The 236157-nt window shown below is 52.1% G+C and overlaps 11 protein-coding genes, 1 long non-coding RNA gene and 2 other non-coding genes across 28 annotated transcripts; 3 read left to right on the forward strand and 11 right to left on the reverse strand.

Annotated features, from left to right (window-relative positions):
* Positions 1–5363: 5363 nt before the first annotated feature.
* POLR2E (RNA polymerase II, I and III subunit E) lies at positions 5364–11612 on the reverse strand. The gene is made up of 8 exons (XM_090289137.1): positions 11480–11612; positions 9742–9916; positions 7599–7714; positions 6893–6973; positions 6487–6545; positions 6302–6380; positions 5971–6055; positions 5364–5644 (listed from the first exon to the last, which is right to left on the reverse strand). The coding sequence occupies exons 1-7, from the start codon at positions 11534–11536 to the stop codon at positions 5990–5992; spliced, it is 633 nt and encodes a 210-aa protein (XP_090145263.1). The 5' UTR covers positions 11537–11612; the 3' UTR covers positions 5364–5644; positions 5971–5989.
* Positions 11613–16104: 4492 nt separating this feature from the next.
* GPX4 (glutathione peroxidase 4) lies at positions 16105–18522 on the forward strand. Of its 4 annotated transcripts, none has more exons than XM_090289143.1 (7): positions 16105–16244; positions 17209–17303; positions 17379–17523; positions 17639–17790; positions 17895–17919; positions 18068–18174; positions 18249–18522. In XM_090289143.1, the coding sequence occupies exons 1-6, from the start codon at positions 16161–16163 to the stop codon at positions 18143–18145; spliced, it is 579 nt and encodes a 192-aa protein (XP_090145269.1). In that variant the 5' UTR covers positions 16105–16160; the 3' UTR covers positions 18146–18174; positions 18249–18522. The 4 variants fall into 4 exon arrangements, with proteins under 4 accessions (XP_090145269.1, XP_090145268.1, XP_090145271.1 ...); XM_090289142.1 differs by having other exon boundaries at positions 16107–16244; positions 18115–18174; XM_090289145.1 differs by lacking the exon at positions 16105–16244 and adding an exon at positions 16254–16399 and having other exon boundaries at positions 18115–18174.
* A 1165-nt stretch (positions 18523–19687) lies between these two features.
* Positions 19688–73230, reverse strand: SBNO2 (strawberry notch homolog 2). Of its 4 annotated transcripts, none has more exons than XM_090289140.1 (32): positions 73148–73230; positions 56015–56206; positions 50031–50104; positions 49322–49430; positions 35434–35595; positions 33749–33832; positions 33361–33457; positions 32839–32993; positions 32401–32534; positions 32228–32318; positions 32000–32143; positions 29763–29880; positions 29296–29401; positions 28710–28863; positions 27638–27814; positions 27051–27148; positions 26282–26364; positions 25691–25882; positions 25243–25412; positions 24629–24760; positions 24005–24140; positions 23762–23874; positions 23556–23627; positions 23364–23472; positions 23109–23183; positions 22881–23024; positions 22304–22398; positions 22135–22227; positions 21830–21961; positions 21464–21540; positions 20991–21181; positions 19688–20848 (listed from the first exon to the last, which is right to left on the reverse strand). In XM_090289140.1, the coding sequence occupies exons 2-32, from the start codon at positions 56132–56134 to the stop codon at positions 20358–20360; spliced, it is 4128 nt and encodes a 1375-aa protein (XP_090145266.1). In that variant the 5' UTR covers positions 56135–56206; positions 73148–73230; the 3' UTR covers positions 19688–20357. The 4 variants fall into 4 exon arrangements, with proteins under 4 accessions (XP_090145266.1, XP_090145265.1, XP_090145264.1 ...); XM_090289139.1 differs by lacking the exon at positions 73148–73230 and adding an exon at positions 69455–69517; XM_090289138.1 differs by lacking the exons at positions 56015–56206; positions 73148–73230 and adding an exon at positions 69455–69664.
* Positions 73231–80265: 7035 nt separating this feature from the next.
* GAMT (guanidinoacetate N-methyltransferase) lies at positions 80266–83432 on the forward strand. Of its 2 annotated transcripts, XM_090289147.1 has the most exons (6): positions 80269–80529; positions 81461–81606; positions 81770–81833; positions 82182–82249; positions 82392–82502; positions 83068–83432. In XM_090289147.1, exons 1-6 carry the CDS (start codon positions 80349–80351, stop codon positions 83206–83208), a joined length of 711 nt encoding a protein of 236 aa, XP_090145273.1. In that variant the 5' UTR covers positions 80269–80348; the 3' UTR covers positions 83209–83432. The 2 variants fall into 2 exon arrangements, with proteins under 2 accessions (XP_090145274.1, XP_090145273.1); XM_090289148.1 differs by lacking the exon at positions 82392–82502 and having other exon boundaries at positions 80266–80529.
* A 743-nt stretch (positions 83433–84175) lies between these two features.
* On the reverse strand, positions 84176–91642 carry NDUFS7 (NADH:ubiquinone oxidoreductase core subunit S7). 3 transcript variants are annotated; one of them, XM_090289149.1, is made up of 8 exons: positions 91556–91640; positions 90162–90195; positions 89190–89258; positions 88565–88682; positions 86837–87016; positions 86716–86762; positions 86217–86305; positions 84176–84352 (listed from the first exon to the last, which is right to left on the reverse strand). In XM_090289149.1, the coding sequence occupies exons 1-8, from the start codon at positions 91569–91571 to the stop codon at positions 84255–84257; spliced, it is 651 nt and encodes a 216-aa protein (XP_090145275.1). In that variant the 5' UTR covers positions 91572–91640; the 3' UTR covers positions 84176–84254. The 3 variants fall into 3 exon arrangements, with proteins under 3 accessions (XP_090145275.1, XP_090145277.1, XP_090145276.1); XM_090289151.1 differs by lacking the exon at positions 86837–87016 and having other exon boundaries at positions 91556–91642; XM_090289150.1 differs by lacking the exon at positions 89190–89258 and having other exon boundaries at positions 91556–91641.
* A 182-nt stretch (positions 91643–91824) lies between these two features.
* TRNAN-GUU (transfer RNA asparagine (anticodon GUU)) lies at positions 91825–91898 on the reverse strand. Its single transcript has one exon. It is a non-coding gene; the product is annotated as a tRNA-Asn (tRNA).
* Positions 91899–96273: 4375 nt separating this feature from the next.
* PWWP3A (PWWP domain containing 3A, DNA repair factor) lies at positions 96274–115195 on the reverse strand. The gene is made up of 14 exons (XM_090289152.1): positions 115039–115195; positions 113887–114011; positions 113124–113209; positions 111934–112004; positions 109349–110128; positions 107792–107893; positions 105792–105862; positions 104108–104184; positions 103367–103427; positions 101319–101394; positions 100841–100891; positions 99888–100324; positions 98622–98710; positions 96274–96625 (listed from the first exon to the last, which is right to left on the reverse strand). The coding sequence occupies exons 2-14, from the start codon at positions 113941–113943 to the stop codon at positions 96571–96573; spliced, it is 2013 nt and encodes a 670-aa protein (XP_090145278.1). The 5' UTR covers positions 113944–114011; positions 115039–115195; the 3' UTR covers positions 96274–96570.
* On the reverse strand, positions 113299–113403 carry LOC149999567 (U6 spliceosomal RNA). Its single transcript, XR_016513769.1, has one exon. It is a non-coding gene; the product is annotated as a U6 spliceosomal RNA (small nuclear RNA).
* A 79-nt stretch (positions 115196–115274) lies between the features above and the next one.
* LOC149999568 (uncharacterized) lies at positions 115275–119127 on the forward strand. The gene is made up of 3 exons (XR_016513474.1): positions 115275–115367; positions 117603–117686; positions 119035–119127. It is a non-coding gene; the product is annotated as an uncharacterized LOC149999568 (long non-coding RNA).
* A 64165-nt stretch (positions 119128–183292) lies between these two features.
* On the reverse strand, positions 183293–196812 carry EFNA2 (ephrin A2). Of its 2 annotated transcripts, XR_016513475.1 has the most exons (5): positions 196371–196812; positions 186924–187237; positions 185273–185338; positions 184434–184687; positions 183293–184022 (listed from the first exon to the last, which is right to left on the reverse strand). XR_016513475.1 is itself a non-coding variant. In XM_090289154.1 (4 exons), the coding sequence occupies exons 1-4, from the start codon at positions 196760–196762 to the stop codon at positions 184566–184568; spliced, it is 894 nt and encodes a 297-aa protein (XP_090145280.1). In that variant the 5' UTR covers positions 196763–196812; the 3' UTR covers positions 183293–184565. The 2 variants fall into 2 exon arrangements, 1 of the variants encoding a protein (XP_090145280.1); XM_090289154.1 differs by having other exon boundaries at positions 183293–184687.
* A 5941-nt stretch (positions 196813–202753) lies between these two features.
* On the reverse strand, positions 202754–205564 carry FAM174C (family with sequence similarity 174 member C). Of its 2 annotated transcripts, XM_090289158.1 has the most exons (3): positions 205084–205433; positions 203901–204017; positions 202754–203124 (listed from the first exon to the last, which is right to left on the reverse strand). In XM_090289158.1, coding segments are annotated over exons 1-3 (399 nt in total). In that variant the 5' UTR covers positions 205365–205433; the 3' UTR covers positions 202754–203123. The 2 variants fall into 2 exon arrangements, with proteins under 2 accessions (XP_090145284.1, XP_090145285.1); XM_090289159.1 differs by lacking the exon at positions 202754–203124 and having other exon boundaries at positions 203897–204017; positions 205084–205564.
* A 766-nt stretch (positions 205565–206330) lies between these two features.
* CIRBP (cold inducible RNA binding protein) lies at positions 206331–211115 on the reverse strand. 3 transcript variants are annotated; one of them, XR_016513477.1, is made up of 8 exons: positions 211022–211115; positions 209916–210024; positions 209723–209829; positions 209487–209628; positions 209314–209392; positions 209130–209200; positions 206667–206796; positions 206331–206491 (listed from the first exon to the last, which is right to left on the reverse strand). XR_016513477.1 is itself a non-coding variant. In XM_090289157.1 (7 exons), the coding sequence occupies exons 2-7, from the start codon at positions 210016–210018 to the stop codon at positions 208737–208739; spliced, it is 519 nt and encodes a 172-aa protein (XP_090145283.1). In that variant the 5' UTR covers positions 210019–210024; positions 211022–211114; the 3' UTR covers positions 207982–208736. The 3 variants fall into 3 exon arrangements, 2 of the variants coding, with proteins under 2 accessions (XP_090145283.1, XP_090145282.1); XM_090289157.1 differs by lacking the exons at positions 206331–206491; positions 206667–206796 and adding an exon at positions 207982–208753 and having other exon boundaries at positions 211022–211114; XM_090289156.1 differs by lacking the exons at positions 206331–206491; positions 206667–206796 and having other exon boundaries at positions 208760–209200.
* Positions 211116–219479: 8364 nt separating this feature from the next.
* On the reverse strand, positions 219480–228515 carry MIDN (midnolin). 2 transcript variants are annotated; one of them, XM_090289160.1, is made up of 9 exons: positions 228412–228515; positions 226582–227234; positions 225426–225513; positions 225168–225230; positions 223081–223209; positions 222682–222996; positions 222324–222471; positions 221840–222100; positions 219480–220725 (listed from the first exon to the last, which is right to left on the reverse strand). In XM_090289160.1, exons 2-9 carry the CDS (start codon positions 226812–226814, stop codon positions 220448–220450), a joined length of 1515 nt encoding a protein of 504 aa, XP_090145286.1. In that variant the 5' UTR covers positions 226815–227234; positions 228412–228515; the 3' UTR covers positions 219480–220447. The 2 variants fall into 2 exon arrangements, with proteins under 2 accessions (XP_090145286.1, XP_090145287.1); XM_090289161.1 differs by lacking the exon at positions 223081–223209 and having other exon boundaries at positions 228412–228512.
* A 2707-nt stretch (positions 228516–231222) lies between these two features.
* On the reverse strand, positions 231223–233409 carry ATP5F1D (ATP synthase F1 subunit delta). The gene is made up of 4 exons (XM_090289167.1): positions 233179–233409; positions 232507–232660; positions 231871–231959; positions 231223–231738 (listed from the first exon to the last, which is right to left on the reverse strand). The coding sequence occupies exons 1-4, from the start codon at positions 233317–233319 to the stop codon at positions 231616–231618; spliced, it is 507 nt and encodes a 168-aa protein (XP_090145293.1). The 5' UTR covers positions 233320–233409; the 3' UTR covers positions 231223–231615.
* Between the last annotated feature and the right edge of the window lie 2748 nt (positions 233410–236157).

Here is a 236157-nt window from a genome sequence, read left to right on the forward strand (position 1 = left end):
GGTCAGATTAAAAGTTTATTGGGCTACCCTACAAATTAAGAGTTGACAAATCCAGGATATAACAATGAAGTAGAAGGCCACCACAAACCAACTGATTTTAGACATAAAGATTTAAAAGTTTAAGGACAGAGCTTTTCGGGCTCCTGAGCTGGCTCTCTCTCAGGCTATGGCTCTGTTTGGGTTCTCATGCTCTCTTGGGCTCTCAGGCTCTTCTTCCCTGAGGATGCCTGGATGATTGTGCTACAGGCATTTTACAATGGATGGTATTTTGTATGGGAAGGAACTCCAGGCATAGTCTAGGATGGAGCTGGCCTAGCAGAGGATGGGAGGTTTGTTCTTTGGGTGTTCTAGAGGGAACAGGTTCTGAGGTAGAAGCATGCCCTTCTTCCAGAACTGTGTAGCTTTTCTGTACGTATTCCCTCACTTATTGCGGGTATTACATTCTAGACACCGCCTCCCCCGCGATAGGCGAAAATCCGCGAAGTAGGAACCTTACATTTATTTTAGTATTTATATATATTTCATTTTATAAACCCTTCCCACACACTTATTAACCGTTCCCAATTTCTTATTAACCTTTCCAATTCCCTTATTAACATTTTCCCACACTTTTATATACACTACTTATGTTCTTAAACATATTTTACACTCTTAAACCTATGTAACGTATACAGTACCGCAAAATCCCATGATATAGCGAAAAATTCGTGATAAATCTATTTTTAAAAATCACGCGATAGCGAGGCCACAATAAGTGAACCACGATATACAGAGGGACTACTGTATTTTGTTTTAGATGTAAATTAACCCTATAGAAACTAACAGGGGAAAAGATAGAACCCAGGTATTTAGCCTTAATTGATAGCTTAAGTAATTAAAGCTGTGACTTGATAGGCATAAGTGACTGCTTTTGAATAGACTCCTTTCCTTTATCACCATACCTTTACTTCTGGAATTTTGCCTAGAGGGTGGCAGCAGGAATGGGGACCCCAATTTGCTCTTCAGTAGCAGGTTTACAAATGCAATCTTATCTCAAATCCATTTTTCAGATGAGTTGGAATTTTCAACAATTCTAGAGGTGCAACTATGTTATTGCTTTGTCATCTTCATGTGCAACCATCACAACTAAATGAGGTGATGTGGGTCTACATGGAGTGAGGTGGTGATAAGATCCACCTCCTGAGTCAGACTGGCCAGGCTTAGGGTATTTCCCTTTCTATTTGTTCTCTATGTGACATTGTACAAGTCACTGAAATTCTGAGCTTCAGCTTCCTCCTGTTAAATGAAGAAAAGTATCTATTCTGTATCTATTAAAGGGCATTTACAGGAACCTCCATCTCCACATGGACAACACATCTTATGTAAAAAGAGAAAAGCATATTTTGGGTAATGTTTGATTAAACCCAACTTAAAGTTGAGCAGATCTCTTTACTGCAGACATTCAATACATAATTTGAATCTCTAGTAGAGGTATGAATTACACACCCTTTCCAGACTTTTTTGGAGACCCACAGAACACATATTAAGAAGAGTTTACCCACCTCCCAATGTTGCTGTGATCATTTGGCATAATAATGTAAATTAAATTTTTAGCTCAGTATCTCCTGCATTATAAGGGCTAACAATTACCACTTCCATGCAAAAAATAAATAAAATAAATTTTTTAAAAATGTAAGAACAAAATAAATGAATAGTGTTGAGGAAAATAATTATTAATCAAAAAACTCCCCTTGAAAAATAAAAAGCAAAGAAACATGACAATGAAATCAAGAAAACAAAACAAACACAGAAAACACAATGGTGTTGGGGAAATTGGACAGATATGTGCAGAAAAATGAAACTACACACAGAAGTTCAAATGGCTCAAAGACTTAAATGTTAGACCCGAAACCATAAAAATCGTAGAAGAAAACACAGGCGGCATTTTATTGAATATATCTCCCCAGGCAAGGGAAACAAAAGAAAAAATAAACATATGGGACATCAAAGTAAAAAGTCTTTGCACAGCAAAGGAAATCATCAACAAAATAAAAAGACAATGCACAGCATGGGAGAACATATTCGCTGATACATCTGATAAGAGGTTAATATCCAAGATTTATAAAGAGGTTAAAAACTCAACACCAAAAAACAAAAAACAAACAAAAAAACCCCCACCTAATTAAAAAAACAGGCAAAGGACTTGAATAGACACTTCTCCAAAGAGGACAAAATGGCCAATACACGTATGAAAAGTGGGAAATGAAAATTAAAACCACAATGAAATATCATCTCACACCTGCCAGAATGGCTATCATCAATAAATCATCTAACAAGTGCTGGAGAGGATGTGCAGAAAGGGGAATCTTTTGCACTGTTGGTGGGAATGCACACTGGTGCAGCCATTGTGGAAAGCAGTATGGAGATACCTCAAAAAAATTAAATAGATCTGCCTTTTGACCCAGCAATCCCACTTCTGGGAATACACCTGAAGGAACCCAAAACACTAATTCAAGGCACATGCCTGGTTTCAGGCCGAGTCCCCATTTTGGGGTGAGTGAAACACAATGATGTTTCTGTCCCTTTCTCCCTCCCTTCCCCGCTCACTATAAATAAATAAAGGAATAAATAAATAAATCCAAACATGAAATGACTTGTAACATCATAGCCCAAGGCTTATCAGTTTCTGGTTTAATGTTCTATTTTACTTTAAAAAATAAAATAATATTCTTAGGAGAGAGGGAGAAAGAGGGAGAGAAACACCTGACCAGCAACCCAGGCATGTGCCCTGACTGGGAATCAAATCAGCAACCTTTCAGTTTGATGGCCAATGCTCAATCCATTGAGCCACACCAGCCAGGGTATGTTACATTTATTTTAAAGTCCTAGTTTTCCATCCACCAGGAAATAAAAATTCTCAATTTGCTTCCTAGTTTTCAAACATCAATTATTGGTGTACTTAGTGCTGCCATAAAGTGTAAGTGAACAGATAACTAGGTGAATTAAAGTGTGCATATTAAGCCTGACCTCAGCTTCAATGAGCCTTTTCTTCAGAGGACACTGCACAAATGAATCTGAGCATTTGCTTTGCTTGAAGCATGAGTGGTCACTAAAGGAGCCACACACGGTCCTTACATAAAGCATCAGGAACACCCATGTCAGAGTGAACAATGCAACTGACTCATGAAAAACAGAGCTAAATGGTCCAGTATCATTATAACCATGGGACCTACTAAGCAACCGCTTCTGGAAGCCCATTTACAGAAACCCCCAAATAACCATCCTTAGTGTGAGGGCTTTCGGTGTGTGTAGGGCTCTACAATGACTATAGATAGTGTTTTTTTAGAAATGTCATAAACTTGTCTTTTTTCCCCCCTTTTTCTTCCCATTTTTTATCTTTCATAGTCTCTGTAGCATATAAGTATTAAGGGATAGAATTCAGAAATCGGCATGTGGGAGTCATAGCCCTTAAGCATCTACCATATGTCAGGCATTATTTCTACACAAAACACTGGTGGAGAAAAACAGATCTCCTGCCTTCCAGAAGCTTATGTTCTGCTGGGGAAGACAGGATAAAAATAAGCATGTCAGATATGTAGAATGCCTGGAGGATAAACTGAGAAAGGGGAACAGGGAAATTGCAGATCAGTGGCCATGGAAGCCCCAGGTGACATCTGAGCAGTTCTGAGGGTGAGGGAGCTGGCCATGTGGACACCTGGAGACTGACAGAGGAACAGCAGGGACAGAAGTCCTGCCTGCAAGGGTGCTGGGCAGTACCCCAACCCACTGCATGCAGCCTTAACATTCAGTGTTACACTTACCTGCACACCTTCTACCTGAAGACAAGCTCTCTTTTTATTTGCACAAGTAAACATAACAGAGAACTATGGAAGGAGTCATTTCCCATGTCATGAGAACAGTGCTCTGCCCATTATCACATCTGTACTCCAGCTGGGCCACAGAACCTCACTGTTCCAAATGTGAGGGAAATGCTGCTTGAATTCAGCTGGCCCAGGCCACCATCACCCAGGCCTTTATACCCACAGTCAGGGAAGAACCTACACCAGTGCCAAAAGCAAGATCAGAAAGGATCACACACTGTATTTCCAGAAATAAATGCAGCAGACTGCTACAATTCAGTGCAGCTAGGAGTCTTCTCCACCTCCAAGGGACACATTTGTGATTAATACAGAGCAGAGTACAAAGTCTGGTCTCTCCAAAAGGTAGACACATCCACCCACCAGGAAAATATAGCTGGGAGTGGCCTGCTTGTGCTACAGGATAGACAATAGAAGGCAACCTGCATGATGGAAGGGCTAGTAAACACACAACACATGGAGGATGTATTATAGATTTGTACACCTGACACCTGTATTAACCAATGTCACCTCAATAAATTCAATTAAAAAAGAAAATAAAGGCAACCTGCATAGCTGTCCAAAGTGGCAGCAGAGGTGAAGTGGGGAAGATGGGGTGGTTGAGAGTTGGGGTTGCTTTTGATGATAAAATGTTCCAGAAGTGAAGGTGATGGGTGCACAGCTGTGAATATACTAAAAACCACTAAACAGTGAACTGTAAATGGGTGAATTGTATGGTATGTGATTATGTCTCAATAAAGATATATATATATATATAATTGTTTTTAATCCAGGGAGAGAAGGCCTTCAGGAACCAGACACTAAAGTGGAGAAGGGACTTGTTGGACCACAAACTTTTTTTTTTTTTAAAGATTTTATTTATTTTTAGAGAGGGGAAGAGAGGGAGAGAGAATCAGTGTATGAGAGATACATTGATTGGTTGCCTCTCGCACGCCCCCAAAAGGGGACCTAGCCCACAACCCAGGCATGTGCCCTGACTGGGAATTGAACCAGTGACACTTTCAGTTCACAGGCCAGTGCTCCATCCACTGAGCCACACCAGCCAGGGCAAGGACCCCAAACTCCTATACAAGAAAAGCACAGGGGAGCACTGCTGGGAGCACCGGACATTAATCCTACCCCTTGGGTGAGGGGCGGGGACAGGTGTACAGCCAGCCAGCCAGGTCTAGCTATGGCAGTTTGAAGGTGGGGAGCAGAGAGGGGCCATGGAGACCCTACTTTGAAGCCATGGCAAACCTGTTCTCCCACCTTGGATTTTCAGACAAGTGAAACTGGTTACTCAAAATTATCTTTAATTTTATAACACCCAGCATTCAATACCAGCTCAAAATCCAGATGTTTTAATCTCCCTGCCTGCTGCCCTCAGTTGGTCGAAGACAAGGCCACTGTGAGGGCTGTGGCAGAACCTGGGAGAGGGTTTGGGGCGGCAAAGAGATGGGAAGCCAGGAAGAAGTGGGAGCTGACCAGTGACTCAGACTCAGGTCCTATTTATGGAGAGGCAGCTCAGGGTGCCCAGGGGGCAGGTGAGAATCTAGAACTGTCTTGGTAGGTCCACTGGCCTCCCCTCAGGATCCTTTCTCCTCCTGATGCATCATTACCGAACACCAGGTGGGGTTCAGTGTCCAGGGGAGGCCCCAAGGGCCCTCAGCAAACAGGCAGCCTGCCTTGGGGTCCAGAGGAGCAGTGGGGAGGTTTCCATGGTTGAGCAGAATCCCGCAGGGCAAGCCACCAGCACACCAACTGCCCAGAGCAGGGTGGTCACAGTCCACTTGTCCATCGCCCCGGGGCTGGGGGAGAGAGGATGGGGCCATCACATGATATGCCTGTCTCAGGACCTGGGCACACCCAGGCTGCAGGTCCCATGGCCTCTGGGCCCCACAGGTGGACAGTGACAGGCTGTGGCAGAACCAGGGAGAGGGTCTGGGACAGCACAGAGGAAAGCAGGTCCAGGAAGGAGAAGCTGAGCTCTATGCTCCAAATCAGACCATCAGCAGGGCAGGTGACAAGTGGGGCTCACTTAGGGAAAGAGTTGTGTTTCCTACACCCCCATACTGTATGCAGACACACTCCCACCCCTGCCCAGGCCCCCTAGTTGGGGTGGCATCCGTCTCACCTGTTGGGCAGTAGGGTGGCTACTGTACCAGCCGGTAGGTGATGTATCTGCCTGCGGTTTCACTGGGCCGGATGATCTTCACCACCTGTGTCAGGGTGATAGCAGGGCTGGGAGGGGCCTCCCCAGGGACCCAGGTATGTGGTGTGGTGTGGTATGGTATGGTGGGGTGGGGGTGTGGCAGGGCGGGTAGCCCCAGGACCCTGACCAAGAGGAGACCTGGGGCAGCCTTGACTCTAAAAGGGGCTGGAGTCCGGGAGGGGTGGGTCCTGAGGGTCCTCCCAGGAGGAAAGGGGCTGGGGGCAGGGCTCTCCGGCCAGGAGGGGCCTCTCACCTGCCCTCGCTTTATCCCAAAATAGCGAGCCACAGGGTCTCCAGCCTGGATCCTGGGCAGCTGGTTCTCTCGGAGTTTACTAAGAAGCCCAGTCAGGAAAAAAGCCATGCAGGGCTGACTGGGAGGGATGGAAAATCCTGAAGAGGACTGGGAAAAGGAGAGGACATGGGGACCAGAAAGGATACTATCGAGCCAGCAGCTCTGTCACCTCCTCCTTGGTCATGACGACGTGCTCTGGGACCAGCTGCCAAGAGAGCCTGTGTCTTCAGAGGGCCGTGACAGACCCCACTGTGTCCCACACCCCTACATGGGAGAGGGGTACAGTGTGCCCCTCAGGGAGTCTGCACCTCACCCTGTGACTGTTACGCAGAGGCCTTGGGAGACAACCTGAGATCCCCTGCAGCTCCCTGGAGAACAGATCTCCCCCCTGAGTTCAGTGGGGTGGTCCTGGGAACCTGCATTCCTAGCAAGGCCCCAGGTGATGCTGCTCTGGGCCCCGGGAGGCCACACACTTTGAGAGCTTGGCTCTACTTCCTTTACTGTCTCACCCCTCCCCACCACCCAACTCCCCCCACCTTCCCCAGGCTGCACCTCATGCTCTGTGATGTTGATGAGCAGCTCCTGTTGCAGAAACTGTTCCAGTATGTACTTGGGGGCCATGTCGACCAGGGACTAAAAGAAACAGACCCTCAGGCTCAGCCACGACTCCTACCCAGGGCTTTACCTCCCAACCCTTATGTGACTGGAGATAAGTGGACCTGGTCTGTTTCTTCCCCAGAGGCCAGGGCAGGCAGGAGGATGAATGGGTTTGATCTTGTGCTCAACAAAAAGCCAGGCATCATAGTGAAAACTCCCATCCCATGTGTGGGTTTTTCCCTGCTGCCCCAGCCCTCAGCACAACTCTCTAAGCCTTGGCCTGGTATCAGGGAATGAGTTTCTGTCAGTTAAATAAGCTCACGGGTTGTCCCTAAGCTGGCATGGCGGTCCCTCTCCAGGAGAGGATCAAGACGGCTAGGACTCCCAAAGGCACAGAGAAGAGGGTTTGTTGCTCCTCCAGCCTCCACATAGGGGGGATGCTGGGTCTGCCCCACACAGCCCACACAGGACAGTAGCTCCCACATCAGGATGTGGGGCCCATGCACCAAGGGGCCAGAGGCAAGTGTTGCCCAGGGTACAGCAGATGCCCTGGGTGAAAATAGGGGTGGGGCCTCACAGGAGGTGCTACAGGAAGGGGAAGTGAACCTCAGGGTAGAACAGGAAGAGGAGCAATCAGGCTCATTGCTGTAGGGGCACCTACCTGCTTGGCGGAGGGCGTCATGCCCTGCTGCACCACTATGAGGGCTCGGGTGATATTCTCCTCCTGCATGCGCTGACAGTACACCTTGATGGTCTTGATTCCCACCTTGGGCTCCTCTGCAGGCAGAGTCCATGCTGGTCCACAATGCCAGGTCCCTCACCCACCCCTTCCCAGGCATGTGTGGTACCACTTTCTGGGGCCTGAGTTTCCCAGGTTGCAGAACAGGGGACTGGCTGCCTCCAGATCACTTAGCTTCTGAAAGGCGTCTGTGCCCCTGCACCTTGGGGTGTCCCTGTCTAGAAGTGGGGTCTGGGAGTCTGGGTTTGGTTGGGTGCCTCACTTGTTCCGAGGTTTAGAAACCCCCGGGTTAAGTGTCTTGTTTAGTGTGGGACCCCGTAAGGTGCGTGGCTGCGGTGAGATGAAATCAGCTGATCTGCTATGGAGACAGGCCACACACCCCAGAGTCCTTACCTTCTCAACAACATTCAGGGTGCAGGCTTTGTCACCGGAGAAGTACTGGACCTTAAAAGCCTAGTAGGTCAGTGTCTAGGCTCCAGCCACTAGGATTCACGGAGACTCCCAACTGGCCCTCTATCTCCGTGCAGAGCATATAACTACACTGACAGGCAGGGTCTGAGGCTGAGCTGTGTTCCCCCCAAAATCCCTATGTTGGAATCCTAACCACCAGGATCTCAGAAGTTGACTGTGCTTGGAAATGGGGCCTTTAAAGAGATGAGCAGGGTAACATGAGCTCATCTGTTGGAGCCTTGATCCAATCTGACTGGTGTCCTTCTAAGAAATTAAGACAAGACATTAGAGAGCCTGTGAAGATGCAGGAAAGAGATGGCCACCATCTACACATTAAGGACAAAGGCCTGAGGGGGAACCAACACAGAGAACACCCTGATATTGGACTTCAAGCCTCCAGCGCTGGGGAAAATAAATGTCTGTTGTTCAGGCCCCATGTGTAGTTTTATTATGGCAGCCCCAGCAAACCAATATAGGCAGAAAGTTCAGTTCTGACCTGAAGCACGGCCCAGAGGAGCAGTGATGCCCCCAGTGTTACCAAAGACCAGGACGTGCAGTGAGACCTCCTACTCTAGGGAGGGGTTGGTCCCTGGCATATCTGGAGATGGCCCCAGGGGAGACCTGTGATATGCATCAAGGTCTCAAACAATCACATCTCAAACACAGGGACACTTTTCTTAGAAAGTGCCACCAGCACCCTGGCTGGTGTGGAGCAGTGGATTAAGCGCCAGCCTGCGAATAGAAAGGTTACCAGTTTGATTCCTGGTCAGGGCACATGTCTGGGTTGTGGGCCAGTTTCCTAGTTGGGGGCGCGAGAGGCAACTGATCGATTGTTTCTCACATTGATGTTTCTCTCCCTCTCTTTCTCCCTCTCTTCCTGTCTCTAAAAATAAATAAATAAATAAATTTTATAAAAAAAAGTGCCACCAGGCTCTGCTCTGCAATTGCTTCTACCTACCCCCTTCATTCTAGGCACAGAGTTGACCCCAAGGTGCTGGACACAACCTAGCCCAACTTCTGTAGGCCTGAGAGCCAGGCTGCATCAGTGGAGTAGGTGCTAAGACAGAGGAACACAGGAGTCTCAGGACACCTCTAAGTGGCTCTTTGCTCAACCTGGGGCTCAGTGGGGGTCCTAGTAGAGGAGGCACCTGAGCTAGGTCTCCAGGGATGATGAGTGGACACTGAGCAGGCAGAGGGAGGAGAAAATGGTGTGGTGACGCGGGATGATTGGCAGGGAAGAGGCAAGAACCCTGCAACAGTACAGGAAAGAGCTGTAGGAAATGCAGGTGCTGAGAGTGGAAGCTGGGCTGGTGTAGGGAAGACACAGTGGGTCTGAGGTCAGGAGGGGCTGGGGGATTGGCTGGAAGGCCTATGATAATCCTGGTCGAAGAAAACAGCCTAGGAATTAGAGAATGGGAAACAAGGCCAAGAAGGAAACTGGAAAAGGCACTTAAGAGGGGTCAGCTATCAATGGTATCACCCACAGTACACAGGGCAAGAGGGAGCTCTCTCTCCTGGGTCATATAGAAGGGGGCTATTACAAGCTGGATCCTGAGCAGGCCCTCAGGTGGCTCCATCAGAACCGTGACCCCTTGGACAGTAGAAAGGCACTCACCGGGGAAAAAGACAAACATCTGGTCGGTGGGGTCATCATTGTGGGCCACCAACACTGTGAGGTCTGTGCGCCGTGGCCGCCCTTCACTTGGCTTGTCCCCAAACTGGGCCTTGAACTCCTCCAGTGTCTGGTCCAGCTCATCCTGAGTCACCAAGTAGCCTCGGTCATGGCACAGCTGTGGACAGAAAGAGCCAGGTAACCCCAGGGTGGAGGAAGGATTGCAGCAAGAGCTTGGGCCAAATGAAGCCACTATGAGGACAATATAGGGAGTTTGGGGCTCAATGTGGCAGGTGTGTGAAGAGGCCAGAAAAGAGGGATGGGGAAGGTGGGGACAAAGATGGAGTACACCCCAAAACAGCCTTTGGACTGCTCCAGTTAACCAGCTGCCATGGGTGTTGTCATTTTATCCTGAACCCTGAGGGAGAGCCTGTGATCGGGAAGCAGCTGCAGAGCTGGGACTTGGGGTGGGGCTCTGGGGTCTGGGGCAGATGAAGAGAGTTGGGTAGGAGGGATGTTGCTACACTGGCTGGGAAAACTCTGGTTGGGAAACCAGGCAACAGCCTGAGGGTCAGCAGTTCTAGGCCTCATCTTGGACATCAGTAGGCTGAGTAGAAGACCCAAATGGAGAAAGAGGAGGTCAGAGCTGCTACGCAGCCTGGCCCCTCACCCCCTTTCCTCTGTGACATCCCCACAGCCTGATTCTCTCTCAGGATCCCAACACTGTCAGCCTGTAGCACAATGGTTTCAGTCCCTGGGTTTGGGGTAGGTTTGCAAAGCAGTAGAGAGGCTGGGTTTGGCTGCACAAGCTTAGTCTCAGCAGGAATCCTGTGAGGTGAGTGCAAAGGCTGAGGTCTTGGTCCAGACCCCACACCTCTGTGGTCTCTGGGGATTACAATGGTTCCCTCCCATGGGATGGCTTAAAGCATCTGGCATGTAGTGATTGATCAGTCAGCTTGCTGCTATCACTCTGTCCCGAGTAACTCAAAAGTTGGTGGCTGAAGCACTGAAGTAGCCACCAAAAAGAGAAGTCAGAGAGAGATATCCGCACTGAAAGATGGCAGGTCAGACCAACTAAGCTAGATTCCTTCCAGCCTCACAATCCTGGAATTGTCTTACACACTTGGGGTAGTGCTGGAGCCTTCCAAGAAGTAAACAAGAGATTTGCGGACGGAAAGGGGGTTCTACGGAAAGTAACCTCACAGGGTGATCTATCATAAATCCCTAACTGGGCAGGTCATAGTGGACAGTGACGCCCTAGACCTAGAACTTTTTTAGCAATAGGTTTATCTTTGCCTAAGTTAAGTCCTGTCCACTGTTCTTGTGCATCCAGGTCATCTTTGAAACACACGTGACCAGTCTCAGGAGAGCAAATAATTTTGTTAACTATCCTGTAATCCAATCCCTGTACTGTTTTCTACCACCTTCATGTAAACTTTCTTACATTCCCTCCTCAATTCCAAATGCATAACAGGAACTGCAACATTGTCATTCTCCTAAAGGGTACTGGACATCTTGCTTCCTGGAATGTCGTCAGTTTTGCTTCAAATAGACTCTTATAAAAGTTCTTTACAGGTCTGGACGTTCTTCACGTGGACCAAATCCTGACACGAAGAGACAGCGAACATCCCAGAAAGACAGACCCCAGACTCCCGGACTCCCTCGGAATCACGTCTGGGCCACTGAGAGTGACGCCCGCCCTCACCACGCTCGCCAAGCAAGGGGCCCCACACGGACTCACCTGCATAATGGTCTTGCGTATCTTCCACAGCCGGTACGTCTCCTCCTCGTCGTCCATACCTGCCGCTGTTCGCAATCACTGTGCCTGTGGTCGGCCGGACATGCGCCGAGTGCGCCTGCGCCGAGCCCCGGTCAGGCCCCCTCAGCCTCCTTATTTTGGGCTGTCTTCAGCGGACGCCTGAATGCAACAACCTTCGGGAGAGTCAATACCAAGGGCAGCCCAAGCCTTTGGAGAGCAGGGGGTGGCTGCCGTAGTAGCTCTCAAACGGCACCGCCCATTCTCATCTTGGAAGCTCTCGCGTGGCTTTGACTGTACGGCTTCTCCGGAGTTATGGTTTCCCCTCAACACCAGCCTCAGGGTAGCAGTTTCCAATCTCAGCAGGCAGAGGCGAGAAAAGGGAGGACAGAGAAAATGAGGCCAGGGGGTTTGCTCTCCTAGGAAAAGTCGGGCTGCCTAGTAGTCGCTTCATAAATATTTGTGCATCCAGCTGCAGTGGGGGCGGTCCTCTCAGTTGGCTTTGGGCCATGTGCAACCTAATAGCCGCAGCCTCAGTTTTCCACCTATACGATGAAAGTAATAAAGTGCCTCCATTTAAGAGGGTTAGCTGAAAATCTAAAGGGATAACCATGCTTGGGAGGAGGTTGGCATAGCTCCTGGTGCTTATGACATGCTCCCACTTCTGTCCTCCCTGCTTCCTGTACTCTGAACCCCAGCCCTGTCTGCCTGGGTATCTCCATGAGTTCATACAGGAGGCTCACCCAGCCCAATCCAGTCAAACCCAGCTCCTCCCAACTTGAGACCATCGGTAATTTCTCATTCAGCAATACACTTAATCAGATATTTACTGAACAACCACAGGACAAGCGCACCTTCTATTCCAGGAAGAGACAGGATAGACACGGTGAACATAATAGACAATAATGTGAGAAGGGGACAATAACTTTGTAAGAAGAGCTAGGACAGCTATGGGAAATGGGAGGTGTGTAGTGTTAGATGGGAGGTCAGGAAAGGTGAGGAGAAGTTTCAGCAAAGTCCCAAAGGATGAGAGGGAGGGAGGTGGGGCTGTCTGGAGGAAGGGGTACCAGGCAGAGAGTACAGTCTGTGCCAAGGCTCGAAGGCTGCACCTTGCCTGGTTGGCAGCAGGAGGAGGGTAGGAGAGGAGGTCAGAGGGTGGGGTGGGGCAGATGTGGGAGGCATTATTGATGGGATTGAAAAGTTTGGGTTTACTGTTCAGCCATTTTCAGAGAGATGAGAGAGGGGCTGTGGAGGCTGTCCTGCCCCATGACTAGGGAGCAGTGGTCCGGGTCTAGGTGTCCTGAAAGAAGCACCCACAGGATTTGCAGGACAGGATGTGGAGATGAGGGAGAACAGAGCTGCCCCGACAGGGAGGGGAAGACCCGGGGGTGGGGGGAGACCTCAAGGGGAGACATGAATGAAGCAGGCAGGATAAGAGTCTGAAATTCAGGGTGAGTTACAAGTGGAGATAGACGTGTCAGAGCCCGCCAGTAGAAATTGGAGCTGGGAGCCTGGATGAGGTAAGTAGCAGATCCAGATCAGAGGCCAGGAGGAGGGAAGAGAGCAAGCAGTAGAAGAAACAGGTATTCACTGGTCCTAGACCAATCTTGGCTATGTGAACTGAGGCACGTTATTTAACCTCTCTGTGCCTCAGGACCTCCCTCCCCTGTCAAGAACAGTATCCACTTCCTTTGGTGACCTGGCTAATGACTGAGCGCCTGACACTGGTGTTATACAAATGCTCTTACATAGAATAAAAGTGGGAGGTTTCTAGGTGACCTGGAACCAGGTGAAGGTGTTTGGAGGAGGAGGGAGCAGCCATCAAAACCACCAAGCTGTGAGTCTGAGAAAACCTGAGGATTGGGCAGAGGTTTAGCCAAGTTGACATTGTTCGTGACTATGAGGACAGATCCAAGGAAGGGTTGAACACCTGGATGGGGCACGTTTACAGGAAGAAAGGAAAATTGGAGATGTGACTAGATGTAACTAGATGCAAAGAGGAACAGGGGGAACAAGAGTGAGAGCACTGGTTGACAGGAGAAAGGGCTCACAAGAGAAACTGGGCCTCAGGACCCCAGAGAGGCTGGCAGGGCCTTACCACAATGCTGATGAATCAGAGTCCTACCAGTGACCATGTGGTCTCAGCACCAGGACACAGAAACCTGCTTCTTCACCCCCACCCCCACCATGCTGTGCCACCTGGCAGAGCCTGAGGCCCAGAGATAAGGCCTCCACCCACACACTTGTGTGTGGGCATGTAAATGGGGCAGCCACTGTGGAAAAGTCTGGCAGCTCCTCAAACAGTTAAACTGAGTTACTATATGATCTAGCAATTTCACTCCTAGGTGCATAAGGAGAAATGAAAATATATGACCACACAAAAACTTGTACAGCCTTACGAGACCAAAAGGTGGAAACAACCTAAACATACATAAGAAGGTGAATGGATACAGAAAGTGGTCTGTCCACACACTGGAGTATTACTCAGCCAGGAAAAAGAGTGAAGCACTGACACTCATTACAACATGGATGAAGCTTGAAAACATGACAGAGAGAAGCCAGACACAAAAGGCCACAGGGTGTGTGATTCCATTTTCATAGAATGTCTAGGATAGGAAAATCCACAGAGCTAGGAAATGAGTTTGTTTGTCAGGGGCTATCGGGGATGGGGAGTGCCTGCTAACCAGGACTGGGTTTCTTTTGAGGTGATGAATGTCTTGAAATAGAGGTGATGGTCAATGTTGTAAATATACTTTAAAGTGGTTAAAATGGTGAATTTTGTTATGTAAATTTTATCTCCATTTTTTAAAAAGAAGAAATCAGACCACAGGAAAGGTCCTGTCCAGTCCTTCCTGGTGTTGTGTGGCTGCCATTCTGGAAAGGCCTCTGCTCAATGGGCAACTCACCTTCCTCATTGAGGGAATTCAGCCACCATAGGGGAGTCTCTCTGGAGCACTGAGACTTCCCCAGGACCCCATTACCCCATCTGTAAAATGGGGTCCCTCTGGCAATAGCTGTGAAACCCCGTAGGCAAACAGCTCCCAGAACCTTGGGTGCACTTCCCCACTGGGCAGCTGCCCATCCCCCACGCTTGTCTCCTCTCCTGCTCTTATCCCCATAACTGGCAGGAAGTTAGGAATGGGGTGAAGACCTCATGCTCCATCTCTCATCCTTGGCGCACTCCACAGGGGCCTCGACCTGTGCTGTTTTTTTGACAATTCTGAAATGAATTACAGCAAATAAGAGATCGCAACTTAAAACTGGAAATAGCTAAATCTTCTTAATGGGCAGGGACACCAGTACTGCTAAGGGGAGGAAATGCGGGGGTGGGGGTAGGGGAGGTAGTTTCTGAGAAGTGAGAAGACCCAGCTGAAACAATGCCCCCTCTCCCCAGGGGAGAGCGCCTATGGTGGCCAGCCTGGAGGGAAGAAGCCACAGTGAAGAACATTGCGCAAGGAGAATGTAGCAACCCGGCCTGGGGGAATTTCTGCCCCGCTACTTTTAACGCCCAACTTAGCTATTTAAGCCCCTGCTCTGCCCTCTAACAGGCCTGGGTCTGGGGCAGAGGGAGGGGGCTTAATGGCTCCCCCCAAAAAACCCAGCCCCAAGAATTTCTGCCCCCTGGCCTCTGCAGAAATGTTCATGGAGGGTCCGAGAAAAGGATAAGATGTTTACAGAGAACAAAAGGCTGAAACCAAGCCGCTGTCTAAACAAAGGTCAAGGTCCAGTAATGGCTGGGAGATGGGGGTGGGGCAGCCAGGCCTGCTGTGGAATTCTGTGACTCAGGTCCCAAGAATGGTGTGGGTCATTTTTCTGACTCTGTGGCCAAGTGTCTGAGGCTTGAGTGGGGCCCTTCTAGTGCTGTGTGCGTACCTGCCTGCAATGTTAGAAGAGGAGACATCGCTCTGGGGTTGTTTTCCTTTGTAAGCACACACCTGAATGTATCCCCGCGTGTTCACCCCGGGGGGAGGGATATCAGGGAGGGTGTTTTAACAAACCCCTCCCCCCTTCAGGGCTCAGATGTGACTTATATAAGCGGCTAAAGCGACGGTTCCCCTAGGACGGTGATGCCTCGTTCACTGTGCATTATGGAGGACACTGCGGCAGCGGACGACTCCAGCAGGGACACCCGCCGCTAGGTGACCCCCCCACGCCGTCACTGTGCGCCCACATATGGAACCGAAGCGCCCCCGCAGCCCCGAGAGAGCGGAAGACCGGCCCCCACTTTGATTTTATTGACATTAAAAACAAAACCAGGTTTTCAATTAGCTGGGGCGATTTTTCTGCGTGTTCGAGCCATCTCCCATCGAGTTTCCAGTAGTTTCTCAAGTTGTTGGGTAACCCGCGTCGCTGTGCTCCACCAACCAGATAACTGTTTCTCCACCACCACCGAGCGGTGGGCGTACACGCGGCCGCCCACCCGCCAAAGAGCATGCGCAGTCACAGACAACAGCAAAACTGCAGCCCATGGCCCGCCCCCGCACGCCCCTCACCCCGGTCTCCCACTGGCTATTTCTTCCACGTGTCACAGCACCCGAGCAGGCGGCCAATGAGGGCACTGGTGGGCGTGGCCGAGGGCGGGGAGGCAAGGAGCGCGGGCGCGCGTCCATTGGTCGGCTCGGCGAAGGGAGGAGCCGCTACTTCCCAGGCGCCCTCCTCCGCTGCGATGAATTTAAGCCGCTTGTGCCGCCTGCTGAAGCCGGCTCTTCTGTGCGGGGCTCTGGGAGCGCCAGGCCTGGTCAACACCATGGTGAGCGCAGCGCTGGCGGCCTGGACGGCGGGCCGTTGGGGCAGACGCGAGGCCTTCACCGTGATGCCCGGGGCCACGGTGACCTTGGGTGGGAGGGCACTGTCCGGCCCGCACGCGGAGAGGCTGTCGGGACCATGGCTAATGCAAGGGCCAGGGTACGGGCGGGGTCATGGCTAGGGGCGGTGTCTGGGGCTCAGCTAGCAGGGCTAAGCGGTGGGGCCCTCGGGGCGTGCAGGGGCTGCTGCGTCAGGTCCGCTGTGGGGGGCTCTTGGCTACTGGCACCAAGGCTGGGGCCCGCTGATCGGGGGCGCCCCTCGGGCTGATTAATCCACTGCCCCTCCCCCGCTTTTACGCCCCTGGACACTAAGCGGTGGCGTCACAGATGGGTGGCTGGGAACCCTGGTTACTGGCCCTTTGTTCCCCGGGCGCGGCACTCGGTGGGCACAGGCGCGTTTCGAGAAGAGTTGGCATGGGCCGCGCAGCCGCCTGCTCCCCGGGTCGCTGCAGGCAGCGGTGCCGGTTGTCAGGCAGGCGGCGGCGACGGCGCCGTCGCCGAGCGCGCCGTCGCCGAGCTCCCGGACGGCAGAAGGCGCGCCCCCAGCGGAAGAAACGTTCTCAGAGCCTGGGACAGCCACAGCCCACGGCCAGGAAGAGTGGCTCTTGTGTCGACTATCAGGATCCGGTGCGCGCGAGACCCCCACACCTGCCAGTGGTGCCCTTTGTCCGCTGGGGCATCTGGCGGGATCCCCTACCCTCCCCGGGCCTTGGTGTCTTCGGTTAAATGCGCCCGGCTGCGCAGGGTGCGTGCACCTTTGAGGAGGAGGAGCCCTCATTTTTTACTTGCCTCAGGGCCCTTGCTTTTCCGCCTGAGATCTCCTTTCGTGGGGACTGAGGGCTGGACGAGTGGGCTGGGGTCTCTGCACCCCGAGGTCCGCCAGCTGCTCAGCATGCCCTTGCCTTGTAGTGTGCGTCCCGTGACGACTGGCGCTGTGCTCAGTCCATGCACGAGTTCTCAGCCAAGGACATCGATGGGCACATGGTTAACCTGGACAAGTACCGGTGAGTACCTGCCAACCTGGTTAGGGGGAGGCAGAGGGAAGGTCAGGGACTTTGACTACCCTATTCCATCTGCAGGGGCTTTGTGTGCATCGTCACCAACGTAGCCTCGCAATGAGGCAAAACAGACGTAAACTACACTCAGCTCGTCGACCTGCACGCCCGATATGCTGAGTCTGGTTTACGGATCCTGGCTTTCCCTTGCAACCAGTTCGGGAGGCAGGTGCGTGTCCTGTGTCCCTGGGTATCCTGTTTTGTGGACACGGGGGAGGGTCTGGGTCGGTGGAAATGGGGACCAAAATGGAGTGCACATTTCTTCCCACTCACCCATGCCACAGGAGCCAGGGACTAATGCAGAGATCAAAGCGTTTGCTGCTGGCTATAATGTCAAATTTGATATGTATAGCAAGATCTGTGTGAATGGGGATGACGCCCACCCGCTGTGGAAGTGGATGAAAGTCCAGCCCAAGGGAAGGGGCATCCTGGGAAAGTGAGTGAGGGGAGGGGAGGGCAGGGCAGGATGACTCCCTAGGGCTTGTTTGAGGGTGCTGCAGTTGCCATGGGATTCCTCATGACTTGTCACTTCTTTTGTAGTGCCATCAAATGGAACTTCACCAAGGTAAGGAAGGGCTTTGAGGGGCAGAACAGGCCAGGACTGTGTCTAAGGCCAGTGCAGTGCCCCCCCACCCCCACCCCAAGAGGCCATAGGCCTGGCCCTAATGGGGCAGCAGGTGGAGGCTGCTTGCTTGCCTCCTGCGCCCTTGTAGGGGCCCCATAGTGGCTTCCTCATGCTAACAACTGCCTATCCTGGTAGTTCCTCATTGACAAGAACGGTTGCGTGGTGAAGCGGTATGGTCCCATGGAAGAGCCTCTGGTAGGTGCCTTTCCAGGAGCCTGTTGGGGGTGGGGCCATGGGAAGAGGTGTTCCTGACCCTGCTTCCCCTACAGGTCATAGAGAAGGACCTGCCCTGCTACCTGTAGCTCCATAAGTGTATACCTCCCATCCGAGCCCACCACCCATGCCCCTCGGAGCCTTCCACCCGGCACCCATGACAGTCTGTCTAAAAACCAGCCAGCTGGTGGGGCAGACCTGAGAACCTGGCGTGCACCCCTGCCGGAGGAAGGCCCTCGGCCTGGCTCGGAGCTCAGCATCCCCACCCCCTGGCTGTCTTGTGGGAATAAAACATACAACTTGGCCTGCTGGGTGCTTCTGCCTCCCTGAGAGGTTACAGGCGTGGAGTTCCCTTAGGATTTAGAGGGCTGCACTCACTCTGCATACCTGCTTCTAATCTTGGCAGCCCCACCCCTTGTGCACTGGCAGAGCTGATCCTGGAGGTGCTAATTCCTCCTAATCAGTGTTATTCCTGGCCTAGGGCCTTAACCTGATCAGAGGCAGCTGTTTGGAGTATGCGCAGGGTGGTGGTCTTCTCTAGTGGGAAGAGGTGGGAGGGTCAAGGGTAGCCCAGCATCTGCCAAGCTGCTCCTGTCAGAGCCATGCTGGTTAGGGCCTGCTCAATAGACTGGCTTCATTGTGTGGATGCTGAGCCAGGGCACCCAAGCCTCTTCATGGTCCTCACCTGTAAGCAGTAGTTGTCCACACTCCTCCCTAGGAGAGTGGGGGAATAGCTTGAGGCCGGTGGGTGGGGAGTGGCTGGGTCCCCTCCACATACACACACTATTTAGTACCCCAAGGGAAAGCCAGCAGCAGTGGGTGGGGACCTGCAGAGGGAGGTGGCTCCTACCTATTTCTCAGTTTTCTGACTGGAGACAGCCCCCTGCCTCTGGGCCAAAGGTCTGGTGCACTCCCCACAGCTCCCAAGAGAAACCTGGCATCCACTTCTGCCTTCTATTACCAGACCCAGCTCTTGGGCCTTCCTGTCCCTGAGCTGCCCTGCCTGCTGGACCCAGTACCCCAGTACCCCCTGAGGAAGCCTTGGGAGGAAAATGAGACAGGCCAGAGCCCTACTACACATGGGGGTTGGGGGGAAGGTCTGAAGAACTGGTCTTACCACAAGGGTCCCAGCTGGGCTTTGTGTCTCTAGCGGTCAGAAGGCAGGCAGTGCAGGCAGTGTCCAGTTCAAGATACCACGAGTCTGGCTTAGCCAGTTAAAAGGCAGCTGACCTATGCTGGTACCAGGACCACACAGTGGATCTATCTTTCTCATCATGGCTTGTCACCAACAGGACCAGTGAGTGGGTTGAGCCCTTGCCACGGAAAGCAATGGCCTAAGAGGGGTATCTGGGCAAAGAGTGGGCTGATTTCACACTCCCACACCCTCAATAGCCCAGGCATCCCCTAAATGCCCCTTGCAGAGGGGACATGTAGTGGCATCCCACCTCCTCCCCTCACTGCCCCTGTAGTCCAGAGGATCAGACACCCTGGGAAGTAGTGAAAAGACACATATATTTAAAAAAGATCTTTTTACATATATACACGAGTTATAAATACATGTAGAAACCAGGAACTGCCTACCCCTCAAGCTCCACAGGTAGGTTCTGGGGCCTGGAAGAGGCAACTGGGCAATAATTTAGGGAGCAGAGAGCAGGTAAGGGGGATTGCATATATTAATGGGGGGTCTGCCCCACACAGCCTCCCAGAGACAAAAGGCCCTGAGAACCGAACCGGGTGTTTCCTGAGTTTCCAGCTCTTGGGGCCACCCAGTTTTGTGTATTTTTAAGGGTTCTGGTCTTTCCAGGCCTGATGGGGTGGGCCTGTGAGGGGAGCCCCACCCAGGCCTGGAGGGCAGGAGAGAAGAGGCAAGGGGTAACCTCCACTCCCAGGCCCTGCCTGAGCCCAAGTGGGACACACACTTGCTGCTCCACTGGGCAGGGCAGCAGCATCTTGAGGGGTCTGCCTAGGCACCGGCCGGGGAAGGCACTGCAGTGGAGGCCTTGGATGGTTGGATGAGGGGCATGCCAACCCCCCTTCCTCTCAGTAGTTGGCAGGGGGACCTGCCCTGCTCACCACCCACTTTGGTACAAGACCATGTCTGTGGCATATTACAGATAAATAAGTTTTGTCCAGGAAGAACACCTGGCTGTGGGCGGAGACCAGGCCTAGGAGTTGGGGAAAGGAGGGCTGAACTGGATGACACTCTGCCGCTCAGGGCCCCCCCCACCCCCTGGCACACCCATCATCCCTGCAGCACCGCCCAGCGCCCTGGGGGGCTCTGGAGGCTGTACAGCATTGAGGGAGCGCAGCATGTCCTCTAGCACCTCCTTGAAGTTGATGTCGCAGCCCTGATGCATGAGAGCTGCAGGGTCAGCTGGGGCATTGAGGGTGCCCAGCAGCAGGCCACTGGGGGTGGGCACAGGGTCCGGGGGAAGCGGGAAGGTGAAGGGTGAGGGTGGTGGGTAGACCTGGGCTGGTGGGCTGTACGTGAGGTCCAGGACTTCACCAGGGCCACAGGACAGCGAGAGTGGACGCAGGGCTGGCGATGGTGGCACTGGGAAGCCTTGGCCTTGCACATTCTTGCGCTTCACATCTGCATCCATGAGTTGCAGCTCCTGTAGCAAGCGGGGCACACAGCTTTCGGGAATCTTGATGCCTGCAGCGCATGCAGAGGATGGTATGTCAAGGCCTCCAGTGCAACACCCACCAACACCCACACCTTCCCACTGGCATACCCACCCAGTGCAGCACCCACCAACACCCACACCCCCTTCCTGCTGGCATACCCACCCACTCACCAACTTGCTTCTTCTTGTCCTTGGTCTTAAGGCGAACGATTTGCAAATAGCTGCTGCTGGTAACATCAGCCATGACAGCGGCAATGCGGCCCCACACACGCAACAGAGCCCCGCACAGCATGTAGTGGTGCCGCAGCCTCAGGCCCTGCACGCAGTCCTTGCCCTCCTGCACCAGCCGGCATTGCCGGTTCCTGTGTGGCAGGCAGGGAGGCTCAGGCACACAGTGCCCCATGCACCTACCCCAACGACCCCTAAGGCTCCTCCCCAAGCCCCACAGATACTTCCTCCATTCTAGCATGGCTCCTCTCTTGAAGTGACACCTCCTGGGGGTCCTGGGATGCCCCAGATGCCAAAAGTGACCCTTGCCCTGTGTACTATGTGCGGACTATCCCTAGTAGAGCTGCCCAGAGAAAACAGCACAGGACTATCCAATGCAGTGTGCCCCCCCAACCCAGTCCAACCCCAATCCTCACCATGAGGTGTGGCTGCAGTGCTTCAGCGACAAGGTGTAGTTACTCTCCCAGGGCTCCCTGGCCTCCTCTGCCGTCACCTAAGGATACATAGTCATGTGAGACCCTGAATGAGAGGCCCATTCACACTTCTAGTGCACAGTTGTGGAAACTGGGGCTCAGAGTGCCCCAGGCAAGCTCATCTCACACCTGGCAGCCCCCTCCTGATGGCCAGCTGAGCTGCACACAGAGGGCAGGCCTGGAAGCTGCAGAAGCCAAATTAGGAAGGGGACACAGCGGGGGCAACCAGAGTAATAGGGATACATAAACCTGGGGACACGGGCATCCTGGGGCCTCCCTGCCTATCTCCTCCCCTGCCCCAGCCCCTACCTGGTGGAACTTCCGGCACAGGCTGTCAAAGGTCTCCAGCTGGCTCTGCCGGCCAATGTTGGGCTTGTACACGGTGAAGAGCTTACTGTGGTTCTGCTCAGCCAAGAGGCAGCTTGGCTTGTTGCCACGAGCCTAGGCAGGGGGTCTTGTGAGGCTGGGGTAGGCAGCCGTATGTCCCAAGGTGGGGGTCCCCAATGAAGTCGTGCTGGGGAGGGCGTGAGGCTGAAAGCTGGACCTCTACCCTCTGCTGTCCCTCCCTCCCAGCACTGTCCCCCCTTCCCCAAGCCTGCCCCAGGACTGCCCACCTTGTAGGAGAGGTAGAAGCCATCATGGGGGCCAGTTAGCTCCAGTGACCTGGTGTATGCCTCCTCCCACTTCAGGCCACGGTCCACGGTGATCTGCCATAGCATTCAAGCATTAGGGGCAGGGGCGGGTGCTTGGGGTGGGGGTCAGGGCAGGCCATTGCTCACTCACCTTGTATAAGACCACCTGCCCATCCTGCGGGTGTCCAGGGGCCAGGAACACCTGCTGGCTCTCTTCATAGATCTCCTCGATGCCCGGAGCCAGGTCTGGAGAGGACACCAGGGTTAGCAGGGTTCCACCTGGGGGCCATATGGCTCCTCACTCAAGCAAGGCCTGGTATTATTCAGCTCGCTCCAGTTTCTGGGCTTAGGGGAGGGTGTCAATCCCAAGTTCTGAGGTGTGCCATAGAGGGGGAGGTTCCCCCAGCAGAATCAGCCTGGTCCTGATCTTGCCCGCAGCCTGGATTGCGAGTAGCCCCTCCAGTCTAGTAGTCTGGGGCCCCAACCACAATGTGCAGGCCACTCACACCAGGTGTGACCACAGACAACATGTCTCTCGGGCTCCCTCTCTGCACAGCTGTCCTGGGGACAGTTAGGTAGGTAGGGGTCTACGCCCTCTGCAGATTTTATGATAAAAGCTTTATTGGAAAGAGGCCCCTCGGCCCTTGATGTTCTTGGTGAGGGCCTGGTGTTTGAGGTGCTGGATGTTGTTTCCTTTAGGCCCCTCCTTCTCCTTTGGCAGCACTCACCCAGGATGCCCATGTCGTATTTTCCCTCCTTCTTGTCCACCTCAATGAGGTGGTCAAAAGTGTCAGAGAAGTACTGGAACAGCGCATTCTGCTTGTGTACCTCCAGCCCCAGGATGCGGTTGAGGAACTTGGTGATGGAGCAGTCTGTGGGGAGAGGATGGTGTCAGGCTGTCAGCCCTGCTCACCCACTCCTTACCCAGCCCACTTAGAAGGTAAAGGGGGACTCACCCTTCTCCACATCCAGGCAGCCGGACCTGGACTCCCGCCCACCGATACCAACTGATAGCAGGCCCTGCTTCATGTCTGCAGGAAGAGAGGGCTTTTGTACATGCCCCTTGCACCAGCCCACCCCTGGTCCCTCTGCCACCAGTGTCCCTTTGGTGTGTGTCCAAGGAATCTTTAGAAAACAAATCCAGCCTACTAATCCCAGTGCCCAAAACTGGTCTCCCAGGGCAACCCCCATGTGCCAAACCCCCAGCTCACCCCGGAAGAAAGCAGCGTCCCCTCCTGGGTAGCCCTGGGGCAGGGGCACCTTGTTCTCTGTCTGGCTCAGGATGGTAGTGAGGACGCAACTGAGGGCCCGGGCGCCATACTAAGCAGAAAGGCCAGGTAAGAGGCTGGGCTTGGTTTGGCATCTGAGACCCCTCCTCTCCAGGCCCCCAACCTCCCTGGTACCTTGTTTTCAAAGTTGTACTTGCTCAGGTCTCGGGACTCAGTGGCTCTGCGGTCCCCATGTGTCAGAGCCCCCTGCCAGGGATGAGGGAGCCATCACACACTGCCCACACTCTTTCCTACTCCCCTCCTCAGGGAGCCCCCCAACATCTCCCCCGCCCAGCCCCCACCCCCCACCCATCTCACCCTGTCCCAGCCTGACCACTCACCAGGCTCTCCAGTCGCTTGGCGACAATGGAGGCAAACCTGCGCTCCCCAGCCAGTTCTGAGATGAGGAAGATGTATTCCGGCGCAGACACCTGATTGGACCGATGGGTTCGGCCTAGAGACAGAAGGAGCTCTCAGGGGCTGCCCCAATGGGGCTGGGCCAAGGCAAGGGCAGGCCTGGGGCAGGACAGGGGCAGGGCCTGGGTATCCTGGGGTAGGGTGTTCTGGGGAGGGGCAGGGCTCACCAAACTGCTGGATGGCGCGGTCGGCACTCCAGGGCAGCTCAAGTGTCATGTGGACCCGGCGCCGCTGGTTCTGGACACGACGATCAGCTTGGAGAGAGACTCCAGAACTGGAAGCCTCTGAGATGATGGCCACAAGCTAGGGGGGTGTGGACAAGTCAGGCTGGCGGGGTGAGTGGCAGCCTGCTCTTCCTTGCCCACATACCTCATATGCCCTGGGTCACCCTGATGTGTTTAAGGTAACCCACACAACAAGTTGAGGCACACTGGGGTGGGGGATGGGGCATGTGGGCTTAGAATAAAGTGTGGACCAACCCCAGGTCACCCCTGGAGAGTGGCTGCCCCACTGTTGCCTGCTTTCCTGCTGTTTCCTCAAGCGGCTTCTACCGGTAATAAAGGTAGGGCAGTCAGGGAGGCCTGTTTCCCCCAACTTGGGCATATGTGCCAAAGCAAAGCACACTCACACTCACACGCATACACTCACAATGGGGCTGCAGTGATCAGTGGTCCAGAGCCAGCCCCTTAAGACTCAGGACTCCTGTACCTCCCTTGTCCAAGAGGCCCTCACAAACTCTTCCTCCCGCCCATGTGCACTGGCACACAGGGGTGCCCCGCCATGTCCCCCACCTTTTCTCCTCTCATGAAGCGCTCCTTCTCCCTGAGGTTCACGTGGTCGATGGAGAGGCCTTGCTCTGCCCGAGACTCAAAGGCCACAGTCCCGTCAGACCTGGACACCACACGGCCCTTCCTACCAGTCATCTGTGGCAGAGCAGGGGCAAGGGACAGGCTGTGAGGCTGTGTGGCTGCGCAGGGGCTGGTCCCGTGTGCCTCAGTTTCAATGTTTCCCCCGCTGTCCCCCCACTCCCAGACTCTGCCTTGGGTGGGAAGAAGGGCTGTGGGCCCTAGGCCAGAACATGACTTCTGCCTTGGGACCAGCCACAGAGGATCTGAGGTGGCACCAAAGGGACATTCCAAGAAAAAGTATAGATAGTATGGGTAGGGAGACAGAACAGGCAGAAAACAATCTAGGGGACGGGGGTCCAGCCTGGGGCCTGACTTCACCCAGAATGTACAGGCCCAAGGGCACATGGGGGTGCCATGGGAGGTGGGCATATCCACCATGTCTACTGGATGCTGGGCCCTGCAGTTGGTCCCCCACCTCACAGTGCCGGCAGGGACTTGAATTGTCCACCAGGGGGCACCAGAGACTGAGTCCTGGTGGGTGCCCTTCTGGAGCTCACCTCAGCCACATGTACAGGGCCCCCAAGCTGGTCAATGAGCTCGTCCAGGGTGTTGACTGGCAGCTCCCGGCCCAGCACCTGCACCTTGGCCAGCAGGTCCTGCTTCAGCCGATCCACCCGTTCCAGGATGCCAGGGCCGTGGGGGTCCCGCTGTGGGGGGCACAGGGGGCCTGTGGGGCCTCAGGGTCAGGGGGGACGAGCCAGGTGACCTGACCAAAACCCCACACACAACAGGACTCAGCCTTGGGTACTTGAGGATGAGGGGGTCCCTGCTAGCCTCAGGGACAGCCAGGTGCAGGGGAGGTATAGGGGCCTGGACCTTCTCCCTAACCCCAGACTGCTTGTGTGAACCCAGCTCTGCTGCTGACCGGCCATGGAACGCTGACCTCCCCTCTCTGAGCCTGTTCCCCATCTGTAAAGAGGTGAAAGGCTGGGTCACAGGCCTCACCGCGGTCGTCAGCAGGGAGCCCCACAGCATCCACAATAACCACATCATCGTCCACCAGGGACTCGGGGGAGGAGTGGAAGTCGCTGTCCAGGCCGGCATCCGACTCTGTGCTGCTGTCATCACTGATTCGGATCACGCCTGCCATGTCGTACGCTGGTCTGGATGCCTTGGCCCCTCGGCCCCTAGGCCGCCCTGAAGGGGAAGAGCCAGGGGTCACCTCAGCCCAGCCTTGCTCCTTGGTCCTGTGTGGGTCTGACTTGGGGCCCTGCTCATGGCAACACACAAGTGGGCACTGTGGCTGGAGGGTGCCCCCACCAGTTCTCTCGGGAAACTGTAGTCAGGGCACTATGTGTCTGTTGCCCCCTGGATGCCCTCCCTGCTGGCAGTATGTGCTTTCAGTCTTCCCTAGCCCTCCTTTGCAGGTGTACGGTGGAAAAGGGGCACCCCTTGCAGCAGAGGGAGCAGCGGGAGTGACTGGTTAACCTGGGATGATGCTCAGAAAGGATGGGCTAAGACAGGCAGCAGGTGCGAGGACAGAGGGGAGCCCCAGGAGGGCTGCAAGCCAAAGCTGGGGACAGGATGGGCTCTTACGTTTTCTCTTACTGCCTGTTCCTCTGTCTCGCTTTCTTTTGGTTGAAGGAAAGTGCTTCTGAATTAGTGACAGAAAGACGCCCCTAAAAGTGAGAAGCAAAGTTTATTCTTACTATGAGGACGAGCATGCTGCCTGCCTGGAGACCTGGAGTGGGCATCAACCCATGTGCAATAAGGTCTGAAGGACAGTGGGGTGGAGTCTCAAGGGGGCGGTTTTGCTGTGATGGATTGGCTGTGGGCCTGGGGTTCTGGGTGGAGCTGACCAACTTGGAGAGACAAAGGGGTGGACACATTCAGTAACTCCCAAGATCAGGGTAGGCAGGGTGGTTGCATGGGTCTGGGGACTTCCTAGAGAAGGAATGCAATGATGGGCCATGGGGGATGAGCCAGAAGGAGGGGTCGGCATGCTGGAACCCTTGCTCACTATGGGCTGGGAAGAGAGGCTTGTGGCTTTGGGGACCCTGAAGGCCAGTCCCTAAATTTTGAGGAGTCTTCCTTTAAACAGCATCATCCCCATGAGGGACGGGGCTCCTAGAAGCCTCATTCTGAAATCTTGGGATACTCCACTGACCCTATGATCCCCGAGCTACCTTAACCTTCGCGGCTTTAAAACTAAGCTAGGCCTGAGGTCTCTGAGGACAAGGCTCAGCAAATGTGCCCCAGCCTCCCATGGGTGAAGTCATGGGGCAAGGCCAGGCCACAGATTACTGCTGGGGAGGGGGAGTTCCCTGGAGTGGCCACCCTGCTCGCCCCCACGTGCATCACTCACTCAGCAGCTGAGACGAAGCAGTCAAGCTGCCCGTCCTTCTCATCCAGCACCTCCCGGGTCCGTGCCTCCCCTGTGGACTGCAGCCCAATGACCACGCACTGTGGGGGGTGAAGTAGGGGTGAGCTTGCTTGGAACACCCCCAACAGCTCTGGAGCATGGCCCCAGAGGGACCCACAGTGAAGCCCTGAAGCCAGAAACCCAGTTTGCCTCAGTTCCTCCCTCCTTCCTCCACTTGGGTCCCGGCTGGTTGCCAGGCCCCCACACAACCAGACCCAGCTGCCATCCAGCCTCAGTTCTGCAGACCTCCTCACTACTCTGTCTGTTCTTTCTGGGGATCCACCAGCCCTAGACATGGAGAGCCCAGGGCAAGGCCAAACCTGCTGCCTGCTGCAGGGAGCTGGGGTCAGGAGACACCAGACCATTCTGGACCCCAGTTCATTGATCCCACCCCTGTCCTCCTGAACTTAGCCCAGATACACTTGGGCTTGCTTGCGATTGTGAGAAGGACATTGGTGCTGGGTCCACCCACTCGCCCCCTCATACACAAATGCAGGAGAGAGGCCCAGCCACCATTGTCTCTAGCTCACCTTGTCCTTGGCCAACTCCTCCCGGGCCAGCTCCACAAGTCGGCGCACCTTGGCAGCAACGCACAGGTACTTGAAAAAGCGTTGGTGGGCTGACCAGAACTGACCCCACAGGGACTTGCGGGACTCCAGGCCAATCCAGTCAGCTGCCTGCTGGAACACGCCCAGGGCCTCGGCCCACTGCAACGACATGCCACACGTGGCCAGAGTTGCTACTGCCCAGCTGTCTCCCAGCCCCAACCCTGCTGGAATGTGGAGTTGGGGGTGGGGTGGGGGTCATACATAGAGCAACATGGAGGCTCTGTCACTACCTGAACAGTTAGAAACATTAAAAAAACAAAGAATATGCTGCCACATGTGGGTAATGATTTCAGAAAGGGGAAGAGGCATCTGCAGTGACTCCTACGAGCAATAACTTGACTCTTAACGCTTTAGTCCAGGGACTCTTGCCCAGGATGATCCTGCTCCCAGGGGACACTGGGCCATGTCTGGGACATGACTAGGGGCTGGGGATGCTCCTGGCATTGAGTGGTTAGGAGCCAGTGATGATGCTCAGCACCCAGCAGTACCCAGGACGGACCCCTACATAGGATGACCTGGTGCTAATGTCAGCAGTGCTGAGGGGGAGACCTGTCTTGGTTTGAGGTAAGCATATAGCACACACAGAGCCAATGCTCAGGGTTTGTCTCACGTGGTTGTGATCTAACAGTGAGGACACAGGAACCCACCACGCATGAAGGAGATGGTGAAGATTAGGGTCAGGCCACAGTGTACAGAGACGTGGACACTGAAAACAGCTGAGGGGCAAAGTGCTCATGACATCATGGGAAGGGTAGTGGGGTCCATCCATATGCCCACATCACTACAGTCACATAAGAAACCCCTCCTTGAACAGAATCAAGTCGCTGGGCTCCAGCCAAAGACCTCGGCAGGTGGGCTGGCTGCTTCCTCCTTTCTGTAATGTGACAAATCCACATACGTCTTTAAAGACAGATGCTGAAGGTGATGGGCATAATTTCAAGAGGAAATATATAGTGTGCCCATGCAGTCAGAGAGCCCTGGCCACCCTGCTCACCAGCAGGGCTGCGCGGTTGTAGACACACTCGAAGGTTGGGTCCAGCGGTATTTCCTCAATTCGGAAGGTGACACCACTGAAGCTGAGCTGGCGTGCAATGTACATGCCACTGACCTTCATGTCCATGGCCACGATCTCCATGGCACCCACACCCCTGTGGATGGAGACAGGGATGCCTGAGCACTGGCGGGGTCCTGCCTGACCACATGCTGGGTCCCAATGAGTGATGGAGCCACTCCATGGAGAGGCTGATACCCAGAGCTGGGCCCTGAAGGGCAAGGAAGGGCCAAATGCACAGAGGAAATGCAGACAGTGGGTGCAAAGGCCTTTTGCTCCCATCTGCCTGATCCTGGGCTGAGGAGCTGGGGGAATGCAGGAAAAGCAAGAAAGGGCTCCTTTCCCTAGAACAATGGAAAGTGCTGGACAGAGAAAGGGCAGAATTTATGTTCTAAGATCCATCTGGTTGCTAGAGAAGTGTGGGCCAGGGTGTGGGCTGGGCACACTGACACCAAGCCTCTGCATTTGACGAGCAGGGCCCTCATGGGCCCCCCAGCCAACCCTGTCATGGGCGGGGAGCAACACTCGCCTCTTCTCAATGGCATGTAGAAACTCCTCGAAGGTCCGGAAGGGCGTACCCTCACCCCAGATGCCCAGGCGGCTCATGTAGATCATGTTTCGGGGCTCAGAGGCACCTGGAGAGAAAGGGGTGGGAGTCACCATCAGAAACTCCAACCCAGCAAGGTTAGGGGAAGATCATGGACATGGCACAGAAATGACCTAAGGACCAGGGGTTTGAAGGTCCTAGGAAAGTGCCCACAGCCAGGCAGCTGGAGCTAGTTGGCAGAGGGAAGCCCCTGATAGGGGCTGGCATCCACAAAGCTGTGGAAGTTATTACTGGCCTGGGGAGAGCGAGCTCCACTTTTAGGCCAGGCTGAGATGTCATAGAATGAATGGTACTTGTGATACTCCTCCATGGTTGCAATCAGTGATTGCTAATCAATGACTGTGCATGTGATCAGGCTTCTTCCCTGCCCCTAGCAGCTGACTCCTCACCTGTGGCACTGGCATACACCACCCTGGCCAGGGGCAGCTTGTTCTGCAGGTCCAGCACGGCCTTGCCCATCTTGGTGGAGCTGGCATTCTTAGCTTTGTGGCACTCATCAAACACAATCGTTGGCAGGCATGGGTTAAGGACTGTTCTGGAAGGTGATCATCCCAACCCATCCCTTCCTGGTTGGGGGAGCTCAGCAAGGTGCTGGGGGGCAGGGAGGTATCTGAGCATAGGTGGGGGCCATGGGGTGTGCGAGGTCACAAGGGCAAGTGGGAAACAGTCTCTAGACCCCTACATGACTACTGATGGAAACATGGTGTGTGATGGCCTGTGAAGACCTTACAGATAACACTGATACAGACATGCAACAATGAACATGAAGAGAAAGGAGCCTCTGAATAAGAGAGGTGGGATGACTTCCCATGGGGAGCTGGGGTCTCTCTCTATGACTTCTCACAAATCTACGCTGATCCCATTAAGAAATATATACTGAAGAAAAAAATTTGTAAGACGTAGAAAGTTCTTAATATTTTAAGGGGAAAAAAAGTTAACAGGCACGCACTCTCCCTCTCAGGAGCACACCTGTGCCTTTCCTGTCCCTTTCTTCTTCCCCCAGGTGCATTTCCTTTGCCTGTCTCTCTCCTAAGTTCCAAGCGCCCTTGTTTTGCTCCTGTAACTTGTTTCCTGAGCCTACACAGCTCACTTCTACTGTCTTTGTGACTTTCTAAATAAACTTTCTCTTTTAATTTGAAAATAAAAGTTACAGGCAAGTATGCTTATCATAAGCCTATTTTAAAAACAAGGCATGTGTCTACACAGATGTGCACATGTATATGTGATATGCATTTAAAGGGTCGACAGAAGATTTACAAAATCCAAATGAAAAGGTGAGTCTGGAGCTGAGCATTCAGTCCTTGGGGTCAAACATTAATGTATTTTTTTACACTATCCTTTCCCCTAGACTGTGAGGTGTCATGTGCATGTCCAGGACACACCAATAACCTTGTTTCTTCTTTGGGCACACAGGGCCCATGTCCCTTTTCTTATCTCTGACTGGGACCAGGAAGACCAGAGCTGGTCACCCCACTTCTGAAATGGCCCCGAGAACACAGTAAGAAGGGGTGATGGGCTCACACAGGGTTATGTATAACACAGAGACAGAAACCCCCAGATAGTCCCCATGATGGGGAAATGGCTGAAGAAGTACAGAATAGAGCAGCATGATGCACAGTGACAAGCAAACCTACCCTGGCTCAGGTGGGGAGAACAGTGACATGAGACGGCACACAGGGCATAAGCCAGGGAGGTGGCACACAGGAGGATGAGCACCCACAGGATGTCCACAACACTAAGCAATCCAGGACTGCACAGTGGGGATGTGGGAAGAGACGTCCATGCCAGGGGCAGATCCTGTGACTCTGTGTGTATATGGGGAGGGGGGCGGGGTCCCTGCACAAATCCCTAGGAGCTGAGGGCCTTCCATCTAGTGTCTCACTTAGGGGGTGCATCTGGGGGGCTGGGATTTGCAAAAGTTAACGAAGACATTTTAAACCATCTGTGCTCTTGCTGCCACTTTCCTATTCTTTGCTTTTCCAGTCTAGTAGTTACAGAAAACAAAGTTAATCAAGTATCCCAGTTTTGAGAAAAAAGGAAGAAAAGGTAGAACCCCCCCAAATCTTGGGTGGGGACAGGAGGAGGAAGGACTCTGCATCCCATCCCTCTGCCCAGCGGGTACCTTCCCATCACCAAACACCACCCAGTGTCTGTGGTCACAGTCCCGCCAGCTGGAGCCAGGAGGCCAAGCCCGACTGCGAGGGGTGGACAGCGGCAGTCACCGAAAGGGAGTTTCCCGAGGGCGAGCCTCCCAAGTACACGGTCCACTAATGGGAAGTCCGGAAGTCCTCCCACACTAGGGTCACGGCCCTGGCCTCCTAGGCTCCAGGAGCCCCTCCAGCCCCTCTTTTGACCCCGCCCCCCCATTCACAGCCCCCCCCCCCTCCGAACCCTGCCCAGGGAGCCACTGCTCCCTTGTCTCCGTCCGACCCTGCCTCCTTCCCCTCTTCCAGGCCAGATCTAGCCCAGATCCTCCCCCTCTGACTGCTCCAGTTCCCTCCTCCTCCCACCCTGGGTGCCCACCTTGTCCCCTCTTGTGAGGTGCCTGTCCCCTCCAACTCCCTCCCACCCTTTGTGCCTATTCTGCCCCCTCCTCCCTGCCCACCCCTCAAATGGGCCAGGATACCACTCCATCAAAGGCCTCCCCACACCATTCAAGGATCTGCCGGATGCGTGTGCGATGCTGCCCACCAGCCTGGCTCTCCCCGATCAGGGCGGAGTAGGTGGCGAACAGGACGCCCTCTGAGGTAGTGTTGTCACCGTACTTGATCTGGGGAGAGGGGGTGGGTGTGGGCACACTTGCGGGGTCACCAGGACCCTTCACCGGGCAACAGGGAGGGGGCCATCCACCCACCTTGTTCAGTGCGTGCACTGCGATGTCAGGGGCATCGATGTCACGCAGGTCGCGCTCTGCATCATACTTGAGATCGTTGGAGACACTGAACCTAAAGGGTGAGGGCTGATGGGTATCAGCTACTCTCCAGCCCCACTGGCCCTACTCAACCCACATGCAGGGGGGACACTCACCATAGGGACTTCTTGCGGCCCCGCAGGTAGTTCTCAAGGATGATGCCAGCCACCGTGCGCCCTTTGCCCACACCCGCGCCATCGCCAATGAGGAAGCCTGCACGCTGCCCACTGGGGAGCAGGATCTCGTGTTGCTGTGGGTGTGTGGCAGTGATCAGGACTCCCATGCAGACCAGGGTCAGGTGGGCATCGAAACTCCCCCCATATGGGATGGGTCGGGTGGGCACTAAAAACCTTTCATGGGGTACAGAGTCGGGTGGCGCACTGAGACCGCCCCCACACAGTACGTGGTTGGGTGGGCACCAAGACACCTCCATGTGGGACATGTAGGGTAGGCACTAAACACTGAACACTCCCCATGAGGTACAGAGTCAACTGGGTATTGAGAACCAACCCCCCCAACAGAGGACAGGGTCAGGTGGGAGACTCCTGGGTTACCTGGCAGGCATAGGTGATGGCCTCCAGTTGCAAGGCAGATAGAACGCCGCTGTCCGAGGCAGGCAGGGTAAGGGTATAGGTGATATCTGGTGGCGGGACACTGGACAGCGTGCTTGTCTCCACAACGCGGTCTGGATGCTGCTTCCCAACCTTGGCTAGAGGGGTGTGGTCAGGGTCTCAGCTGGGCTGGACCAGGATGGGGGCAGACCCATAAAACCCTCTGTTCCCTGGGCAGCGGGGGAGGCTGGGCCTGGAGGAGGTGGGCTGACTTTCCATCACACCCTCTGAGCCACCCCCACTTTGGTTTTGGGCAAGAGTTGGATGACCACCACCATTACAGAACTGCACCTCCCTCCACTCCTACCAGGCCCACCTTTGCTGCTTCAGGGACCGCAGAACTGGGCACCCTCTGTAGGAGCCCTGAGGCCCGGTGGGGATGTATAGACCTGCAGTCATCTGCTGGGGGTGCCCTCCAGGGGTCTCCTCCCACATGCCAGTGGCCAGGGGAGGCCATGCACTCACACTTGGATGGCACGTAGTCCGCGTAGATCTCTGTGTGGCCCAGCTCCTCTGCCTCATCCTCCTCCACCTCCTCCTCCTCCTCTGGCTGACTCTGAGGCTGAAGGCCAGTGTTGTCACAGCAGGGACAGTCCTGTTGCCCAGTAAGGCCAGCCTCCCCAAAAGGGCAGGGACCTGGTCCACCAGCCAGCCCAGTGATTGGGGTGGTGGGGAGAGAGCCTGCCTGTCACCCTCAACATGATGCCTCCCAGGACCTCAGTTTCTCCACCTGTAAAATGGGCAGACCCTTCTAAGCCAGCCCAGGGTCTAACACACAGTAGGTGACTGAGTATGAATGGTCCTCCTTAGTCCCAGGAGGGGCAGGCAGAGCTAGGAAAGGGGCCCAGCTTACCTGGTAGCTGACGAGAAGTGGGGTGCTGGGAAGGGAGGACACAGAGTCCTCGAGGCCAGTAAATGGCCCACTGGGCAGGAACAACTGGAGGAGAGATGAAGGGGACAGTAGACATAAACCTGCAGGCTGGACCTAATAGGGAAGCAACTTGATAGGACCCCCGGTCTGGAGTCAGGCTTTCCATGCCATCCTCATGCCCCTCTGCCTCCTTCTTGTTGCCTGCCAGATGGTTCTGGTGAAGGACTCCATCCCTTGAGGAATAAGCTGAGGACAGGCCTTCTTCCAGGGGCCTGGTGGCTAAGACCTACTGTGTGATTCCAAAACATGCTTCATGAAAGTAACTTGTGGCCATTCTCATCCTCTTCGGCCCTACGCAGACCCCACTGTCCCAGACCAATGACTGTGAGTGCTGCGTGCCCCAGACTACAAGTGTCATTTATGGTCTCAAGGGACAGGGTCACCAGGGGATTTAGTAACATGATAACCAACTTGACTTTATGACTCCAGCTGTTTCCAAAGGCTAAGAACATGTCCAAAGTTTTTTTAAAAAAGAAAATAAAAGGGAAATAAGGCACAGAGAAGTCAGAAACCTAGGCTCAAGTCTCTCTCCATTTTTTTTTTTTTAAATTAACAAAAACAAATAGCCTCAGCAAGGTTCCCAGAAGGCTGAGTCAGGGTTCCTGGCGGGTGGGCTGGCTCAAGTGTTTCAGCTGCCCTTATGCCCTCCTCCCAAGAGCTGGGAGCTTCTTGAGGGCCCTGGGAAGTGTGGGTGATGCCAATGTCCCTTTGGGCTCCTTCACCCAGATGCTGGGATGGGCCTGGACTATCTACCAAGACTGCCAAAGGCAGGGACATCTCTGGGCTGTCCTGGGCATTCCCTGTCCCCCTGCCAGCCCCATGCTGGGTGCCCCCACTGCCTGGTCCTGGGCACGTGCTAGAGTCTGGGCCTGGAATACCTAGGGACCTTGCTCACCTGTGACCCCTCTGGGCTGGCCTGACTTCCCAGCTCCCACCTGGCCAGGCACAGCACCCACCACAGACCTTGGGGCACATCAGGCGACAGGGTCCTTGCACAAGCTGTTCTTGCCACCTGACCTGGCCAGTGACTCCTCCTCTAGCCCTCAGCCCCAAAGTGGCCTCTACAGAAGGATTCCCACCACTTTCTTATCCCATCATGTGACTTCATGTTTAATTAGCCTAGGATCTTTCCCCCTCAGCACAGTTGAAATTGGGACTGGGTCATTCTGTGAGGGGCTGTCCTGAACACTGTGGAGGGTTGAGCAGCATCCCTGGCCCCCATGCACCCAATGTCAAGAGCACCCCCAGTTGTGACAACCACAGATATCTCTAGAAATGGCCACGTGTCCCCTGGGGGCAGGACCACCTTGGGTGAAAACCAAATTACATTTTGCTCATATCCTGGGGACTCCCTTTCTCCCCAGCAGGTCCAGCACAGAGCAGGGTGTGAAGACCCAGCCACCAAAGGCACTAGACAGGGGGTGCCTAGCTGTGACACCACTTACACAGAAGGAGGGGCAAGGTGCCTAACACAGGCACTTCCCACACAAACCCTTGCATTTTGGGGGGCTAGGGAGGAAATGTGAGGACCCTGGATCAACAGTCTCATGGGTGTCTGAACAGCCCTGACTCACCTATTGGCCTAGAGTTCTCAGGGTAAAACTGACCTTGTCATGGGTGGAGGGGCCAGTGCTCACGTCCCAAATGGTGGGCACCTGGCTGAGGCTGTCAGCGGGCAGGAAGTCAGGGGTATCTGCAATGTCCGAGAGGGAGTCCACAGACGAGGAGAAGATGGAAGCATTGGAGAGGTCATCGAGGTACGAGGATTCCTGGAAGACAGGCCGGGTGAGGGCGTGGCTGGGGCAGCCCCATGATAGGCACACGAGGGCCAGTGATGGGACGGGTGCTGCCCAGCCATGAGTGGAACAAAGCTCTGACACTGGCCATGACATGGCTGAACCCTGAAAACACAACACTCATGAGAGAAGCCAGACCCCACAAGCCGTGCACTGACTCCACTGAGGTGACACCAGAAGAAGGCATCTGCTCCATGCCTTTCCTGGCTCATTCCTATGGAGGAGGTGATACCAGTGCAAGGATATGCCAGGACTCAGGGGCCTCACACCTTTGGGAGAAGCCTACTTTGCAGAGGTTACACACAGTTTATAAATCTAAATTTAAAGAAAACCAGGTCCAACACCAGGGGTATTGGTGCTGCCCCCACACCCTTATCCCTCAGTCAGAGGCACTGAATGCCTGCACTGGACATAGGGACCCGTGGGGACCAGCCCCTCAGGTGTCCTGGACTGGGGGAAGAGAGCCACCGACCAGACTCCCCTGCAGCGCCTGCCACCTAGAGAGAACAGTGAATGTCTGTTTTACAGAGAGATGCCCTAAATGCCCAGGAGCTGGGGAGGGCGCATGGGAGTTGCCTTCAGCCAATGCTACTGGGAGAAAGCCCCACAAGCCCTCCCAGATGAGCACCTCCCCTCCAGCCTGCCCAGCTGAGGTCATAGAGTCCCAGACACGCTGACATCAGGTCTCAAGCATTTCAGTCAGTCTGTAGGGGCATTTCCCAAGCAGGTGGGGCCAGTGGCCTTGATAGAGGCCACACCAAGGGTCCAGGAAGGGCTGCCCTTCTAGAGCGCCAGACCCTGTGCCCACTTACACATCAGAGGCATTGGAAAGGCATGGCCAGGTGTGTTGGGACATGGCATACACATGTCCCACCACTCAGTGAGGGAAGAGGAGAATGGGCTGACGGGTGGGGGTGTTGGGGCCTTGTGGGCTCAGTTCAGTGGACTCCAGGAAGGAAAGGTACCCTGGAGCCTACTCTGATGTGCCTGTGATGCCATAGCTAACAGGCCCAGGTCTCAGTCAGCACCCAGGCCTACCCCATGCCCCTGTGAAGTCCTTGTTTCTGGAGTTCCGCTCTCAGCAATCCGAGTGGGAATCAGATCCCTATTCCTGGGGATGGGGGGATCTGCAGGCGACCCCATCAGTTTCCCCAAAGCTCTGATTCTGACACCAGTGTACATACAGCCAGAGAGAAGCAGGCTCCAAGGGAATGGGAGAGGAGAAGATAGGACTGGGGTCCATCCAGTGGTCTCTCCAGGGACAGTAGATGCAGGAGCCTCAGTCTTACCCATCTGCTGAACAAGGGCTGTCCTCGTGCCAGCCAGGGGTGAGGAGACATGCAGGAAAGACCATCCTTTGCCAGGCCAAGTCAGCTAGCTGGTGTGAGACTGAGGGCCTTGGTTGAGCCACCTGCCACCCCCCAGAGCCCTGGTTATCTGGGTGCATGGAGAGCCATAGGGGCCAGCCGCACGCTCCTATGGCATGCAAGAAGAGAGCTCAGACCACCAGGCCTGTCCTTCCCCCTGCCCCCGGCTGTGAGCAGCCTGGACCCATGAGGGTCCAGTCTCCCCGGCTGCTTCCAGCAGGCAGGACTCCGTGACCTGGACAGGTCCAGGGGAGGAGGTGGGGCCTTCAGCTACCTGATGGAAGGTAGGACCAGCTCAGGCACCAGGCACAGATGGTGGCCTGGGTAGGTTTATAAAAGCCCCGAGTTCCAGGACAGAGGCAGGAGCTGGAGGGAGTGCACCTTGACACTCCTGGGGTGCTCAGCCCACTCATTCAAGAACCCGGTGATTCAAAAGGCCAATGCAGCTATCAGGAGAAACTGAGGCAATCATGGGCAAGTCTGGCCCTGCAAACCCCGAGGCCACACCTCCCCTGGGCTCCACCCCTCCCACAGCAGCAGGGCTCAGAGACGGCCCAGCCTAAGTGTGGTGGATGATGCCAAGGAAGGCCAGGTTATAAGTCTTGCTACCTGGTTCCTGTGAAGTGACAGGGGCAGAAACCCTAGAAATGCCAGCAGGCTGGGCAAGGGGGTTCGGGTGGGGTCTAGGTGCAGATGGAGGTAGCCATATGTCTTTGGTGAAATCCCTCTGGGGCTACATCTGAGCCTAGTCAGACTGACACTAGCTCCTGGGGCCCTGAGAGGTGGCCCTGCTTTCTGGAGGCCAAATGGGCCCAGGGATCAGAGGAGGAAGAATGGCCAGGAAAAAGGGGACGTGCAGAGGTACCCCTACCCAAGAGCACAGTGGAAGGGAAGGGGACTTCCCAGTGGAGAAGCCTGACTAGCACCGTAGCCAGGAGAAGAGGATCAACATCAGCCACGAGGAGCCATGGGGACAGCAGGGACCCTGATGTGACAAATGAGCAGGGCATATCCCTCAGTGCAATCACGAGAAAGACACGAGAAAACCCTGACTCAGGACATCCTGTAGGACACAACAAGCTCAGGGTATCCACATAAGAAAGAAGGAAAACCGACTCCGTCAGAGGGGCCTAGGAGGATGTGATGATTGAGGGTAACGTGGGATCCTGATGGGGTCCTGGGGCAGAGAGAGGCCATCAGGGGAAACTGAGGAAATCGAGTAAATATGGACTTCCGTTATTAACGACATCTCAGGCCTGGCTCATCAGCTGTGACAAAGGTACTACAGTGATATCAGGTGTGAACAGGAGGACATGAGAATATACACCATCCACAATAATTCTGTGAAATCTAAATCTGTTCTAAAATATACCATCTGTTAAGAAAGTAGGTGCTCTTTCCCCACCCACTCTGTGGACACTGCCTCCAGACACCCAGACCAGCAGCCAGCAAAGTGGGGGCCCTTCGATTCTTGGGTAAAGGAAGGAGGGGCCTCACATGGGTCACCTGGGTTTAGGGAGAGATGAGGCTCCCAGGGGTCCCTCTAGCTACACTCCCTGTGCAGGGTGGGTAGCTGGATGGAGATGAGAAGGGAACCCTCCCTGGTGGGGACCTGATGCCCAGAAGCCACCAGCAGACCTCAAGACCACTCAAACCCAGAACTGCCCTCCCCGGGTTCCTACCTAAAGCACTTCTCCCCAAACCCCAGGCCCCCACATTGCTCTTCCTGCTGTAGCCCCTGGTTACTCCAACAGTTCTGAGGGACCAGGAAAACTTGGGGTCACCTGCTGCAGTTACCATATCTGGGGCATTTCAAGGATCCCTGGACCAGGTGAGGAGCTGTCAGGACATGTTGGAGATGCCCACACAGTGCCCCTCCCCCACACCACAGCCCACCTAGATGGGGCAGGATGGCCCCCACCCCTGACCTAGCTCTGGGCCTCCCCCAGGAGGGCTGCAGCAGCTCAGCAGCCCTCCTATCCAAAGCAGACCCCAGAAATGACATTCAAACAGGTTCTCTTGCTGCTCTGGGCAGGGGCTGAACACTTGCCTAGGTCCATGAGGAGAGGAGGAGTTACAGGGACGGTTCCTACCTGTCTGTGAGAGCCAATCCGAAACCAAGTCTGCCACTTCTGGCAAAGTGACTCTGATGGTTGCCCCGGGACACCCCAGAGTCCGTGAGACTCTCAAGGCTAGGGCCACCCAGACCAGAGCAGCGGCTGCAGGCACACAGGCACAGCCCCTCCCACCTCCCCACTGGCTACAAGCACTTTCATTTTGTGGCGCCTCCCTGGTCCCTCCCCATGTCCCCACCAGTTCTCAGAAAACTCCTGCAGATTCCCTGTCGCTGCCAAAAAAGCCGACGGGAGCCAAGAGAAGGGGAGGGGCCTGGGGTCTGGTGGGTCCAGGCAGTCCTCAGAATCGGAAGGTAGTCCAAAGGTCCCTGCCAGGTGGGAGGGGGCCCAATTAGCCTGAGGTCCAGCAGGAGTGTTACCTTGTTGAGTTCCGCAAACTGCAACCAGAACTGTAGCTGGGACATGGCGTGGCCCCCGGTGGGTCCCCTCGAAGGAGCGCTCCCTCATGACCTTGGGCGCTGGGCTGGCAGACAGCAGCCAGCTCCCAGCTCCCAGCTCAGCTCTCAGACCCAGCCCGGCTGCATTTGCATGTTGGTTTAGTCACCACCAGCGCCTACTTCCCCTAAGGCCGCTGACTTTCAGGAAATGATGCCTGCTTGGTAAGTCAGGGCGATTACTGGCAGTGCAGGGACAATTACTGTACAGGGCGGACTCTAGCCACAGACGCTGTCAACAACGAGCCAGCCCGCCAGGTCGTACCCTGCCATCCTGGGTGCTCTGTCGACAGTGGCCAGGCCCCTCTGCAGGCGCTCAGGTTTCAGATGAGACGCTGGGGAACAAACTATGATGCCAGGCAGCTCCTTCCAGTCCTGCCTCAATTTCCCCAGACAGCTAGGTTCTGTTCTACCTGGTCCTCACCTCTCACAGGCTGGACCTGGTAGGGATCCTCTCCTGCTCCTGGGATGCCCACAGCAGTGATTCTAAGAGGCATAGGCCCCAGGACAGAGGGAGGAATCTAAGGTCCATCCCACTCCTCCATATCCCCCTACACTCTCCTGGGCCCAGTCCCCAGCTCCTCAGTCTGAACCCAGGTCCAAGGCCTTCACCTACCACCCTAGAGCTGTCTCCAGTGCTCCTGGGCACCCGAGGGCCTTTGCCCAAGCTGGGACTCCACCTGGAGGACCTCTTCTTGGGCATCCAGACCCACCCTGATCCTTATCCTCCAGACTTGCCAAGGACTCTGCCTACCCTGAAGCCCCATTCCTCCCCACCCGACCTGCCCCTGCCTACCTCAGTCCAGTACAGAGTTAGGGCCAGGAAGGGCTGGTAGGCAGGGTACGCAAAACCATCATGCCCTGTGGACTCAGAGCTCTAGGCATAGGTACCCACCCCGTGGGAATGATTAAGAGGTCACGGGTCCAACCCTGCAGAAAAATGAGGCCACCAAGGCAGTCCCTGTCCTGTCTCCCCACACAGCCAGAGGGCAACACAAACCCCCAAAACAAAGAGAGTTGCTGTGGGGTGGGTGGGAGGAAAAGTGTACACATGGCAGTAAGCTCATGAAAAGACACTTGACACCACAAGGCAACAGGAAAAGGTAGGTCACAAGTAAGACACACTGCACTCCCAAGGGACTGCTATACTCAGACAACAGTAACAAGTGCTGACTAGGACGGAGGAGTCGGAACCTCCAACACACTGCTGAGAATGTACAATAGGCACGTGTCTCTGTAAACCAGTGAGTGGTTCCTCCAAAGATCGATCACACAGTCACCATATGACCCCGCAATGCCATTGCTAGGTGTCCACCCAAGAGAAATGCAAGCACGCCCACACAGAAACCTGTATACGAACGTCCACTGAGGCTGGATTCACAGTAGCCACAAGGTGGAAACAACCCAAATGTCTATCAATGGATGAATGTGATCCAAACACACTAGAATATGACTCAGCCATGAAAACAAGTGAAGCTCTGACACTCACTGTGACATGGATGGACCTTGAACACATGGTGCTCAGCGAGAGAAGCCAGACACAGAGGGCCACACAGTGTGTGATTCCATTCATGTGAAATGTCCAGGACAGGTAAGTCCACAGGGACAGGAAGTGGGTTAGTGGTTGTCAGGGGCTGGGGGAGGGGATGGGGGGGGGATTGCTAAGGGGAATGAGGCTTCTTTTGGGGTAAAGGAACATTCTAGAACAAGATAGAAGTGATAGTTACACAACATTGTGAATATACTTTAAAAGAGTGAATTTTGCCCTGGCTGGTGTGGCTCAGTGGATTGAGCACCAGCCTGTGAACCAAAGCGTCACTGGTTTGATTCCCAGTCAGGGCACATGCCTGGTTGCGGGCCAGGTCCCCAGTTGGGGGCCTGTGAGAGGCAGTCGATGGATGTTTCTCTCTTACATTGATATTTCTCTCCCTCTCTTTCTCCCTCCCTTCCCCTCTCTCTAGAAATAGATAAATAAAATCTTTAAAAAAATTTTTTTTTAAAGAGTGAATTTTAAGGTATGCAAACTTTGTCTCGATTTTAAAAAGAATTTCTTAGAGTCTTTAATGAAAGGAAAACATAATAATAAAATAATTTTAAAAACAAACTTTTCATTATTAGATTTAATGGACATAAAATTTGTCAAGTTGCCAGCCAAGTATGTAAACTGATTCTCTGTCCCTTGTATATTGTTACTAGATGGTTGGCCAACTGGCAAAGATGACCCTGAGGAGACAGGGAAGCCCAGGGTGTGGCTGGGGGTCTGAGGACAAGGAAGGGACCCTGCTGGGGAAGTCAGCACCCATTGGGCACTGGCCATCTCATCCACCCCGAGCCTGGCCTGCCAATGGCCCTGCCACCATGGCAACCATGGGATGTGGGTCTGCGATGAGACTGGATGGAAGAGTGGAGGTGCACTGAGTCAGGTCTGGGCAGAGGCCCTGGTTGAGGTCAAACAGGTGACCCTGGGTTCCAGTGTGTGTAGGAGCCACACCTGAGGTCATGGATGGCTGTGGACCCAGCCCCATAAGTGTAGCTGGTCCCTGTCTAGCTGTCTGAGCTGTGGGGCTGCCCAGCTGCCCCAGGTTTCCTGAGAACCTCCCCATCTCTTCATGGGTCTCACCCCTTACCTTTTCCACTTGCCCCGTCAGTTTCTTTACACATGCTCGAGGTCTCAGGCAATCACTGACCTAGGCCACAGGTAGCCTGTCTGTCTCCAAGTTATAGTGAGTTAAGCTAAGGCTGGGGAGTGAGCAGCACTCACTGGGCAGAGGGGTAGGGAGGGCACTGCAGGTACCCCTTACACACACACCTCACTGCTAGAACGTTCCTGTTGAGGGCACAATCATGTCTCCCAAAATGACAGGTTCAAGTTCTAACCTGTGAACCAGTCTTATTTGGAAACAGGGTCTTTGCAGGTATAATTAGCTAAGATGGGGTCACATTGGCGTATGGTGGCCCTAGTGCATTGACTGCTGTCCTTTTAAGAAGATAGAAACTTGGACACAGACACACAGGGAGAGACAACATGAAGACAGAAGCAGACACTACAGTGATGTGGCCCCAAGTCCAGGATGTCTGGAGCCCCTAGAAGCTGGGAGAAACAGGAAGGACCCTCCCTGAAGCTTCTGGACGGGAGGGAGGGCAGCCCTGTGACACCTTGATCTCAGACATCTGGCCTCAGAAGTGGGAGGGCGTAAATCTCTATGGTTTCAAGCTGCCCAGTTTGTGATACTTTGATGGGGTCGCCCAGGACACTCCTACAACACCCCCCAGAAAGCTCTGCTGTTAGCCCATCACAGGGCCAGCTGCCTGGTGTGGGCCAAGTGGCCTCAGCAGCATGCCACCCCTGAACGCTTTCTAGCACTGCAACCAGAAGGGGCTGGACCCTGAACCAAGGCTTCTGCAGGGTCCCCTCTAAGGATCTGTGGGACAGCTCCTAGCATCCAAAACCTCCCTCACCTCCTTCTTCCCTGGTGCCTGGGTGGCCCAACTTCTACACAGAGACCCTCTGGAGATACTCACGCTCCTGATCCCCCAGGGTCCTGGCCATGGGCACAGACCACAGAGGGGGTGTTCCTGGTTGTGGCCGGGTGTGAACCAACAGGCTACTGTGAGAAGAAATCTCACACTCTCCTTTTCCCAATGTTGGTAACTGCTAAGAACCCACTGGCGAGCCAAGACCTGTGACCCCATGAAATCCATTTGTCAAGCAGTTGATGCCACCCAGCCCTCGCCAAGCAGCGAGCTGCTGAGTTTGCGACAAATTTTCTGAGCCATGACCTCATCTTGGCTTCCCAGAAGCCCTGAGACGCCATGCTGCCTGTGTGAGGGGTGCTCAACACATGGGAAAGAGTCATCCCCAGAGCCTGGCCAAGATGTTAGCGAGGCCCAGATGGCCTTGGGAGGTGTCAGGGCAGCACCTGCCCCAAGAAATGAGTGTGTGTGGCAGCAGCGGGGATGGAATGCTGAGTCCCTTACCCACAACCCTGACCTGACATGTCCCCAAATATCCCCCCAATCAGATTCAGCCACATTTGGAACACATGTCCACACAAAAGCCTGACATGATATTCACAGCAGCAGGATTCACAACAACCAACAGGTAGACACAGTCCAAATGTCCACTGATGGATGAATGGACAAACACAATGTGGTCCATCCACACAGTGGAATATTACTCAGCCATGAAAAGGAGTGAAACACTGACACTTGTTACAGCATGAATGAACCCCAAAAACATGACTGTCGGTGAGAGAAGCCAGACACAAAAGGCCATAGTGTGTGATTCCATTTATGTGAAATGGTCAAAACAGGCAAATCCAGAGATAAGAAGTAGATTTGTGGTTGTTGGGGCTGGGGGAGGGAAACGGTGGAGGGGGCAACTGCTGATGGGGATAAGGTTTCTTTTGGAGGCAATTAAATGTTCTAATAGAAGACAGAGGTAAAGGATGCACAACATAGTGAGTGTACTAACAGCCACTGAATCTTTTGATGTGAAAATTGTATCTCAATTTAAAAATAAGTGACAAAAGAAAAGCTGCATACTCACACACACCAGTACTCAGCACACCCCAGTGTGAGACCCTTGAGCTGTTCAGATCACCAACCAGGGACTTCAGGTATGAGTGGCTCCATGCCAACCAGTATTGGAAGAGGAAGCCCTTCCTTGGGAAGGTAGGTGATACAAGGGCCAAGGCAGGGAGGATACAGCATGAGTCTGGGCCTGCCTGAGTGGCTACAAAGGAGGAAGTGCTCCAATGGGGACACAGAAGGACACAGGAAATCCCGAGGAGATACTTCTGATGGCACCTGATTGTAGCCCACATTTGTATAAATGAATGACTGAATAGCTAAAGGGAGAGGGCAGCTATCCCTGCAGAATACCAGCTGGTCAGTAGAGCAGTGAGAAAAACAATCTCTGCTAGGTGGAGCCTCAGTCACAAGTACCGTAGCTGACACCCACTCACAAATGATAAGGTTACCCCTGCTTCCCACCACAATGGGCTGGGACACCTTGTTCCCAAGAACAAGTAGCAGCCTGAGAGTAGGCAGTGGGGAGACCCAGAGGAGGCTGCCCCAACAAGAGTCAAGGTCACTCCTGTTGGCAATGAGGCACATCAATACCAAGGCCTCAGAGACAATGCACTGAGGCAGACACAGGGTCTGGTCTGTGGGACTCTTGCCATAAGCACAGAGCCCCAGCCTCAGCAAGAGGCTCCCAGGCAAACCCAGGACCAACTGATGCTCTTCAGAGACCTCAGTGTTCACCTGGCACTCATGTCTATCACATCACCGGATCAGGCTCATTTCTGCCCTGTGAGACATGGGTGATGGTTATGCAGGATGATGACGTGCATGGAATCTGGGTGAATGAGGGCAGCTGGGAATTCTCCATGTTTTTTCCACTTTTCTGAAAATCTAAAATATTTTATTTTATTTTTATATTTATTTATTAGAGAGGGTAAGGGAGAGAGAAAGAGAGAGAAAGAAACTTCCATGAGAGAAAAAAACATCAATCGGTTGTCTCTCATATGTCTCCCTGACCACACGGATCCCCGACTGGGAACCAAACCTGCAACCTAGGCATGTGCCCTGACTAGGAATCGATCCGGCAACCTTTCACTTTGCAGACGATGCCCAACCAACTGAGCCACGCCAGACAAGGCTCTAAAATATTTTAAAATTTGTTTGTCATGAAAACATTCAAACATACAGAAAAAGGCAGCAGAGCTTGACTTTCCAGAGAGCCCTGGTTGTGTGAGCCCTCAACACATTGGAACTTGGGTCTCAGGCTCTGGGCAGGGCAGGGTGATGGGGGGCCACACACAGCACAGTTGCCTTGAGAGACATCCAGACTGTAGAATCCCCCAGGCTTGGGATCTGTGAAAAGTGGGGGCCCACAAAGTCGTGGCCAACCTGTCCCCAATGTTCCTGGGCCTGGATGTCTCATGTGTGGAGTCAAGGGAGAAACCTAATACACCTGGGGTTCCATGATTCACCCCAGGAGACAAGAGAAGAGCAAAGACCTCATCCACAGCAAAGCCAGGGCTAAGGCCAACCACAGGCTGGGGAACCACAGGTCTGGATGCATTCCCTGTGGTGGTGGGGGCAGAATGCTGACCCTGGGGGAATCACTCTGTGCCCCAAAGGGAAATTGGGAGAAGCTTTCTCTTTGTAGGTTACAGGAGTCACACAGCTCATCTCCTTGTTCTTTATGTTTTGGCTGCCAGAAAACTTGAAAATCGAGTTTAGTTACCAGGAGGTATATTAAGGCCTACAGGTTTATATTCACTCCTCGCCCCCCAGCCCAGCTCTAGATTTTTCATTCCAATTCCTCCTGATTTACACAACAGTGGGAAACATTTCTAGTGTACCATGGGCCACACAAGAGAGTTGCACGGTGTGTCAGTTTCCTTTTTCTGCTGTAATAAATTACTGCCAACTTTCTAGCTTAAACAACACATTTATTACCTTATGGTTCTGGAGGTGAAGAGTTCAACATGGGTCTCACGGGGCTAAACCCAGGTTGGACAGGGCTGGTCCTTCTGGAGGCTCCAGAGAGAATCATTTCCTGCCTTTTCCAGCTTCTAGAGGCACTGCATCCCTGGCTTGGGGCCCCTTCCTCCATTGTCACAGCCAGTGGCACAGCCTCTCCCGTCTCTGACTCTGACTCTCCTGCCTCCCTCTTATGAGGACCTTGTGATGACACTGGCCCCTGTCCCCCCCACCGCACCCCCCACCCGGCCAAGGAAACCAGGGTTGTCTCAATCTGAGGGTCCTCGACTTGATCCCTAACCTGCAAAGTCTCTTTACCATGTGAAGTGACATCCACAGATCCTAGGACCAGGATGGGGATGTCTCTGGGGCTGTGTTCTAACACATCCACTCAGTAAAATGCATTCTTTCTTTCTTTTGGGCTCCTGCAGCTCCCATGTCTGGGGCTCTAAAGCAAATTATATAAACAAGTTTTTTAGAGCCAGGTGTCAGAAGGGTCTGGGGAGCACTTGACTTGGCCAGAAGGCAGAAAGAGAGACATTTCTAGCCCTAAATTTCCTCCACAGGCCCAGACAGAGGCTCAGGTGCCTCAGAGGGGAGAGTCCTGCGCCCCCTGAGTAATCCAGGCTCAATCCCATCTCAGGATCCTTGATTAATCTCATCTGCAAAGTCCTTCTGCCATATGAGGTGACATGTCCACAGGTCCCAGGATCAGGATGAGGACATCTTGGGAACTGTCCCTGAGCCCGCCACCATAGTGTTGTCACTCAGTCTGAATCAGGAGCAGATGGTGCCTGGGGTGGGTCTGGTGGGCTAAGCTTGACTATGAAGGGCCTTGGATACTAGGCTTGGTCTGGACCCCTTCTTAGCTTGGCCCACAGGTCCAGGGGTCATGGAGGAAGTGCAAGAAACTGACCGACAGGGCCTCGGGACCCCTGACTGAACTTTTGACCTTATGTCTGTTTGATCCCATGCTCAGAACTGGGGTGAGATTGCATTGGAAGAAGGTTCTGCTGCTTTAAAAGGGAGATCTGGGTCCAAGGTGCCCTAGCAAGGCAGCTGGAGGGGAGGGCGGGCCATTATGCGTTTAGCAGGCACTCAATAAACATCTGTGGGATGGATACATGAACTCCGAGTGCTAGGAAAGGCAGTGTGGTGCCCCAAGGGGTTCTCGGCTGAGAAACTGCGTCGATTCTTGGCAGAGCAAGGGAGGTGGTGGGAGCCAAATGCATTAGAGAAAGAGATGGGGGAGTAAGGCCGGAGGAGGGGGGTGGCTGCAGGGGTCGGGAGGCTTCTAAGAGCCCTGGACTCTGCACGCCCCATGCCTTAGTTTCCTCACTTGCAAGTCAGGTGACGCCCCGGCTGGGCAAAGTGTTAAGAGGTAACAAGTTTGGATATGGAGTCAGTCCGGGACAGGTGAACAGGAACTTAATCAAGAGCTCTGAGGAGGCCACCGGCACTGCAGGATAAGCCAGCATCCAGAGATGCAGCAGATGGGGAAGGGTCTCGAGCCAACAGGCAGAGCGCCCTGAGAAGCTGACCCCCACTGGACCTTCCTTTCCGGACACTGGCACCTCCCAAGGCTGGGCAATGGCACCTGCCAAGCCACAAAGGCCAGCGTTTCCTCGTGTGCTGTAGCTGAAGAAAGAAACTCTGAACATGTCTGGAAAGGCTGGAGGGATGTGTCCACAGGGCCTTTCATCTCTGTAACATCACTGCCCTTACCCTGGCAGACTTAGGGGCCTGACTTTCTCCTGCATGGCCCCTGAGGGGCAGGTGAGCCCTTTGTTCCCATCTCCATGAGGCCCAGCCTACTCTTTTCTGGAGTGGCCACAAGGATCACCAAGGAGCAGCTTAAACAACAGACATGTGATCCCACGTCCCTAGAAGGCGAATGTCCCAGGAGGGTCCCTCCCGCCTCTCAGCTCCCAGTGTCCTTGGCTGTGGCCACATGGCCTGGTCTCTCCCTCCATGGTCATGTGCTTTGTCCTCTGTGTCTGTGTCTCCTCTTCTACCTCTCTAAGGACTCGCTGGGTGTAGGGCTGGCTGAGATAACCAGCATCCTCTCATCTCCATGTTTAACTGATCACTCTTGCAAAGACCCTAATTCCAAAGAAGGATCCATTCAAAGGATACAGATGAATGTGGATTTGGGGCGGACACTGGTCAGCACAGTACACACCCCTCAGTCCAGCTCTCTACTTGGTCCTGCTGATGCCCCAAGAGTGGAGAACAATGGACTCTAGTGGGTGCGAGCCAGCTGAACAGCCTGTCTGGTTCCCAGTGAGTCTAGTGGGTTTCAATTGGCTGGTTTGTGCTGCGTCCCTCCACAGCCTGTCCCCTCGTGGGCCTCATGTGCCCCCACTTCACACGGGAGAGACTGAGGCTGGGAGCTGAGTGCCTACTGCCTCCTCTCTCCCTGATTGGCCTTGGCACTGTCACACCTGGGTGGTTCCCAAACTGTATGCCAAGCCCTCCCACCACACCCTCTCAGTCCCAGAGAATAGCTTTGGGCCAAGTATTTGAAGTTTCTGAGAGAAATGCAGTGCCAAGACTCCGGAGGCCCTGGGTGATCACATTAGAACAAAGGTGCCAGCATTAGACCATGCGTGGGCTTCTTTTCAAAAATCATCTCCACAGAGCTCAGTTTTCCAGAGCTGCTATGAGGAGGCAGGGGCACCACATAAGAACCCTGAGGGTGAGGCTACGAGGGCAGGGTCCACCTGATTCCTGCAGGGCTGAGCTGTCCCATGTCCCCCAAGAGAATAAATCAGATATTATCTTCTTTTGACTGCTGAGGATCATGTTTTCAAATGGCCACAGGGTTTGGGGACACAGACACTCACTGTGGTGTTTACACCTGACAGGCATTGCTCTGGCTGGGGCACAGGGACCACAGACCCTCCCCTAGACACTAAGGTGAGCACAGGGCCTCTGCTGAGAGAGGGAGGAAGGCACCGAGGTTTTAGGAAAGGGAATCACAGGACATGAGCAAAGGGGTGATGGGGACAGCCCCCATCCTTCTTTACATGACCTCTGACCCAGATCTCCGCTGTGGTGAAATAGCCTCTAACAGATCAGAACACTGGGGCCACACAGTTCAGGCTGGCAGGGCTGAGAGGCACTGCTATTCCCCAGAATAAGGCACATTTCCACATGGCACCTGACTCAACAGAGGTTGTTGTCGCCAACCTGAGATGCAGAGGGATCCTGTGGGCAGGCGCTGGGCCACAGGTGGCTTGAGGCGCTGCTCAGACTTGTCTCCTACCTGAGGAAAGTCGTTCTTTGGCAGGAAGCTGGGGGTGGTGGCCGAGGGGCCGTAGCTGGTGTCCGCACAGGATTGGCCCACAAGGAAGGAGGCAGAATTCACAAACTGGCTGGAGAAGAGACAGGAGAAAAAATGAGCTGTCAAGTATGATGGAGGCACTGTCTTCCCCACCTTGATGGGAGATGGGAGTGGGGCCACCTGCCAAAAAGAAAAACTCTAGCCTCTTGGAAACTCAGGGGAGGGGCCCATGCACCCACATCCCAGGACATGCAGCCCCAGAAAAAGAGTTAAGATACACGTACTTTCAGGCCCTGTGCACAGGCCATTCCTTGGCCTGGTTCCAGGCCTGATCTCCTGCAAACTCCTATTTACTCTACAAGACCCAGCTCCTGTTGTTCTCTGTAGGAGATGCCCTCCTGGTCTCTTTCGCCCCCAAAGTTTCTCACCCCTCCACACCTGTTGTCACCCGCCACAGTGGAGCTCTCCCTGGTTCCTGTTCCCACTACCTTTTCCCTGGTGGGTTCTAAGATCATAGCTGGATGATCTCAACTGCCTCTGAGGAGCCAAGGCCAGGCCCATGGTCCACCTGGCAGGAGGTTGAAACCCTCTGGCTAGGAGTTCTAATTGTATTTAATTTGTGGCTGCAGAACGGAAAGGCAGAGTAAAGCCCCCGACGGTGGTGGGGCTGAACCCTGGCTGTGGCACTTACTGGCTTTCATTGGAGAAGGCTGGATATGGCGCAGGTGGGAAGGTGTTCCACCACGGGTAGTGCAGCATGGCGCTCTGCAACAGAGTGAGCATGTCAGAAGGAAACCACCAGAGGGGACAGGAGAAGAGGGACCCTCCCCCACTCACTGGGTAGGGTTCCAGCGGTCCAGAGCCAGGAGCTCTGAGTTTAGCATATGAGCCCCTTCCTGGGTCCCAGCTGGGTCATCTGGGAATCACTTAACCACTGTAAGCCTCAGTTTCCCTACATGCATGGGAGAAGCTGCTGAGAGAGTTGCAGTGAAAACTAAGGTACTGATCATTACATGTGCAGGACCAGGTGGGGACGGGTGGGTGTGAATCCCGAAGGCCTAGGGAGCCAAGACTGCCAGTCACCTGAGGTTCTGACACCTAGGCTTGGGGCCCAGGAAACTGCATTTCACAAGGACCCATGTGCTAGTGGCCCAGGACTCTGCTTGGCATCCACCCACCCGGTGGCCCAGGACCCTGCTTGGCGTCCACCCACCCCCATTCTACAAAGTGAAGGATAAGATAAGATACAAAGCAAGATAGTGCAAGTCCCTGAAGAGCCAGGTCCCAGGGGGGAGATGTGTAGACTGCCCAGGGAGAGGGTATTTGTTAGAGGGGCAGGGGCCAAGGTCAGGGCAAGGGGCTCTTACCAACACCGTGAACTGGCCCCTGTGCTAGCAAGGCCCTCATGGCCCAATCCTTTCTAGGCAGGTTGGGAGGTCACCCCTCCCAGAGCTCCCATGGACCATGGGGGCTACCAGCATCAGTCAACTCTGTCTGGCCCAAGAGCACAGCATGGGCAGGGATTCCAAGGAACCTGCTTTGAGAAACACCGATGGCTGGCTGGAAGAGAACCTGAGGTCAGTGGGGGCATAAGGGGCCTTGCCCTGGGATTTGACAGGACCAGCTTGGAGGTATGGGACTGTGAACACTCCAGCCCCTCTGTACAATTGGAGTGGCATGTCCTACCTTGACACACAGGTCAATTCAGCAGGGGGTCCCCTCCCCTAAAACAAGCCACGGCCCCACCAGCAATGAAGACTGCGTAGGACCCCATCACGGAGGCTACTCCCTCAGGAGAGGCCTATTGGCTGCCATCATGATCCTTTGCTTCTCCTAGCTGGCCCAGGTGGTGAGTTTGAGGCAGGAGCCCAGCAGCCAGCAGCCTCCCACCCCTGGCCCAGGAAGGTCTTCGTCCTCGGTTTAATGCAGTTGGATGCAACTCCCCAGGCTGCTGCATACTCCCTCTCTGAGATCCTAACTTATAACTGGCCCAGAAGCAGCCCAGATGGCTGAAACCACCATGGCGCCATTCTCCTGTGCCCCCTCCATGCCAAGGGGAGGAGCCAGTCATGAATTCCCATCACTGCACCCCATCCCTGACCCCTGAAGGGGCCTGCCAGTGTCCAGATGCCCAGTCCCATAGAATCAGCACAAGGAAGAGAAAGAAGACATGTCAAGACATTATTGATTGGCAAAAGCTCCAGGGGAGCCTGCCTGTTCTTAAGTTTTTTGCATAGGCTGAAATTTTTTTTTAATGAAAATAAAGAATGAGAGCAGCCCTGGCTGATGTGGCTTAGTGGACTGAGCACCAGCCCAAGAACTGAAAGGTCTCAGGTTCCGTTTCCAGTCAGGGCACATGCCTGGGTTGCGGGCCAGGTCCCCAGATGGGGGCGTGTGAGAGGCCACCTATTGATGTATCGCTCACACATTTATGTTTCTCTCCCCCCTTCTCCTCTAATATAAAATCATAAAAAATAAAATAAAATAATATCATGAAAAAGAAAAAGAAAAAAAGTGAGAGGGAAAAAGAAGCACAGGGCCTCTTCCCAGCACAAAGACCAGCAGCGCCAACACTCTTATAAGAAATATGCTGTGGAAGCCTCCAGAAGGAAGCTGTGCCATGGCCCAGGGAGCAGCGTGGGATCCCCCAGGAATCCCACTTCTCCCCATGGCCCTGGTCCAAGGTCACTTCCCGCTGTGGCCCCATTTGAGAAGAGAAATCCAGCTCCAGAAGGACGTGAACTTCCCAAGGTCCCAGGCACTTCTGGAACATTCTACTCCAGACTGTGCTCAGCTTCCTTAAATTAACTAGCATAACTGGTCTTGGGGCGTGTAGATAGCACCTGGACCAGGCCAATCCAGGGAGTGGGTGTCTACACTGTGGGCCCACAAGGGGCAAAATTGCTGGCCTGAACACTGAGGATATCTGGGGTGGGGAGGGTTGAGGGGGTTGTCCACTCATTTAACCTTCTCCGCCTACACCTAGATCAGGCCTGGGGAGCCCTTGTGGAGCTCTTGTGCCAGGGGAGCCCTACGTCCTTAAGGATCTCAAGGCCTCGGCTGGGAAGGCAGGATTGTGGGGGTCACTTTTGGCTCTGTCTATCTAGTAACCCCAAACTCCTCCCCTAGTACTCTGCTCTAGTAAGGCTGCCTATTAAGAATACCCCAGTCCTGCCCCACAGAGGTGGCACCATAAAGTCAGTTAGTCAGAGCCCTCCTTGGGATTTTCCAGTGCAGCCAGAAGTGGTGGCCCCACCTTCAGAGGGCAGGCCTCTAGGATATGATTGGTCCAGAGACAGGAACCTGACTCCAGCCAGCCATTCAGAGCCTGCCTGGGGATTCTCCACCTGGAGACAGAGGCTAGCCTCTCCTGGAGAGGGGCAGACCCTGAGTTATTATAAGCCCTAGCTGCCTAGGCCACCTGTAAGCTGACTAGGAAGATGACACTCCTGCTAGGGAAGCAGATAAAATATAGGACATTTAGTGAAACTGGAATTTCTGATAGGAAACATGTAATTTTTAGTGTAAGTATTGCATGGGACAAACACAGTAAAAAATTGTGTGTTTATGTGAAACTTAAAATTCACTGGATGGCTGTGTTTTTATTTGCTAAATCTGGCCACTTTAGTGACACTGAGAATCCTGTGGTCAGCTCCACCTCCCTCCTAGTCCACTCTGGTTCCCCCTCCTGAGCTTGGTTATGCCCAGCAAGAAGCCAAAAGGAGCATGTCGCCCACATCAATCCATGCAAACTCCCAGCATGCATGGACTGCAGGGGCTGCCCATAGTTTGCTGGCCACATAGCTTGTGTGGCCTGAGGGTCGACCCCCACAATTTGTGGCCCAAGAGGAATAGGCTGAGTGCACAGCCCAGGGAGGGGCAGCCCAGGATTGGTCAGCTGGGCTCTGACTGCCCAGAGGGAAGCCCAAATCCAAAGCCAGGGCTTACCTTCTGTGCACCAGGGTCCCTATCGCTGCCCAATGTCCTAGTTTCTGAGCCCCTCAGGTCCTCATGAACTATTCGGGTAGAGCTCACATCCTGGCCATCCACTGGCTTCCTGGGTCGCCATAAAAGGGACGTGGCAAGAACACACATTTTTGTCCTCGGCTACCCATTCAGAGTGTGTTCTGACCTAAGAATTTTATTTCAGAAACAGCCAGGGGACAAATTCACGAGAGGGAGAAAAACACAGAGCCCTATTTATAGCAGCAGAAAATTGGAACCACCCCAAAGGCCCAACACTATGGAAATAATTAAGCAAACTATGGGATGCTGAGAAGGAAGAATCCTGTGTATTATAAGAACAGCAAGTTCACGCTCTGAGCCTGCAAAACGGGCGCACTGGAACCATAGGAACAAACATGCTGCCACTTGTGGGACAGCACACAGGGACGTGAAGGGAACCAGATGGGGATTGGGAAGGTATCAGCTGTGACAACATAACAGAGGCTTGGGAGGGTCAGGGGATGTGTGGACACAGCTTCAGCAGGAAGGAGAGAGGAAGCTGGACCAGTTCATGGCAGTGCCTGGACCCTGCTGGAGGACCTGCTGGATCTCAGTCAGACCCTAGCCAGGCTTTGAGCTGCAGGTGGTTATCTCAACATAGTGCTGACTCGTTGCCTACCCAACATTAGAAGCCGACTCTGAGTAAGTTCAGATACTGTGCCCTGTCGTGTTAGGACACCATGTAGGCACAGCTGGACATGGAGGGAATTCAGGGTCTGAGTCCTCTTAGTCCTTTTGGTTAGGGGCCTGGTGCCTCTCAGTGGTTCCTAGCACTGGAACCTGAGCTCTACCTGACCTGGGGCCCATTTCCTGGCTCCTCTTAACCCTGATCTTGATTCTCCCTCCCCCTGCCCACCTGGCCTTCCATCCACCCCTGCTGCTTCCCAGGCTGTCCACCGGCACCCAGCACCCCATCTGCTCTCCAGTCTGCCCACTGAAAAACATAGTTTTTCTTTCTACAGTGGAAGAGGAGCCCTGCTTCCACCCAGGACAGGAGGTGCCAGGCCTGACTCACTGGAGAATTCTGGAACCTCCTCTTGGGGCTGCTTGGGCCTCTGTGACATGAGGGCCTGGCCAGCACCTGTGGTGTTTTAGTTACTTATGATTACAGTCGTCAAAACCTGGGAACAACCAAGACACACCCTTCAGGAGGTGATGGATGAACTGTGGTCCATCCAGACTATGGGATGTTACTCGGCACTAAAAAGGATGAGCTATCCATCCCTGGGCTAGTGTGGCTCAGTGGATTGAGTGCTGGCCTGAGAACTGAAAGGCTGCCAGTTTGATTCCCCCTCTGGGTACATGCCTAGATTGAGGGCCAGCTCCCCAGCTAGGGGCGTGTGAGAGGCAACCAATCAATATATGTCTTACACATTGTTGTTTCTCTCCTCTTTTTCCCTCCCTCCCCCTCTAAAAGTAAATTTAAAAATCTTAAAAAAAAAAAAAAGAATGAGCTATTCAGCCACAAAAAGTCATGGAGGAACCTTAAATGCATATTCCTGATTGAAGGAAGCCAATCTGAAAAGCTGCATACTGTATGATCCCAATCCTAGGATATTCTGGAAAGGCAAAACTGTGGAGATAGGAAAAGGATCTGTGGGTCCCAGGATGGGGGAGGGATACACAGGTAGAGAGCATAGAGGGTTTTAGGACAGTGACACTACTCTGTATGATGCTGTTCGTAATGGTGTATACGTGTCATTGTGCATTTGTACAAACCCATGGTGTCCAACACCAAGAGAGAAGAGAGAACCATAATGTCCACTGTGAACCTCAGTGAATAACAACATATCATTATTGGCTCCCCTGCTGTACAATGTAGCTCACTCATTAACCAAGACATCGACAACAGGAGAATGTGGTAGAGGGGTATGTGGGAACTTTCTATACAATTTTCCTATAAATCTTTAAGATAAGTCTAGCCCTGGCTGGTGTGGCTCAGTGAACCAAGCGTCAGCCTGCAAACTAAAGGGTTGATGGTTCAATTCCCAGTCATGGCACATGCCTGGGTTGTGGGCCAGGCCCCCAGTTGGGGGCGTGAGAGACGCAACTGATTGATGTATTTCTCGCACATTGATGTTTCTCTCTCTCTTTCTCCCTCCCTTCCCCTCTCTCTAAAAATAAATAAATAAAATCTTAAAGAAAAAAAGAAAGAAAGAAGTCTATCAGCCCTGGCCAGGTAGCTCAGTTTGTTAGAACATTGTCCGGATACACCAAGGATGCAGGTTCAATCCTCGGTCAGGTCACATACAAGAAGCAACCAATAATGCATAAACAAACAGAACAACAAATAGATGTTTCCCTTTCTCTTTTTCTCTCTTTTTCTTTCTCTCTCTCTCCCCATTCCCCTCTCTCTCTCTCTAAGTCAATAAATTTTAAAAATGTGTATTTTAATTTCAAAAAAGAGAGAGAAATAAAGTCTATTAAATGACAAAGGAAATATTATTGAAGAAAAATAAACAACCATGACCCATTGCAGGGGTCTCAGTCCCACAGGTAAGGGCAGCAACCAGGCCTAGGTGGCTCTCTGAGGGCCAGTCATGGCCTTCGCAAAACAAAACAAAACAAAAAAAACCTAGTGGCTTACAACTGAGGAACTTGGTGGCAGACAGGATTCCTCTATGAGGGCAGCATCCCACCCCAAGGCCGACTCTGAGGGGCTGGGCTCACCTGGACACTGGACCCGCACAGCGGGCTCTGCAGGGGTGGGGCACTGTACAGGATGCTGCCAGCTGGTGGGGCCTCATGTTGTGGGAACTCCCCGTCCATGGCGGGCCCCAATGCCAGCATCAGGCAGCTCCTCGACCCGGACCACGGGGGTATCTATCTAGGCTTCTTGCTACGAGGTGGAGGCATCATGACCTGGAGAGACACAAGACATGTCCTGAGATCACCCTCTGATCCCAATAGGCAAAGACCCCCTCCCTGGGGGCAAGGGACAGTGGGCGAAGGACAGCTAGGCTGGGTTTCCACAGAAAGAGTGGGGTCAGGGCATACTCCACAGACTCTGCCCCAACCACAGGACCCCATGGGCCACGCACCACACACACCCCTACCTGCCCTGATTGCCCCATCTCAATGTGGGGAATGTGAACTAAGCTCTCCAAATACCACAGTGCTGCCATGGGCCCTTCTCAGTTCCCAGCCTCTCCCCAACAGGTATTCTGGAGAGGGGACCCCTCAGACACCAGGAAAGAACCCCTTCTTGACCTCCATGCCCCAAGTCCACAGGAGGCCCCACCCATTGCCCTGGGCCCACTCCTGGAGACAATAGGTCTGTACCTCCAGGATGAGAGTAGCCTCTTCAGCATGGCCGGCTGACCCCACCTCCCTGCAGGTCACGGCAGCACCTCAGGCCTTCTGGCCCAGCGAATAGCAAATATGTGGGTCTCAAATGGCGCTCTTGACATGGACAGAGAGAGTCATGAGCTCTGGGACCCTTAGTGTGAGAGGTGACCCTTGGGCACCTGGCTCTGTGATCAGTGCATCTGGCTGGGAGGCAGAGTCCAATCAGCTGGCCCCTCTGTGTTAGAGGCGCCCACCTGGGGCCATGGGCCAGCCCTGCTCCTCTGTAGCCATGAGAGACTTGCCAGAGGGTCTCTGGGAGTCAGAAAAAGTTCCCAGACCTGGTTTGGGATAGGACACACAACATTCTCACTGAGAATGCCCTTGTTCTCCAGGGCAGGAACACCCGGCCAAGAAAAGCCACCAGGGTGACTCCAGCCCCCCACAACTTCCATTTGCCCTGTGGTCTGTGACTGAGCAGCCCCACTCTGGGCCCACCCCCCACTATAAGCAGGGACCCCAGGCAGACTGGCATGCTCCTCAGGAAGGGGACCACCCAAGGACGTTAATCACCCAGGGAGGCAGGAAGGGAAGGCAGCCGCCACTCCCGGCCAAGCCCTGAGTGAAGAAATCCTCAGGACTTCCAGTAATCACAGTTGCAAGAGCCGCTTGTGCAATCCTGTGGGGGAAGGGGGGGGGCTTCTTTTTGCGCCCTGTTGGCCATGCATCCCTCATCCTACAGCCTGCTCCAGCCTCCACCCGTCTGCTTGTGCCTGCTGGTAGGTCAACCCTTCCCATGCCCCCCAGAGGCCTGGACCCTGCAGGCTCACACAGGCCAGACCTAATGGAATACAGGCTTAGAAGCTGCAAGTGGGAGGTCCTGGGGTCACCTGCGATGAACACATAGCTACTATGTGAATGTAGTCTTGGTCAGTCCTTATAAAAATTTTGGTGTCAGGCAGACAGGTGAAAGGTTTGAACGGTTAGATAATTAGGCAACTCAGGGCACCTTAGCCCCTGGAACCTCTGCTTGCTTATCTGGAGAATGAATTAGTCAGGGCTTTGTCGACTAGGCTCATCAGGCCCTTAGCAAAGCCAGGGGCCTCTGCAACCCAGTGGCCACTTAAGTGACTGCTGTCTTCACCGAGGCCCCAGGAAGCACCTCGAATTGGAGGATACCCCTCGAAGAAGGTCTGCTCCCAGCACCTGGGACAGCAAGCAGGTGGAAACTATCTCTACTCAACAGAGAAGGCTCACAGAGCTGACTGCAAGCACTGGTCAGCTTGCTCTAGTCCCTTCTCTGCAGCAAACACTCAGAACAGGACATGTTCCCTGCCCAAGCCCCTCCCCGCCATGGCTCCACTTCACGGCAGTCACATCCCGGAACAGGCAGTCACATCCCAGAACAAAGCAGACTCCATCCCACGTGGGGTGCTTTCGAGGCTCTGCAGTTACAGGGCCTGGCTGCTCCCTTGGAAAGCACCATCCAGAACTTGTGGGCAACCCCCAAAGGCCCCTGGAGGCCCCTGCTGCAGGAACCAAGGGTGACTGTGTTCATAAACACCCCATGGAACCTGTTCTGAATGGCAGGCCCAGAAGGCTCAAACACTGTGTCCTCACCTGAGGTCCAACCATCACATTCCTTCAGAGAAAGACATTTGTTACCTATGGGGAGGGTTCCAGACTCTGCTGGGAACCAAGACCCAGAGGGCTGAGATCCTGGGGATCATGTGCATCCTCTCCTTTCATAGACATGTAAGGGAGGCTGTGCTTTGGAAGCCAAGATTAGGGCCCATAGAACACAAAGCAGGTGGGAGTGTAAAGTGGTATGGCCACAGATCCAGCAATTCTGCTCCTAGGTGTCCACCCAAAAGAAAGGAAAACACATGTCCCCACAAAACCTGTATGCAGGTGTCTACAGCAGCACATCACACAATAACCAAAAAGTGGAAACAAATGAAATGTCTATCAGCTAATGACTGAGCAAACACAAGATGACCGATCCACACACTAGAACAGTGATTTTCAATTGGTGTGCCATAGGAACTTCTTTTCTAATCCTCACCCAAGGATATGCTTATTGAGTTTTAGAGAAAGAGGGAGAGAGAGAAACATAGATATGAGAAAGAAACGTCAATCAGTTACCTCCCGTACATACCCCGACTGGGGACTGAACTCGTAACCTATATATGGACCGACTGATCAAACCCACAACGTTTTGGTGTACGGGACAACACTCCAACCGAGTCACCCAACCAGGGAGCCATAACAATTTTTAAAACATACAATTCCTGACTATTTAGTCAGGGGCACCAAACTCTTTTCCCTTAGATTGTCAAATAAAAAATGACAACAGCCAACACAATACCTGTACAGTGTGAATGAATCAAAATTACACCTTTTTGTCTGATTGGCAAAAAATGTATTTTGGTGTGCTATAGAATTTTAATAACTAGTTTATGTATGCCATGAGAAGGAAAAGGTTGAAAATCGCTAACTAGAATATTATTCAGCCAAAAAAAAAAAAAAAGGAGTGAAGCACTAACACCCGCTACAACGTGGGTGAACCTTGAAACCATGATGCTCAGTGAAAGAAGCCAGACACAAAAGGCCATGCAGTGTGTGAGTCCATTTATGTGAAATGTCCAGAACAGGAACTGGGTTAGTGGGTGCCAGGGTGTGGAGAGGAAGCTAGGAAAAAGGGAGGGACAATGTGCCCACTGCCATCCTTACGCCCCCAGAGGCCACCCCTATGGTGCCTCCTTCCTCCAACACCCAGGTCTGACATCATCTCTCACTGCCCCAGTGCCTCCACAGGTTTAGGCTTCCTGCTGCCCCGTCCCCCTAACCACAGCCTGTACCATCATCTCCTCATATTCTGGCCTTTGCTGACCACTCCTCGGTCCTGAGCTCTAGACCCTGCTCCCAGCCCCCGAGCTCCAGAGTGTGAACGTGTCATGTCCCAGACGGGATCCACCCCAGGGACGCACAGTGCAGAGTCTCAGGGTGTGGAGGTCAGAGGTGGGTGTGCAGTGGGCCTGCTGAGTATTTTTAGTTGTGAGTCCCATGATAGGAGAAGCGTGGGTGTTCTCGGCAGGTATGGGCCTGCAGTCACCATCATGTTTTATTTTCACATGATTTCCTTTTGAGATCAGGTTTTAAAATGAGTCATCACAGAAGACAAAGATCAAGGAATCAGAGGCTCAGACAGGACTATTGGGAACAGAAGGTTTGGCAGAGCCTGACCCCCAGGACAGGCCACAGGTATCACCCCACACTGAGCTCTGTCGGCTCAACCCCCAAACACACTTTAAGCCAGTTGCCTGGACCCTCCATCTGGTGATACCTAAGTCCTGCTGGCCCCTCATTACCTCCTCCATGTCCCACCAGGGCAGGACAAGGCTGTCCCCCTGGAAGTGACATCTGTAGGTGGCAGCCATTCCAGCCATCCCTCCCTCAGCCTCCAAGTGAGGGCCCTGGGATCCAGACGGGGGAGGAACAGGATTCCATGAGGCTCAACTATTAGGACAGAGGTCCTGGGTGGTTCCTGAGGCATGGCTGGGCCCGACTTGGTTGACCAGGACTGTCTGAGGGAAGGGCCATCCATGAAGTCCAGAGAGCCACGTGTAGGGAGGGAGTCCCCTCCTCAACTTACAGGTCAGGGCCAATCTGGGATCAGTCCTCAGTGAGGGACCCAGGAAGGGAAAAGAGTGGGGGCATCCTGGAGAGGATGCTCTACTCCTAGATGAAGGTGCTGGGGTCAAGGGCAGAGATGGGCAGCTACAGGCGGAGGGGCCAAGCCAACAGAGCTCAGTGTGAGGTGAGACCCAGCAGCTTGTCTTGGGGGCACCAGCTCTGTTTTAAGGTCCTGCCTGGGCTTATGGGCACAGCTCAACCCTTCCAGGACCCCTAAAGGGGTACTTGGCCCTGGACAGCCATCTCCATGAGTGGGCTACAACCAAGGGCAAAAGGAAATTGTGGGGGGTCCTGAAAGACATGGCAGCTCTGGGTCTTTCCTTCCCAAAAGTCTCAGGAGTCCATTCCTCATCTACTGACCACTGAGGCCAGGGGGTACTTGGATGGGATGCAGGGGGACAGGCAGCAAATGGGGGAGAAACAGAGCACCAGGGTGAGACCCCAAGGCCCAAGGGCCAACAGGACGATGGACACCAGCTGGGGGAACTGGGGGTTTGGAAGAAGAAGGCCACATGGTTCAGAGGGAAGTGGGGGGACAGAGGAGGTATACTGGGGCAACAGGTGTTCCTCAAACTCACATCCACTGGAAACCTGTTAATGGGTCCTCATTTGGAAATTGGGTCTTTGTAGATGAAATTAGTTAAGTTGGGGTCATGCTGGATCAGAGTGGGCCTAATGCAAACTTGTATCTTGCCCCCTCCCCAGATTTGGGCAGCCAGATGGAAGAAAAGCCATGTGAAGACAGAGGCAGAGATTGGGGTGATATGGCCATAAGCAAGGGACCCTGGAGCACCCAGAAGCTGGAAGAGGCAGGAAAGACCCTCTCTTGTGGCCTTCAGCATGAGCATGGCCCTGAAACACTTCAATCTTGGATTTATGGTCTCCTGAACTGGGAGGGCACAAATCTCTGTGCTTTCAGCTGCCCAATGCGTAGTCAGTACAGTCATCCTAGGACACTTGGACAGGAGCAGGAGGCAAACCCCAGCTGGAGCTACCTGACCCTTGGCCTGAATCCCTGTGATGCCTGGGGACCAGGAGCTCCACTGACTGGGGTCAGGCTGGCACCAAGCCTGTGACCTCAAATTTCTACAAAGCCCCCCAAGAGGATTCTGGAACTTGGCAGCTCTGGGATGCCAAAGATGGCAGAGGCCCCAGATCATGCATACACTGGGTAGGGCGGGAGTGGGGACAAGGAGGATGAGATGGGTCATTTGGAAGCCCCATCTGAGAATGTAGGCAGCCATCATTGAACTTCCAGTTCTGTACCCAATGTGGTAAAAGGTGGGCTACAGGACCCCAGGGCCCTCCAGGGGCCCCCGCCTAGACCAAACTCATACTTTTCACCCACAGAAGGAATATAAACTCATGCCGTCATCTTTTGCAAAACCTCCCAACATGCTGAATTCAAAGCCCCTGACCCCACACTCCAGGCCAAGGTACCAGGTGGCCACACTGCGGGACAGGGACCCCACAGCTCCTCTGCAGGGCCAAGCAGGTGGGTTGCTCAACTGACACCGTGGCCCTGGTACCATCAACACCTGGCTGAACAGAGGATCAGTCAGCAGACAGTGAATGGAAGAGGCCCTGGTTGGAGAGTGACTGCACAGCTTATCACCCTAGCCTCACCCCCTAGAATGAAAGCAGTAGAGCTGGACCACCTGGGCCCAGCAAGGGGGTGCACACACGGTGACCCCACACGCTACCCCAGGGACAATGCTATTGGCCTATGAGCCTGGCATGAGAAGCAGGTACATGCCTGAGGACAGACCCAGCAAAGTGTGCAGTGAGTGTTGGTGCTCCCCCTGCACACACACACCTCCAACAGCAAGGAGGGAAAGGAGGCCCATTAGGAGAAACTGCACCTGGGAAAGCAGAACTGAGCCTATATTCAGGGAGTGATATTCAGTGAAACCAACATTTATGCAGAAAAGGAGGCCCTCAGGATAGGTTCCAGGTGCATGGATTAGTGAGCACCTTGGCTGGCTGTCTCCAGCCAATGCATCTGCTGACTGCAAGACCACAGACCAGTCCACTTGTCCAGAACAGACCAGGGGACCACTGTGATAGCTCCAAGCAGGGCACAGCAGGATGATGATACTCTGACAGCTGTTTGATGAGGTGGGTGTTTTATAAAACAACTTAGACCCCAGGGCAGCCTCTGAGTTTATAAGGACTCAGCAGAGTTGTGCAGACTTCAGGAGGCCGCGCATCTTCTGTGCAGGCATTCTTTTCTGGGAAGTGCCTGCTTAGTTCTTGTGCTTACTTGTGGTCTTTAAAAAGCTTTAGACACATTGAGCTTGTGGTCTCCTCTGACCCTCAGGTCTTCTTCCCCTCAGCGAATGACTTCCTGGTCCTTTGACACCAACTTCTGCCGTCTGTCTGGGGTTCATGTGGAGGGTGGACTGTCCCTCCTGGCACAGCATGCCATGTCTCTCTACCCAACCCCTCGGAGACCCCCAAGCAGGAGAGAAGCTGGTGCTGCTCACAGCCAGGTCACACTAGTCCTAGATGAGTGGTGTGTGTAGTCAACACCCTCCTTGGGCTCCTTCTGTCCAGCCTAGTGCCAAGAACATCATAAGGGGTTTTTGCCCTAGCCGGAAGTGCAAAGGAGGAGGAGGCCCATCCTGGCTTCAGACTGGGCTACACCCTGTGCCCTCTCTGGGGAAAAAGGCAAAGGCCTCCAAATCGCAGTGGCAGGAACCCCAAGACCTGCCAACAGAACCTGGACCCATTTTTCCTTCTGTGACAAGTGACCACAAACTTGGCAGCTTGAAATGGCACAGCGGGCCCTCCCACAGATCTGTGGGCTACAAGTCCGGGCCAGCCTGCCACCTCGGCCCTGGGACTCCCAGGCCAGGCTCTGTGCTGCATCCTCTGGGGAGAAGCTGTTTCTGAGCTCACAAAGTTGCCAGCAGGGCTGGGCCTTGGCTTCTGGGGGCTGCCTGACCGTGTCTCCATCATGCTCTGCTCCTCCTCATCTTCACAGACATCAGCAGCACATGTGCCTCCTTAAACTTCAAGTCTCTTACTTCCCTTCAGCCTCCAGTGGAGAAAGTTCTCTGTTTATGAGGACTCTGTGATGACACTGGGCCTCCTGGGAATCCACGATCACCATGTCAGAATCCTCAACTTAATCTCATCTGCCAAGCCCCTCTCCATCTACAAAACCCGTCTGCCATGTGAGGCAATATGTCCACAGGTCCCAGGACTAGGGCAGGGATGGCTCTGGGCTGTTACTGAGATAGGACACAGCTCGCAAGTGGACCATCAGGCAGCAAGGCCTCCTGTTCCCGCTCAGTGACAGGCTCTGGGGATGCAGGCCCTGCTCCCCATAGTTACCTTGAGCAGCAAAGCCCACACGGCCCCCTCTTCCGGAAGCCTCCCCAGGGCCCTTGGAAGGGCCGGGCAGTGGGGCCTGGCTGTGAGGCCTGGCTGGCGCAGGAATGTGGTCCAGGCTTCCAGAAAGGCTGGTTTTTCAAGAGAAGCGGCAGGTCTGGATTTGGAGGTGGCAGCCCCTTATTTCTCAAAGCTGGCAGTTCAGCCGTCATGCTCAACCCTCCCTGTGGGGCGTCTTCCTCCAAGTTCCCACAGTGCTGGAAATGGAGCTGCCTAGTCCCTCTGTTCCCACCCAGCACCCCCCAGGGCTGTCCCTGACAGCCCCCAACATCCACCTGGGATCTCATTCACCCTGAGTCCACCCAAAACAGTGGGCCAAATGCCACTGGCCAGGCCAGCTTGCATATTCATTGGTGACATGAGGGGAGGCTCCCATACTCTGTCACCAGCACCAAGCTCAGACTGACCATGGGCTTGGTGGTCGTGAGAAGACGTCCTACACCCCCACTTCACAGCCTTCAGGGCAGAATTATACCCCTAAACCGCCAAAACCATCTTGGACCCTGGAGCAACCCTGCTGAGCTCTGGCCATACAGACCCAGCCACAGGAAGAGTCAAGGGCATGAGGGGGCATGAGTGTGTTTTCCCCACCCAACACCTGTGCTGTCCCAGTTCCTGGGGGTGAGCCTTTCCTCAGTTTACCTGTGTGGAAGATGCCTTCTCACTATGGCCAGACTCAAGAGGGCTACAGGTTGGGGAGGGACAGCAGGCACTCCTGGCACCTATGGGGCCATCTCTGCAGGTGAGTCAGGGCCATAAAAGTTTATTGCCCAGCTCTGACCAGTGTGGCTCAGTTGGTTGGGCGTCATTCCACAAAGTGAAAGGGCACCAGTTCAATTCCCTGTCTGGGCACATGACTTCTAGTCAGGGTTCCTGTGAGAGGCAACTGATTGATGTTTCTCCTGCACATCCATGTTTTATCTCCCTTACTTTCTCCCTCTTTTACCCGCTCTTTAAAAATAAATAAGTCAATATTTAAAAAATAAGTTTCCTGCCTGCTGGGACCCCAACTGGACCCCTCTTCCTTCCTGCCATCTCAGTTTCCTGTGTCAGTGGCCCTTTAACCTCAGGGCGGACTCCCAGGAAATGGGTGACAGCCTTCCAGGCGTGGAGGCATTGCTTATGAGACCTTGGAGCAAAAGGATCAAGGCCTCTTTCAGTTTCACTTGGGATTTATCCTAAGGGGACGGAGGCCAATCTGATGGGGAGCTGGGGGCCTGTTCTACATGCTGACTGGGAAGAGTGCATCATGGCTGGAGGTTAGTGCCCAAACATGTTCTGGAAGTAGAGGGCACCGTGTGCCTAGCTAGAGCACAGATTGGCAGGGTTCCACACTCCAGGTGACAGGCTCAGAGGAGGTATCAGAAACATCAGAGACAGTGAGCAGGCCTTTCCTTAACAGCCTCATTGGCTTCCCTGGGCTGTGCCCCTGACATCCACACTGTGGACACTTTTACTGCCCTGTGGACAGCACAGGGGGAGGGAAACCCCCACAGCTGACCCAGGAAGTTACATGTAAATAGTGAATTGGGGGGAGGGGGGCTTCGCATCAACTCTAGGGTCACTCTCCTCCTTGCTGTTACCTGGCTTCATTGCAGAGGTGTCCCAGCCAATCAGGGGAACCTACAGGAGGCCCAGGGAAGTGCCATCCCCCAGCCCACTGCCTCCCTCTGAGTTGACTTTAGGCAGGAGCTGCTTTCTAGGCCTCCCATTCCCAGATCCCTACCCACTCACATCCCACCCAAGGCGTCCCTGCATTAGGAGTCCAGATTCCCCAGGATCACCTCTTGCAGGATGTACTGGTTCAGGGCAGAGCAGGGTCTTAGTGAGGAGTGCCCAGGAAGCCTCATTCATCTTCCATAACATGGAATATGGCATCTCCTCTGCCCTCCCCATGGGGCCAGGGAAAGAACTTGACAAACCACCCAGTGCCCGCATATAAGCTGGCAGTAGGGAGCCACACTCAAGCCACTCCCATAGGCCACCCACCCCCAGGCCACAGCATGTGGGCATTGGAGGAACGAAGATAGGCCCTGTTTTCTTTCTTTTCCTTTTTTAACACTTTGTTTTATGAAGACACAATTCACATACCACACCCTTCACCCATTACAATGTACACCTCAGGGGTTTCTAGTGCATTCATTCACAGGGTTGTGCAACCAGCATCATTATCTATTTCCAGAATATTCCATCACCCCCAAAAGAAGCCTGTCCCCATCTGCAATCACCCTCATCCTCTTCTCAGTCCCTGACAACTATGAACCCACTTCTTGTCTCTGTGGATTTGCTTGTTCTGGACATTTCACATAAATGAGATCACATACTATGTGGCCTTTTGTGTCAGGCTTCTCTCACTGAGCACATTTTTGAAGGTTCATCCATGTTTTAGAACATAAACAACAGGTCTTGTCTCTGCCACCTCAGGGGCCCTGGCAAGCCCAGGGCAACCAGTGATGAAGCCCCAGCATCAGAAACCACAGTTCAGGCCCTCACCTGAGTCACCTGCCTGCTGTCAGGGTGGCCAAGGCTCCCAGTGAGAGAAATAGAAGATCTAAGGGCAGTTGTCACAATCAGCGGGACGATAAAGAAAGTCTGCTTTCCGTCTCAGCCCCTCAGTCCACTCACGTGGGATGGAACTGCCAATGGCAGGAGGAGAGAGAGGGTAATTCCAAAGGACAGGGACTAGGGATTCCACTCAGGAGAGAGGGGACCTACACTTGCCAGGTGCTTCAGAGACACCAAGACCCAAGGCCATGCATGGGCATGGGCAAAAAGATGGGGTCGAGCAGTATCCAGGCCAGGCCTGGACCAGGTCTGTGTGACCACACTCTGGTTACACCCAGCAGCCTACCATGCCCAGCCTCCCTGCAATCTGACCACAATGTTCTGTGCCGGGAAAAAAGTGGCTGGAGACACCCAAAGCCTGCCCACAATGAACCGAACACACACACACACATGTATGGCACACTCATGTGTGGCACATAGTAACATGACTTTTGAGTGTGAACATGCAACACACGCACATACACATGCATGCTCGTGTATGAGCCCGCTTACATGTACATGCAGAGAACAGACATGGACACAAACACACATGTACTCAGCACAAAACACTCGTATACATGCTCATGCAAAACATGCACCACATTCACATGCATACACATGTACATGCACGTGCTGCACACATATACACACAAAACCTGTGCCCCCACACTCATGCACACATAGACACACATGAAGACCCCGGACTGTGTTGGTGCCACAGGAAGCTGCCTCTCCACTCAGCCGTGTCAGCCTCGGGCTGTGCTTACACTCTGATATTACATTACCCCCCAGGCTGGCAGTAAAGGCTTCATCAGGGAGAGGCCATCCTGGGGGGAGGTGGCCTCTGGGGACTGAACACAGTTGCCTCTTTATTTCGACTAAGCTTGCTCACGTGGCCAGAGCCCTGTGCTGGGTCAGCGTTTCCGGCCGGTCCAGCTGGAGGGGCATCTGAGACTTTGCTACAACCAAGCTGGGCCTGCCTGGGTTGGTCATATCCTGGTGGAGAACAGGGGTGTGGGCTGTGAGGATCTGGCTGTGGTTTCCCCCCAGGTGAAGGCAGTGACTGGTCCAAGGTCACAAAGCTTACCCCGGGCTTCCCACCTGCCCACCTGCAGCTGGTCTAGCCAGCCCCAATTTCAAAACCAATTGCCTCCCCTGGAAATCCAGATCCTCTTCTGGTCCCAGGGCTCCCCCACCCCTCTGCCAGAGCACAGATATCTCCCCCCAACACACACACACACGCACACACACACACACACACCAGGCAAGTCCTGACTCCAGCCAGGTATGAGCAGACATCTGCTCAGACACTCAAGAGTTAAAAGTGCCCTCATGTCTTCCAAAACCCCAGAGAGCCTTCCCCTGGGTCCTAGCACTGGCTTTTCTCTGGGGACAGTGTCTAGCACTTATGGGGCTCCTCAGGGTTTGCCAGAAACCTCCATGTGTTTCCCTCACCATGGGGGGCCCTGCCCCTGCCCATTCCCACAGCCTGTCCTGTCCTTCCCTGGCCCACGCACCCAGTGGCCCAGCTTACAGGTTCAGTGTTCACCACAAGGACTCAAGGCAGGTGGCACTATGAGACAGTGGCCCCCAAGAAGACATCCCTGAGCAGCCATCACCCACCTCTGGGGCCTCTCCTGGGAAAATCCAGGGTACGTGGAAGAAACGATGCAGATGGGCTAGCCCATGGGGCCCCAGGTCTCAACCTCAAAGAAAGGGTCATTCCTTTGCTCACAGGGTCCACAAGAGCAAGGTGCCACCCAGCAAACAGCCAGGCACCCAGAGCCCAAGGCAGGCAAAAGCCAATGCCAGGTCAGGTTCAGCCCTGAACTGCCTAACTTAGAGGAGGGGCACGCCTCACATCACTGAGGCCAGCCTCTATCTCTGGGGTTTCAATGCATGTAACAGGTAGCCTTTCTTCCCTCCAGGGTCTGCAGCCTCTGAGACCCCAACCCCATTTTCCTTGAACCTTTCTACTCCTACAGGGAGACTCAACCATGCCCAGCAGCAGGTAGGCATGTTCCCAGCTAAACTCAATCCAACACCAGCTCCCTTGTCACACCCTGAAACACTCACCACCTGCCCCAAACTGCCAGCAAGCTTCATCACAGCCAGCTTCCAACCAGGCACTCTCCTCTACTCAGTGCAAACAGATGGCACGAAACCCAGCCTAGGGGGGCAGTGGACAGGCAGGAAGGATATCAGGGCAGGTGGGTCCAAGGCACATTCGGGGAAGCAGAAGCCTCAGTTCTTTTTCCCTTTCTAGAACCTTAATAATGTTATGCAGGGAGACACTCCACCAACTCCCTAATTCCCATCTGGCTGTCCATACCCAGTCCCTCCAGAGCCCACCTGCTCTGGGGATCTTCGGAGCTAGAAATCTCTGGTGGGCAGGACCCACCTGGCAGCCTTGCCTTCCCCATCCACCCACACAGGCTGCTTCTCCTCCCACTTCTGGGGTGGGGGCCATCTCTGCACCCTCCCACCCCGTGCCTGAATTGGCTGCCGGGTTTCACTGCCAACTCTGGGTGACATTCCTACCCCAATACGCTTTGCCAGGTCAGCTGACATCAGCAAGGCCCCATCCCAAAGCCAAGGGTGTGTGCCCTTCTTGGAGCTCTGGGGACAGAAGCCAGGAAAGGAGGGGACCTGGAGGGGGGACACTGAGGAGAAAAGTGAAGGAAACCCCAAGAAGCCTGGAGCCAAGAGTCACCAAGATGGGAGAGATCAGGGGCCCCCTAAAAAGGGAGGGTCTGGAGTCAGAGAGACTGAGGATCACAAGAAGGGAGGGATCAAGAAATCGCGGGGGAGCGGTTAGGAGATGTCGGGGTCACAAGATTCTGGGGTGTCACCGAGAAGAGCGGAGTCAAGGGTCACCAAAGAATTAAAGTTCTCTGGGTCAATAAAAAGCGCGGGATACGGGATCACCAAGAAGGGAGGGATCAGGGAATCACCGAAGACCTGGGTGAGGGCTCGCCCTGAGGCGTGTCAGACAGGGGTCATAGAGCAGCCCAGGGTCGGGGGTCGCCGGGAAGGGCGGGGACAAGCCGCCGCGCTCCCCCCGCCCGCGACCCTAGAATCCCGGAAACCCCGGCCCGGGGTGACGGGGCCCAGACAGGCCGGAGAGCGAGGCTCTTGCCAAGCAGGGTCAGCGAAGACGGGGCTGGGGTCGGGCCGGACGCGCCTCACCTCATACCCGGTCCGGCCGCCTCCGTTTCTCTGGGCTTCGCCGCAGCCGCACTCACTTCCGGGTTTCGGGCGACATCTTGGGAACCTCGCGCACTTCCGGTCATGCCGCGGGGCGGAGTCCCAGGTGGGCGGGCCGTGGGCGTGGTGCCGACTTTGCCTCTTGAGCCGGGTGAGGGGCTGGGGCTCCGTGGGCATTAGATTTGAATTCCGACCCCGCCAGCTACTGTGGAGACCCTGGCACGTGGTTTACCCTTGCTTGCCTCTATTTCCTCCTCTGCAACATGAGTATAGACCCAACCTCTTCGACCTCCAGGCCTTTGCACGGGCTCTGGCCTCCCCTAGTGCACTCTCACTCTTGACCATAAACCCCTGGGGTTCTTGCGCAACCCAGATCTTACCACTAAAGCCCCCTTCTCAGAGACTTTCTTGAAATCTCCTGAAATGGTTTCTGTCCACCCACCGAGTCATGCTCACTCCCTTGATCGCCTCTCCACCAATAGTAGTTTGGCTCATTAATATGTCTCCCCAGCCGAATAGGAATTCTACGACCTTGGGGCCCCCAACATGGAGCCTGGCACTTGGGGTGGGGGTTCTGGTAAGTCCCAGGGGCCTCTGGGAGAGAGAGCAGTATCCTCTCCTGCAGGGTGCAGGGCCACAGGGATCTGAGTGGATCCCTGCTGGCTTCATCCCTGCTGGCTTCCTCCCCATTAGGGCTTCCAGGAGCCTGATGCAGACTGGATTTGCCACACTTGAGAGGGAGAGGACTGGGCCAGGCCCTGGCACAGAAAGCAGTTTTCATGTGACTTGAGCCCACTGGACCCACCATGGGGTGGGTTGGCCAGTTCAGGCAGATCCAGTGTGGGAGGCACAATTTCCTCCCCAGCCTAGTTATGGGCAATGAAGGCGCTGCCACCACCCATTCCAACCCCCGAAATAACAGGTCACCTCTCTAGTGCTTATCTATTAATTCAGTGAACTTTTATGGATGCTACTCTGTTCCTGGTCTTGAACTAAGCAAAGCTGGGGCCCTAAAAAGAACTCAGTTCTCAGCCCTGCCCCCAGGAAGCCTCCAGTCTAGGGGAGACAAAACAAGACCAGACACTCTCATCTGCAAGATCTGGCCTGAGGCCCAGGGAGGGGTGATGTCTCTGCCTAAGGCATCACAGAGGGCTGCAGGGAGGAGGGGATATTAACACTGGGCCTTTAAAGTTTAAGTAGGAGTTTGCCAGACAGACAAGAGTAGGAAGGGTAGTCCAGGCAAAGTATAAAAGCTGCTCAAAGGACTGGTTTGGTAAGGGGAAGAGTATGTTTAAAACCTTTTTGTCCTACAAAATCCAGTCCAAAGACCTTTGTACCCAAACCCACAAGCACAGGATAGCAGAAGGGGAAACTGAGACCCACAGAGAAGCGATTTATCCAGAATAACTATTGCTTTGGCAATCTGGGTTGTAACTTTGACATTGAAACTATTTTTTGGAACTAAAGAAAAGAAAGCAAGTTGAACAACAGACACTGAAGATTCAGAAGGGTGAATAAGCAGACTTGGTGTCTGGTTATGGTTGCATTTTCCCAGTTCTTTGCACCCACCAACAACCACACAATTTACAGGGAACAATGAGGAATGACAACGTAGGGCCTCTTGTTTAAAAAGGGTTCAGAATTTCAAGGTGGTGCCAGCAGAAATTAAACCAAGCAGGGGCAGCCCTGAGCTACAAGGGTTGTCCCAATAAGCCAACGTTGCAGACTCGATCACAAGAATCAACCAATGAATGCATAAATAAGTGGAACAACAAGCCAATGTTTCTCTCCCTCTTTCCCTCTCTCTCTCTCCCCCTTCCTCTCACTCAAATCAATAAAAAAAATTTTTTTTTAAAGACAAGCAGAGGTTCCCGACCTGAATGAGGGGCCTCGGTGTAGTCCAAGTCACAACACACAAGGCCACCCCTGCTCCCAATGGCCCTCGGAGGCAAGGGCTGGTGTTACCTGCATTTTGCTGGTGAGGAAACCAAGGCGCAGGACTGGTCAGTAGCTGGCCTGAGGTCACAAGTGGTGGGGAGGCGTGGACTTAACCTCTGCCACGTCCACCTTGGGGAACCACAAGGTCTTTATGGGTAATTTCACTTGAAGTTGGGGCAGTTTGCCCAGGCCAGGGTGGGTCCAGCCATCTCAGCATAGAGGAATCTGCCAAGTCTGGGGATGTCTAGGGAATTAGTCAGATTTGGGGATTTCCAGGGAATCGAAAGAAGCAGCCTGGGAGAGCAGAAGGGACATTGTTCTGGAGCTCTAAATCCAGCCCCTGTCCAGTTGTGTTTATGTGCTGTGTGACCCTAGAAAATTACTTAACCTCTCTGTGCCTCTCTTTTCCCCACCTGTGAGATGGGGATGGTGAAGAATAGCAGCTGTCTTTTAAGTTGTTCAAATAGCTAGTATTTACCCATGAGCATGTCTGTGGGTGACGCTTCTGGACCACAGGGTCACCTAAGTTAACGTTCAACAGTCACATGTTCCCAAGGCACCATCTGCAGTGGGGACAGTGCTCACACAAGACCAGAGTTCCCCCCGCACACCATGCCCAGGCTCGTGGAAGTAGGGTTACCATAGAAAACACAAGATGTCCAGTTACATTTGAATTGCAGGTACACGAAGAGTAATTTTTTAGTGAAAGTACAACCCAGTCAATATTTGGGACATGTTTACATTGAAGTAGCCTCCATGTATCTGAAATTCACATATACCCAGGAGTGCTATATTTTATTGGTGAAATTGGGAGATCCAACGTGCAGAGATCAGACAGAAATAGGGTCCCAGAGCCAGACAGGGGAGGCCTGAGAAGGCAGCTGCCTCTTTCTGAGCCTCTGTGTCTCCTCTGCTAAAGGGGCATGGTCAGAAGACCCAACACACAGACAAGAGAGAGTGTGCAGTGAGTTCAAAGTGAGGGTCAGCTATTTTAATTACTACAAAGAGTAGAAAACTTCAGACAGACTAGCAGGTCAGATCCCCTGGGATCTTCCTTGTGAACCCATGAGAGACTTGGGCTACCCTCAGTTTCCCCATTTGGGAGGTGCCACTGGTTAGATCCCCAGTCTCAGTTTTCCTCCTGGGAGGGACTCCAGAGCTATGCCCACCTTGCAGTCAAGGAGACAGAGGCAAGCAGAGGGCACGCCCAGGGAGGCAGGTTTCTCAGACCTGGGCAGGTGAGGCTGGGCAGGTGGGCCTGGCCCTAGCAATTGGGGGCGGGGACAAAGCCACTTCCTGTTTCTCCACATTCTGGAAAGCCCCTGGCGTTCCTGATCAACAGGAGCACCTCCCTCCCGGCCACTCCTGGGCCTGGGTCCCTCACCACTTCTCCTTTCCACACCCACTTCCCCTCGCTGCCACCCCTACCCAGGCCAGTGGCTCCATTCCTGCCCCCCTCTTCTCGCTCCTACTCCTTCCTTCTTTCCCCGCCCTTCTTTCATGCCCCTCTTTCCCTCTCTAACCTCAGTCAAGCCCTTCCCATGGTGCAGAAGAGGGGACTGAGGCAAGAGCTACAGGGTCCTCCCAGGTCATACAAACCATTCTGTTACCCTAGGCCTTACTCTCCCAGTCACTCTCCTTCTTTCCCTCCCTCTCTATGTCTCTCTCTCCATCTCTGTCAGTTTGTCCAAACCTCTGTCTGGTTAGCCATCCTCCCCTTCCTTTATCTTGGCCCACCTGCCACTTGTCCCAAGGTGTCCTCAGGTGGTTCTGGCTGGTAGGTTGCAGCTCCCTTGGTGCCGTCCTGGCCTGGCCTGAGGCCCAAGCAGGATCCTGCCAGGCTTGGCCAAAGCTGCCTCGAAGCCAGGACAACTTCAGGGAACAGCAAACTTGTCCAACAGGTTTGAGATCCGCCCCAGACAGGCCTCCCTGCCTCTGTCTGAGGCTGAGGCACTCAAGCTGTAGGAGGTTAAATGTGACACCTAACAGAGTACCCCCCAGCTTGAGTCAGGGCTGGGCCCTGAGGGTGGGGTGCTGGTAAGAATGAGAAGGAAAATCAGCTGTTCACCAGTCAAGCCCAGAGGGGAAGGATTGTTAGGAACTGGGAGTTATGGGGGGAGGCATCAAGGAGCAGGTCAGTGAGACTGGGGAGGAGGTGGGAGGAATCCTGGGCCCCCCAGAGAATTAGGGCAAGGCCTTTATCCTGGAGGCAGTAGTGAGCTATGGAAGGTTATGGAGCAATGGAATGGTATGGTCAATTGGAGCTGGAGGTCACTGGATCTGCCCACATAAGCTGGGCAGGGTTGCACTGAGGAGCCACACCTCTGAAGCTCATCTAGTGGGAAGATGGAGGCCATGGAGGTTGATCTGTTGCCAGAAGCCAAGAAGAGGAGTCAGACTTTGGATTTCTTTTTTTTTTTTTTTTTAATAATTTATTTGTTTTTATTTATTTATTTATTTATTTATTTATTTATTTAGAGAGAGGGGAAAGGAGAGAGGGAGAGAAACATCACTGTGTGGTTGCCTCTCACTTGTGCTCCCAACTGGGGACCTGACGTGCAACCTAGTCATGTGCCCTGACTGGGAATCAAACACTTGGCTCGCAGACCGACGCTCAATCCACTGAGCCACAGCAGCCAGGGGTAGACTTTGGATTTCTTTATATCATGGGCCCATTGTGAGCCAGGATGGAGCTGGAGAACCGTTGAGGTGAGGGAGGGGGGAGGACCTTCAGGATGCCCCCTCAACCCCAACCTTATGCCAGAGAGGGACTTGGCTTGGCTTTGTCCCTTAGTGATGGGGAGTTAATTGGGGATTTAGAGTACCAGGGGAGATGCAGCAAGGGTGTGTGTGTGTAGAGGTAGGGGATACAGGTGATCACAGGAGGAGGTGGGCCAAAAGATGGAGGAGGCCACACATCCATCTGAGAAGTATTTACTGGGCACCTTGTGGGGCCAGGCCCCAGGGACACAATAGAGAACAGAGCCTACCCCATGATGCTCCCAGGCTACAAGGGAGTGGGGAATGCAGGACAGGTTATTGATGTGTTTGTCCTTTCTGGACCTTCCATTGATGTGTTGACAAGTCTATGTAAATAAATACCCCGTGGAGGTCCAAGAAGGTGAATGGAGCCTCCACCCTCCCTGAGGCTGTATCTCCCTGCCCCCTGAACACTGATGTCACCTGCGCTGGGACTTCCTGAACCTTCACCTTGGATCTGCCCTGTCCCACAGGGAAATTCCAGGGCAGCCAGCTGGGTGACTCACGTCAGGTCCCAGTGGCTGTGGAGGAAGCCAGACTCCACAGCCCCAGTTAGGGCATCCCCATCACAATCTGCAGGCAAAGGCCAGAATCGGGTTCCAACAGGTGAAAAATTGGGGGTGAGTATTAGAGCTGGTCTAGAATATTTTTCCTTTCCTATTGGTCATCTCTGTGTCCCCAAGGCTGCAAGTATGACTGGCAGAGTGGAGCTTCAGCAGCAGAGCACAGGCATTCAAACCCTGGCTCTGCCATCCAGCAGCTGTGTGACCAGTATGTATTAAGTGTTTGGAGTGGGACTTGGGATGTGGTGAGGACTTTATGGTAAAATGTTTGAAAAGACAAATTAAGAGCAGCAGGATTCATAACAGCTAGGAAGTGCAAACAAATCAAATATACCTCAGCAGATGAACAGAAAAACATGATGTGTCCATTCATACAGTGAAATATTACTCAACATGAGAAGGAGCAAAGCACTGACACTTGCTACAACGATGATGAACCTTAAAAACATGATGCTCAGTGAGAGAAGCCAGACACAAAAGGCCACACAGTGTGTGATTCCATTTATGTGAAATGCCCTGGACAGGCATATCCACAGTGACAGAAAGTGGGCTAGTGGTTGTCAGGGGCTGGGGAAGGTTCGGAGTGGGGATGACTGCTGATAGGGATGGGGTTTCCTTTTTTTAAATTTTTTTTTTAAAGGTTTTATTTACTTCCAGAGAGAGGGGAATGGTAGGAGAGAAACATCTATGTGTGGTTGCTCCTCACATGCCACCAACTGGGGGACTAGCTTGCAACCCAGGCATGTGCCCTGACTGGGAATCAAACCAGCGACCCTTTGGTTTGCAGGCTGGCACTCAGTCCACTGAGCCACACCAGCCAGAGCTTAAGATGATGGAATGTTCTGGAAGTACAGGGAGGTGGTGGCTGCACAACATATACTAAATGGCACTGAACTGTACACTTTAAAATGATTAATTGTATGTAAATTTCATCAAAAAAGAAAAAAACGATAATTACCCCTGGCGATTAACGGAGTGACATGTCACAGCTGGGTCCTCCTCACATCTAATACCAATGTTGCAGACCTGCTAATGTTCAAGGTCGGGGTTCTGGCTCTGATCAGCAGGCCCCATACTCGAGAAGTTCTGTGGCCATTGACTATGATCACCTGTGTGGACAGCAGGAACCCTTGTTCTGATGAAATGAGAAAGGCACCCAGCCTCTGGGGTCTTGCCCTCAAAACCCATCACCTCGTCTAACTAACCCTAAGACAAATAACAGACAAACCTCAACTGAGAGACAGTCTATAAATAATCCAACCAGTCCTCAAGACTGTCCAGCTAATCGAAAATAAGGAAAGTCTGAGAAACCATCATAGTCCAGAGGGGCCTAAGGTGACATGACAATTAAATATCAGGTAGGGTCCTGAGGCAGAAATGAGACATTAAAGGAAGAATAAAGAAATATTAAGGAACTGAGGACTCTAGGTAATAATTATAATGTATTGATGACAGATGTCTCTGCTACCATGAGAAGTTAACAGGGCAAAGTGTGTGCCAGGTATTTCTCTCTATTTTTTTTACAACTTTTCTGTAAATCTAAAACTAGGTCTATTTCATTTTTTTATCCTCACCCGAGGACAGTTTTTTTCTTTTTTTTTTTTTTTTTTAGAGAAAGAGGAAGGGAGAGAGAGGGACACAGACGTGAGAGAAAAACACCGATTGGCTGCCTCCCATATGCACCCAGACTGGGTATGGGACCCGCAACCTAGGTATGTACCCTGACTGGGAATCGAACCCTCAACCTCTTGGTCACAGGATGACGCCCCAACCAACCAAGCCACACCAGCCAGGGCAAAACTTAGCCTATTTTTAAAAATAATCAAAGTATAGGGCCTGACCCATGTCCTCCCACCTGATTATTGATCCCATCCAGGGTGCTGTGCTTCATGGAGGTGAAGTCCCCCCAGGCCAGACACCTGCAGCTCCCATTTCCCAAACTCCCTCACTGCATGTGTCTTACCCCCATATCGGTTAGAATCTTTTGGTTGCAACTCACAGAAACTGAAATGGGCTTTTTGTTTTGTTTTGTTTTTAATGGGAATTTTTTTACTTATGGAACTGAAAGGTCCAGGGATAAATGTAACTTGGTTTCTTTCCCCCTCCCTCAGCATGGCTGACATTTGGGATCAGATGTTTCTTTGTACTGAGCAGCATCCCTGGCCTCTACCCACTCAATGCCAAGAGAACCTTCAGTCATGACAATCACAAATGTCCCCAGACATCAGCCAGAGTTCTCTGGTGGGTAGAATTGCCCGTGGTTGAGATACAGTGGCCCAGGTGGTTTCAGGCTCGACTAGACCCAAGACCTTCAAACAGTGCCTCAAAGATTCATCCATCTCTCCATTTCTTGACTCTGTCATCCTCTATCTTGGCTTTTACCTTAACAGTCTCACTTTTTGTGGGGACAAAGATGGTGCCAACACCTCCAGACCAAATACCCTCATCAGCTTCACAGCCTCAGCAAGTCAGCACTTCTTCCCCAACAGAGGCAGTAAAAGTTCAAGGCAAGATTCTGATTGGCCCAATCCCAGTCACATGTCCTTGTTCAATCAATTATTGTGACAAGGCAATGGCTAAGGTGGGGGTCACATGGTTATATGGAATTAACCAATGGAGTGAGGACCCTATGATGTCAGCCGGTGGGTGTATGCAGTCAGCCAATGGGATGAGAACCCTTTGGACTGGATTGGAAGCATGGAGAGTAGGTCTGGGAAGAAAGTCTGGCAGTTGCTCAAAACATTAAAAACATAGAATCACCATGTGATCCAGCAGCTCCACTTATTTCAAATTCACAGACTTGAAAGCAGGGACTCAAACAGATACTTACCTCTACATGACTGTTCACAGCAGCCTGATTTACAACAGCTAAAGGTGGAAACAACCACTGTGCCCATGCACAGATGAACAAATAAATGAAACGTGGGATATCCACACTCTGGAATATTATTTAGCCTTTAAAAAGAAGGACATTCTGACACCTGCTAAAATGTGGATGAACATGCTGCTCAGTCATATAAACCAGACACAAAAGGACAAATACTGTGTGGTTCCACTCATATGTGGTCCCTAGAGGAGTCAAGTTCATAGAAGCAAAAAGTAGATAGTGGGAGTCAGAGGCCAGGTGGGATGGGGAGTTAGTGTTTAATGGATAGTCAGATGATTGCACAACAATAAATGTGTTTAATGCCACTGAGCTGCACACTTAACAATGGTTAAGATGGTAAATTTTATGTTTTGTGCATTTTACCACAATAAAAAGTGTACCCATATTAACAGCCACCCCACCCCCCTCAAGTGCCCTGGCCATGATGACTAGCTCCTTGTGTCCTTCCAGGTCAATCTCAGTGAGACAATGCCCCAGCCTGTCCACACACACACTGTCCTCACACAGTCTGGTACATTCTGCCTCCACTCTACCTTTTCACCTAATGTCTGTTGGAGTTTGTTGCATAAAAATTCATAAAGGGTGCCAGTTCTTGTTGCTAGCAGGCTCTCTCTTGCTGGCTCCAATGAAGCACATTGTCATGTTGAGGAGGCCCAGGCCAGGAACTGAGGGCCACGGGCCCACAGCCCAAAAGGAATTGAATTCTGCCAACCAGTGAGTGAGTTTGGAAAGAACCCTTCCCTGGCTGAGCTTTTAGATGAGGCATCAGCACCAGAGGCACCTTGACTACAGCTAGTAAGACGTTGTGAAGCAGAGGACTCAACTGGGCGGTGCCTGGATTCCTGACCCATAGAAACTGAGATCATAAATGTGATTTGTTTTAGTGGCTACATTTGGGATGATTTATTACATATCAAGTGAATGTATATAGCCTCATTCTTCTGTCTCAGGCAGACATTCCAGGGCATCCCTTGAGTGGGGTGACATTTAGCGAGTGCCAGCTGGTTACACAGGATGTACAAGGGAGCATCCTGGGCCATGGCCCTTGGGCATCCCAAGGATACTGGGAGACAGGCCAGCAAAGTGTCCATCACAGTGCCCGTGATGGTGGCTGGTGATGGGGAAACTAGACAGAATGAAATTACATGATGTGAAAAGCAGCATAAGACCAATCCAGGTGTCTGATGACATCTACTTAATTTGCCCCTTCCTGAGATTCTCCTGATATTAGTGACGTCACATCCAAACTGCATTAGATCCCAATGTGCACTCAGGACTTATCAAGCAGGCACTTTCTATGCACCAAGACCATCAGACAAACAACAGAACCATGAAGAAATAAATACCTTCAGTTAGTGAAATGCCAAGGAGAAGTGCTGTGAGATAAAACAGACTGGGGATACCTGGGGGTGCCTCCCAGAGGAGGTATATGCTCAAGCATGAGGCCCACACCAGGTCAGGGAGAAAGCAGAAGCTGTCCAGGCCAAGGGAATGGCATGTACAAAGGCCTGGGGGCAGAAGGGACACAAGAGCTCTTCAGGTGGTGGACAGGGGTTGTGGGAAGGAGTCTGGAGCTTGCTCAGTCAGGGCTATGAGAGATGGACACAGAGATGCAGAGAAGTGATGGAACCCAAGAGCTGTTTAAGAGGCTGGCTAGGTTTAGACCTTGTGACCTCAGTGTCTCTGAGCCTGTTTCCCCACATGTTCAATGGTAAGACAGGAATGGAGTGTTTAGGGCTCATGGCCAGTGACCCAAAGTGCAGAGAGCTGGAAAAGGGAAATCACATTACAGAGCCTGGAAGCCAATGCTTGTGGGTATGTCCCAGGCAGGCAGGCAGAAGGTGCAGCTGACTCCAAGGGGCTACCCTGGCTGGGACAAGGCCTCAACCGCTTGTTGCTGTAGGGCTGCCCTACCTGACTTCCTGGGCGTGAGGGACAGCAGACTGCTGGGATAACATTTTCGGTCCCCAGAACTGCAGGCCTCTGCACGATGAGCCCCCCTCTCAGAATCCTGGGTTCTCAGGTGATCCTCAGCTTACAGGGATATGAAGTGAGTTCCTGAAAGAGGAGAGGCAGCTGGGCATGTGGTCGAAGTGGGGGCTATCGGGGTTCTAATCCTGAGTCCTCACCCTCCCACCTCCAAGGCCATGAGACTGCTGGCTGTGCCTATTGGAGCCCCAGTTTCCCCATCTGTGAAATGAAGACAATAAAGAACCCACTGCAGCATCTCTGAAGAGTGAATGATTTTTTTTTTTCCTTTGGTTATTGTTGTGGTTTTATTTTTTATTTTTTTATTTCTTTTATTGTTTAAATGATTTTTAAAAAATATCTAAGGCACTTCCAACAACGCCAGGAAAATCATTGGATCCTCTCACCCCATCAACGAAGAGGGGCCTTCGGAGGCGCTGACATATGAGGAAACTGAGGCAGGAGAGTGAAAGGAGAAGCTCTGGACCCTGAGGACTCCCTGCTGCTCTGCTCCTTTCCCAAATGCTGCGGGCTCAGCGAAGGGTAGGGCCGAGGTCCTGACCCACGTGGGGCCGTATTCTCCTCGGCAGCCGCTAGGGAGCGCTAGGGGCCACTCGAAGCACTGAGCAGTCCGCTCCAGGTCCCGGCCCGTCCTCCTCACGTCACGCCCTCGGCAACGCCCCCCGCCCCGTCCCCAGGGCCCTGTCAGAACCAACCCTTCTTGTCTGGGCCAAGTCTGTGTTGCCTGTCCGCCTGCAGCATGAGCGCCCCTGCCGCGACCCCCATCTTCATGCCTGGCGAGAATTGCAGGCCTGCGTGGCTGGCTGCGCCCGCGTCCTACGACACATCGGACACGCAACTGCAAATCCTGGGCAAGCCCGTGATGGAGCGCTGGGAGACCCCCTACATGTACGCGCTGGCCGTCGCCGCCGCCTCCAGAGGTAACCCGCGCCGGGTTCGAGTGTAGGCACTGGGGCAGATCAGACCTGGTGCCAGTCTGCTCTCCGGCTGATGCTCTCCGTGCCTCTTTCCTATCCTGGAGAATGGGGCTGCTAGCGGGGGTGGGGGGTCGGGGCAGGGCGACAACGGGGGTGGGGGTGCTGCGGGCATGGGGTATACACCTAGTAGGGGCCCCATAAGTACTGGGAACTTCCTCTCCAGGGGAGATGAGGCTGGGACCCCCGGGATTGGTTCTCAGCTACAGGACCTTGGGTGGAACTCAGCCGCCTGAGGTTAGGGACAGAGGGTGGTGGTGGGCCAAGGGCGCTACCCAGGCACACGTCAGGAGCTCCTGCGAAGGACATCCCACCCGCCCCAGCTAAGAATAGCTCTGGGAAAGCTGACGCTTGGAGACAGCTGTGGTGGGGTGACTCTGCTCTGGTGTCAGAGCCTGAGAGGTGCTCAGGTCCCCAGGGGCCACACGTGTGGCCCCTAGGCCTCCATCTGTGGTCTGTGATGCAATGAGTACTCCCCAAGATTGTTCCAGGTCCCAGCCTGGAATCCTGGCCCTCCCTTTCCCTTCTCTTGTGAACTTCATCGTGGAGAGGGTGGGAGGGGGAGGGAAATGTAACCAACAGATAAGCTGCACCGGTGGCATGCCACCAGTGCCATGGGTGTACACAGCCAGAACCAGGTTCAAAGTCCAGGGTCTGACCACCCCCCACCCCCACCCCCAAGCCCAAAAGCTGCTCTGTGGCCTTGCTGCAGGCCATCCCTTTTTGGCCGCTGCCCAGAGCCCACGCTGTTCCCTCCCAGGGCCACTATGTCCCTATGCCTGCTGTGCCCCCCTATCCTAGTTCCTCTATGTCAAGGCGCTACCCCTGCGCCTCCTCCTCCAGGTAGCCTCCCAGCCCCGGCCTTTTGTGTGTCCAGGGGGCCGAGTCCTGGAGGTGGGCTTCGGCATGGCCATTGCAGCCTCCAAGGTGCAAGAAGCTGCCATCGATGAGCACTGGATCATTGAGTGCAATGACGGTGTCTTCCAGCGGCTCCAGGATTGGGCTCAGCAGCAGCCACACAAGGTGCCACTTCTGCCTGCAGGCACCCCAACCCATTCCTGGGGTGGTCTCAAGTACAGGGGTGGGAGGGTCATCCTCCCTTGGAAGTTCCTCTGCCCACTCCTTACAGTGAAGTCCTAGGGGCCCCTCTGACCCTCAGCCGTCTCTTTTTCTCCCCTGCCCCAAGGTGGTTCCTTTGAAAGGCCTGTGGGAAGATGTGGCGCCTACTCTGCCAGATGGTCACTTTGATGGTGAGGGGGCTCTGGGCACTGGATGAGGGGGAACCTCTGCCTGAATCTCCTCCTCACTTGTGGAGGAGGGACCTTCTAAAGAACACATGTGCTGACATGTTACTGGGGCAACAGAGCCTGGGTAGGGGGCACAGACACACAAGGTCTGGCACTCAGCAGGGGTGTGGTGATACCTAAAAGGAATGACTGAATTGCACATGATACCTAGAAGAGGTGGCAGCATAGTGAACTTGGGGTACAGATGTTGGGGTTCCTAGGCCGTATTTGAGTTCCACCTCTGTGTGTAGCCACTGTCCTGGTATGGCTGCTGCTGGCCCTGATGATGTGGCTTCCATTCTCCCATTGCAGGAATCCTGTATGACACTTACCCGCTGTCCGAGGAAACTTGGCACACACACCAGTTCAACTTTATCAGGGTACGACCCCACAGAGGGATGGGGGTCTGCAGCCCCCAGCAATGGGGATTAGCTGGGTGGAGGCATCTGTCATCCACACACAGGGTACCCCTCCTTCCACTTGGTTCTCTGATCTTCCTCCTGACCTCTGTCCCCCTTCTAGGCCCACGCTTTTCGCCTGCTAAAGCCAGGGGGCGTCCTCACCTACTGCAACCTTACCTCCTGGGGGGAGCTGATGAAGTCCAAGTACTCCAACATCACTACCATGTTTGAGGTGCAGCAGCTAAAGCTCCCTGGGCCCACCCCTCTCCCCCTTACCCCAGGCAGGTTGGGGAAGTAGCTGCAGTCACCTGTGACCTGGGAGGGTCCCTTGCCTCTGAGCTGCTGTCTTGGTTAGATTGTGCCCTCTGTGTGAAAATTGGGTAAGATCCCTCCCCAGTGCCCTTGGGACATAGGGACTCAGCCTATGCTCCCCACCTGGCTAACAGGCCTCATACCCCTCACTGGGCCCTCCTCCAGCCAGGGTGCACCTACTGGTTCAGCCACACTTGTCTCAGGGCCTTTGACCAAGCTCTTCCCTTTGCCTGCGAGGACAAGCTGTTAGCCTGTGACAGCTAGGAAGCTGCCTCCCCAGTTTAGACACCTGGAGATCACCACTCAGACCCAGGCTTCCATGTTGTCTCAGCAGTTCGACCTGGGGTGGGGGCTGCTGCAGCCCCTGGGGGCCTTGGCACTAAGCAATGCTCTACGAGGAAGGGTAGGCACCGGGTGTGTGTGTGCTTGTATATGTATCATGAGGCCCCAGAGCCTGAACATGACCTGGCACTTCCCTGTTACAGGAGACACAGGTGCCAGCGCTGCTGGAGGCAGGCTTCCGGAGGGAGAATATCCACACGCAGGTGATGGAACTGGTCCCGCCTGCTGACTGCCGCTACTATGCCTTCCCACAGATGATCACACCCCTGGTTACCAAGCACTAAGTCTGGTGGCCACGGGCTCAACCACGCATGCCACACTCCCCACCCCACCCCCCAATACCTTTGTGGACAGAAGCTCAGGCTCTGGCCTCACAGCCCGGGTTCTAGTTGTGGCAGCATCAGCTGTGTGACCCTGGCCACCTTCCCTAACCTCTGCAAGGGGACCAGTACCATACTACTTCCAGGGTCAGGGGGATAAAAATAAATGCTAACACTGGGCCGGCCAATCAGCAGCACAACACAGAAGTGCATTCTCACTTACTCCTCCTGTCCCTCCAGAAAGAAAAAGAAATCTGTTAAATGAACCTACAGGCAGCCAGTGGGCAAGCTATCTGTTTCATTGTTAAGCCTATGAGCCCCATGCTGCCCCTGGGAGACATCATCAATCAATCACCTGTGCCTCCTTCCCCCAGCCAGCCAGGGAAGCTGCCCCTCCTTCCCTGAGGTTGGCAGCTGGGATCCAAGGGGGTACAGAACTAGGTCAGGACTGCAAGGAAGGTAGCAGCCCCAGGCCCAGGTCCTTGGGCTACTGAGACGGGTCTCTGGTCCCACTAAGTCAGGCTGAACCTCAAAACAAAGCAAGACAAAGCACTGGACTCTCATAGGACCCTCAGCCACCGGAGAAGTACAGTGTCATTTGCTGAGGTCTAATACTCTTCCATTGTCCTGTTTCCTCTGACTCAACACCTCCTTCAGTTACAGTGCAGAAGCAGCCCAGCCCTCACCTGGCTCCAGGGATGATCTGGCTCACCTTCTTCACAAGGTGGGACCTGGAGGAGACCAAGTGCAGGGCCCCTAAGAGGGGCTGGTGTGGACTGAGCCATCTGCCTCCAGGGCCTCAGCATCTCTGAGGACTGACCCTGCCCAAGGCAGCACTCACCCATCCACGCCAGGCACAGGGGGTGCTCTCTGCCTTGTAGGCATCTCCCTACCTCCCAGGGCCCTCTGCCAGTACAACACAAGGACAGGCTTTGGTTCAGGTGGGTTTCTTGGGTTTATTGACCGTCTTTTGGGATGACGAAGAGGACCAGGGCGGTAGTCGAGTGGCACTACCTGCGGTACCAGATCCTGAGTCTCTTCTCCCGCTTGATCTTCTTCTGAAGCTGCAGGATGCCATAGAGTAGGGCCTCGGCTGTGGGCGGGCAGCCTGGGGGTGGGATCTTGCTTCAGTGTCCCTGCCCATGGGGCGGGGGCCCACAGCCCTGGCTCAGCCAGGAGCCCTTGATCACTGACTGGATTCTGGGCCCTGCTGGGGCACTACCCCTCCCCATGCTGCCTGGCAAAGGGCAAGTGAACCATAAGGAAGGTCAAATGGTCTAGCTGGGAGCAGCAACTACAGGTAGAGTGGGAGCTGCAAGTGGGTTGCAGGTGTCTGAGGGCTGGTTGGCCACATCCAGGGTACTTCCCAAGGTGGGGAGGACTGAGATGGGCCCCCACCCCAGCATCCCATGAATGCACCAAAGGGGCTGGGCAATTTGGCCCATCATGGGAAGTAGCCAGCAAGGTGGGCAGGGCAGGAAGGCCCATAGACTGAGAAGGGAAACCCCAGAGGAATCTTCCTCACAGTCCCTGTCCCTGATATCTCAGGTGAAAGTAGCAGAGGGACACAGTGCCACCTGGAGGACTTGCCAGGACCTGACAAGCCTGCCACCTCAGGTAGCCAGATAAGGAACTGTCATGGTCATTTACTTCCAGCTGACTCTGGAGTGCTGAGTAGCTACAGTATGATCACAACTGCCCATTTGATGGATGGGGAAATCAAGTCTTAGAGAGGAGACTTGCCTGAGGTCATGCATTAAACAAGCAGTAACTGAACAAGAGTCTGGCTCCTAGTCAAGGTTAATAAGCCTGCAGGGTGGACCTCTATGCATCTTTTAAAGCCCCACCCACTGTGCCCTCTGCCACCCAACAGGAGGGGCTAGGCATGTCTGTGTCAGTCTTCATCCTGCCCCCACAGGGCCTGGCCCAGGTGCTGAGGCTTCTCTAGGGCCCAGAGTTGCCCAAGCCAGGCCCAGAACTAGAAAAAGCACTCAATAAATATTTGCAGAATGCTAAACAAATCAACTCCATTTTCCAATGAGCTCTAATCCAACATGAAAACCCGTTTCTCTGCCTTTGGGAGCTGCCAACACATGCCCATGAAGCCACCCCCCACTGATCGTCCAGATGAGGAGACATGTGAGTCCCTCAGGGCAGCCAGGGAAAGATCGCCCAGTTACATGGAAACTTTAGACAAACTACTGATACTTTTTTTAGAATAAGTATATCCTGAATATCACGGGGCATGCTTATAATGAAAAAGATATTATTCATTGTTTTTCTGACATTCAAATTTAACTGGGTGCCCTGCATTTGCTGAATCTGGCCACCCTGGTGATCATGAGTCCAGGGTGAGGGGGTTATCTCACAACCCATTGTGAGGACAAGCTTATGGACACCATTCATGTCCTCCAGGAACTTTTTTGTTTTTAATTGCATTTCTCTGATTTTGTTTCTATTAGGTGGAATCATATAAAACTGTAGCTTAAAAATGGCCAAGTATCAGCAATTCTGTACAGCTCAACCTAACACTTTGGTGTTGACCTGGTCCAACATTTGGATGAAATTAGGGAGCTCATGAAGGGACAAAAAAAGGCCAGGGTGTCACCCTTTTTAGACCCAAATCTGTTCATTCATTTTTTAAAAAATCCTTATTTGAGAACATGCTCACTGATTTTAGAGCGAGGGGAAGAGAGGGAGAGAAATATTGATGTGAGAGAGAAACATCAATCGGTTATCTCTTACATGTACTCCAATTGGGGGCTGAACCCACAACCTAGGCCATGTGCCCGACCGGGAATCAAACCCACAACCTTTTGGTTTACAGGAGAATGCGCCACCCATTGTGCTACACCGGCCAGGGCCTGCTCATTCTTAAAACAGAGAGAGCCCACTGTGTTTGTGGGAGCATGGGGACTTCTTTGTGGGAAACTGAAGGCCTGGTTGCCCAAAGACGTAGGCAGTGGACCTACCTGGAACGTAGATGTCCACAGGCACGATGCGGTCACAGCCCCTCACGACAGAGTATGAGTAGTGGTAGTAACCTCCTCCATTGGCACAGCTGGAGGGGGAGGAGTGCTGTGAGGGCCTCTTTGGCCACCCTGGCCTTGTTCCCTCCCCTGGGCCCTGCCCCTAACCCACACCCTCCCTCAACTGCAAGCAGGTACCCAGGCTGCCAAAAAAGGGCAAGAATGGGATATGAAGTCACAGAGAATGCAACAGTCACCTGAGACCAGGTAGAGCAAGGCTAAATTGATGGACCCTGAAAACATGATGCTCAGAGAGAAGCCAGATACTAGAATATCACTGTCTTGCTCTCTGCAGCTGTGGGATTTTACTGTAAATTATACCTCCATGACTTTGATCACACAGAAACCCAGATAAAAGACTAGGGAGAAACATGCCAGTGAGTCACAAGTAGGTCTTGTCACTGAAGCCAGCTTGTGGCCCCCAGCCCCACCTGATACTCACCTTCCCATGGACACAACATAGCGAGGCTCTGGCATCTGGTCATAGACCTGGAAGAGATGACAGGGTCTACATGAGGCTCAAGCCTGGGCAGTGTGTGGGTAGGGGACAGGGCCAGGCCTACCTTGCGGAGTGCAGGGGCCATCTTGTTGGTGAGTGTCCCAGCCACAATCATGACATCTGACTGGCGCGGGCTGGCTCGGAAGACCACGCCAAAACGGTCCATGTCATAGCGGGGCGCTGCCATATGCATCATCTCCACGGCACAACAGGCCAGACCGAAGGTCATGGGCCATAGGGAGCTCTGAGGGGGCCAGGGTGGTCAACCCATGAGTGGACAGTTGTCCCATCATGTTTCAAAACACTGGGCGACTTCACATAGAAAAACCTACATTTCTCACCCTTCTCGAAAAATGATACATCCACCATTCCCTGCCCCAACCCCACACAAAAATCACATGACCAGGGATGCCCAATGGGAAGGTAAAGTGAGCTAGGCCTGTGGGTCAACACTTGCCAGTAGCCACATTATCAAAAAGAAAAACAAAAAAACAAACCACATAACATTAGTTTCAATACCACTGATGTAACCTAGTACATCCTAAACTCCATCCTTTCAACATGGGCACTTGCTGTTCTGAGTGCCTGGCAGCCACATGTAGTACCGGCCTAACCCTGAGGATCTTGTTCTGAACACCTCTTGGTGCCCAAGAACTCTGAATACCAATTCCTTCAGGAAGCCCTACTGGATGGCTTCAGATGTCCTCTGCCACCTTTGCCTGTTTGGTGACTGATTATCCCACAGCTGTGGTCCTCAGCCAGACCTCTCTGCTCCTCTGCATCTAATCTGGGACAAGGAAGTATGCCCCACTGCCCCACTGATATGCTAGTACAGTGACAGCGTAAGGGTTGTCCAACATGGCAAGGCCACCTGACTGGCGCCTGAGCTGGCTGACCCTGACCTCGTCTCTGGGTGTTCACAGTCATAAACAAGGCTGCAGAGGACATCTCTGTCCTGGAGCTAGAGGCCCTGATAGGGTGTTCACTTGATGCTGTGACACAAAGACACACAAAAGACTGAGCCAGCTTACGACCATCAATGGGGGATTGTTAACGCGGCCTGTCCCAACCCAGCACCCCTCGGGCACTGAAAGGAGCCCCTGTCTTGGGAGACAAGACATGTGTCCAATGGGAGACATGCCATGCACATGACTTAAGGGAGTGAATACACTGTTTCATGGCTGATGCTGGGGGTAGGGCAGGCTTTTAAAATTTTGGCCAGGAAGAAGTTACTGCTTTAAGCAGACAATACTTTTTTAGTTAATAAGGTTACTTTTAGCCCTGACTGGTTTGGTCCAGTGAGCTGGGGGGTGTCCTGTAAACCAAAGGGTTGCTGGTTCAATTCCAGTCAGGGCAGATGCCTGGGTTTCAGACCAAGTACCTGGTTGGGGGCATGCAAGAGGCAACTAACTGATCAATGTTTCTCTCCCTCTTTTTCTCCTTCCCTTTCCCTCTCTCTAAAAATAAATAAATAAATTCTTTAAATGAAAATGTTAATTTTTGTTAAGGAAAAAAAGTATGAACAGAAGATAGAACTACAGAAGGGAGATGGGCTATCTTCACTAAGGGCTGAGGGAGAGACAAGGAGGTGAGACAGGGACACCGAGGGGATGTCAGGACTAGGAGTTGGCAGTGTGGGGGTGCGGAGGATGAATCTTGATATAATAACGAGCCTCTGGGGCAGTCCAGCTGGCTCCTTGAACGACAGGGGCAGGTGAGCATGTGTGCTGCTCACGTGCGTGTGTGCAAGTATGCAGCAGAAGCTGGTGATGGAGGAGGGTTGGGGGCTCACCCGGCGGGCCCAGTTGACGAGGTCGTCCAGCTTGGCCACCACATACTCGCCCCGGCTGCTGGGAAATGAGCTGGGTTTGGGGGCCACGGCTCCGGCCTTGGACACGGCAGGCTGCGTGCTGGGCATGGGACATGGCACAGGGAGGTGTTAGCCAAGCAGGAATCCCAGATGAGTGCTTGCCACTCCCACAGCCTATACCCGGGGGCCTAGCATGGAGTAGCTAGTCAGAGCACAGGACAGTGCTGGGCAGTGCTGGGAGGAGCCTTAGGGACAGGGATTGCCCTGGGGCTGCAGAGTCCCAGCACCTGAACCTGGGTCTGCTGAACAAGCAAATGAAAGACTGCATGGACACACCTCAACCTGCCTTGCTGTGGCCCCAGGAGGCCAATCTTCTTGGGAACTCAGTTTCTCCATCTGGAAAACAGGGGCCAGCTGACACTCTTTAGCGAAGGCCCTTTGGTTTAGGGATGTGTAGACACTGGCCTAGATGCACAGGAGGAGGCTGGGCAGGGACCACATAGTCCTGCTAGGTGTAGGAGGCCCCTGGAATCACCATGGGTGCTGCTGTGCTAGGGGAGGGGGAGCTGCTTCAGGGTGTGTGGGCTACCGGGAGGGCTGGCCTCACCTGCTTGGACTGTCAGCAGCCAAACTCACATGGACACATCGTGTCTGAATAGCCGTACCCATACTGGAGCTGTGAAGACAGAGCACCTATGAAAGAGAGCCTGGGATGCCTGGAGGTGCTGTTACAGGGACTACCCTGGAGTACAGATGGGGAAACTGTGGCCAGGGAGCAAACCCAGTCCTCCGTCTATTTTTGTAAACAAAGTTTTATTGACACTCAGCCATACTAATCTGTTTCTGTGCTGCCTGCAACTATTTTCATAAAAGCATAGCTGAGTAGTCTCAACAGAGACCATCTGGCCTGCACAGCTAAAAACATTCACCACGGGGTCTTCAGGGAAAAAGTCTGCTCACCCCTGGGCCATAAGGTGCCTGGTTTTCATTTTACACTTCTCTCATTTTCCCTTTGTTTTATAGTGAATATGTATTTTATTTCTAGAAAAAAAAGACTTCCAATTCCATGCTCACCTTGAAGCCCCCTGACTTCTCTCCATTAGGAAGACCCTCTCCTTAGATCTGCCATATTCCTGGTCCCATGGTGCTAAGGGTTTGATTTCCAGGCTCTGTCTTTAAGAGGCCCCAGGGCCACCTGCCTTCCTGTCCTGAGGAGGCTGGCATGGGGCTGCCATCTGAGCAAATGCACTGATTGCTTTCCTGCAACAGGTAATGAGTGAGTCCTGAGGGCACTAGAGCAGGTGGACAAGGGTCTGCAATCAGGCTCTGCCACAACACTGACTGTTGCCACCGAAGATTCCACACACCACCTGCTGGAGAGTAGACTGCCAGCCCCGGTGTGCCCCTGATTTGTTGTGTGCCTTTCAGCAGGCAGGACTTGTTTGTAGTTGCTCAAGCCCTTCCCAGCTCCGAGGTACTCTGATCCCATCCCCTCTCCACCCGCCACCAGGTCTGATCCCTTCCTGAAAAGGCCTCTGGATGGGTGGCCATGGCCAGGGCCAAAGAAACAGGCACTCACCATAGAGCGAGGATTGGGCGAAGCAGGCCAGGAGCTGCAGAGAGAACCACAGGGTGCAGGCAGTAAGTTTCAGAAAGAACCAGAGGCCATGAACTCTGGCACCTAGGTCAGCCAGGTCTTTGCCCATAAGTCCCCTGCCTGGTGCATCCTCCCTCTACCCTTGGTCTATCTAAATTCTACTTTAACAAATGTTTGGTAAACAGGGGTCTTTCAGAATATAAACCAAATAGTACGACTCCCCTGCTTAATGTCCCACAGCCCCTGGAAGAAAAGCCAGGCTCCACACAAGGGCCACCTTCCTTTCCTCACAGGTGTCAGTGTTGCTGCTGCTGCTTCAGCACCTCCCCATGTGCTGTTCCGTTGGCCTGGAGCACCCTGCCCCACATGTGCACATGGCCAGCCCTTCTCATGGAACAAATTTCAGCTCTAACTGGGTCTATAGCAGCCCTCCAAGCTCTCTCAATCTTGTCACCCTGTTCTATCATCACCTACACATATTTGTGTGGTGCTTGCCTCCCCAGAAATAATGCTAGGGCCTCATGGGATAATCCCAGTGTCCCCCCAGGCCTTGACTGTAGGTGACAAGTGTGGGTTAAGTAAACAAACCCACAGAAACAAGCATGGAAGACAGGCTAACTGCCCAACCCTAGACTCATGTTTGAGTTGCTCCTCTCTGAGCTTCAGTTTCCCCACATAAAAAGTTAGGGCTTTGCACAAGCTCACAGCCCAGTAAATGCCCTTCAACATCATTAGATCCATGAACTTGCATGGGAAATAAAAATAACCTCTTTGTTGTCACCATCTTACTTAAAACTGGCCTTTCTTTCGATTCTCAAGTGTCACCAACACAACACAGGGCCCGTGGTTTTCACCAAAAGAAATTACAGACATTTCCCAACGACATCATTAAGGGTTGCAGACATCTCCACCCATCCTTTAGAACCAAAGTAATCAGATTTGTTGCTGGATTTCAGGCGTTAATAACCAAGCACCTGAACGAGGAACTCGCCAACATGGTTTCGAGATAAAATCCTAACAACTGTCTCGGGGTAATTGCTTTCCTTTGCAATCCTGTGGATTTCATCCTATGCGTTTAATCACTATTTTCAGGACGAAGGTCCCGGGAGCAGGCCAAGTTGGGACACCTGCTCTGCAGGTGATGTCACCTTCCCGTGGAGTTCCGACCCCTTTCCGGGCCTGAGTTTCCCCGCCAGTCAGGGCGACAATCCACAAAACGCTTCTCTCCCGGGAACTTCCAGGGTAGCACTCTGGGCAGAGCCTTGGCCCCCTCCGGGCCCCGCCCCCAGGCCTTCTCGGGGCTGGGGGATCTGAGTCACTACCCCGGCCTCAGTTTCCCCGAGGGAATCCTGACCCCAGAGCCCCAACCCGCTCACCCGCCAGCGCCGCCATCTTGGCCTCGGCCTTCAGATAACCTCCGCGGTCCGTCAGCTTTAGCACTCCGAGTACTCGGGATCTTCACCCAAAGTGGTTCGGCTGGTGAGCGGAAACCGGAAACTAGGCTCGGAACGTTCCGCCTCCGTGGATGTCCCCTACGCCCTGCGCCCCTGACGCCCCAAGAGAGGTAAAAGAGTATGGTAGCCCGTCTTCAAAATTACAGAGAGCTGCCCACTTTTTCGTTAAGTGAGAAACAAAAGCATAATTACGTCCCTGGGTGGGCTCGAACCACCAACCTTTCGGTTAACAGCCGAACGCGCTAACCGATTGCGCCACAGAGACGAGGCTGTACTTAACTTTCAAATGAGACCTTATGAGGTGTATGTAATCATTAAGTGCAGGGTAAGGTACGCCTGCGCGTAGCTGCCTGCGCGCGGGCGCCTGCGCAGAACTAGGTAGAATGAGGACGAGAGCGACACCTGCCACCCACCCAAAGAGGCTCAGTTGGAAAAGTGCTAGACTGAAGGTTTAAAGATCCCTGGTTCGATCCCGGGCTTCTCCAAAGGTTTCAGCGCCCCCGGCGAGCATCCTTATCCTTTCCTCGCGGCTGGTGCAGTTTCTCCTCTCACCAGAATGTGTCCTCATTCTGCAGAAAAAGAGCAGGGCTGTCACTCATGCCTAGGTGGGACGGACAGAGCAAGGTTCTCAAACCCCTGTCCCCACCTCCCAGACTATGATTTCAGCCTAAACGTCCCATTCTCCCAAGCCGATTTTGTTTTTAAGTGGTAGCATTACCAGTGGTAATTGTAAAAACAAAACAGTAGTGAACACCAAAAGTGACAAAATAGTTTGCAAGACCATTTTTCGCTTGTATATTGTTTCACTTTTTCTCCCAATCCTCGTCCAAGGGTTTTAGAGAGAGAGAGAGAGAGAGAGAATGAGAGAGAAAGAGAGAGATCCAATCCACTGGTTAACCGTCTCACTTATGGCCCCAACCAGACTGGGATTGAATCCCTAACCTAGGTATGTGCCATGAGCTTTCGTTGTCAGGGGACAACACTCCAACCAACCGAATCATGAGCTACACTGGCTAAGGCCTGTCGTTTCATTTTGATAATCCTACTGGGTAGCCGTTTTGCCCACTTTCATATGGGGAAACTGAGGCCCAAACACGCAAAGGCAGGTGAGAGAGCTGGCCTCCTGGCGAGGACCACTCCTTATTCTGTGCTGGTGCTTGGCAAAGCCAGGCCTAGTTCCTGTTCTAAGGAAGCCCATGGAAATGAGAGATGTGGGGTGGGCACCAGGCCAAGACCCACTGCTAAAGGGACAACATACAGGAAAGAGCAGATGAAAAGGGCAGCCAGTCTAACAGGACTCTGAAATTCTGGAAGATGCACAAATTCCTTTTCTTACAATTGGCCATACTGGGCAGTTGGATATTTATATTTAAATTAACTTTGTAGTTTAGAGTGGTTTGATTTACAGAAAAGGTACAGAGATATATAATAGTTCTAGTGCACCCCACACCTGTGGTTAACATGTTACACTGATATGGTACATTGTCACAACTCCTGAACCAATGTGGATACATTGTTAAGGATCCCTTTTCCTGTTTCCCCCAAAGTTCCTGCATTGGGAAGAATGTCAGGAGCTGAGCCCCTAGCCCAGGCCAACATATGACTGAGAGAGACCTCAATGGATGTCAGAGCTGCTCCACCTAGCTGCTCCTGAATTTCTGACCCACAGAGATCAAAACGTTGTTTCCAACTACTGGATATCTGGTGTAATTTGTTACATAGCAGTAAATAGGGGAAGAAAGAGCCTACCTCAGAAATCCTAGCCTTCTGGGGTGGGGTTGGGAGAGAAGTGGGAGGGGGGAAGAGGAGGGAGCACAGAGAAGCAGCCTCAGCACAGTGGAAGCTGTGGATCTGGTGGGAGGAGGACCCACGTTCATTGTGCAGAAAAGCTTCTCTGTGACTTGAGATTCTTACCCAGTGAATACGCTACTATTTTAAAATAATTTTTGAAAGATTTTATTTCTTTTTAGAGAATAGGGAAGGCAGGCAGAAAGAGGGAAACATTGGTGTGTGAAAGAAACATCAATTGATCAGCTTGTCTCTCACAGGCCCCCAACAGGGCATCTGGCCCACAACCCAGTCAGGACTGGGAACTGGACCATCAACCTTCTGGTTTGCAGGATGACGCCAAAGCCACCGAGCCACACCAATCAGGGCAAAATCATTAAAAATAAATAAATAAATAACAGACTTGCAGAGGTGCCAGCCCTATGCAATGAGAATCCCTGCTCCAGAAAGTGGTTCTGTAGAAACGCTACTTCCCTGAGGTTTGACTGCTCTGCTATGGAGGCTGGTGCTGGGAGTCAACTGACCATAGGCGGAAGGTGGGGTGTGGTCATAGGGTCACAGGGTTGCACAATCTGGATGAGGTTCAGTGGAGGGCTGGGCTGGGGAAGGCGAGGGTGGAGGAAAGTGCCCCAGAACGTCCTGGGTGGAGGACAAGGGAACAGCAGAGAGAACCCAGCAGAGGTGCTAGCAGCTTTGAACAACTAGCTAGACAAAGTCCCCAGGAAGTGGCAGAGAAGGCAAACAAGAGTCACTGCCTCCATAGTGAAGGTGATGGAAAAACAGCAAGATCCTCATCAGTTTATGGGGGTGTGCTCCTGGCAAGTGTCTGGGGTCAGGGATGCTGCTCAACCCCACCCCCTCCAAATCCAGGTCAGCAGTACAGAGTAGACACAGGCTCAGCTGCCAGAATACCTGAGGGAAGCCAGCACCATTGAGAACGGGAAGTGTCGGAGGGTGTGGATAGGTGTGCCCTACCTTTTGTTGGGTGAAGTCCATCTTCTCCATGCTTCAGAAGCGGATGAGCGGCACTGGCTTCTCCAAGGGCAGTGGCCAACTCTCAGGCCCTCTGGGATATTCCTCACTTGGCAGGTAAGCTGACTATGAATTTCTGAACTACCACCACCACCCATTTAGAGGGAGAAGAGACCCACACCCACCCCACTAGCCACCACTACCAAATACAAACGCCCTTAGAATCCACAAAAATATAGCAAGCACTGAAAACTCCTGTTGGGACATGAAACCAGGTTATGGATTAGAAGTCTCTCCAGATGGAGCTGGGGTTGGATCCCACAAGTTCAGAGCCTGCCTGAGGGGGACTGCATGTTTGTATGCAGGGCCTAGGAAAGCAATCAGATCTCCAAAATGGCATTTACTTCCCATCTGAATGGTTCAGGTCTACAAGCACAGCCTTAAAACAGTGAAGGTTAGAAAGACAAAAACCAGGAACTTAAAAATACTTCACAGTAACAGAATAGCCCCACGTGCCACGGGGTTTCCACTGGGCCTCAAGTACGTTAGTGAACAAAGAGTAGCCAGTGTATTCAGATGTAGGAAACTGGTCTCAGCTGACTGGTCTCCGGTCTCGGGGAGGATCACTGTCAGTAGATGGCACTGTTGGACTTCTCTGGAAGGGAGCCAGGCCCATTTGGGGGATGAAGGACTCTGTCTAGGAAGACTGACCCATGCAGTCAGGTTACTAGGAATCAGGAAACTTCCCCATCAGATGCAGACCCCCACCCACCATGGTCTGTTTTGGGCCCAGTTCCTTCCTCCCAAGCCACCCCACTGGCCAACCTGGGAGGGACAGTAGGGCTGCCAGAGCTGTATATAAGGATTTCTTACCCTAGATTTGAGCAAAATCAACTCAAAGATCACCAGCAGGGATCTGGGGCCCCAAGGTTGCATGCCATTTCCCCAGCACATCCTGCTAACCAACCAGAAGTTTCTACAACTCCTTCTTGCTCAACTTCTTGGGGTACCAAGGCACCCACCCTTGCACATCCCATGAGAATCTCCTAACTGCCCTCTGTGGTAATTCCTGTCAGATGAGGGGACCCTCAGGAGAGAAGACACTGCCATCATGGTGGGGGGCACTGATCTCAGCCAGAGGTGACAACAAAGCCAGGGCAGCGACAATGGGACAGGGCATTAAAGTTAACATCACTGTTTACTGCCACATACAGTGCCGCATCAGCTTAGAATAACTCATTGGTGTGTGGTTCTGACTGGTAACTGTGTTCGAGGACTGGCCAAGTGTAAATGAAGAATGAGTCTGCACACAGCTATGATCCCATGCCAGGGACCCTTGGGGCCCTGGAACCTGTCTCATGCTTCAGGCAGGAAGAGAGCCCAATTCCATGGATTCCAGACCAAGAGCCAGGCCCAAGACCTATCTATACACGATGACCTTAGTTAGCTGTCTGTGTAGGAGCAGCAAACACACAGGATCATCACAGCTACCCACGTAGATTACCGAGACCACAGGGTTGGCTGGGTGGTGACAATGCCCAGTGCTTGGACAGATGCTGTCATGTATGGAAACCCACAGCAGACTGGTGGCCTCAGCATCCATCTGGAACGGAAACTCACCACCCCTCACATAGACAGCGGGGAAAGAGGCCATGGAGATTTATATCCATCTCTTGTCCTACACAAGCAACAGAGCAAGCACTAAAGCATGAGAAGGTAGCTGGTCTTTGGTTTCTTCTTTTACAAACACTAGTTTTCCTCAGAAATGTACCAGGAAGCACACCAAACTCAGGAATCATCTTAAGAGGAACCACACAAAGGAGGAGGGGGAAATGGAAAAATACACAATGTCTCTGGAGCTATACATTCATATCAAACTCTTAAAAAAAAACAGAACTTGTTTAATATCGGATACAATGCTTTTTAACATAAAAAGACAAATGTGTACCTTATATTAAACTATTCCATACAGTCACAAGTAATGGTATAAAGCAAAATAAGTCATTTTTGTCCTTCTAAAAACCTTTCAGGAACTGTACCTTCCCCCAAAAGCCAGGAAAATAGAACCCAGATATATCTGATGTACACATCTCCCCAGTCCCATCTTCCAAAAGCATGTTTGACAGAACAGCGACCTCCGGTGACTCTTCACTACCACACAATGGTGCTTTCCCATGTCAGCATCGCTGGTTCCTTTCTTCTAGGAGCTGGTTGTCAAATATTTCTTTTTCCCTTCAGAAGACAAAAAGTGACATCTTCATTTTAGTTATTAATTATGTTTTAAAAAGCACGAAACAGAGGAGCTGGTATATGATAGGGGCATAGTTTCAGTTTGAGAAGATGAAAAGTTCTGGAGATGATGGTAGTGATGGTTGCACAACAATGTGAATGTGTTTAATGCTGCTGAACTGTGCACTTAAAAATGGTTAAGATGGTGAAGTTGTGTTATATATATTTTACCACAACTAAGTAAAAATAGTTGTTAGAAGTCTGAAATAGCAAATTATCCTTATTAAATGACTCCCTGTTAAGAAACATTGTGTTAACAATCACTTGGCTGAACACTGCATTTAGGATAGATTAACAAGGAACATCGATTCTGAGGTGGCCTAGCGAAACATGGGAACATTGGCGAGGTAAATATGCGAGCGTCAGATCAAAACAAGAACATAGGCAGCCTGAAAAAGAGCATAATGGAAACAGCACACACCTTTGCAATGCAGAGTGTAATAAAGTCAGATGTGTGCACAACCTCTTAACTTACAAGACAAGAAGAATAAAGGGTAGACGGAGCCCATGACAGACGGAACATGTGACTGAAAATGGGCCGAAGGATAGAAAGAGTCCGATCACTAATCGTGTTCCTTAGACCATGTGCCTGAGGGAATAAAATGGGGCCAGTGTTTTAACCCTAATTCAGTCATGTCAGCCAGTGAACCTCATTTCCAAGGGCATTTCACAAGTTCATGGTAGGCAGAGGTAGTTAAGAACTCCTAATACTCTTAATGCTGGCAAGCCAGCAGAAGGAAGAGCATGGAGATGGAGATGCAGTTATAGGAACAAAAGACTGAGCTCTGAGGCGCTGCTGCTCTGTCCTCCACCTCCCAAGACCGCTATCTTTTTTTTTCTTTTTTAATCCTCACCCGAGGACATTTTTTATTATTGATTTTAGAGAGAGAGGAAGAGAGAGAAACGTTGATGTGAGAAACGTCAATTGGCTGCCTTCTATATATGCTCAACTGGGGATCAAACTCACTACCTAGATATGTGCCCTAACCAGGAATTGAAACTGCAACCTTCTGGCATACTGAACCCTTCAAACCTTGGGCACTTGACCAAGGCCAAAGACAGCTGCACAACAGACCCTTGTGGGCAGCTGTGTAGAAGGCCTGTCATCCACTACAGCTGGCAGGTGGCCCTCCTACCCCCTTGCATATGCTGGGGCCCTTCCTGGGAAAGATGCTGAGTGTCTTCAGCCCTGAATGTTCCATGACAATGCCCAGTTGACCCTGGATGGAGCCCCTGGCCTGTGACTCTAGTTGAGTCTTCAGCCTTTCACTGGCACATGGTCACGCCTGTACCCAGCAAGGCCTGGCAGCACGCCCAGACAGGATTAGGGGCTCCAGGGCCAGAACTCCAAGGGCAGCTAAACACACCAATATGAGAGAAACATATTTCATTTATTTATTTGTCTGTTTGTTATTTATTGTTTTTCTATTACAGTTGTCCCACTTTTTCCCCCCATTGCTCCCCGCCTAGAAACATCTTGATCAGAGCCTTCTCTGACCAGCAAGGACCCACCAGGCCAAGTGCTGCCTGTTCTCAAACAGCCATGGCAATGCAACAACAGGGGAGAGAGCTGGAAATACAGACATCAGCCCCCAGCAACAGGAGCTTAGGAAGAGAGGCCTGAGCATATGTCCAGCAGTTACCCTGGCTGCCCCTGTAGGCCTCTATGTGGGCCCAGGGCTTTTGTCTATTTCAGGGGCCAGGGCCCATGGCCAAAACTGGCCAGAGGACAGGAATGTTCACTGCTGGTTTTACCAGGTTTGTCTGGCAGTTCATCAGCCAAGTGTCAATGTGTATTTTCAAGTTATGTTGACTCATTTACTAAGTGTGTATCTGGTCCAACGTATCAAGATCTGGTCCCAGATACTAGCATGAGTGCATGTACAAGCCTTGGAAAATAAGCTGCAATTTGGTTGGGGCAGGGCTCTGAGCAGCCTACCGGTAGCTCAGCAAAGGTCCTTTGATGTACTTCTCCTCAGCTGTCTTGTAATCTACCGCGTCCACAGCAGAAATTGCACAGATGATCGCCTGTAAGAGGAGGACAGGTTAACACTGGGCCAGACAATTTGTGGTGCTAAACTCTGAGAAATCCAACTGCTGGCCTCCAGACACATCCCTGTTTATGGCTCAAAAGATATGTATGGAACCCACAACAGCTCTGCTTGTAACAAAGTTTATGAATTAAATCAGTAACATTACCTCTGAACTAGAGATGAGTTTTCACCATTAAAAACATACAATGAAAGGCAGCACCAAAACAAGTGCATTTTTGAAAACTTTTGACTTTACTGTTTAAAAAAAAAAAAAAGGTACAATAGTGGTGATTTGAATAAATAATAGGTGCCTGATATCTGTCAATTTTTTAGGTGCAATAATAGCATTGTGCTTAGATCAAAAAACATCAAAATCTCTCTTTCTCTGTGGGGCCACCCTGGGCACTGTGGGATATAGAGCAGCATCGCTAGCCCCATCTCCTCGATGCCAGCAGTACCCCTAGTGTGACAACCCCAGATGTCCCAGGAGACAGGATCACCCATTTTAGAGATAGACAAGGAAGTATTTATAAATTAAGAAATGTTTGAGATTTCCCTCCCTAAAAGAACTAATCTGGGGGGAGGACTGGAGGTACATATGGACTGAGGTCATTAATCCAGCCAGGATATAAACACATAAGGGCTCACAATGTTCTTTTGTTTTTGTATGCATTTGAGACTTTCTTTCCACAATTATAAAGTCCAACATATTTGCACTTGACAATGTCCTGTCCACACTGTGCATACATGTGCCCAGCAGTGCCCTCTCTGAACTTAATGGTAACTGAGGACCCATGTCTGCCCCTTGCCCAGACTAGCCCCAACACTGAGGAAAATTAAAAATCCCTTTTCCTGAGTAAATTCTGGAACAGTCACTACCTGTGCATGAAGATGAAGCCCGAATCACATTCCCCCAGGGCTGGCAATGAAATCAGAACATCCTGGCTCTGTGCTATCACCCATGGAGTGGCTAGGTAAGTGCCGTGCCGGGCTCCATAATGCAAGGGCTTCTGGGCAGATTCTGGGAGGAGAATATCCCAGCACCAAACCGACCCATGCCCCATGCCCAGTACAGCCCATGACTGGGCAAAGCTGAACTGGGGTTTTGGTTGGGCCCACACCGCAGACCCCACCACCACCCTCACACACAGGATGCCCTTCTGGCCACTCACTTCAGGCAGAAGAACGTCCAGGATAAAGCGGATTCTGTCACCATTGATCTGAGTCAGCATCCTGCTGCCTGTCTCCTGATAGACCCCCTGCAAGTACTTCACCACTAGGTCCAGCTGTTCCTCGTCCTCCAGGTATGTCTCCACACACGTCATGTACTGCCCTGAGTTCAGAAATGTGTTCAGCCACCTGGATGGCTTCCTGTTCTTTAAGATGGCCTGCAGATGGCTCTCAGCACCCCTCGCCTTCACGATGTACTCCACCAGCTTCCGGTTGGCCCGGTCCCGGGCAGCCCGAGACCGGTCGGGCAAGACTTTTCTGTAGGGCTGCCTCCTGCCCCAGGGGCTTCCAGCTGTAGGCATCTCAGGGTCCTCCTGGCAGAGCTGAGGGAATCGGGTCCCTAAAACATCCTGCTGGATGGACTTGCGGACAGGATAGCCTGCAGAGGAGGCGCATGTCTATGGGACTGCCACCCAGACAGGTAGGGTCCCCTTCACTGCATCCTGTGGGGGTGGGGGAGACCCCAGGCCCTGGGGACACTGGGGCAGCCACATTCCTAAAGGGCTCTTACGTTGTCAGGAACCCTCATCTCTCTCCCAACTCTGCCCTTCAGCCAAGTTTAACCTGAAAGAGCAGAGCCCCTCTAGCCCTCCAAAAGCAGCATTAATTCATCTACCTCCCTCTTAAAGGACAGAAGGAATGGGACAGTGCGTGGTTGTCACTAACCAAAAACACAGAGACAAGGAAGGCAGATGGAAGGTACTGCTCATGTATTTTAACATTTGGGTGTTATCACTGACAGGGTAGTTTTGGATGTGGACCTGTCGTTCAGGCCCCTATGGCAGGGAGAGAAGATCTGGGGAAGCTCCGTGGATACTGGGTTAGGCTGCATGGTACCTGTTGATTTTAGACTAAAAAGTCGGTCATGTTTTTCAAGAGGAGCCGGTCGACTTACTTATATCAGCTGCATAATATTCCAGGAAAGAGCCGGAGAAGGAACCACAGCCTGAAGAGGAGAAAGGATGGGAGAAGGCATGTCACAAATGAGGTATACTCTGGAAACTCCTAGGTTGTAAGGTCATGTTTCAGGCCCTTCTAGCAAGAGGGCTGGTGCAGCATGGAGGCTGGGGCTCCCAAAAAGGCCAGGCATTTCTGCTAACAAGCCTGATTCAGATTCCCAACAGCCTAACCTGGGGTGGACAGAAACCAGCTCTGGTTCAAAGAAGGCCCTGTCTTTTGTTCATGCCCAATATCCCCACCTCCGCCCGGATGCCTGCTCACCCACCTGTGCTGGGGACACGATTGTCAGGGGCTAGGCCAGACTACCATGGGGAATGGGCTGCGCTCAACCCTCACCAGAGGGTCTGCAAAGGACGCCCACACTGCTGTTCCTGCCCACTCCCTCTGTCTGATGCTGTGGAGGTCCCACATACCGAGCCGGACCCTGTAGTCAGTGATAAGGGAGACACACCAGCCAATGGCCTGGTCGAAGTCCTCCTTGGCTTTATTCTGCAATGAGAGAGAAAGCAAGTGTCAACGGGAGTCTGCTGGGGCTCCTCACCACTGCCCGCTGTCTCAGTGCCCTTGTCCAGGAAGGGTACCCAGCAGGTGCCCTTCAGGGAAAGCCTATCAAGGCCCAGATCTGCTGCTGTGCTGCTCACAACATGGGCCCTCGTGAGCCTGGCTCTGGGCTAGAAACCTCAAGACTCTTAAGAGCAAGGTGGATAAATACCCAAAAGTGCAGGTGCCATGACCACCATAGGAAGAAGACGTTAAAGTTGTGTGAAGTAAATCCTTCTAAGACATGTCTTTGTGCCCACATTTGGAGCAGGGCAGCATAACGCCGGAGGGAGGGACACTTGGCTCCTACCAAACCAAGGACAATATAACCAGCGAGGTTTCCTAAGCTGGGATGAACTTCCAGAAAATGTCCACAGGCTCGAGATGAACCTGAGACCCACATCCTGAGTTACCACTGCCTTGGCCCAGCCTCTCTCCTGTGGTCGCTGCATGAGGCAGACAAGGGATACAAGCATAGCAAACAGCTCTGGGGCTCAGGGAAGAAGGCCTTGCTGACTGGCACCTGGGATGGTAGGCACTGAGGCTCCTCAGACAAGGAGACAAACAGAGCCCTACAGATGCCACAAAGCAGTGACAGTCACACAAGGGTCAGTGGAGGCCATGAGAGGCAATCAAGGCATCAACAACCCAGAATAGGGAACACATCCATCCCTTGGAGGTGCTGCTCACCATTGCTCAGAGGAACCAGCCCCTTGTGCTCCCCTACACATCCATCTTACAGGTAGATTTGGGAAACAGGAAGCCAGCCATGAATGCCCTCCAGGCATCTAGACCACACAAGACCCATGTGCTACATTCTCATAAACATCTCGGAGCAAGATACCTATTCTCCTTTCTGCACCCTCCATGGGAAAGCTACCAGGACCCTAAGAATGCACACCACTTAGAAGAGACAGGCAGGTGGCTTCTGGCTTGGAAGGCTGGGTGAGCAGCTCCCCATACTTGCAGACTGGCATTCAGGGGAATATGGAACCCTGTAAGACTAGAACCAGGTCCCTGGCGCTGGTTGTGGGTTAGATGTTGCAGTGAACAAACTCCGACAAGGCAGATGGGTGAGGCTTGTGTTGTGGAGATGGGAAAATCAGCGAAATAAAAAAAAAGGGTTGGGGTCTGGTGTGGGTGCCAATCTTCTAAACATCCACCTGCCCCTGTAACCCAAGGCCTGCCGTCCTCAGGGAAACAACACAGGCATAGGCAGTGAGCTTCCCAGGCCCCAGCACTGAGGATATGGCTCAGACACAGACTGCTTCCCAACCTGGAAAGCCAGGAAACCCTGGCAATTCCTGTGGGAATTCCTACAGTGGGATGCAGGCACGAGGCTCCCTAACCCAGCCCAGTTTTGGTTTGGTTTTTTTGAAAGCTGGAACAATAAAAAGCAATGTTTCAAGGCTGAGCAGTCAGCATTTTGAATGGAGCAGTCCCTCATGGCTCATGGACTCATGTATAACAAAGCCGACCATAGAATTATGGGGATGCAACCACTGGAAGCACAGCAGGTACTCTAGGGAATTTCCTGGCCCCAATCTATGCTGTGCTCAAGCACCAGGTGGGGTGGGGGTCCCAACTCTAAAGGGCCCTGGTGCCTCATCCCAAGGGTTAGCCTCAGAAGGAGCCAGAAGGAGCGGGCCTTGCACCCAGGATCTCTGCCACCTAACCCCCCAGCCCAGGACAAATAGTTCATTGCACCAAGCCTCAGTTTCTACCACTGAACAATAGGGCAGACAGGTGGTAAGCTCCTGGGTGGCTGAGAGTCCCATGCAGAGACCCACAATGGTAGTGGCCAGAGCAGACATGGCAGGCACTTAATACACTGCAATAGTGGTTTCAAAGACTCCACAAAGGACACAGTCACCAGTCATAAGGGAACTATCTAGCAAAGCACAGATAACAAGCCACCTACCAGAAGTGTCTGTTTCTCTTTACAGTCGAAGTGTTTCAGCCTCTTAAAAGGCACTGTGATGCTGCCAGAAACAGAGAAAAAGTTACACAAATGAAAAGCACTGCATGACCTAAAAGACATTCGCTTCCTCTGACAAAGTTAGTAGGAGCTGTGCTGCGGCCTCTGCCAGACCAGTTCACCCAAGGTGACTGCTGTCCCCAGCTACCTAAGGAAGACCCTTGAAGCCAGGCCCTGGAGTGATAGGTACCCTTTAGTGGGTCCTCAAAGGGACATGACAGGGGCTGCTGTACAGGACAGGCAGGAAGCCAGGGCCCAACCTCCACATTGCTGGTGACCAAGGGATGGGTGGCAGCACTCATGTGCCAGAGGATCAGAGAGGACCAGCTCCACAGTCACCTCAGTGACAAGGGGTACGGTGCCTTCAGAGCCCACTGGAAGCAGAGTGACACATTGTGTGCATTCTCACCCCATGACAAAGGATGAGTGGAGAAACATGGACAACGACCCACATGGCCAAAACTCAGGCTGCATCAGGTTTGCAACTTATGACCTGCATGAAGGGAGCCACCTTTACGAATTTGTGGAAAACTGAAATCTAACACACGTCTGGGTAGGTGGCCTTTCAAAGCTGACAAATAAAGGTGGGAAAACTGAGCTGTGGAACCTGGCACCCCCAAGATGCCTATTCCCTGGACCCTGCCCCAGGAAGCATCTGTGAATAGCCAGGGATGGTGGGCTCACCCTCGCCCTTTCGGGTCCATGTGTCCTTCGATGAAAAGCACACTTGCTTTCTTGTCTCTCCGCCTGATGCTCTTGACCTATGGGTAAAGCCAAGAAAGCAAAGCATCAAGAGCCCAGGAGAAGCAGTGGGTTTTAAATACTTTTCTGACACCATCTCGCTGAGCGGTGTCAGAGGTGACAGGAAATGCCACTGGCTAGGGGACAGAGGTGAAGTCCACATGGCAACATTCTCAGAACGGCCCACATTTTGCTACATGCATGGTTCTGAGGGGTTACAGAACTGAGCAGAATCAGACAGGGTTTTCTTAAACTTAAATAAAAGCGACTACACCTGCTGTTGCCAGCCATCTCTACGTAATCATCATGGCTGAGTAGGGCTGGTTCAGGATCAGCCCAAGGCACATGAGATGGAAGCAGAGTCTGACCCAAACCCGTGCTCTCAGACTGTGAAAGCCAAGGAGCCCCCTTCTGTAGTGCTTCACAGGCTGCACACAGGGTTCACTGGCAAGGATGTCTGTGGACACTCATGCCCCAGAAATGTTACCCCAAGAATCTATCGTGTTGGTGACCTGTTTAATAGCAGGGTCCCTAGGAAACTGGTGAAAACAAGGAAAGGGCAGAAAGGGCCAGAAAAAGGGTGCCTACTGCATGTAGGATGTGGCACCTGCTGGAAAGTAGGTGCTGGAGGGAGAAGGGTCCAATAATCAGCCACCACAACTGTGCCAGGGGCTGTATTGAGATGCCTGGCTCATCCGACGTGTGTTCAAGCTACAAATTCTACCCACAAATACCTCAGGTCCAGTTCTGCCCTTCCCATGGCCATGCTGCTCTATACAAGGAGGCCCTGCTGACTGCATGTCAGACTCATCCAGACAACACAGCTGCTCCTGACTACAGCTAATGCCTTTCCAACTTAAATGTCATAGTTTCTCACTAAAAATTTTAAGACTCCAGCTAGAATCATGCAGATCCTGTCTCAGTTGAAGGAGCATAGAAGGGGAAATGAAGGGGTGCGAGTAGCCAAGACAGTGCCTTTGCCTAAACAATAAACTGACCGGTTTGCAATGTCTGGCATAGAGAAAAAGTAAGGCCACAAATGTAGCTACATTTAAGCTCATTCACCACACTGGGGCACTGGGCAGGATCTCAAAAGCCTGTTTTTATATGTAGAATGCGCCCTACCCCAAAATCTAAAAGATTATATAGCTCCCACAAGGGGACCTGGATGGTGTGGCTCAGTTGTTGGAGAGTCGTCTCATAACCAAAAGGTTGTGGGTTCAATCCCTGGTCCAGGTGCATACGGGAGACAACCAACTGATGCTTCTCTCTTGCATCAATGTTTCTCTCTCCCCTCCTCTCTCTCAAAAAATGTCCTCAGATGAGGATTAAAAACAAAAAACTCCCATGGGGAAAAACTCTAAAATGCACATTTAAAATAAGCAACTGTGGATATTTTTTTCAGGCAGGTTTTTCTAAGCCTGGTTGGTAAAAATTTGACTGTAAACCTTACCCTCAATGGTGCCACAATGACTAAACTCCCTTTATTTAAGTACATATGTCTCCAGAAATCCTGCTGATAGGCCCAATGCTTTTCCTAGTAATGATGAAATGGTGAAAACATTTGCCCAGATCCAGCTGTTGAGGGAACTGAGTAACTGCACTTAGGAGATAGAGTTGTTCTTACCACTGCGGGCCAGAAGGGGTATTTTTGGTATTTAAGCCAGACCAGCATTCCTACTTCAAACGAACGTGGTTCTAGAATTAAAAAGAAAGGAAAACAAAAAGAACAGACAAGTCATATCCATGTTAGGCAGCAAATGCATCAGCTTGAGAAAACAGTTGCTGTGATAATGTTTAAATGTGATGCTAACACAGTTCACTTAAAGGACTGAAAAGGTATTTAACTCCCATCCTGGAATCTCAGGGCTGATTATGAGCACGCTGAACAGTTAAGAGTGAGGCACCACATTGGTTTACTACTGGTGACAACATGCCATGGTCACATAGGTGGCAAAACAGGGGAAGCTGGTAGCAGGGGCTCTGTACCATGTTAGCAATGTCTCTAAATCTCAAATTACTCCAAAATAAACATTAAAAAAAAGTCTTGGTAGAAAGCCAAAATGGAGCCAATGGTACACAATGAAAACTCAACATGAAAATTCAGTTTCTGAGAAGCTCATCTGCGAGGAACTGGGGACTTTTGAAGAGAAAGAAATTTATTTAATTATTAGAGAACTACATAGTTATTTCTGAACAAAATTAAACTACATTCCACCAAAACCTCCCAAATGAGTAAATAATTTAAATATTTAAAAAATCGGGTAACAAAACCTTGGAGAAGCGAGGCTGGTATTTGACACAGAGCCAGGATCCTCTGTCTGACACTGCTGCGAGACGAGGGAAGCCATGCTGTCTGACTGCCTAATGTTAAAACTGGACATAGTGAGAAGCAAGACTGAGGACAGAGGCAAATTGGGAAACCACCTTCCACAGGTCTGTGAGGAGCTGTTACCCCCATGAGTAGCCTCCCTTTCTCAGAGGACAATGGGTCAGGGTACAGATGGCCAATTCAGAGACAAAGAGTAAACACCCAGATAGACAATCAGGATGACGGGAAAAACCCAAAATGGAAGCAGAAACCAGGAGAAAAAACAAACACCCAGGTTTTGGGGGCCAAGGCAATCTGATCTGCACTTGGTGGCAGTGGGGAAGGAAATGCTTCCTTGCAAAAAGGCAGTGATCCTTCTCTGTGGCCTACGAAGCCCTGCTTTAGGAGCTTATGCTACAGAATTATTTCCCAGAAGCATGTGACGCAGGCACTGTGGCCCCAGTCATGGGACAATCTAGACACCCAGTAGTGGAAGAGGCTCAGTACACAGGACTGCCCGTCACTCCTAGTAAAGTAACTAGTTTTTCTGGAAATAATCAGAATACCATGTGGAAATGTAAAAAAAAAAAAAAAAAGAAAAGTCTAAATTATCATTAAGTTAAAAAAAAAAAAAAAAAGGAAAATGCAAACCTGTAAATACAGTGACAGTGAGAGAAAAGCACTCAGTGGTTTGGGAGGAAGACTGTGTAACAAGGATACTTAGGCAGCATGGGAGACGTGGAGATGCCCGGGGGTTGTACCCACATCATGGCTTCCTGGTCTTGTATGCTGTTGCCATTGGGAGGCTGGGGGACAGGTCCCCAGCCCTCCCTGTGCTATTTCTGCAACATCCTATGAATCTATAATTCTTTCAAAATTGAAAGGTTTAAAAAAAGATTAAAAAAACAAAGCAAAACAGACTAGACTCTAGTAACACGAGAGGTTAATGAACGAGTATAACAAAGGAACCAGTTCTCAATCATTTATTTCATGAAGCAAACTGGCTTTGTGTTGTCAGTTTACAATGTGGGTCCCTAGCTCTGATCTGTTCAAGGAAGTCTGCTCAGAGCAGGTAGCATGTGCGGGAGGGTGCCAACTCCTGCCTCTGAAAGACACACAGGTGCTGTCTTCAAAGGCCAGTGAGGGGTGCCTGGTCATACCCCAAAGGTGGCCGGGGAAGCCACTTGATCACTTGGTTGTCTTATGCCCATAGGGGACAGCAGGAAAAGAGAAGAAAGCCATGTGATGACTTAGACTCCATCCTTCCTTTGTGTGGCATGCTCCCCCGACCCCCTGGGGTCATTCCCATGCCTTACCATGATACAAAAGGATTCTTGGGAGCTCCTCATCCTCTTCTTCCTCCTCCAGGATGGAATTAATGGGATCAAACTCCATTGACTCTTCAGAAGACTGACGGTCTGCCAATAATGTCAGATTAGACTTTCAGGGTCAGTGGCTCATCCCAAGAAAAACACTTTGTGATCCATGATCATCACTGAGAACAGATCCCATGTTACACAGACTTCCACACTGCCCGATTCAAGTGGGGTGCGCTTCCATTAGAAGGCATTTAAAAGACAAATAAACGAGACAGGGTGAGATAGAGAGGGGTATGCTTTCACACTGAAGCTGGAAGGCACAAGTAGCAATGGAAGTCACAGGAGGGTGACTGGATTGTGGACAGGATCCCTTTTGGGGGCTTATTTCTTTCCAGTGTGAAGCTCTCAGTGGATGTCAGAGATGGGGGTACAACTAGGGGACAAGGCAGGGCTGTATTCAGAACACAGGGAGGTGAGAACCATTGTTCTGTGAATATGTGAGGGTACAGGCCTCATGAAGGAAGTGTGGATTCAGGGCAGACCCCTGGGCAGGAGGTGGGCAGCAAGTAAACCCGAGACACCCCCGCAAGCAGAAATGAAGATATCCTAATTAGCATTTCAAAAGTAAGTGGGATGCTATGATGTGAAAATGGAAAAAAAATCACAGCACCTAACTGCAGTGGCATACAAATGTGTCTACACAGGACTTTGTGAGAAGTCAGGAGCCTCTAGAGTGAGTTCGTTACTTTGAGGCTCCTGTGTTCTCACTTCTGCAATGGTTTAAGAAGAAAGGAGTTAGCCCTGGCTGGCAAACTCAGTTGGTTAGGTCGTTGTCCTGATACATCAAGGTCTGTGGGCTGGATCCCCAGTTAGGACACACACAAGAACCAATAAACAAGTGCAACAACAAAGCGATGTTTCTCTCTCTTATCAATTTTTAAACACTTAAAAATTAAGAAATAAAAATTAGTCCCAGTTGGTGTGGCTCAGTGGATTGAGAGCCAGCCTGCTAAATAAAAGGTCACTGGTTTGATTCCCAATGAGGGCCTGGGCTGTGGGTCAGGTTCCCAGTTGGGGGTGTGTGAGAGGCAACAGATGGATGTATCTCAAGCCCACTGATGTTTCTCTCCCTCTCTTTCTCCATCCCTTTCCCTCTCTCTAAAAGTAAATAAATAAAATCTTAAAGAAAAAAAAGAAGAAAAAAAACAGAGAGAAACACCAGTTAATCCTGGGGACAGAGGGAGCGTTTTCACAGCCACAATGCCTCCCACAACAGGGCTGGGCCACACAGGACTGTGGGCAAGCTGCCATAGGCCCCACTCTGTCTCCTTTCTCCCCTTCAAAACAAAAATAATGACATAAATATGGTGAGAAGTAGGAGTCGTTATAGCCCAGTGGGAGAGAGAGACAAAAAGGAATTGAGAAATCTCTGCTCTGGATCTATTCTGGTACCGATCTCATTAGGATCTGGTTAAAAAAACATGGGGCCTGGCTCCAAATCTGGCCGAGGGAGTACCAGAACCCCACCATGTCCCAACGGTGGGACAGACCTACCTTCATCCAGGACATGAAGACTTGTGTCTTCTGAGGTAGCGAGGGGGCTGGGCCTACTGGCACTGCGCAGAATCATGTATCCCCTTGGTCCAGACCTTTGGCTGCCACCAGAGCACAGCTGCTTCACAGGTAGGTCTCCAGAATCTGGGCAGGCTGGATGCATAGTTGGGCTGCCTGATGGCAAATTCTGATGGTGCCCTTTGGCACACAGACCCTGCTCCCTACCTGTAGAAGGTAAGCTCTTGGCTGCTGGGCTGCCCACCTCTTTCTTACTCTCTCTTTTCCCCTCTCCCACTGGAGGGGAAAGGCCATTCTGACACCCACTGGGTTCCTGTGCCAAATTTCTTCCCTTTTTACTCAAGGTCATCCCATTTTCGAGGTGTATTCTTGATCTACTCTGGTACTGAGAACCACCTCCAGATGAGACCACCAGGGCAAGTGGGCTTTCACTTTCTCTAATCCCCTTCTTGTGGTCCACTTGGCACTTGAGGTCACTTTCACTAGTGAATGAGTCTGACAGTCTCTGGTATACTCGTTCCCTTCTCTCAGGTCCAGAACTGTTCAACACCCCCTCATGGAAAAGAAATGAAGGGTTCGGATCACGGAGTGAGGATGCCAGTTCCATGTGCTTCTCTCCTGCAGACACAGCAGTTCCTTCTTTCTTTGAAGAGCTTTCTTGATGGGAACTGGTTCTCTCATTCAAAACATCCAGAGCCACACGAAGTGACCGTCTGTAGGTCAACTCCTCCACAGGTTTCGCTGAAGTCTTGTTCTGTGAGGCTGAGGGATGATAAATAAACAAAGCCTAGTGGCATCCAGACACCCGGGCACTGCCATCAGAGCATCGCTTTACAGGATCAGTCTCATTCTGTAGCTAGTTTTCCACCTAATGGGAGGACTGACACTTTTCCCGTCTTCCCCAAAGGAGTAGACAGCTACAAAACCATAGGTGGCTATGGGATCTGTGTTAAGGACTGCAGGGCTCCATTTTTTTAAAAAACATATTGAGTGACTCTAAACTGATTGGGTTACAAAAACAAATTCCTCCAGATTACAAACAATCCTGCCGTCAAAACATATTCAGATGTTTCACAAATCCTATTGCAGCCTGACAACTCCCAATTCAATCAGTGTCAATGGGAGTCTATGCCAAGGAAATAAAGAACTGGAAGGCACTGTATGTATTCTGGGGTGGAGAATAGGGTGGGAAAGAACATATTGAAAGGACTCCTTGTGGGCCGGTCAATTTTCCATGCTTTTTTGCAATAGCATCTGAAAGGCAGGAAAGAGCACCCTGGGCGTGGAGTGCAGACTGGCCTCTCTGCTGCAACAGCATCATGTATTCATTCTGACACAGACAGACCTGGCGCAATTCATGGGAACCAGGTGACAGATGCAATCTTGTTGTTCAGTGGCTATTACCTCCATCAACACAGGACTTCCTGTGTTTCATATAAGTGTTTCATATAAGGGCACCCACAAATAACTGGCCCCCAACACAACCTGAGCAAGCAGATAGCGGCGATCGAGAAGTGATAGCTGACACACCAAGGGAGTGCAGGGGTGGAACCACTTTGAACAATAAAATCTGCTTTCCTAACGATGTAGAAATATAGACCCTATTTTATAAACACCACGGGAAGGAATTCTGAATGATCTTTTCACAAGACAAATAGTCCCTTGCACATGAGACAAGCACTCCCACACTCTGAGAAGAAAGAAAACTCAGGGCTGCCTACAGTCAGGGTTTCCTGGGGAATGAAGGTGCTTTGGCAGTCCTCAGTGGTGCTAAGCCCAGGCATAGTCTCCCACCTATGCAATGTGCAAAGAAGGTGCAGGGGGATATAGGAGGCAATTCCCACGGGCCCTTCTGGGTGACTGGGAGTCTCCACTCCCCCTTCCTTTCCCCTTCTCCTCTCCCCCTCCCTTCCCCTTTCTCCTTTCCCCTTGCTCAATGGGGACTGGGAGTTTCCCTCTTACCTCTAATCCCTTTCCCTCCCTTCCCTCAATAAACCTGGTATAAAATCCTAGACTGCTCTCTGGGTGATTTCTCAAGAGAAAAGGCAACAACAACAACAACAACAACAACAAAAAAAAAAAAGAAGGCAAGGTGGTCACTGAGTTCCAGCAATGCTAGAGCCAGGCCAGACCAGCCAAACAGTGCCTTCTCCACTGGGCTCAGCTTCAGAATTTAAACATACAGACTCTGAAACCTTGGGCACAAACCAGACCAGCAATGGCATCATTTTATGGGATGAGGGGAAAAAGAAAAAGAAAATTGTTTCCACCTCTGCTCAAGGAAGCAAATCCATTCTGTGTTCTGTGTATCCTGGAGACCAGGAATGTGACCAACAGATCCTGACACCCAGCAGTTCTGGGAGTCAAGCAGAGATAGGCCCTAGGGGCAAATTCTAGAAAGGTTTAAGAAAGTACACCTATTTTCTTCCTTTCCTTAAGCCCAGGGAATTCATGTTCCCTTGTGTGACAGGACTAACTGGTGAGTCAGGTTATTTTGACCTGGAGAGTTATGTCCCTACCACTCCCCAAACTCTCCCTTCCTTTGTGAAGGTGTCGAGGATCCTTACCTAATAAGGCAGCGATGTCCTCGATGTGGGACTTTCTCAGGATCTTGGTTTCCGTGCTTTTCACTCTCACTCTGCAAGGACAGAAACCACAGTTATACGCTACCATAACTGGTTACCTGCCAGCTCACGGAGACATTTTTCAAACACATTTTTCTTCAAATGACAAAAGAATTAGACTCATTATCTTCCTTCTCAACTTTCCACTTAAACCAAGTTACAGCCAACTAGGAATCATGTGCCTGAGGTTAGAGGCAACAAGGACCCTGGTGAATATGGTTTGTTTTTTTTCCCCCTCCCTTTTAAGAAAGGTTGGAGGGATTTAAGAGTAAAAATGAATTCAAATTGTGACTTTTATAAGGCAAATCCTACTTTCAACTGCACATATAACTCTTTTGTTATATTTTCACAGTAGAGATAATGTCACTAAAAGCTGTTTACAGCCCAGCAGGTATGTTTTAGTTTAAAAGGATGTGCTTTCTTTTCAAATTCAAGTATTCAATTACTTCCCTAGCCACAGGGAAAGTGTGAGGTGGGTGAGGGGGGACTGAGCAAGCTTAGCGGCTCTGAAGAAAGAGGAGTGGGGACCTACCAACAGGAGGAGCCTACTGGGTTGTTTTAATTCTGTTTGTAATAGGGAACTCTTCCATCAGACTCGATACAGTCTTACATGAACTAAGCATTTTAATCTTCATTCAAGATTATTTTTCGCCCTTCCATCCCAGATAATCAAGAAACAGTAATGTACTGCCAGAGTCATGAGTTTGTCTTCTGAATGCTAAATATTTTATTAGAGGGACAGGCTCAAACATCAAGTATTTTGAAACTGATGGGCTTATCACACAAGTTCCTGGCGGGGGTGGGGGGTGCACAAATAAATCCATGGGAAGGAAATATCCTACTTGAACGCCAATGATGAGAGTTCACCCTGTTGTAATTTATAAATAAACTGGTCTCTCTGGAGATCACACATAAATGCCTTGTGTAGATCTTCAATTTCCAAACTGGTATAAAATAAAATCAGCTGTTTTCCTCCTAAGGTCATTATGAGCGCTAATCAGTTACAAGAACTAAAGAGTTACCTTAATAAGCCCATAGGCATAGACTTCACTTTTGGGGATGGGGGGGTGGAGGGTGATATCAAAAATCTCATAAGGAAAAATATAGCATTTAAAAAAAAAATAACACTTAACTTTTTGTCTACGGAAAGTATTTGAACATTCAGAAAAAATTCCTTTTTTCCCTTAGTTGTGGTTAACATCTGATTTCTGGCCAAAACCTGTTAAAAAAAAAAATTCCTGTTACTATGACAGAACACAGAGTAGGAAGCACTGACAACAGATACAAATGCAGCAAGATAATTTTTTTTTAAATATGAAATGCTTCACAAATTTGTGTGTCATCCTTGAGCGAAGGTCATACTAATCTTCTCTATTGTTCCAATTTTAGGATATGTGCTGCCGAAGGGAGCAGATAATTCTTTAAGTATACAAGCACAGAACTTCAGAGATCTTCTGTCTAATCTTCCTTATTTTACAGGTGAGGAAACTGAGGCACAAGAAGTCAATGGCAAATCCTGACAAGGATGGGTTTCTGCCTTGCAGTTTTTTTTCCTACCGCTTGGCTGGAAAGTCTCCCCAGATCCTCTCATTATTTACTAGCAGAGGGCTCTCCGCCAGAAATTTCCTTGAATTACAGCTGGACATGCCTTTTAGAGCCGACTCTTAATTTTTTTATTTTTTTAGCGTGGAAAAAAAAGACACTTCCAGCAGTTTAACCTTGTAGGCACTCCACCAAAACCCCATTAAGTGGGGAATGAGATTTGGTGCCAACAGAAACTGCAGCCAACTGTTCAGGCTCAATTATGCCACTGAAGCAACTCCTATGTCTCTCAAAGATTTTACTTGTCACCTAAAAGTCATGTCTATTCCTGAAATTACACAATAATGCTGTCACCTTTGCAGGCCATAATCGCTCTTTCCATCTGCAGAGGACATACTTGGCGTCCATCATGATTTGGACTCATGTGGCAAGTGGGAAGGATTTGGCACACAGTGCTTGAAGGTCTGGTGCGATGAACCCTGCAACAAAATTTGCAGGGCTGTTTCTAACGTGGTTCACTGGCAATTTTAAGGCAGATGCAACCCTTAACGTCAAAAGTTATAGGAGTTTATCCCCAAGTTGTAACCCTGCATGGAGATGCTTGAAATAAAAAAGAGATGACAGGCCCTGGTACCCAGGGGGCACCTGTTGTTTTTTTTTTTTTTTCCCCACAAATAAAACACAGCCAAACTCCCTTCCAAAAGGCTGTAACTACATTACTTTTTAAAAGGTTCCTGAGTAAATCATCTCTATGGTGAAGGCTCCCACGAACCTCAGGACAGGAAGCATTTTAAACAAAATCCACAACCCTCCCTCATTTGGGGAGCTAACAGTTGACCACAGAGCCAAAAAATAAAATCGGAGGGAAAGGCCTGTTCTTTTGGCCGCCATATCCCTGAAGGACGGGACAGCTGCAAAGGCTCCTTACATCAGTGGGAAAACTGGTTGGGCTGTCAGCATAAACGCAAAGAAGGTGGGGGGTGAGAGTCGCTTGTGCAAAGGGGGAATTCACCACAGCAGCGATGGTAGGTCAATCAGCAGAGGTGGGGGTTCAGGCGGCAGAGAAGGGGTTCAATCAGCAAAAGAAGGGACTCAGGCAGGAAAGGCAGGGATTCGAGCAGCAGAGGAAGGGTTCACACAGAGAGGAGAGGGTACAGGCGACAGAGGAAAGGGTTGCGAGCAGCACAGGGGAGCCCACGTAGCAGACCTCACGCAGGGGAGGTTCAGTCAGTGGAGGAGGGTGTTCGGGCAGCAGAGGGGCTCACGCACCAGAGTGAAGGGTTCAAGCAGCAGGGGGGTTTAGGACGAAGAAGGGGGCGTCAGGCAATAAAGGACGTTAGTCAGGGAACAGAGGTGGGGCTCACGCAGCACGGGTGGGGGTTCCCGCAGCAGCGCAGGTCAGTGCCCCGTGGAGCTTCTATGGGGATTCGCCACTCCCCACCCCTAGGCCCAGCTGCCTTAGGCTCCGGCCCTGGCCGATCCGAGAGGTACAGCCCGCAGGCTCACCGGGCGCTCGGCCTCCCCAGCGCGGCGTCTCCGTGGCCGGCGTGCAGAGCGAGCAGGCCGCGGTGGCTCAACGGCGTTGGCACCCGCGCCGCCCCAGCCGCTGCTGCCACCGCCCACGCCCGCGCTCACCACCTCCGCCGCCTCTGTGGTTCCCTGCGGGCTGGAGGCGGAGCCAGCCTTCCAGCTCAGCTGAGTTTTCCTCCCAGCCGACCAATAGAGCTTAGTGCGACCGCGCCGTTGCCCCACCCCTTCCGCTGGGTCGCAAGCAAGGCGGGTTGATGGACAGGTGGGCGCGGGGCGGCAGGCAGAGACTGATTGACTAGCATGAGGTAGGCAAGCGCGGAGGTGATTGACGGGCGCGGGGCAGGCACAGACTGACTGATGGGCTCGAGGTGGGCGGGCGCAAACTGAGTGGAGGGCGCGGGTGGGCGGGAACAAACCGACTGTCTTGATGCCAGGCTGAGAGACAAGGTGGGGGGGGGGAGGTGCGCAGACTGAGTGATGGGTGCTGGGAGCGCGCGAGAGGCTGCCTGGAGGATGGGCAACCTCCCTCTTCCTGGCTGCTTCCCCGCGCAAGTATGTGAAGGGCTTTAGCCCAAACCTTTTTATAAAACAGCCTCAGGGTGCCCGCTGCCTCCAGTAAGACCCTCGTGGCTTGGCGCGGAAGGAGCCTTCCAGAACCTTCCAGAGCTTTCTTGTTACTGAGGAGCCTCTGTTAGAAACAAGGACATAGTGACTCCCAAACCAGTAAAAAGTCATTAGTAACAAAGGGCAAATTAATTTAAGGGTCTTAAGGGCAAATGTAATTAGAGGGTCTCTGAGAAGGGAGCTGACAGCACTGGCATATCTACAAACCACAGAAGGGGCATTTAGATAACTGTGTTAGATTGTAACTCCGGAGTAACCAGTAATGGAGAAACGGGGAAGAAGGGGAGGGGAGGGGGAGCGCTCTCACTTTAGGGCGAGGAGGCTGGTCAATTTCGCTTTGCGTGGCAATTTCAGGGTGGGGAAGCCAAGACTATAAAGCCAGCCATCTTTGTCTACTTGGTGCGCACATTCTCCTGGCTGTGAGGGTGCACCCGGCTCTGCAGACTCGTGAATAAAGGCCTCGTTTTACTGCTCAAGTCCTGTGTCCCAGTTTTTATTGTGAGCGTTTCTCACACCTCTGCTGAAGCGGTTTAAGTTCAGGGCGGCGGCGCACACCCACAAAAGGGGGTCGTGGTGTTGCAGGTAATCTTACTTTGACTAGTGCCTGGGGAAAAAGGGCACCTGCGTGGTGCCTAGAAGCCCTGTGCGCTGCCTCTCCCTCTCTGTTTTTAATATAATTCACTATGATGTTGTGAGAAACGCTCACAATAAAAACTGGGACACAGGACTTGAGCAGTAAAACGAGGCCTTCATTCACAAGTCTGCAGAGCCGGGCGCACCCCCACAGCCAGGAGAATGTGCACGCCAAATAGACAAAGGAACCTGGTTTTATAGTCTTGGCTTCCCCACCCTGAAATTGCCATGGCAAAACGAAATTGACCAGCCTCCTCGCCCTACAGTGAGAGCGCTCCCCCTCCCTAATGCAACTGGCTCCCCCTCCCCTCTCCTTCTTCCCCGTTTCTCCGTGACTGGTTACTCCGGAGTTACAATCTAACACGGTTATCTAAATGCCCCTTCTGTGGTTTGTAGATATGCCAGTGCTGTCAGCTCCCTTCTCAGAGACCCTTTAATTACATTTGTCCTTCATTACCAATGACTTTTTTTACTGGTTTGGGAGTCACTATGTCCTTGTTTCCAACAATTCCCCCCTGTCTCTTTTGGAAAATTGACTACTCAAACCATCCTATTTATCCCTTCAAATCTAAGGAGGATTTCTCGACTTTCTTCCTCATAGTTAGGATTCCCTTTGGTTTCTCGGAGGAGGAGATTATGAAAAGTTGCCAGCATCTGTTTAGTCAGTGCAGTCTCAATTAGCCTCTGAACTAAACCTCTGACGCATGGAATAATACAACATCCTAAAGCTGTGAGGGCGCCTGCTACCACTATGAGGGATACCAGAGCTGATGAGATCATTCCTTTCCAGTTGCCAAACCAGTTTTCTAACCATCCTGTTATGGGATTGTCAATGCCTGAGTTTTCCGCCAGCTCATTTGCTAAGGTAGTTAGTCCCTGCAGAGCCTTAGTGATAGATCCATCAGGGGCTGTATTATTAGGGATAAAGGTGCAACACTGTCCCCCAAGCATTACACATACACCTCCCTTTTCTGCCAGCATCATATCCAGTGCCATCCTGTTCTTCCAAGCCACTCGACTGGTGGCATCTAATTGTTGAGCGATTCCTTCTATGGCATTCCTACTATAATTGATAAACCTCTGTTGGTTATAATAAATATAGTTTATCCAACCAACATTTTTATTAATGGTTGACCACCAGAAAAGCACTGACTCAAACCCTGCTGCTATCTGATTTCTAGCTTTAAACTCATCTGGAACTCCTCTGGGGACCCCAGTGGTGTCAATATAGATATGAGGATCAAAGGATCCACCAAGCGCCATTGACCTCTTTTTCCTAACAGGGGCAGTCTGGATCGGTTTTGGAAATGCAAGGGTAAATGGGATAGCCAATTGAACCAGGGCACAGGTTCCACTCCACCTGTCAGGTAGGATTTTCCAGAGGCTCCTCTGCCCACAATACCACCAGACATCTGCTCTGGGGATTCGAAGGGGAATATAGTTGCCAGCCCCACTGTGAAGGTGGCTCGCATTTCTGGTATGAGTGCATGTTAGGAGTTCTTCCACAGGGGTACCCGAATTCGCGTCCCACCTAGAGAGGCAAGAAGAGTAATTCATGGGTCCTACTGAGTATAGAGGAAGGGATTGAGTCCCATTACTCCCTATAGAGGGAAAGAGGAGAGACAAGCTTCTGCAAGTCTCATTTCCCCATGCATTCTCATCCTGGTAGAGAGCGAGCATACAGGCCATTCCTGAGGGGTCAGAGTCCCAACCTAGTGGAAATGGTACGACCTGTGCCTGGGGCCTCCCTGTGGTACAAGCATAACAGTTGCTTTTATTCAAGGATCTAACAGTAAATTTGACCCATTCTACCCAAGCATTTGCGTCCCCGTATCCAGTCTCTATCTCTAAGGTCTGTCTGAGATCTAATACCTCAAAAACTTTTACCTTGGTTGGATCATTCTGGGACCTTTTCTGAGGTGTTTCTGAGGTCCGGCTGGGGGAAGTTAGATTTTCTAGGGAAGGAGTAGTTGTCACTAAGTGAAGACCTAGCCACCCTACTGGATCTATGCCAGATACATCAGCTCCTAGGCCATAAACTCTGGTAGCTACATGGGGTTCCTGACTTAAGGACTGTGGCTGGTTCAGTGTCAGAAAAAGAGGGTTGCCCTGGAGAGGCTGGCAGTTTGGGGGAGGAGCTCCTTTGCTGAAAGTTATTTTAGGCAGGAGCAGTTTTACTGGCTCAGGGGGAGCGGCCGTTTGCCCACTAGGGTTAGTTGTCCACCAAATATCCTCCCATGTAGGACAAGGGACGTTTCCTAAATATGTAAGAATCCCATTGTTTTCTAGATAGGGACAGATATACTTCTCCTGAGATGACAGCCAGCATTGATAAGTAAGGTCCCCACAAGACAAAACTTGGCATGCATCAAACTTCAGGGTTTGGGTATTTGTACTTTCAGTTACATTAATAATTAGGGTTATCGGCCTGACCCAGCCCAGAGTGCCCTGGAAGGAGACGGTTATCCAACAGAGCATTATAAAGGGCCCACACCCCCACCTGGGGAACATGACTTTTTCCTGAGAGTTAACTTCAGAGGGTCCCTTCCCTGCTCTGAGGTTACTTCCCACTCAGCCTCTGCCTTTTCTTCTAGGGGTCCCTTCACCCTAGTATAATGAGTCCACCCCTTTTCAGCAGTTCTCACGGCAGTCTCAGTGGTCAGGAGCACTTGGAAAGGTCCTTCCCACTTGGGCTGAAGTTTCTCTTCTCTCCAGGACTTGATCAGGACCTTGTCGCCAGGCTGGAAGCGGTGAAACGGGAACTCGAGCGGTGGGGTCTGGGCAAGGAGGCCTTTCACCTTGAGAGAAGCAAGGGTAGATGTAATAGCCAATATATATTTCTTTAAGAACTGATCCTTGGTCTCCAGGGTGGGTATCTCAGTCCTCCCCCCCAGGTAAGGGAGTCCATATAGGAACTCATAGGGTGATATCCCAGTATCCTTCCTAGGAGCTGTCCTGATCCTGAGGAGAGCCAATGGCAGACACTTGGTCCATGGTAACTTGGTCTCCAAGATCAGTTTAGCTAATTGTTTCTTTAGGGTTTGATTCATGCGTTCTACTCTGCCCGAGGAAGGAGGGTGCCAGGGGGTATGATATTCCCATTTGATGTCCAGACACCTCATAACACCCTTTAGCACTTGGGAGGAAAAATGACTCCCATTGTCTGAGTCAATATTTTCGACTAAGCCGAATCTGGGGATAATTTGTTCAAGGATTATTTTAACCACCTTGCTTGCTGTGGCTGATGGAAGTGGTAAGGCTTCCACCCACCCAGAGAAATGATCTACTATAACTAAGAGAAATTTTTGATGACCCACCTTTGGCATTTCAGTAAAATCAACCTGAATGCTCTGGAAGGGCCTGAGTCCCGGCGGCCTTCCCCCAGCTGGCATCTTTCGTACTGCCTGTTTGTTTACCTTCTGGCATATGAGGCATCCATGGCAGATCTGCTTAGCTATAGTGTAAATTCCAAATCCCCCATATTGTCTGAGGACTGTGTCACAGAGAGCCTGAGGTCCCCAATGACTGCCTTGATGCAGTGTTATCATAATCTCCCTGAGGACCTGCTTATTCAGCATCTCTCTCCCATCTGGGAGTTTCCACTTACCAGTTGCATCCTTCGAGGCTCCTATCTGATTTAATCTCCTTATTTCCTCCAAGGAAAAGGTAGGAGCTATTGACACAGAGGGGAGGCACGGAACCAGGTAGAGGACTTTACTTTCTCCCTCCAACACAGCCTGCTTTGCTGCATTATCAGCCAGCCTATTTCCTCTAGCTTCATATGATCCCCCGGTCTGATGCCCATTGGTGTGGACTATAGTGACTTCTGCAGGGAGTAGGAGGCCATCCAGGACTGACTTGACTAGTTTTTCATGTACTAGTTCTTTCCCCCAGCTATTTATTAGTCCTCGTTCTAGCCAAATTTTTCCAAAGGTATGGGCTACCCCATAGGCATACTTAAGAGTCCGTATAGATGGTTCCTTCCTTGTCCTTTAGTAGTTTTAATACCTGCCCTAAAGCATAGAGTTCACAAGTCTGTGCAGACCAATTATTAGGCAGCCTCCCTCCCTCAGAAAGTGCTTGAGAGTCCCCATCAATAATGGCATATCCATTATGCCTTTTCCCATTGATTACTCGGGAAGAGCCATCGATGAAGAGGGACTGTCCATCCTGTAAGGGCTTTTCTCTCAAATCCGGCCTGACCTTAGTCTGGTATTCTATGACATCAAGGCAGTTATGCTCTAAAACCTCTTGAGTCCCCTCTCCTCCTGCCCTAAGGAAGCTAGCAGGGTTCAAATTTGGGCTTTGAGAGAGAGAAAAATCATCCTTTTCTAGGAGGATAGCCTCATACTTAAGAATCCTGGAGTCGGTTAACCACTGTCCTGCCCTCTGGTTTAGAATTGTTCTGACTTGATGAGGGGAGGTTACAGTGAGAGGCCCCCCGAAGGTCAATTTCCTGCTTTCTTCTACTAACAAAGCTGTAGCAGCCACCGTCTGGATACATTCTGGCCACCCTCGAGAAACTGGATCAAGGAGTTTGGAGAGCTAGGCAACAGGTTGTTTCTTTCCAGCCCACTCCTGAGCCAGAACACCTAGTGCCGTGCCCTGATGCACCGTGACAAAGAGGTGGAAAGGTTTCTCTAAGGAAGGAAGGGCTAAAACTGGGGCAGTTACTAGAGCTTGTTTTAGCTCATTGACAGTATTTATCTCCTCTGTCATCCACTGAAGAGGATCTGGTTCTTGTTCTAACAGTTTTGAATACAATAGTCTGGTTTTCTGAGCATATGACTCTATCCAGAGCCTGCAATACCCTGTTAGCCCTAAACATTTTCTCAATTCTCGCTTAGTCCGAGGTAAGGGAAGGGTAGTAATAGCGGCTATCCTCTCAGGGCTGATTTTTCTCTTCCCTGCACTTATTAGATGGCCTAAGTATTTTACCTCCTGTTCTACAAACTGCAGTTTTTCCTTAGACACACACAATCCCTTCTGACCCAAGAAGTTTAGGAGAGAAATAGTAGAGAGTCTCACTTCCTCTTGATCAGGACCAGAGAGGAGTAAGTCATCCACATATTGCAGTAATTGAGTGTGTCCCACAGGAAGGAATTCTGTAAGGATTTGTTCAAGAGCTTGGCCAAACAGATTTGGAGCTTCTGTAAAGCCCTGGGGCAGGACTGTCCAGCGATATTGCTGTTTCCTTCCCGTAGTTAAGTCCTCCCATTCAAAGGCAAACAAGTCTCTGCTTTTTAGAGCAAGGGGGCAAGCCCAAAATGCGTCTTTGAGATCTATTACACTAAACCACTTATGTTCAAAGGGGATTTTGCTAAGGAGAGTATAGGGGTTAGGGACGACAGGATGGCGGGTCTGGACAAGTTGGTTTATGGCTCTTAGGTCCTGGACCAGCTGGTAGTTGCCATCAGATTTCTTGATGGGGAGGATGGGGGTATTATAGGGGGACATACATGGCTCCAGAAGCCCATCCTGCAGGAGTTTATGAATAACAGGCTGTAAGCCCTTTTTTCCCTCATTGGAAATGGGGGTACTGGCGTCTGCAGACAGTTTCCCCTGGTTTTTGTAGTTCAATTTCAAAAGGAGCAATCTTCAGCGCCCCCCCCCCCCCCGATTTCCTTCATTAGCCCACACTATAGAATCAATTTGCTGTTCTTCTGCTTCAGTTAGGAGATTCAGCTTGACCTTAATTTGTCCCTCTTCTACCCCGAGGTCTAAGCCTAGCCTGACAATTAAGTCTCGACCTAATAAATTTACTCCAGCCTCAGGGACGAATAGAAGAGACTCCTCAATCAGTTCTTCTCCTAATTGTAGTTGCATTTGCTGGAAAACTGGCACTTGAAATCCCTCCCCTTTTACCCCTGACACTAATATCTTTTCCTTAGAGAAGTCTGTCCCTTGGGGTTGAAAAGTTAAAGATGATCTGGCTGCCCCTGTATCTATTAAAAGTGTAGTTTCTTCTTTATGGGGTCCCACCTTTAAATTTATCAAGGGCTCTTGGTGGGATCTACTTAAAAGGAGCCCCTGACACCCCTACTCCTCATCGAAGGTCATGAGGTTTATAAGATCTCTCTCTTTCTGGAGGTCAGGACACTCCCACCTAATATGGCCGGGTTTCCCGCACTTGTAACATACCCCAGGCCTTAAAGACTTTCTTTCCCCGTTGCCCTCTCGTCTGGGCCCCTGGCGACCCCTTCTGTTTAGTGTTTCTAGTCCTTGCTTCCCCTGGATGACTTTCTCAACAGTTGAGACCATGATCCGGGCCTTCTGCTTTTGCTTCTCCTCCTCCCTCCTAACGTACACTTTCTGAGCTTCCCTGAGGAGTTCCTCAACCGTTCTTTCATTCCACCCATCTACCTTCTGTAATTTCTTACTAATATCTGGCCAACTTTTTGTTACAAAGGTGACCTTTAGGAGTCCCTGCCCCACAGCGTCCTCTGGATCTAGACCAGAATACTTTCTCATCTGGTCCCTGAGCCTCTCTCTGTAGGAACACAGATGGAGCCTCATTTCTTTCTTGCTGTATCTCAAGTGCCTTTGAGACGTTCTGTGTTCTAGGGACAGACTCTTTAATTCCCCTGATGATGAGACTCCTAAGGTCCCTCATCTGAGTCCTATCTTCTGGCCTGTTATGATTCCACTCAGGATCTACGTTGGAGAATTTCTGTTCAGCCGGGATAACTCCCGGACCAGGAGGGTGTTCTCTTTCCCATTTCCTCATAGCAGCTCGTCTGATCATTCCCCTCTCTTCTCCACTAAAAAGGATGTCTAGCATAGACATTAATTCTGTCCACGTGTATGTGCATGGTCGAAGGAACTGGTCTAGCTGTTTCTCCAGTCCAAGGGGGTCCTCTATCAAGCACTTCATCTCACTCTTGAAATTTCTGACTTCAGTGCTTGTTAGAGGAGCATTAACATATCCAATTTGCCCTGGACCTATAGGGACCTCTCTGAGAGGAAACATCGGCTGCTCTGAGGGAATGGGGAAGTTCTTTAGGTCTTTCTTACATTGTTCTAATTCCTTTCTTAATCTAGCATAGATTCCCACCGGCGCTGTAGGTGTCGTGGGGGCGCATACTGGTGGGGTATCTGCTAGGCGTTCCTGGCCTCTTGCGTCTGTACTGTCTGTCCACGCTGCCTCCGCCCAGTTGACCGCCGGCTGGCCAGGGCCGTAAGGTGGCGGAAGACATGACAGAGGGTCCCAGGCTTTATCCTCTTTTTTCTCCTTTTCGTTTACAGGGAAGAGGCCCGTAGACCAGCTGGTAGGTTGCAACCAGCAGAGAGCATATTCTTTCTCTTCCCTAGAAGCTGATGCCCGATCATTCACATAAAAAACCAGGGCTTGACAAACCCAACATTCATCAGACCCAAACTGGGGCCAGAAGACAGATCTCCCCTTAATGGGTTCCTTTGGCCAAAGGATACAACAGTATTTTACCATTGTCTGTTTTTCCTTACTTTTGGTCCGGGGATCCTCTCCCCAATGCTCTAACATTCTCCCTATTTGATGGGATGTTTGTGGGGCCTTCCTTGGCCCCACCCCTAGGCCTAGAATTTCTATTTCCCATCCTCAGCTGATTCCCGTGGCTGAATCCGGTTGTGTTCTCAACCTAAGGGACCCAGCGGAGGGGCACTCCACACTCGCTTACTTGCACACAGACCGAGATGCTTCGTTCGTCTCTGGCCGCTTCCCTCACGGGACAACGGACCCAGCGGAGAGGCACTCCACACTCGTACCAGCCACACACACAACTCGTACCAGCCACACACACAATCAGCTTCCCGAGGATGCCCAACCACCAAGGCGGTACTTAAGTCCAATTTTCCTACCTTGGCCCGTGCACGAGGTTGCCTGGTTGCCGCGGTGTTTGCTTTTGTTTCCCCCTGCGTCGATCCACTGCTGTCCCAACAAGAAGTCTCGGGTCGTTCCCGGACACTGAGGCGGGTGGGCCCTGGATCAAGCGGGCCACCCAAAAGCGGGTAGGACACGTCTCCCCGCCTTGGCTCAGAGCCCTTCCCGCACACAGGCGGAGGATCCTGGACGAGCCCCCAAATTGTGAGAAACGCTCACAATAAAAACTGGGACACAGGACTTGAGCAGTAAAACGAGGCCTTTATTCACAAGTCTGCAGAGCCGGGTGCACCCCCACAGCCAGGAGAACGTGCGCGCCAAATAGACAAAGGAACCTGGTTTTATAGTCTTGGCTTCCCCACCCTGAAATTGCCATGGCAAAACGAAATTGACCAGCCTCCTCGCCCTACAGTGAGAGCGCTCCCCCTCCCTAACGCAACTGGCTCCCCCTCCCCTCTCCTTCTTCCCCGTTTCTCCATTACTGGTTACTCCGGAGTTGTAATCTAACACGGTTATCTAAATGCCCCTTCTGTGGTTTGTAGATATGCCAGTGCTGTCAGCTCCCTTCTCAGAGACCCTCTAATTACATTTGCCCTTAAGACCCTTTAATTACATTTGCCCTTTGTTACTAATGACTTTTTACTGGTTTGGGAGTCACTATGTCCTTGTTTCCAACAATGTTAGTTAAAATTGAGATAAAATCAACATAGAACATGATAGTCATCCCTTGTATCCGTGGAGAATGGTTCCAAGACCTTCACTGAGTCCTGAAACCGTGGAAGGGGCCCAGCCCTGTACACAGGCACTTTTTTCCCCCATATGGTTGACCCTTGACCCAAGCGGGGGTAAGGTGTGCACTGCTTGCCACCAAAAATCATCCTATACCTTTTGACTCTACCTTCTGCCCTTTGCATCTGTGAAGTCGACCAACTACAATTTGGACTGAAGGGGACCAAAACTTTGCCACCCTGAAGCTGCCTTTTGGGATATTGATTTAAACCTGATTATTAAGAAACAAGACTCAGAAAAAACTTTGACTCTACTCCTTCCTGCCCCAGAGATTCAGAAACACCTACTCCAGGAGGGGAGATCTTAGGATGTGGCCTTAGCAGCCTAATTTGCATTGAGCATCAAACCGGGACCAGTTTGCTAGGTACCCCATGTCCTATTGTTTCTGGCTTGTTAAGTAAGTATTTACCTGCCATGTGTGTTCTGCTCTTCCTCAATTACCTATAAATCCGTCTCACTTCTGAAATCTATGACCCTGTCCCCTCCTTTTCTCCTTTGCCTAAAATGTCATATACCCAATGTTGTTTCAGTGTCTTTGGAATTTTCATGCTATGTGAATTCCCCAAATATTTGTATTGAAATTTGGTTTTCTCCTGTTAATCTGTCCATGTTCATTTTATTATTAGCCCAGCTAGGAGAATTGACATGGCGAAAGAAATATATATATATATTAGCTCCCATGGTTTTGATGAGCCAGCCAGAAGAAAATAGAAGAATATACTGTTGGGACTGTGGAAACACTGTTTTCAATCAGCAGTTGGTTGGACTTGCTGACATGAACCCCGCCGCTGTGAAACCCATGAAAGGCCAAGAGTATTTATTGAAAAAAATATGTGGATACATGGACCTGTGCAATTCAAATCGATGTTGTTCAAGGTTCAATGGTACATGAAGGTTAAATTAAAATTAGGTACAGTAGGAGACTAATAACAACAATAATAAAATGGAACAATTATAACAATATGCTGCAATAAAAGTTATGTGAGAGGCTTTGGGGCTGTTATTAAGTAAAATAAGAGTGACTTGAACTCAAGCACTGCCACCAAGTCCTTCTGACAACCATGTATACAGAACAAAGGGATGATTCACATGGAGGGGGTGGTGGAGATGGAGCAGGCCATGAGAAAATTCACCCCACTACTCAGAATGGCACACAATTTAAAACTTATGAATTGTTTATTTCTGGAATTTTCCATTTAATATTTTCAGACCACATCTGGCCTTAACAGAAACCATTCATAAGGGGGGACTTAACTATATATTAGTGTCAGGTGTACAACACAATGATTTGATATATGTATATATTTTCTGTCATTTCTTCGCATATTTTAATCCTGCTCAAATAAGGGCCCAGTGTGGAAGTGTCATATCAGGTAGAAAATAAAAATTGGGGAGTGGGGGTTCAGTTTACATCTTTTCAGGGTTTAGGGCCTTTCAGGTCCTAATGTGGCCCCAGGGCTGCATGGGGTGGGGGAGGGAAGGAGTGGTATCCCAGGGCCTGTGAGGCCTTTGCCTGCCTGCCTGACTCCTGGAGTGTCACACCTGCCTCTTGTTTTCTGAATTTCCTGTGTTAAACTTGGCTGGATTAAGGGGGACTGTCATTGACACCTGTAAAGCTCCTGTATGGCTGTGGCTGGCAGTTTGTTCATGTTAGCAATTGGATTGTAGTCACTGTTAACAAGGCCAAGACATGGTCAAGGTTTTCACTGTGGCCCCCTTATGACCTAATTAGGGACCTGAATGGGCTGAATAGTCTCTGAGACTCAGCTCAGAGAGACTATTTTGATGTTACACTTCAATCATTTTAGAAAATATAGATTCAGTTCTGGTTCAGGCTGGCTCACTAGGTGTGCATGGATGAATAGGTTTTAATCTTTGATTCAGTTCATGGTTCACTAACAAATTTATACATTTTTCACCCGTCATCAAATTAACAAAGAGGAAAAGCATAATCACTTCTGGCCCTTGTGAAGGGTTAGGTGGGTTTTTGTAATACAGGGCACCTGGGAAATGTGAACTGGAACTTATTTGTCAAATGTTTTGAAAATGTTTCAGACCCTAAAGCCCTGCCATTTCCACTTCCAGTGATTTATCATAAGGACACAGACAGACGTGCCCAAAAATGTATGTGGCAGGTTTTCTGCACCATGATTTATATCATGGAAAAATCAGGAGTCACCTGAACATCCAGCAATAGAGGAGTGGTTAAGGATCCAATGGCTCACTCCTCTCCCCTTGGGTGTGCGTAGATCCTGTGATGTGATGGGGGTTATACCCCTGATTATATGATATTATATGGCAAAGACAAAGGGATTTTCTGAATGGAATTAAAGTCCCTAATGAGTTGACCTTTAGTTAATAAAAAATGGCCCTGGCCTAATCAGGGAAGCCCTTTAGAAGAGGGACTGAGGTCACAGAGTATCTTCTTGTGGGCCAAGGAGAAGCAGCATGCCACAAGTCATACAGCTGCCACGAAGGGAATTCCACCAACAATCTGTGATCTTGGGAGAGACCCTAGCCTAGCTTCAGAGGAGAGACACAGCCCCATCGACACATGGATCGCTATCTTAGAAACCCTGAACAGAGGCCCCAGCTCCACAGTAGGAAACAAATACACAGGGAGCTCATTCATCCACCATGGTGGGATTACCAATTCCCTCCTCTGCCTTAGTCAGTTTCCACTTTGTGCTTTGCCTGCCCCCTGGCATTCCATGGCCCAGCTCAAGTTTTAGCTATTTCAGGAAACTCTTCACTGAGCCCACAGCCAGTCTGCACCTAAATCATGGTGGCGGCTTGTGCTGTTCCAGCTTGGTTCTCTCTCCTCTGGGCTGGGGGGTGGGGAGAAGGTGAAACACATAGTGATTTTATTTCCACTTGCTGTGGTCAGCATGCATTTCCTTTTATCATAATGCTGACCTGCTGGGTGTTTGTCACTGCAGCTTTGCCTCAGAAAGTCGGGCTAATTTCACTGTAATGTAATTATTATTGTCTACATACTTGTCTTCCCCCAGATGCTGACCTCCCACTGACGAAAGATGGTATGTCATTCATTATTGTATCATAGAAGATAGGAAAAATTAATTTGACCAGCTGACATCAAAACCATTTTAGAGATATGTTTTAGGGCTCGTTTAGGAAAATACCTTAATTAGTTCGAGGGAATGGTAAGGGAGGCCCTGGTGACGCAAGATGAAAGGGCCCACAATCAACATAGCTGCTGTTTGGGAGGAAAGGGAGAGATGCTATGAGAGGTGGGAGCCATGGAGATCAAAACAGAGAGAGACAACCTGGTGGGGGTGGGGGGTAAAGGCAAACAGGTGGGAGTCAGGGACCGTTGATGTCCTATTCATCAATCAGGTTTGGCCAGACCCTCCCTGAGCTAGACGACGCTCAGCCAAAGCAGAGAACAAGCCTGCACAGCCCTGAGCCTGCCAGCTAGGAGGAGCCAGGCACCCAGGTGCCCAGGCAGCATCCAGTGGATGGCCAGTTTGGCCAAAGGGATGAAATTAACATGATTATTGGAAAACACCTACAATACATTAGAAGGTCAAGGAGAACAAGCTGCTAATTAAAACAAAACCCCAACGTGCTCAAATCACTAAAGGACCAAAGCTGTAGACCCTGGCCCAGTCACAACTTTGTGCTGACATTGGCTGGATGGTAGGTGTGGGGCTGTGTGGGGCTGTCCTGGAGGAGGGGTTAGTCAGGATTCTGTCACATTTCTTAGCTGCCTTGGGTGACCCATATTACTGGGTTGACCAAAAAGTTCGTTACATTTTTTCTGTAAAATAAAAAACACATTTTTCATTTTCACCAGTAACTTTATTGATTTGGATATTTTGGAGACATGAGCTATCTCCCTCTATTGGCTTCTAGTAGGTAGAGGCCAGGGGTACTGCTAAACATCTTCCAAAGCATAAGACAGCACCACAGCAAAGAATTATTTGGCCAAAATGTCTATAGTACCAAGAAACTTCGCAAACCACTTTCAACACATTTGAGTAGTCACAGCACCTTTTCCATACACTGCACAAATCTTCTTTTGCATTTCAGTTGCATTTTTACCATTCTTGAAAGAATAAAGCATAATACACTAAAATGTTGCCTATCTTCAATATTAAAATGGCTGCACAAAAATTCCCCAATTCTGATAAGTTGTTTTTAATGCATGCTGATATGACAGCTGTCACAACACAATCTAACAGAATTGTTTTGAATGAAGTTAAAGACAACTAAGCACGTCTAGAGCTATTGTACGTAAAAAACATAACTGACTTTTTGGCCAACCCAATACTTTGTTGTTGTTTTTTTAAGGCCAAAAAATTTAAATTTAAAACCATCTAGACACAAGGGGACTTCTGGCCAAGATGGAGGCCTAGACAAACACGCTGTGTCTCCCTCCATAAGAAGGAAAACAACTACCTCAAAACTAGAGACAACCAGAAGTTCCAGAAAATCGAGCTGCATGTAAGTCCAACAAACAAAGTTATAAAGAAGAAATACTCATCCAGACAGGTAGGAGGGGCAGAGCCGGGGTGGAGAGGACGTGGTGTGGTGGCAGCAGCAGTGGCCAGCCGCAGGGGCAAGCCGGAGGAAAGTGCAGTCACTCACACATTTTAATAAGTGGGGAGGGACACCTGGGGAGCACTCCCAGCACCAGACCAGACCCTGCAGCTCAGGGCTCCCGTGCCCGGGTAAATAAAGCCTCATTGCTTCTGACTGTGCAACCAGTAGGGGTTGGGGCAGAGGAAGAAACTGCCGGTCTCTCAGCAGAGTCTGCTTGTTTAAAGGGCACCCACGGTCCTAGAACATCCGAAGACTCACCCACTCTGGGAATGATGGCCAGGGCATCAGCTAGAGAGGCTCCAGTCCCACACGGAAGTGGGAGAAGTGCCTGGAAAAGAGGAGAGTGCTGGGCAAGCGCCATTGTTTCCTCTCAGACCCCTCCCCCACATACAGCTGCAAGGTGGTGGTGAAACGGTCCCATACTGACGAATACCTAAGGCTCTGCCCCTTACAACATAACAGGAGCGACAGCTCTAACTAAGACACAGAATATCCTTATAAGAGGGAGGTAGAATATGATACACACACAGAAGAGAATAAAACCACATGAATATGCAGGCAGAGACTGGGGTGATGTGGCCACAAGCCCAGGGACACCTGGAGCCACCTGGGGAGTCAGGAAAGATCTTCCCCCAGAGCCTCCAGATGAAGCAGGGCCCTTCAACACATTGATATCTGACTTCTGGCCCCACAACTGAGAGAGAATAAATTAGGTTGTTTTAACTATCCAATTGGTGGTAATTTGTTCCAGTAGCTACTACAGGCTGACTTGTGTCTCCTTACAAATCAATATATTGGAGTCCAAATCCCCAAGTCCTAGAAATGTGACTGTATTTGAACATAATGTCTTTAAAAAGGTGATTAAGTCAAAATGAGGTCACTAGGTTGGGAACTAGTACAATGAGTCTGGTGTCCTTACAAAAGAGACAATCAGGACACAGAAACGCACAGAGAGATAATCATGTGAGGATATAGAGGGAAGACAGCTGTTTACATGCTCAAGAGAGAGGCCTCAGAAGGAGCCAGCCCCACAGACACCTTGATCTTGTACTTCTAACTTCTGGAGACCATAAATTGTTGTGTAAATTGTCCTGTCAGTGATGTTTCATTATGGCAGCCAGAGCTGACCAATACAGCAACCTTAGGTAAATAATAGCAGATTTTTCTTTTGCCTCTGCCGCCGCCAGGCCTCTCTGTACACAGAGTCCTCATTCCCAGGCCATTCCCAGTCAGCTCTCAAGACAACATGCCCCTGGTCTCTAGGGAAGATGTGTACATGTGCCAGTGCTGGAGTCTACCCTCTGCTGTACTCAGCTGAGAGCTAAGCTGCAGGAGCAGAGGTAAAATGGGACAACTGCTGTGAAAAACAGTGCAGTGGTTCCTCAGAAAAGGTAAACACAGAATTACCAGATGACCCAGCAATTCTACTGCTGGGTCCATACCCAAAGGTCTTGAAAGCAGGGACTCTAGCATACACCCAAGCTCACAATAGCACTATTTACAACAGCCAAAAGGTGGAAACAGTCCAAGTGTCCATCAACAAATGAATGGGCAAATGAAACACAGTCCCATCCACATTCTGGAATATTATTCAGCCACAAAAAGGAAGGCCATTCACCTGCTACAATGTGAATGAACCTTGAGGACGTTATGCTCAGTGAAATAAGCCAGACACAGAAGGGCAAATACTGTGTGATTCCACTCATAGGAGGTCCCTAGAGGAGTCAGATGTATAGACAGAAAGTAGATGGTGGGAGCTAGGGAGCTGGAGAAGGGAAAGGGGAATTAGTGTTTAATGGGGAAGAAGTTTCAGTTTTGAAAGATGAGAAAGTTCTAGCCCTGGCTGGTTGGTTCATTTGGTTGGAGTGTCGTTCCATACACCAAAGCGCTGTAGGTTTGAATCCTGGTCAGGGCTCATACCTAGGCTGGTCAGAATGCATATAGGAGGTAATCAATCGATGTTTCTTTCTCTCTCTCTCTCTCCCCCTCCCTCTCCCCCTCTCTCAGATCAATAGTCATATCCTCGGATGAGGACTTAAAAAAGAAAGAAAGAAAAAGGAAAGATGAGAAAGTTCTGAAGATGGATGGTGGTGAATGTGCTTAAAGCCACTGAACTGTACACTTAAAAAATGGTTAAACTGGTTAAAAATGGTTAAAATTTTATGTTGTACATATTTTGCCTCATTAAAAAAATTTTTTAAACTCCATTCATACAAGCAAACATTTCCCATACCATGTGGAATGTTTCCTGATATGCTCACTGCTCAGATCAGAGAGAGACAGACACCCTACCAGGAACGTGACCCCAGCAGGAACACGACCCCCCCACCATTGTCCTCCTATCCCTGTGTCCTCCTGACCAGGAAAAGGGCAGATGCTGCAGTGTCTCTTCAACAAAGAGTCAAGGATTAGGCTGGTTGAGTTTCCATCTTGTTTGCCTTTGATTTTTTGAAAGCAAGCCTTTCATTTTAACTATTAGGCATTTCAGGGCAAGCTGCACAGTGTCATCTGCATTTCAAAAAAGCGCCTCACAAGGATTTATTTTCTTCCTTCTTTCCTTTCCTTTCTTCTCCCAGACTGTGGGTAATCTACAACCATCTTTTATTTGTTTTCTTCAAGGTCCTCTATCATAATACCTCACATTGTCCCCATGAATAATTTTCCTCTTTGTCTGAAACTCTCACACAAGGACACAGCTGCCAGCCCCCACACAGCTACCCCTCCCATTCTGCTCAGCATACAAACCAGTGTCCTACCTGGGACCGAGAACTCAAATTTCTCAGGGTCACTCAAATCCTGTTTCGGTTGCACCCGAAACACTCTGAGTGGAAGTAAGGATTCTGCCTTGTTAAGTCCCCAAGAACCTGGGCACTCAAGCAAGAGCACTGAAGGTGTATGCACATAGTCCAGCTTTTCCTTGCAGGCTGCACCCTGGCTAGGGCTCAAATCATCTAGATCTCAATCATATTGACTGTCACCTTCATCCCACCCAAGGAAGACTTGCAATTTGTATTTGAAGTGGATTCCAAGGAATCTTGTTTATTTATATGACTCATTTATATGACACGGTATCTGTCTCCTCCCGTGTTGAATCGACATCTTGCGATGATGCTGGAGTGTCCTCTCCAGTGAAGCTGAAGCTACAGAGCCTGGGCAGGGTGATATGGAGGGTCTGCTGTTGCCCATGCAGCAGACCCCCCCTCTCTTCGCAGCTGAAGGGTCCAAGGGAAAGACGGAGTCAATACAGCTTGGCTTCAGGTGCGCCGCAGGAGTTGCCGGTGTTGACTACAACGTCAAACCGCCTTAGGGACTCCGGCTCCGGATTTTCTGTCGGGGTTTACTCCCTTAGCCTTTCCCCTGAAGAGGTATGCCGCAAGGCAGCGGAGGTTTTTTGGAGTCAGAGTTTTCCTTCTCTGATGTGCCCTGACTGGAAGATCGAACCAGCGACACTTAGCTCGCAGGCCGACGCTCAATCCACTGAGCCAAACCAGCCAGGGTTAAACGATATGACTCATTCTCACAGAGGGGCAGGTTTTTGTTTTTTTTTAAAATCCTTACCTGAGAGTATGTTTATTGGTTTTAGAGAGAGAGGAAGGGAGAGAGAGAAAGAAAGAAACATTGATGTGAAAGAGAAACATGAATCAATTGCCTTCCATACCAGGGATCGAACTGGCAACCTAGGTATGTGCCCTTACCGGAGATTGAACCGCCCAACTGAACCACCTGGTCAGGGCAGAGGGGCAGTTTTAAAAAAATGTGGTAAAATACATAGATTATAAAATTGATTATCTTAACCATTTTTAAGTGCACAGTTCAGTGGCATTAAGTACATTCACATTGTTGTTCAGCCATTCCCACCATTATCTCTACAACTTTCTCTTTGTCCTAAACTGAAACTCTGATGCCATTAAACACAAACTCCCCAGCCGCTCCCCCAGACACAAGACAGTTTTTTTTTTAAGATTTTATTTTTAGAGAGAGGGGAAGGGAGGGAGAAAGGGAGTGAGAGAAACATCGATATGTTAGAGAAACATCAATCTGTTGCCCCTTGCACACCCCCAACTGCAGACCTGGCCCCCAACCCAGGCATGTGCCCTGGGGAATTGAACTGTCAAACTTTCAGTTCGCAGGGCAGCACTCAATCCACTGAGCCGCACCAGCCAGGGCCAGTTTTGAAAGTTGGGTTATATTTTCCGTGTTTCCTCACATCTGTCATCTGGACAGAACAGTCCCATCACAAATCTGGTTAAGAAATTAAAACCACAGGCATTTTTTTTAGTTGACTCGAATTTTATATTTGCTGTGGTTCCAGATCAGCTCATGATATGAACCATAGTGTGTTGGGCTTTAAAATTCTTTTCATGAAGACCAGATGAATTCACTTTACCATCTCACTAAAACAAAGTGCAACATGACATCAGGAAGTGTCCATGTCCCTACCATTCACAACTCCTTTCTATGAATGTGAAGCTGGTAGATAAAAAATTGTCTAAAACTGACACAAGTCTATGTCAGTGTAATAAAAGCTGAAGGCACAGTAAGGTTTCCAAGATGACAGTGAGAATGTCAGGAAGAGAAACCTGCTGTTTCCTGGTGTTTGTGTACCCCCATGTGCAATGGGGATTCCTCAGTGGTGACATGAGTTAGTTTGTGGAACATCCCTCCCATCATTAGGTTCCCTCCTCCTCGTTAGGGTACATCACACACCCTATGCACTCTGCCTGGCTGTTGGAGCTACCTCATGTCACTGCTTACCAGTGTGCATCATTTTTCTTGGGTAAAATACAGCTGTAAATGTACCTGTAAAGACTCCCTTTTTCTTCTTGGTTGTATGAGAACCCCATTACACCTGCTATCAATAGCATCATACATCAGAATATAAGGGAGTAAGGGAAATAGAAGAAAAATATAATAAAAATAAACATTTTTGTGACACAACATACATTTTCTATATCCTAAAGTCACAGATGTGCTGATGCTGTCCGCTCAGTGATTCATTTTGTTCCCAGAGCATTCATGGCAGAATGGCTCCAGAGTCTCTTGAGGGGCAGGGAGGCCAAATGAAGGATGGCTTCTTGGTGGTGGACAGCACCCTTCTGTAACTTGACTGCAGGAGCAGTGACACATCTGCACATGTAATCAAATAGTGTGCATGTAAGACTGGTATGATCTCAGACTTCCAGCCAAGATGGAGGCACAGACAGACACGCTGTGTATCCCTCCACAACTAAGGAGTACAACTACCTCAAAACTAGAAACAACCAGAAGTTCCAGAAAAATCAAACTGCATGGAAGTCCAACAGGCAAAGATGTAAAGAAGAAATACTCACCCGAACAGGTAGGAGGGGCAGAACCGCGGTGGAGAGGACCTGATGTGGTGGTAGCAGCAGTGGTGGCAGCAGCAGACCAGTGGAAAGCACAGTTACACATTTTAAAAAGTCAGGAAGGATGCCTGGGGAGCGTTCCCAGCTCCTCACCAGACTTCAAAGATCACAATCCCCAGATTGGGGAAAATCAAACCTCATTGCTTCTGACTGTGCAAACCAGTGGAGGTTGGGGTGGAGGCAGAAACTGCTGGTCGCTCAGCAGATTCCGTTTGTTTAAAGGGCCTCCGTGGTTCTAGAATGTCTACAGACCCACCCACTGTGGGAACAATGGCCAGGGCAACAGCTAGAGAGGCACGGGTACCATACAGAAATGGGAGAAGTGCCTGGAAAAGGGGCGAGTACTGAGCAAGCGGCATTGTTCCCTCTCACACCCCTCCCCACACACAGCGCCACAACGTGGTGAAACAGGCCACACTGTACTGATGAATCCCTAAGGCTCCTCACCTTACAACGTAACAGGAGCAACAGCTCTACCTAAGACACAGAGGCAAACAAACACAGGAGCCTGTCAAGATGAGGATATAGAAAAGTATGGTGCAAAAGGGAAATGGATCAAGGTTCCAGTGGGAGAACTAAGTGACTAGGAGATAGCCAACCTAACAGATGAGGAGATAGCTAACCTAACAGATGCAGAATTCCAAACACTGGCAATAATGATGCTCACAGGCTTGACAGATATGCTTGAGTATGGCAAACGCATAAGAGAAGTGAAGGCTATACCAAGTGAAATGAAGGAAAATCCACACAAAACCAATGGTGAAGGGAAGGAAACCGGGGTTCAAATCAATGATTTGGAACATAAGGAAGAAAAAAACAGTCAATCAGTACAGAATGAGGAACCAAGAATTGAAAAAAATGAGGAGAGGCTTAGGAACCTCTGGGACAACTTTAAACGTGCCAACAGCGGAATCATAAGGGTACCAGAAGGAGAAGAGGAAGAGGAAGAAATTGAAAGCTTATGTGAAAAAATAATGGAGGAAAACCATCAGCTGATTTCTCAAAAGACACTTTGCAGGCAAGAAGGGACCGGCAAGCAACATTCAATGTGATGAAAAGCAAGGACCTACAACCAAGATTACTCTGCCCAGCAAAGCTATCATTTAGAATGGAAGGGCAGATGAAGTGCTTCCCAGACAAGATAAAGTTGAAAGAGTTCATCATCACCAAGCTATTATTATATGAAATGTCAAAGGGACTTACTTAAGAAAAAGAAGATCAAAACTATGAAGACTAAAATGACAACAAGCTCACAACTATCAACAACTGAATCTAAAAAATAAAAACAAAACCCAACTAAGCAAACCAGAATAGGAACAGAATCATAGGTATGGGGATCATTTGGAGGGTTATCAGCTGGGAGGGGAAAGGGGGAGAAATGCGGAAATGGTGCAGGGATTAAGAAGCATAATTCGTTGGTACAAAATAGACAGGGGAAAGTTAATAATAATATAGGAAAGGGTGCAGCCAAAGAACTTATATACACAACCGATGGACATGAACTAAGGGGCATGGGATTGCTGGAGGGAAGGCAGGTACTGGACAGAGGGGAGCATAGGGGAAAACAATTGGAACAACTGTAACAACATAATCAAAAAATGTACTTAAAAATAAAAAATAAAAAACAAGCAAACAAAAAGAATAATATAGGAAAGGGTGAAGCGAAAGAACTTATACACACTACCCATGGACATGAACTAAGAGGGGTGGGATTGCTGGTGGAATGGGGGTACAGGAAAATAAAAATAAAAGATTAATTCCCATCTGTTCAGGGGACTTGGACAGCCTTAGAGCAGCCCCAGTACCCCAGCCCATGTCCCTCCTGACCTCACCATTCCAAAGCACATGAGTGATGAGTTCAGGGGGATGAGGACTATGTGTGTTCACTGACAGGGTCCCAGCTCAGCACGGACAGAAGCCTTGCAATATGTTGAAAAACCCCACCATAGCCCTGACTGGTGTGGCTCAACTGGTTGGCGCGTGATCCTGTAACCAAAAGGTTACAGATTCCATTCTTGCTCAGGGCACTTATCTAGGTTTTGTTCGATCCCTGGTCCAGGCGCATACAGGAGGCAACCAATTGATGTTTCGCTCTCACAACAATGTTTCTCTCTCCTTTCCTCTCTCTCTGAAAGCAATGAAGAAATTAAAAAATAATGTTCTTGGGTGAGGATAAAAAAACCCCCACAGTACACTGTGTTTCTGCAAACTCATCATCATCACCTACACAAGAGGCAGACGTCCTGTGTCTTTGTTAGAATGAAGGAGGATGTTAATATTCCACTGTATAAGCAAAGTTTCCGGAAAGATGGGGAAAACACAGACACGATGGAACCCACAGGACTCCAGGCTGGAGGGGAGTGCAGTGGCTTAAAATAAAGTCCCCAGCAAGTTGCAGCAAACCAGCCGTTGGGCCTCAGGGCTGCCATAACACCCTGCTTATTTTGGGGCCTGGGAATTGCAAAGCAGTGGGGACTGCTGTGGCTCCCTGAAAGAGCCTGTCCCATTAGGTGACACTGTCTCCCTAGAACCAGGGGAGAGGCAGCTGCTCCAGGCTACTTCCCCACAGATGAAAGGCCCAATGATCCAGAGGCCAGGACAGGATGCTACCCTCAAAACTCAAAGTCCTTCCCAGCTTGCAAAACAGTGCCAGTCCCCAGGATGGAGGGGGCGAGTTGAAAGGAAGCTTTTAAGCAGTAGGTCTGCCTCCTGAAGCAAATGGTCCTGACATAAAGACACACGGGAGGACAGGACTAGAATTCAAAAAGGACCTTGACAAGCTATCAACATGCTATGTTGGCGGTGGGGACTCCAGTGTACAAAGAGAAGGCGGGTTCGGGGCTTGAATTATGACCCCCAATTCTCATGTTAGAATCCTAGCCCCTGGGACTTCAGAACGTGACCTGATTTTGAAATAGTGTCATTTGTTCAGATACGGTCACACTGGCACAGGGTGGCCCCTAATCCAATGTGATAGTGTCTTTATAAAAAATAAATAAGGAAATTCAGACACAGACATACACACAAGGGGAATGCTCAGTGTAGGGCAGGGCCCCCCTTTGGACACCGGGGTCATTGGGCAAAGTCATTTCAGCAGACGGCCATTCTGGGAACAGTGGGGTGTTAAGCAGCATTTCTGGCTCCCACCCACTTGATGCCAGAAGCCCTCCCAGTCCTGACAACCACAAGTAACAACTAAAGAAGTCCCCAGACATGGCCCAGATTCTGGGGACAGAATCATTCCAGTATAGAGTCACTGCTGTGTGTAAATCTCTGATCAAGTTGCCTCAACTGATGTGTTGTCTCACGTAAAAGAACATATAATTTTAAAGATGGTCCTAGAGAGAAGCCACCAGCTAGTAAAAGAATTATTTCCTTCTGAAATTCAGAAAAGGGCATACATTTTTTATATATATAATCAAAACAGTTAAAAAAAAAAACCCACAAAACTGTTACTTTTTGTTTTTAGATTCTGGGAGCTGAATTTTTTATTTAATTTTTTCCCCAGAGTATGAGTCTCTTTATTTCAAGTTTAGAAGCAAGACAAAGTAGGTATTTCATATAGGATTACAAAGCACATGGTATCCTTTAATATTTAAAGCTCATAAAATGAGTAAAACACACAAAAACTCCAAAACTGACTTTGGGCCAAGATGGAGGCATAGACAGATGCGCTGCATCTTCTTCCACAACTAGGAAGGAATGCAACTGCCTCAAGACTGGAGACAACCAGAAGTTCCAGAGAGTTGAACTGTATGGAAGTCCAATAGGCGAAGATGTAAAGAAGAAATGCTCATCCAGGTGGGTAGGAGGGGCGGAGCCGGGGCAGACAGGATGCAGTGTGGTGGTGGCAGCAGAGATGGAAAGCACAGTTACACGTTTTAGGGGGTCGGGAGGGACACCTGGGGAGTGTTCCCAGCTCCTCACCATACTGCACAGCTCCCTGTTCCAGCACCGGGGGAAATCAAGCCTCATTGCTTCTGACTGTGCAGGCAAGTGGCGGTTGGGGTGGAGCAGAAACTGCTGGTCTCTCAGCAGAGTCTGCTTGTTTAAAGGGCCCCCCACAGTCCTGGAACGTCCACAGAGACCATCTACTCTGGGAACGACGGCCAAGGCAACAGCTGTAGAGGCACCAGTCCCATACGGAAGAGGGAGAAGTGCCTGGAAAAGGGGCGAGTGCTGGGCAAGCGGCAGTGTTCCCTCTCAGACTCCACCCTCACATACAGCGCCACAACGTGGTGAAACAGGTCACCCTGTACTGACGAATACCTAAGACTCTGCCCCTTACAACGTAACAGGAGTGACAACTCTACCTAAGACACAGAGGCAAATGTGAGAAACACTCACAATAAAAACTGGGACACAGGACTTGAGCAGTAAAGCGTGGCGTTTATTAATGAGTCTGCAGAGCCGGGCGCACCCTCAGCCAGGAGAATGTGCGCACCAAGTAGACAAAGATGGCTGGTTTTATAGTCTTAGCTCCCCCACCCTAAAGCTTCCCCGCCCTGAAATTGCCCTGAAAGTGATTAGCTTCCTGCCCTATCTCGATTAGCTTCCCCACCCCTTTCCTTCTTCCCCGTTTCTCCAATACTGGTTACTCCAGAGTTACAATCTAACGAGATTATCTAAACGCCCCTTTTGTGATTTGCAAATATGCTAATGTTGTCAACTTCCTTCTTAGAGATCCTCTAATTACATTTGCCCCTGAGACCCTTTAATTATATTTGCCCTTTGTTACTAATGACTTTCTACTGCTTTGGGAGTCACTATTTCCTTGTTTCCTACAATTCCCCCCTGTCTCTTTTGGAAAATTGACTACTCAAACCATTCTATTTATCCCTTCAAATCTAAGGAGGATTTCTCGACTTTCTTCCTCATAGTTAGGATTCCCTTTGGCATCTAGGAGGAGGAGATTATGAAAAGTTGCTGGCATTTGTTTAGTTAGTGCAGTCTCAATTAGTCTCTGAACCAGACCTCTGACGCATGGAATACAGCAACCTAAAGCTGTGAGGACACCTGCTACCACCACAAGAGATATGAGAGCTGATGAGGTCATTCCTTTCCAGTTGCCAAACCAATTTTCTAACCATCCTGTTACGGGATTGTCAATACCTGAGTTTTCCGCCAGCTCATTTGCTAAGGTAGTTAGTCCCTGCAGAGCCTTAGTGATAGATCCATCAGGGGCTGTATTATTAGGGATAAAGGTGCAACACTGTCCCCTGAGCATTACACATACACCTCTCTTTTCTGCCAACATCATATCCAGTGCTATCCTGTTCTCCCAAGCCACTCGACTGGTGGCATCTAATTGTTGAGCGATTCCTTCTATGGCATTCCTACTATAATTGATAAACCTCTGTTGGTTATAATAAATATAGTTTATCCAATCAACATTTTTATTAATGGTTGACCACCAGAAGAGCACTGACTCAAACCCTGCTGCTATCTGATTTCTAGCTTTAAACTCATCTGGAACTCCTCTGGGGACCGCAATGGCGTCAATATAGATATGAGGATCAAAGGATCCACCAGGCGCCATTGACCTCTTTTTCCTAACAGGGGCAGTCTGGATCGGTTTTGGAAATGCAAGGGTAAATGGGATAGCCAATTGAACCAGGGCACAGGTTCCACTCCACCCGTCAGGTAGGATTTTCCAGAGACTCCTCTGCCCACAATACCACCAGACATCTGCTCTGGGGATTCTAAGGGGAATATAGTTGCCGGCCCCACTGTGAAGGTGGCTCGCATTTCTGGTATGAGTGTATGTTAGTTCTCCCACAGGAGTACCCGAATTCGCTTCCCATCTAGAGAGGCAAGAAGAGTGATTCATGGTCCCCACTGAGTATGGAGGAAGGGATTGAGTCCCATTACTCCTTATAGAGGAAAAGAGGAGAGACAAGCTTCTGCAAGTCTCGTTTCCCCATGCATTCTCATCCTGGTAGAGAGCGAGCATACAGGCCATTCCTGAGGGGTCAGTCACAACCTAGTGGAAATGGTACAACTTGTGCCTGGGGCCTCCCTGTGGTGCAAGCATAACAGTTGCTTTTATTCAGGGATTTAACGGCAAATTTGACCCATTCTACCCAAGCATTTGCGTCCCCGTATCCAGTCTCTATCTGTAAGGTTTGTCTGAGATCTAACACTTCAAAAACTTTTACCTTGGCTGGATCATTCTGGGGCCTTTTCTGAAGTGTTTCTGAGGTCCGGGTGGGGGAAGTTAGATTTTCTAGGGAAGGAGTAGTTGTCACTAAGTAAAGACCTAGCCACCCTACTGGATCTATGCCAGATACATCAGCTCCTAGGCCATAAACTCTGGTAGCCACATTGGGTTCCTGACTTAAGGCCTGTGGCTGGTTTGGTGTCAGAAGAAGAGGGTTGCACTGGAGAGGCTGGCAGTTTGGGGGAGGAGCTCCTTTGCTGAAAGTTATTTTAGGCAAAAGAGAGACCAGTTTTAAAGTGAAGCCCACTGACCACCCCATACTTCACCAACCCAACTACTTAGTTCAGCCAAACTGTTGAGTCTCGGGAGGTGGCAATGAAGGTGGGCTTCTTAAATGAGGCTTGTATGTACAGACAATCACTCAGGTAATGAGATCATAGGCTTATGCCTTATGAATACAGAAAGAACACACACGTTAATTCACACAACACAATTCAAAAACCAGTCTCTAAATTTGCAAGACTGTCTAATTGGGAAGACATCCAGTTGCAAGGCATTTGACATTCTTCTTGCCTGTAAATTAAGTATCTTTGATAATGTCACAGACCTGGTTTAACTTTTGAATGAAAACAAACTTTTAATTAAAATAAACTTTATAGACACAGTTAGCTGCACTAGTTTATAGTCTACCACTGAGCATTGTGATTTTCCTCAAATCACGATTTTTCTCCCTAAGATTACCCTCCTTGTTATTAAAGGTACTGCATTAAGTCCAGTTTTAATTTAGCCTATTCATTTGCATAAACACAACAAGAGCAGCAATTGATCGCATAAATCCTTTAAGTCTGCTTTGCTGGAACTCACACAAAGAACCTTCAGGTTGACCTTCAGTCTGCCCTCTGGGCACAGAAGCTGAGCCACACACCTGCCATCTGGCCTTGCCTATAAAACCCATGCTTTTTATAAGTCCTTCAAGTTTTCCATTGTGCCTTAAGTTTCCTCCTAGCCATTTATCAGGGAAGCAACCTTCGTTCCTTCCGTAGAAAGACTGCCATGAACCGCACAACTAACCAAGGTGCTAGGTTTTTCCCTCATGGGCTTTCATTAGCCTAGCCATGCCTCCTTCAGGCATGACATTCCAGTCAAAGCCTCGGCTGACAAAACCACCATTAGCAACTGGTTTTATTAGTTTTATGCAAAGGAACTTTATGTCGCTTCTTACTTCTTTAGAATGCCAAATGCTGGAGGGTTCCGGTAGGGAGAAAAATATAAAGGCATGAAGGAAAATCCTTGTCCTTCAAAACTGCATTTCCATACATTATACCTTCCATTACTAAAACCATATAATTTATTCTCAAAACCTTTATAAACTTCTAACAAACCTTTTCATTTACATGCCTTACACTTTCCCTGGTTCCCTTTCTTTCATGTGAAGTTTTAAATTTCCCTGGGAAACCTCAGTTTTTCCTTTCAGAGCATAAACAGAGCAATAATTCAAAACACAGATAGCTAGGCCCTCTCTCTTCAGTATGTCCACTGGCCTCCTAGAGAGACGTGCCCTTGGCAGAGACATGCTCATTTGCCCAGGCTGAAGCACTTGGCAGCCCTGAATGACCCTTCCTGGATCCTGGGTGGCAAAAGGAATTTTTGCCAACTGGTTTACAGACAACCTTTCCTAGGTCTCATTGGTCAAAAACAGATACAGAGAATTCTATAGCAGAACAGACGAAGGTAAACTTTTATAAAATCATAACACAAGCAGCTGAGGTTTCCTTTTCCCAGGTTTAAAACTTCCATAACTTCCCTTTTTGTTATTACAACTTTTCTACAGACCTTCTGCAACATTCACAAACTTTCTAAATACCCTTTACTTCTTTAGATTTAACCATAACATGCTTCCAATTCTTGTTCTTTTCCACACGGTGAAGGACTGTATGCAAACTCAGTATCTGGCAGCTAGAAGTTCCTAGATTTGCAGAGATATCCTGCAGCTTTTTGAAGTTCCTGCTTCTCCTCCTCTCTTCTAACATACACTTTCTGAGCTTTCCTGAGGAGTTTTTCAGTTTTTCTATTTGGCCCATTCACCTACCTTCTGCAATTTCTTACAAATATTTGACCAGTTTCTGTTACAACGGTGACTTTTAAGAGTCCCTGTCCTGCAGCATTCTCTGAATTTAGACCAGAATACTTCCTCAGCTGGTCCCTGAGCTTCTGTAGGAATGCTGATAGAGCTGTATCTCAAATGCCTTGGAGACATTCTGTGCTTGGGGAACGGACTCCTTGATTCCCCTGATGACAAGGCTCCTAAGGTCTCTCATCTGAGCCCTATCCTCCAGCCTATTATCCCATTCAGGGTCTATACTGGGAAACTTTTGTTAGGCTGAGACAATTCCCTGGCCGGAAGGATATTCTCTTTCCCATATCCTCATAGCAGCCCGTCTGATCACTCCCTTCTCTTCCCCACTGAAGATGTCTAGTATAGATATTAATTCTGTCCACATGTATATGCTGGGTCCAGGGAACTGATCTAATTGTTCTGCCAATCCAAAGTGGTCCTCTACCAAGCGCTTCATATTGCTCTTGAAGTTTCTAACTTCAGTGCTTGTTGAAGGAGCATTTGACTTATCCAATATGTCCCGGACCCATGGAGACCTCCCTAAGGGGAAACATCGGCTGCTCTGAGGGAATGGGGAAGTTCTTTAGGTCTTGTTTACATTGTTCTAATTCCTTTCTTAATCTAGAATAAGTTCCCACCAGTGCCGTAGGTGTCATGGGAGCAGATTCTGGTGGGGTATCTGCTAGGTGTTCCTGGCCTCTTCCGTCTGTACTGTCCGTCCGCGGTGCCTCTGCCCAGTTGGCCACCGGCTGGCCAGGAATATAAGGCAGTGGGAGACAGGACAGAGGGTCCCAGACTTTATCTTCTTTCTCTTTTACAGGGAAGAGACCTGCGAATCTGCTGGTAGATGGTGATCAGCAGAGAGCATATTCCCTATCTTCTTTAAAAACCGATGCCTGGTCCTGACTGCTGTGGCCCAGTGGACCAAGCGCCAGCCCGCAAACCAAGTGTCGCTGGTTCAACTCCCAGTCAGGGCCGACCAGGCCGCATACCAGGTCCCCAACTGGGGGCATGAGTGAGAGGCAACCACACAACGATGCCTCTCTCCCTCTCTTCCTCCCTTCCCCTCTCTCCAAAAACAAAAAAACAAACAAACAATCCAAAAAAAAAAAAAAAAAGCTGATGCCTGATCTCTCACATATAAGACCAGGGCTTGACAAACCCAACATTCATCAGACCCAAATTGGGGCCAGAAGATAGATCTCCCCTTAATAGTTTCCTTTGGCCAATGGAGACAACAATATTTTACCATTGTCTGTTTTTCCTTACTTTTGATCTGGGGATCCTTTCCCCAGTGCTCTAACATTCTCCCTAATGGACTGTTGGGTGGAATGTCTGTGGGGCCTTCCTTGGCCTCACCCTTAGGCCTAGAATTTCTATTTCCCATCCTTACCTGATTTCCGTGGCTGAGTCCGGTTGTGTTCTCAACCTCCTTCACCAGAGATTTATTGAACACAGACCCCGTGAGCTCAATCCCCCTATACCAGAGAATTTCTACCCCCGCCCTGTATACTCAACCTCCCTTGCTGGAAGTTTCTTGTATACAGTCCTGTGTGCTCAAACCCGACATGCTTCATCTGTCTCCGGCCATTTTCCTTGCAGGAGAATGGACCCAGCGGAGGGGCACTCCACACTTGTACTAGCCACACACACAATCGGCTTTCGAGGATGCCCAACCACCAAGGCAGTACTTAAGTCTAATTTTCTTACCTCGTGCACAAGGTTGCCTGGTTGCCACGGTGTTTGCTTTTACTTCCCCTCTGCGCCGATCCACTGCTGTCCCAACAAGAAGTCTCGGATTGTTTCCAGATGCTGAGACGGGTGGACCCTGGGTCAATAAGGCCACCCAAAAGCAGGTAGGATGTGTCTCCCCGCCTTGGCTCAGAGCCCCTTCCCACACACAGGCGGAGGATCCCAGACAAGCCCTCAAATTGTGAGAGATGCTTACAATAAAAACTGGGACACAGGACTTGAGCAGTAAAGCGTGGCGTTTATTCACGAGTCTGCAGACCCAGGCACACCCTCAGCCAGGAGAATGTGCGCACCAAGTAGACAAAGATGGCTGGTTTTATAGTCTTAGCTTCCCTACCCTAAAGCTTCCCCACCCTGAAATTTTCCTGAAAGTGATTAGCTTCCTGCCCTATCACGATTAGCTTCCCCACCCTTTGCCTTCTTCCCCGTTTCTCCATTACTGTTTACTCCAGAATTACAATCTAACGCGATTATCTAAACGCCCTTTTTATGATTTGCAAATATGCTAATGTTGTCAACTCCCTTCTTAGAGATCCTCTAATTACATTTGCCCCTGAGACCCTTTAATTATACTTGCCCTTTGTTACTAATGACTTTCTACTGTTTTGGAAGTCATTATTTCCTCGTTTCCTACACAAACAAACACAGGAGCCTGTCAAGATGAGGAGATAGAGAAGTATGGCCCAAAAGAGGGAGTGGATCAAGGTTCCAGTGGGAGAACTAAATGACAAGGAGATAGCCAACCTAACAGATGAGGAGATAGCTAACCTAACAGATGCAGAATTCAAAACATTGGTCATAAAGATGCTCACAGGCTTGACAGATATGCTTGCGTATGGCAAACGCATAAGAGAAGTGAAGGCTATACTAAGTGAAGTGAAGGAAAATCCACACAAAACCAATGGGAAGGAAGCCAGGGTTCAAATCAATGATTTGGAACATAAGGAAGAAAAAAACAGTCAATCAGTACAGAATGAGGAAACAAGAATCGAAAAAAACGAGGAGCGGCTTGAGAACTTCTGGGACAACATTAAACGTGCCAACAACAGGATCATAGGGGTACCAGAAGGAGAAGAGGAGGAGCAAGAAATTGAAAGCTTATGTGAAAAAATAATGGAGAAAAACTTCCCAAATTTTGCAAAGGAAATAGACATACAAGTCCAGGAAGCACAGAGTCTGGGCGAGCTGGACCCAGAGGGACCACACCAAGACACATCATAATTAAAATGCCAAAGGTGAAAAATAAAGAGAGAATCTTAAAAGCAGCAAGAGAGAAGCGGAGAGTTACCTACAAAGAGGTACCTGTAAAACCATCAGCTGATTTCTCAAAAGACACTTCGCAGGCAAGAAGGGACCGGCAAACAGCAAGGATGAGAAGCAAGGACCTACAACCAAGATTACTCTATCCAGCAAAGCTATCATTTAGAATGGAAGAGCAGATGAAGTGCTTCCCAGACAAGGTAAAGCTAAAAGAGTTCATCATCACCAAGCCATTATTATATGAAATGTCAAAGGGACTTACTTAAGAAAAAGATCAAAACTATGAACACTAAAAAGACAACAAACTCACAACTATAAACGACTGAATCTAAAAAATACAAACAATGCTCTGGCTGGTGTGGCTCAGTGGATTGAGTGCTAGCCTTCGTACCAAAAGACTGCCGGTTCGATTCTCGGTCAGGGCACAGGCCAGGGTTGCGGGTCAGGTCCCCAGGTGGGGGCATGTGAAAGGCAACTGATTAATGTATCTCTTGCACATCAATGTTTCTCTCCCTCTGTTTCTCCCTCCCTTCCCCTCTCTCTAAAAATAAATAAAATATTAAAAAAAAATAAAAATAAAAAAATAAAAACAAAAACAAAATCCAGCTAAGCAGAATAGGAACAGAATCATAGGTATGGGGACCATTTGGAGGGTTATCAGCTGGGAGGGGGAAGGGAGAGAAATGGGGAAATGGTGCAGGGATTAAGAAGCATAATTGGTTGGTACAAAATAGACAGGGGGAAATTAAGGATAATATAGGAAAGGGTGAAGCCAAAGAACTTATATTCATGACACACAGATATGGGGGTGGGATTGCTGGTGGGAAGGGAGGTACTGGGCAGAGGGGAGCAAAGGTTAAAATAATTGGAACTACTGTAACATCGTCGTCGGCGGCGGCGGCGGCGGCGGCGGCAGCCGTCCGTCTCGAGAGACGATGGTGTAGCTTCTTAAGAGTCTATCTGCACCGCCGAGAATGGCTGTGCAGTCCGACTCGGGAGTGACACGGTATCTGTCTCCTCCCGTGTTGAATCGACATCTTGCGATGACGCTGGAGTGTCCTCTCCAGTGAAGCTGAAGCTACAGAGCCTGGGCAGGGTGATATGGAGGGTCTGCTGTTGCCCATGCAGCAGACCCCCCCTCTCTTCGCAGCTGAAGGGTCCAAGGGAAAGACGGAGTCAATACAGCTTGGCTTCAGGTGCGCCGCAGGAGTTGCCGGTGTTAACTACAACGTCAAACCGCCTTAGGGACTCCGGCTCCGGATTTTCTGTCGGGGTTTACTCCCCCCTGAAGAGGTATGCTGCAAGGCAGCGGAGGTTTTTTGGAGTCAGAGTTTTCCTTCTCTGATGTGCCCTGACTGGAAGATTGAACCAGCGACACTTAGCTCGCAGGCCGACGCTCAATCCACTGAGCCAAACCAGCCAAGGGCCACAACAACTAGTACTCACCAGAATATTAGACCGTTATCTAGAAGTCACTGCCCAGAAGTCAGATCCTCACTTATTTTACTGTACAAAGGTACAAAACTTCAAAAATCATCTGATATGTTTAAGAGTTATTATTGAGCATTAACAATGTTTTTGGAGTCAAAATCCTTATGTAACCCCTACTTCAGATTAGCGCAGATATTGAATGATGGGATGAGAGAAACCTTTTCCATTTGGAAGAACACAGCTACGAGAAGAGTCTGCATGTGTTAGCATGGGTGTTCATAAGCATTACAAATATCAAGGAACAAAGTGGGCTTGTAGGAATTTTTACATGTATGTCCTCATGTCTATGCTTCCAGTCAACATGCAAACAGAAAACTTAGTGCTGCTTCTGGTGAGAAAGGAGAACCTGATTTAACTTCCAGCTCAGAGCAAATGAAAGTACAAAATCATCATAAATGGTCATTGAGGAAGCAATGAAGGATTAAACAACAAAACAGAACTCTGATGTTGCCACAACAGAAGCCAACTGGTTTCCTCTAGAGCTGTTTCTCATTTTAATTCGGAGCTGCTTAGCTGTTTAGCTCTGAATTAAATGAGACAGTTTGTAAGAAAACTGCTATAAACAACCTTTGCAGAAAAGAAAGCCTTCAGAAACTGACATTCCATTAGAAAACTGTCTCTATATGTCCAGTCAGGGCACATGACTAGGTTGCATGTTGGGTCCCCAGTTGGGCACTCAAGTGAGAGGCAAACACATAGTGATGTTTCTCTCCCTCTCTTTCTCCTTTCCCCCTCTCTAAAAATAAACAAACAGACAAATAAATAAATTATAAAATATACATATATACTTAAAAAAAACTCTAAAACTAAATAGTGTAGAAAATGGAAGAGCCCAGTTATCAGTGATGGGAAATTTGCAAGAGGTGCTGGTGGGTCCTGAGATCTCCCTCTAGGCCTAAGTCCACAAGTTCACAGAAAAACCCTCAGAAACCATGTGGACTGGGGACTCCTCCCCAAGCCCCTGTCTCGTTCTGACAATGACAAACACACCAGACAAACCCGGACTGAGGGGCATCCTCCTGACCCTGACTTGCTTTCTGCATGACTGCCCAGGACATACAAAAAAGGCACTTTAGACAAACTGTCACAGCTCACGGGGCCCAAGGAGAAGTGACAGCTGACTGTAACGTAGGATTTTGAGGCCGAGAAGGACATAGTGGAAATTGAACATGAATGTTAGTTAATAATAATGTATCAACATTGATTTATTAATTGTGACAATGTACTAACATCAGACATCAGTAATAGGGGACGCTGAATGGGGGGTGCAAGGGAACTGTCGATACTATCTTCATAATTTTACTATAAATCTAAATCCATTCTGAAACGAGACACTTGTTAAAAAACAACAGGAAAAGTGCATTTGGCTTTGAGAAATGGTCTTAGAGATGTGAGGGCAGGGGACCAAATGGGAGACTCATGGAGATGAACATGAAGGCTAGGGGCTATGCAGGCTGCTGAATGTCTTACTGCCTCAGCGACCCTGACGGCAGTGGAGTGCTTGACTTCAGAGTAGCACCAGGATAGGCTAGAGTCCCAGAGCAGTTCTCTGTTGGGGAGCCTGTCAAAGTAACATGTAGCACTACAAGTGGTGGCAGCCTTTTCGATGGCACATGATGTGCATTTGTGTCTAACAAGCATGTCTTCTACAATAATAATAAAATAAATAACCTATGTTCATTTACTAGAGAGGCTTCTGGTGGTTACCAGGAGTCATTGGCTTATAGAGGCATCACCCTATCTCTGCCTCCATTGTCATATGGACTCTACCTGTATGTCTTCATCCAAATGTCCTTTATTTATGAGAACACCAGTCATAGTGGATTAGTGCTACCCTAATGACCTCATTTTAACTTGATCTGCAATGACCCTATTTCCAAATAAAGTCCAATTATGTGGTCTAGGGGTCAGGATGTCAACATGTGAATTTTGGAGGACACAATTCAACCCACAACAAACCCAACTGTAGGGATGCAAATCCATATGCAGTTGGTGCCAACACAGGCTGCCAGTGCCTGAGAGCATTCTTTCTCCTTGTTATTGGGCATGTGACTCAAGACCCCATTTTCCTTTCAGCTCCATGTGACCATGTGACTTCTCACCCATGGGATGTGGGCACCCTGCCTGGGATCTCCCAAATGCTTGCTGGGTACCCTGCACATTACACCAAGTGTCCAGGCTTGCCTCTTGGGTCCAGGTGAATGGTCCAGGTCTTTCTCCACCCAGAATTGTTGTGTGAGACCCAAATTTCCCTGTGGGATTTAGGAGTGCCAACAGAAATTCTGGCCTTCCCTCTGGGTGCCCCCGCCCCCAGCTTTGTGTATGACAATGATCACAGAGATCCTGGGTCCACCTTGACATCTCACACCCTGACTGAGGTCCTGCCCCTCAGTAGCCGTGATCCTGTGTCCAGCTGGCTGTAAGGCTGGGGCAGCCCAGAGATCCACCAGCCCAAAAAGATACCTAAAACCACACACAGGATCAGAAGAGAGGATAATGCGGAGCCTGATACACTCAGTCACCATCCCAGGCCCCAGGACATGTGCCTTCCTCCTTAAATATCACTCAGCACTTCTGCAGCATCTCCCTAGTCCTCTCACTCATGCACAGATGTCACCTTTCTTTAAGCAGGATTTTTGGAGCCCCTGGTCTGTATGGACCCTTCTGGGATGGTTCTGCTGCCCCATCTCATCTCCTCATGGCCCCATCCTATGGCTCCTGGCATAGAGCAGGAACCCTCTCCACTGAGGCACCCAGGTCCCTGAGGAGGCTTGTTGCTGAGGGCTTCACTGTGTCACCCCCTGGCCAAGCCAAGTGCTCCCAGACCCTTTTGGCACTAGGCTCATAAAACCCTCTTCACAGAGTTTGTTTTGAGGCCCCTGACATGGGAGCTGGGAGCCCCAAAATAAAGAAATAATCTTTGAATTTCCCTGAGTGGCTGTGGTAGGATGCAGCTCCAAAGATGTCCCTGCTCTGGTCCCTGGACCTGTGGCATGTCACCTCATGAGATGGAGGTACTTTGCAGGTGGGATTAACTCAAGGCCCCTGAGATGGGGATGATCCTGGGTTCCCCATGGTGCTGAGTGTCCTCAGAGGGTCCCCATAAGAGGGAAGCAGGAAAGTCAGAATCAGAAATGGAAGAGGCTGTGCTGCTGGCTGTGAGGATGGAGGAAGGGGCCACAAGCCAGGGATGTGACACCTCTAGAAGCTGGAAAAGCCTGGAAATGATTCTCCCTGGAGCCTCCAGAAGAACCACCCTGCCCACACCTGGGTTTAGCCCCATGAGAGCCATGTGAGACTCCTGACCCCAGAACTGTCAGAAAATAAATCTGCATTGTTTTCAGCCACCAAGTTTTGGTGATTTGTTCCAGCAGCTGCATATTGGTCTAAGAGACCAATATGGCAGCTGTGCTAGAAAGGAGTCCAGAGAAAACTGGCCTTAGGAATCATAACAACCTCCCTCTTGGCCATAGGAGCAAATACTTCAATGACAGCCTAATCTAAACAATAAACACCAAAACCTGCTCTTAAAAAGACTTCATGTGTTTGTGCCTGAGTTGGGGAGACCAGGGAGATCCACAGAGGTGCCAGGAGGCTGTCTAAGGAGGAACTGTACAGGGGCCTGGGGTGGGTGACAGAACCTCGGCCGGTAGTTCTGCCACCCTGCTGCCCGCATGCAGAGGCTGGGGAAGGTGGTATCCTTTTGTCCCCCTGATTTAACTCTTCACCTGATAGGAAACTAATGCCTGTTTGTTTGTTTCCAAGTCATTTTTAATCATCCACTCATAGACCCTGACCCACCTCCCAGGCCCCATGAGCCAGACTGCTGTTGCTTGGAGGGACAATGACAGGGGCATCGATGGTGTAGTCCAGCTGGAAAGCATATTTACAGTTGTTTTTTTGTTTTTGTTTTTTGCTGGAAAAAACTTAATAACCTTATTTTGGAGAATTCCACCAGATCACCAAGAAAAACAGAACATTGTGTAGAGATTAATAGGAGGCCAATAAGGAAAGAGTTACAACTGGCTGACAAATGCATGGCAAATTTTAAAAAGGAACTGAACCCAAATTGTTAATTTTGTTCATACAAGAATGGGTGTCAGTGTTTCACTGGCCAGTGCTTGTGATCTGTGTAAGACAGAAACGGGCCATGAGACAATGTTCTGTGGTTGTGTGACACTGGGACAGTGATCAGAATCCACAGAATTGTACACTTGAAAGTGGTTAAAATGGCACATTTTATGTTATATGGATTTTACTGCAGTTTTTAAAAAACTAATCATGAAATATTCCAAAAACCATTGAATTGTGCACTCCAAATAAATGAATTGTATGGTATGTGAATTATATCTCAAGAAAGCTTTTGTTGTTTAAACAGTTTTATAATATGGCCTAAATTTTTTTCTTTTAACTTTTAAAACTTGATTTGAGAGAGAAAGAAAGAGAGACATTGATTTGTTGTTCCACTTATTTATGTATTCATTTGTTGATTCTTATATGTGCCCTAACTGGAGATCAAACCCACAGACTTGGTGTATCCAGATGATGTGCTAACCAACAGAGATACCAGACCAAGGCATGAATTTTTTTAAGTATATTTTTTATTTAAAAAATAAGTCCTGACCTGGTAGCTCAGTTGGTTAGAGCATCATGCTGATATGCCAAGGTTGTGGGTCTGAGCCGAGGTCAGTTCACATACAAGAATCAACCGTCGTCGTCGGCAGCCGTCCGTCTCGAGAGACGATGGTGTAGCTTCTTAAGTGTCTATCTGCACCGCCGAGAATGGCTGTGCAGTCCGACACGGGAGTGACACGGCATCTGTCTCCTCCCGTGTTGAATTGACATCTTGCGATGACGCTGGAGTGTCCTCTCCAGTGGAGCTGAAGCTACAGAGCCTGGGCAGGGTGATATGGAGGGTCTGCTGTTGCCCATGCAGCAGACCCCCCCTCTCTTCGCAGCTGAAGGATCCAAGGGAAAGACGGAGTCGATACAGCTTGGCTTCAGGTGCGCCGCAGGAGTTGCCGGTGTTGACTACAACGTCAAACCGCCTTAGGGACTCCGGCTCCGGATTTTCTGTCGGGGTTTACTCCCTTAGCCTTTCCCCAGAAGAGGTATGCCGCAAGGCAGCGGAGGTTTTTTGGAGTCAGAGTTTTCCTTCTCTGATGTACCCTGACTGGAAGATCGAACCAGCGACACTTAGCTCGCAGGCCGACGCTCAATCCACTGAGCTAAACCAGCCAGGGCCAAGAATCAACCAATGATTGCATAAATAAGTGAAACAACAAATTGGTGTTTTGCTCTCTCTCTCCCTCTCTGCCTCTCTCTCTGTCTCTCTTTCTCAAATCAATTTAAAAAATAATGATGGCTGAAGTAAGTGGCTGGGTTGGTGAAGAATGGGGTGGTCTGTGGGCTTCACTTTAAAACTGGTTTCTCTTTTCTATCCTAATGGCTTGGACAGAAAGGGCCCAGAGGTCTGAGAGGGGGGACAAAACCTAAAATATTCCCCTCAGCCCAAACTAAATATAGCAGGCGAAAGGGTCATGGACAGGTGTGAGGTGCCTGGCACACCTTCCTCCAAAGAAGCCCCTTTTTTCCCTAATTTGGGACATTGAAAAATTAATACTTGCCTTTTGTCATCTAGTGGTTATGTATTGAATGATGCCTTTTAACCCTGTTGCCAAATCTTTTGTCCCCAGATTACAACAAGGATGCCAGCCTGCAAGAGAGAAAGAAGAAAAGAATTATGTACAAAGGGGTCCCAATTAGACTATCAGCTGGTTTCTCAAAGGAGATCCTGCAAGCAAGAAGGGACTGGCAAGAAATATTCAAAGTAATGAAAATCAAAAACCTACAGCCACGAGTACTCTATCCAGCGAAACTGTCATTCAGAATAGAAGGGCAGAGAAAGTGCTTCCAGGACAAAGTAAAACTGAAGGAGTTCATTAGATCCAAACCACTATTATATGAGATGTTAAAGGGACTGGTTTAGAAGAAGGAGGATCAAAACTATGAACATTAAAATGAAAACTGCATGACAACAACCAACAACAGAAGCTAGGGAATTGAAACAAAGACAAACTAAGTAGGCAACGAGAGTGGAAAAAGAACTATAGGTATGGGGAACATTATAGGGGAAGGTCAGCAGGGAGGGGGAAGGGGGAAAGGGAGGGAGATGGTACAGGAATTAAGAAGCATAGTAGGAGGGAATGGAGTAGACAGGAAGATGTTGAGAAGAACTATATGCACAACCAATGGCATGGACTAAAAGGGGGGGACAACTGGAGGGAGGGGGGCCACTGGGTGGAGGGGAGCAGAGGGAAAAGAAATTGGGACAACTGTAATAGCATAATCAATAAAATATATTTTAAAAAATAAATAAATAAAATAAAATGATGTTAAACATAAAAAAAAAAAAAAAAAGGATACCAGCCTATTAAATCAAGCACGCCATTGTCTGCGGAGAGCCAACTGACCTGGAGTCTGCAAGATCCTTCCCCTCCACACCCCGACTCTTACTAGGGATTTCTGGACCCAAGGGTAGGTAGAACGACCACCATGCCCAGCTTGAAGCAGCTAGAGGAGCAAAAGACCTTCATCTATTTTTCTTTAAGATTATAAAGGGTCTTAAGTCTGAGAGGGGGATTGTTATTTTTTATTGTTATAAAAAAATAATTAATTAATTAATCATTTTTAAAAAAAGAATAATATAGGAAAGGGTGAAGCCAGAGAACTTGTATACACGACCCATGGACATGAACAAAGGTGGGTAGGATTGTTAGGGGAAGGGGGGTACTGGGCAGAGGGGAGAAAAAGGGAAAAAATTGGAACTACTGTAACAATATAATCAATAAAATATACTTAAATAAATAAATAAATAAAATGAAATCATGACCCTAAAAAATAATAATGAGTTCTTCAAAAACTAAATAAACACAAATTAAAAAAATAGCCCTGGCCTGTGTGGCTCAGTTCGTTGGAGCATCGTCCTGTAACCAAGGGGTTGCAGGTTTGATTTCCAGTCAGGACACATACCTGGGTTATGGGTTTGATCCCTGGTCTGGGCACAGGAGGCAGCCGATTGGTGCTTCTCTCCAGCATTGATGTTTCTCTCTCTCCTTTCTTCTCTCTCTAAAAGCAATGGAAAAAAAAAAGAGAGAGACTTCAGAGAGGATAAAAAAGTAAAAGCACATATGTATATGTATCAAGTATGTATATGTATCATTATTTTAGTGGATACATATTTCCTGCTCTCTTTTCTGAGTTTTGTTCTTTCCAATATTTTTACCAGTTAAACATTTTGTAACTTAAAAAATGCTTTATACTACTCCTGAAGCTAATATAATATTGTAACTCAACTGTAATTGAAAAATTATAAAAAATAAATGAAAACTGCTCTATGGGCCCTCAATATGTCCAGTGTGTTTATCATCTTCCCCAAACCCATTGCCCCAAAATAATCATGAGAAAAACACCAGACGAACCCAAGTAGAAGAACTTTCTACAAAATTCCTGACCCATCCTCTCAAAATTGTCCAGATCATGAAAAACAAGGTAAGTCTGAGAAACTGTCACAGCCCCAGGGGCTTAAGAAGATAAGACACCTGAATATCACGTGAAACCCAGTGACAGAGAAGCACATCAGGGAAACTGAGGAAAGTTGAATAAAGTGTAGGCTTCAGTTAACAACACATATCAATACTGGTTTATCAGTTGTGACATTCACTTATGCAAGGCTTTAACAGGGGAAATGGGAGTGGGATACACGGAGACTCTGCATCACCTTTACAACTTTTCTGTGAATCTATTAATAATAGTAATAGCAATATAAAAGGTCCAAAAAATGCTTTAAAGCACTACTTTTCTTGCCTGGCGAAGCAGCCAGCCCATTGTCTCAAGGGAAACCAAGGGACCTCTTTCTAATGGGACATGGGCCAAGCCTGGGAATCCAGATTTTTCTGTAACCACAGGCAGGCATCATACCCTGGACCCTGATAACGGGTCTTACTCAGCACTGGTAAGCAAGCAGTTTCTCTGATGCCATGTGTGCACATGGGGTTTCCTGGGGGTGGGCATCTGGTTCTTCCTCTCCCAGCTGGGGCAAAACTTTGTCATCAGGGTACAGATATGCACCTGAGATTTACACTCCTGACTTGAGGATCTCGGCCCTGGGGAGTCAGCATCCCACAGGTTCCAGTCCCCAGGTGCAGTGGGCCCTCCCAGCACAGCACACAGAGGACAGTTCCAGTGGCCCTTGACCTATGCTAAAGATGGGACAGACCTGGCTGCAGCCTCACACCTGTGCCTGCCTGGTGGACTGTACAGGAGAACAAAAGTGACCCATGCCTACAGGAACAGCCTCCCACAGTCCAGACAGCCCCTGGGTGTAGGTGCACCTCCCAGTCACTTGAGGCACAGACACTTCCTGAGAGGGGCCCAAAGGTGAGCACAGACCTGACCCTACGAGTGTGCAGGCTGCCAACCCTGTCCAGCACCATCAGTGGGACCTGAGGTTCAGATAAACAACCAATAAGTTATAGTGTAAGTATGTTCTATGAAGCATGTAGGTCCTACTTATGCTGAGAAGCCATTTGTAACCCCATGATCTGTGACTCCATTTATGTGAAATGTCCAGACTAAGCAAATCCACAGGGAAAGGAAATGGGTTAGTGGTTGTCAGGGGCTGGGGAGGAGGATGGGGATGACTACTGGTGGGGATGGTGTTGCTTTGTGGGGCAACGGAATGTTCTAGAGTTAGATAGAGGTGGCAGTTGCACAACCTTGCAAATGTACTAAATGCCACTGAATTGCTCACTTTTAAATTGTTATATTAATGTTTTGGACATTTCACCGCAATTAAAAGCAAACTTCAAGGGGGAATTTTACACTTTACACTTTACAGGAGGAATTTGTACCAGAAGCTGGGGTATCCAACAGGATCGGGGGTGCCAGCTGACCTCCTAAAACCCTACTTTGCTAGTTGGAGGATGCCCACCAAAGGTGGGAAAATCCAAGGTCCAGGTGGAGGCCCACGACCCCCCCGTCCAGGGATTTGCATGGGTATAAACAAGCCCATGGTGGGTTCAAACGCTGCTACTGCTTCTCAGCACAGAGATCCATTCTGTTTGCAAACCAGGCGCATACAGCATCTCTCCTTCCCGGGACCTCATCCTGAGTTGAATGGAGTACAGACCACATGTGAGGAAGGAGACCAGCCTGGGCCTGGGGATGGAAACACAGAGCGACTGGGTGCCTAATGCACATCTTGGCCCCTCGTCAGGTGAGATGCATGAGAATCAGGACCGACTAGAGAGGTAATGAGCAAGCCAGTGGCGCAGGAATCTCTGATTGTTGGGGTGTTGGGGAGGCACAGACCTTGGTGCATGGCCCTCAGCTGTGCAACACTTGTGTGTATATCCCCTCGCCATTCCAGCACGGCAGGGTGGCACTAATCATGCATTCACTGTGGGAGAGGAAATGCTAGCACAGCCTTGTGTTTTATTCATGGACCTAGGATCTGCGTGACTGTTACGGGTCTTGACAGAAAAGCTGAGGCCAGTGCAAGAAGCTGAAATGCCAGTTACCTGTGGTCACCTTGCTCTAGGCCTCCCAAGAGGTCAGGAGAGGGAGAGGAAACTGCACTCAACATGTGCACCTTCCAAGGGCTGACGCCCTCTGTCAGCTCTGCCCTCCAGAATCACAAGCTCTGGCTGAAAAATGAGAAAACCCCGAAATTTCTGGAACTGGCTGACAATCACAGCAGGCTTCTTATCTTTTAAAAAAAATAGACTCGCTACCTCATCACTGTCTGTGAGCCTTTCTCTGCAGCAGTCACAAAAGTTGTGTCTGCCCTCATTTCTTTTCAACACCATCTTTAGGTTGGCTGAATTCTGTGTCTTCCATAATTTTGTACCACACAGCTCTGAGGGGGTGGCCCTGAGCTGGGCTGTGGGTACAGAGCTCCTCTCCCACCTGGACACCCAGCAGGCTAGCTGGCCGTTCATCTCCCACTCCTCAGCTACTAGAGAGTAGTCGGTTCATGCCTGCACTGTTCTCAGTCACCTGGCATTGAGGGGGACATCATGTCCCCACAGGAAAATAGACACCAGTCACAGTGCAAAATGCCCCTGGGCAGGAGAATGCTGGTCCCCACAGAGCCTGCAATGGGATGAGAGCATGAGAGGAGGAAAAGTAACCCCCGTTCTCCAAGTGCCCAGATGGATAAGGGCTTGACTGTTATGCCATCAGCTGAGAGCCATCACTCACCTTGTCCACAGGGTGGAAAGGGATGTGTCTTCTATTGGGTCCCAAAAGAGATGCGCAAAATAAAGACAAAGACAGCCTTCCTGGAAGGGCTCTCAGCTCCAGATTTCCACAGTGAACTCCGGAACAGCAGACAACCCATGCAGGCAGCAGAAAACTCAGGGATGACAGGAGCATTGTGTGCTTGATGACTTGCTGTAAGTGTTCAGCCAGCCCCGTGGGAGGGTTTAGATGACCCACTGAGCCCCCACATGCCCTCCCTTGGCCCACCCCAGTCCCCACCAGGACTTGTGGGCCTAGTCTCCATGTGGCTCTTTGCGCAGCTTTTTTAAAATAGTTTTTCTATTACAGTTGTCCTATTTTCCCCCCTTTTCACTCCCCTGCTTTACCCACCTGCCTGTTTTTTAATAAGGTTTTATTTATTTATTTTTTAGAGAGGGGAAGGCAGGGAGAAAGAGAGAGAGAGAGTAACATTCATATGTAGTTATCTTTCATGCGCCCCCAACTGGGGACCTGGCCAGAAACCCAGGCATGTGTCCTGATTGGGTATTGAACCGGCAACCCTTTGGTTCGCAGATCAGCATTCAACCCACTGAGCCACACCAGCCAGGGCCGGCACAACTTTTTGGAAAACGTCTTGCTGAGTGACATTCCCACAGCTGGGACAGGGTCAGAGATGGGAAGGCATGTTGGGGTGCTGAGAGGGAGCACACAGTGAGTGCCCTAGGATCGAAGTGAAGGCCTTGGCCTTCCCCGCCCTTATCACATCACCAGCCTCAATGGGTCCCCTTAGTAGGTTATTCCATACCACCCTCCAGACCTCAGCCCCTCTCTGCCCACCAGGGCCTCCCTCCCAGCAGCACACGGCTGGGAGAGGCTTTGTTTTCTATGGGTTACTGTGTGAACACCAGCGGGCATTCAGCTCTGTGCAGCCCTCCTGGAGGTGCGATTAGGCAACATTTGTCCAGGGCCTGCCCCAGGGGTCTGCTCCATGGGAGAAGTCACAGTGAATGCCAACCAGGTCCCTGCCTAGGACAGTGTAAGCGTCACAAACTCTGTCGCAGAAGAATCTACACAGGAAGAAGACTGCGTAATGATACCCTGTTAAGTGATAACAAGTCACAAATCAACAAGCAAAGCAACAATGGGTGAATGCACACACGTGCCAGAACACACACAGATGCGATGGAATCTTGCGCGGTGCCAGAATGGATTCGGGGTTTGTTTTGGGTGCTTTTCTGTATTTTTCACATTTTCTTTCTTTCTTTTTTAAGTATACTTTATTGATTATATTGTTACAGTTATCCCAATTTCTTTTCTCTGCTCCCTTCTGCCCAGTACCTCCTTCCTCTCTAGCAATCCTATCCCCCTTAGTTCATGTCCATGGGTTGTGTATATAAGTTCTTTGGCTTCACCCTTTCCTATATTATTCTTAACTTCCCCCTGTCTATTTTGTACCAACTAATTATACTTCTTAATCCCTGCACCATTTCCCCATTTCTCCCCCTTCCCCCTCCCAACTGATAACCCTCCAGATGATCCCCATACTTATGATTCTGTTCCTATTCTGGTTTGCTTAGCTGGATTTTGTTTTTATTTTTTAGATTCAGTTGTTGATAGTTGTGAGTTTGTTGTCATTTTAGTGTTCATAGTTTTGATATTCTTTTTCTTAAATAAGTCCCTTTAACATTTCATATAATAATGGCTTGGTGATGATGAACTTCTTTAGCTTTACCTTGTCTGGGAAGCATTGCATTTGCCCTTCTATTCTAAATGATAGCTTTGCTGGAAAGAGTAATCTTGGTTGTAGGTTCTTGCTTTCCATCACTTTGAATACTTCTTGCCAGTTCCTTCTTGCCTGCAAAGTTTCTTTTGAGAAATCAGCTGATAGTCTTATAGGCACCCCTTTGTAGGTAACTCTGCTTTTCTCTTGCTGGTTTTAAGATTCTCTCTTTATCTTTAACCTTTGGCATTTTAATTATGATGTGTCTTGGTGTGGTCCTCTTTGTGTCTAGCTTGCTTGGGATTCTCTGTGCTTCCTGAACTTGTATATCTATTTCCTTTGCCAAATTTGGGACGTATTCCTTCATTATATTTTCACATAAGCTTTCAATTTCTTGCTCTTCCTCTTCTCCTTCTGGCACCCGTATGGTACGGATGTTGGCACATTTAAAGTTGTCCCGGAAGTTTCTAAGCCTCTCCTCATTTTTTTCAATTCTTATTTCCTCATTCTGCACTGGTTGACTGTTTTTTTCCTCCTTATGTTCCAAATCATTGATTTGAACCCCGGTATCCTTCTCTTCACCATTAATTTTGTGTGGATTTTCCTTTGTTTCATTTAGCATAGCCTTCACTTCTTTCCTTATGTGTTTGCTGGACTTAAGCATATCTGTGAAGCCCATGAGCATCTTTATCACCAGTGTTTTGAACTCTATGTTTGTTAGGTTGGCTATCTCCTCGTTTGTTAGGTTGGTAATCTTCTTATCGCTTAGTTCGCCCTCTGGAACCTTGATCTCTTCCATCTTTGGGCTATACTTCTCTGGCTCCTCAACTTGAGAGGCTCCTGTGTTTATTTGCCTCTGTGTCTTAGGTAGAGCCGTTGCACCTGATGTTGTAAGGAGACAGAGCCTTAGGTATTCGTCAGTACAGGCGACCCATTTCACCACATTGTGGCGCTCTATGTGGGGGAGGGGTCTGAGAGGAAACAATGCCGCTTGCTCAGCACTGTCCGTTTTTCCAGGCACTTTCCCACTTCCGTATGGGACTTGAGCCTCTCTAGCTGTTCCCCTGGCCGTCGTTCCCAGAGTGAGTGGGCCTGCAGACGTTCTAGGACCATGGAGGCCCTTTAAACAAGCGGACTCTGCTGAGAGATCAACAGTTTCTTCCTCCACCCCAACTCCCACTGGTCTGCAGTCAGAAGCAATGAGGCTTTATTTACTCCAGCACTAGAACCATGAGCTGTGCTGTCTGGTCTGGGGCTGGGAGCGCTCCCCAGGTGTCCCTCCCCACTTTTTAAAATGTGTGACTGCACTTCCTGCTGGCCTACTGCTGCTGCCACCACTGCTGCCACCACCACACCATGTCCTCTCTGCCCCGCTCTGCCCCTCCTACCTGCCAGGATGAGTATTTCTTCTTTATATCTTTGTTTGTTGGACTTCCATGCAGCTCGATTTTCTGGAACTTCTGGTTGTCTCTAGTTTTGAGATAGTTGTATTCCTTCTTAGTTGTGAAGAGAGATGCAGTGTGTCTATCTAGGCCTCCATCTTGGCCGGAAGTCCTGTTTTTCACATTTCCTGTGCTGCCATGTCCTGTTCTCAGAACCAGCAAGAAGGTAGGCTTGATCTGTCATGGTCAGCGAGGCATGGAGGTCCAGTGGTGGTGGCACAGGGCAGCAAAAAGGCAGGTATCCAGTGGTGGCCTCACATCCTGGACCAGCTCTAACACTAATTCCCTATTGCAGCAGGAGTTAGTGCTGTCCTTGGTGACATTCCTCTGGGAAATGGTGACAACTGTAATGTACTGACTGTTGGGCCAGGGTGGGGGGACCACAAATAGCAATGGCAACCATTTATTCCTTTAGGGTGCTAAAAAAAATCAAAACACACACAGGCTCCCAAAATATAGGCATGTATTTTCCAAATATTAAAAAATGCTTTTCTTGTATTGTAAAAATACATCCTTGTAGAAAAAAAAATAATTCAGAAAATGGACAATAGGAAAGGAAAATACACTGGGAGCTGCTCCCCTGGCGTTACCCAGTGTCAACACCCAATGAACACCCCACAGGGAGTCTGTGATTTTACACAAATGGGATCATATTTTATATGCTGCTTTAATTTTTCTGACTTTTTATTTGGAAATAATGAGAGATTCACAGGAACCAGCAGAAACGTACAGGGAGGCCCTCCATGGTTATAAGTCACGTAACTAAAAGGCAAGAGCAAAACCAGAAACCCAACATTGACATATGTGTGCAGACTTCTGAGCCACTGTTTCTCAGGTGTAGATTCATGTACCCACCACCCCAATCTAGATACAGGACATTTCTAGCCCCACAAAGACCTTCATTCAGCGACCCTCACCCACCCTCCCTGCCATCCTCAACTCTGCTCACCAGAACCTGGTCTCCATCTCTACAGTTTTGTTGCTGTGACAGTGTTTTATAGATGCCATCATTCCGCACATAGCCTCTGGAGACCAGCTTCTTCCACTCAGCACAATGCCCTGGGGCGGGGGAGGAGCCATCAAACTTGTCATTCGCCCAAATAGATTGTTCCTCCATCGTGCTGAGCAGTATTTGTGGTACAGTGTTGCACTGGGTTGGCCAGTCACCTATTGGAGAGAATCCAGGTTGTTTCCCATTTGGGGCTCTCGCAAAGAAAACTGACATGTACGTTTGTGCACAGAGTTTGGGCAGACAATAATTGTCATTTCTCTGGGATGAGTGCCAGGGATAAATATAGCAATTGTTGCCTCATATCCTGAATGCTTTATATGCTGCTCAGTGAACTGTCTCCGCCTCCCCCACCCTGAACTCCATGTATCAAGGGCAGTGTCCCTCATTGACGGACATGAATGTGTCCTCTTATTTATAGTGGCCATTTGGGTTCCTTCACATGGAAGTGTTTCCCCAAACTCCTTGAGATGAGTGTACAGGTTGTTCTGACCCCTGAAGGGACAACGCAGTGCCAGACGCAGAGAGTGCGTCCTTGGATGCTTTAAATTCTGGGTGAGCTGGTTCTACAAGTGATGGGCCCCAGGATGCTCACCAACAGACACACATATGTTGATATATATGAGATATGTGACCACATGCCCTGCACTGCATTGAAACCTTTATTTTTTGGGGGGGGGGGTGTCTTTCTTTTTTGTAAATTGAGATAATTACATACAAGATTGTATAAGTTTCAGGTGTACAACATAATGGTTAGATATTCGTATGTATTGTGAAATGATCAGAACAGTAACTAGATAACATGCATATATAGTTACAATTATTTTCTTGTAATGAGAACTTTTAAGATCTACTCAAATACACAGTACACAACTATTAACTATAGTTGCCATGTTGTAGATTATGTCCCCATGTCTTATTTATTTTATACTGAAAATTTGTAATTTTGACCCCCTTCAGCCGTTTCACCCCCACCCCCACCTGCCAGCTCTGGCAACCACCAATCTGCTCTCTGTCTCTACAAGGCTTTTTTTTTCTATTGGGCTCTTGGTCTTTGTTGATTAGTGGCAGATATTGTTATATTAAGGATAGTAATTGTCCCAACTTTTAGACCATGTAAATTTTTAAAAACTTCTCTGAGGCCCAATCTGAGCAGCATGATTTGTGGGTCAGTTTGTGTACGAGAGACAACCGATTACATCAATGTTTCTCTCTTCTCTTTCTTCCTTCCTCTCTCTCTAAAAATAAATAAATAATTAAAAAAAAAAATAAGACCCCAGAACATGTTTTCTTAAGTGAACTTTTCGCTTTGAAGTAACGTGAGACCTACAGAAAAGTTGCAAAGCTGGCACATTGGGTCCCAAACACCAAGCCCATATCAAGATCTGAGATTCCCACCAAGAAGCTGACATAGATGCATTACTGTTAAGAAAACCAGCCTATCCTTGATCTTGCCGGTTTTTCCACTGATGTCTTTCTGTTTCTAGATCCTGTCCAGGATCTCACATTGCATTTAGCTGTGTCATCGCCCCAGGATCCTTTGGCCAGAACTCTCCATCATATAAGGATCTGCTTAATTTCCACCCCCTCTCCAGTGACATTTACAAAAATTATTTATAATCTTTAGAAAATGAGTTTTCTCATCCCCCAGTGTTATGGGTTCAATTGTGTCCCCACCCCAAAATATGTCTACCTCTCAACCCCTGGAACCTATGAATGTAAACTTATTTGAAAATAGGGTCTTCGTGAATGTGATCAAAGTAAGATGAGGTCGCACTGGCACTAATTCAGTATGATGGCGTCATTACAAGAAGAGGGGAATTTGGACACAGGAAGCGGCCATGTGATAGGCAGGGTAATGAGGCCACAACCCAAGGGACATTAAGGATTGCCAGTCAAACACCAGAAGCTGGGAGAGGCAGGAAGTACCCTCCCCTGTAGCCTCCAGAGGGAATATAATCCTATGACACCTTGGTTTCAGACCTCTGGCTTCCAGAATTGGAAGACAATAAATTTCTGTTGTTTGAAGTCCCTCAGCTTGTGATCACTTACTATGGCTGCCCCAGTCACTCAGAACAGATCTGGGTGTACAGTACTAGGAGGGACCAGTGACAGGGGACACCAATGGCTGCATCATATGGGAGACATCCCCCAACAGGGAGTGCCCTTGCAGGATATGACCCTCGCAGGTCAGTGCCCACTGTCTTCGTTCATTATAAAAATATCAGATAAAGGCTCAGAGACCAAATGGAGGATGTCTTCAAGAATGCATGGCAACAAGGCTGGCTCAGCACTGGTGCTCAGGTAAGAAACCGGAACACCTCATGCACAGCTGGTGGGAAAAGGAAATGGGGCAGCCACTGTGCAAAACAGGATAGTGGGTCCTTAAAAATTTAGCACAGAATTACCATGGGATCTAGCAATCCCACTTCTGGATTCATACCCAATAAAATTCAAAGCAGGGAAATGAAAGGATATTCGCACACCATGTTCACAGCAGCTCTATTCATAACAGCCAAATGGTGGAAACAACCCAAGTGTCCATCAGCTAATGAACACAACGTGGGCCATCAACACAGAGTGATATACTATGCAGTCATGAAAAGGAATGAAGCACTGACATTTGCCACGACATGGATGGACCTTGAACACATGCTGAGTGAGAGAAGCCAGACACAAAATGCCATACATTGTGTGATTCCATTTATGTGACATGTCCAGAACAGGCAAATGCAGACACAGAAAGTGGGTTCATGGTTTCCAGGGGCTAAGGAGGGGTGTGGAGGTGACTGCTAATGCGGAACAGGCTTTCTTTTGGAGGTGATGAGAATATTCTGGAATTGGATAGAGGTAATGATCGCATGCATTGCAAATGTACAAAATGCCACTGACTCATTCACTTTAAACGACTAATTTTATGCCATGTAAATTTCATCTCAATGACAAAGTTATCTTCCTAATTTCCTTCTTTATATTTCAAAAGTCAGGCCTGGTCACTGTTAACTAAAACAGTAATAAAAGACTATAGCCTGCAATGAAGAACACACTCGTGTTCAAAGTCTCCTTCAGGGAGTGAGATCTGTGGGGACAATGCTGTTTTTATGTAACTACTGAGAAGCAATGACAGCTAAAGCCGATGGTCCCGAAAGCTGAGGCCAGCCCACGTCCAACCCCTGGCTGACTGTGAACGACCTCAGATGCCACAGAATAGGAAGTGGTCACCCATCCCTCCAGGGCCTTCTCCCTCAGGGTCAAGGATCTCTGATTTGCAAATCTGAGCCTCAGGTCTGATTCAGACCCAGAGGGGCTGCGGGGTCCCTGCCTGGCGACTGGGGAAGCCTCAGGGAACCCTAGCCTTCCCCAGGCCTCAGCTCTTCCTCCTGGGCTCTGCCCAAAGATGCTGTGGTTAGCAGGATGCTGAGACACTGGCCAAGCCCCCAATCCATTCCTGCTGAGTCTGAGTCCCAGGAGAACCCAGGCTTCTGCAGGTGATTCCAACACCAGACAGGCCAGGGGATTGGACATTGTTCCCATTTCACAGCCAAGAACATAGAGGCAGAGGTGAGCGGTGCAAGGTCTGCCACCAGGGCCACAGGTTCCTCCTAGGTCCCCCACTTGCTACCTCACTTTGCTCCAGTGCTCGCCCTTCCCCCATGGACCCCTCACACAAGGCATCTGGGAAGGGAAATTCTGTTATTCTTAGGCCTCCATCTTTAAACTGGTCATTGCCTTATCAACGGTCTGCAACTGACCTTTGTGCAAAAAAAAAAAAAAAAAAAGGATGAACTCTTTCACGCAGCCCCTTCCCTGCCACCCCCCTGTGCAGAAGCAATTTAAAGGCATATGTTTAAATAATTTATTATGGATTTCTCCGCTGGCCCAAGAATTTCAATCCTGTGCTTCAACCTCTCCTAAACTTGAGGAGGTAACAATATCAGGGAAGGGTGTCAGACAGGCATATTGGGGAGAGGACCTGGGAATCAGTAAACATGGCTTAGTCAGACAAGATCAGCACTCCAGCCTCAGTTTCCTCATTTGGAAGGTGAGACAATGCAAACACCCAGTGAGAAGAAGTGGCTACCTGGTCAGCCTGGGGCCCATGACAGGCAATTCCTCAACCCTGAGCCACTAACATACCATGGCATGGGACCTGCTTGTCCCACTGTGGAGAACACAGTGTCCTTTCCCACTTAGGGACAGGAAGGAGTGACCAAGGGGTCCTATCAAGAATGCACCCTGGCCCTGGCTGCTGTGGCTCAGTGGATTGAGTGTCGGCCTGCGAGCCCAGTGTCGTTGGTTCGATTCCCAGCTAGGGCACATTACTAGGTTGCACGTCAGGTCCCTAGTTGGGGGCGCGAGTGAGAGGCAACCACACAGAAAAGAAAAAAAAAAAAAAGAATGCACCCCTATGACTGCCATGGCTGGACACCTGTCCAGGCCTGAGGTCATCACTGGGCCTGGGTGGTCTCTCAGGGTCAGACAAGAAATGCCAGGCAGGATGAGGATGCTGGCTCAGCTGGACATCTCCCCACTGAGAGGTAGGCTATGAGCACCAGCACCCTGGACACTCGGGGAATCCACTGTACAAGCTCTTCCCTCTGATTTCTCAACCAGTGACAGAAACAGAAGAAAAGAGGACAGGAGAAGGAATTTTCCTTCAAGTTCCCTTTGGCAGGGTTTCTGTCCTGAGCCCCTTCCCCACCTACCTGGCCCTTCTGATAGGCACATGCTACCATCACATCCCTCCCCTGTTCTAAACTCTGCAGTGGCTCCTCAGTGCCCTTGGTGGGGAAACCACACTTCTCTACCAACCTACCCCTGCTCCAGACATTCCAGCTGCCCAGAGGCTCTACAAACCCATCAGGCCACATCCCATCCCAGGGCCTTTACACTTGTCATTTCTTCTGCTTAGATGCTCATCTTTACTTTTGCTCCCTTCAGGCCTCAGCTCAAATGGCATCTCTCTCTCTGTCTCCCACCTGCATGACCTTTGGCCTCCTCTTTGGTCTCTATCCAGTGCCATCTCTGCCCCATCTCCTAGACCTCCTTCAGGAAAAGAAGGATATGGAACCGTTTCAAGGGTGGGCAAGGGCTGGGACCTACACATCTTCCTACTCACCAAGAAACAGAGGGGATGTGGGTCACTGGGGCCCAGGGAAGGTCAGGCCTCCACCAGGCACCCCTGAGCAGAGCAGGGCAACTTCCAAGGAGCAATCCTGTACCTGCCACATGCCTCCACCCACCCTGACCAGTGAAAAAGGAGGTGGTAGTATGGCCCAAGCCCAGGCCAGACTCTGAGACTTCTACCTACCCTGCCCTCCACCCAGTCTTTTCCCACAGACAGGCAGGGTAGGAAGTTGCTCGGCTTGCACCACCCCTCCAACGTTGGGGACCACAGAAGGAAATTTCCCTTACTGCAGGTCTAGGTGGACAACTGGGGGCATGGACACAGGGTGACCCTCCCACAGGCCTGGCCTGCCCTCCAATTCAAGTGATGATGAGATGCCCATTCTGGAAGCATGCCATTTGAGTAGGCACCGCCCACACAGGCACGGTCTAGCCGTTGAAAATGTGGCCACATTAGGTGATGTTACAGCTGTTTTGGCTGATGGAGAAACTGGGGGTCAGAGAGGGAAGCAGCCTGGCTGAAGAGACCCAGGTCCATGACTCAAACCCACACAAGGCTTCTCCTTGGTGCCCCAGATGTGCTGGGTGGGGACCTGCCCTTTGCTTTGGGCTTCAGTGGGTATTGAACTTGTGTAAGGGTTTAATGTCTAACAGAAGAGCCAATTAAAGGGTTTTCTAGAATAATCCCTTCATAAATACCAATAGCCCATCCATGGAAGAATGGACAAACACAATGTGTTTGTCTACACGGTAGAATACCACTCAGCCAGGAATAGGAGTGAAGCACTGACGCTCGCTACAACGTGGAGGGACCTTGAACACATGATGATTAGCAAGAGAAGCCTCACACAAAAGGACGCAGTGTGTGATTCCATTTACATGAAATGTCCTCAACAGTTAAGTCCACAGGCACAGAAAGTGGGTTAGTGGTCGCTGGGGCCGGGGAAGGTAAGATGAGGTGTGACAGCTGTTCAGGACGGAGTTTCTTTTGAAGAGGCTGAAAATATTCTAGAATTGATTGTGTTGATGAACACATGACTTTGTGAACATACTAAAACAAATGAATTGTACAATTTAAATGAATTAACTGTATGGTACGTGAACAGCTCAATAAGACTTTAAAAACATGACATTCTCTGCTGCCTATGTCACCTTTCCTCCCTGACTTTGGAAGTCCACACCCAGGTAAGCTGCAATTTCACCTTCACCTGGGGACACACACAAGGAAGCCTTGTCTGGAAGCCTTGCAAAGTAGTGAGCTTCCCATCTCCAGAAGCATGCAAGCAGAGAGCTTCAAGCCATGGGTGAGACTCCCTGCCCTGGGTGAGAAATGGCCTCTGATTCTCAGACCCAGTGCTGAAAATTCAGAAATTTGTGGATAATAAGACATCCTGGCATCTCAGACTCTCCTGCTTGAGATGGTACCTTGGGGCTGGACCTGCAGGGCCTCTGCCTCAGCCAAAGCCCTGCATACACAAAAAGATAGGTTCACAAGCACCTATATAACTATTTGGGGATTCTTTTCCCTTCTTTTCTTCGAGTAAAGGGGCCTGTCATGGTCCCAAGGCATTGGTGACACTGTTGATTTCACGGTGCTTTCATCACCGCTAGCTGGGCACACAAAGGCCCCTCTAAGCCCTTCACACAATATTCTCTACTTGGGAGCCTCCTCATTTCCTATTAACTTCAAAAGTTCCAATCCTATTACAGCTGGGGTGGAGAAACAGTGGAATGGAAGAGGTGGCCTTTATTCCCAACCCGGGCCAGACAGGGGCCCTGGGAACCTGCACTAGGCTGGTGATGTTCCCGCAGGTCTCAGGGTCTCTGACAATGACCCTTCCCACCTCACCGCCAGCCCAGGAGCAACAGTAGGGCCTCTGAAGTCACCAGAAAGGGCCCTTCTCTTCTAAGCAGGAATGCCAGGGTGGCAACACAGGACTAAGAACAGGACTCACTGGAGCTCCAGCCTATATCTCATCCTCTGAGCCTAAGTTTCCTTACCCAGAAAATAGGGACTATCCCACTGCCCACTTCCCCAACTCTCCTGGCCCCTATCCCTGAGAGAAGGAAGCACCTCCACTTCTTCAACCTCCTGAGAGTCTTCCAGCCTCACCATGTAGCCCACAGAGATGTCTGATCATGCCCCGGACTAACCCTGGGGTGATGGGGAGCCAAGGGGGGTTTAGGCAGGAACAGGTGCTGGTCTGATATTGGGTTTTGAAAAGTTCCCCTGGTTGCTCCAGAAGGAGGGAGCATGGGGTAGTTAACAGGGCCTGGCCCAGAGCAGAGTCTGGGATGAAGGCAGTGGACTGATGGCAAGTGTGTTGTGCAGGGTGGGGACAGGAAGAAGATGGATTCATATCAGACCCCAGTCTGGGGATGCTGGCTCATCGGGAGGAAGGTGCAAACTCAGCTGCCTATGGACAATATTCACACACGTATCCTTAGGACTCTGATGTTGGCCTTGACCAGTATAGAAAGAAGAGCAGAAAAAAATCAATAGACATATCCACATAGTGGAATATTACTCAGCCATGAAAAGGAATGAAGCACTGACATTCAATACAACATGGATGAACCTTGCTTGGAAACATCATGCTCAGTGACAGAAGCCAGACAAAAAAGGCTACACAATGTATGATTTCATTTATATGAAATGTCCAGAACAGGCAAACCCATAGAGAAAAAGTAGGTTCATGGTTGGTTGCCACAGGGTTAAAAGGAGGATGGGAAGTGACTGCTGATGGGAGTGAGGTTTCTCTTTCTTTTTTAATTTATTGATTTGAGAGAGAGAGAGAGAGAAATCGATTTTTTGTTCCACTTATTTGTGCATTCATTGGTTGATTCTTCTATGTGCCCTGATTGGGTATCAAACCTGAAAACTTGGTGTATCAGAATGACAATCTAATCAACTGAGCTACCCAGCCAGGGTGGGGATGGGGTTTCTTTTGGGGTAATGAATTGTTCGAGAATTAGATATAGGTGGTAGATGCATGACTCAGTGAATGTACTAAAAACCGTGAACTGTACACTTTAAACACGTGATCTTCATGGTACTTGAATTCTCTCTCAATTAAAAACAAACAAACAAACAAAAACCACTGTTATTCTGGGTAAGAACTCATTTATGCTATTAGTGCAGGCTCAATTGTGGCTTTCTGGAAGGAAGGGACTGTGCATCGTTCACCTAGGGGCACAATACCTAACCCATTTGTAATAAACATTGTTAAACTGAAAATAAAAATGGGTGTCAGCAGGTGGGGAGTACACGTAATCACAAGCGGGCAGCTAGTAGGTGCTGCTATTCGCCTGGCCAGTTAAGAGAGAAGGGAAGGGCCTGGGCACAGACCCTGAAGCAAGGAAAAGATCGGTTTGTTTCAAAGAACAAGGTGTCTAGGTTGGAGCGAGCAGGGCGAGGGTGGGGGTGTGGGGGACAGGACCAGATTCATGACTCTTGGTGCCTTGAAACCATACAGGAAAAAGGATCAGAGACATGGTTCAGTGTCAGGGTGAGACAGCTCCAAGACACTGGACCCGCCAGCCCAAGGCTGTTCCCTGCCGCACAGAGCCTCAGGGTTGTATCTGAGCCCCAACTGGTGCCCAAGGCCCATTTGGTTCCCACAGTGATGTCAGGGCATGTGGATGGATGTGTAAGCACAGATGGCATGCTGAGGGAGATCGGACTGGGGAGGTTTTAGGTTTATTTATACAATAAGAAGGAAAATGGGTTCCAAGGTGATGTGGCCTTTTTATGGCCCAGGACACAGAAAATGGCCCCCAGATGTGCTAATTACACAGAAGAGGCCCCAGATGTGTCTCAGCTTTCTTTTCTGAAAAAATGAGTCACCCAAGAGGATTAAGCCAGAAGCCGCTCATCAGGTGGCAGGGGAGAAGCTGGCAGATACAGGAGAAAGCACAGATCCAACCCTGAGCTCCGAGTGGGGGAGGGGCATGGGGAACAGCCTGGGACTGATGGGTCCAGCCCACTCAGGTCATCCACCTCTCTGAGTCTTCCTGCTCTTCCCCTGAAGCAGGTCCCCAGCCACTCCCTGCCCAGGCCCCGCCTGGACCCCCACCCAATCTCCTCTCTGGTCCTCTCCAGCCTCCATGACTGACCCACATCTCGCCCCCAGATAGCCTCAGGGAGCTGTGAAACAAAGCAATTTAGATTATGTCACTCTCTTGCTCTCACCATGGCTCCCCCTGTCCCATTTTTCCCTGGTCTCCAATTCCTGATACGTGCTGGACCCTACCTTGGGGTTACCCCAGACGTCCCTTCTGTGCTCACCCTTGCCCAATATTTCTCATACTTCAGATTTCAGCTGAACCATCAGCTCCTCAGAGAAACCGACCTGTCTTTTGTGTCATTGAGTCCTTGTCTGTGGGCGGGAAGGGCGTACTCAGACCCTGAGAAGTCTCACCTGGCTTCAGCAGCTCCCTAAACTCAAAGGATGTTCGCAGCCCCCACCCACTAGCCAGACATCCATCCTGTTTCCCCAGCTACCTATCTATATGTCCATCTGCCAGGCTGTGGGTGGGCGCCGGGAGATGGAGATTCTGAACCACTTGAGCATCTTGATGCAGCAGCAGGGGCAGGGGTTGGGGGTCAAGGTCACAGTGATGTGCAGCTTATATGCTTTGGACACCACTCCGCAAGCTCTTGGTTCGTGATTGGTGCTTTCCTGCAAGAGTGGCTATCTGTGGGGGCAGGAGGCTCCAGCTCAGAGTCGTCCAAGGCATCCACCCAGCAGTGCCCAAGAACCGCCCATTTCCAGCCTCTGCAGATTCAGAGAGCCCCTCTGGTCTCCACTGGCCTCCTTGCTCCACCTAGTGGTGACTGGAGCCCGGAACTGTGCCTGGGGTGGGATGGGATGGGGGCTGCCCAGACTGGGCAGGTGACCACTGGGCATATTATGGAGATCGAGGCCCAGAGAGGGCTTCAGGTGTAGGGGTGCACAGTGGGGATCAAACCCAGAGAAGGTGCAAGGCACAGGGGTTCACAGCAGGGCTCAGGGCTCAGAGAAGGCTCAGAAAGTGCACAGCAGAGAATAGGCCCAAAAAGGGCACAAGAACACACAGCAGGTTCCAACCCAAAAAGGACACACAGGGTCACAGGGCGGACAGCAGAATTCACTCCCACCCATGCACAGTGAGAGCTGGGGCCTGAATAGGGCTTGCTGGGGGGAGAGGGGCAGGCACATCAGCATCGGACCCATAGAGGGTGTGAGGCACAGGGTGCTCCCAGCATGACAGATGAGGCCTCATCCCTCTCTACAGCTCACCTTAGTCTGAGCGAGAAGTGTCTCCCACATTCTCTTGTTTAAGGCTGGGAAACTGAGGCACAGAAGGGACAAGCCTCCCCCGAAGGTCACTGAGAAGGGCAAGTAGGTTCAACCCAAACTCCAGGGATCAAGACCCATTTATGTCCTTACTCATCACCTCATGAAAATGGAGGGTGGCCTGAGTCATGAAATGAAGTGGGGGGATGAGAAGAGTGTGCGGGAGTGGAGAGTAGGAGCAGTGGCTGAGGGTCCACTGCTGAGGAAGGGACTATCCACACTGTCATGCTGGGATTCTAGGACCAATCTGAGCTGAGACCAAATCCCAGCTCTGTCACTCACCTGCTCAGGAACCTTGGCGAACAACCTCCCCACTGTGGCCTCAGTTTCCCTGTCTGCAGGATGAGTGTAATTATAAGGTAGTTGTGAGGTTCCAGGAAGATGAAGCAGGTAAAACCCATAGGTTGATATTTGGTACATAGTAGGCACTAATAAATGCTGACAGTTGATTAACATCTGTCCTGGCTGGTTTGGCTCAGTGGATTGAGCGTCGGCCTGCGAGCTAAGTGTCGCTGGTTCGATCTTCCAGTCAGGGCACATCAGAGAAGGAAAACTCTGATTTCAAAAAACCTCCGCTGCCTTGTGGCATACCTCTTCAGGGGAAAGGCTAAGGGAGTAAACCCCGACAGAAAATCCGGAGCCGGAGTCCCTAAGGCGGTTTGACGTTGTAGTCAACACCGGCAACTCCTGCGGCGCACCTGAAGCCAAGCTGTATTGACTCCGTCTTTCCCTTGGACCCTTCAGCTGCGAAGAGAGGGGGGGTCTGCTGCATGGGCAACAGCAGACCCTCCATATCACCCTGCCCAGGCTCTGTAGCTTCAGCTTCACTGGAGAGGACACTCCAGCGTCATCGTAAGATGTCGATTCAACACGGGAGGAGACAGATACCGTGTCACTCCCGAGTCGGACTGCACAGCCATTCTCGGCGGTGCAGATAGACTCTTAAGAAGCTACACCATCGTCTCTCGAGACGGACGGCTGCCGACGACGATGATTAACATCAAGTAATATTGTTACCAAAGCTTACCCACCCTCTGCCCTGGTCCCTTCCTTCTTTTCTGCTCCCATCACACAGCATGAAACGAAGCAATTTAGATTATGTCACTCTCCTGCTCTCACCACGGCTCCTGTTTCTCCACAGCATGATGCTCCCTGCTGCCTCAGGGCCTTTGGATGTGCTGTTCCCCCCTCCTCCCCCTTACCCTGATTAACTCTAACTCAGGTTTATCTACTTTGGTTCTCAGTGTGTCCCTGGCATTCAGCACAGAATTATGCACCCAACTGGCACTTAGAAAAGTGTGAGGTTGGATGAAAATAGGGTTGGTTACAGACTGCCCTTCCTCACCCTCTCATTCCATCCCTGAAGAAACTGAGACCCAGAAAGGGATGGCAACAGTAGAGCCCAGGGACATGGTATAGTGGGCTGTGAAAGCCATCGCCTCTCCCTCTCGAACCCAACCCCCAAGGAGGGTCAGGCTGCAGAGGCAGAGAGCAGGCCAAATTGAAATTGATCATGGAGAACAGCTCAGCAGGGTGGAACAGCCACATGGCCTCCAGGGAACACAGGGGCACCTGAGCATGAGAACACATCCCAGCCATTGAGGGAGAACAGTTTAATCTTCAGTGGAAGCTTCTAGCAGCAGCCTCCAAGGAGCTGGAAGGCAAGAGGTTAAATCACCATAGTTGGCAGAAGTAAGGACATCTCCCTCCCTCCGTTCATTCATTCATTCATTCACCACTTTATTTCTGTAACATTTATCAGCCTATATTATTGTGCACCAACCCTGATATTGTCTTAGCTCCTCCTCAGCCACCCCTGCTGGGTTGATGGCAGCAGGTCTTGTTCACGGAGACCCAAGGTTAGGGCCAGAGCCAGGGATGATGTCCAGCACCATCCTGAGTTGCATGTATAGAGCGCCTGCTTTATGCCTGGCCCTGGGCTCAGCCTGACTAATGGGGTCCCTCGTTTTATCTTCGAAACAACCCTGTGTTAATATCCTCCTTGTCTACTGGGGAAGGCCCAGAAGAAAGAGGGCTCCCCTGAGGAAAGGGGAGCTAGTTTGAAACCAGGCCACAAAGCTTGGTGGTCAGAGCTTTTGCCACTCTCTGTGGCCCTTGTCCAGGCCATAAAAACTGTGTCAAAGACAATGAAAGCGATGGAGGAGTCTCTAGCATGGGGAGGGCATTTAGGTCAGAAAGCCATTTTCCACACTCCAGGTGAGGGGACACCTGGGCGGGGTATCCCCTCAGCCACCCCTTACCTCAGAGGGGTGCACTGAGGCACAGAGCCAGTTAGAAGCCAGATATCCAATGTGGCTCTGGGCTGCCTTTCAAGTTAGGCCAGAGTTCCCATTAACTTCCTGTTCTGAGGGTCAGAGAGGGTGGCTGGAAGTGTCAGGACCTGATTCCACTCCAGGCCTGGGGACCTTCCAGGCTCTGCCTGCCCTCAGTTTCTTCTGTGGGCTTCTGCAGTGTGGTGACAGACATATGGCCAGTAGAGCAGCTGTGTTCCCCCAAGCCCCTGAAACCCTGACCCGGAAGCCCCCCTTGGTGCCCAGGGCAGGGGCCGCAACCCGGCCATCTCTCAGGGCTCCTTCCCAGTGAGGGCCTCAACTGGGATTAGGGGGCTGGGGTCAGGGGTCAAAAGCATTTGCCTCTGCTCCTTTCAGGCCATGAACAGATCTGTTCTCCCTGCCATCTCGAATTTCCTGGACAAAGGGTCAGCAGAGGGACCTGGCAGAGGGCCAGCCAAGCAGCCCTGGGAAAGTCCTTGGAGGGTCTCCGCTGCCACCCCCCCCTCAATCTAACAATCTCTGTCTACATAGCCCCCATTCAATCCTCAAATGACCAGCAAGCAGCCACTGCAGGTGTATCTGTCCTACAGATGGGGTAACTGAGGCAGGGCACAGGGGTCTGTGCTGAGGGTCCAGTGGCTTTTTGTGTTAGTCTCCGACAGGCAGGGGCCATGACTGAGTGACCAGAATGGGGACTGTGCAATACAGCACTGGAGGTGGTGTCCATGATGGCAATTTGGGGAGTGTGTGGCAGCAGTAGCCAAAGGTGAGCAGGCTGGGACCACGGGGAAGGGAGTTCTGCTCGTCAGCGTCTGTTCCACTTGAGTCCATCCTTGACAGGTCAGAATGATCCTCTGCTACAGCTGCTGGGCTGTGACGACTTGAAGGGGCCCAGCAGGCCTGACTGGCGGCCAGGCGGGGGGGTCACCTGTATTCCCCAACACTCCCCCTTCACTCTGGGAACAGCATCCAGCCATCGCTGAGAATAATGATGAGGAAATTAAGTCACTTGACGATACGGTACACACATCCTTTTACCCCATACAGCGAGGCCCAGCAGTCTTCCAAGGCCCAGATCCCCACCGGTCACACAACCTCACCTGTGACCTGAAGGAATTGGGGGGCTGGTCCTGGCTGAGTCATGGGAATCACTCACCTCCCGATCATTTCCTAGCATCTGGGTGACAGGTACACACAGGTGGCTGGACTGGGGCTAGAATGGGGGCCCAGGAAAGGTCCCACTAGCTGTGCCCAAGGCCTGTATAAATGGCTGTCTGCCATGCACATTGGTCTCTCTGCTGTCAGGGCTGCTCCGCTAGATGGGGAGTGCAGGGTGAGTCTTCTCCCTTCTTTCCACGCCCCGGGGGTGAACGGAAGGATTTCCAAGGTGGATGGGGGTGGAGGGAATCTTCCCAGAAGGAGGGAAGAGCTGAAGCAAGGACCCCATGGCAGGACCCATGGAGCAGCAATGGGGGTCAAGTTGGGGAAACTGAGCTCCAGAAGGTGGTGTTCTTTGGGATCAATATTCCTTCAATGGATCCTGGGAGGGAAGCCAGGGCTAATTGGTCTAAAAACACACCCAGAGCTCCTTGTCTTTCTCAGAAGGAAATAAAATCTCCTTCTGCCAATCTCTCCTTCTATCCCAAGCCTCGCCTTTTCCCTTCGGTCACCAAGCCTCCACTCAGGAAGGCTCCTGTATCCGGAGTGCCTGCTGGATGAAAGGTGTGAGCCTATCCACGGTGACTTCAACCGGGCCTGGGGACCCTTATAGGCCTAGCTATAAAATGGGTGCTGGCCTCTAGAAAGGAAGACCTTTCTCCCTCTGCCCAACGCTGTGGGCCGTTTCCCCCAACCCTCCAGGGGCCCCCAGTTCTACAAACCCACCAGCCAGCCTCCATCTCAGTTTCCCCTCCCCTTGCCTAATCCCCAGATTGTCTGAGGGTGGGTTTTACATACATTTAAAGGCTTTTCATAATAGAATTACTGGGCCCCAGAGGGACCTTGCCAGGTGATTAGCTGCTCCTTAGCCCCCTTAGCTCCTCTCCACTGGGGAGGAGGACCAGGGAGGACCACACAGCTGTGCAAGTCTCACAGGAGCTTTCCATGTGCTGGAATGGGGTCTCCCTGGCATCAAACAGGATGGGGGATGCCAGGATCTCATATGAAAGATCTACTGCCAGTGCCAGCTAGCAAGGAGCTGGGGTTGGCCAGGACTATAACCTGAGCTGTGCCATGCCCAGTGCCCAGTGCCTAGTGCTACCAGTCCTGGGGGAGGGGCATGGTCTTCTCAGTTCAGATCAGGGCACATGACTCACTCAGGGGCACCCAGCTAAGAAGCTGGACTTGCTCAAACCAGGCCTGTGGGACCCTGGGGCTCACAATTTGGTCCTTGGACTCTAGACCTCACTCCCTGACCCCTATGCACCTCCCCACATCCCCGCCAGGCTTCAGGGATGCTGAACATTCATGGATAGAATGGGGGACTATGAAGGGCTGAGAGCCAGTGAGGCATCCCCACCCCATACTCCCTACTGCTGGGTTCCCATTCAGGGGACTTACTTGCACCTGTTACCAGCACATGGGTTGCATTTATTTATCTGATATATAAAGATCTGCCAGCCAGCATGGCTGACTCCTGCAGTGCCTTCCAAATCCCCCCAACCAGGTCTTGTTTCTGGAGGAAATGTGGAGACTAAGGCCAGTGCTTCCAGCCTCACCCAGCTGGTGACAAAGAGCACTCGATGTAGAGTCCATTCCCAAACCACACTTACCCAGTCATTGAACACTCACTCAGGGCAGGCGCTGGAACTCAGATCCCTGCAGCTACAGCCCCAGACAGGAGCTTAAGAACCTCTCTGTGCCTCAGTTTCCTGCTTTGGCCACAGGGTGTCCAGAATTGCAGCCTGGCCTGTGCATGATGAATGATGCTCATAAGGGCCCCAGTGTGCAGGGACTCAGTGGAGCTGTGGTCGTTAACGCTTGGCTGGGATATTGCAAACCATAACTCTGGAGCACCTGGCAGAGAGGATGAGACAAGGGCATGGAGGGAGCTATAAAGTGTCCCCTGCAAGGAACTGGCTGTTGTTGCTGAGTGGGCTTGGCGGGCCCATTTAGGGTTGTTCCCACCATGACTGGATGAAAATAGGTTCTAATTTTTACCACTTAATAAGGATCCTCAAGGTTGGTCTAGCAGCCCCACCTGCCCCTGCCAGGCCTTCTGGCTCCTCCCAGCTCTCTTTGGTCTGTTATTGCCGAGAATAAATATTCCAGACTCACCTGAACTGCTTACTGCAGCTGCTGGGGAGAAAGGCCTGGCCCATCTTCCACCCACCTCATGCCCACGGTGGCATCTCAGGCACCTTCCTTGGGGTCCCAGCTGTGGGGCCGGGGGCTGGCCCACCCATCCTCTGGCCTCAGCTTTCTCATCTGTACAGTGGGTTTCAAGTGGTTCTCTTCCACATTGCAGAAGGGTAAACAGAGACCCAGAAAGGAAAATGCTCACCCTATCCTGGGAAACCGCACTAGAGAAAGAGGCTGAGTTGGGAATGGAACCCAAGCCTTACACCACATTGCACAGTTGGGGAAACTGAGTCCTGAAGGGGGAAGGTGGCTTGGCCAAAGCTTGCCAAAATTGTCAGTCGAAGGAAACCAGGCCTCCTCTCCTACCTCCTGAGACCAGAGCTCATTCTCTTTGTTTGTAAATGGGGAAACTGAGGCCCAGAGCACAGAACTGGGACCTGAAAAGTGAGATGCTCTTTCAATGGGATAGAGTGCCGGAAATAGTCTCAAGTGGGATGACAGGCCTGAGCCAAGGTGCAGAGGAGGGAAGGCACTCCAGTTGGGTAGGCCCAGTGGGAAACTGCTGAGGGAAGAGCCCAGTGAAGGGTGGGGAGGGGCAGGACCTCACAGCAGAAGCAGGGGCCTTGTCTTGAGGGCTCAGAGGTGTCACCTCAGGGGAAAAGGGTGAGGGGCTCAGACATCCCCTGGACTCCCCATTCACCTCAAGTTCTTTGTGGGGGCACCTCCCGCCTCCACCGCAGCTGCCCTGCCTCCGCCCACCAGTCCAAGCATTCACAAGAGGCTTTTCAGCACCTAGAGCCTGAAAATAGGTATGAGGTGAGAAGCCAGTTCTTCGGCTCACCCTGTCCTTGGGCCAGAGCAACCGCCCCTTGCCTCCTCTTCCTCCCCAGGACCCCTTCTGGACTGGGACCACATGCCTGATGCCTGCCTGCTTCAGTCTCTCTTTTGTTAAACAACAGGCAGCTCCTCAGTAGTATCAGAAATTAATTATGAAAATAAGCATGGAAATGGGGCATAGGGAAGCCTTGAAGGTTGGGGGGCTCAGGTAAGTGCCATCAATAATAACCGCCCCCTTACCTCCCTCCACCTCTCTGCGCTCCATCAATGCACCCTTCAGAGCAAGAGCTCCAGAGGGGCCTGGCTGGAGACCCTGTGGAAATGACTTTCTTGTAAGTTTTCCCCACCCCAGGAGTCAGGCGCTGTAGCTGCCAGACCTAGAGGGAGTCATGCAGTCAGCGCTGGGAGGCCTGGACTCCAACCTGTGGCAGATTCTACATCCCCCAAACCCATGCATAAGTTGAGTAGGAGCTTCTGGTAGAGGGCAGCTAAGGGCTTCCCAATACAGCCTGGCAGGCTGAATGAAAGTTTCCTGGAGGAGGAACATGAAGGCTGGGTCCCTCCATCTAGGCCCTCCGGCTGCTGTGAGAGGAAGGGGGAGCTGGTCTCATGCCCCTGGGGCTGCTTGAGGTCCTGCTCAGATTGAATTCCTGATTCCACAGAGGCCTAGACTCACCCTGGGTTCATGCCCTTGACCTGTGTGCCTGGTGGGGCATCAGTTTTCCCACCTGCATAGGAAAGGGAGTCTCCTTAACTGCTCAGTACCCCCAACCATGGACTGCATTATCTCTCAGCCTCCATTTCCGGGTCAATGCGGGTAAGTGTCAGGGGCTGTCAGTGGGTGTCCCCTGGGAGTCTCTCCCTCTCTCTGGCCTCAACCATAGAGCAGGGGGAACAGAAATGCCAACAGGATTCTGCTCCATCATTCCACAACAGTGCAGAGAGGCACAGAAGGTCCAATGCCCTCCCTGGATGTCTTCTAGTGGGAGGTAGCCCTGATCCTGAGCTCAGCAACCCCCAATCTGCAGTCCACTTCTCCTCCTTGGCCTACAGTCATGCCCCTGTGCCTGCCTTCTTTGCTCAGCCTTCCAGCCCTCCCCTCTCTCCCAGCCTCCATAAAAATGGAGGGAAGACTTACCTTAATTGCATTTCTGTCTGGTCTCTGTAACTACCTGTTCTGCCAACAGCCCCAAGCTTGGAATTCGAGGCACCTCCTTGCCTGTGGTCCACACCCAGCCCAGCAGCTGTGAGGGGAGACAGAGGGGAAGGAGTGACTCCTGCCCCTCTCTGCCATGGTCTCTGGCCACACCAGTCCAGCTGCTGCCACTTGCTTTCTGCCTTGTGTGCTATCTCATAGTGATTTATTTATCCTCAGGGCTCTGGGCTGCAAACTCACTTCTTATTTGTCCATGAGTGGCCACCCAACCACCTGCAACCTGGACCAGGTCCCTCAACACTGTGGCCTCTTCCCATGGCCTATGAGCCCCGCAAATATGGGGTTTGGAGGCCACTAGGACAGGCTTCAGCATCCTCACCATTCATTAAATGCTTGCTGGGGGCACTGATATTGACACAGAAAATGCAAGTTTCATGTTATACTCTTTTCTGATCATGCAGCTTACATATAAATATATACAGCATTAATTCATTCAAGCATTTAGTGAGTGCCTACTGTATACCAGACATGCTCTAGGAACTAGAGACATAGCGGTGACAGAGACAAAAATTCCCACCCTAGGAAGCTGACCATCTAGAGGAGAAGACAGACAAGAAACTGAATAAAGAAAAATATGGGCATGCCTGAGGGCTGCTGAATAAATGCCAGAGAAGAAAACCATGGAGGAGGCAAGGGAGGGGATCAGGAGGGTCTGAGGAGGACCATTTGAGGAAAGCCAAAAGGAGGGGAGGGTGCAGCAGGCAGGGGGAACAACTGGAGCAAAGGCCTAAGAGGTAGGAGCCTCCAGTGAGTAGGAGGGTGTTGGGAGGAAGGAACAGGTGGGAGGACTGGAGGAGGGTCAAACCCTGGGGCTACTGGGACTGTGTGGCTTTTCCTCCGAGTGTGTATTGTAGGGGAGGCATGGGGGCTTCCAACTCTGTGGCTATAGTCAAGAGCCTTGATCTTATCCCTAAAATCCACTCCTGGGGATGAAGGGCAAGCCCCCTCCTTCATGGTCACAGCAGGGGAATCCAAGGGCAGGGCCCAGGGATGTAGACAGGACCCTGGGGCCCAGAGAAGGAAATGGAGAAGAGGCTGTGGGGCTGTCCTGTGAGTGAGAGACTTGTCCCTCTCACACACTAAGATGACCACGAAACTAAAGGAGCCTGAGGGGGGACCAGGGCCCCAAATGCTTCTGGTGATACATGGTGCCTGCAGTTGTACAACACATGTGTATACACCTGGGTCTACACCTGTGGCAAATGACAAGTCTGAGGAAAAACTAAGCCCCAGTGATGCCCCAATAGACAGGGCCCCTACCCTCTGGGAGCTCCCAGCCAGTGGGGGAGATGGATATGTAAAGAATCAGAGATTTGATAGCTAGGGCCATGGGTTGAGTGGCCACTTGGCCAGGAAGGTCAAGAGGTGACATCTGACATGATCTGAAGAAGCTGAGAGCTGGGCAGTGATGTACCAGGCAGGGAGCACAGCATGTGCCAAGGCCCTGAGGCAGGAACAGAGCTATTTCTGTATTTACCCATTAAAGGTCACTTTTTGCACTAAATAATAAGTGGTTATCATATCACAATATATAAACGCATTATATCAACATGTACACCTTAAACTTACACTATAGTACATGTTAATTATCTCAACTTAAAACAAAACTGATCATTTAAAATCTTCATAATAACTGAAAGGTGAAAATAACTCAAAAATACTTCAGCAGATGAACAGATAAAACACAATGTGTCCATCCACACACTGGAATATTACTCAGCCATGAAAAAGAGTGAAGCACTGACACACGCTACAATGTGGATGGACCTTGAACACATGATGCTCAATAAGAGAAGCCAGACACAAAAGGCCACACTATGTGATTCCATTTATGTGAAATGTCCAGGCCAGAGACAGGAAGTGGATTCGTGGTTGTCAAGGGCCGGGGGTGACTTCTGATGGGGCAGGTGTCTTTTGAGGGTGATGGAAGGTTCTGAAATTAAATAGAGGCGTCGATTTCACAACCCTGTGAATGTATTAAAAATTGTGTAATCATACTTAAAATAAATGGTGTGGTATGTGAATTGTATCTCAGTTTTTTTTAAATGACAAAATCAAAGTTAACTGCCAAGATTCAGCCCCATGATCCCCGCATTTAATTCTTTCCTTCTAGCTCCCTCTGACCCTGTGGCTGAGTTGGAGTGTGGGCAAAGAATCTCAGGGAGGCCTCCACCCTCCCTGAACTTCAGGGTCCTCACCATTGAGTGGGACAGTAGGGTCTCCTTCATGGTGCTCAGTATGTGCGTGCACACTCCATCCCCTGCCACTGGGCAGAGGCGGGCGGGGGACACACATGGGTCTTTGTGCTGTTGGCTGGCCTCATTAAGAGGCAGCCCCTGTCGCCAAGCCGCACATGGCTAAATTCTTTAGCTGAGAGCCTTCCCTCTTGGCAAACTGTGCCCAAGATGCTACAGTCCCGGGGGCTGAAACCAAGGCATGAACAGCCTCTAAGACCCCAGACCCTCAGCCCTGCTGGACAGCTCCCAGCCTCTCTGTGCCTCCATCTGGGGCTAAACTGGGGTGAAGGCCCCTGGAATCCCATAACCCACTGACACTTGCCTTTTGCAAAACCAGGAAGGGATTAAGAGATGTCAGAAAGACCGCTGTCTCCTGTCCTGACCTGGGGCAGTTAGGGAAACTAAGTCACACAGCAGCAGAGCTTGACAATGGAGATGTCACAGAATTTGGTTCCTAAGAGACCCATCATGTGCTCAGAGGGACACATAATAAATTCCTGCTATGTACTCAGAGCCAGCCCATCTTCCCTCCATCCTCCCAGGGGATCCCTAGGATACAAGGGACTTGTTCCATTACCATTTCTCAGAAGGGGAAAACCGAGGACCATGGATGACAAGGAAGGATCTAGTGCCCATAAAATGCTTATTCCAGGGCCTGGCCCCCCAAAGATGCACAGAACTAAAGAACCAGTCATGATCATCCTCAGATGTTCCTCTAGGACAGCCCTCCCTAGCAGGGACCAGAATCCCAAATTAGTAACTGAAAGCACTCCTCCAACGAGAGTCGCAAGCCCCTAACACAGACGCACACCCTAGAACTTTATGCTCATTTTATTATTAAAAATACAGAATCCAACATTCATTGCGATGGGAAGGGGGGAGGCCCCATCACCAGCTCCAGGTGTGGCAACACCACCGCCCACACCAACTCCTACAAAAACCCCCCTAGCTAGCATGCCTGGTAGTCTCCCGGCAGCTGTGCACCATATATATTTATATATAATATATATAAAACACAGATCAGGAAAGGAGGGTAGAAATATGAAATCTGTATAAATGTGTCATTTGCTTCATTAAAATGTCTTCGGGAAGCCGTTTCTTTTTTTTTGGTGGCGCTCCCACCCCCATTTTGTTTTGTCCTGTTTTCTTTTTACTTATAAATATTACTAGTCATAGAGTAGAGGAAGGGGTCTCTGACAGATGAACAAGCTTATTGCAAAGTGCAGCTTCTACTCTAAAAAGTACACCCCACCCCCACCAAAATAAAAGACCCCCCCCCCCCCCATAAAGGTGTAATCAAAAAAAGAAAAGAAAACCTGTCCAATTTGTCCTCAGGAATACAGTAAAAATTAATCACAGTATATACTTGCTGGCTCTATTTACAGAAATGTAATGTCTTCTCGGACTCAGGGGTGATCGTGAGAGGCTGTGCGACAGGCGGAGAGTTGTGATTCCAAGTGGGCTGGGGCTCCACAGTGGCCTCTGGTGTAACAGCGTGGGTTTCCACTCTGGGAGACGATCACCAGGCATGAGGAGGGTGGGACTAGGGGGAACAGGAGTCTGAGGTGGGCTCAGAACCCAGGGATCTCACCTTGCCCCTTCTGCCTCCTACTGGCCTGTCCCAGGGTACCTGTGGGGTCTGCAGTGGCCTTTAGCCAGGCCCCAACAAGTGGAACAACCAAACTAGGGGTCCCCATCCCCATTTCCCAGGGGGCCAAGGACCTCCACCTCATCCATTTATTTCCTTCCCAAAGTCACTGGCAACAAACAACAAGGAATAAATTAAATTAAAAACTCAAGTCTTTCTTATCCAACCATGAAAAATAAACAAAAAAACCCCCAACATCACTGACAGTTTCTCAGGTTCTCCAGTGCTCCTGATAAGATGGCCTAGCCAGGGAGTGAGCTCACAAACTGCCCCTCAAGCATCAGGGGCTATTGGTTTCCCTCTGACCTTGGGGCTGGTCCTGGGGCCAGTGGACAGGCCTCTGCAGGTGGGGGCAGCACCAGTTGTGGGAGAGCCAGGTGTCTCTATTTGGTCTTGGATGCGGTCGTCCAGGTGGGGCCAGTGTCTTGCAGGCCAGGACTAGGAGCCCAAGAGGGTCCAAAGCACTGGGACAGTGCTGAGGAAGAGCTGGCAGCTGCCCAGGTTGCTACACGAATTATTGCTGGTGAAGATGGGCTCAGGGGCCTCATATAGGGTCTCATCTGGAGAACACGGAGACAGGATGGTCAGCAGCAGCCCAGACCCCTCCCTAAATGGCCACCCCCTATCTGTTTCTCACTGCTTTCTAGAGCTTATACTGATATGATCATTAAATGTCTCAACCTTGTTTGCCCCTTGAGGCACTGAGATTTCTGTCTACCTTGGTTGGGCTCTACCTCCAGTGCACATCGAGGTGAATAGCTGGCACCCAACTAATGTGTCCCTGGCACTTGGGTGAAGTCTCAAGGCTGTAGAAGCTCCTTTGCCTCTGGGTAAAGCTCCGGTATTTCAAGGGCTCAGAACAAACCCTTTGATCTGTCTTGGGAAACCTCCCTGATTACCACACATGGGGCTACGGCCTCAGCGAGGGGCCTAGGGATAGGCTTCAATCTTCACTTGCGAAGGTCTAAATGTCCCAATTGGTGGATGGGAAACTGAGGCTCAAGGGTGAGCCTGCCATTGCTGAGGTTGTGGGCCTCCCCAACCTGTGCTGTAACCATCCCCTGACTCTTCTGACCACTCAGTGTGTCCTCAATGAGGACACAAGGGTGGGGACCTAGACCCTGCCCAACTCCCTTAATACTTACTGGTTGGCCGCACATAAACCTTCAGCCGCAGGCAGGGCCTATCCACAGCATTGGGAGGTGTAGCAGCTGGAAGAGAGGGGTTGTGGGTGAATGGGGCAGGGGACTTTCAGTGGCCAAGACATCCTGGCACAGTAACCCCCTCATACACCTGTCCCCTGACCATTCCTTTGCTGAACTCTAACCTCAAAAACTGGGGGTACCCCTGGCCAGGTAGCTCAGTTACAGTGACGTCCTGATGTGCCAAAGTTGCAGGTTTGATCCCTGGACAGGGCACATACAAGACTAAACCAATGAATGCATAAATAATTAAAACAATAACAACAAAAGAAATGTGGGTATCTGTGTCTAGCTCCATCTCACCCCAGAGCAACACAGAGCACAGTTCTAAGGTGATAGATAAAAATACATTTATTTTTTATTGATCAGCCAAAACTCAGTGTAACCAAATGATCAACATGGGATCAAGCCCCTGCTCTCTGAGTGCCTGTCAGCAAGTCACCCCCTATCTGGGTCTTGGCTGGTACACAGGAGGTAATTGGGAAACAATTATTTCCACCTGAGAGACAACAGAAGCCAGTTACCCTGGGATGGAGGCAGGTTCCACCTCTCCTGCGGGAACCCACACTGCAGAGGTCATGTGGATGTAGAAGCATATTGGGTCCTCATGCCTAAAATGCCACCATTATTGCTCCTTGCTTCCTGGCAGACATGACAAGAGCCCTGGAGGGGAGCGGGGTGGTGGTGCCACAGCTCAGTCATGAATCACAAGGGAGATGGCTGGCAGGGTGTACACATGTAAATAGGTGTGGGCACCCACAGAGCTACAGCTGGGCCTGCCCCTGCCCGTATTCTTGACCTGTCCCGTCTTCGACTGCCACCTCTGTCCCACTACCTAGAAGCCCCTCACTTTGGGAGATGAAGATAAAGAGCACGTAATAAAAATAACATTTGTCACAGAGATAAGACAAATAATTACAATAATTATCTTTATGAAATGCCCATCTCAGAAAGAAAATGTAATTTTTCTTATATTACAGGACTTAATTTAAACACCTTCTTCCTCCGCCCCCACCCCCTTCTTCCCTGAATTAAAAGGAAAAATTCATATACAGCAGAAAAGGAGGAAATTGAGTTTTTAAGTTTTAAAACGCCTTGTGGAGTTTAATTGGACAAAACAGGAGCCAGAATGTCAAGGAGCTGGGTCCTTTCCCTGCAGCAGGGGGTGAGGGAGTGTGGCTGAGGTAGGGCCCAGGAGATCCTTGCCCAGGCCAGGAGGTACTGGGTGGAACAAAGACTCTGCCCTCTCACCTGTCTCTGACCAAGCTGCAGTCTCCCACCAGATTCCGTATGCCTCAGTTTCCTCCCTCAGCTGTGGGACAAGCTAACTGACGGTGAGGCCATCGGCTCCTCCAGCTTAGAGGTCCAGTGGCCGATCCAGAAAGCGAGGTCGTATGTATGGCCTCAGCCCGCTCTGAGCCTGTTTCCCCGTATGCAAAATAGGGACTCTGACAGAATTTCCGGGGCTTGCTGGGTGGAGAACGAGAACACTCAAGAGGCTGACCTCGGGACAGAGGCCAGCGCTGCACAAGGTGCGGGGCAGAAACCACGTCCTAGCCTCCACCCCTAGACCCCGCCGCGCCCGCCCACTCACAGATGTAGTAGTACTCGTGGCCCGGGCGGAATTCAAAGCCCAGCGAGAAAGGCGTGAAGAGCTGGAATTTCTCGGAGAACTTGAGCGGTCCCCCGGGTGCCGCAGGCCGGTTGCACTCCCAGCGCTTGAAGCCGCGCTGCCGGTGGTCGCAGGAGGCGTGGCCTTTGTCGTTGACCATGTATAGCACGTAGTGCTCCATGCGCTCGACCGGCGGCAGCGGCGCCCCATAGTGCGGGCAGTAGATGTCCAGGTAGTCGTTGATGCTCACCTCCACCGTGTAACCCCCGCTGTCGTCCGCCAAGCCCGCGTGAAACCTGGGGGAGGGATCGGCGGTCAGCGAGGAGCGGAGCCAGCTCGGAGATTGGACCAGAGAGTCAGCACGGGAGCAGGATCCGGGGTGGAGATGGGAAGCGTAGGAGGAGGGGCCAGGGTCAAGGGATGGAAACTGTGTGGGGCCGGGGTCTATGCGGGGGCGTGGTCAGCACGTGGCGGAGGGCGGTTTTCGGGGACCGCTGGGAGATTCCAGAGTGCGAGCCCACGGTCCCCTGACTGGCACTCACCACCACCCCCAGGTCCCGGGCGCAGCAGACTGGTCAGCTGGCAAGCGCCTAAACCTCTGGCCCACAACATGACTGGAACTAGAAAGGAGGAACTGCCACCAGGTATGCTTGGTAAAATGCAAACGACAGGTATCACGTGATTCCGAGGCACCTCCCCATCCCCAGGTCCCTCTTAGGCAAACAGGCTTCGCACAAGCTGTTCCGCCACCAGGAAGTCCTTCTCCAGAAACGTCATTACGTCTTGGCTTCTGCGCCTCCTTCTCCAGACAGTCCCCCATCCTGCCCACCACATACAGCCTCGTTAGCTCTCCTGCAGATCTGCCTACCAGGAAAGCCCCAGGTGGCTCAGTGACACACGCCCGGAGTTTCGGCCTCTGGGGCAAGTTCTGCCTCCACTACCTTCAGCTTCCCTGCAGGTGGTGAGGCTTCAAATGAAGAACGCCTCAGTCACTCCCTCGTTCTGACTCAGAGGTGTCTTGGGTTCGACCGCAACCCTACGCCTTCCATCCTGTGTGACCCCAGTGAATCCGCGTCCTCCCTCGGAAGCCTCGGGAATCCAGCAGCTGCCCCCCAAGCTCTTGGTCACTCCATCACCCCTGACATCCCCACCCTTCACCAAGCCCTGACTCCCAGCCTTTGCCAGGGAGGTTCCTTTAACTGTCATGCAGCTGAGCCCCTTCCTGGGGGAGCCCTGACCCAGCCTTGTTTTGGGAGGATGGAGGTCAGCTGGCAGCTCCTCTTCCATCACCGCCTCGGGTCACAGCGGCAAGAGCCTTTAGATCTTTTGGACATGCGGTCTCCCGGGTCCCTGTCATGTAAATGCAGCCTGGACCAAGGGGGGACAAAGGGGGGGCCCCCCAGAGGGGCTTATTAGCACATAAAAAAACCTAAGCATCCAGGCTTGTAGAGTAGGCTCTGCCATGCTGCCCCTGTATTCTCCTCCCTCCCGGTACAGGCCGGGAAACTAAGACAGGGCCACGGTGGGTGGCAGGGAAGGCACAGGCTGCTGGGATCCCAGCCTTCCTGCTGCCTCTGTACCCATCCTGCCAGCAGCCCCAGCCCATGGGAGGGAGCTTGGATGGCCCCCATGCTGGGAGCACTAATTGGCACAGCCGGCACCTGAGGGGGTGGCGGGATTACCAGATGGCAGAGGCTGGCCCCCCCGCTGCCCCTGAGCTGCTGCACCAGGAGGGCCAGGGCTCCTGGGACAGCCGTAAGTGGGAATGAGGCAAGCAGAATACCCTGCTCTCTTGTGCCTGTTTCCCTATCCATCACTACAGCAGTGATTTCGAGTCTGTAGCTAAGATCAAGGCACACAGAACTTCAGTTCTGGGAGCTGAAGGGAGCAGATTCTACCCCAGCCCCTTCCCCATTCTGTTGGGTTTGTCTAGGGATGGGAAGCTCATCCTACTCCCACAGAAGTGGGCGGTTTTTTATAGAATTAATGTGTCTGAAAGCAAGACTCAGGAAGTGGGGGTTGGGCTGGGACCAGGGTCAGCTTTGCACTCTGCCCATCCCTCAGGCTGCCCAAGACTGGTCAGGCAACAGTGTCTCATTGATGGGCCATATCCTCCAGCCCCTTGGGCTTGATCGATGCAGAAGTCACTCCAGGCTTTTTGAAAAGTCATTTTTGCTCCTTCTTGGCCCCATTGAAAACTCCATTGATCAGCCAACGATGGCAGCAGCAGCCGAGCACCTGCCTAGTGACTGGCAGGTACCCATGCCAGGCCCTGTGGGGCAGACTGCCATGGGGGAACCAGGCTGGAAGAGCTGCCATCCTGGCCCCCAACACCTCTGGGCCTCAGTTTCCCTTCCCATCCTGGCACAATGCCTGGGAATGCTCATATAGTCTGAAAGAGAGCCTGGCTCTCTGCAGGGCTTTCTTGAGACCAGAATGGACTCAGGAAGGTGGGAGCCACAGTATGATCTTTTCCTCCCTCTCTCCCTCTGCCTGTGTCCCCCATTACGCCTGCCTCCCCCTACACCAGATGCCACCATCATTCCTCTTCACCTTCTGAAAAGCATCAAAGACCAAGGACGCTTTGCTGGCTCAGAGGCTGGACATCTGTGCCCCACCAGGCCAGTAAGTCTTCTGGCCTTCCAAAATCCAGGGCTCACTTTTATGAATGTCAGTCAGACTCTGTGATCCAATGGCTCAAAACCCTCTCCACCGCTCAGAATAAAACCCAAGTCCTCCTAGGCCCACAAGGCCCCATGTGGCCCCAACACCCCCACCCTCATCACCCTCTGCCTGCCTTACAGCCACACCAGCCTCCTGGCTGTTCCTGTTCCTACCAAGGGCCTTTGCACACACTCTTCCCTCTGCCTGGAATGCTTTTCCCTGCCTCTTCATCATATCTCATTACAATATCATCAATTTTACCTCTACATAGTACATTACCCTCCTGGACCATGAGGGTTGGCCTCCTTCTCCACCCCTTCCCTGTGACTAACATAGGCCCTGTATACAGTGGCACTTAATACATGTTTGTCGATCAAACAAAGGCCAAAGATTCAAGGTGTTATAGTCTTGGGGAGCAAACAGTGGCCCCCATGTGGGGAAGAGAGGACCCCAGGTAGGCGTGTCCCAGGAGAATCCCTGCCCCCAACCAGAACTCTGGCTACTTAAGGGCTATTTTCCCCTTCCTGGCTCTAAAATAGCAATGGCCTTGCTGTGTTGGCATTCCCAGTGCCAAGCTAGCTATCAAGCCAGGGTGGGCACCTCATTCCTGCTTGTGTGGAGGAGAAACCCATCTCCAAAACCAAGCCTGATGCCTGGTACCCTGGTACAAGCAATACAAAACCTTCATTTCCTCCATTTGGGCCTTAGCCTGATATACAAATACTCTCCCTTTGCAGCAGATAGAGATGGAAATTCTCACTAAGGGGTTACTAACTGATTACTTGGGATCTTTCCAAGACAGAGGGCTGGCTACTCAGGCTTTCAGAACTTCTGTTCCCTCCCCCACCTACACCCTCCCGCCCCCGTCAGTCCCCATCTTAATAACCCTGCAAAAGTATGCTCCTCCAGCTAGTCCTCCCAGCCCTGGGTGATCCCTCACCCATCCGGGCTCCCTGACCTGCCCTTCACAACCACCCCCAACATTGAGGGCCATTCACTCCCTGCAATCACCCACAAGCTGTTAATTAGCTCCAACTGGCCAATTGTTGTCATTAGGAACTAATAGCAAAGCAACTAATTAGGGATCTCACCTAAAACAAGAGTGGGGGCTTCCAAGACTGGAAATAGAGGCACTGATGGGGTGGGCAGTAGGCCAGGGCCCTGGGTTCCCATCTTGCACCCTAGTGGAGCACAGCCTATTTGTCCTTGCCTGCTGCCTCTAGAGAGGCCCCTTAGGCCTCAGTGCTCACCCCCCAGAGTTATGAGGGGCCGAGAAGACATTTCCCTGTCTGAGGCCTGGCCACCAGGAAGAGGGGCTGGTTGGAACCTGAGGGAAAATTAGGGCCCGAAGGTAGTGCAGGGTTGGAAAGGACATGTATGGCCTTGTGGGTATAGGAGATACATTGAGTACAGGGGCCCCAGATCTAAAGCAAGAGGAAAAAAAATGAGACATGGTGACTGCAAAGGGTGGGAAAGGGGTGCAGAATCAGTAAGGGGCCTCAGTCTCTGTAAGACATGACCCAGATGCAGTCCACAGTCCTGTCTTGAACATCCCCACTCTGTCCCCAGAATGCACAATGCCCGTGACACTCCTTGGCCAGCCCCAGACTTGGTTGCCTCTTGGAGAAGGGAACACACAATTGTGCTTGGCTTCCCCATGGCCTTGGTTGACTCACTCACCTCTGGTCTATGAAATGGAAGCACCATTGGGCACCTGACCCATAAGGTGGGCGGGTTAGAGGGCTGCATGGCTGGGTGGTGGGCTGGGCAAGGGGGCAACTTGGCCCATGTGGTGAATGGAACCCCTCAAAGCCAATATCCTCAGGTTGACAGGGAGACTAAGGCATGGGGCTGAGTGCCCACAATAGCCAAGTGGGTACAGGGACAAGTGTGGGCTGCACCTGCGGTGGGGTCTGGTTGGCTGTGAAGTTTGAAGTCTGGTTGAAGTGAAAACAAAACCCCAATGGCTTTTGTGCTCACACACCAATCTGAGATGAAGGTGGCATGGTGGGAGCTTGGCCCCTTCTCACCCCCTACCACACACAGCCCACCTGGTGAGTGGGAGACACATTCTAACGCTCCCTCTGGACCCACTTCCCAAAGAGAAAAATCCCACAGGGACACCATAGGGCATGTCCTGAAGTGGAGGGAAGGGGAAAGGTGGTGTCACAGAAAAGCTGACTGAGGGGGTGGGATCTCCAGCAGGCCTGGCCTGGCGCAGGGGCTATAGAAGGCCACTGGAAGGAAATCACTGCCTCCCACACCCCCATTAATTGAGCTGCTGCCCCCAGGACAACTTCCACCTCCACCCATGCCCCGAGGGACCTGTGAACCTGGCGGGAACATCTGCTGGGAGGCCCATAGGTGGGAGATGCCAGCCCCACCCCCAGCTCAGCTCAGCTCCCAGGCAGGTAGAGGCCAATCCCTCAGTGTCTACTGTTAGCCCTGATCCTCCATCTTGGATCCTCAGTTTTTCCTCTGCTGAGACCACCCAGGGTGGTCCACAGTGGGGAGGGACAGGAGTACCCACCTGCCCATCAGACCACAGGAATCCTGTGCAGCCTAGCTCAGACCGAGAGAGAGAGGAAGCCCAGACCCCCAGCAGGCGGGAATATCTTAGAACTGCCCTATTTAGCCCTCCCTCCCCAACACTGCCACTCCCACCCTGGAACGTCACTGTCACTGGATTTGGGGGCCTGGAGGAACCTCCTCTTGCCCACAGGAGCTGCCTTGATTTCCCTTCTCTCTGGAGGGGCTCTCTGTACCACTTGGAGTCCTGCTGCCATCCTCCCAGGGGCATAGCTTGCTGGCCCCCACTTCACAGAGAAGACATGCATTTAGGAGCCAAGCCGCCCACCTGAACTTACACCCAGGGTTCCAAGACCCACAATTTCAAGTCCAGGCCCTCCCACGGCCTCCTGGACCCCACCTTCTTCTTATTTTTTAAATGATTTTATTTTTTATTTTTAGAGAGAGGGGAAGGGAGGGAGAGAGGAAGAGAAACATTGATGTGTGAGAGAAATGTTGATTGGTTGCCTCTCGCGTGCCTCCAACCGGGGACCTGGCCCTGGCCCCCAACCCAGGCATGGACCCTGACTGGGAATCGAACTGGTAGCATTTCACTTGGCAGGCTGGTGCTCAACCCACTGAACCACATCAGCCAGGGCACCTCACCTTCTTGCCCCAAGTCCCCACACCCACCGGGTCTGTCAAGCCAAGTGGAAGAGCTTTCAAACAAAACAAAAAGCCTCAAGTGGCAAAACATAGCCTTGCCCCTTCAGAGCAGGCCCCCCCAGAGGCCCAGGCAAGGCTGGGGGGGATGAGGAAAGGGACAGAGGCTCCACACCTACACCATGGGAATATCCTCCCCAAATCCCCATTTTCCCACTGGGTCATTTGAGAGGAAATGTGGCAATCAGCCAATGGAGGGCAAGGGGAGGTGGCTAGAGCCCAAGATGCCTGGTGGAGCTAGGCACCAAGCCCAGAGCCCCCATCCAGGCCAGCACAGCTGGGTACACTTTGACTGCAGTGTTCCAGGTAGGTGGGGAGTATGAGGGTTGGCAGGTGTCCTGCATGGTGCCCACTCTGCACAACACTGGCCCCTCTGCATAACAGACAGCACAGGGCCCAAGGGATCTGGACATATCTCCCAGCAGTGGCCCACCTGGCTCAAGGAGGGGGTGTAGGGTGGGCAGGGAAGGTAGACTGTGTGCCACCAGAGGCCCTGGGACAGCCAGAGCCAGACTGCATATGCAGACACACGTGTTCTCCACAGACATGCTAAAGTACACACATATGTACCCTACACACACATTTCCCCATGCACAAGCATGCAGATGCAGATACACGCATGTACCCCAGACACCACACACATTCCACACGCAGACATATTCCTGAAAATGTGTTACTCTCCACACACATGCATTCCAGACATAATCACATAGACATGTAAACATGCCAGGGCCACCATGCATACGTAGGCATATGTGTCACTGCCACACAAACCAACGTGTGCACCATACACACAGACCCTGCATGTCAGGGACAATAACACACATTGACACATTCAGACACACCCCACAGCCCCTGCACCCTCCATGTGCACAAATGCACATGTAGCCCCATACTTGACCAGTAGCCAGGCCAGGTGAGGGCAGCTGGCCCAGGACCCTGGCCCAGTGACACCCAGTGGCCAGCCTGGGGATGGACAGCAGCTGGTGGGGGTGCCTGCCAGGGGAGGGTGGCTGGACTGGCAAAAGGGCTCCACCCTTTGATAGCGGTGGAAGTGGGTGCAGGGCTCCAAAGTCTGTAGGCCACAGGAAATGATCTGCACAGCAGAAGGGCATAATTTGGAAACAGCCACACACTTACTACCTCAATGCAGGTAGGCACCAGGCCTAGCCAGGTGAAGGTGGCTGGCCTCACCATAGTGCCGCCAGTGCCTGTCCATCCCCATCTGAGCACAGCCACCCCCTGGCTCTTCTCTTCTGTCTATCTGTCCTGGATTCAAGCTGCCTAGCCCTAGTTGAGTTCCCTTCCTCACAGTGCCTTCTGTGTGTGCCACTCACACTCAGCAATCACCTCCTCTCGTTTCTATGTTTCCTCAGCCTGCCACCACCACTGATCCCTCTGATTTGACCCCATCCTTGTCTCTCCCAAACCAGGCCTGTCTCTCATCTCTGTCCCTGGGACTGCCTCATGTTTTAGGCCTGCTTCCTGACCCTTTGCCTTTCCCCAGGCTATAGTCCCTGAACTGGGTACCCTCAGACCCTGAGGCTGAACACCACCCCTCCACCTGTGCCTGAGACACCTCATCACTGGGCGCAGGTTCTAGTTCAGCCACCCTTGGGCACTAAACCTCCCAAGGGGTGCCCAGGCACCAAGGGTCCCTGGCAGAGCCCCCCAGTGCCAGCAATGAATGGATCCATGATGCACCCAACCCCTACCACCATCACAAGATGGGCGTCCCTATCTGGGACACCCCAGGCAAGAGGAGGAGAGGGAGGTGAGAAAGGTGTGTGGGCCAGGGTCTGCACCAGACAAGCAAGGCCATAGCTTCAGGCAGCTGGTCAGAGCAGGACTGTCCGATCCGCAACAGGAGAAGGCTGAGTGGCAGCACAACCAAGACTGAGGACCTCCTTTCCCTGGTGGGATCCTGCCAGCAGCACAGCCCCATGGCAGGTGGGGCAGAGGGGCTGTCCCAACGACCCCCTTCTGTCCCAGTTCCTCATTTGTTTAGCATTTGCTAGAACAAAGGACAGGCCATGACAGGGACAGGAATTTTGAAGCTGAAAACAAAAACTTGGTCTGGGAAGCACTGCCCACTGGGCTCCCTGCTCGGCTGGCTGCAGGGAAGAGCCTTAATCAAACCCACATGTAACCAGCAGGACTAGCAGCAAGGGAACCAGCTCCAAGGTGGCCTGTCTGGCCCTCCTTAGCACGGGGTCTGTCCTGGGCTCCTGGGTCCAACCCACAGCTGGGTGAGTAACTGAGGGGAGTGTCTGGGTGTGCTCCCTGCCCCCACGGTGGACACTGGCCACCCTTGTCCCAGAGACTGCCTCAAAGACCGCTGTTTATACAACTTTTGGCCCAAGGATTGAGGACAGCAAAAGACAGTGGTGGTGGGGGAGCAGAAAACAGGCTCAGAAGGGTGTTCAGCAGGGCTTGGAAAAACAGAGAAAGTGACCAGTGGCAGAAGGGCAGGGAGCTGGGAGGCTGGCTGCCTCAGACCCCCATGTGCAGCCCAGCCACCACGGGAAAGCTGTGTGACCCTATGTGCTGCAGCCAACAATAAAGTCACAGGACCTCAGGGCCCTATCTCCCATGGGACCCCCAGCCCACTCTGGTCTTCAAGACCCAGGATGCCTAGAGGCTTCTGTTGATATCCAGGATGTGGTCAGTCACCAGCAAACTTTTCTCACTTCATCTAATGGGGACTTTTGCTGCCTACCAAATTGTACTCAGTGCCCAGCACTGAGGAGGATGTACAGGCAGGCATACAGGCATTGGCACATAGGCAGGCTGGGCACGAGGCCACCTGGGTCCCTAGCCCAGCTCTTGTTCCCTCGCCATGACCTTGAGCCAGCTGCTCATCCCCTCTGTACCTCAGTTTCCCCATCAGAGATGAGTGAGGGTACCACCCGGTCAAAACCAGGGGCTGACTCCTAGTTCCCTACGTACCTCAGTCTCCCCGTTCCTACAAAGCAGGAACCAGAAACCTCCTAGAGTGAAGGTAGAAGCTGGGTCAGCAGGGAGGGGACACTCCAACTTCCTCAAGTTATTCTGGGGACCTGCTGGCAGGACATGCCTATGGACCCTGGGGGAGAGAGCACAGTCCCCCATCTCCGGGCATAGCTCAGTGCCAAGGTTCCCGGGGGATCCCCACCAACTCTGAAAGGGGGTTCCCTGGAGAGGCCTGAGGATGGGATTTCCCAAGTCCGTAATGGAACTTAGGGCTGCACAGCTTCTGAGGGTGCCAGAGGGGATCCCCTAACTCCTGGGGATCGTGGCGCTCTGGGGCATGCGGGCACAAGTCCCGCAAGACTGCACAGCAGTGGGGCACCCAGGAAGGAGAATGCATGAGCAGTGCAAGTCCCCCAAACTCCAATGGGGCTGGGACTCCCTGGGGGCTTCCGTGGGGACCAGACACCCCCACTCCGGAAGCAGCACGGTTGGAGGACACCCGGACGGAGCTCAGGGCAGGGAGGCCGCCCGGGACGAGGGACATCCTGGGTCTCCCAGTGCCCCGTCCCCACCCGTGTTCACCTGGGGTTGCTGCGGTTCCAGTAGACGGCGTAGCGGTCCGAGTTGGCACGGGCGGCGTCCTCGGCGTGCACTAAGGGCGGCGGCGACGGTGGCAGGAGCAGCAGCAATAGAACTGGCAGCAGCGGGCGCTGCGCGGGCGCCATGGCCCGGGTCCGGCTGCCGCGCTCCCCTGGCTGCCGCCTGCCAGCCGTCTCCGCCTCCTCCTCCTCCTCCGCTGCCGCCGCCACCACAGCCACCACCGAGCAGGCGGGAGCAGGGCGGAAGGGAGGAGGGCGCGCTAACGCTTGGAGATCCTTGGCCGCCCCCGCCTGGGCGCCCGACCTCAGGCGCCGAGAAGACAGGCGGCAATGGGATAGGCGCCAGGGTCGCCCCGGGCACCGGCCCGGCCGCATGGACTCTCGGAGCGCGGGCCGCCACCGCACCCGCTGAGGAGGGGCCGGGGCTCCGGCCTTTGTCCCTCCCGAGCGCTGGGAGGGCCGCGGGCGCCCCCTCCTGCCGTGCCCCGGCCAAGCGGGGGTGGGCGGGGGCTTCTGCTTCAACCGCGCCCCCTGCCCCAGCCAAAGCGTCCCAATCCTGTACACATCCGGCTGCCTGGACCCTCAGCGGCCTGCCGCTGCAATCCCATCATCACATAGCCCTCACCAAGGTTCCCTGAGTTCTTCTCTGTCACATTCATGCAGGCCACCAAGCCCATCTGCAGAGCCTGGCAGGTCCAGGAGTAGGAGTCACAGAGATGGCTCACCCCCATCTCACTCTGGCATTCAAACCCAAATCCTGAACTAGACTGAGCCAATTCGATGCCCAGACCCCAAATCCTAAATCAGGTCAAGCCAACTTCGCCTCTCCGGTCCCACCTGGTGGAGACTTGCAGTCAGCCTGACCAAAGTCCACCGCTGCTCCTCTGGGAGCCCTCAGGACAGTCACTCTCTATGGGCCTGTTTTCTCATCTGAGAAATGGAACAGGAGTCCCCCACCTTGGTACCTTCAGCAGATAAGTCAACATATAGAAGTCTGACAAGAGGAGAAAGAATGGGAAGGGTGTTCAGGCAGAGGGCACAGCTTAAGCAAAGGCCTAGAGTGGACACAGAGTGATCATTCCTAGGGGACTGACCTCTAGTTCTGTCTTTATTCATGCCACAGCCTCAGACTGAGCTTGTGTAGGTATGCTGGCACCAAGTACTAGCTGGAATATAGCAGCGGTGCCCAGCCAGGTTCCACCTTGCTGGGTTTGTTTCCTTGGCCCAGGCCTGCTGCAGGGTCCAGAGCCAAAGAGCACTTGAATTGGAAGGTCCCCATGTGACGGATAGTCAAAGCTCCTCCTAGAAACCGTGAGAAGCTGGAAATGGGCAAACTAACCTTTGACCAGGACTCATCCCAGTCACACACCTCCACTATGTTGTGAGCATGTCACATGTCCCCTGAGGTTGTCCATAACCCCATTTCCCCACCTTTGCTTGCCTGTAACTGGAGTCCCTTCCTTTTTCTTATTAAAATTTCTTATTGAAATTCTGTTCCTCCTTCAAGGCCTGTCCTAACCTGTGCCTTCACCCCTCCCACCTACTCCCTCCCCCTCCCAGGATAAGGTTCTCAGTCCTCTGTCTTCTAGGGAACTCAGCACAGTCTGTTCTGGCTTGTGGATCCTGTCCTCTAACCCCACTGCAGATGTCTGTCCTAAGGCTGGCCCAATGACTCTGAGGAAGAGGCAGGAACCTGCCCACAAGTAGTGGCTGGGGCAAGGAGGCCTAGAACTGACCCAGGGCACCTGGCAGGGCCTTCAGACGAACTCCCTGGACAATCCTGGAGCAAGGGCTCAGCCCAGCTGGCTTGCTCGCTCTTTGGGGAGAGAAGGGGCAGCCACTTCCTAAGCAGAGGTGTGGTGGCTAAACCCAAGCACAAAAAGTACTGCCATGCGCCCCCAGTACCAGCTTGCCTGGCCCAGCCCAGCATCTTGCCTGGCAAAGGGGACCCTTCTAGAAGCCTCCTATGCTGTTGGAGAAGAATCCTCCTACTTCATTGAAACTCACAGATGGAGTGAGGGCTTTCTGTCAAACCCAGCAGGATTGGACCTTCACAGGAAAGCAATCAGGGCACCTCGAGGCAGAGGGGACCTACTCCAAAAAGACCAGCGATGTGTCAGTTCATTTGCATGCAGGGACTACCAAAGCGAAAGCCACCTCTGTGGGAGCTACCACTGCCACGGAGTGGATTTCAGCTGAAGCTCTGTTTTCCTCCTGTTCTTGTCTTGTCTCTCTCAAGGTCAGAGCTAGAGCACGGACAGGAACAAAAGCATGTGTCCCCCATAAAATCTCTCTGCACCTGGAAGGGCCCAGGGAGGAGAGGTCTGGGCAGCTCTGAGGCCTGGCCCAAGGCAAGACAGGGGTGGAGGCACAGGAACAGCTGCCCAGATGCTCATGGGAACCCCTGCCCTGCCATGGCCTGCTATGAACACCTAAGAGGCCCTGTCCTCTCTCAGGGCTGGGAACTGTCAAAACCTCCAGCCTCAGCAGGCAAGGCATAAGCTGGGAGCAGGAGTCATTCTGGAATAAGCTTCCTCTGGAGTCAAGAGTTGGACTTCAGGCTTACTCTGTGAACAAAGTTTAAGTCAGGGGTCATCCAGGGTCCTCTATCAGCCCCAGGTTCAGGAAAGTCTCTGATAGGGTCTATCCCCAACCACCTGGGTTTATACTCTTGGGCTCAATGGTCTGTCCCAGACTCAGGAAGGATCTTATTCCAACCAGTCCCAGACTTGGCCCCTAGCCTGTGCTCAGCACCCCTGGCTTAGTACCCAGTACCCACTGACCCCTGACCCAGCACCAGCCACCCACTTACCACAGTCCAGCACCCACTGATGCTTGACTTGCCACCCAGCACTCATGACCCATCACCTATCATCCTGTCCATAGGACAAGTCCCCACGGTGGGGATCAGTGTCTAGCACCCTCAGCCTTCAAAGGCCACAGTGCCATGAATGCTAAAAATACGTGGGGATAAATTTCTTATTACAGAAGATATTGGACCAAATCCACAGTCTGCTCTGACTCCATCGGTTTTCAGGTGCCCCAGCTCAGCCAGGCAGATTTCCAGCAGATAAGGTTGGGGGTCTTAGCAGGCTGGGCACTCCACTGACCTTAGTCAGGGTAGGGGGCTGGCCGCACCTGGTGTGAAGGGGTCAAGAATTTCCCCATACCGTGGGGCTGTTGGCTTCTATCATTGAAAATAGCATATCTCTTTGTCTTCCTGATGAATGAAACTTTCTACACTTGTGTCCAGCCAGGCCCTTGAAACCTCAGCCCAAACCTAAGATTCCTGCAACTGCCAAGTCCAGAGACTGAATGGGTCCCACACCTCTGCTAGTTCCCTTCTCTCCCTTACCCTCCCTCCTTCCTTTTGACCCTCCCACCCCCAGGCCTGGACAGACACCAGTCCTCCATGGTGACCGCCCGCAAGTCTGAAGTTAAGACTTCTCTTGAGGATGGAAACATTCCAGATCTTTGCTGTCCCATAAGTGTTCCAAGCTCCCTGTGGCTACTGGACACATGGAATATGGCCAGTGTGACCAGGAGCAGGGTTTCTAATTTCACTTTGAGTGTAAATGTAAACAGCCACATATGGCTACTGTGCTGGGTAATACAGCTCTGGGTGCAGCTGCACAGCCACACCTACCCTGGATCATCATTGGGGAGGGGCTGGATGGTGGCTCAGACACTTCTAAGGAGGATGCAATGGGGCACTGAGCCACCAGAGAGGATAGGGGATCGGAGAGGACTTGGGGTCTTGGGAACCCCAGAAGGGCATAGCTGCCTCTCTTGCTGACCCCAGGTGAGAGGGACATGGCCCTACTAGGTGCTGGGGCCATGTCTCAGGGAGCCCACATAGAGCCAGCAGAACTCCCACCTCCTGGAAGACAACTTGACTACCACTGGCTACTGGCCTGAGGCAGCCAGCAACAAGCTGTCCCTTTAATGAGACTGAGGTGTCCAGCTCCCACCTGTCCACATTCCCAAGATGGAGAAACCATACAATGGTCAACCAGGAGTGGAAGACCTCAACCTACCCATGGATGAGGGGACAGGTTTGTTGCATGTCCGGTGGGCATGTGGAGGGGGAGGTGGTGGAGGTAGTGAAAGGGGCCTCAAAGCTGCCAGGCTATGGGCTCCACACGCCAATCCGGCATAGGCTTGGGATCTGTTGGAGGTGGTATGTGTTCATGTGTGTCCTGTGTCCATCTGGTATGTGTGATAGTCCGTATCATGTACTATGTGTCCTGTGCTCCCGTCTGAGTGTGAGCGGTGGAGCAAAGTGCTAGAAGCCCCTCTGCTCAAGCCATCAGGACCCAGACCTTTCATCTTGTGCTGACAGGTCCCTCTCCCAGCTTTTAGCCACTGAGAACTTCCTGCTAATATTGCATTAACCTTGGAGGAGGCTGCCAATTACTCCACATTAATGCACAGGGGCGCAGTGAGGCTGACAGGCACTGACAGGTGCCGGGGCCCAGAAGCAAGGGGCACCCCTCCCCGCCCCACAGGGTGGGCAGGAGGCAGCCAGGCTGGAGGGCGTGTAGTGTGTTCCTGGCTCTGGATGGCAGACATGGGGTCTCTCCTGACCTCATTAGAGTAATTAATGTGCCTTTTGAAGCTCAAGAAATCACTCAGAGCTCTGGGAGAGAGGCAGAGATCACAGGGTGGGGGGACTTGCATGGTTTCTGTGCACCTGTTAAAAGCCTGTCCCAGTGGCTCAGACAGGGAAAGAGATGGGTAGCAGAGACGAGATGGAAATGAAGGGAGACCAAGTGAGAAGCTATGCAAATGAGGTAGGCAGCGGCTCAAACAGTGGAGAAAGACAGAGATGTGTGGGAAAAGGTGGGGGCAGATAGGGAGGGAAGAACCAGAGCCCGAGAGGCAAAGGGTGTGATGTCTGGGGCCTCCAGGGAACTCTGGCCTCACTTCTTCAGCCTTCCCTGGAGGATCTGCTGATGCCTCAGGGCAGGACCCTCCTAAAGAATGATGGTGGGGGTGGGGGCAGGAAGCAGTCACAGAGGGAAAACTTCCTGGGGGTGGAGGGGAAAAGGGAAGTAAAAGTGTGAACAGAGTTGGGAGGCACAGATAGAATGAGCTAGGAAGCCAACTGGGGACCAGTTCAGAGAACTGGAGATGGAAAGAGGAGTGACAAACTGACTGTGGCAGGGATGGCTCCTCTGCACCTGGCAACAGGCCGGACCCAGGCTCAGCCCTGGCAAGGAGGGTCAGTGGAGCTGAGAGGACAGGTCCAGGAGGCCAATGGGTCCCAAGTGGGCAGTAGGCTTGGCCCACCCCACAGTGGACATGGGAACAAGATGAGGCTCAGGAGGAGGTGTGAAAAGCAGGGCCCCTGAATGGACCTATTTCCCCACCTGTGCAAATGGCTGAGCCCAGGCCACACCGGGGCCCAACAGGCCAGTGGGGCAGAGGCCAGACGGCACTAGCCTACCACCTAGTGGCTGTTCCACCTAATGACATGGCTGTGGTGGCTCGGGCCAGTGGCCTGAGGGAAGACCTCAGGTGGTGGGGCTGCCAGAGGTCAGCCCATCCCCTCCAACTCTCCAGGAACAAATTTACAGGGGGCAGAGGTAAGAGAGCTGGACCCTGCCCAGACACAATGACTTGAAGGAAAAATGAAACTCACAAAGGAACCCATCAAACCTCACTATGAATGACGTTGGGTGCCTGGATAGGGTCAGGTTCATCAAGGAGGCTGACAAAGAAGGGGCATGGTGGGCACAGGGGACCTGAGGTTGCAGGAAGCTCCAGCCCCCCTACACTACAGCCCCAAAGCTGCTGATGGGGTGAGGTGAGTATCCCAGAGGACATGACCTTTAAGGGGCTCTAGACTAAAGGCAGCACAGAAGAGGGAGCACCCTATACAGAGCCTTTGACAGATGAGTAGGCCCAGAGGTGATGACTGGAAGGTTCCCCAGGTCTCTGTCTACCTCAGGGAATTCCTTCCTGAACCCTCTGGACAGCTGAGGACAAGACCAAAGAAACCCAGAGGGGTCAAAGATAAGAAAGGCCAAGCTCACCCCCTGGCTGGTGTGGCTCAGTGGATTGAGCGCCAGTCTGTGAACCAAAGGGTCACTGGTTCAATTCCCAGTGAGGGTACATGCCTGGGTTGCAGGCCAAGTCCCCAGTTGGGGGCATGCGAGAGGCAACCAATTGATGTATTTCTTCTTGCACATCGATGTTTCTCTCCTTTCTTTCTCCCTCCCTTCCCCTTTCTCTAAAAATAAATAAATAAAATCTTTAAAAAACCAAAAGAAAAGCCAAGCCCAGATTAAGCTCTGTTCTGCTCTCCACCCTACCTGTGAGTCAGGTTGCCAGGTCTGGCCCAGTATGGAGTTGGGTGCCAGCTACAGAGCCACCGCTGCCTTTATTGTTCTCAGCCCAGTGGGAAGGCACTCCCAGACGGGACCCTCAGCCCACCTGTCTGCCAGGCCTCAGCTGTGTCCCCTCAGAGGAGAGTCAATGGCACAAGTCGCAGTCCAGCCATAGAGTCTCAGAATCCTGGACGGGGCTGCCAGAGACCCCTCTGGTTCACACCTGGCATCCTGGGTGGTCCTGTGGCAGTGGAGGGCCAAGGTGGCTTCAGGCAGGCTGGGCAGGTCCCACTCGAGCTCTCAAGCCAGCAGGAGAATTGCCGCGTGTGTAGGCACTGGGAGTGGGCCCTGTCTCTTGTCCTTCCCCCAAGGCTGCTGGGAACACTGCCTCCCCGACCTGAAGGTCTGGAAGATGAGGAGTAGGGATGAGAGGTGTGGAGCAAGGGGCCTTCCCTGATCCACTCCCTCCCACTGTGCCTGAGGCTCACCCTCCAAGTGACTGGGAGCCCTCTCACCTGTCCAACTGCTGCCCCTAGGTCAACCAGGGTCCACATCCCCCAGCCTGCCAGGCCCTGCCTGAATTCACACTTTGAGGGAAGGGGGAAGGGAGAAAGGAGAAACAGGCAGGGGGAAGGGGTTCCCTAGCCACAGGAGGTGGAGGAGACCAGAAGAGCTACCACATCATAGCAATGCCTCCCCTGGGAAGCTTGGAAAGCCAGAACTGTACCCTGGTCTCCTGACTTCAGCACCTGTGCACCCAACAAGCTGGGCTGAACAGCCATCACTCTGTGCTCAGGCACAGTAGCCCCTGAGTCCTCAGTCCTGCCCTTCTTCTTCCTTTCTGCCATTCCCTTTGCTTACTATGCTCTTCCTGGGGCTGGAGCCATGAAGAGGCAACACAATCCACCCCCTCTGCAGCACTCTGCAATTAATTCTCCATCTCTAATGATGATCTTGGTAGTCAGGGTTAGGCCCAGAGCACTGACTCGACTATGTCCCCCACCTCCACCCACATCTGAAAGAAATGGGAAATTGAGGCTGTTAGGGACAAATGTCTTACCCAAGACCACACAGCCTGGTCACATGTGGATGACCTCAAGAATCAGTGGTCTCCCCAACTCTCCAACCCTGCTCCACCCACCCACCCAGAGCTTCTGGAGGTGGGGGAAGGAATTCACTACCATCTCAGATTCCTGGTCTCAAAGATGGTTTCCTCATCGCTATCCAGTGAGGCCATCTCGGTGGGGTCCTCGGTGTTGGCGAGGAGGCCGTAGCTTCTCCTCTGGGGTTTCTTCAACCTGGAAGCAGTCCCAGACACGATCAGTGGCTGTCTTGAGTCACCTCAGGGGGCGGCTGACACCCTACATGGCTTCCTGCCTTCTCCCATGATCATCCGTTGTCTCTGCTCTCCACCTCCTCTGCCCAACCCCCAAAGTTTTCTGCAAAACTTCCTGGCCTAATTGTTTTTCTTTTGCCTCATAATATTCAGAGTACATAATTATTTGTTGCTCTTATGTCAATAATGGGAAGTGGACTCTTCCGTTGGCCAGGACCTCTCGAGGGGGAGCTGTTACCCCACTCTACTGATGAGAAAACGGAGTCTCAAGAGTGGGGTGAGGGATATAAGATACTAAACTGAGCACTGTCTCAGGCGCCAGCCCCCGCTCCTAACCACCATCAGGCCACCTAAGGATAGGGGCCTTCTGCAGCAGATGCAGCAAGATCAAGTACTCAAAGGGAACAAGAGCATTGTGCAACCCACAGGAGTGTCAGTGGGGGACAAAAACGGCCCCTTTAAAGCGCCTGAACATGGTCAGCTGTGTGTGACAAAGGCCCTCTAGAAGTCATCCCCGGACAGGAAGCGAAACAGGGAAGTCGGAGACTGAATCAGAAACTGGCAGGGTATGTGGGCTGCAGGGAAGGAACTCTCTAGGTGGAACATCGGTGGAAACAAGAAACTAACTTCGGCCATCTCCGGTGCTGAAAGAGCCGGATAGGGAAGAGCGATACCGTCCAACCCCTGCCCAGCGCGCCCTCCTCTCCATTCTCTGGGCAGGGTGGCTTAAAGGGGAGGGTGAGGCTGGCGGGAATCCCAGGCCCAGGTTGGGCTGGTGGGGGTCACCTGTGTACAGGGACTGCAGAAAAAACACAAAGAGAGCGCACGCCCTCCCCAAGCCGCGCTGTCCAGCCTGTATTGCTACGTCCGAGAACCCCACACCGGTGCACCAGTAAGGAAGTACCAAGGTCTCACGTGACCCATGTCGCCCACCCAGAGGACGTGACAAACCGCTCACGCCCACTCTGGAGGGCAAGACGCGCGCTGGTTGGGCACGCCAGGGAGGTGGCAGCGTGCGCCTGATGTACCTGAAGGCCCGGATGAGGAAGTAGAGCGCAGCCAGGCAGATGAAGCCAGTAAGCACGTACACGGAGCGCAGCAGCGACGAGCCAGGCAAGCCTGGCGGCTGCAGGTGCGTGCTGTTATGCGACCCAGCCGGCTGGCTCCCGTTCGTCAGGGCCTGCGGTGACGAGCGTGTAGCCTGCGCGGGGCGCAAGGATGGGGAAACAGCCTCCTGGGCTCCGTAGAACAGCGCTGACAGCAGCAGGAACGTCGGCAGCAGCTTCGGTGGCACCACACACGGCCCCATGGCCCTGCGGAAGCAGTGGCTCTGACCCGCCCCCCGCGAGCTTCTGTCCCTCACTGGCACAGGACGGTACCAACCAATGGTCCGCAGGGGGCGGAGTTTGGCATTCGGAAACGCCCGCCCCTTTTCCGCTAATCCCGCTTCACCTCGGGCATCCTGGGCTTTTCCCACACTGCTCTGCGCCTCGCCAGCTGTGCACACGTAACTCCCAGACCAAGGGACGAGTCAGAAAAGTAGGGTGGTCTACAGGCCACATGGGAGCCGGTGCCTTCCGAGGAACAAGGTTCCCAATTGCATAGCGAGGTCAAAGACCATCCCAAGGGGCAAGGCCATGCCAAACTCAGCACAGTAACCTGAGCCTCTCCCACAGGGGCCCGGGAACTCTTGCTGCTTTGGTCCCCAGTCCTACTCTCGTGCTACGGAGTAGGCCCTTCTGGAGATTAAGCCTGCCTGTCCCAGACTGGGCATCCTACCCTGGGTGGCAGGGGGGCACCCTAAGCCATCCTGACCCCACTGCATTGACCCAGACCTGAGTCTGCTGCCACCATCCTCCGCCTCCCCACCTTGTTCAGTTGACCTGACAGGCTCAAAGCCTCATAACAGGGCCCGACCCCAACTAAGCCACCAGCTGAGAGCAAGCTTGGCCCTGTGGGCAACACAGATAAAAGTGCCCAAGGTCACTTTGTGAGACATCAATAACCAGGGCCCTGAGAGACAGGTACCTATCTCAGATGAGGGGGCCCAGAGACCACCACCTCCTCCTCTCAGGCTGAGTGTGCCCCCAGACCTACCCCAAGATGATGAAGTGACTGGTCTGGTTTAGGTCCAGTTAGTACCCTGAACCAAGGCCAGAAAATGCCGTAAGCAGAACCCCGCTTCCCACCCAGCCTCCACCTAAGGCTCAGGAACCCACCCTCCTCACTCTCACTCTCTCTCTCTCACACACACACACAAACACCAGACTCAAGATTTCTGGGTAGATACACCAGTCCTTTATTTAAATCTGACTTCCATGTCCTGTCACACTGTTCCAAGTGAGAACTGGCCATGTACAAGCTGCCACACACACACACTTGTCCTCCTTGAGTGACTTGAAGCCCTGAACTCCAACCTTGCCAATGAAGCACCTGCTGGACAAATGAAGAGGAAGTGAAGAAAGAACTAGAGCTGGCTCTGGTAGGGGGCACACACAGAAAAGTGCCCCCAAAGGATGCTCTGGGTTGGACAGGAAAAGAGAATCCATAGGGAGGACCAGACACTGCCAGGGCCAGAGGACCATGTGTCACCCCCCAGAAAAAAACTTACAAGTGACAGGCTGCAAGTGCAAGGGGCTGCCTTTGGCTGCTGCTCCCTGGTGAAGTCCCTCTTGGGACAGTACCCTAGGTCATCACTGCTGTTGAGCCATCCTTCCAAGTCACACTGGTTTTCCTTCAACCTGCCAAAACAAAGGAGTATTACCCTAGGGACTTGGACATGCTCACAGCTGCCCCTCCCCACCACCCCCCAAAACCATCCACAGCTCCTAGGAGGGTCTCAAGCTTGGGCCATCCTGGCAGAGGCCCCATCATGGGCTGGCATGACCAGGGCAAGCCTGAGTCTTGACCAGACCACATTCCACCCCTAAGCAGAGCCTACTACCCACTGGGATGGAGCTGCTTAGAGAATAGCGTGGGCTCTGGGAAAAAAACTCATGGTGCCAACAGACATCAGAGAGCTACAGTTAGGAGTGTCTTAAGGAGGTCTGGAAAAAGACTGTCAATTGATGAACAAAAAAGCCAAAAGGCAGGATGCTCAGTGCTCTCCAATCCTGCTTATAGATTGAACCTACTTGCAAAGCGTGACTGCCTGGGCTGCTCGCCTGGCTGCAGGCGGGGAAGAGCTAATGACCAGGATCTGACTTTAGTTCCAACTTGGTTTAAAAAAAGAAAAGAAAAGAAAATGAAAAAGCAAAAAAAGTCAAAGAAACATTACCCAGGCACATAATTTTACTTTCAAATGAGCTCTTGACAAGAGGGATGTGGACACGAGCAAAAGGAGTTACCTCGAATTACAGGGCTATTTCCACATATGAGCTAGCCAAGGGAGCAGCTTGCGTCTCAGAGGTTTCTGTTGGGCGCACAACACTTCTGTCCTCCGAGGGGCTGCAGCTTCCATAGGCTAGCGGAGAACTCTCAGAACTTGTAAAGCAACAGCACAGCTAGCTAACAAGCAGTCAGTCTGAGGTCGCCCAGGGACACTGCCTGCCGTCTGCTCCCTGGCCTGCTTCTAGGCTGTGCTGTCGGGTCAATGTCAGGTGCCTGTGTGTCTACTGTCTCTGCTGAGCTGCCCACCCCATAGAGCCCTCTGGCTGCCACTGCCAGAAGCCTTGCAGGGCCACCTTGAGGTCCACCCTGCCTACTCCAGTCACCCATCTGCTCACCTAACCAGGACCAGTGGCAGTCGGCTGTCACAAGGGGCCTGCCAGCGTCAGTTTATTCTGCCTTCCTGGTCTAGCTCTCTGCAGACCTCAGGCAGGACTCACAGACCTACTTCTCAAATTGCCCTCTCTGCTGAGTTCTGAGTGCCAGGAGCTTGCAGCAGGAGTGTGTTGAGCAATGAAAGGGAAATTGTCAGAGCAAGGTTCATTTCAGACGGTCTTTTAATCAGCTTCGTAAAGCCAAAGAAACTGTGTACAAGAGTTCCTTAACCACTTCAAATACAACATCAATGGGATATGCATACATCTTCCAGTAAAAAAGGACAATATAAATAAAACATTTTCAAGAACCTCTCAGGGACATCTTCGAGTCTACTGTGAGCCATACACAGCAGATGGACTGTACAGGCTGGGCCCAGACAGCCAGGCACCTCTGCTGCCACCTGGGGCAGGTCCTTCCATGCTACACTGGAATTGGAAAAAATTGGAAAAAAGCCACAGCCTGCTCAGCTTCCAACAAAGAGCGGACTCAAGAGTTGTCCAATCTCAAAAGAGACTTCAATTGGGGGGCCCAACATCATAGGCTAACCCCACTAAAAAGGTAAATAAAAAAAGACAACATAACCAAAACTAAAAAACCCACACAACCCCCAACGGGCTTTTCAAAAACTCATGGCTCATGGTTTAAAAAAAAAAAAAAAAAAAAAAAAAATCTGAAGTGCTTTTCAAAAACGTTTTTAAAAGCCTTAAAAACTGACAGCGCTTCCTTAAGAAGTAAAGTCTAATAAGCCATCTAGGGGGTCAGAAGCAGTCAGGCTGTGTTTAACAAGATCAGAACTGGTAAGACTACAAAAGTGGGTACAAGGAGGTGTGTTCACTACACATTAACGATTCAGCGAAGCTCCCAAAATCTTTAAATATACAGCCATTGGAAGGACGATCTTGAGCAGGAAGGATTTTTACTCGTTGTGTGTAGCTGAGAACAAGAAGCAGGTATAGTGTAAAAGCACTGAAGCACGCAATAAGAGGCAGCATTCCACTCCCGGGTCCAGACCTGAAGAGCTCGGCCCTGCAGCCTCGGGAGCAACCAACCCCCCCCACAGCTGAGGGTGGCAGGGCTGGGTGGCCACACATGCACTTATGCTGCCTGCTCAGCGGGCCCGTCTCCCTTTCCTTCTTGGTCAGTCTGATCTAACTTTAATGTTTTGTGGTAGAAATAACTGCTGGCATGGAGACCTGAGAGGGCAATCTCGTCCCTTATGGGCAAGCACAGCGACAAGGTCTGAGTGTTGCTCACAGAGGGTGCCAAAGCTTGCTGAGCTCCCACCACAGGCCCTCGGAGTGTGACTTACCGTAACTGTCATAGCTGTCTCTATAGGACCCTCCTGAGCTCCGGTCACCATAGCCACCACCCTGACTCCGGCTGTAGGAAGGAAACATGTGGATGCTGGAGAGTACTTTAGTCTCCTCAACCCAACCCTGTACCAGCATCCCAACAGAAGCCTGCCACACACTCAGGCAGGACCACGTCCTCACCTGCTGTAGTCTCTGGAACCACCATAGCCCCCACTCCTGGACTCGAACCGGCTTCCCCCATAGCCTCGGTCCCCTCCTCCTACAGACAGGGACAGTAAGGACAAATGAGTACCACCTCCTTCCAGCAATGCTCCCATCATGTTAAGGGCCTTGGGCTCCAAAGTGGCACTCACCTCTGGAGAACCCACGGCCCCGGCCTCGGCCCCCACGAAAGAAGCCTCCTCGGCCCCCAGCAGAGCCACCTCGGTACCCACGGGATCGGCCGTCAGATGACTTGCCAGCCTGGTCAACTCGGATCTGTCGCCCATCTACAGACTGTAGGGACGAAGAGGTTGGCTCAAATCAGCTTCTGCACCTCCCTACTCTTCAAGCGTGAACCCTCTACATTCCCAGAGCAGCTGCCTCTCACCTTCCCATTCATGGCCATCATGGCGTCCTTGGCATCGTCGATGTTCTCAAAGGTGACAAACCCAAAGCCCCGCGACCGTTGGGTCTCCCTGTCTTTCACGACCACCACTGTGCAGGGGAGAGGTCTGAAATTGGCACCCAACGTCCCCAATAGTTGCCCTGCTCAGCTCCCACCAGGCCGGCACCAGCCTCACCTTCAGAAATTTGTCCATATTTTGAGAAGACCTGCTCCAGTGACTGCTCATTTGTGTCAAAACTCAGCCCTCCAACGAAAAGCTTGCCTTCATCTGATGCCATGGTAGCCTGTGGCAAAGGATTGAAATCCTGAGATACTCTAGGAGAGGGATTCATCATTCATCTCTCCCTCCTCTTCTTTATACAAATAACGTTTGTGGGAACACATTAAAAAATTATCTTTCTGCCATTTATTGTCCCAGGCCAACACTCAGAACTTAATTCAAAAAATTCCGTTAATTCCTTCATTGCTACAGGCCCTCTGTTCCCACGCAGGGCTCCCTGAGAACAGGCCAAGTTCTTTGTACTCCTCAGAACAGCCCTGGCAGGGAGCCCCAGGTTATGCCCTCAGGAGATATTTAGGGCTGGACACCAAAGGGAGGTATCTGCCTCCTTTATCATCTCGGTACTTCCTTTTGCAAAGAGGCGCCTAACTACTAACAGCACCATTGGGGTGGGGATGGCAAAGTCGTTGGTCCACTGTAGGACGCCTGTGACAGGTGGCCGGGCACTGGGGCGGGTTCCAACGTGGAGTGGGCATATGGGGCCGGTGCTAACTTGGACAGACCCTTTCTGGCCTGGAAACGCACAACTCGAAACCCAACTGGGTATGCCGGTAGGGGAGTGAGACAATGGGTCCGCATTCGCCTCATGCAAATTCAAAGAGTAACCGAGGAAGCAGCATTCCAGGCCGGGGATCGCCACGTGGCCCCGAAGCAGGCCCGCCCACGCCACACGCATGCGTCCTCCGCGCACCTGGAGCCACTGCATCCGGGCACTCGGCGCTCCCGCCATTTCGCGGGGCGCAGCCTTGCGCTCACGGCCGCCATTTTGCGGCGATGGCGACCCACTTTCGGCGAGCCTATGCCACCGAGGGGACGCCCTCCGGCTGCGGCTTGACCCGGTCTACCGCCGCCCCTCGCCGCCAGTGGGGCGGACTCCACCCGGGGCCCGCCCCAGCACTCCCCCTAACCAGGGGCGTGTCGCCGCCACCCTGTTTCCTCCGGCCGGCCCCAGGCCGCCCGCCGCCCTGGGGCCTTGGAGCCAGTGCCGCCAGGGCCCTCACCACAGAGTAGGGCAGGTCCCTGACGCAGGTAGGAAGACAACGCAGCAAAACGACAAGAGCCTTCTAACGCGCAAGTGAGGGGGAAGGAGTCGGGAGCCGGTCTTATGTACGCCGCCGCTGGGCTCCGCCCCTCAGGTACCGCCCTCTGCGCTGCGCTGGCCAATCCCAGGCTACACAGGGCAGCGGCCACGCTTTATACCCATGAGCTGTAGGCCGGGCTTGTCTAGGTCACGCCCCTTCCGCCCTCTGGAGTCGGGCGCTGTGATTGGCGGGGACCCACTGGTCTGCAGTCCCCCGCCCTCGAGCGGGAACAGGACCCGGGCAGGGCTGACCCGCTCCGCGTACCCACTTCCCGCGGGGAATAGAGGCCTCCAACCGCTGTTAACTGTGACCTTTGCTGTGCTCCAACAATTGCCTACATTTCGACCTCACTCAAGTTCCCATAGAGACCGGGGCCCAGTTTTGATACCTCAACATTTGAATCCCGACAACAGTGCTGATATACTTGTCCATATAACTAACATCCCAGCACTCCCAGGACTCCAAAGCTCCCGAATACACCACGAGATCGACCGCAAAGCCACCCAAACCCCCACACTGGGACAAGCTCATTTATGTGGACTACAATTCAAATTCTCCATACTTCCCAGCTTTGGGGAATCCCAAGTTCACCCAATCCAGTTTGCCTACAAAACCGACCTGCATCCACCCACATGCCAATACCCGCCTAGCCAAACACTTTAATGCATCCCAGCCCTAGATAGCAGACTGACCCCCACCTGACCTTTCAAGCTCATCACCAGTGCCAGTCCTCCAGTCCCCACTGTACCCCTCCATTCAGCTCAGCCCTGGCTTCCCCTTCACTAGGCATTCCAGCCCTCCTGCCCCAGCACACCCAGAACCCACTCTACCTATGGAGGGCCGGTGCCTCTCTACCACTCCACCTGCCTCATTTCCCTGTCTTTTCAAAGCGTCCCAAGATCTCTGCTATCAGGAAAATGATTTCTGCAGGGATCCTCAAACCTTTGGGAGTCCCTCTTGTAGCCAACACCTGCCGCCTGCTCAGGACTTCATGCTGTCTCCTGTGGTCGTGTACCCTTCCATGGGGTGAAGGAAATTAGTGCAGACTCCTGCCTGTCTGCCAGACCAAAGATCCAAGCTACATCCCTGAACTAGAAAGTCTTCAGAGGTTTTGCGAAGTGCCCTGTTCATTCGTTCATTCCATCAGCACATATTTATTAAGCGTTTACTACGATCCCCTTGCTGGTACGGGTTGCACATGTATCCACGACGGTCCTGGGTTCCCGTCAAGGTGTGGACCCGTATCTGTGGATACATGTCCCCAGGTGCACCTGCACCGGGTATAGTATGGGAATTGTGTACTTGCGTCACAAGTGGGTAAAATGTCTCCGTACCTGTTTCTGTAGTAACAAGTATGCGTGTCTCTGTGACTCAGCGTGTAATCAAAACCGTGTGTGTGCCGTGGGGTGCTCTCAGGGGGACTGGGACCACCTTCATTCCTGCCACAGCGCTGCGTCACGTTCACCCCGCAGACACTAGGGGGCGCTGCGGCCTAGCTCTCATGCTGACCCGTTCTCCCCAAGGGCCGCTACGAGTCCCAGCGTGGGCGGGGGTCTCTGTCTCACCCCACGCCTCAGCTTGAGCACTGGAGGGGTGGGTAGCCGAGGAGGAGGAGGCTCAAAATAGCCGCGGGCGGGGGTGAGGCTGCTATTTGCGGCCTGGAACGCGAGGTACTCGCCGCCTCCCCGGCGGGGACGGGAGATTAGGCCTGGAGGACCAGGTCGGCGCATTCACAAATTGCCCTTCCCCAAAGGGCTGCCGGGGAGGGGGCGTCCCCCTCCTAAACCCCCACAGTAGTCCCCTTAACTACGGTTAGGTGCCCCACCCCTCCCTCACAGGCATCGCCATGGAGACGGCGGGTGTGGCCACCTAGCTCCTGCACCGCCCCCTCCATCCTCTCCACAGGTCCCCACCCACCGGATGCCGAGTCTTACTCCGACCAAGAGTAATGATCAGGCGGGAGACAGTAATGAGGACCTCAGCCCTGGACGGTAGTGGCTGGGATGAGAGACACTTGTATGTGGGAGACCCGGGGGACGCATAATTATCATCCCCTTCTAGCCTGCTGGGCAGGGGGGAGCCAGATGGTGCACCTGGCCGCTGCCGAGCAGGTGTCGTGGCCCACAACCGCGGGGTCCAGAGCCAGGGTTGGGGAAGCACAGACTGTGTGTGCGCGAGTTGCCAGGTGTGGTGCACGTGTGCCCGTGGGCAGTGGACTCGTGGGTACAGAGAGAGAAACAAGGATTTCTGGGGACTCATACTTGTGTGGACATGAAAATGGGGCTATGTGCGCGTACACACGGGTATGGCAGTGAGTGCATGGAACTCACGTGTGGGAAAACTGGTATGGAGGTGCGTGCAAGCACATATGGGAACATACTTGCATGGCACTCTGTGTGGAAGATCACGGGGTTGTGCGCAGATCCCAAAGCTTGTGCATTCAGGATGTGGAAGTGGGAGCAGCCAGGGACAAGGCTGGGTGTGCGTGACTGGGATGGACTGGTCTCACAAAGCTTATCTGTCCATGGCTGGTGGCATGACTCATGCTCCTAGGGTGGGCACACAAGCAGAGGAGACACACAGGAGGCCAGAGCCAGAAAAAGTTAAACTGCCCCCTACCCAGTTCCCACCTGCAGGAGGAGGTGGGGGCTTCTGGTCCTAGGACACCCCAGGTGGTTGCCAACTGTGAACACAGATTTAGCTGCCCTGGGCTTAGTTTCTCTCATTTCTAAGAGGGGGTCTCCCCATGGAGGAGGATTCAAAGGGCAGGGGGACAACTGACAGAGCTGCCTGTGACTCACAGTCCAGGAATGTGGAGGCTGACTTTTTTGTGCCTGCCCAGGCCCCCATCCCAGGAGTATAAAGGCCAGGCAGTGACCCCAGTCCCCACAAACTGCATGCACACATGATGGGCTGCAGAGTGCGACCCTGGGGAGCACAAGGAGATGCAGACCTTGTGTATTTGCCCCCTCCTGCACCTAGGCAGAAGGTCTGTAGGAGCCACAAGCCTGCCTCTCCCATCATACATGTTTGCATCCATTTCATGATGGCCCCTTCTACTGAGGAAAACTGAGGCACAGGGTGGTAAATGCAGTGTGTGCAGCAAGCACACACCAGACATGCATTCAGGCATAGGACATGGAACAGGAGGAGCTAATCCCCATGGATGCCCTGTACACTTGACCTTGGACCCCACACAAGACTTCTTCACCCACACACAGGCTCCCCACAGGCACAAGGTGCTTGTGGCATCTCCATAGCAACACTGGAATACACAAATTAAGAGTACTCCCTCCCCAGGCAGCTGCAGGGACTCAGAGAAGAGCTGTGGGGCAAGCAGCCCACACATGTGCCCACACCCCCCTGCACCTGTCCCCACCAGAATCACCTGGCTGTGCTCCAGTAGGCCTGTGTGGGCGAGTCTGTAGCTGAGTACTGGGCATGTCTGGGAAGAGCATTACCTTGGGTGAGCAAGTCTTCCAGGACCTGAGTGCCCAACGCTGGTTGGAACTTTCAATTTTGCGGTTTTCTTATGGGAGATCTTGGCCCAGGCTAAGAATGGAGGTGCAGTTCGATTTAAGGGTCACACAGTTGATTGAGGTTGTGGCAGAACCAAAGTATAGGTTGGGACCAGTTTGGGTGTGTGTGTATAGTGTTGTGTATTAGGGTTGCTGTGTTGCAGAACAGGGAGCCAGTGGATTATGCAGGAGTGTGCTTCATGTGAGTGTCCAGTAAGAAGGTATCTGTCTGGGGCTGTGAGGGGCCCTGTGTGGGAGTCTGAGGTGGTATTGCTTCTCCCAGAAGCCTGCAGGGAGCATCTGGGAAGTGAGAGTGGGTGCAATACAGTTGGGGCCAGCCTGCGAGGGGCTGCCTTCCCCTGCCATCCTGTGGGGCCAGCCCCACCCAGATACCAGAAATGTTAGGGGGTGTCCTCCCCACTCCTGCCTGCTCCCTGACCTGTAACCTTGGCCCAAGCTCATTCCCTTGGTCCCATGCACCCAACACAGCAGCAGCTGGCTCCAGGGAGGGGCAGTGAGGTGTGCGTGGGTGGAGGCTGGAATGTGTCATGGGTGATAAAGGAAGGGGCCCCCAGAGGGGGCGGAAGTAGGAAGTAGTGGAGGGGCTGGTGGGACAAAGACCAAATGAAAATAGAGGGAGACCCATACAGGAACAGAGACAGGCCAAGAGACTGAGGAGGGCAAAAAGAAAGAGGAGACAAAGACAGAGAAGGAGAACTGGACTGAGGGAGAAGGCAGAGAAGAATGGAAACCAGGGGCAGACTTGAAGGCAGCAAAGGACACAGAACTAGGGTATGGCAGTCAGGAAGCAGGGCCCCAGGTGACAGTGGCCCTGCCCCCACCCACAGGCGGACTGCTCTCCCTTGAGTGAAAACCAGAGGCTGCTGGTCCTCTGCCCTCCAAGGGTTGGGCAGCTGGGTGGGATTGGAGTCAAGACTCCTGGTTGGGCCCCAGCACCCTTGGCTTGGTAACTCTCATTCCCAGTGATCCTGGACAGGAGGGAGGATTCCACCAGGCCTGGTGGAGGGCAGCTCTGCCCCACCCAGTCACTTGCCCAGTGCTGGGGGTGCAACTGGCCCCAGGGGCACATCACTCACTCCAACTTACCAGATGGCTCCTTGCCAGAGGCCTGCCTGGCTCCTCACTAATGTCCTCCCTACACGACCCCCTGAGTGACTTCACCCTTTGGCATTTCAACACCATGCAGCTAGCCCCAGTGACCCATTTGGCCACCCCCAGAGAGCTCTGGCCTCAAGCACAAAGCTATGACCCCAGTGACCTTCTCCTGCCCACCCACAACAGGCCTCATCACCCCAGGAGCACCGCCCACCTGTGAGCCACCACCTGGACTCAGGCTCCAGCCCTTGGTGGCCACACCTTTTCACACCACCGTCCCCACCCTGGTCTGTCTTGAGCTCTCTACCTGAGACCAATGGTTTGGCTTACATCCTCCCTGGCTGGCACTGCCTTCTCTGAGTAACTCCTGGTCACAGCCCAATCTGAACCATAGCCAGGCAGCGACGTGGACTTCCTGCCCCGCTAATCTGTCTGGGGTCCTCAATAATCTCTGCCTAGAGGCTGGTCAGATACTATGGGCTCATAGAGGCACTTTCCTCAAATCTCCCAGCTCCCTGCAGTCCCCTTGCCAATCACCTCGCTGAGAACAAGAGCCCCCTTCAGACAACATCCCATCTGTCCCTCCTTATGCCTCTCCTCTAAGTTCAGGCCCAGCGTCCAGCCACGTCCGTCCTGTATGTTCTGGTCTCTGTTCCCTCCACTTGCTCCTCCCAGGTCGCCATATCATTTCCCAAACTACAGACTTGAAGAATCAGTTACCCGTTCGGGTCCTTGGCCTTTTATTTCTCCCCCATCTTGATTTCCCGGCTGTCTCGCAAATGCACCTGCTTTTATGTCTCCTGGTCTTTGCACACGCCGTGCCCCTCACGTGGGGTACGCCTCATTCTTCTATTTGGCAAAGGCCTAATCCTTTCGCAAAGTCTCAGCCCAAGCGCCCTCCTCCGGTTCGGTCCCCCGCGCTCCCCCAGCGTGGGGTCTGCAGTACTCCCCCAGCCCAGGGTCTCGCACACGGACTCGTGGGGGATGGGGCAGAAGGCAATACCTAGGCGTGAAAGGAAGGGTGCATGCAAGAGCGCTGGTGCGGGTAGGGGGTAGCCACTTGCGGGGCCCCCGGATACGCCCCCTCTTCCGTCCAGGCGTATCCGCCGCCGTCAAAACTGTCGCTAGAGGGAGGGGTAGGGTGCCTAACGCCTCCGCTCCATGCTTGCGCACTCAGCGCTGTCACCACTTAGTCCCGCCTCAGGGTGGCAACTCCTCGCCACTATTGGTGTGTACGGAGAACCACGGAAGCAACCAATGAGGTGTCCCCACTGGTGGGCGGGGCCTGTGCCGCAGTAGCCCTGTAGGAGATGGGCAGGGCGCCCTCTTCACGGTGGTGTCAGCCACGTTTCGCGGCATGTTGCCCTGGAAACCACGTTTCCACCCTGGAGGGTTTCCGGGGACCGCCTCTTCCCATTCATCTTTTTCCTCAATGGAAGAGGGGGCGGTGCTGGGCTGACTAGAACCCTGGCGGTCCCAGCAGCCCCAACCTCTCTGGACGTCAGTTTACATTTCCATACCTCCCACTCCCGCTAGGTCGGACCTGCTGCCCCTCCGGCCGCTGCACACCCTTGGTTGGGCAACCCCAATCCACCCCCTGCAGGTGTGGGCGCTGGGACCCGCCGTCCCCCCGCAGGATGGAATCCTAGGACCGCCGGGGCAGGGCCAAGACTCTCGCACCCCGGACTGTGCCCTGAGGGGTAGGTTCTGGAGCTGCAGGGAGAGAGAAGTACTTTCCGCCCTGTATTGTGGGGACACAGCCCCGTGATTCAACGAGTTGCTCAGTCGACTACCTCCCTCCGCATCCCCTACCCAGCTCGATGGCGTTCATCTGGGTCACAGCACTCAGTCCTCAGACCCGGGACCGGACTGCATAGGCGGAGGTTTCCACCTGAGTTGTCCCACCCACGCTTCCGCCACCTGCGGGGACGTTTACGCCGTTGACATTGAGGTCTGAAGGGATCAGCCTGACCTGGGAATCCTGATACCTTTTTGCTGTGGGCAGGCGAGGATGATTCGGGGGTGACTGGGGCGGTGAATGACAGGAGGGCAGAAAGGCCTCCACAAGGTGCCTCCAGAACATTCCTGGGAAAGTTTCCCTTTGAAGCTTCTAGGGTCCCTGGAGCAGGGATTTGGATGGCAGAAGCTTGGGTCATCACAAATTGGCCAGGAATAGTCACTATTTCAGAAACACCCCCAATTGTCCCTAGGCAAGTGATGCTTCTCTCTGGGCCTCCATAAATGGAAGTGTAATTAGATCTTAGGTGGTAGTGCTTGTTAAGTGAGGGAATCCATGTAAAATGACTAAATATTATGATTTCACCCAAAGTGGATGAAAGTGGGACTCCAGGCTGTCCAGGTTGAGGTTGTACATGCAGACTGAGGGAGTTCCCAGGCCCAGTAGGGGAAGCTGAGAAGGTACAGCCTGGAGGCTGGATGCAGGAAGGTCAGTGCTGGGAAGTGCTGGAATGCAAGGCCAGGGAGAGTTCACTCAGGGCTGGGTTGCAATGCCAGGGAGAGTTTACTCAGGGCTGGGTCGCCTTGCACACCAGTCCCAGGCCCTGGAAATTATGGATTCCTTACTAAAGCAGATTGGGTCCTCTAGAGCCCTGGTGGTATCCTGGGAGAGAGGGGTCTTGGGTCAGGGGCCAAGCAGAGCAAGGAATCCAGAGGTCAAGGCCCCATAGTCTGGGCCCACGCCCTGAATGCAGGACTTCCTGCATTGGGTACCGGTGGTGGCCCGCCCCTCCCTCTGCAGGGGCAGCTTCCTGTCCATCTTCATCCCAAGCTATGGAGGAGCCTGAGATGTTAAGGGATGCAACCCTCTCTCTCTACATTGGGACCCACTTCACACTCAAGAGATTATGGGAGACCCCAGCATCCCACCCCACACCCCCCATGCCACTCCCAGGCATGTAGGAGCAGGCACTTTTTCACTTATGTCATTTTTTGTTTATTACTTGAAATCATGGTGTTTGTGTAGGTTTTTTTTTTCTTTTCATACAGGAAACTCACAAAAGGTGCAGGCATACCCCACAGCCTGACCCCCACCCCCAGGGCAGGTAATGCTTTCTTCAGGGGGCCATGGTGAGGGATCTGGACTGGGCAGTGCCTGTTCCTGCCTGGGGCTTCTATCCTCAGACCCTGGGGGGACACAGACATTACTTAAAAATTATTTTTAAGAAAACAAACAAAAAAAAAAATCAAGGGAACACACATTTAAATAGGTATCCAAGACAGTTCTTCAAAAACAAACCCGCCCTTTTCTCCTTTTGGAAAAAACAAAACAAACAAAAACAAATCCTTTACCCCTAACCCTCTGATCCCTCCCTGCCCACCCCACCCCCCACAAAAAAATTTACAGAGCTACAGTTAACACATGATGTTCACATCTGAAACCATTAACTTGAAACACATAATGAGGGGGTAAGGAACTGGGGTTCATCTACAGGTAGGACAAAGGGAGACAGGCAAGTGGTAAGATGTCTTGTAGGACAGACAGGTGGGGGGGAAGGCCCAGACATCTCCATTTATCAGTAAAAAAGTGAATGAAAAATAAACACCCCCATTGAAATGGCCCCAATGGGGAGGGGGTCTGTCCCTCTGCTCTGGGGGCCAAAGACCCCAGGGAATGGGCATGAATGGGTAGGTTACAAATTAGACCAGCAGCAACCCCCCCCACAGGGGGTTAATGCTACACAGTGTAGCCCCTAACCAAGAGATTCACAGCTCAGCAACAGCAACCCCTTCCCCCTCCAGGTTGCAGGAGGGCCACCCCCTGACAGTCCACAGGCCCAGATCCCTTAGGTTGGGCTGAGAAGTAGGGCTGGGGGCATCTCCCCAGCCCCATAGCCATTTCTCTCCTGATTTTTCAAGGGATTTCCAACTACTATTGGCTCAGTCAGAAAATTAACAGTCTATAAATACCCCAAGCTCAGAAAGAAAAATGGAGGGAGGGGGGTTGGAGAGTGGCATCAGAGTATATAGCACAGTGCGTGGCCAGCAAAGGCTGGCAACAGGTCTGTTCTCCTTCCTTTCCTGCTAGGGAAGGGTAGCACATCATCATCCAAACCCAAGGCAGGCTCTGGTCAGCCTCTCCCCTGAAACAGCTTTTCTTTTCCAGGAAAAAGAAACCAAGAAGAGAAAAAAAGTATAGATGTGGAAGAGACAGCCACTGGTCTGTGTAGCTGTGGGTCCTGTGAGGTGTTTGGAGCCCTATGGGGCCCTGCTGGCTGGGGGAAGGCCAGAACTGGCAGTGGGGGTTCTCTTCTCCACGGCCCCCTCCTGTCTGTAAAGTGCATATGAGGCATCTACATTTTTGACTTAAACCTGAAGAGGGTGGGAGGGCTGCAGAGCCAGCGAAAGGGGTGGGGCAGCTTCCTCATCTCTGCTCTGAACCATCTGGAAAGACTGCTACATATGTGGAGCTTGGGAAGGTGGGCAGGGAAGGAAGAACCCTGTGTGGCTGAGGCAGGGCAGCAGGGCAACAGAGTAAATGGTGGGAAGGTGGGGAGGTGTGTGCTGAACCAAGGAGGTAGGAACCCAAGGCAAGGGAGGGTTTTCGGAAGGTTAGGAAAACCATGGTGAGAAGTGAAACTTAAAAACAGGATGCTGGCCTGGGAGGGAGGGGCCTCCTGCAGTACCCACTGCCTGCCCTCCTGAGCTGAGCAATACTCTCAGCCACCCTGGGGAGGGGCATGGGACAAGATTCCTAGGCAACCACGAACTCTGACTTGATGTCAGGGTTGACTTCTGGCTTCCAGACAGATTCCTCGAAGTCAAGGCCCAAGCCCGCAGCCTCACTGGGGCTGCCACTGCTGCCTCCACTGCTGCTGTCACTGCGGCCAGCCTTGCGACTGGGCGGCCAGTGGTAGGGGCCGCGGGCATCCCGCCGGGCCTTTCTGCGGAGCCGTTTCTGCTGGAGCAACAGTTGCAGGCGTTCCACCTTGCAGCGGGTAGCTCGGTTCTCTGTCTGCCGCAGCCGGTCCCCTACAAAGGAAGCAGTGACTGTGACTCCCTGGGAGAGGCCAAACTCCCAGCAAATGCCTCCCACCCAGCATAAGGCACAGCCCAGGCCTACTGGACACTCACTCCACTGAATCTTGAGTAGACCCCTGGGGTCTGTGGGTTCATTAAAATGTGTTCCAGCCCTGGTCAGGTAGCTCAGTTGGTTAGTGTCATCCCTTATGCCAAGGTTGCGGGTTGATTCTTTGTTAGGCACATACAAGAATCATCCAATGAATGCATAAATAAATGGAACAAATTAACGTTTCTCTCCCTTCCACTCTTTTAATTAAAAAAAAAAAAAAAAAAAAAGAGCCCTGACCAGTGTGGTTCAGTTAGATGGGCATCATCCCACAAAGCAAAAGGTTGCCAGTTTGATACTCAGTCAGGGTACATGCCCTGGGTTGTGGGATCAGTCACAGCTTTTGAGAGGCAGCCAATCAATGTTTCTCTCTCACATCGATGTTTCTTTCCCACTTTTCCCTTTTCTCTCAAAAATAAAATCATAAAAAAATTAAGAATAGAAACAAACTTGTTCCAGGGTCCAGCACACTAGCTGTGAGCCCTGTGAAGAAGGCAGGGCCCATGTCCAAGACAGGCACTCAGGACACAGTCATTACATGAATTAACTTCAGATTGAGCCCTTCCAGCTGCTTTTGTGACTGAGAGGAACTCAGGCTTTGTGCCTTGGTTTCCCCTTCATGGCCTGGGTTGGGGGGCTCACTGGAAAGACTGGCATCACTGGTCTGCGCAACTGCAGATTTACAGGGTAAAAACAGGTTGGGGGACATAGGTTGCTGTGTGGGAGAGAGGAAGCTGCCCCCCCCCCCCTTTAGCCTGACTAGGCCATTCACAGAGGATCCACCTGCCATCTGGAGAAGGTGCCCAAGTGGAATGAGGAGGAAGTGAGGACAACCCCCCCTTGGGAAGGCACAAGGACACTTTGTGCTCTCAACACACAAACCCTTCTCTCCAGACTCTCCCAGAGCAGGCGGAGTGGCAGCTGGTGGCTCCCCAGCCTGAGGTGGATCAGCTGCTGCGAGCTGCACACAGAGGGGCCTTGAATAGTGAGGATGGGCAGGGTACCCTGGACACTCACCCGTGGGTTTGCCCAGGCGGGCCTGGCTCAGGGAGGCCGAGGCTGTGGCTGCCAGCTTCTCACAGGAGGTAGTTTTGGGGGTGAGGTCTGCAGTGGGTGAGGCTGGTGCACATTGGGCGTGGCATCGCAGTTGGGTCAGTGATGGGGGCATTCCCTGGTAGTGCCGTGTAGCACTAAGGAGGTCATTGAGGATCTGCAGAATGGTGCCAATGTCCCGCCGTGGCCGCCCGCTGCTGTCCTGGCAGTTGGGGTGCAGCGTGCCTAAGGGGGGCAGAGCATGTTGGTGAGTGCACAAGGGGTGGGACCCTGGGGCAAGAGTGACATGAGGAACCCCCACCAATGTGTGGGGACACAGCACCTATTGAAGGGTCATGAGTGTACATGGAGACCACAGGGTAGAATTGTGAGAATGTGTCCCACTCTGGATGTATATGCATGTGCGTGTACCACTGCAGGGATAAACGTGGAAGCCACTGACACCTACCAGAGAAGGTCCCTGAGAAGACCCCTGGAGCGTGGTTCACGAAGCTCTCGATAATGGCACCAGGTTTGCGGGAACGGGAGGGAGGGCTGCCTCCAGGGGTGGATGTGGGGCTGGCCCGGGTGCTGGCAGCAGGGGAACAGTCCATTTGCTGATGGGGAAGGGAGCACGTGAGCTTAGGGTATAACCAGACCTTGGGGTCCAGGGTCCAGGGATAACCTTCAAGCCCAGAGTCCAGGGAGAGCCTTTGAAACAAGGGATGCAGTAGGGGCTGAGTCCCTGTGCCAGTCCCCCGCCCCCAACACCATGTCTAAGCATAGCCCGTCCTTGGGTTCACAGGATAAACCCTTCCCAGACTCACCTCGGGGCAGGTGGTGGGGGCTGAGTGGGAACGGAAGGAGCCAGCTGTCACAGATGAAGGGGATGCAGGTGCAGGGCTGGTGGGCACTGGGGGAACACGGGCGGCGCTGGATACTGGCCGGCAGGGAGAGGACATGGGGGTGGTCATGCTAGGGTCTCCACGGGTGGCCGCAGCTGCAGCAGCAGCAGCAGCCAGAACATGGCGGTGTTGTAGCGGGGCGTGCTGGGCCGCAAGCTGAAGCTGGACGAACATCATGTGGTCACCCACGCGAAGAGCCAGGGTCAGTGGCGAGCGGCCCGACAAGAAGTCACTGACCTGCAGAGAGTGGCCTATCAGACCCAAGGTACCAGCCCTAGGCGCCCCTGTCCCATCCCAGCCCAGTCCCCCATGCTGTGTGACCTGGGGCCTCTCGCCGCCCCTCTCTGGGCTCTGGGGTCCCTGTCGGTGCCACGGATGCTTAAATAAAATGAATCGGTATTTCCGGAAGCCGCCTCCGCCAGCCCGGCCCGGCCCGGGCGCCGCTGGGGGCTGTGGGGACAGAGGCAGGTCAGACAGGGGGGCCTGGCCCTCCCTGGCCAGCTTGGTTCTTTCAAGGGGAAACTGAGGCCAGAGGGGACAGGGCCTAGCTAGAGGTCACTGCCCTCAACCCTCACCTTATACATTTTACCGTCCCTCAACCCCCAAACCCCCTATGTTTATGGCACAGGGAACTATCTCAGGCCCCCTCCCACTTAAGCCACGGGGGTGGGCAGCGAGTGGGTGGAATTGCTGGACAAATTCTTCATCCTAACCTTTGCTTTCTCAAGATAAATATTTATCTGTCCTGGGTGGGGCGGAGGCTGAAAGGGAGGCGTCACTGCTGCAGGAGGGGCCCTGACTGGTTCCCTGGAGCCAGAATCCCCCAGGGCCTGAACGCAGCCCACACAAACATGAACCCTCCAATTGGGGCTCCCTTCCACAGAGGGTTTGGGGTGCCTCAGACCCCCAGCTGCACTAGGGCCTGGCCAGCACAGAACTCTCCCCAGAGGCCGGCCTGGAGGTTGGGGGGGAAGGTTTCTGAGAAGTGACACAGGCTGGATGACTCAGAACAACCGCCTCCCAGCTCTCCCCTGGCAGCGGCTGGTGTAACCTTCTGTGCTTGGTGGCCTCAGGGAGGAGGCGAGGGAGGCAAGCAGTGCGAAGCCCCCAACCCCCAGTCCAGCCTGCATGATCCTCCCTTATCCCCAGAAATGCCCTTTGCAGGAAGAGCAGTTGGGGTGCCCCCCCCACTCCCTCCCGCAACTTCCTCCCTGGGGAGAGGGATTGATTGGGCAGGCATGATGTGGTGGTGCCAGGCAGGGAGCAGCCCTGGGAGTCCAGCAGATCCACCCAGTGCCCCCCCCCCCAACCTCCCTCCTAACACAGGTACCCCGGGGGCGGATGCGAACCAAACACACAAGGCCCCCTAGGAAACCACATTTCCCCTCCCCCCCAGAAGGGAGCTCTGTTCACATCTGCCCCAGGAAATTAAGAGCCCCTTTGGGGCTGCCAGGACCCCTGTTCTTCCCTAACCCTGCCACCAGTCCTGATGGCAGACCACCCAGTTCCTGGCGCCCCTCCTCTTCCACTCTAGCCTGCTGTTGAGGGCAGGATGCTACATGTCGGGGAGGGGGCGAGGGCCTCAGGCAGGAGGAAGGGAAGCGGCTGAGCAGGTTTCCTGCGGCTGGCCAGCCCAGACAGGGAGGCTTAGACCTGCCCACCCCCTCTAGGGGAGGGCAGCAGCCTGCTTCCCCCACCCTGGCAGCAGGCGGATAGCTGAGGACTGTGTCACCCTCCTGGGAGGAGGCCCTGCCGCCAGAAAAATGAGAAAAGGAGGGGGGGGAAAAAAGGCTGCAACAAAACCGGGAATCTGGGTGTGTGCCAGCCCAGGCCTCCCTCCTCATCTCTCTCTAGGCTGGTTACTAAATATTTTCCTAACATCCTGTGCTGGCCTTGCTGGGTGGCTAGTTGCCCCCCCACCCCTCCCGCTTTAGGGGCAGAGAACAAAGGCCAGAGAGAAGGGGGAGGGGTGACTATCCACCCCTCACAATGGGGTCAAGGAAGGCGGAAGGAGTGTCACCCAGGCCAGCCCCTCCCTCTCCTCCCCCCTGCAGAAATTTTATAAAGGTGGCTCTGGGGTAACTTCAATGGCCCTGGAGAGGGTTGCTCAGCGACACAGGCCCCAGTGGTGGGAGCCTGGTCCAAAGTCACCCCAGTGCAGGCTTATGATAGCTTGACCCCCTCCCCCATGACAGCAACCGTGGGAGAGAAGGCCCTCAAGATCAGGTGGTGTTTGGGGTGAGGGGGAAGAGGAAGCTGGGTGACCAGGCCAAGAGGACAACAAGACGGGGCAGCAAAAGTCCCTTCCCCAAAGGCCTTCTGCAAGCACAAACAACCCCAGGCTCTTCAGGGGGGCTGGGTACTGGACCTACTACCACCCGGGCTAGGAGGGGCGGCGCACATCTCACCTGGGTCTCTGTCAAACTCTCCAGGGCCTGCATCACAGACTGTTCTGGCCTTGAGGCCTGAGACTACAAAGAGAGGGAGGAGAGGAGACCCTGAGTATGCATTCTGGGCTGGACACCAGGACTGGGAGGGCCCTGCTAGGTGCGGATGTTGGGGGGGGGGGGGCTGCCTTGGAGGGCAAGAGAGGCCAAACGTGATGGGGACCATGCTGGCATGAAAAGGGGCTCCCCACCCATGTTGGGGCCTCCTCAGCCATTTACCATGAGGCCCGCCTCCACGGTGGGCACGAGAGTCAGCTTGCTGCCATCCCCCACGCCGAACTCCTGCAGCTTCCCCGAACTGAGCCGGCTGGTGGGGGGGGGGGGAGGGGGAGGAGGAAGGAAGAGGGTGAGGCTACAGCATAGACCAGGCAGGGACACGGAAGCAGAAGCTGAGGGAGAGGTCTGTACTCTGTGCTTACTGAGGTGAGACGGTAGTCTTTCCACCCCCATCTCTAACTGGCCCCTAGACCCAGGGCCGTGAGCATGGGGCCGAGGTTCCCTCTCTGGCCCCGGGACCCCATGCTAGCGATTCAGACTCCTCTCAAGGAACACCATGTCTGGACAGTGGCACCTTTGCACCTCAGCAAGGCAGTTTTTCATTACTTGGGTCCCATTATGACCTGTGACATTTCCCCAGCCAACCGAAAGCCAGCCCTGTTTATAATTCACCCACTCCGGCCCTGGGCTCATCTTTCTCGGCCCTGGGTTCGTCTTTGTAGGGCCACAGGGCTTAGCCTTCAGGGGCTTTGCCTGGCCGGGCTCCCCCTCCTCCCTCCCTCCCTCCCTGGCGCAGGCCGAGCCGCTCAGACAAAGGAGACCCTCCCCCTCCCGCCCCTCCCCCACTGGGGCCCCTCCGCTGGGGATGGACACAGCGTGTCCCTGGAGGCCCGCGGGAGGAGGGCTCCCCAGCTTGGAGGCGATTTAAATACCATGGGGGAGGGGGAGGCTAAGGGGAGCGCTCGGTGGCGAGAACAAAGGGGGGCAGAGAGAGACAAGTGGAGGGAGACAGCCCCGCAGAGGGGGCCGCCGAGCAGATGCGTAAACCCGCAAAGACGAAGGCAGGGGAAGCGACGGCAGCGCACCCCACCCCCGCAGCCGGGAGCACCGCACCGCCCCGGGGCTCCTGCAGTCCCGCGATGGGGGTCGCCTAAGCCAAGGCGGGGGCACCTTCGAAGCCGTCTTTGTGCAGCGACCCCGGGCAGGGGAGGGGGCCGAAGCAAGCCGGGCCGAGCAGAGGGCGCCCGAGAGCGCGCCACCGCCCCCCCACCCCGCGTCTGGCCGCCCCCTTCCTTCTCTGAGCCGCGAGCTCTTTGTTCCCGTCCGGAGGCCAGGGCCAGAGGGGACAGCAGGGGCTGGAGCGGCGCTCGGTACCTACGTGTCTTTGTGGAGCAGCGCCAGGCGCTCCTTGGGCACTTTGAGGCGCTGGGACAGCCGCTTTCGCAGCCCCTCTACCGTCTCGTCGGGGGACACCGACAACTCGTAACGGGTGCCTGTCGTGCTGTGGATGGCCAGGCTCATGGACGCCGCATCCGCCACCGGGCCCAAGTCGCAGGCCCCGCCGGGGCCCCCGCGCCGGCAGCTCCGGGCGCTGCCGGGCTGCGGCTCCATCCCCGGCCCGCGATAAGGGGCTGGGGTCCGCGGGGCGCCGCCAATCCTCGCCTCGCCTCCGGGCAGGGCAGGGTAGGGCAGGGCAGGGGCTCCCCGAACCAGGGTCCTGGGGCCACTAGGGACAGGAGACAGCGCGTGATCCCTTCGAGAAGGTCCCAGGAGCAAATGGCGAATCAAGAATCCCAGTGGCGCTCAGGGGTCGTGTCGGCTCGTTGGGGCGCCTTCCGGGGGTGGGGACGGCACTTTCGGCTCCTCTCAAGGGCGGCAGGCGGCGACCAAGACACCGGGGGCGCGGGGGGAGGATCCCAGAGGAGTCGGCGCCGCTAGCCGGCGGCGCTTAGTGCGGTCTGCCGCTCGGGCCGCGCTTCCCGGCGCTTCACCTCCCTTAGCAACTACCGCTGCCGCCGCCGCTCGGAGGATCTGGGGGTGAAAGTAACAAGAAAAAAAAGTTATAATGTAGCAACGTTTCAAGGGGCGGGGTCTCCGCCCCCTCCCATTCACTACTTACTCTGCCGGCCCTGCACTGACCAATCCGCGCGCGGCAAGCGCTTAGTAGGCCGCACAGGCCAGCAAATGAAAATAGCCGCGGCGCTGTCCCACGTGGCCGCCGAGCCCGCCCCTGGCCCCGCCCCTATCCCGGTGGCCAAGGGGAGTGAGGCGGGGGCGGAGCTGGCGTCGGAGACGCCGGCCCCCAGGCCCCCGCCCGCACTAGGGGCCATTCATAAGGCCGGGTGCCCACAACAAAGGGTGAACGGTCCGGAAGGGTGCGGGACTCCGGGGAATTGTGCGATGTGAGGGCAGGCATTGTCCCTGCTCCAGGCAGGATGTCGAGTTGCCTCTCCCCGCGTCGATCCGGGAAGCTACCGCGGGCGGAAGCGAAAGGCAATCACCGTGCCTCATAGCTGGGCCCGGTTCGGCGGCTCGCGGGAGGGTTCGACCTTGGGGCGTGAGGTCTCCACGAGGTGTGGGGCTGTGGGCGAAGCCTGCATACCGGTGACGTGGTCGGTGTCGGGGCCACCCTTCCCGTGCCGGTGCCACCTCGCGTCCTACCCCAGTCTCGCGGGCCGAGCCCGCTTCTCTAGTCGCACCCGCCCGAGCTATGACGTGACGCGGCGTCCCTGATGCGCCCGCGCGCCCTGCTCCGCTCGGGGCTGCTGTGAGTCAGCAGCGCCGGCGCGCCCCCTGCCGGCCCCGTCCGGGAGCTCTACCGGGAGTCTTGGGGAGGGGGCAAGAGGCTGCCGGGGGCAAAAGTGAAGCCAACGGACTGCGGGCGTGGAGAGCCTCGCTACGAGTGTGAAACCTCTAATTCAGGAAAGTGGGGCAGTACAGCGGAGTAAACAGGCTGGAAGAGCAACTAGCTCAAGGTCACTCCGGGGAAGGGGAGTGCCTCCGGGGAGGGGGCGGGACGGGGGCTGAGGTCCCGCCAAGGGGGTGCTGGCTGCGCCTAGCTCCTCTCATTCCACGTCCCGGGGGTGCTTCCCAGGACTGGAGATATCCTGAACTCTGCCTGCCCCAAGAACAAAGAAAAGTGGGACACCCTTAAGAGCCTAGAGTGGGGAAGCCCTCCTTGGCCTACGAGATCCCGCCCACAACTCACCGGGCTCGGCCAGTCGAAGGTTTCAACAGTCCCGAATGTACCCACGTACAGAAAAAGTGCGCGGTGGAGGGGTAGGTCTGGGGTCCAGCAGGCAGCCCCGAACCTTTATCCGCACCGCCTTCCCTGGGGTGGAGTTTGGGCGGGCAGGGGGTGGGGGTTGGGGGGTAGGGGAACGGGAGGGCGGTGACGAAGGCTATCCCCCGCCCCTCCCAGTGGGCAAGGGCCCTGGGGTGCCGCCCGGCCTGGGCCACTCGCCCCGCAAATGACTATGCTCCTTGAATGACGCTGAACCCGGGACGCACCCCTACTCGGGCCACAGGGACTGGGTTTCGGGGTGCATAGTCAGGCCCCGCTCTTTTTATGCTGCTCCAGGCTCTGTGCTTCGGCCTGGGGGCGCTCGCGTCTCGGGTGGGGGACGGGAAGGGGAGTCGGAGTCTGCAGCGCAGTCCAGCTGAAGTCACCCGCCTGGTGTGGGGGTGCCCCGCAAGGCGGCCTCCTGCATCCCTTAACAGTGATCTCAGAGGGCATTTATAGAGCGATTAACCAGCGCCACACCTGGCTTGTGCAGCCAGTCACCATAGGTCCTGTGACCTCGGGAGGGTTTTGGCCTCTGGAGCCTGTTTCTCCCAGCCTGCGGTAGAATGGAATGAGAATGCTGCAGGGCTCACTCTGGGGCCTGAGTTTCTCACACAGACCCAGTGGTGCTGTCATCACTAAATGCAAGTTTTACAGCCTGCTGCCCATCTTGGGGTGGGGGGGCATAAACCCCCTACCCATTTTACATACTAGGAAACAGGCCACACAGGCAGGAACGTGGCATGTCCTTTTTCCATGCAGTTGCCCAGGGTTGGGGGCTTTCTGAGGATGACCTTGGTTGCTGGTGGGGCCTTCTTGGTCTTCCTGCCTCCTCTTCCGAGAATGGGACCCCACGTTCTACTCCCCTGTCCACTTATCTTACGGTTTCTCCCTTTATCTGGCCTGATGAACCCCACCCTGGGCATCCCTCCCAGGGCTGTGTTCTTCCTGCTCTCACCCAATGCTCCTGTGGCCCCTGCCCCGACCCGCAGCACACCCAGGCACTCCCAGCCCCACAGGGTCAGTCAGGGTCAGTCAGTGCTGGGCCAGCAGGAAGGAGTCCCTGGGGCTGTGGTTGAGATGGATAGGAGTCTGCCACACACAGATGGTGCTCCAAGCTCCAAGAAGTGGAAACAGCAAATGCAAAGCTCTGGAGACTTAAGCAGCTGCACGCTGAGAGGTCCAGGGTGGGAGCTCTGTTTCCAAAGGGAGCATGGAGGTAGCAGAAGGAGCAGGCTAGGTGGGAACCTTAAAGAGTATGTGTGTTGCTGCTAAGGTGGGCAGAACTTTGTGCTTTCAGAAGGGGCCCTGACGTTACTCTGCAGGTCCAACTTAATAAAAGTGCTAATCTACCAACTTCCTGTTCCATCCTTCTTAGTACATCACTGTACTTCAGCGGTTCTCTCAGGATGTGAGCACAGATGTACCAGGGGACCCCATTCCTGCTCCCATCAGGTCCCAAGACTGCCTTGTGGTAGAGGTCTCAATCCCTAATTCCTGGCCCTGCAACCTCCCCTAACCCTGGACCCCTCCTGCCCCAGGCCGTGGCCCTGCCAGCACCAGCCCATGTCAGGCAGGGGTCTCCAAGGATTGTGCTGTGGGGTTCCATTTGCATCCTGCTGTCCCTCAGCTGGAAGCTAAAGCTTCTTAGGGGAGGGCCAGCAGGGCCCTGTTGTGGGAGGTAGTGGAGCAGTATCTCAGTGAAGGTCTCTTGCCTCACTCCTCCTTTCTTGGTCTCTATAGAGCCCAGCCTGGTTAAGAACCCTACGACCTTGGCTCTGAGCCAGAGACAAGGAGGGGTGGGGCTGTACCTGTGACCCCCTGGCTGTCACAGCTCTGTGCTGGGGTTCCTGAGAAGTGGGGAATTGCTGCTTAGGCCTCACTGTATTGAGAGTAGGGAGATCCGGACAGCCCACAAGTTGTGGACTTGCCTGGAGGCTCCTTCCTACACACGGGTCTCCCATTATGTTAAGCCTCAAACACAGCCATGTGACAGTTGCTTGCACGGGACTATGACACACTAGTGCACAGCCCATCAGAGTGGATGACACACCCCGGGGTGGCCTTCCTGTGACACACAGGGAGGCCCAGGCACTGCCACACAGTCACCCCCCTGGAATACCCTATAAGCCCTACTCTGGCTCAGGGCTGAGAGGGGGACAAGAAGACCCATGCCTTGAAGCCCTCTGCCTACTACTTGTAGCCCAAGTCTGGGTCACCACCAGGATTACAGAAGGGAGGAGGCAGGGCAGCTCTGTAAAGGTATGCACTGCCAAGAGACGCCCCTCCCCAGATACCCTACCCCATTTGGGGCTGGCCCAGGGGCTGGGGTGCCACAGAGGTGTCAACACCACTAGGGGTTGGGCAGCCAGCCAGGGCCACCCATAGGCCAGGCTAGCACAGGGCAGTGTCCCTGCTAGGGCAGGGTCAGGGAGCCCAAAAGGTAGAAATCACAGCCTAGAACCCAACAGGACCCCAGGTGTCTGTCTAGCAGCCCAGGCTTAGCCTAAGAGTCAGAACCAGAGCCATCCCCATCCCCCACCTGCTGTACCCAAGCTTGGCCCCACCATCTTGGAGTGAAAGCAGAACCCTGCCCCCCCCCCCAATTCTCCAGAGGCCCCCAAGGACCTCTCAGGCCACAACCTCCAGATCCCTGAGGCTGAGGCTCTACCTCACAGGGGGTACAGGGTCCTAAGCCCACTGCCCTGGACAGGAGACAAAATCAGCACACACGAGTGGGGTCCCTGGTGTTTAATGGGGTGCAGGCCAAAAGGCAGATTGTCTGGAGAAGGTGGTGCAGAGCAGAGATCTCTACATGGACAAGAGTGGTGGGCAGCAAGTCAGGTTGGTGGTATCTTTAGAAGCAGGAAGGCAGCCCCCCAAGTGACAGATTCCACAAGGACAGAGCAGGGTCTCTGAACTCACCCCCCACCTACCAGGCCTGGGCCCAGAGGCTGCTGTAGGAGAAACTGGCACTTCACTGCCCCCTGGTGGCCCTGTTGGCTAGCATGCCTCCCTCCCAGAGGAGTTGCCCTCACCCACTCATACTGGACCCATGGGAGCAGGTTCCAACCCATCCTACTCTGGACCGAGGTTTCCCTGCTGATGCTCACAAGGGGCACGCACTGCCTACTCCAGAGCCTTCACCAGGGCTTCGTTGGCCTCGATGCGGATTTGGATCTCGGCCCTTGCGGCTTCATCTGCAGCTCCTGACAGCTCCGACTGTGCCTTCTCCAAGTTTGCCTTGGCGGCCTGCAGTAAATAGGTGGGTGGTTGGTGAGCGCCAAGCAGGGTCCTTGGTCTGGCACCTGCCTTTCCACCCCCAAAGCCAGGAGTTCTTAGCTCATGCCTGCTTGGTGCCTCAGTTTCCCCTGGGACACTTACCGCCAGGTCCAGCATGTCCAGCGTCACGGCCTCTTCGGCCAGTAACTGAACTGATGAATCAGCATTTACTGTGACAGAGCCACTGCTCACTGTGGGAAGAGTGGGATTAAGATGGCCATATCAGGCTCAGGGGAAACCACCAGCCCCAGAACCAGAACAGTGTGACCACAGGGGCCCTGGGGTACAGCACAGGAGATATGCACTTGGAGAGAACACCTGGAGGGGACCAGGAGGCCACCAGGGACATCTGCAGGTGGCTGGGCATAGGGACACAGACCCTTCCCTTCACCCACCAGCCCATTAGCTGAGCAAGGGTCAGGTGAATAGAGGACTATGTTTGAATTCTGGCTGTGGCTTTGAGGACTGATACTGGTGGAAAGCCTTCTTAGAGCCAGTTTCTTCCTGCACAAGTTTCCTCCTCTAAGTAAGGAGCCCTCCCAGCATGGTTTTCCTCTTTTTCCCAGCATTTGTAATGCCCCCTCCCCCAGCCTACTACATGCTACTTAACCACAGTCACTCTGGAACTGAAGGCTGCAAGATGCTTCTGGCTTGCTTTCCACTGTGTCCTTCGGAAGCCCACAGCACTTTTTCTTGCCATATCAGCTGATATGGGGGCTGACCTTCTGCTGAACTCACCAAAGTACTTGGAGGTGGTGCCATCCTCAGCGTGGACAACAACCAGTCCCGGCCGCAGGACCTGCAGGGTAGGCACGTGGGCTGCCAGGATACCGAAGGCTCCCGTCTGGGTGGGCACGTCCACTTGCCTGACGTTGGCACCACTGAAGAAGACCTGGAGAAGACAAATGGGGAATAGGTCAGTCCCACTCCAACAGGACTTAAGTCACCTCAGCAGTGAAGTGGGCTGGTGCGGGGCTGAGTACCATGAGAGACACAGAAGCAGCCACCTTGGGGTCAACGATTGGGTTTTGGTCCTTAGGCACTTAGTGCCATCATCTGTGAGAAAAGAAATCCAGCCACCCAAGCCTTTCAGCAGGTCGGCAGAGATGCTGTAAGGATACGAGAAGGTGCCTCGAGAGAGGGGTACATAGAACGTTCTTATCTCGGGAGAGGTGACTGCAACGAGGGGCAATGCCGGCTTGAAGGGCAGGTAGGGCCCTTGGGCGTCGGATTCCAGATGGAAGGCCCGAGAGCTCGGGGGTTGGGGGGATTCAGATCCTGGGTCCGGAATGGGGGGGGGGGTCGGCGACCTGAGGGTTGGGGGAATAGGATCCGTAACGGGGATTGGGGGTTTCAGACCCAGATAGCGGGGGAGAGGGGCGCGTCCGGGCTCTGAAATAGCATCCGCACCTGCGTGGGTGACGCGAAGGTAAAAGACATTTGTCCCGGGTTCACGGCTGGGGCCGGGGCGGCAGCAGCCTCGGCATAGGCGCGGGCTTGGCGCACGAGCCGACCCAGGCCAAGGCGGCGGAGCAGCGCGGTTGACAGCATAACGGTAGCGGAAGGTGGTCAGGGTCTGGCCGAACGCTGGAGGATTGGAGGACGGGGAGGACGACGCGCGAGGACATCTGGGAGAAGAATTAGACTCGAGGGCGCATGCGCGAACTACAACGCCTGGCTGGTTGTGCGCGACTTTGACGACAACGTGCCATCAGGCGTGCGGCATGCTGGGGATTGTAGTTTCGTTACGGCCCCAGCTCTCAATTCACTTGTCAGGTGTCTGGAAGGTAACCCTGGCTGGTTTGGCTCAGTGGATTGACCGTCGGCCTGCGAGCTAAGTGTCGCTGGTTCGATCTTCCAGTCAGGGCACATCAGAGAAGGAAAACTCTGACTCCAAAAAACCTCCGCTGCCTTGCGGCATACCTCTTCAGGGGAAAGGCTAAGGGAGTAAACCCCGACAGAAAATCCGGAGCCGGAGTCCCTAAGGCGGTTTGACGTTGTAGTCAACACCGGCAACTCCTGCGGCGCACCTGAAGCCAAGCTGTATTGACTCCGTCTTTCCCTTGGACCCTTCAGCTGCGAAGAGGGGGGGGGGGTCTGCTGCATGGGCAACAGCAGACCCTCCATATCACCCTGCCCAGGCTCTGTAGCATCAGCTTCACTGGAGAGGACACTCCAGCGTCATCGCAAGATGTCGATTCAACACGGGAGGAGACAGATACCGTGTCACTCCCGAGTCGGACTGCACAGCCATTCTCGGCGGTAGATAGACTCTTAAGAAGCTACACCATCGTCTCTCGAGACGGACGGCTGCCGAATAATAGAATGTCTGGAAGGGACGTCACACAGTTCTGCACGGGGAAACCAAAAGCCTGCGCGGAGGAGGATACACTTGTTGAATTTAAGATTTGAAGAACGCTCATTGGATGCCAGGAGCTGGAGAGAAATCAGAAATACCAAGAGTCCACCTCTGGTGTGGGTGGTGAGAGCGTTTTACAGATATTCGACGTAATAACTAAGCAAATCATATATTATGTTAGGAGAGGACAAATATGTTTTTTTAAAGAGCGAAAGAGTATGAAGGGTGGGGATGAGTCAAGCTGCAGCTGAGGGAGGTGCAAGAATCTCGAGAACCGTAACCCCAGGCGGAAGGTCCAGCGCGACCGCCGGCTGTGAGCACCGCTTTGTTGCAAAGTCCGAGAGCGCCACGAGAGGGCGTCCCCGTGTGCAGAGATCCTCTCGTCTCAGCCTCGCCCGGCTGTCGCCTCCGCGCGCCGCTGACGCAGGGGCGCGTGCGCGGGCGGCCCCGTGCTCCGCTGACATCACCGCGGTCTGCGCAGCCTCGCTTGCGGCGCTGACGTTGCCTCCCCGCCTCCGCGGTTACGCACGCTGGTCGGCGCACGGGGATGGTGTTCCCAACCCCCGCCTCCCACCTTGGACTCCGGGAAAACGCTGAGTCTGGGCTGAACGCGAGGGTCCTTTGCTGAGAAGGAGAGGAATGCAAGGCGCAGGGAAGTGGGTGTCTTACTCGGGGCAGCTGCAGAGGTTCCCACACCCGAGGGCAGCGTGAGTCCTAGGTCTCTGCAATGTCCAGGCAGCGCTGCGGCCACGCCCCTGCCTGGCAGCATCCATGCTAAATAAAGACTCCCTCCGAGCCCTGGGGATGGAGGAATGTGCATTGGGAAGCCCTACTCTCGTATCTAGGGTGTACCATATGCACAGCCCGATCTCTTGGAGACCCCATATCGCGGCCTGATCTATCTAATCGGTTGCTCAAACGCATCCACTGGACTTCTTTCCAGTCCCCATACCAGCATGGCCCATGGGAAAGGCACCACTTGTTATTCAAGTCCCAAACCTGAGGCTATCATGTAATACCCTGGTGGACCCATTGACAAGGCCTGACAAGTCAGCTTGGCCACCTGTGGCCACCATCAGTGGCTTGGATAGGTGTCTTCTCCACACACAGCCAGAAGGACCATGTTATTACCCTGCTGATAACCACAGGTTGGTTTTCCTTGCTCCCTTAAACATGTCACTCTTCTGCAAACAAACCTTCCTACTTCCGGGCCTTTGCACTTGCCATCCCTACTCATCTGGTGCCAGCTTTCCTGGGTATTTATCCACTCAGCTGCCCCTTACCCTTCTTCAGTGGTGTCACCCTCTCATCCACTCCATAAGCACGCTCACTACCAGCTCTGTGTTACAACTGGGGACCCAGCCTTAAATGAGCTCCTGCTATTGGAGGTCACCATGAAGTTGGGGCAGGGGACACAACCCACAGGAGCTAGGAAGGTAGAGAGCCACAACAAGAAACAAAGGACAGCCATGTTAACAGACGTAGCCAAGAGGAGAGGCATGGAGGCTTTGCTATTTGGGAAGTGTTGAAGGGCACCAGGAAGAGCCTCTTGCGGCTGAGCTGGGAAAGAGTGGTCTTGGCCTGGCACCTACGAGTGCAAATGCCTGTAAATTGAACTTGGGCATCACTGAGCAGTGTGGGCCTTCCCTAGAGAAGAAGGGGTGTCGTTGTGGGATGTGGCAGGGATGAGATCAGGACCAGACTAATGGCAGGTTGGTGCCCTATGCATGTAGAAGGACAAGGCACGATTTTCGGAGAGAAGGAAGGGGAAGCAGCTTTGGAGTTTGCCAGGCGTGGGGTTTCTGCAGGGTGGTTCTGATGTCACCGGCACTGGGCAGGCCCTGGTGGCACTCTACACAGGTTGTGTTCTCTTTGCTCGTCCCAATGAGGCAGGGCATATGGTGAGCCCTAACAGTGCCGCCCTCACGAGGAAAGAAAGGGAGGACATGTGCCTGAAAACCCTGGGCTGTGTACGGTGGGGACCCCCCAGACTGGGGTAAGATAAGAAGGGGGTCTGTGCACCCCAGGAC

This window comes from Furipterus horrens, unplaced genomic scaffold (genome assembly GCF_987537825.1).
Source record: "Furipterus horrens unplaced genomic scaffold, mFurHor1.1.pri manual_scaffold_10, whole genome shotgun sequence".
NCBI classification, from domain to species: Eukaryota; Metazoa; Chordata; class Mammalia; order Chiroptera; family Furipteridae; genus Furipterus; species Furipterus horrens.

What these genes read in the sequence shown, in the direction of transcription:
- MIDN (XM_090289160.1), bottom strand. Translation starts at nt 226,814, where the DNA reads ATGGAGCCGCAGCCCGGCAGCGCCCGGAGCTGCCGGCGCGGGGGCCCC. An exon ending in CTTCTCAGGGACCTTCTCTG is followed by an intron (nt 222,101 to 222,323) that starts GTAGGTGTCAGT and finishes TGCCCCCCTTAG; the next exon opens with GCACGCTGCACCCCAACTGC. An exon ending in CCGCCTGGGCAAACCCACGG is followed by an intron (nt 220,726 to 221,839) that starts GTGAGTGTCCAG and finishes CTTCCTTTGTAG; the next exon opens with GGGACCGGCTGCGGCAGACA.
- GAMT (XM_090289147.1), top strand. Translation starts at nt 80,349, where the DNA reads ATGAGCGCCCCTGCCGCGACCCCCATCTTCATGCCTGGCGAGAATTGC. An exon ending in CGTCGCCGCCGCCTCCAGAG is followed by an intron (nt 80,530 to 81,460) that starts GTAACCCGCGCC and finishes TTGTGTGTCCAG; the next exon opens with GGGGCCGAGTCCTGGAGGTG. An exon ending in ACATCACTACCATGTTTGAG is followed by an intron (nt 82,503 to 83,067) that starts GTGCAGCAGCTA and finishes TCCCTGTTACAG; the next exon opens with GAGACACAGGTGCCAGCGCT.
- CIRBP (XM_090289156.1), bottom strand. Translation starts at nt 210,018, where the DNA reads ATGGCATCAGATGAAGGCAAGCTTTTCGTTGGAGGGCTGAGTTTTGAC. An exon ending in ATATGGACAAATTTCTGAAG is followed by an intron (nt 209,830 to 209,915) that starts GTGAGGCTGGTG and finishes TCCCCTGCACAG; the next exon opens with TGGTGGTCGTGAAAGACAGG. An exon ending in GGGCCGTGGGTTCTCCAGAG is followed by an intron (nt 209,393 to 209,486) that starts GTGAGTGCCACT and finishes CCCTGTCTGTAG; the next exon opens with GAGGAGGGGACCGAGGCTAT.
- FAM174C (XM_090289159.1), bottom strand. Translation starts at nt 205,364, where the DNA reads ATGGGGCCGTGTGTGGTGCCACCGAAGCTGCTGCCGACGTTCCTGCTG. An exon ending in TTCCTCATCCGGGCCTTCAG is followed by an intron (nt 204,018 to 205,083) that starts GTACATCAGGCG and finishes GACTGCTTCCAG; the next exon opens with GTTGAAGAAACCCCAGAGGA.
- NDUFS7 (XM_090289149.1), bottom strand. An exon ending in GCTGCTGACAGTCCAAGCAG is followed by an intron (nt 88,683 to 89,189) that starts GTGAGGCCAGCC and finishes TCCCATGCCCAG; the next exon opens with CACGCAGCCTGCCGTGTCCA. An exon ending in TCGTCAACTGGGCCCGCCGG is followed by an intron (nt 87,017 to 88,564) that starts GTGAGCCCCCAA and finishes TGGCCCCCTCAG; the next exon opens with AGCTCCCTATGGCCCATGAC.
- ATP5F1D (XM_090289167.1), bottom strand. Translation starts at nt 233,319, where the DNA reads ATGCTGTCAACCGCGCTGCTCCGCCGCCTTGGCCTGGGTCGGCTCGTG. An exon ending in CCTTCGCGTCACCCACGCAG is followed by an intron (nt 232,661 to 233,178) that starts GTGCGGATGCTA and finishes TGTCTTCTCCAG; the next exon opens with GTCTTCTTCAGTGGTGCCAA. An exon ending in CACCACCTCCAAGTACTTTG is followed by an intron (nt 231,960 to 232,506) that starts GTGAGTTCAGCA and finishes CTCTTCCCACAG; the next exon opens with TGAGCAGTGGCTCTGTCACA.
- SBNO2 (XM_090289138.1), bottom strand. Translation starts at nt 69,649, where the DNA reads ATGCCCACGGAGCCCCAGCCCCTCACCCGGCTCAAGAGGCAAAGTCGG. An exon ending in CCATCACCTATGCCTGCCAG is followed by an intron (nt 32,535 to 32,838) that starts GTAACCCAGGAG and finishes ACACACCCACAG; the next exon opens with CAACACGAGATCCTGCTCCC. An exon ending in TGCTTCGTCTCAGCTGCTGA is followed by an intron (nt 26,365 to 27,050) that starts GTGAGTGATGCA and finishes TCTCACTTTTAG; the next exon opens with GGGCGTCTTTCTGTCACTAA.
- PWWP3A (XM_090289152.1), bottom strand. Translation starts at nt 113,943, where the DNA reads ATGATGGACGCCAAGTATGTCCTCTGCAGATGGAAAGAGCGATTATGG. An exon ending in ATGGACCCGAAAGGGCGAGG is followed by an intron (nt 103,428 to 104,107) that starts GTGAGCCCACCA and finishes TGTTTCTGGCAG; the next exon opens with CATCACAGTGCCTTTTAAGA. An exon ending in TGACTACAGGGTCCGGCTCG is followed by an intron (nt 100,892 to 101,318) that starts GTATGTGGGACC and finishes TCTCCTCTTCAG; the next exon opens with GCTGTGGTTCCTTCTCCGGC.
- EFNA2 (XM_090289154.1), bottom strand. Translation starts at nt 196,762, where the DNA reads ATGCGGCCGGGCCGGTGCCCGGGGCGACCCTGGCGCCTATCCCATTGC. An exon ending in CCACGAGTACTACTACATCT is followed by an intron (nt 185,339 to 186,923) that starts GTGAGTGGGCGG and finishes CCTCTCTTCCAG; the next exon opens with CTGCTACACCTCCCAATGCT. An exon ending in GGTTTATGTGCGGCCAACCA is followed by an intron (nt 184,688 to 185,272) that starts GTAAGTATTAAG and finishes CGTGTTCTCCAG; the next exon opens with ATGAGACCCTATATGAGGCC.
- POLR2E (XM_090289137.1), bottom strand. Translation starts at nt 11,536, where the DNA reads ATGGACGACGAGGAGGAGACGTACCGGCTGTGGAAGATACGCAAGACC. An exon ending in GATGTTTGTCTTTTTCCCCG is followed by an intron (nt 7,715 to 9,741) that starts GTGAGTGCCTTT and finishes CTCTGCCTGCAG; the next exon opens with AGGAGCCCAAGGTGGGAATC. An exon ending in TGACGCCCTCCGCCAAGCAG is followed by an intron (nt 6,974 to 7,598) that starts GTAGGTGCCCCT and finishes TGTTTCTTTTAG; the next exon opens with TCCCTGGTCGACATGGCCCC.